At 40.9% G+C, this 269,596-nt stretch overlaps 2 protein-coding genes across 5 annotated transcripts; one reads left to right on the top strand and one right to left on the bottom strand.

Moving 5' to 3' along the window:
• Window positions 1-30,184: 30,184 nt before the first annotated feature.
• HEPACAM2 (HEPACAM family member 2) lies at window positions 30,185-59,877 on the bottom strand. Of its 2 annotated transcripts, XM_074943377.1 has the most exons (10): window positions 59,768-59,877; window positions 52,745-53,095; window positions 51,479-51,763; window positions 47,300-47,596; window positions 39,955-40,080; window positions 39,847-39,871; window positions 39,681-39,718; window positions 39,026-39,099; window positions 37,418-37,527; window positions 30,185-30,277 (listed from the first exon to the last, which is right to left on the bottom strand). In XM_074943377.1, exons 1-10 carry the CDS (start codon window positions 59,844-59,846, stop codon window positions 30,268-30,270), a joined length of 1,395 nt encoding a protein of 464 aa, XP_074799478.1. In that variant the 5' UTR covers window positions 59,847-59,877; the 3' UTR covers window positions 30,185-30,267. The 2 variants fall into 2 exon arrangements, with proteins under 2 accessions (XP_074799478.1, XP_074799479.1); XM_074943378.1 differs by lacking the exon at window positions 30,185-30,277 and having other exon boundaries at window positions 37,414-37,527.
• Window positions 59,878-66,208: 6,331 nt separating this feature from the next.
• On the top strand, window positions 66,209-260,168 carry VPS50 (VPS50 subunit of EARP/GARPII complex). 3 transcript variants are annotated; one of them, XM_074945916.1, is made up of 29 exons: window positions 66,209-66,348; window positions 73,419-73,487; window positions 98,499-98,621; window positions 102,006-102,077; window positions 109,237-109,290; window positions 113,863-113,933; window positions 114,393-114,510; window positions 114,598-114,633; window positions 117,993-118,075; window positions 127,462-127,504; window positions 130,877-130,975; window positions 133,441-133,581; window positions 142,284-142,419; window positions 154,542-154,639; window positions 156,714-156,808; window positions 157,251-157,349; window positions 163,691-163,781; window positions 165,221-165,397; window positions 181,259-181,377; window positions 195,991-196,097; window positions 209,283-209,404; window positions 210,287-210,343; window positions 213,668-213,748; window positions 243,205-243,353; window positions 245,434-245,530; window positions 245,681-245,839; window positions 250,240-250,361; window positions 253,608-253,797; window positions 259,445-260,168. In XM_074945916.1, exons 1-29 carry the CDS (start codon window positions 66,316-66,318, stop codon window positions 259,562-259,564), a joined length of 2,961 nt encoding a protein of 986 aa, XP_074802017.1. In that variant the 5' UTR covers window positions 66,209-66,315; the 3' UTR covers window positions 259,565-260,168. The 3 variants fall into 3 exon arrangements, with proteins under 3 accessions (XP_074802017.1, XP_074802018.1, XP_074802019.1); XM_074945918.1 differs by lacking the exon at window positions 66,209-66,348 and adding an exon at window positions 66,693-66,884 and having other exon boundaries at window positions 259,445-260,167; XM_074945917.1 differs by lacking the exon at window positions 210,287-210,343 and having other exon boundaries at window positions 259,445-260,167.
• Window positions 260,169-269,596: the final 9,428 nt, after the last annotated feature.

Here is a 269,596-nt window from a genome sequence, read left to right as displayed (position 1 = left end):
ACCGAGCAATCCAAGCCTGTGTGAGCCAAAGCCCTCCCTTTGCATCCAATAAGGCTCGGACCATATGGGGAGTATAGATTTGCATAACCCCTCCCAATGTTAGCTTCTTGGCTTCCTCAAGCACTAGGGCAGTAGCTGCGACCGCCCGTAAACATGCTGGCCAACCCTTTGCAACCTGATCCAGTTGCTTAGAAAAATAAGCCACGGGACGTCTCCATGCTCCTAACAGCTGTGTGAGCACTCCTAGGGCCACCCCCTTTCGTTCATGTGCATACAACTGAAACGGCTTAGAGAGATCCGGCAGGCCCAGTACCGGGGCTTCCATCAATTTCCTTTTCAAGATTTTAAATGCCCTGTCAGCCTCTGGGGTCCAATAGAAGGGGTCATGATCTGCTCCTTTTACACAGTCGTACAGGGGTTTAGCCCACAGTCCAAACTCTGAGATCCATATCCTGCAAAAGCCTGCCATACCCAGAAATGTCCTGAGCTGCTTACGATTACTTGGGGTAGGAACTTGACAGATAGCTTCCTTTCTTTCTTTTTTTTTTTTTTTTTTCTGCTTGAAAGCTGACGCTCCCCTTGCCTTAGCTGTAACCTGATTCCGCTCTACCTCAGACAACAGGGTTCTCAGGAGGATATTACAGTCGTCTCAGTCCGGCTTTTGACTACTGAGGCACCCCTCAAAGACTGAAATAAACCAGCTTGGGTTCATAGAGAATTCCCCAGCCTGTGTTTTAAAAGCTGCTAGGTCTATTGGATTGAATGGCACATGAGTGTAAACTTGCATAGTGGTAGCCTGACGTCCGTCTGCCCCTGGGCAAGCCACAACAGTCTCGGTAATCAAAGGATAGAGTCCCACCGAGGGGGCAATCTCTGTAACCCGAGGCATCTTACCCTTATAAGGTGGGGGTGTGGAGGCCGAAGGGGACACCGGCTCTGCCATTACATTGGGGGTGGAGGTCTGGGGACTAACATTAGCTACTACCGAACCAGTTGGAGTCAAATTACAGCTCTGCAGAATTACAGCTCTGTTCTATTTCTTAAAGCCATAAACGCTTGTGCATACAAATGTTCATTCCATTTACCCATTCACTGACAAGACAAAACTAATTGGAGGATCGTGTTGTAATTAATTGACCCTCCTGGTGCCCACCACTCATAGAATCATAGAACAACAGAGTTGGAAGGGACCTCTGGAAGCCATCTAGTCCAACCCCCTGCCCAGAGCAGGACCAATCCCAACTAAATCATTCCAGCCAGGGCTTTGTCAAGCCTGACCTTAAACACTTCTAAGGAAGGGGATTCCACCACCTCCCTAGGTAACGCATTCCAGTGTTTCACCACCTTCCTAGTGAAAAAGTTTTTCCTAATATCCAACCTAAACCTCCCCCACTGCAGCTTGAGACCATTACTCCTTGTCCTGTCATCTGCTATCACTGAGAATAGTCTAGATCCATCCTCTTTGGATCCACCTTTCAGGTAGTTAAAAGCAGCTATCAAATCCCCCCTCATTCTTCTCTTCCATAGACTAAACATCCCCAGTTCCCTCAGCCTCTCCTCATAACTCATGTGTTCCAGTCCCCTAATCATTTTTGTTGCCCTTCACTGGACTCTCTCCAATTTCTCCACATCCTTCTTGTAGTGTGGGGCCCAAAACTGTACACAGTACTCCAGATGAGACCTCACCAATGTCGAATAGAGGGGAACGATCACGTCCCTCGATCTGCTGGCAATGCCCCTACTTATACACCCCAAAATGCCATTGGCCTTCTTGGCAACAAGGGCACACTGTTGACTCATAGCCAGCTTCTCGTCCACTGTCACTCCTAGGTCCTTCTCTGCAGAACTGCTGCCGAGCCATTCGGTCCCTAGTCTGTAGCGGTGCATTGGGTTCTTCCGTCCTAAGTGCAGGACCCTGCACTTGTCCTTGTTGAACCTCATCAGGTTTCTTTTGGCCCAATCCTCATATTTGTCTAGGTCCCTCTGTATCCTATCCCTACCCTCCAGTGTATCTACCACTCCTCCCAGTTTAGTGTCATCCGCAAACTTGCTGAGGGTGCAATCTACACCATCCTCCAGATCATTAATGAAGATATTGAACAAAACCGGCCCCAGGACCAACCCTTGGGGCACTCCACTTGATACCGGCTGCCAACTAGACATGGAGCCATTGATCACTACCCGTTGAGCCCGACAATCTAGCCAACTTTCTACCCACCTTGTAGTGCATTCACCCAGCCCATACTTCTTTAACTTGCTGGCAAGAATACTGTGGGAGACCATGTCAAAAGCTTTGCTATAGTTGAGGAATAACATGTCCACTGCTTTCCCTTCATCCACAGACCCAGTTATCTCATCATAGAAGGCAATTAGATTAGTCAGGCATGACTTTCCCTTGGTGAATCCATGATGACTGTTCCTGATCACTTTCCTCTCGTCTAAGTGCTTCAGAATTGATTTCTTGAGGACATGCTCTGTGATTTTTCCGGGGACTGAGGTGAGGCTGACCGGCCTGTAGTTCCCAGGATCATCCTTCTTCCCTTTTTTAAAGATGGGCACTACATTAGCCTTTTTCCAATCTTCCGGGACTTCCCCCGATCGCCACGAGTTTTCAAAGATAATGGCCAATGGCTCTGCAATCACATCCGCTAATTCCTTTAGCACTCTCGGATGCAACGCATCTGGCCCCATGGACTTGTGCACGTCCATTTTTTCTAAATAGTCCCGAACCACTTCTTTCTCCACAGAGGGCTGGTCACCTCCTCCCCATGCTGTGCTGCCCAGTGCAGTAGTCTGGGAGCTGACCTTGTTCGTGAAGACAGAGGTAAAAAAAGCATTGAGTACGTTAGCTTTTTCCACATCCTCTGTCACTAGGTTGCCTCCCTCATTTAGTAAGGGACCCACGCTTTCCTTGGCTTTCTTCTTATTGCCAACATACGTGAAGAAACCCTTCTTGTTACTCTTAACATCCCTTGCTAGCTGCAACTCCAGGTGTGATTTAGCCTTCCTGATTCCATTTCTACATGCCCGAGCAATATTTATATACTCATCCCTGGTCATTTGTCCAGTCTTCCACTTCTTGTAAGCCTCTTTTTTGTGTTTAAGATCAGCAAGGATTTCACTGTTAAGCCAAGCTGGTCGCCTGCCATATTTACTATTCTTTCTACACATCGGGATGGTTTGTCCCTGTAACCTCAAGAAGGATTCTTTAAAATACAGCCAGCTCTCCTGGACTCCTTTCCCCCTCATGTTATTCTGCCAGGGGATCTTGCCCATCAGTTCCCTGAGGGAGTCAAAGTCTGCTTTTCTGAAGTCCAGGGTCCGTTTTCTGCTGCTTTCCTTTCTTCCTTGTGTCAGGATCCTGAACTCAACCATCTCATGGTCACTGCCTCCCAGGTTCCCATCCGCTTTTGCTTCCCCTACTAATTCTTCCCGGTTTGTGAGCAGCAGGTCAAGAAGAGCTCCGCCCCTAGTTGGTTCCTCCAGCACTTGCACCAGGAAATTGTCCCCTACCGTTTCCAAAAGCTTCCTGGATTGTCTCCTGGTCCAATATCACATCACTCAATATCACTCCTGGTCCTCTAGTTGATATTGAGGCCAGTCAACTGTACAGAATCGTTTTAATTGGCTCTTAGTCATCGGATCCGCACCAAATACCTTCCAGTTTGCTAGAATGCACTCTAGGGGCATACACCGTGCCCTAACCCCCGAGCTCTGTCCCTGTCCCATACCTACAGGGTAACTCTGGGCGTCCCCAGGTTCCAACAGAGCATATAATCCGGATTTCAAAAGGTTCCTACCTTATCCAAGGGACCGGTTCCTCACCGTCGCCCGCAGCTGCTCCTCCCCTATGTCCAAGGGACTGGTGCCTTACCGTCGCCCACAGCTGCTTCTCCACTATATGAGTGCGTTGCACCGTTGTGCCCTTCGGGGTCGATCAAATCGCGTCTCCTTCGAGGCCCCCTTTGAACTCACCGGTGCGTGCTGGGCGTCAGTTCTCGCCGCAATCCTCGACCTCCAGGAGGGGTCCGGGCAAGGCTAAATAGCAGCCTCGTCGCCCACCCAGGGACGCCAAAAGCTGTTGCCGGCACCCAGTGCTGAGAGGCAAAACAACAGCAGGGGTTGGTTCGCTACCCAGTGTGCTTCACCCAATAATCCCAACGGAGTGGAGAAGCAGAAAAGTTTATTTGCAGCTGCAAAAAGGTACAGGGAGAATAGAATCTCAAATCCTGCACACAGAGCAGGAAGTTACACAGGCTTTTATACATCCTTTCTTCAGCATACTTATCCAATAGCAAGCTGCCCTAAGTATCCATATAGCCAGCCAATCCAGTTACCAGCTAGTTTCTTTGTTTTTTGTATCATTTGTTAAACTATACATAAAGCTGCTTTATTCAGCATTGTTCTTCCATATCTGCCCTGTTTAGCCTTGTTTAGTTTCAGGCAGTCTGACTGCAACATATTGTTGCAGATCCTCAGCATAACTGCTGCAAGTGCCTCCAGGCGGGAGGGGGGGCCAAGGACACTTGGGCCTAGTGCGAGGGGGCTTCATCGACACTCATGGTCTTCCATCCCCTCGAGTTACCTAGTAGCCATGCCCCAGTGTCCCCAACAGGGAGACGCCTCAGCCAAGAGGCTCTGCAGGCCAGGCTTGGATCATAACCCCGACAGGGCGGGGGTGACACTGGGAAGAAGGGTCCTACCACTTAGAGCCTGAGAGCGTGTGACCACCACCAGAGCAAGTGTCCAACCCACAGCATCCCTGCAGCAAAGCTAGGGCCTGAGAAGGTAGCCTGGGACTTACAAGGAACAGACTGTGAACTGCCCTGACATTCCAGAGACACTGTTTGTGATGTTCCCTGCCACAGAGCGGGTTGATGTGTTTCCTTTAACCTTTCCCATTTTTCCTTATTCTTTTTAAAATTAATTGTTGATTAAATAACTTGCATTTGCTTTAACTTGTATGTAATGATCAGTGGGTCAGAGAAGTGCCCAGTGCAGAGAGAGTACCCCGGAGTGGGGACACCCTAGCCCCTGTCCTAGGTGACCACAGCAGAGTTGGGGGTCGAGCCCCCCAGGAATCCTGGGCCCAGCCTTGTTGGGGTTACGAGGACTCTGCCAGACAGGAGAGTGGAAGGGGAGTCCTCAAGGGCAGGGAAGCCACTGGGTAAAGGAAGTGGGAGCGAGGAATTAGATCCTTTTGCTAGCCTACTTCACCGGGGTAGTGCAGAAGCCAGGAAAGTTCCCCACAATAGCGGGACTATTCCCCCGCTTACACTGGCAGACAGCTCCCTGGCAGTGGAGCCTCTGACCATCTGCAGTTCTCAAGCAGCTCTGGGCTGCTCTTCTTCCCTTTCACCAGTAGGTGACAGAACTGAACTCCCCTGTCTCTCGTGCTTGTGACCACAGGACAAAGCTCTATAAACAGCAATACATGAAGTAAATTGTAAATTCTTACTAACATTTGTAATATCTAATGAAATGAAGTTTGAGGGGCCAGGGAAGCTAATGATCCAACCAGCAGACCAAATTAGCTGATGAATCCTAGTAACTTGCAGTTGGAGGTACGTTGCGCATACGCTAAGAAGAAGAATAATTAAAACATTAACATCTACAAATACCTGAGATGGTTAGGGCCCAGGGAGTCTCTTTACCCCCAGGCCACTAATACACAAGCCAGGCAGGATACTTTCCTGGCCCTCCTTTTGTTCCTAGGCTGCTAAGCTGGAAAGTGGCAAACATGATGCCCAGTGGTCTATGGCCCTAACGGGGCATGGTCTGCAAACCCAGTAATGTAAATAGGTACTGGACCATAGGCAGCAGATCCCAGAAGAAGCACATGCTACTCCTTTTGAAGCAGTAGGAAGGTGTGCTACAGATCATGTCCTCTCAGCCCCTCCTGAGTCATCCTGTCCTTCCAGCATTCAAATTTAGACCAAGCCCAATCCTATTTAGTCTGTGTGATCTGATGAGATTGCATCCTGAGGGAATCATTTCAGGCACAAACTTGTTATTACACAGCATTTGTGCTCATTTCAAGAAAATAAATAATGAAACATCATATTATTGCAGACACGCCTCTGTTGGATTTAACTGTAACTGTGGGTGTTAGTTTCATTTTCACAAATTGCTGTCTATTACCTGCTACAGTACATGTTGGGTTTCTCTTCTCTGGAAAGTTAAGTGAAGGATTTGCATTTTTAATTTGAGTTAATTATTCAAAACCACTGTGTGTCTGTTTTCGCGTTCAACAAATAGCATGTAGGTGCACTAGAACATCTCCAAGCTCCTGTGACCTACACACACCACATATATTGAAATTAACATTCTAATTCCTTGTTGGCCTGCCTACTGAGCCTGCCAACTGGGGTTCCAGATATGATGCTAACACTGTATATTAGGAACTGGACGGGAATTACGGATTTATTTCATATGGGCCTCGGAACAATTACTAGATAGCAACAAGAATCCCTTTCAAAAAAATCAGCAACTTTTAAAGATGGTGCATTATTGTAACATATGGGCACGTGACATCTTCCTAACATTGTAATGAGCTGCCTGGTGTATACATAGCTGAAACAACTAATCTGGAAATGGCTTTGATGGCTCCTGGTTTTCCTCCCTTCATCATCATTATCAATGGTTTATGGAGTAAGGGAAAAGGCTGATTTTATGGAGCTCCTTTTTCTGGCTTTCTACTAAATAGGTGCAGTTGAAAATGACAATTGGAAGTCATTTTCTATTCGTCCAAACTACATGTGCCTTCTTATGCTAGTTTGTGCAGTGATTGCTCTTGCTATCATGGGGGGATAATAATGATATTCAACAAATACACTGTGCGCTTTTTAAGCTTTTTGCTTTTTCCGTTTCAGCATGGTACACGTTGCCCAGACCACCACCAATGGAGTATTTTTCTGTCTTTCTAAAACCAAAACATAACAATTAAGTTTTGCATAAATTTAAATCAGAACTCAATCATCTGAGCCTGTCTACCGTATTCAAATTTTTGTTTGATGGTTTAGGATATGCCAATACATATTGTTTAGATTTGGACAAAATATAGAACAAAAGTAGAAAAAGTTGTCTGGCTGTCATACTGGTATGTGGTAATTACAGCTCTCTCTGGGTTATGTCTCAGGAAGAGATGTGCTAGAGATGGACCTTTTGTAGAATACCAGATCTGAATCATTGAACTTTGGGGATGCAAAGATTCATGGGAATTAAAGCTGGGTCCATGGGGCTCTGGGTGGGCAGTGCTTCTATGCCAGGCAGTCACAGCACATCCACACTCAATGCAGCATACATCCTGAGAGACCAGTCATTGCGAGAAGTGCCACCTATGGTAGGGGTGAATGGCAACCCCTCCCATGACCTCTGATTGACCCCGACCTGCTATTTAAGCATGGAAAGATTACCAGGGAGTTATCTGTACAACAAGGTAGATACCTGACCTGCTGCTGACATAGATTGTGCCTTGTTCCTGGTTTCTGCTACCTTGTCTCATTCTCAGGTCCTGCCTCCTCACCCTGCCCTCTGGTTCCTGACTGCTCACTCTGGACTGGCCCTGGCTATTGACTCCAACTTGACCATAGGCTCTGGTTCATGGCTATTGACCTTGCTGTGTCCTAGGGTCCGGTCCAGGGCTATCAACCTTGGTGTGATTCTTGGCTCTGCACCCTGGCTACTGACCCTGGCTTAACCCCTCAGGCCCAATCACCTATGACTCTAACCACTGGACCTAACTGCTCATACCCTGGTTCCTGACAAAAGAATTTTGAATTTAGATCAAATTTAGTTCAGGCCTATCTGAAGTCTTGATTATAGTTAAAGCAAAATGAAAAAGCCAAGGAGGAAAATATGTGCCCATATTTCCCCTTTTCCACCAGAATAAATAAATCAGCCATGTGCAAAAGTTCTTATTTTAATATGAGGCAGAGTAGCTATACCGTGTATCCTAATACTTTGAGATCTACTGTTGAAAAGCTCTATATAAGTGCTAGATGTTTTTAATGGCATGCCTATTAAACTATGCACAAGGTTAAAGAAATAAAAAACAAAATATATTTTATTTTAAATCTACCCTTTTGGTGGATGGATTTTCAGAAGCAAAATTAAACTAAACTCAGTTTAGCTAAAATACCTGATATTGTTTAATCCTGATACTTGTGCATGTGTCCCAACCTCTATCTCTATGGAATAGCCAGTTAAAAGAACTGTAATATATATGAACATTTATTGGATATGCTCAGTTGAACTGGACAAGTACATATGCTGGATATATCTGGTACATCTATGAAGCAATTAAATGCATAGATGTAACTTGTACTCATAGGTACTGGAACTAGGGGTCCAGGGGGTGCTGCAGCACCCCCTGGCTTGAAGTGGTTTCCATCATATACAGGGTTTACAGTTTGGTTTAATGGCTCTCAATATCCCCACTATACAAATTGTTCCAGCACACCTGCTGGTAGTAATTAGACTTTTTAGTTAACACCCTATTAAGATGAATAGGAGATATCAGTACTTTTCTTGGTGTCATATTGCTTCAGTCTGCCTTGTTTAATTCTCAAAAGCACAATAGTGCACATATAAGTTTACATGTGAGAGTTACTTAAGGGCCCTTCCCTGTACTCTTTACTGAGATAAAAGTCACACTCACTTCAACTGAAGTTTTAGCCCGAGGAAGAAGAGCAGGATCAGCTTCTAAAGCTTCAGTCTAGAGTAGGAAAAAGTAGGTTTTTAAAAAAATGTGTTAGTAAACGTGTTTTAATTAAGTGGTGTTTAAAAACCCGAGGTGAAATCCTGGCCCCATGGAAGTCAATGGCAAACTCCCATGGGGTAAAATTTTCAAAGAGCACCTAAGTGATTTAGGCTCCCAAATCCCATTTTAAAAAGCAATTTAGGGCTTGTCTACATGGAATTTAAAGCTAAAGTGTGAATTTAAAACACAATAGCTATTCTGTAATAAGAATGCCTGCAGAAGGACTTATTCCACAATAGCTATTCTGGTCAATTTCCCCATGTAGACAAGCCCCAAGCCACTTAGGAGCCTAAACAGAGCTGGCCTTACCATGAGGCGAACTGAGGCGGCCACCTCAGGTGCCAGACTGTGGGGGGGCATCACTATGACCCAGTGTGTAGAAAATTGTGTCTGCTTCTGGTGCATATGTATTCTCTCTGCTCTAGATGCACATAGATGGTGGAGTGCTGTGCTGGAGGAAGGAGGGCACAAGAGACATGGCAGGCAGGCAGGAGAAAAGGTGAGAGGGAATAACAGAAAGCAGCAGGAGCTGCAGGGAGAGAGAGGAGGGGAGCCTCATATGTACCTCTCTAGTACCCCCAGGAGCGTAGACTGATTAATACCAGCTTCTCAGGGAGTTTCCTGCTGCTTCCCTGAACCCACTTGAGGAGAACAGGCAGTCAACTGAAGTAGTAGGAGCCAGTTAGGCCCTTAAGATGCTGATATCTTCCCTCACTCAAGCCCTGCTACCAGCCTGCTTATTTGTCCCCTTCAACCGAGTGTTCAGAGCCACTATAGCTGGCACAGAACAGCAGTCATGAGTGAAAGAAGAAAACGCCCCTCTGGCGCAGCATTCAGAAAAAGAAAGAAAGCAAAGGAAGCGTTTCTATCTAAGCAGGAAGGAGCTCTCCTGAGATATATAGACACAAATGTTCACGGTGAGCCTTCCGGCCCCAGTGAGGATGTGAGTGGTGAGGAGATGCCTCATCTTCCAGTTAGTCAGAGTGCAGGTGACCTGGCAGCTACTGCAGCATCCATATCTCCATCTCAAATGGATGTAACCATGCACATTCCTGAAGAAAAGTGTAGATCAGAGAAGAGTGTGGTGGAGGCGCAAGAAACAGCTGCTTCTGAGTTTAGTTCCTTAAGTCAAGATGATCCAGGACAGTGGACCCACTTGAGCAGTAGCCTGAGAGACTTCCTTGTACTGTATGGGCCACAGCAAGTGAAAAACTTAATGTTCCCCAAAGACAATGAAAATAGAAGTTTTCACCCAATATATTACTGGCGTGAAATCCCCAATGGTGACAAAGTGGAGATGCCATGGCTTATGTACTCAAAAACCCAGAATGCTGCATGCTGTTTTTGTTGCAAACTCTTCCAGTCTAATGTTCCAGCCACATTGGGTTCTGCAGGAACAAAGGACTGGAAAAATCTGGCTAGAAATCTGGCATGCCATGAGAAGGCAGCAAATCAACAGAGAGCATTCTATAGGTGGAAACAGCTTGATATGAGACCAAGGTTAAAGGCCACCATAGATGATCAGCATCAAGAGAAGATTGCATCAGAGTCTCTTTACTGGCAAAATGTTCTGGAAAGGCTCATTGACATTGTGAGAATACTTGCTATCCAAAACCTAGCACTGTGTGGCACTTCAGATCAGCTGTATGTGCCAAACAATGGAAACTTCGTTAAAATGGAGCTGATGGCTGAGTTTGATGCTGTACTCCAGGGGCATCTAAGAAGAGTCACCACACAAGTAATGTACACACAACACTACCTTGGGAAAAACAGTTCAAAATGAGATCATACAGTTACTGGCACCAAAAGTCAAACAGAAGATTGTGGCAGATCTGAAGTCTGCAAGATATTACTCTGTTATTCTGGACTGCACACCTGACATCAGCCATATGGAACAAATGACTTTAATGGTGCGTTTTGTAACACCAGTAGAACCTAGTGAAAATGTCCCTGCAATGGTGACTGTCAGAGAGCATTTCTAGAATTTATTGACATTGATGATACTACAGGAGCTGGTATGACAAATGTGCTTCTTAAAAAACTGGAAGATACGGGAATTGCGATCGCTTACATGAGAGATCAGGGCTATGGTAATGGTGCCAACATGAGAGGAAAGAACAGAGGAGTGCAGACACAGATCTGAGAGTTAAACCCTCGAGCTTTTTTTGTCCCATGCAGTTCTCATTCATTGAACTTGGTGGTTGTGATGCAGCATCAGCTTCTAGTGAGGCTGCTGAATTTTTTAATGTAATTCAAAGCATCTATGTATTTTTCTCTGCATCAACTCATCAATGGCAAATTTTGAAGCAACATCTGGGAACATCCTCTCTGACACTGAAACCACTGAGTGCCACACAATGGGAAAGTCAAGTGGAGGCGATAAAGCCTATCAAACACCAAATTGGGAAGATAGATGATGCCATAGTTGCCATTATGGAGGAAATTGCTATGACAGGAACTGTTCGTGGGAGAACAGTGGCAGAGAGAAATGGAATCACCAGAAACATACATAACTTCAAATCTCTGTGTGGCTTAGTGTTGTGGCATGACATACTGTTTGAAATAAATGTTGTAAGCAAGAGACTCCAAGGTGTTGACCTTGATATATCTGGAGCAATGGAACAACTGGACAAAGCAAAGTCATACCTACAGTCTTACCAGTCAGATGAGGGATCTCAAAACGCTCTGAAGAGTGCACAGAAGTTGGCAGAGGAACTTCACACTGAAGCTATTTTCCCACCCATTCAAGAATACAAGAGTCACTGAAGAAGACGACATTTTGATTACGAGGCACGGGATAATCCCGTAAGAGACCCCAAACAACAATTCAAAGTTGAATTCTTTAACCAGGTGCCAGATTGTGCAATACAGTCAGTTGAATGTTTCATGCAGCTCAAGGAACACAGCAGTATATTTGGGATGTTGTATGCTATTCCAAAACTCCTCACTATGCCTGAAAAAGACCTGCACCAGCAATGCAGGGCACTAGAGACAGTGTTGACACATAATGACATGCGGGATATTGATGCGAGTGATTTAGGTGATGAACTGAAAGCCCTTTCAAGATACTTTTCAGCAGGATGAACTCCAAAGGCTGTTCTGGAATATATGTGCATAAATAAGATGACCACCCTCTTTCCAAATGCTTTTGTTGCTCTGCGCATACTTCTAACACATCCTGTAACAGTTGGCAGTGGAGAACACAGCTTCTCCAAGCTGAAGTTAATAAAAACATCTACACTCCACAATGACACAGGAGAGGCTGGTCGGCCTTGCAACCATGTCAATAGAGCATGAGCTGGCCTAGACTGTAGACCTTCAGCAGGAAGCAGTTCAAATCTTTGCAACCAAGACGACATGGAAAGCACCACTTTGATTATTCAAACAGATGAAAATGCCAGTGTTTACTATGCAGACAAGAAAAATTACATTTGCTGATCAGGCGTTTGAAAGTTAAGTGTTACTTAAAATTTTTGAACAGGGCATTTTAAGTTGTTAGTTCTCCTTTATTGGGGTAGGTAGCAGAGCAGTACCATGAGAGGAGTAGAACAGGAAGAAGGCAGAATTGAGACCTTTCAAAGTTTTGGCCCAAGCGAGGGGGCATGGGGGCGTCATTTGAGCTCCCCGCCTCAGGTGCCAAAATGTTGTGGGCTGGCCCTGAGCCTAAATTCAATTGGCTTTCTAAGTGGCAAAGTAAGTCACTTTTGAAAATGAGACTTAGGTGCTTTCAGATGTTTTACCCATTGCCTTTAAAGGGGCCAAAATCCCTTGCCTTCTCCCCGACCCCATGTAGAAAGTTTTTAACATGTTAAAAACCTGGTAGCTGGTCACAATCAGCCCTTGACTCCCCCTAGGCTTGTTTGAGACCAGCTGAAACACTTAATGGTGTTCTTATATTTTTAAACAGCACTTAATTAAAAGGTTGGCTGGCATGTTATAGAAATAATTTTTTCCTCCTAAAGGAGGAATTTTTTCCTCCTAGAAGGGCTAACAGCTTCATTCTTTGAAAATGAGAATTTAAATTCTGGAGAACAGAGAAAAATGTAAAGGAAAAGTCAAAATCCACAAACAAGTGAAGATATTCACAATATTAGTGGATCAAAGAAACGATCTGTTTAATTAACATCTAGTTTATGTCCCTATGTCCTTCTCAATACGGGTCTGTGCTGATAGAACATTTTTATGTTGTTCTAGAATATTAATATTGCCTGGGCTGTGCTCTGCATCTGTAGCTTGGTAATATGTGTATGTGTGAGAGTGAGTCATTTAAGGCAGGGGTTGGCAACCTTTCAGAAGTGGTGTGCCTTGTCTTCATTTATTCACTCTAATTTAAGGTTTTGCGTGCCAGTAATACATTTTAATGTTTTTAGATGGTCTCTCTCTATAAGTCTATATTATATAACTAAACTATTGTATGTAAAGTAAACAAGGTTTTTAAAATGTTTAAGAAGCTTCATTTAAAATTTAAATTAAAATGCAGATCTTATCAGTTTAGTGCAGTGGTTCTTAACCGGGGGTGCATGCACCCCCTGGGAGTGCGAGATGCCCTTTCTGGGGGTGCGAGACATGCCAGATATTTTTAGAAGGTAAATCACTGAAAACACAAATTAAGCAGAGGCACATAAGTACAACTACTTTGTTTCATCAAACCTATGTATTTATTAACATTGTACATTTTTAAACGATTACTGTAATATACAAAGTTTTTAAGTTTTCAAGTTTTTAAGCTAATTGTAGTGTAATTTTTGATAAGAGGTGTCATAAATATAAAGGGAAGGGTAAACTCCTTTAAAATCCCTCCTGGCCAGAGGAAAAACCCTTTCACCTGTAAAGGGTTAAGAAGCTAGGATAACCTTGCTGGCACCCTACCACAATGACCAATGAGGAGACAAGATACTTTCAAAGCTGGAGCGGGGGAAAAACAAAGGGTCTGGGTCTGTCTGTGTGATGCTTTTGCCGGGGACAGAACAGGAATGGAGTCTTAGAACTTAATAAGTAATCTAGCTAGATATGCGTTAGATTATGATTTCTTTAAATGTGCTGAATGGAATGGATATTCCTGTCTTTGTGTCTTTTTGTAACTTAAGGTTTTGCCTAGAGGGATTCTCTATGTTTTGAATCTAATTAGCCTGTAAGGTATTTACCATCCTGATTTTATAGAAGTGATTCTTTTTACGTTTTCTTCTATTAAAATTCTTCTTGTAAAAAACTGAATGCTTTTTTCATTGTTCTTAAGATCCAAGGGTTTGGGTCTGTGGTCACCTATGCAAATTGGTGAGGATTTTTATCAAACCTTCCCCAGGAAGGGGGGTGCAAGATTTTGGTGAGGATTTTGGGGGGAAAGATGTTTCCAAACGACTCTTTCCCAATAATAAACCTGGTTAGACGTTTGGTGGTGGCAGCGAAAGTCCAAGGGCAAAAGGTAAAATAGTTTGTACCTTGGGGAAGTTTTAACCTAAGCTGGTAAAAGTAAGCTTAGGAGGTTTTCATGCAGGTCCCCACATCTGTACCCTAGAGTTCAGAGTGGGGAAGGAACCTTGACAAGGGGTGCGAGAACATATTTTGAGAACCAAAGGGGTGCAGGCTGCAGTAAAGGTTAAGAACCACTGGTTTAGTGTGATCCTTGCCCTTGCTTTTCCTTGCTGAGTTTTCCAATGTCTGGCACGTATTTGGATACTTTAAGCCGCACACAGGCTTCTGAGTGATCAGTTGTTAACCAGCTCTGAGAGGGAGAGAGGACAGATTTCATCTGTGAAAATGCCTGTTCACACAGGTATGTGGATCCAAATGCTGAAAGCATTGCAAACGCAATTTTCTTCAAACAGTTAAATTTCACTGGCAGGGACGTCCAACAGGTCAGAATAGAGGCCCCATGATCTCTCTTGGTAGCTTCAAGTGCACTCCACAGATCTACAAACTTTGCCCACAATTCTGAGCTTTTTAACTGAATGAGCTGCATTTCAAAATCTTCAAGACCCATCTACTGAAACACAGACAATCCAAGTCGCTTTCGTTGAACTTTTCAGGTTTAATTAGAAAAGAAAGCATTGGGCCAAATTGCTGGAAATCTTGAAATCTGTCAGAAAATTCAGATTCCAGTTCTTGCATGTACATTCCAATCTCATCAACTCTGACAGTGCCACATGTCGATAGCTCTTTTATGCGTTGGGAGTAGCGGAAAGTAGAAGTTTGACTATCCCGAGAAAGAGCTGCTAGTTTTACAACAAATGCCTTCCAAGCTTCATAAAGATCCAGAACCGTTTGCCCTGTACCCTGGAGACAGAGGTTGAGTTCGTTTAGGTGAGCAGTGATGTCAGTTAGAAACATGAGTTTACACAGCCATTTGTCATCATCCAGTTTGGGGTAGTTTTGTTCTTTTTCCGACAAAAAGGCCTTGATTGCATCAAAACAGTTTACAAAGTGCACCAACACCTTGCCACGACTTAGCCACCGAATGTTGCTGTGAAGTGGAATGGTGTTCAGTGACGAGCACTGTCCAGCTCGTCTAGCAGTGCTTGAAATGGTCTGTGCGTCAAAGCAGATAGAGCAACAAGGAAATTCACAATTCGCACCACTGTATTCATCACATTATTAAGCTCTGAATTAGAAATTTTAGCACACAGGTTTTCTTGATGGATGATACAGTGAAATTTGACTGTCAGACGGCCAATTTGATCTTCAAGTAACTTTACAAATCCCTTCTGTTTTCTGACCACGGCAGGAGCAACATCTGTTGTCACACAAAATATTTTTCTGATGTCAACTCCTCGTTCTTCAAAATGGTTTACAAAACTTTCCACTATATCTTCCCCCTTTGTTGTGCCATGCAGCGGTTTTAGGCAACAAAGTTCCTCTTGAATTTCATCAGAAGCACAATATCTTGCAACAGCTGCCAAACGTGGAATGTCGTTTATATCCACACTCTCATCAACTGCAAAGCTAAACACTGCTGTGTCTTTTAATGCAGTCGTCTGCTTTTCCTTTAATGTTTTCTGCCATTTCGCATATGCGTCTCTCAACTGTTCTGGCAGAGACAGGCAGTTCTTTTATTCTAGATATGATCATATCTTTATTTGGCAAATCATTGAGCAAAATCTCAGAACTGCTGGGAAAAACATTTTATATATTCCCCATCTGTAAACGGCTTTCCTTTTTTTGCAATGCACTGTGCAATCTTGTAACTTCCTTCTGTAGCTTGATTTTTACTTGCACTTAAGCTTTTAAAAACACTGCTTTGCTTCTCATATCCTGCTACTGCCTTCTTGATCAATTCAGTCTTGTCTGCTTCGTCAACAAAGGTTTACTCGTGCTTCGTTTCAAAATGTCGTCAAACACTTGATGTGCGACAAACAACACTTTCACAACAGAAAACACAAATAGTATGGTCCTTCTTTTGAATAAATCCAAATGTGTCTGTCCAAGAAGGCTGAAATGAATGAACATCTAACTTTGCTTTCTTAGGACCCTCCATTTTGTCAAATGTTCCCCTCAACTCTCAGTGGGGGAAAAGAATGGCGACAGAGGACACACAGAAGGTCAAACGTGGTCTGATATAAGCAGCAAACCAAGACTTAAAAATTTTTCCAAGCCATTGGGATATTTTTAAGATGGAGGTGCTGAGCTGTGCCCCCTCTTGCCTGTGTCTGCACTCCTCAGGCTGGGGCCAGGCTGGGGCCAGTGGGCTACAGCTGGGGGCGGCTGCAGAGCATTGGGCCTAGGCCAGGAGCAGAGCCCTGGGCTGGCTGTCAGTGCCCCAGGACAGCAGGAGGGCTGAGCAGGGCCGGAGGCCCAGCCCGCAGCTGGCAGGGGGCCGGGCAGCTGGAACCCCAGACCAGCAGCGAGGTGAGCGGGGCTGGCAGCTGGCTGAGTGGGGCCGGAGGCTGAGACCCCGGCTGGCAAGGGGCCGGCGGCTGGAGCTCCAGACCATCAGCTGGCTGAGCGGGGCCGGAAGACAGAACCCAGAACCCCAGAGCAGCTCACCCGCTGCTGGTCTGGGGTTCCGTTGGCCGGCTCCTGCCAGCTGGGGTCCCAGCTGCCGGCCCCCCTCAGCCCGCTGCCGGCCTGGGGTTCTGTTCACCCAGGCAGGCAGCGGGCTGAGCGGGGCCAGCGGTCGGGACCCTGGCTGGTAGCAGCGTGCCAGTAAAAATTGGCTCACGTGCCGCCGGTTGCCAACCCCTGATTTAAGGACTTCCCACTCTCTTTAGCCCAGTGAAGGAACGTGTTTTGTGTATAGGGAAGCATGTAAAATCATACACAACAATGCCAATATATTTTCTCTCTTCAGTCAAGATCTATTATATTTTGACTCATGACAAAAGAGAAGCATTAAGGATTCATTTATAAATGGCAATAAGGTCATCAGAATGCAGTGGCTATTTATTTAGAAGAGCAGGCGTCACTAAATGTTTATCTTGACAAATGCAATTCTCAACTTTGGCACTAGGTGGCACTCTTGTAAATAATGCCACGTTTATACTATTCGATTATGACAAGCTGTTATTCTTAGGTGCTCTATTTATCTGTTTCTTTTCCTCCAACACTGCCCCATTAATTTGTTTAGATTACATTTTTGCTTTAATTGATCTGACCCATTGTGTTTTGCTCTGGAAATCTGAGCAAAGAGCCTGAAGAGAGGGTGTGTATATTATCTTTTAAGGTGGGACAGGACTTCCCTGAGTATTTTGGTGTTTACATTGTATGATATGAATCCTTGTTTAACTTTTTATTTATATTCAATCCTGTGGTATTTAACTCCTCACTTGCTCTCTGGACATTTGCTGCACATGTGGGATTTCTTTATATCTAAGTTCTTCCTATAATTTCAAGTGAGGAAGTTATTCTTCACTTTCTTTTTTAAAAAGCTCTTAGCACTGGCACAGTGCCTTTTAGTATGATAAGAAGTGATCCCTTCATACTGTTGGTAAAGCGCTTTGAAATCGTTTTGCTGCTCTTTATTGCAGTCTGGACATGCACAACAACCCCCAACGAAAGAAAAGCACAGTTGGAGCTGGGCTCGTCTTCCAGAGAAGTTGGACTCCTTTTATATGCTTTCTACTGAGGTACCACAGACAGTATTTTTATCAGGAATTGCATCCTGAACTGGGCAAAACCTTTTGTTTGAAGTGCTTTTTTGGCAAAAAATGCAGATTCAGCAACACAAAAACATTTAGTGAATTCACATTGGATTTGCTGAATTGTTTCATTCAATTGGAAAACAAAAAACAAAAAACCTTAAATGTTTTGTTTCAACATTTTGGAGATGAAACATTTCAATTTTTTGGTTTGACAGAACTTTTCAAAGTGTCATTTGTTTTTAATAAAATTAATCAACGTATTTTTAAAAATGCTTGAAATCAAACAGAAATATTTCATTTTGGATAGGATTCCAGACAATTTTTTTTCAACTGTTCAATTTGCAGAAAATTTAAAAAACAAACACCCCACCCCCATTTTTTTGTTAGACCTGAAACTCCCCCTCCACCTCCCCCCCCCGAATTACAGAACAGAAAAATCCATTATTCACACATCGCTAATATTGCAAACATTTCTGGCCAGATTGTAATTTGGGGTTAAATTTTTAGGCGTTGGCAAGGATTTGACCATGCAACTTCCATTGATGTCATTAGGATCTGCACAGTTTAGAGGCCAGGCACCATACTAACAATTTACCTAATTGTTAATAATATGTAACACATATTCAACAAGACTGTTTTTATGCAGAGTTGTATTTGAATAGTTTTTGAATGCTAAATTGCACAATCTCCTTTGTATTACTGGGGAAATTATACTGCCAGAGACATTTTACTTCCCTGCAAAGCCACAGCAACAGCTCAGTAAACTCATGACAGGAGATAGTCAGGCCCATTATTTCCAGTTACACAGCATATCACTTCAAATACAAAACAGTTAGATGTTCTTTATTTGGGGCCTGATCAGTCCCCATTGCTGTCAATGGGACTTGGACTGTGCTCATAGCCACTGACTTTTGTTTTTGCCAGTGGATGCTCCTCTCCTCCCCCACCCACCGTGTGAGCAGCAGGCTCGATGGGAAGAGGTTGAGTGGGAGCGGGGCCTTGGGGCAGAGTATGGGCGGAGTGGGGGGGCAGGACCATGGTCCAGGTGCCAGGGCCCACAAAAGATTAATCTGGGCCTGCGGGTGCTGAGCACCCCCTATTTTTTTTTTTTGTAGGTGCTTGAGCCCTGAAGCACACAGGTAATACCCACAAGTGACCTGGGCTCCATGCTGCAGAAAAAAGCAAACTCCCCTCACTCCAAAGTCACCGCCAATCTGACCTGGGGAAAATTTTCTTCCTGGCCCCCATATACAGCGATCAGTTAGACCCTGAGCATGTGAGCAATTTAATACAAATTAATCTGCATCTAACCAAAAACAGGTTCCCATTGCAGCTTTGTGGTGTATCTCAAATATAACTATAAATACATACAAGGAAACAAAAAAGCAAATCTTTTAAATGGTCTCATTTGAGAGGTCATAAAAGGGAACCAAAAGGAGAACTTGGCTACTAAAAAGCTTTTTTTTTTTTTTTAAAAAGAGATTACAGAACAATAGCTTTCCTCTTCAAATTAGCTGTCAGATACCCTTGCAACACATATATAATTATAGAAGCACAATGCTGTCGTTACTTTAACGTTTATTTGTTTGCAAGGAGTAGCCACGGTAGCTGGCCATATCTGTTCTGATTTTTCACAGGAGACAGAGTCAGTTTACTTTGAGTGGGAGTATTTATTCCTTTTACATAATTTCTAAGATACTAATTTTAATGGCTTAACCCTCACTGGTCGAGGCCTAAAGTACATCATTCTACAGGATTGGTAGACACGTGTGGGCCAAAATTATACAAAAGATAACAGGCTGCCTTGTATACACTACCCTCCCACCTGTGAGTCACCCTCAACCCCAAAATCCAGAAGGGTGGGGTCTAGGATCAAGGTGCCCACCCACTCTGGCTACAAGTTTGGTGCTTTGGTCATTGGTACAAATTAAAAGTGTAACAAGACATTTAAGGGGAAGAGGAAAGTATTTTGCATGCTACCAATACACACTGCTAGGCACCCAGGAAACATCTGTTCTCTCTCGTGATTCATACTATTCACTTCCTCACCCTCGTATTCTGCCCTGACACCAAGTGGTGGGACCTACCTACCTCACCTGAAAAGGGTGAGGAACCCTGGTGGGCCAGTCTGTACTCCACTCTGGTCCCAGTGCCTACTGGAGATATCAGCTGGTGGTTCCTTCATGGAGCCATAAGCATTGGTGCGTACCCGGCATGGTTCACAAACTCCACCAACCCCTCTTCTTTCTGCAATGAGAGGGAGACCCTGGCGCATATCGAGGTGGAGTGTGTCAGATTGCAGCCCCTCTGGCAGCTCCACCAGAACCTCTTTCTGAGGTTCTGGCTGCACTTTTCCCTGCACCTCCTGATCTATGCACACCCCATCCACAGCCCCACAAAATCATGGGACGTCCTTGTCAACTTCCTCCTGGTGCTGGACAAGACAACCATCCATCATACCAGGAGGAGCAAGCTGGATGGGGGCGGGGGTTGAACTGCAAGTGTCAGGCCTGCTTATGTTCCCTTGTACAGTCACGCCTCTGAGCAGAGTTCCTCTGGGCTGTGTCCACTGACTCTCTAGATGCCTTTGAGGAGCAGTGGATGCTGTCGGGGGCTCTCTGCTTGATGTCCCCTTCTGGTTCTTGCCCTCTGACCGTCAGTCCCATCTCTGTTTTCTCATTTGTTGTCCTCCCTAATTGCATATGGCCCAGCTTCACTGGGCCCCTCCTTGCAGCTAAGGGGGAGGACCTTTATATCTGGGAGAGCTTAGGCTTGCCATCTCCCAGACCTACAGTAGGTATGCACTGCTAGGTGTGCAAAGGTAGCCAAGTTGGGTGGCCTGGAGACAAGAGAGAAAGAGTCAGGGGAATCCAAGTAGAAGGTAAGTAGTATATTCTGAGAAGCTATTGAGCCAGAAAGTGCTGAGGAACATTGCAGCTCCGTGTCTGAGAGAAAGGGGAAGGAGAAAGGAAGAGGAAGTTGGAGTCTTTGTTCCTGCCTCTTTGCCAGCCACTGCTTCCTGTCCTGAGGGAGTCTGGAGGAAGGTGAAGACTCTGCTTCCTGTTCAAAGGGCCATTTGTGTGTGGGAGGAAGATAAGATGGAGATACCTCTCTGCTGCCTGCTGTATCCTGTTCTTGAGGGAATGTGAGGTGGGATGGAATCAGAACTGCTCAGCTGTGTCATGTGCCTTCTATTCCTAACAACCAACAGAGATTCTCCTTTAAATCAGGATATTATGATAAATAGCTTCCCGGTAGGGGATTGTGATGTGGTGTGCTCCCCACATTGACCCTGCAAGAGCTGAATAGGGTCAGGTGGGCTTAATCAGCTAATTATGCTGCAAACAGGGCAGCTAATTACAGAGAGGCTCACCTGTGCAGGAACAGGCAGGGCCTATAAAGCCAGGTAGCTGGTTACAGACTTGGCTGTTGGGAAAGGCTGTAGGAAGGTAGTACTCCCTCCCTCCCTCCCCTGCTTCTTGGAGCTGATACACCCAGTGAGTGAAGGGGAGCCAAAATGGTTGGAAGTAGTTTAGGAAAGGAGCAGTGAGGGCAGACAGAGAAAGCCCAAGGCTGCTGAGCTGAGGGTCCCTGGACTGGTACCCAGAAAAGAGAGTGGACCTGGGTTCTCCTACAAGCCACCAAGGGTGTGGCATGGAACTGAGGCAGAGAGTGGGAAGACTGCCTATGATTGCTGATGGACTGGACCTTGAAAGGGGAATGCTGAGTGACCTAGACAGAGGGCTAAGTCAAGGAGACACTGAGGGTCCTGGAGTGAAAGGAGCTGCAGACCAGAGTGAAGGTGTGCAAACCATGGATGGGGCATCAGCCTTGAGAGCTAATGCCCAGAGGAGGAGGCCCTAGCCCAGCGGTGAGTGGTGCACCCTGTGACAGGAATGCTGTAGCATGATTGTGTGTAGGAATTTTGGGAACTCCACTTTCAGGAAGTGCTTGATAAGGTAGAGCAGTGTATGTGGAGGAAGGAATAAAGACTGAATTTTGCACTGACTTGGCTGCCTCTCTTTTTATGCTCAGACAATGAACACAAGAGGGAGTGGCCCATGGATAGTTCTGAATGAAGCAGGTAATCTGTCAATTTTATACTGGAACACTAAAATCTGTTTTATATACTTCTTTCTCTTGGACCAGATATTTATGCAGCCTTAATCTTCCTTTTTATTTTGCAGCTTCTGGAGCTCCAGGGCCTCTTAAATCATCTGTCACTGTAAGCCAGCATGGAGCCCTTCTCGTGTCCTGCTTTCCCTTGCAGTTTTTTGAAGAGTGGCTTCTTGTCTTCCCTGCCCCTATCAAAGCACTGCTGAGTGGTGAGGATGCACCAATATTTTCTTCACTACTGTAGTGCAGGCTCCATTGAACCAGTAGGGGAAAGAAGGAACTAGGCTGCTTTGGATTCATGTTTGATCAGATATGCTTAAACACAACATGAGACATATATGAGCTGAGAGGTATTTAAGCTGCATAACTGCTCCTCAGACTTCCTTTTTTTAAAAGCATTCTTCAACTACTTTTGTGGCATATTCTATTATCTCTAAGCTTTTATATGAATTGTAGGGGCACCACCTAATGGTAAATATTAAATGGTACAACTCCAAATTGTGCTTACTTAAGTCCTAACACACACTGCTGCAAACTAACCTTTGGGATCATCCCATCACAAATGAACACTCAACTCTGGTGGATACTTTGCTTGTGAACATTAATATTTGTACAGGGCACAGGTGAGCAAGGCACTTTGCATACAAATATAAAATTACAGGGCCTTCCACTAGAAGTTTCCCTGGCAAAGACATTTCTGATCAAATCCCAGCCTCTCCAGATAAACATGGACTTGAACTGTTAAAATGGATGATCTCTGGTGGCACTGTCACCCAGTAGAAAAGATCAATTCATTTTTATGGGGTAAAATATTCTTCCACTTAATGCCAGAGAAAAGCAGGTAGTTGAGACAATGAGGGGAGAGTGAAAAATGTGAGTATTTCCAATCATGCCTGCCAGAAAGCAGCCTGTGGTTGCTAGTGAGTATTTGTTTCGGGTTGGGGGCCTGTCTGTAAGCAAGGACTGGCCTATCTCCCAAGATCTGGGGGAGTGATGGGTCATCCTTCAGGATAGCTTGTAGATCCTTGATGATGCGTTGGAGAGGTTTTAGTTGGGGGCTGAAGGTGATGACTAGTGGCGTTCTGTTGTTTTCTTTGTTGGGCCTGTCCTGTACTAGGTAACTTCTGGGTACGCTTCTGGCTCTGTCAATCTGTTTCTTCAGTTCAGCAGGTGGGTACTGTAGTTGTAAGAACACTTGATAGAGATCTTGTAGGCATTTGTCTGTCTGAGGGGTTGGAGCAAATGCGGTTGTATCGTACTGCTTGGCTGTAGACAATGGATCGTCAAGAATTATAACATTCAAGAACCAGTTGGAGAACACTTCAATCTCTTTGGTCACTCGATTACAGACCTAAAAGTGGCAATTCTTCAACAAAAAACTTCAAAAACAGACTCCGAGAGACTGCTGAATAGGAATTAATTTGCAAAATGGATACAATTAACTTAGGCTTGAATAAAGAGTGGGAGTGGACGGGTCATTACACAAAGGAAAACTATTTCCCCTCCTACTGTTCTTGTAAACTGCTGGAAATGGCCCACCTTGATCATCACTACAAAAAGGTTCCCTCCCCCACCCCCGCTCTCCTGCTGGTAATAGCTCACCTTACCCGATCACTCTCCTTACAGTCTGTATGGTAACACCCATTGTTTCATGTTCTTTGTGTATATAAAATCTCCCTACTATATTTTCAACTGTATGCATCCGATGAAGTGAGCTGTAGCTCACGAAAGCTTATGCTCTAATAAATTTGATAGTCTAAGGTGCCACAAGTACTCCTTTTCTTTTTGTGGATACAGCCTAACAAATTTATTTGAGCATAAGCTTTTGTGAGCTACAGCTCACTTCATCGGCTGCATTTGGTCGTCTTTGCATATCAGAGGTTTGGATCAGGTATTACTTTCTCAGTAACCTCCTCCTCACATCCTAAGAGTCTGCTCCAAAGCCCATTGAAGTCAGTGGAGAGACTGACTCTACTGGGCCCTAAAAGCAACACACACGTACGTACAGGAGTATCTGTTGCAGATGATAACACCTGCTGCAGAAAGGTTCAGAACTTCCTTTATACGAAAAGAGCATTTTCTTCTCATCCATTAACAAGTCTTTATAATGCTGCAGTCTGTCAGAGCTGGTTTCACACACATCTGATTTTTGCAGCAAAAGTAACTAAATCATTGTTTAAATTATCACAGGAGGGCAAAGAATAAACAGAGTTTGAATGGGATTTTAGATCAGTGTTGTGTGTTTTTGGTTTAATAGCTATCAATAAACAGATGCAGCAAAAGACAAGTGAACAGAATAATATCAGCAGAAGGTGGATTGCATGCACAGTATTTGCTTTCTAATCCCATGGAACAAACGCGCACTTTTGTTTGTATAGGTGATATCTGCCATTTTGCTGGATGTTTTGTTCTGCAGGGCGATGTCCAATTCCAAGTAGACATTTTTTCTTCCCATAGGAGAATTCATTTTATTCTATTTCATTTTTTTGCATTGTTTACTATGTGTAAATTTTGCTTATAAATGGGAAATGTGAACTTCTCTGTAATGTATTACATATAATACCATGTGCCAGATTATGGACGGTGGCGTGCATAGGCACATGACAAAGAACCTACAGTGGAATAATGGGATGGAAGTTTGGTCAGTCCCTCCTGGAAAAAATGTCCTGTGTAGCAGGAGCTGGAAAAGGATTGAGGCATAGGGGCTTCAGAGAGTAATCTAGGAGTCGGCAAATGGCTTACATATTTGTGTAGACCATGCACTACTTAACTGACAATGGTCTCTAGGCATAGCCATTCCTACAAACTATTCCTAATTGTAGGGCTACTCTTCCACAACAAGGATGACATCAGTGGTGCTTTAGCTCTGTGTGTGTGTGTGCACACTATTTGGGGTTCTACTATGCCTTTACTAGATGGCAGCCAGAATTTTGCTCCTTATTTGGAAATTTAACGTACTTTCTTTTGAATTACATCTAGATTTTTAGTTGACATTTATTGGCAAATAGTAATTGACATATTAAACACAGAAGCAAACCCTTTCTTTCTACAGCTAGCTGTGGTTTTTCTGTGCAGGAGAGAGGCAGTAGAATAGGATGAACCTTTACAGGGGAGCGTGCAACACTTGTGCTCACTAGAGCTGTGCTTCATTTGGGCTCTATTATGGAAGAGTAATTTTGCTGGTGGGGAAAGCCAGGCATACAGCCAGTAAAACTGGGACTGCTGACCAAAGTGTCCCATAATGGATGGTGCAGCTGCTGAAGACTGTAACGATGCCCATAGGTTGTAGTAGTAGCTGTGGAGCGGCTACCACAGCTACTCGGCAGCCTAGCTGGTGATGGTAATGGAAGGGTGGTGGTGGAGCAGATGGAATCCCAACCCCAGATTCCTGAGAACTTCCCTGTGCACAGTCTATTGGCTCAGAATTCACTCCACAGGAAGTCATGTAAACTTTTTCCAAACGTCTTTCCAATAATAGTTCAAACTACATAAATACATACGGATATTTAGGGCCAGGGTTTCAAGAGAGCTCAGCACATGCAAATGCGGCAGATTTTCAAAAGACTTCAGCTCCCAGTTAAGCACCAAGACAAAGGTCTGATTTTTCAAAAGTGCTGAGCAATTAATGTGCTGAGCTCCCTTGAAAAAACTAGCCTTGAATGAATAACTGATATTTAAAAAAATCAATAAATAAAAATAGTAGCTTTCTCCTTAGCAGTATTGGCTCTCATCAATGACATTGCCTGTCTTTAAAGTAGTGCTGGCCAACATTTTCTGCCTAAACTGGTTTTTTACAGAAAATTGAGTTTTTGATCGAACAAAAAGCCGACTTTTTGTCAAATGAACACATGAAAACCCAAACAATTTTGATGCTTGGCTGAAAAATGTTGGTTCGTAAATGCCAGCATGGTGCCTCCTCGGGATTTGTTGTTTGGATGCCTCATGTCCCCATCTGCCTCTCTTGACTGGGTTCTCCAGCCAGACCTCAGCTCTTCTTATGCAGGTGGAGTTCAGAGATCTGATGTGTGCAACTTGGTCTCCAGAGAGTTGAGTATGAGTTTTTGTATATTACAGATCCGCCACTACTGATACATTCGAGAAATGGTAGACAACAGTCTTGTCTTTTCAATCAAAGACACAGTGGCACAGCAATGTCTGGGAGAAGCAAGGTGAGAACAAGTATTAATGTATCATCCCCTTTATTTTCAGCATGATTACATATTTTTTTTTCTTACTGCTAATGGAAGAGAAGGCCTAGCTGGTATGAAACCAGAAAATGCACAGTTCTGCTCCCCCAAAACCCATGCTTTCACAATAGGAACAAATTATACACACACATGCTTAGACTTCAAGTGTCCTATGCATGTTCATACCCGTAACTGGCATTTCCACAAAACGGTTGGCTACTGATTTTCTTTGAAATGGTTGAGTGATCATGGGCCTGTGCTTGCACATATACAGCGCTATTAAACGTTACAGAATGCATAGGGTATTTGAAATTATTTTATTAAAATATGTATACAGGTATATTACAAAGGCCTAAAATAGATAGAATTTAGACTTATTCACTTAAAGACATTAATAGATGGCATAAGTTTACACAAGGTTATTTTATATGGAGAGAGAAAATCAAGAAAGCAAACACTTTAGGAACAGTTGTACCTTACACTTGGATACTAGGCAAAAGTGTGCTTTAAATTGACTTCAAAGGTGGTCAATGATATTAAATTAATCCATGACTTTTAATTGAAGTGAGACAGCATGGCTAGGATAAGGGGTTGGGGGCCAGGAGACCTGGGTTCTTATTTGCAGCTCTGCCTCTGACTTACTAGCTTCAGTTAAGTTATTGCAGATTTACACTGCTGTAACTGAGAGCAGGGTTTGGCTCTATGGGTTAAATCATATCCCTGAGCTTGTGGCCATGGAGAGATTCTTGGCAGTGGAGCCCGTGCTGGTCTGCTGCACAATGTGGGGCAGGATTCTGTGGGGCTGAGCAGCAGGAAACAGCGACACAAGTATCCATTGCTACATGGATCTACCTTTTTCCCTGGCCCTCCCCATAGAAACTACCACTGCCCAGCCCTAAGGCTTTCTGCTCCAATGGGAATTTGCCCTTGTGCATTTGAGAAGAGTCAATTAAGAGGCAACAGCTAGAATTTAAGCTACAAACAGTCACTTGAGTGAAAAGACAAAATAGCAGTATTTTAAAATCAGGGTGCTGCAGTGGTGTTATAAACCAGTTTGTGTCACTGTACTAACACCTCCCCTTTTGTCCTGGGAGCAGAAACAAGTCCTGGTGCCCCTTCAGCGATATTAAAGGGTGGCTAGATGCTTTGTGGATAAGCACTTCAGAACTCTCCACAACAGAACGTTTTAGGAGAAATTCAAATATCCTACCTGCTCCAGAGGGGCAACTCAAAGATTTTGCACATTTCAAAATAGGGTGACCAGAGAGCAACTGTGAAAAATTGGGACATGGGGTGGAGGGTAATAGGCACCTATATAAGACAAAGCCCCAAATATCGGGACTGTCCCTATAAAATCAGGACATCTGGTCACCCTATTTCAAAACGTCCTTGACTTTAAGACTGTATAAGGGGCTCTATATTTTTGACAAGGAGAAAGTTCTAGGGGATTGGACCACTTAGTTTCCCAATTCCTCCCAGTGACTTCAGAACTCTTAAGAGTTCTGGATAGATATGGGAACTTTCAGCCTGCCCTGACCCCCTCTTCACCATTTGGCTGGATCTGAAGGAACAAAAGGGTGATCTGTGGAACCAACAGTATCTTTGAGATCACCCCTCTACTTCCCTTCAAAGCTGTGGAGCAGCAGCAATGAAATGCTAAATTCTCATTGCCTATAGTACAGAAGATGGCACCCTGATTCCCTTTTGAACTCGCCATGGTAGGTGGAAATATTTACCGGGAGGGGAGATCGTTCTCCTTTAGAGAAGGAAACCGAGAGAAAGTTTAATAAGCTCCATATAGGAAATGAGTTTTTTATTGTTTTGAAAGCCTGCAACATTCCCACGCTGCTCTTAGTAAAGTACATAAATACTGTGTATCCGCCAGTTACTCGTAATGGAAATAATAGCAACCTACCCTAAACCTCCACCTTATCATTTCCCCATAACAGGCTGTTACTTGGGTGGTTAGTTTGTTTTCCTTACAGAGACTCTATCCCAGAGCATAGTTCCATTTTCTACTTAGGCTCAAATGCCTTTTATATCCTGGTTGGTTCTAACTGAATCCATCTGTTTGTGTGACTAAGTGGTACACTTGCATTTCCATGCAGTATGGTAACAGCTGATAGCAGGATGCCTCAACAGAGAATATCTGCATTCCTATGCGGCTTCTACCAAGATGGTTCTTGGTCCTATTGGAGCCTCCTGATATTTAAGTGTTGATCTAGTCTAGCCACCCCTTCAGCTCACAATAATTACCCATAGATTAAGCGATATTCTAACAAATGGAAAACAGGCTTTCAGGGTGGGATCCACAAAACTGAGGCACCCAACTCCCATTTTTGGGTGCCACTGTGATCCACAAAACTCCTGCTTGGCTGCTGCGTAACCCAATCAGCTCCCAAACTCTCTCAGTGCCCAAGTTTTTGCAATAAAATTTCCCTAGGTGCTTATGTTTCAGCTCCTGAGAATGCACACTGCTTCCTCACTCTGGGTGCCTGGACACCTGTCTCCTGTCTAAGCCCCAGTGTGATCCACGAGCCAGGGGAAAGGCTGCTAAGTCGTGTGCAGGGCCCAATCCAGTAGGAGTGCTCAGAGGCTGCCTAACTTAATGCAGTAGCAACTATCCCTCTTAGAACCTTTATCCCAGTGGTTAGGGTACTCACCCAGAGTACAGAAGACCCCCAGTTCAAATCACCCAGACTTGATGAGGAGAAGGGATTTGAACAGGGATCTGCCACCTCCCATGTGAGTGCCCTCACCACTGGGCTATAGAGACATTCTAACTGTTTTGGGGGCCAATTAATATTTAATTATTCAATTACTTAATTAAAGTGAAACAGCTTCAATAGGAGAGATTGAGGAGAACCGACATCAGAACATCCCATAGCTCAGTGGGTAGAGCAGTCTCCTAAGAGAGGGATGACACCTATTCAAATTCCTTCTCCTCATCAGGAAGGTGGGAACTTGAAGCAGGAGTCTCTCACGTTTTAGGTGAGTGTTCTAATCACTGGGCTGAGGGTTATAAGGGATGTCCTCTTCTTCCTTCCTCCCCACCCCCAGCTGTGGAGCTAGACAGCCTCTGAGCATGTCTACTGGATCAGGCCCTGCGTGTGCCTATTTCCCCCTAGTTTGTGGACCACTAGCAGAGACAGGTGCCTCCCTGCAGCCCAGACTTACATTCCTATCTCTTTGAGAGGGGTGGGGCTTAGCACACATACCTCATCACCATCTCCCATTGGCTAGTTTAAGCAGAGAGCTGCCTAGTATCCTGACTTGTGTGGATCACACTTTAAGGTGCTTAGTTCTCTCCATTCACTGTATAGCGCGCCTAGGTACTTAACTCAGGCTTCGTGGATTGCAGTGTTGTTCCCGTGATTGTCTAGGCACCTAAACGTTAGGTGTTGCAACTTTCCTGGATCACAATGCCTAAGAACCTTTTGTGGATCTGGGCCTTAAGAGGATAAAAATGGGAAGACAGCTTACATGCAAAGGAAACACAAATTAATAAAAACAAAACATTCTGGATAACATACATATATACATTTTTAACGATGACAAATTAGTTTTTATAAATTGGTAAGTTACAGATTAAAGTTACAATAAAAATTTAAATATTGCCCTTTTTAAGAAAAATAGGATTTATTTTTCAATCTGACACATTGCATTGTTTGTTATTGCCAATGTGCAACAACTTCTCTTTTAAAAGTCCACGTCAATGGAAAGTTTAATACAATTTCCTTTCTGTGTTACAATATAACTCGCAAGGAGTGTCCTCTGGTCTGACTCCTAGGCAGCTATCCCAGACTTAACGATATAGTATTTATTATCTATATTTTCTTTTGGCTCTGTTTTCTTTTTGCAGTTCAGAATGCAAAAAATTTTCAGCAATTAAAAAATCCCAGCTGTTTCAAGAAACCATTAGTTAAACAAAATCAATAACCAAATCCAGTATGTTCGGCGCAATACAGGAAAAAAAAGAATGGCTAGGTTAAGGAAGTATTATCATTTCAGAAATGCTAGCTTAGTCCTTTGCCATTTTGAGAGCTGTTGACATTTGCTTTCCATTTCCAGTAAAGACACAGAAGTTAACATTTGTATTAGGATGTCTTGATTTGCTGTGCTTTCATCTTCATGTACCTCTAGAAAAGAACAGGACATTGATAGTTAGTGCCTGTAATGTTGCATTCCTTCTCTTTAAAAAAAAAAAAAAAAAAAAAAAAAGCACTGTAGTAAACAAACTCAAAAGAGAAGTTAAATGGATCTTTAACTTTTATGCAACTTACAAGTGTAAATTTTCAATATGACGAACTGGGGTTTAGCAGTATGAGGCTCATTAATAGTGGTGATGGTTGTATGACTAACACGCTGTGCACTATGCTGAAGATTTACCCTGAGGAGTCAAAGTAGTTGTGGCTCAAAGAAAATGGTACAGTACTTTCCAGAATGGTATTGTAGTATCTGCTGATACTGAGAAGTTGACACTGATATTGTTCTCACAAATTCAGGAACTGGCATTGCTTATACCTTTAGAATGTCTGTGGATAAACTGTGGCATTAATTTAGAAGAGTAAAAGTTGTGATGGTATTGCTATCAGACATTCCTGTGTGCTACAAAGTGTAACGCTAATGCAGCCAGTCTTCTTCGTGATTGTCTTGGTGATGAAAGTGTAGTTTTGGTGAATTATTAAAATATCCCTTGATTGTAAGAGTCAGAAAAGTTCTTCCAGACATACAAATGTGCAGTTTATATGCTACGTGCATATCATCATTATAAGCCACAGAGATTCTGAGCACCCATGGGGTAACTAGCATCTCAGCAAGGGGCACTGGCTGCCAGCTCAAGGAAAGAGGCCTATGGGCAGAAAAAATACTCTTGGAGAGGGAGAACTTCTAGAGACACTTTTACTGGGTCCCCACTGCATGATCATTTTCACAGAGACTCTCACACAATTACAATTTTTCAAGGCAACTTTCTACTCTTGTATACTTGATAAGCAGTTCTCACTGTGGTAGGATGCCAATGGTGCGGTGTAAATTATGAGGTTAGCTGTTTGCATTGTGTTTTCACAGAGAGAGAGGGACTGACTGAGGTACTGAACATGGGTAACAGAACAATCAACCATTCCTGAGTCTCGGAGGTCTTGTTTCAAAAAGGTATGTGCAGTGGTGAGGCCTGCCTGGGCTATGCAAAAATTATACCACCCCAGTTAATATAACACATAATCATGGTGATTCTCTGGTGAGGTCTCTTTTAGATGCTGCAAATGTTTCAGCATGTTCATTCATTATCAGTAATAATGTACTCTACAAACTGTTAATGACTAGTAGGGACATGCTGAGTCAGTGCAGGCTCTCACAAGCCTAGCGTTGAAATGATTGGGAAATGTACAGATATCCACTGCTCTTTGGCAGTCAGCGCAGCAGAAATTTGTGGCATAATAATGCCTGGTGTGTGTGTGTGTGTGTGTGTGAGAGAGAGAGTGAGTGTATATGAGAAACCGAGTTGGAATGAATATGTGTGTGTTCTTCATTTCAGATGAAGATTCTATGGAAGTCATAACAGCTTTCTCCTCTTAGACGAGATACGAGGTGTGAACTGTCACCAGTTGAAAGCTTTGTACACTTTAGCCTGTTACTGCCAGTTTCCCAGTTTTGTGTGTGGCAGAATGATGTGACAGTTTGTCATAGATATTCAAATTCACTCTAAGCAATGCTGAGGGTGCATGAGCAGTTTGGATGAAAGGTTGGGTTTTATTAGACAATTCTGTTTATGGACCCATTCAGGCCCTCCACTAGCCACTGATGTCAGATTGTGTTCTGTGGTTGTTTACCCAAGGGGGGTGGGTGAGAGCAACTTCCTCAAAATGGTTCTCATGTTTTTATTTTGATTCTTTTTGGGGTTCTGCAATGTATGTGATGTGCAATGCCTAATATCTTGAGGAAATGGCCACTTTTATCTGGAATTTTCCAGACGATTGTTAACTTAAAGATTGCATCTTTTCAACTTGATTGGCCCAGATGGTTGGAGCCCCAGTCATTCTTCACACCTGGCTTTGCTTGAAGACATCAAAGGGAGGTGTTGTAAGGTGAAGCGAATGAAGGTCAAGACAGAAGGTGATTAGTGTTCAAGCATGAAAAGAGAGAGAGCCAAGAGAGTGCAACATTCACGCTTTATTCCTTTCTCCATATATACTGTCCTCTCTCATCAAGCAGTTTCTTCAAGTCAAAGCCTTGTAGGGTATGTTTACGCTTGGAGCTGGGGGTGTGATTCCTGGCTTGAGGAGAAAATACTTGTGCAAGGTCTCATGCACTAAAAATAGAATGTAGCCATGGCAGCGCAAGCTGCAGGAGAGGCTAATCACCTCGAGTGCCCATCTGAGATCCTCAATACGTACTTGAGTGGCTAGGCCATCCTGCTGGTCACCCTGCCATGGCTACTTTCTATTTTTAGTGCACTGGCTTGATGACAGCTAGCACTGGTATGTCTCCTTGAGCTGGGAATCACATGCCCAGCTCCAAGCGTAGATGTACTCCAAGTTCCTAAACATTACCCTGTACATAAGCGTACAATCATACCATAATGCCCTCATCGGGAAGCTATCTCTATCAAAACAGAAGGCCTTGTGTTTTTTTGGACCAGCAAAGACACTTGAAGAAGCTAACCCTCCTGCTTTCCCAGGCTGGTCACCTATAGAAGGAAGAGGGGAATACTATTGCTATGGGCTACACCAGCCTGAAGTCTCACCATTTGTGAAACCTTGCTAGCATAAGAATGGCCATATTGGGTCAGAGCAATGGTCCACCTAGTGCAGTATCCTGTCTTCTGACAGTGGCCAATGCCAGATGCTTCAGAGGGAATGAACAGAACAGGGTAATTTCTAGTGATTCATCCCGTTGTCCAGTCCCAGCTTCTGGCAGTGAATAACAGTGCTGATCCATCTATCACCTTGCCTGGTCCTGCAATGGCAAAAGCTCTGATGACAACGTGAGTCCGAAGACTGAGAGCTAATGAATCAGAGCCCTTTTAAAAAAAAGTGTTTTACCTGTTTCTTTCGTTTAAGAAGCTGGGAGAAATCCTAGGGTTTTAGGATGTGGGTGTGCGAATGCATGTGCGAGCACCTGTAACGCCCTAAGGGAAGATGCTAGAAAGAAATATTCCCCAGGTTAAAATCACACTAATCGCTGTCTCTTGAATGCTACTTATAAAAGAGTTCTGTGCTGGAATCCTGAGAAATTGTAAAACTCTTATATGCAAATTATTGGGCAAGAGTGTTAAATTTTTGCTTATCAGACAGTTTTGTCATAAGAGTGGTCATATTGGGTCAGACCAAAGCTCCATCTAGCCCAGTATCCTGTCTTCCGACAGTGGCCAATGCCAGGTGCCCTAGAGGGAATGAACAGAACAGGTGATCCATCCCCTGTCACCCATTCCCAGCTTCTGACAAACAGAGGCTAGGGACAGCATCCCTGCTCATCCTGGCTAATAGCCATTGATGGACCGATCCTCCATGAACTTACTTTATTCCTTTTTGAATAAAGTTTTCACTGAGATTTCTGCTGGGCATGGCGAGACGAACAGCTTTAGTCACCACTGTATTATTTATTATCAATTTGTATTGTCATAGTGCCAAGGAGCCCCAGTCATGGACCAGGATCCCTTTGTGCTAGGTGCTGTACAGACACAAAACAAACAGTCCCTGCCCCAAAGAACTCACAGTCTAAGTATAAAACCAGAGACTACAGACTGATACAGATGGACCTACAGGAGAGTACAAGGAAACAATGAGACTATATTGGTCAGCATGATAGGCAGTGGTCTCAGCACACCAGCAGCCTAACCACTGTTAAGTTTTTGTATGCTTCATGGCAGAGGAGAGTTTGAAGGGGACATTGAAAGAAGCTAATGATGTAGCTTGCAGACGCAAGTGTGAGGGGCACCATGGGTGAAAGCATGAAGGTGCCTGTTTGAATATTTAACAAATGGGAGATGGAGGCTGGGATCATGAGCTGATGTGAGGTAGGAGCTGACCTTCACTACTGCATGAGAGATGGGGATAGGCCATGAAGGGCCTTGGAAATGAAGACAAGTAGCTTACGTTTGATGCGATAAAGAAGATGCCAGTGGAGGGATGAAAAAAGCAGGGTAGCACGATCAAAGCAACGGGCTAGGAAAATTATCTTAAAATCCAAGGAGAAGGCTTTGATTGGCTTTGAGATTGTAAATCAGACATAACCAGGTATTTGGGTCTCAGAATTATGTTATTTAACCATGAAAACCTAATTATACTGCTAGGATTAAAAGTTCTTTAGTTGGGATATGCACAAATGGGCCACCACCTTCTTGGATTCCTGTTTAGGATTTGAAAGGATTGATTATGTGCTGTATCAATTGCAAGAGCTAACTAATTTGATTTTTATATTCATTGCCTTTGCCTTTGATTTCTTGATTTGATTTAATTTGATTTCAGTTTGATAATTGTATTAATTAGTCCTTAGTTTAGTAAAGTTTGTAGTAGTTGAGTCCTAGTGATATGTTTTCTTGACCTTTTTTTTGCTTGTTTATTAATTTTAATACATTTATATAAAGAATATCGAATCATTTTTCTTTCAAGAAGCAACTTGGGCCAGAACCATTCAGAATTTGAGACTTTGTCTACACTACAGGTTACTTCGATATAACTCACTTGCTCAGGGTTGTGAATAATCTCTCCTGTCTGCTTAGAGGCTCTCCACAACAAACACTGCAGCAGTGCACCTGCATCAGTGCAGCTGCACTACTGTAACTGCTGTAGTGAAGGTGTAGCCTGAGTAAAACAGCTTTTTGACTTAATAGCCCATTTGGGTCCCTTTAATTTCACCTCTTTGGCTATTACATTGAAATGGGTTATTCCTGCACGAATTGAGTGGTTGGCGCAGTTTCTTCCCCCCTCCAAGTAAGTTCAGTGCCATTTCATCTGTCATGCCACAAGAACACAACTGACTGCATATGACTGATCATCAGCACAGTGGAATTCAGTTCTGGCGATCACTGCTTAAATTGATCATTTGAGCTATAGGAATCTGAAATTACTTTTCCAAAGCCCTTTCCTCTTCTGATGTTTTAGCCCCTTGCTTATACTGATCACTGAAGCATTTGGTTGTAAGGACAACCATGGGACTCATTTCCCTGATTTATGCATGGCTTTATGGATCACTTGGCTGCAGATTAGGAATTTGAAAGCTTGCAACAGTATCATTTGTAACCTGACTAACCTGCCTGGACGTGAGTTCTGCTAGGTATATTAATTCTGGCTTTGTAAAATAGAAATTTTCCTTCTGTGCTGCTGTCTTATTTGAGAAGTTTTGTTTTCTAAATCTTGTTGTAGCGATGAGATAGAGCAATCAAAATGTGGTTGTCCATATTTATCCTCATAACTAAAAGAAGGGTTTTAACTGTGATGCTTGGATTCAAAGCCAAACTTCCATGAAGTTTAGGCCATGTCATCTTATAAAAGGAATTCACTCTCCTTTTTTTGGAGGGGGCATGCTAGAGTGTGTGTGTGTGTGCGCGCAAGGAGGCTGCAAGAGGAAGGATAACAAGGGAAAGATAAGATCATTGGTCATTCTGGACATGCACAAATTAATTTGGTATTTTACATATTTAAGTTACATTTTCAAAAATGTGTACCTAAGATGTAAAATGAATAGCTCTAGGCAAACAAATGTTAATTGTTATTTCAATATTACTCCCCCCCTTTTTTGCATTTGCACACACTGCTCCATGTTTGAGTGCAGAATCTAAGTGTGCACTTTTGAAAATGTGACCCTTAAAGACTTTAATCTTATAAGCACTCTATGCTCATATAGTCACAGATACTGAGATCACAAAATCAACTAATAGATTTATGGTTGCTTCCTTTCAACCATAACAACAGAAAACACAATAGTAGGATAAAAATATAACATAATGGGGCTGTAACTTCTGTTGTTACCCAAGAAGTTATTGTGTGCTGTTGTTAATATACTGTGCAGAGCAAATATATGTCGAATAAGAAAGAATATAGATATTCACAGAAAGTGATTTAAGGCAGCTGTATCTGTAATCGCTTAAAGTGCACAGAATTTTTTTGCACTCTAGTATTTCAAGAAGTTTTATGGAAGTAGGTGCTTTGACAGAAAACAAGACAACCTTGACATTGGCTGTGTAAACGAAAAGGTGGTGGCACCTGCCCAGCGTTCTGCTCAGCAAAACTTGTTAGAGATTTCCAATACAGTGTACTGCATGGCTTGGGCTAATAGAATACAGAACAATTAAGCCTCTAAATCATTGGTTTAAATCCAGCCCAGGGTACTGGGAACCAAATGCTGTCATCATCTTGTGGCTGTGCAATGACCAATGAATAGTTTATTAACTTGGCAGGGTTCTTAGTGGACCAATTTCTACATTGCAAAACCCACCCCTACAATTGGTACACTTGTTGACAGGCCTGAAAGAGAAGCCAAGGATTAAATTGAAAATGATTTGATCTCAATGGTTATTGCTGGGTGCTCAGCAGGTGTGAAAATGTGGCCCCTCATGTATGTGCCTCACTATGGATTTAGGAGCCTTCATTTAAATTTCTGTGCTTGAAAATCTTGGCCCCAGTTTTCCACAGATAAGCAAGTGTGGTGAGACTAAGGGGCAAATTTTGAGAAGAACCTCAGAGAGTATGCAGGGAGAGTCAATGTAACTTACACCTTCTTCCCCTACATCCCTTATGGTGCACATCATGCCAACTTAGCAGTGGGCTACAGAGTTAGGTCTATACAAGGCAGCTTACATCAACCTAACTCTGTAAGCATCCTCTAAAAGGTAGCTCCCACTGATGTAACTCGCCCACTGAACCAACTTAATAACTCAACCTCCGTGAGAGGCGCAGCGCATAAGTCGATGTAGTTAGGTCAACGCAGTGTCAGTGTAGACACTGCATTGTTTACACTGACTGCTGCTGCCTTTCAGAAGCCGTTCCACAATGCTCCACACTGACAGTTAAATAAGTGCAAGTGTTTCTGGTGAGGACACACCACTGACACAAGGAATGTAGTGTGGACCTGCAAAAACAATTTAATTACTGCAATGGCTGTACAACAACATAGCTTAAGTTGACTTAATTTTGTAGTGTAGCCATACCCTTAGATTCTCTTGCGCTCCCTCTGACACTCACTCATTTACCAACATGTAATTTACACAGTCTTACCAATCATTTCTGGATTTGTCTCTAAGTCTTTGGGTTACCATATTAGTGCATATAGGGACTTACTCTTGATGATCTTCCTGTTGCTCTGGAATATGCTGAATAACTTCATAAACTGTACTGTGTAAATCCTGCCCTTGGACAAAGTCAGAGCCAGAAACAGATGGACTTGGAACCTAAAAGTAACAGGCAATATTTTTGCTATGAGTACAGACGGGAAAAGCTGGCGCAGGAACGAAACGTACAGAATAACCTTCCCTTCCCTCCCCTCTCCCCCCCTTTTTAGGACAGATGTTCTCCACTGATTTTGTTCACATTGCATAGCTCAGTTTAATTAGTTTCAATTTGATTGTTGAGGAAGGGAATTTTATCATACTTACGATATGGCATTTCACAGACTTAAATGCAGTTAGAAACCCAGAAATTTTAGGATGCCCCTATTGCATGTAGGGTAGAAAGTGCTTTACATTACTGTACCACAAATAATAAAGGGAGAAATAAACTGGTGAATTAAAAGCTGGGGACAAAGGACAAAAGTAGTCAGGGAAATGATTCAGAATACATAAAAAAAAGCTAAGAAAGTCAGGGCAGTGTGCAGTCTACAACATCTAGATTCAGCCCTCATCAATACAGAGTTTACTCAATCTGCATACTCCCAAACTCCAATTCTTAATGATTCATCTTTCACCTCTGTGTCCCTTTCCTACTGAGCAATATGACTGCAATGGGTTAAATACTGATCTCAGCCACACTGGTGTAAATCCAGAGTGACTGCACTGAAGGTAGTGGAGTTGCTCCAGTTCCAGAGTCCAGCCCACTGCCTCTAATTCTAATTCTCTGGTGTACAGTCTCTCCTCCTTCACTCTCCAAGGCCCTGACTCTGTAAAGTATTTAAACACGTGTCTGACTATGAGACATGACTAGCCCTAGTGAAATCAATGGGTCTACTTGTGTGTTAAGAACCTTGCTGAAGTGGGTCTTAAACCCCTGACTCCCACCCTAGTCCTGACGTCCCTCCTATCTTCATGAACACTCACAGATGCTCTTCTTCCTTCTTTAACGCTTTCACCCTTGGAGTGGCCTACTGTTATCTAGACACTTGATGTTAAAAATTGTTTTCCTTGTCTACACTACAGGTTACTTTGGTATAACTTACGTCACTCAGGGATGTGAATAATCCACATCCCTGAGCGATGTAAGTTTCATTGACCTAAGTGCTGGTGTAGACAACGCTATGTCGCGGGAGAGCTTCTCCCGCTGACAACTCCTGCCTCTGCAATGGATGATAGCTATATTAAGCTGATGGGAGAGCTCTCTCCCATTGGCTTAGTGCATCTCCACCACAAGTGCTACAGTGGTGCAGTTGCAACAGTGCAGCTGTGCTGCTGTGACTGCTGTAGTTTAGATGTAGCCTAAATGCAGGATTGCTTAACAGAACTAACTTCTTTGCACCGCTTTGAAGCTGGGCATGTCCCTGCTGCTTAACATTGATGTAAATAAACACAGTGAGTAACAGTGCTGATGAATAAGTCATTGAAATACCTCCAAAGAGGCATCTCATGTGGCCCTTTTGAGCAAGCCGCATAGAGATTCTAGTGTAAATACTCCATACATTTTAGTGAATGAAATAGAGCCTTAATTGGTTGGCTACTGATTTACTGGTAAAACACATACCACAGGAACACCAGTGGGGTCTGGAAAAACAATAAATTCATATATTCCAAAGTCATCCATAGCATTTTCATGCCCTAAAATTAAAAAAAGAAATTATTAATAGGTAACAAATGCAAACAGGAACACTTCATTATGGATGGGCAAACTCATTCGGCCTAATTTTGAACCCTCCCTGGATTCGGAGACTTTGAAAGTTCTGCTTCTGTCTTCTACTGTTCCACCCCACCGCTAGGGCTGGCTCAGTTCTCAAAACTTAGAGCCGCCACACTGATGTTTAAACTATGCTTGGCTGCATCCAAGGGGCCATTACACCGTTGAAGATAACTGGAGAGCAGTAATACTCTGGCCATCCCCCTTCACTAAGCCACCTTTCACATTCTCCCTACACTGGTCTATGAGGAGCAATTTCCCTATGCTGGGGAAATTGTAGCTAGTGAAGTATCTCTGTTGCTGCTCCACGGTCTATGGAAGGAAGATTCAATCTAATTTAACTAATCTATCTCAGTATTTATATCATGCTCGGCACCAAAGTATCTGACCACTGGAATGATCCAGTACTTTCCCCCATAGCACTATGAAGAGGCCCAGCCCTGTTCAGCAGGGGCTGGGGGGCTTGAATTTGGCCTTATGCTCCTGTTTCATTCTTTAACATTACCTGAGAATGTCTGTGCCTTTCTGTAATCTGCTCCAGGCCTAGAAAACATAAACATGACTTTCAGTTTGATCTCACGGGCAAAGAAAAGAAATATAGCCCGAAACCAAAAAAACCCTCTCCTTTTTTGGGAAAGACACAAAGCCATAGGAATGATTTATTTTATTACCTGCTCTGCAGCTTCCGTTGTAAAACTGAAAAAAGAGATAAAGGAAAATCAACCTTTTTGTTATAATGTCCAGAAAATGCATCTGGAGTGTGTTTAAGTTTTACCCACCTTTATGTGGCTGATATCTTTTCCATAAGAATAGAAGGGACATAGATAGGATCAAAAATAATGAAATTCCTGTTATTACTGCTAGAGGTGACAAAGATTTTCCTTTCTGGGCAAGCTTCTCCAGTCCTGTGCCAAAGAAGAACAGATTCATAGCCTTCATAGCTAGTCCTTCACTATATATAACATGTTATTGAATCTTCGCTGAAGAAGTGTCTCCAGACATGATTTGTGGCCCGCAAGCCTTGCAAACAGGTAACTCTTGAATTATTGTGAACTAGGTAATACAATGTTTTTCAAAGACATACCTGAAATGGCAACTTGGTACAATAATTATATGCAGAAACCATTCCAAAACATGTATGGTACCGGTAACTAGGTGGAGGCCACTATGAACATTATGGCAAACCACACCAAATGTGAAAAAAAGTGCATCTTACAAGTATTTTTGAATTTAGCCTCACAGCTCCACGAGGAAGTATGTAAATAGTCCTGTCCTATGCACAGGGAGATGGAGCCCAAGAGGGAATAGATTATTTGATCAAAGTTACACAGGAAATCAATAGTGGAGTTGGGACTAGAAATCAGTTTTTCTTAGTTCAAATCCTGTGCATTAACCACAAAACCCTTCTTCCTGTGTAAATTGTTATTATAAAATATACACTTTTTATGTGCCCATCACCATAGTATCTAAGCACTATGTACAAGGCTCAGATACATCCACTCTGTAAGACCACTTTCTCTTTCCCTTCCTGGGTTAGTACCACTTTCTAAACAGAGATACTTTAATTAAAATGAACATAGAACTGTTTGTGTTTTATCATTGTCTTCATGGTAGTATACAGTAAACAATATTATTAGACAATAACATACTATTAAATCATTGTATCTGCAAATCAAGACCAGAATTTGACAGCTACTAAAAAGTTCTCTCCTAAACATACTGGGGGGGATAGCCTGTCCCCACTGAAGTCAATGGGAGTCTTGTCATTCCCATGCTTCAGGGTTTCTTTTTTCTAAAATTTGTCTTCTATCGGCCACTTACTCAATAGTGATTGCAGAATCATTTCCTGAAGCAGGAAGCACAACTCTGAAATGCAGAGCCAGATTCAGGCTAAGCCCTGCATAGATAAGGGGCCTTGCAAAGATCTCATCAGGTGGTCCCTGAACCTTACGAGCATCCCATTTGGCACTAGCTGTCTCATACTCCTGTGTCCTGGCTAACAGACTAGATGGGCACAGAGCAGTGAGCCCACTGCAGTCTCTTTAAGGGTACTAGAGCTACCCCTCTGGTGTGTGCTCCCAGGGAAGCTCAGGAGGAGCTTTGGCTGACTCAGGCAGTATGCACCCTGCGAGTTGGAGTCACAATGCTGTCTGTACGACACGCAGCGGTGCCCAGGGCAGAAGTTTGCCTTAGTCTGGGGTACATACGTAACAGGGAGTTTGACAAGCACTTTATAATCTACAATTCAGAGAAAATCAGTAGTTCAAGTGTTTTGGACACACTGTGAAATAGGGAGAAAATTATTTATAGTTGTCTCAGGTCAAGAGACTGAACATCTGATTTTATTATTTAACAGGTGAGTAGGGTAAAGCTATTGGTAAAGACTTACTGTAACTATCTGATCTAATTTCAAGAGGATAAAATGGTGTTTCTCCATGCAGTTTCACTCTCTCATGCGTAGCTGGAGGGTGACCACGCTCATTAGTGCTTGTTATAGACTATGTCTTCGTTTTGTTTTGCAGCTATTTTATGTTTATGCATAGCAAGAAATGTTGCTCGCAAAGATTTGGAGTTGAACTTTACCATTCAGTTTCCAAACCAGAGAACTATGGACTTCCTCATTTCAGTCACAGCACTGAAATCAAAACCATGAGGGGAATTTTTGTCAGTAATTTAGTTTTCTGGCCTTGTTTGTGCCAGTGCACAGGCCCTGCCTCTTCCTCACCCACTTTGGGGCACTGATTTCCCCCATGTCGAAAACGAAGGGAGCAGTCTCTTGCTCCCTGGAGATCCAGAGCTATAATTCGGCCTAGTCATGACTCATAGGATACTTTCTCATGTAACAATAGTCTTACTGGACGTGTGATATGATTGTTTTTACAATGGAAACATTTTACTCCAGTTAAAGAATCAACAAGACTGTATTAACAGAACATTCGGACTGTCAGTAAGTGCTGTGTTAAAGCCATTCCATGTTGGGCCTACGTGCTGGGGCTGCATACTGCATATTCAGAGTGGCACATATACTGCAGTGCCTAGATACAGAGGGAGTCATAACTTAATTTCCTTGCCTTGGTTTCCATCAATGTGTTTCAATAGATTTGCGTGTTAAGGTTATGTTTACACAGCAATTAAACACCCACAACGGGCCTGTGTCAGCTGACTTGAGCTCGTGGGACTTGGGGTATGAGGTTGTTTAATTGAGGTGTAGATGTTTGGGTTCGGGGGAGGGTTCCAGAGCTGAGGCTCCAGCCCAAGAGTAAATGTCTACACTGCAATTAAACAGCCCTGTAGTCTGAGCCCCGCAACCCCCAGTCAGCTGACATAGGCCAGCCGCAGGTGTTTAATTACAGGTTAGACGTACCCAAAGACTCTTCATCTTGCATTAAACTTTGAGGAAGCCAACTCCTGTTTGCAGCAAACCACATGTAAATAAAATCTGCTGTGTTCTCAAAGATGGAGTATTCCACTCCCATTATATTTAAATACAAAAGATTTGTATCCAGTTTTTAGATAATCCTTGTTCTTCCCCTCCCTGTAGCTCATTAGGTCTCCTGTTTGGAGCAGACCTCTGAAAAGAACTGCAACTCACCGGCAGTACTTATGCTGGGTATATTTTCCAGTTCACTCGTGAAAGGCTAACTTGCCAGGTACCAGTGCAAATGTTATTTGTCTGTCAAAGAGTCTGTTCTTAGTTAAATAAATAAAATGAAATATCTCACCAAGTGCAAATATAAAAGAGATATGGGGTATCCATGGCATCACAGAGCAGCAAATGTGTTTGATTACATGCAGTAATATTATAACCATATGCCATAGCTTGTAAAGTGCAGTGGTTCCATTTTGGCATTGCTAATAGGGTCAAGAATTATAATGACAGTAATTAGCAGACTGTTTCCAGACTGAAGGATGCCAGTCAAAAATAAAGAATGACTCTGGGAGAAGTGAAACCAATGTGGATTAGGAACAGGTGCAGCATTGCTCCCAGTAGTCATGCCAAATATGACAAAAAAATGATTAATGGATATATTTTTGGGTCATATTATATATGATTGTAATAATACAGCATATCAGTCATCATTAGGGACTGAACCAAGATCTCCAGAGCTGAGGGTATGTGTTGCTACAGCTTGAGATAAAGTACTAAGTTTCCTAGCTGACCACTGTGACACACTCATAGCCTGCGTGAGAAAGATGTGTGATATACACTGAACAATGGGTTACATATCCAGAAGTATTCTGTTGACTGATAGTTTATTAATGGAAATGTTCACAAACTCCAGTTTTATAAACTGTAGCACTATTAGATGTGATATTTGCTATTCTTCAGTGTTAAAAATGTTTCAAGCTTGCAGTTAGGAATTTGAAACAATATCATATGATTTAAGTGACTAATCACATATCGCAAATAACAAATATCAAACAGTTGAAGTCAATAGTTTCCAAATGAGACAAGGAAAAAATTGTTAGCATGAACTACTCTGTGAGTCCATGTTAATCAGGAATATGTGTAATTTTAGGATGGGTCTGCAAACTATTCAGGAACAGAAATATAGGCTAAATTTGTTGAATAATGTAGTCACAATTCATAATTTGATCAATTCTAGCTTTCATGGATTTCTACATGTATCAGGACTGCAGTTCCTTTCTGCTAGTACAGATATGGGAATTCTTTAGCTTATTACATGCTGAAGGCACAGCATATTGGTCCTTGGGCTGGAAGTGAAGAAAGAGATGTTTAATTCCCAACTCTGCCACTGTGTAGCTATAGGTATGTCACTTTACCTCTCTGTGCTTCATTTTTGGGATTTATAGATCATTGATAGGTTTTTGATCAGATTCTCACACAAACTGCTAAATTATATGACTCCCTAATATTAGTACTGCTGATCTTTGTTTCCTTTGCTCGTATCTGTTGCTGTCACACTAAAGCAAGCTTTTTCCAATGAGACTTATCTGCACATCATGACCAGATTGTGTGTGTGTGTATGTGTGTGAAACAAAAATTATGTTAAAAGATCCAAATTTAGGTTTCAAAGTTAAGCACTTGAAAGTTGGGAATTGCCAGATTTATGGTTACCCATACCACCTTGTTTCTTTCCCCTTGTGCCCTACATGTGGCAGGGGTCATGTAGAAAAAGTAGCATGTGATCATGTAAGTAAAGACAATACCATAATGCATAAACACAAAGCAGCACTACAAGCTGGTCGTTACCAGTTTCCCCTATAATGGAAACTTTAAATTTGTAAAAAGAAAAGGCGGACTTGTGGCACCTTAGAGACTAACCAATTTATTTGAGCATAAGCTTTCGTGAGCTACAGCTCACTTCATCGGATGCATCCAATGAAGTTAAGTGAGCTGTAGCTCACGAAAGCTTATGCTCAAATAAATTGGTTAGTCTCTAAGGTGCCACAAGTACTCCTTTTCTTTTTGAGAATACAGACTAATACGGCTGCTACTCTGAAATCTTTAAATTTGTAGTATTTATTTACATGTGTTTCTACCTGAACTTCTCATAGTGCTTAGGGGTAAAATTCATCCATTCCTATGTAGATGGGCAACACAAGATCTATGCACCATGTAAATCCGCTTCAAGTGTTATATTGGCCTGGGGCTGGTCTTCTATACAGGGCAACATTTCACCCGTGGTCAGTTACAAGGTTAAGTATATGAGCATTAATCCAAACATGTACAACAAACCTTCATAATTCCAGCCAGAAAAAGTTCCACCCCATCAATCCCCTCTTTCCCAATCAAAGCTCTCCCTCACCCAGAAGCCTGGGGAAACAGATGAATCTTTAAAGGAACATTTAAAAGAGTAACTTCATTTTTATAGCCAAATAAAATTCATTCCTACAAAATCTGTATAGAAAACAGCTGTGCTGTTAACATAAATTTAACGTTATTCCATCTTGGTTCAGTCCTACAAGGTAGTCTTGCAATTAGTGCTCAGCACCTTGCAGAATCATGTCCATAATTAGATAGATGCCTTTATTTTAAAATCTATCTCTCTAACACTTCTTGGCTAAAATAGAACACTTTAGTTGACTGGATGAACTGTTTATAACTGTTCTCTTTTTAGTTCTCTTGGTTTTAGTTGGACATATATGTACAAAACTCTATAGGTGAATTTCAGCCCTACTTGCAGAGGAGTTGCTGAAGATCTTCTGAAACATCTAAATTCTGTGTAAATACCTTAACTGGGGTTTAAGTGTCGTGTAAGGCTTTGCACAGGCTCTCTGTCTTGAGGAGTGGGGACACAGAATATCTTCCTTGGAGAGTAATCATTAATCAGGTAAAATTACCATTAAAGACTTCAGAGTTTGGTCCCCAGGGAGAAATTCACTGGGTGTGCATATTTTTGAGGCCACACTCAGGCAGAATTCCCACTGAAATTAAAGGGAATTTTCCTGAATTAAGGAGTGTAGCCTGGGATCCAGGGTTTAGTATTACTGGAATAAATCTTCAGAAACAGGAAGAATGGTATAAAATGGAAAAAGCTGATTATCTCCAAAGTGGTTTAAAATGCCATGGGATAACTTAACAAAGGAGATCTGCTTTTTTTTTTTTTTTTTTTTTAAGTACATCTAAACAAAGAATATGCACCATGTGGACTTTGCTTTTTATCAGGCTTCAAAAACAAATCTCAAAATTGTTGCTCATGATTGTGAGTGTGTTTATTTATACACACAGTTACTGCAGGAGTCCTGGTTTACTTTCACTTTCAGGAAAAATGCCATTTGTATTCCTAATGGAACACCACCGCTCTGTTTGCATTTCCCCCCTTCTAGTCATCACATTGTTTTATTTTAAACTGTATTATTTCCACTTAAAAACTGTAACCTGTTTTCTGCCAGGGTGTTTGAAACCATTTGTGAAGATTACCTTAAATCCATCTGAACAATAGACACCTGCTGTCCTTGTTTATCTTAATAATAAATATATGAGCTCTTTGTCTGGTACCAGCAAAACAGGTTTGTGAAACTTTCTAAAGGCAGCAGTCTGACATGTTGCTGTACATTAATAATATGGCCACATTATCTGAAAAAAAAACTATTGTTCCTTAGTAATTAAATTATTAACGACCCAGAAAATGTTTTCTAATTAGCAATGAAAAGGCAGTAGATAAGGCGATTACAGACTTAGCAGCATTGTACCATTTACAGTTACTTTTCATTGGGATTCTCTGACAAAAAATTGCTTTGCAGTCATTTAATTTTGGCATAGTATTATATAGGACTTAAATCTATCACATATTGAAAGTAAAGGAGAAACTCCATACGTCAATACTTAGCAATAAATCTACATAAGAACACATGGGAAAAAATAATTTCCATATGTATCTTGTAATGAAACCATTGATTCACCAACACCTTTGTGTTGCTGCAAAGATAGCTTGGATTACCATCACACACTAGACTCAGAGGTATGTTCTACCAAGTCCCAGAGGCCCTTTTGATGCCCATGTTTGTTGGTCCCTAACTGGCCATTCCAGCCATTGTTGAATGACTAGAGGCATCATACCATGTGCTGGTCATACTGCCTGCACAGCGCTCTCAGCCCCTGCTAAGAGAGGGAGTGAGAAAGTGGGCTTTGGAATAGGATCCAGGTGCCCTATGTGACAATGCAAAGCTAGCAGTCTAGCCTGAGAGCTCACTGTATTTTTGTGTATTTTTATATTTCTCCCAATATAGCTTCCTTTCTTATACTGAAACAACAAGGAGTCTGGTGGCACCTTAAAGACTAACAGATGTATTTATACTGAACACACTCAAGCAGAGATGATAAAAAATGTGTACTAATTCTGCTTCATGAATTGGTTATTATGGTAGAAAGCAGTGGCATTTCTACTCAAAGGACCAAGTCAACTACAAGACACAACTGTGGTGAAATTCTGACCTTATTGAAGTAAGTGGCAAAACTCCCTTTGACTTCACTATTGCCAAGATTTCACCCCTAGTCTCTACCCTCTTGCTGAGGACAGGGAAGTTCAAAATATCAAGACAGTGTACTGATTCTTCACCTGGCTTGCACTCCAGTTGCTTGGTTCCCCTTAGGTTGGTACTGTGTTTATGTGTTATACTAGATCAGTATTTGTTATGTTATACATTTTATGTTCTTACCTACAGAAGTAATGATCACTGTGAAATGAGTTTCGTCCCGTTTTCCAGTCACATTGTTGTAAGCACAGCACATATAATCTACTGTTGTCTGGGCCACTTTTTCAGATACAACTTCCAGATGGGGTCCATATTTGATAACGTCTGTAGTATTGTCAGCCCTTCGGATCCAGGAGTAAGTATTTGGTGGATTTGAGTCTGCCGAGCAATCAAATAGGATAGCTTCTCCTATGTCAACCGTAAACACCTCCCCTACTTTCAGCCCTTTATCTGAATTAACTGTAAGTCCGTAAGGTCCATCTGCATTAATATGAACAACAAAAATGATCATAATGGAAAAAATTTAAAATCAAAGAATAACTCTCAAAAATTCCAAGGATAAGTACAGCCTTAACCTTTCAAATGGCTGCCATTAGGTTCAATTATTCTGATTAAAAGGCTTCCAATTCATTTAATCTGTCCTTATTTAGATAGATTTGTAACAGTCTTATCACAAAAAGAAAAGGAGTACTTGCGGCACCTTAGAGACTAACAAATTTATTTGAGCATAAGCTTTCGTGAGCTACAGCTCACTTCTTCGGATGTCCGATGAAGTGAGCTGTAGCTCATGAAAGCTTATGCTCTAATAAATTTGTTAGTCTCTAAGGTGCCACAAGTACTCCTTTTCTTTTTGCGGATACAGACTAACATGGCTGCTACTCTGCAACCAGTCTTATCACAGAAAACACCCACGTAATATTGATCTGTTTGGGTAAAATTCACCCAGACACTCAGCACCCAGGCAATGTTTAAAGCCCTCAAAAAAACCGTAGTGGGACTGAAGCAGCATAGGTAATGTAGTGTAATGAAGCAGTAGGCCTTCTTCTGGCTGTCTGTACAAGGGTGAACTGGACTCTTTCTACTTAAATGCCAAGGTTACTGGCATAGCTTATCTCTGTTTACACATAAAGATCAGTAAAATTGCACTGAAATATACCTATGTAAATTAGTACTTACCACACAGTACTTGCTTATGGAACTATCCTCCCCTGAGTAAGACATGGCATGGTGTGTCTTACATAACTTCAGACAGTTGTTTTTCATAAATGATCCTTAAAGCACATGTTAACCTTCCTCTCATCCCCCTGACTTTTGCTGTGTTCACCGTTTAGTTCCTGGGTTTCCATTCTTAGTGAGCTTTCCCCTGGGCAAGGGGAGTTTTCCAGGAACCCAGCATAGGCACCTTTTCAGGGATCAGAAGACCATAGAGCTTTTTTTGTTATTGGGTCAGGCTCAAAGACAACTTCTTTTTTAAATGCAAAGCAAAACATTCAAAATCTACTAATTTTAAGAATGAACTTGCTTTTTTGCTTTTTGAAACCATTCAGTAGTTCTCACCCAACCCATTACTCTCACTGTCTTGGGCTTTACGTTCTCCCAAATACAGTTTCCATTTAAAGGCCCTTGTCCCCCTTGCTCCATTTGGAGATTGTCAGAAGCAGAGGAATCAGAAACCTCTGTCTAGGTCTAAATTTGTTCTAATAGTTTCTCACAAGCCCAGAAGAAGGAAATCTCAATTTATAGAGCCCTGCACGGTTGCAAAATTTCTATCCACATCTGATCCGTAAACATGGTCTGTAGATATTTGTGGATATAAAGCGGATATCTGCAAATTTGCAGGGATCTACCAGTTGATCTCTTGAACTCAGATTTCCCACATAGGTCAGCAGTTTCTGCGGCAGCAGCCACACCACCGGACTAATAAATTCTCTCCCAGTGTTGTATAGATTTATTTCTGAATGAAGCTATTTAACTGTTAAGTGCTTTGTGATGTATTATTATTACAATTAATAGACAAATCAAATAATGCTAATGAATAGGGATGATCGAAATAAAGAACCTTTTTGATTCTGAGTGCAACAGCAGAGTAATTCCTTCCTGGGATCCTACATTTTCCACTTCTCTTTTCCAGTATCGTTCTCAGCAGAAATGAGTCTCATGTTTCAGTGAAGCCTGTTTACTAAATGACTTGTAAAATAATAAATCACCTGTTCTTAGTAACAATTTACTACTCTGTGGGAACACTTCCAATTGTTCATATCACCATGAGACTGTTATCCATCTAGTTTCTGAGCAGATGGCAGGTATTTACCGTGAGTGACCTTTTTTATCACACACAGTAACTCCCCCGCAGCAATGGCATATGGTGCATATAGACCCTGAGGCCTGTACTGGATTGTTATTGACAACTGCTAACTAAACACAAAAATTTTGTGAACTACTGGCAGAGAGAGGTTAATCTGAATTACCTGACTTGAAAACATAACTCGCTGAGTTTGACCGCTAATTAGGGCATGGGAAGTAATACAAGAATATTGGTCTTTCTTAGCCATTGGCTCAAGTTTTAGAATTTTGCAAAATCTTATCTCAGCAGAGCAAAAATAAAACCAAGTTTTTGGTAAATGAAAATTTTTCATAACATGCTTAGTAATGTTTTTGAGAAAAACTGGAAAACAAAGTATTTTTAAAACTGAAAAAACATCAGTTAATAAAAAATAAATCTCTTTCAAACACTTTGACATAAAGTCACTTTGGAATTTCATTTTTTTTTCATGAAAATCAGTTTTTGTTTTTCAACCAGCTCTCACACTGACAAGAGAACCAAGATGCCACCTGATTCTGAAATAAAGCCCAGCATATAGGAAAGTGCTGCATGGATGATATTTTACATCCATAGAACATTAAAGCCCATGACTCATTGAACTGGCGTTATTGCATTGGTGTAGGAAGGTTGTCAGGACATCCCTGGATATAGTGGTTCTGAGCCTTGTCCCAGTGTTTTGTTATCTCTCTGTTCAATGTGTATGTACCATTCATTTCTCATCAAGGTCCGAAAAGTGGTATGGGCAACACTTTCAGAAGTACAGGCACAGGCAAAGTGCACAGTGGAGATAAATAGACAAGCTATTTTTTCCCCCTCAGAACAGAAATTATTAAAGAGCCAGGATTGGTTCTTTGTCTTTACAGCCTACCACCATGGGTACTCCGCTTGGTGTGTGAAGAAGCTCTATTCCTCCATAATGGAACAGCTACCTCCAGCTCCTTCATCTTCATCTCAGAGAAGTGTAAGTGCCTTTTGTCAGGTTCAAAATGTAATTGCTCTAATATTTTGGTTGGGGTTTAGCTAGAGTGATGTTTCCCATAACTCATTTCATCCATAAACTCCATATTTGATTAACTTTACTAGTTTTCTCATGCTGTTTTGGAATATGCATCCAACACCTTGAAAATCAATGGGTTTGCTTAGACTCAGTTTAAACGTTTTTTTTAGTAGAACATTTCATAGCAGGGTCCTTTATCAGTCATAGTTTTGCCATTATCTAATCAACTGCATAACTTTAGTGCATTATTCCTTGTCCAACATGATCTGTTGTCTTTTTTTGTCACGCCATTACAGGTATACTCTAGGCCCTGATCCTGCTAATATGCACATGCTTAATGTTTATGCACATGAACATTCCCTTTCAGTCAAAGGGGATTACTCACAGGCATAAAGTTAAGCATGTTTATTTGCAGCATCAGAAACCTTGAGTGTTAGACCTTCAGGAGAGGGACTTTGGGCCTGAAACTTTGTTCATTTACACCAGTGTAAATCAGGAGTTATGCCTTTAATGTCAGTGGAGTTACATCAGTGTGAAAGTAATGTAAGTTAAATCAGAATCAAGTCTCTTGATTTTTTTACATATGCTTGTGAAGCACCATGCACATCAATAATGCTATAGACCTAGTAAAAGGTAACAATAACTATTAGAGATGGTCTGAACCAAAACCTGAGATCCAAACACCCATGAACTTTGTGGGAGCTAGAAATCTGAACTTGGATCTATGTCTAAATTTTGTGGCCAGCCCTTTTTATTATAATGGGCTGAGCAAAACCCATCGATTTGAAGAACTCTACACTTTGAAATCCCAACCTCAATCCTGCAGCTCAAGCTGATCTTTAACAACTACATAAAGTTTAGCAAGTTCTACATTATATTATCATGGAGAGGGTATAGATGGACTGTTAAAGACCAATCTACCGTGAGTGAAAGCCAAAATATAAACTTGAATCAATTGCTTTGTGCCCATTCCATTGTCAGAGGCTCTCTCTCCAGGAAGCTCATTTAGAGAAAAGTATGCACAAATATTTTATATACTCACAAAATATAGTTGGTGCAATTATCTCACTTTCCATCGTGCTCACAGGATTGGTTGCCAAACAGCTGTAATTCCCAATGTCTTCTTTCATGACAGGGACAATTAAAAGTGTGTCATGGTTTGAGGAAAAGGTGTAACTAGAACTGGCATGCATAGGTTTCCCATTTTTCATCCACTGGTAACCTACCCTTGTACCTTTTCTAACAGTACAGGTTAACGTCATGTTCCCCACATACTCCACTACTCCCGTAGAAGGTTCGATTTGTACAGCTGGCTTTGTGACAGGAACTGTAAGTTAAACAGATATGAACAGTTATAAACAAGATTTGCCATTTATATTAGGAGAATATGTCATTTACTGCCCAGGTGTTATAAATGGCATTTGTCATCCTTTTAAGAAAGTACTTAGATTTCAAATTTTATACTGCTAAAAATGAAAAACAAAGGGTCTTATCCTTAGCTGGTCCAAATGGGCATACTTCCAGTAACTTCACTAGAGCTAGGATGACTTATACTAGCTGAGGTTATGACACAATGGCTGGAAACAAATATTCCATTTTAATTAAAAGAATTAATCAAGTTCATGCTGCATGCATTTTTCCATTTCCTGCTCTTCTTTCTCTGTGCATGTATAACTCCCACTCACATGAATGGAAGCTACATATGTAGGAGAAGAACAGATTCATATTCATATCTACCTATTGATCTAGAGAAAATGAACCACTTTCATCAAGTGAACCACATGAGCCTCTATTTAGGGCCAAACTTGCCCCCCAAACCTTATATCTTCTTTGTTGGGTTTTGGGCCACCTGCCTACCACCCTCCAGCATCTAGACAGCATGAAATCCTGAGCAGGCAGCTGCCTCCAGAATTTTCTCAAAGTCAGGTTTCCAGGTACAGAAAAAAGCTCATGCAAAAGTGAATGTAGCCTCAAGGTGAGTAAGGGTGGCAGAACTGGGCCTTATGAAAACAGATTATTTCTTGAGATCACTATAGTTCATTTAATTTCATAGTAGTTATACGATGCCTACAAGCCCAGTTTAATATACTCCCAGGATTAATAAGGCACCAATCAATAAATAAAATTTGTTGGATAATTAACCATTGCAGATTTGAAAATAAGCATAAAATGACTTGAGTGAGTTGATTTATTCATACACAGCCAGACTGAATCAGACAGAACTGTAGCTGGATTCCAGGTGATTAGAAACTTCACAAAAGTTGTAATTTTATTTGCAGCACTAAAATACGGTATTTTATTGACTTACCATCAACAGTGACTTGAATCTTTTGATTGGCTGATATTGTCCCATTTCCATGGACATTGACTTTTACAATGTAATTGCCTTCATCAGTGACATGTAATGGATTGATCATCAAAGATGCATTAGGTGGTATGAGGGTAAACTTGTGTTTATATTCCAGGTCTGGTACTACTGACTGATTCACAGAGCCGAGTAAATATTTGGGGATACTCTGAGGTTTCTCAAATAGCCATATTATCTGGATTTCAGAAGCTGTAGTGTTGAAATTGTAGTCAACTGTAAGATGGAGTGGTTGTCCTTCAATGCCATGTATAGTATGTGATGGTACCGTCAGCCTTAGCGCAGAACAAATACCTGCATAAAAATGGAAAGAAAACAAAACTAGGAACACTGGAAATTCTAAATGGAAACTCTTATGGAGCTGTGGTTGTTGTGTTCTCAAAATGGTCCTGATCCAACTCCCACTGATGCAAATAGTAAGACTGGTATTGACATCAGCTGGAGTTGGATCAGATTTATAGCCTGATTTTCAAACCATTTCTCCTATCTTATACAAAATAACACTGATTTGCCTTAAATTAGATGTCACTTTTCATCCTAGGCTAGGATATTTTTTAAAAATTTGACAAAACTTAGAAATGGAGTTCTAAGGTTATTGTGTTTGTAATAATTTCCTTTGTTGAAAATGTTCCAAATATTTGTGAGACAAAGTGGGTGAGACAATATCTTTTATTGGACCAAATTGTTTTGATGAGTGAGAGAAGCTTTGAGCTTACGCAGTGCTCTTCTTCAAGTCTGGGAAAGTAAGGGCAGGTCTACACTTAAAACACTGCATTGGTGCTTAAGAGCTCTCCTGTCAGTGCAGTAAATTCACCTCTGCAAGAGGTGGGAGACACCCTGCTGTCGACATAGCGCTGTCTACATGGGGGGTTAAGGTTAGTATAACTATATCACTCAGGGGTGTGCATTTTCCACATCCCTGAGTGACACAGTTATACCGATATAGGTCTGTAGTGTAGACCTGGCCTAACTCAAAGTGTAACTGCTAAATACAAGATTTGAACAGATTGTTTCGTAGGAGTAGTTAATACATATTTCAAGGGACGATTCAAGGTGAAGTGGTTTCCTCCAGTCATAGGGAGGAAAGGGAGGGGGAGAGAGCAGCTGGGAGGGGTTGTTAGTGGGTTATAGACTGTTGTAATAAACCATAAATCCAGTGTTTTTATTCAGTCCATGATTTTTAGTGTCTAACAAAGTTATGGCTATAAGTTCCCAAGCTCATCTTTTCAAAGTGTTGTGCAGGTTTCCTTTGACAATGAGGACTGATAGGTCAGATAGAGAGTGATTGTTTTTTGAACAATGATGAGGTGTTTTTGTCTTTTATCATTTTTCTGTTTGTATTCATTTGAGAGTTTAGTGATTGTCTGGTTTCACCCAGATAGTTGCTATTGCTATTGGGGCATTTAGTGCACTGGATGAGGTACATCACATGTTGTGATAGGCATGTGTAGGACCCATGGATCTTGAAAGATGTGTTGTGGGAGGTGTTGATCATTGTAGCAGTGAAGATATGTCTGCAGGTTTTGCGTCTGTTGTTCTGGCAGCATCTGGTGCTGCTTTGAGTTTGTGTGTCCTGATATATAGGGAGCTTTCTTCTGATGATGGGCTTGGAGAGGTTGGTTGAAGGCCAGAAGTGGGGGCTCAGGAAAGATTTCTTTCAGGATGAGGTCACCATCAAGAATGGGTTGTAGTTGTCTTGTGATAACCCATATGGGTTCCACTGTGGTGTGGTAGGTGACAACTAGGGGTGTGTGGTTAGAGGGGATTTTATATCTGCATTGAAGCAGGTTCTCTCAGGGTATTTGGGTGGCCTTCACCAAGCAAGGACACTCCCTGGGACACTCATGTAGTAGTCAGCAGGGTTGGAACATTTAGATCCGCCAGAGAGCTATGCATCCACCTCTGCCACTTGAGCTAAAGGAGTAACTGATAGCAGTAGTAGGTTGTCATCCTCTCTGCGGATCAGCACTAGAGGTGATGAGACACTTTGTCAGTGGGTTTCACAGACAGTGGCTAACTGCAGAGGAATGGTGAGCTCAGGAATCTTGGATTCCATTCCTGGCTCTGGAGGGGAGTGGGCTCTGGGGGCACACACTCTTCTGCCCATTTCCCTCAAGCTTGATCCCTTCTGCCCCTTTCCTTCCAACCTGTGGCTGCCTCAGTCCTGTCTCTTTCTCACCCTGGCTCCTTGTCCCCATCCCATTCCCCTAGGGTTACCATATTTGAACATTAAAAAAAGAGGACACTCCACCGGGGGGGGGGGGGTAGGGTATTTACTCGCGTTCCCCTTCCCCGCTCCAACTCCACCCCTTCCCCGCCCCAATTCCACCCCTTCCCTGCCCCATTGGACCCCTTCCCCAAATCCCCACCCTGGCCCCACCTCCTCCCCTGAGCGCACCACATTCCCCCATCTCCCTCCCAGCCACATGAAACAGCTGTTTTGCGGCGCAAGCGCTGGGAGCAAGGGAGGAAAAGCAGGCACTCTCTCAAGTGATCAACATTCACTCTATTTCTTGAATGATCAACTCTTCTTTGGAGAAAAATAATAATGGCAAAATCTCGGACGTTTTTAGATATCTAAAAATTCCTCCGGGATGGCAATTTAAGAACCAAAAAGCCAGACATGTCTGGGAAAATACGGACGTATGGTAACCCTACATTCCCCTCACCTAGCCATTCCCAGTCTCTACTCCTCAGACTCCTCATCCCCCTACTGGGTGGGAGGTGTGTGTTTACCCTGAGAAGTGGAAGATTGCTCCAAAGGCCATCCCCACAACTGGGTTATAAAGACTTTTTATGTAGAACAAAGGAAAATAAGAGACTTCTGAGTGAAAAATCATTTTAGTATTGGAGTACAAAGAGAGGCAGGGACAGAGATAACAGGTGATCTTTAACTTGTCCACAGTTAATTCATGGAGAAAAGTGGCTCCTTACATCAGTTTGTGGAACACTGAGCCACAGTTGAGGAATACCCAATAGCAAAGCAGAGAGGAGATTAAGGAGACAAGATTTGTTTTCACTTTCAAGACAAAGGGCTGCAGGGAGATAGTCTGCTAGGGTGGGGCTCTCACAGGCTAAATGCAAAGTTTACTGTTCTCTCAAAGTATGCTCTGATGATTTGATCAGGTGTGGGAACAGTGTGTGGGAACTTCTGCATGGTCATGGGGAAGTGAGGACTGGAGAAGTTATCAGACAAGTTGTTTTGCCAAAGATTAATGTTTTATGGGAGCAATGCTGGGTGACTCTTGGCTTCGTAAAAATAGAGATCAACACTTCATCAGAGTACAGTCTGAAATATTAGAGCCATTTCAAACATTTATACTTCTAATTAAATTAAAGCAACAGAATCTTATTATGACCAAACTTTACATTGTTGTTACCCTGTCATATTCAAAGAGCTACTAAATATTGTGTTGAATTGAAGTCAATGGACCAAATCTTTATTAATTTCTTATTGATGTTCCCATCAGGCAAAAGTCCCATTAAGTCTGCAGTTAACATGTCCCCGAAGATTCAAGTGACATTTTGTTTGACCTTTTGTTGAAGATAGGCAAAACTTCCAAAAATGCCTAAGTAATTTAGAAACCTAAGTTCCATTAAAAGCCAGTGGGAATTCAGTTCCTAAGTCACTTTGATGCTTACTCATCACTTATATTGGGTGAATCCCAGGAATAATATACTATTGTTCACACTAATGATGGTATGTTTGATCGGTGAAATACCTCCAGTGTGGAAAAATGGTTCTCCAGGGGCTTGGAGTTACAATACTAAATATGGAAGTTGGCCAAGATTTTAAAAAATTGCTTAAGTTCAGGCTTCTAAATCCCTTCAGTTAATAAGTGGTGCTTAAATAGATGGCCTGAGTTTCAAAAGTGTTGAAGCTCTGAATAGCTCCTATTAAAGTCAATTGGATTGCTGGATACTTGGCATTTTTAAAAACCAGGCTACTTATTTTATAGGTTTCAGAGTAACAGCCGTGTTAGTCTGTATTCGCAAAAAGTTTCCACAGTATGCATCCGATGAAGTGAGCTGTAGCTCACGAAAGCTTATGCTCAAATAAATTGGTTAGTCTCTAAGGTGCCACAAGTACTCCTTTTCTTTTTATTTTATAGGGTACATCTATACTACAGCTGGGTGGTGTAATTCCCAGCGTGGGTAGACACACACATGTCTTTTTGCTTGAGTGAGCACTTAAAAATAACAGCATGGCCATGGCAGCAGAGATGATGGCTCAGGCTAACCACCCATGTACGTCCCTCGAGGGGGGTCAGGCAGGATTGTATTCAGGTGAGTAGCCCAAATCACCGCTTGTGCTGCCATGGCAATACTACTATTTTTAGGTGCTAGCTTGAGCAGAGCTAGCCCATGTATGTCTACCTGAGCTGGGAATTACATGTCCCAGCTACTGCATAGATATAGCCATAGACACCTAAAACTGACTTAAAGCCTGACGTTAAGGAATCATTTTTGAAAATCTTGGTTGTCTGTTTAATCAGTCACTAGCACGCACTAGTTTTAACTTTGTTCCTGCCTGTGATATGGAAGATATCTTTATGAAACTCCTGGAATGCATCATAAAATGTAGATGGATAAAAGGAAATATTGTTAAAATGTCCTTGTTCTACAGAGCCACGAAATTTTACCTCATGCAGTAATCAAGAATATTCCAAACTTAAACATATTGCTATGTATAGCTTGCTAAATAATGCATGCATTTTCCCAGCAACACAGACCTCTTAAAACCAGCTTTTCTGTATTGACTGTAAACACGTTCGGTTTTACCAAAGTGACCTCCAGCTGGAACTCAAAGCAATCTATGTTTTGCTTCCATATCACTATTCAAAGTATTAGCAAGCACAACAGAATCATTGTTGACAGAAAACAAAGTATGCAGCTTTAGTTTAAATAAAAACCATGACTTCATATTCTGAGTTGACTGCATAAACAGAAACCTACCTAGGGAGGTTTCATTGTTCTCTGGATTCTAAAGCACTAATCACTTTATCATCATAAAAAAAAACTAGGTCTGTTTCTCAACTGCTTTGCATCCTGTGCAAAGTGTGAGTAAAAGGCTACCAGTTCTCAATGGATCATTTTTACACCCATTCTGCAAAAATGTAAATGCATTTACATGGTGCAAAGCAGTGGAGTGTCAGACCCCTAGTATTTATGATGCCAGGAGTGCACGCACATTCATAAATCCATAGATTCCAAGACTAGAAGAGAAAATTATGATTATCTAGTATGACCTTGTGTACAGCACAAGCCATAGAACTTCCCCAAAATAATTCTGAGCACATATATTTTAGAAAAACATCCAAATGCTTGGTCATTTGGGTCAGAGAGAGTGAGAGCACATTGTTTACACATTCTGTTTATAGGGCCAAATTCTGCAGATTCTGCCAAATTCCTAGAGCAAAATGTCTTTTGACTTCCATAGGAGTTTGGCTTGACTAGTATCTGAGCCAAAGCCCACTAAAGTAATTGGAAATGCTGACATGGTATTCAGTGGGCTTTGGATCATGGCCTCCAGGGCAGGAAAATTTGACCCTTGTACTGATAAAAAAGGCAATTAACATATGAGGAAGCTTATAAAGGTCTGTATCTGAGACTGTATGGTATGTATTAATACAGATAGAACAGCAAATAAGAAATATCAGCTTTTTGTATTCACCTAAAATATGGGTGTTATTTTAAAAAACTCAAACCAATAATCTTAATTTTGGTGGCGCAATGGTACTGGGAGAGCAGAACTTTGTGGGTACAAATCTGCAGACCTGACACAAACTCTCCTTCACTCCAGATGCTGACTGATGAAATCTAGCAAAATAGTCTACAGTATATTGAGTTCACAAAGATATAGGAAAGCAATGTAAAGCAAATATCCCTTACATTTAGATTACATGAAGATACAATACTCTTGTAATGTTACATATTCCTTCCGCTGGAATCACATAAACATCTAAATAAAGCAGAAGTTAATTCTAAAAAGCTGTAGAAGAATTGTTGGAGAGATTAAAGTACAATTTTATCTAATCACAATAGACTCTTATGGAAGTACATTGGACATCCAATTTTATCCAAAATGCATGGTTGACAAATATCTGCTTATAAAAGTAACACCCAAGATACTAAACAGAAGTTATTACTAACGGTAATACATTCTCCAGTTCACCAAGTGACAAAGTTAGAGCTTTTGGTAGTGGTTGTTACAAACCTCTTCAGCTTTAATAGCAAAAATATTTTATTTTCCTTTTTCCTTTCCAAAAATAAAATCATACTTATGCTAAATGGTGAATATTAGAAAAAAAAAGAATCCTATTCTTTAGGATGTAAAACCTAAGAGTGCAAAAAAAGTCAAACTACAAGATATTTCCTTGAGATCCAATTTTCTGTGAAATCTTTCCCTCAGATTACCTGGGGAGGATTTTTTTTTTTTTTTTTGGTCAGGAACTTCCCTAATCAAAATATCATGCCAAAATATGTTTAAATTATACAATCTCAATTTTAAATATTTACAATCAAGTATTATATGGAGGGATTAAAAACACAATACCTTCACTGTCAAGCGAAATAAAGCCACTTTCCAAACATGTTTTTGAACAGATAATAGCAACAACTGCCATGCTAAACCTTGACCTCACCCTGCTAACCTTTACCCATGGTAAATCCTTACTCCAATTAGTAAAGGTTTGCAAGATTGGTCCTAGTGAGAGCTAATTCTTTTTAATGACTGCACCACAAAGATGAAAATAAAGTATAATGTACTGTACAGTACTTAGTCTACAGACTTTCTGCTTTTCTTACTAAAACAAGATCTACTATTGGGTTACAAACTTCTAGGCTGATTTAAAAAAAATCTGACAATTTAACATAGAAATTTCATTATTTTTTTTAAGTATTAAAAATGAACCATATATCCAGAATGAAAAATCAACAGCCATAATAATACATACTGTATCTTACCTAAAAGCAGAAAATATATATTGCACTGTAAGTCACAAAATGTGTTGCTAAAGGGCTCCATGAAAGCATCCTGTCCCATGCAAATACCACCTTCTTCTCCGTGCTAAGTCAGTGCTTGGTCCAGCAGCTGCTGGTTTATTTGCCAGGGAAATCAGCAATGAGTTAACAGACCCTATCCTGTCTACTGCCTTGTGTGATTTGAATATGTGTATACCAAGGACACAGGGAGTGGGAACACCTGTTAGCTTAATACGCAACATCTTCATTGCGTGTGACTCTATCATAATATTGCCCTGGTATATTCACAGCAAATATGGAGTATGATAAATGGGGTACAGAGTATGAATCACTCTGCTTCCATAAAAATTAATGTGAGTAAAATTTATATAGGTATTTATGCCATATTTTGTTAGTTACAGTAAAAAAACACAGACTTGCTAGATACATACGCTAACTTCAGATAAGAATCTTGTAGTCAGATATGGAAAAGATCTGTTAGATCATCCCACTGAGCCCCTTGCAATGGTAGGATCTCTGCTGTCCACTGCCATATGGGATATTAAACACCTTTTACAATGGATCTCAGCCAAAAAGGCAAATGAAAAATTCATACAAAAGAGTTAAGATTGTAGATAGATCTATTGTAAAATGCACTCTTCCAAACAATTGTTGCTCTGCAGTTATCTTTGTATTTCCCTTAAAATATTACAGAATAACGCTTATTTTGGGATGGCCTTATTCCCTGAGTTTTTTTTTATCCCTTTCGGAGTGTGAAGTCTTGGTTGGGTGTCTACAAGGTATATCCTAACAAAGAATCCTCTGTTCAAACTGTGAATCTTACTCAGACTGCCAAGCTAGCTGCCAGTCAATATGTGTTCTGCATTAATTTATTGCATCTTAAATTAATGCTCATATACAATCTGGATTTTATCCAAGGCTGTCACTCACTGTGCAAGTCTAATCAGCCGCAAACCAAGGCAACCCCCTTTCTGCCCTCCTTACATGTGCAATAATTTCCAACAGCAAATATTTACACCTACATAGGTGGTTATAAAAATATTAAGTTTTCATTAGATAGCACTTAGGCAGACACAAATAAATCTCTCAAATATTGGGCTAGGTTGTGCCCTGCCTTGTGTGGGAGGGAATGGTTGCAAGGAGCCCTTCCCCACCTCACTCAAGCCCCTGTGCAGAGGTGAGGGACAATCCCTGTCTTTGTGTTCAGAGGGCTCAGTTGTGCAAGGTGCTGAGCCACTCATGGTGCTAAGCATTCTCAACTCTCCCTGAACTTAATAGGAGCTGAAGGCACTCAGCACCTTCAGGGATGGTTCAGCACCTTGTAGGATCAGGCTCCGGGAGGACAAGGACTGCTCCAGGATAATGACTATAGCTGTCAGTGTCCCCAAAGGGGATGGAAGGAGGTATGCCTGGGCCATGGTGCCATCACCCACTAGCCAGCGGATGAAGAGCATATGATACCCCCTCACAAAGCATGTAATAGTCCCTGTACTACTGCCCTCTATTGTGGGCTGTGATTTGTAGCCTCAAATTAATCCTCTTAATAATAGGCTAGGTGTCTTTAATTTGACCACTTTTTAGGATCTGGTTCAGAAATGAAGAAATGTTGCTCGTAAGGGCCTGATTCATTTCTGACTGAAGTGAATGGGAGTTTTGACACTGCAATCAATAAAAAATGGATGTGGGATAAACTCCATATTGGTGTTTTAAACAACATGTTGTGAGCAAAGGAAGTTCGGAGGAGTAGCAAAGATTGGAATAGTCATTTTACATTGTACAAACAAGAGCAGGCCTGTAAAAGACCAGGGTGTAAGCAGTCTGGCTTAGTGGTTACTGCTTGGCTCGTGTCGCAGAGTCCAGAGATGGCTATGAGGTGGTGGTAGGTGAGCAGGGATCAGAGTAGTTGTGAGGGCCAAAATCAGCAGGCAAGAATAAGGGTCAGAGTCAGGCTGGGGTCAGAGCAAGGCAGCGCCGAGACAGTCCAGGTCTGGAGCCACAGCAAGCCAGAAATCTGCACGGTTGCCCAGATAACTTCCTGAGCCATGCTCCTGGGTTAAATAGTAAATATAGGCCAAGCAGAGGGCCACAGGATGTGGTCACTTTTGCTCCTTTGGGTGGTACTTTCTGAGGTGCCTAATCTCCACGGTACTCCTTGGATGTGGCTCTACCTGGCCTCCTGGTGGTGACATGAGACCATCAGTTACCCTGCAGACCCGGTTCTAGTCCCAAAGATCTTTACATTACCTCCATCTTTCAGGGGTGCCTTTTCTTCAGATTGGGGCTAGGTCCTGATGAAACCAAGGAATTCAATGCAATAATAATGTTGCCGGTTTATTATATAAAAGCATGCTCGGCCAAAAAGATGATCCACCTTGACATATCTTCTGTCATATATTGTATATGTACCCTTACTTGTTAGCTATTTAATTGTGCACTATTTGTGTTTAAAGACAACTCAGTGTTATTGAATTGTGCTGGATTGACAACCTTGGAAGCTGAAGTTCTTTATCCACAGACTAGTTATAGCATGGATAGTGGAAAAGTGTCTTTGCCGAGCTGTTCTGCCGCTATGCCTACACCCTAACTTGAAGAGACCAATTCTAGTAAAAAGGCTTTTTTGTTTTCCTTGCCAATTCAGATGAGTTGACCTCTCTTGAGATGGCCAAAAGAGCTGCAAATTAAGGTCAGTTGTAGTGGTGACTTTTCTGATGTGAATTTCTGCGCAAGTCAATTAATTACAAATCACTTGGTGATAATGAAGGTTTAATAAAAGTATATTTCTGTAAAAAAACAAAAAAACAAAAAACCAAAACACTTTATTTCTAACAACAATAGTATAAGGTACACAGAGTAACATGAGCACCTCAGTGTCTCTCATCTCCAGTTTCAGCTGTTCCAGCGGCCACGTGATTCCTTTAGATGTGTGTCTTCAAATAAAGGAAGAGCCTCAGGCAATTTATTTATACAAATGTTTAACTCAGGTGCCGCATGTTAGAACTCAGGGCTCTATGCCTAACCCAAAGGAAGATCTGCAGGTGCTGCTTTGGTGGAATGGGCTTTGAACCTCTCACATTGTACTGTGTGACTCTGGTTTGCATGCACACCATGTGTAGTATGATAAAGTGCCACTTCTCATGCTATTTCATCACACATCTTTCTGCGAATATAGACCCACTCTACACCAGGAAGTATTCCTGTCAGCGCAAGCTCTAATAAAATGTTTCCTGCTTGCTTTCCTTTCCTCAAAAAAAGTACGAGAGAACTTTAGAAACAGATAGAATAGTCTTCTAGTTCTAGCAGCACAACTTTTCGGATAAATGATTTGAATGGGATTTTCTTTGTATCCAGTGGTGCAAGTAGAAATCATTTCGCATGGGAGAAACACAAGGGAGGGCACGTGACCTCCCCACATGACCCTCCATGTGACTCCTCCCTGCCCCTCCCTCAGCTCAGGATCCCCAAACTCTCCCCGTCCCCTCCGACACCCCCCTTACCTGTCTAAAATTTTACAACTGCATCTGTGAAACACCTGTACGTCCAGGTATCATGAGGATCCAGAAGCACCCCAAATTGAAAACTTCTTAAATGAACGAAGGATAGGAAGGACAATCACCCCACTTTCCCTTAACACACTATCAGTGCCTCCCTTATGTCCAAACTAAGCTTCTGCCAGCTTGCCTTTATCTAAGTATTGCTCTCCACCAGGCTGTGCTATCTGGGTTTGATGGAAAAGAGGCATAGAACTGTGCGTGCCAAGTACATCTTGATAGAACTACAGCCCAAATTGTTGTATTATTTTCCTCAGCATGTCATACAGGAGAGGCAATCAAAATCAGCCTGGCAGAACATGCATGAGAACTGTCTCTGAACAGATAAGCAATTGATCAAAATCACATTCTTTGATCTCTTGGGGCCAAATCCTGTTCGCATTGAGATCAAAAGGAGTTTTCCTATTGAGTTCAATGGGAACAGGCTTTGACATTGGAGAGGAAAGAACAAAACCACTCAAGCAAGGGCTATGTTGCTTATACCACAGGTATCAAAGGCTGCTGACTCATGTGAGAAAGTCAGCAGATATCTGATCTTTGTCCATTGCAAGGGCGAAATCAGCAATCAATGAGTCTAGAACAGTCTCTGTACCATATCCAACTCATAAGTCCATCTGCAAAGGATCAGGGAAATATGAAGACTCCAGATTACCTTAAAGTCTTTAGTCCCTTGGTTAGAATGCTCCCATTATTATATGTTCATAGTCCAGAGGCTGAAGCAGGAAAGAGGCAAAATGGATATGTTTCCAGGCCAGGGCATTTTAGCTTCTGCCAGGTGCCAAGTAAAGGGAAATCTTTTCTCACTGTGAACGATGGTGTTTGGAGTCACATGGGTAAGTTACATGTTCATCACCCTCACCCATATTCTAGTTAGAACATTCACAAAAAGTCCGTTAAGTGTAGACAGGCGTTTTCAGGGTCCATTGTGATCTAAGTGTTCCTTAATGGGCCATTCATCTTGACTTGTCCCTTCGTGTGTTGGCTAAATACCTTGTGGGCATTACCACAGGAGCAAACATGTAGTAAACGTAGCTAATAGTCATAACTTCAGATACCAAGATGAATATACATGTATAGAAATAGCATAATCATAAGTACCAGCTATTTCACCTACATGACTATTCCCAAAAGAGATTCTGAAAAATCACACCATGTACCTGAGACCCTATGTGCCAGCACCATGCCTCACAAGAGCTTTGTTATCTGTTATGTAACAACAGAGATGGAACCAGTGACATAACTCCATTTATCTTAAAAGGGAAAGGTTAATTTTTAACTGTTCAGGTGTGACTGCACCTTTAGTCATTGAGGGCATACTGGCTGGCACACATTCAGGTTAATGGGCTTCAATGTTCCTTTGCAGTTAACTTTTTAATGTTCATAAACCTGGTATGTGCTGAGGTGGTTTAAAGCATAACACAGGTTTTTAGGTTTGCAAATCTGTGAACTTCTGCCTCTTTGAGATTTTATTATTATTTATTATTTTTTTGCTGGTCATAATGTGGGAGGGAATCCTCTCCGCCCTCTGCTCATGAGGTTATGTATGTGTCTTGTAGCACTCTTCTGAACACCAGTTGGAAGGAATTTTTTTTTCAGTAAGTGTGGACTGATTCTTTTCTCTTAGAAGGCATAAAATTTTTTCAGGTTCACACCGATTAACACAGAAAACAATTGGGGCTGTTAAACTTTCTTCAAATTTCATAGAAAATTAAGTTCAGCTATATTTTCCAGTACAGTGATGAAACAGATGTTTATATATACAAACATCAACATGCTTAACTACTCACTTTTCCCAAAAATATGTAGTATTTCAGTCTGTTTATATGGAATATGGGAGTTGGGTGAGGAGCCATTTCAGCATATGTGTATAACTTATTAAAAGACAAATTTTAAATAGAACTGTATCCTAAATTGCATTATGACATTATACCCAAACATTGCATTTCAATGGGAGACTCAACTTCCTTTATAGGAACAAAACAGACTCCTGAAACTTAACACAAAAGTGGTCCATAGACATGCAAATAGTAAGAGTGTCAGGAGTCTGTTGGACTAGTTTGGCTGCAAAGAAGAATTCTGTGGACACTGGAGACAACGCCTGATAACTGTCAGGCTGCAGAACTGGGCTGACATCAGAATCCAAACATCCTCTGGTCAGTGCAAGCAGAGGCATTCCTCTAATGATTTGGACTTGATGTGATGCAGTATGAATGTCATGGATAATTCAGACCAATGGGGAGAAACAGAATAAAAAACGGTGTTTAAACACCTTCTGCTCCGTAGTCGTCACCCCCCCCAGCCCCCAGCCCCCCCTTGAGGGCTCCTGACCAATTTAACAGCCCAATACATACTGGAGAGTACCACCCTACTTGCACTACTGTTTGTACCTCTCTCTCCCTTCTCTACTGCGCCAATGCAGCCTTTGGGCACCATCCCCATTCCCAGAGCCTCTTCCCTCCAAAACAAAAAGACTCGACAGCTCCGACTGCATGTTCCTCCTTCCCCCGCCCCACCGTGCGTCTCTGAGGCTCAGGAAAACCGAGCCCTGGAGACTCCCCGAGCGGGCAGGTGGGTGCCAGGGCCCTTTGGCTGATGGAGGGCCCGCCGCTTGATTGAATGCGGCAGCTCGGCCAGCAGGGGGCAGTGAATCCTCCCTGTAAGGGGCTCTCTACACAACGAGTCCCTTCCTCTCTATGATTAGCCGTGTTACACCGAGAGGACAGCTTTGGCCCTGTGGAATGTGCAGGACCGGCGGGGCTGGATCCGCTGACGGGGATTGTAGTTCCCTGAGGCCACACGTCCCCAGCACCATGAAGGGTGATGGCGCGGACGAAGGACTACCAATCCCAGAATGCACCAGGCAGCAGGCAGACCTGTCACGTGATGAGCAATATGGCTTCCTAGTGTCAGATGGGGCTTTCGCCTGCGGGTGACGGGGGTTTGTGAGCGCAGCCGGCCCGAGCTGCGCGAAGCGGTGCGGACATGCAGAAAATCAAGTCACTGATGACCCGCCAGGTAAGGGGGAACGGGGCGGGGCGTGAGGGGCAAAGGGGCGGAGCGGGGGATGGGGGGAGGCGTGTGAGACCCAGATCCGGGGGGGGAGGGAGGGGGTGGTGTGGATTAAGAAAGGGCCCAGTTGGAGGCCGTGTGTCTGTGGAGGGGCATGAGGGAAGGGGGCGCAGTTCCTTACGTGGGGAGGGATTGCTGGGCTGAGCTGGGGGGCGGTCAGACGTCACTCCTCAGGGGACTGTATGGGAGTGTTGCAAAGAGGGATCGCGGCCCTTCTATGGGGTAGTGGCGGTGGGATGAGGCTTTAGGGTGACTGGGATAGTGTGAGTGTGTGTGCGTGCGCGCGCTGGGCTGGGCTGAGGAAGTGGTGCCCCCAGTCTCTGCATGGGGATTGCAACATGTGCGTATCCGAGAGTATAGAGGCCCACGGTGTCTGAACAAGGAACACCAGTGTGTGTTATATTGGGGCTAAAGTGGGGTGCTGGAAAAACGATGAGTTGCGGTGGCACTTGGGAAGAGAGGAGATGTAATGTGCCTCAGAGGTACCCAATTTTTGCTTTTATTTGCACTTTGAACCCCAAATAAATTTCAAAATATTAAATGGTTTATTCTGTCCTATTATTTGTTCCTTTTTTATGGTACAGATCACAAGGTGTCCTTCGAGTTCCGTTGCTCTAGTGCAGTTTTACCTTAAAACTTTTCCTTGTAATGTGGTTTTGTTTTTTAGTGAATGTAAGTGTTCAAAAAAAAGGGGGGGGGAAGGGGAGTTATGGCAGGATTTTGAAGTAGCATTGGAAACATTTATATTAGAGCACATTTAAACAACTCTTGATAAGCACTTGAAAACCTGTTCCAATATTTTGAGTCTTTGTTACCTCTCTTTACTTTCTATTGATTATCTTTATAGTTCAGACAGTCTAATGCACATTATAGTCTGCTTGTTCAAAGGTCTGTTTTTTTAAAATTGATATTTAAGTCAGGTATCCTCCCATTGATCTCTGGAAATTAGGCCACTTTTACCTGTGTGCTTAACTTTATCTGTGTGCCTAACAAATTTTAAAAAATATGGTCTGTCACAAAAACCAAAGGGTTCTAGTTAACTAAATGTCAAACTCTGTGAACTATAGAAGATTAGAAGGGGGAAGGGCGGTATTATATTCAGGCTTGTAGTTCCAGTTTCTCAAAGCTGTACTGGAGACAGCATCCAATAAGTATCTGGGACATTTTTCAAACCCCAGAAGTAATGTTCTGGTGAGAAACCCAGCTCCCCTCACACACCTAGATCCTGGGAATGGTGTGGATGCTGGATTGTACTGGAGTCATTATTGCTGCTTGAGGGCTCCATAGTATATCACCCTGCTAGGAGGCATCTGATCAATTTGAAGTCTCTTTCCTGCTGAGAGTTTCCTGTCCATCACCCCACATGCAATCCAGCTCATTGCTGCGAATGAAGTGGTGGAGTCCTCTCTTATTCTGTTCCAGCACCAGGCTACTGTCAGTTTAGGGGAGGCTCTCCCTTCTGCATTCCTTCTCCCAGCTCCATTTTTCTCCAGTCCTTTTCTATGACTAGCTCCTTTGCCTTTATCTAGTCCTAGCTTTTAGTAGTAGCAGAGTGAAACTGACATATGTAACTATTGTCCGAGTTCTCAATACTAGAGATGTAAAAAATCAGTCTTGTTGATTTCAGTCTGTTGGTGCTTAGGAGATGCTTTGGGGTGGCCATAGAGAAGCTGAAGCTGTTTGTGTGCAAACTCAGGAAGACTGCAATGAATTAACCTTCAGCGCATGAATTGTCTTCTAAATGTATAAGCAAGAAACTCCCCATAAAATTCTCTCGAAATTAACGGCTTGGGCTCCTCCTATACTACTCACATACGGGGTCCAGAGTTGTTCAGTAACTAAATGAAAGCAAGAAGATGTAGAAAATGATTTGATGTCAAAAGCAATGCAAGGGAACTTTCTTAAAAATATACATTAAGAATGGTGAGAATATGAACTAATGCTACAAAAAATACTCAGTGTTGGAGGGGTGGAATATTAGTCCAGTGTAGGAAAGTTTAGTTTCAGAATTATTTTAAAATTCTTAGTCCTGGGGCCAGGAATGATGTGATCCAGTGGTGCCCAACCTTATTACACAGGTGGGCCATAGAAACCTAAGCACAACCTTGAGTGGGCCAAACAGATGATACATATTTTAATAAGATTTAAACTCACCTTTTATTGATTTTATATTTTAAGTTCAGCTTGTTTCATATGTATTTAGTATTGTCTGTTTACACATTTGTGTAAACTAAAATGATGTAAACATGACAAAATGCTAATGAATTGGCCGTTGGTATATTGTGTTGAAGTAGGCTGCAGGCCTTATGAAATGCGCTGGTGGGCTGTGTATGGCCTGTGGGCCATAGAATCACACAGAATATCAGACTTGGAAGGGACCTCAGAAGGTCATCTAGTCCAACCCCCTGCTCAAAGCAGGACCAATCCCCAATTTTTGCCCCAGATCCCTAAATGTCCCCCTCAAGGATTGAACTCACAACCCTGGTTTAGAAGGCCAATGCTCAAACCACTGAGCTATCCCTCCCCCCAAAAGAATGGAAGCATAGACTATCAGGGTTGGAAGGGACCTCAGGAGGTCATTCTTGACCTGCTGCTCACAAACCGGGAAGAATTAGTAGGGGAAACAAAAGCGGATGGGAACCTGGGAGGCAGTGACCATGAGATGGTTGAGTTCAGGATCCTGACACAAGGAAGAAAGGAAAGCGGCAGAATACGAACCCTGGACTTGAGAAAAGCAGACTTTGACTCCCTCAGGGAACTGATGGGCAAGATCCCCTAGGAGAATAACATGAGGGGGAAAGAAGTCCAGGAGAGCTGGCTGTATTTTAAAGAATCCTTCTTGAGGTTACAGGGACAAACCATCCCGATGTGTAGAAAGAATAGTAAATATGGCAGGTGACCAGCTTGGCTTAACAGTGAAATCCTTGCTGATCTTAAACACAAAAAAGAAGCTTACAAGAAGTGGAAGATTGGACAAATGACCAGGGAAGAGTATAAAAATATTGCTCGGGCATGCAGGAGTGAATTCAGGAAGGCCAAATCACACCTGGAGTTGCAGCTAGCAAGAGATGTTAAGAGTAACAAGAAGGGTTTCTTCGGGTATGTTAGTAACAAGAAGAAAGTCAAGGAAAGTGTGGGCCCCTTACTGAATGAGAGAGGCAACCTAGTGACAGAGGATGTGGAAAAAGCTAATGTACTCGATGCTTTTTTTGCCTCTGTCTTCACGAACAAGGTCAGCTCCCAGACTACTGCACTGGGCAGCACAGCACGGGGAGGAGGTGACCAGCCCTCTGTGAAGAAAGAAGTGGTTCGGGACTATTTAGAAAAGCTGGACGAGCACAAGTCCATGGGGCCGGATGCGCTGCATCCGAGAGTGCTAAAGGAGTTGGCAGATGTGATTGCAGAGCCATTGGCCATTATCTTTGAAAACTCATGGCGATCGGAGGAAGTCCCGGACGACTGGAAAAAGGCTAATGTAGTGCCCATCTTTAAAAAAGGGAAGAAGGAGGATCCTGGGAACTACAGGCCGGTCAGCCTCACCTCAGTCCCTGGAAAAATCATGGAGCAGGTCCTCGAGGAATCAATTCTGAAGCACTTAAAGGAGAGGAAAGTGATCGGGAACAGTCAGCATGGATTCACCAAGGGCAAGTCATGCCTGACTAATCTAATTGCCTTCTATGACGAGATAACTGGCTCTGTGGATGAAGGGAAAGCAGTGGACGTGTTGTTCCTTGACTTTAGCAAAGCTTTTGACACGGTCTCCCACAGTATTCTTGCCAGCAAGTTAAAGAAGTATGGGCTGGATGAATGGACTATAAGGTGGATAGAAAGCTGGCTAGATTGTCGGGCTCAATGGGTAGTGATCAATGGCTCCATGTCTAGTTGGCAGCCGGTATCAAGTGGAGTGCCCCAAGGGTCGGTCCTGGGGCCGGTTTTGTTCAATATCTTCATAAATGATCTGGAGGATGGTGTGGATTGCACCCTCAGAAAGTTTGCAGGTGACACTAAACTGGGAGGAGAGGTAGATACGCTGGAGGGTAGGGATAGGATACAGAGGGACCTAGACAAATATGAGGATTGGGCCAAAAGAAATCTGATGAGGTTCAACAAGGACAAGTGCAGAGTCCTGCACTTAGGACGGAAGAATCCCATGCGCTGCTACAGAGTAGGGACCGAATGGCTAGGCAGCAGTTCTGCAGAGAAGGACCTAGGGGTGACAGTGGACGAGAAGCTGGATATGAGTCAACAGTGTGCCCTTGTTGCCAAGAAGGCCAATGGCATTTTGGGGTGTATAAGTAGGGGCATTGCCAGGAGATCGAGGGACGTGATCGTTCCCCTCTATTCGACACTGGTGAGGCCTCATCTGGAGTACTGTGTCCAGTTTTGGGCCCCACACTATAAGAAGGATTTGGAAAAATTGAAAAGAGTCCAGCGGAGGGCAACAAAAATGAGTAGGGGACTGGAACACATGAGTTATGAGGAGAGGCTGAGGGAACTGGGGATGTTTAGTCTATGGAAGAGAAGAATGAGGGGGGATTTGATAGCTGCTTTCAACTACCTGAAAGGGGGTTCCAAAGAGGATGGCTCTAGACTGTTCTCAGTGGTAGCAGATGACAGAACAAGGAGTAATGGTCTCAAGTTGCAGTGGGGGAGATTTAGGTTGGATATTAGGAAAAACTTTTTCACTAGGAGGGTGGTAAAACACTGGAGTGTGTTACCTAGGGAGGTGGTGGAATCTCCTTCCTTAGAAGTTTTTAAGGTCAGGCTTGACAAAGCCCTGGCTGGGATGATTTAATTGGGGATTGGTCCTGCTTTGAGCTGGGGGTTGGACTAGATGACTTCCCGAGGTCCCTTCCAACCCTGATATTCTATGATCTAGTCCAACCCCCTGCTCAAAGCAGGGCCAATCCCCAGTTTTTGCTCCATATCCCTAAATGGCCCCCTCAAGGATTGAACTCACAAGCCTGGGTTTAGCAGGCCAAAGCTCAAACCACTGAGCTATCCCATAGGTTGGTCACCCCTCATATACTCAATACCACTTTTAAATCTTTGGGAAAGCTTGGGGTTCATTTAACATTCAGTAAGAACTTCCTAATGGTGTCATATGCGAGGGCTCTCAACCTTTTTCTTTCTGAGGCCCCCACAACGTGCTATAAAAACTCCACAGCCCACCTGTGACACAACAACTGTTTTTCTGCATATAAAAGCCATGGCCAGCATTAAGTGGTAGCAATCAGGGCAATTGCTGGGGGCCCCATGCCACGGGGGCCCTAAAAAGCTTAGTTACTCAGGCTTCGGTGTCAGCCCTGGATGGCATGGCTTGGGGCCCCAGGCTTCAGTCCCGTATGGCCAGGCTTCATCTTTTTTCCTGGGCCCCAGCAAGTCTAATGCCGTCCCTGCTGGGCGGACCCCCTGAAACCAGCTCGTGGCCCTCCAGTGGGCTTGGGACCCCTGGTTGAGAACCACGGTTATACACTGTAAACACTGCTAAAAATAACGATGGGGTAAAACGGATATCTGAATTTCTTATTTTTCAGCTACCACTTTGAATTGCTTGATATTTTGAGTCTTGGCCTCATTGAGGTGGTGAATTCTTTTGGTTGGTGAGGGCAATTGAGGTGGAGGATGTGTTTGGGTTCCAAAGTTCCTAATAAAATCAGACAAGTAAACCTGCAAAAAGTGATGTTTTTTCAACCTGGAAGGTGAAACATTAAAAAAATATAGTGAGTAGAAAAAATGATGCCCTTAGCAAAAATCATCTGTTTACTCCCTGTCAGAGACTTCATCAGTCTCAAATTTGTTCGCTTTAAATGAAAATGAAATTTTTCTCGTTGCAAACTCGTACTTAATTTCTAATAATGCTGAACAATGCTTGTGTAATATTACCTAGCATTTATACAATGCTTTTAATTTGAGGGTCTCAAAGAACTTCATAAAGTCCTCCTTTAACACATGGAAAAACTGAAGCGCAGACATTAAATGCCTGACTTTCAGAGAGTCTCAGGACTCATATCTCTAGTACAAGTCAATGAGAGTTTTGGGGGATAAGTATGTCTGAAACTTGAGCCCTATGTGACTTGGCTGAGGCCTCAGAGGCAGCTGGTGTCAGAGCCATGTTTAAAACTTGGGAGTTCCTTGCTCTCAATCATGTGCATGCACTGATAGAATTTATACATGTAGAATAACAGAATGTGATTTGCTTTTCCGCCTCCATGTTGCCTCTGTGTTTCTGATAGTATTAAAAGCTAGTTTTTTGTCAGTAAGTTAACCAGGCCTGATTCAGAAGACACATTGGGAACAGATACATGCCGTCAGTGTGCCTTTTAGATTGTCACATTTTAAAATTATTAACATGCTTAACATTCTGTAAACTTTTATGTATTAGTTGGCTGGATGATACAGCCTGTATCCTATATCAAATCTCGCCATCATAAGAACATTATCTGTTTCCATGATTAAAATTCTTTGAAAGAAACAGTTATTACATAATTGCTAAAATTTGGAGTGTACTGTTTTTTCCTCTGCTAATAAATATAAAGGGAAAAGTTTAACAGTTTTATATGGTAAATAGTTAAGTGTTGCATTATACAGAAATGACAATTATGCTACAAAGGAGGTGGCACTTAATTTGAATTAAAGCTTTTTGATGCCATTAACTCATCAAACTAGCAGAATAGGGTACATTATGTTTTGAGTTACATTTGCCTTTTAAACACTGAATAACAGATGTGGGAGTTGACAAGATGGTACAATAGAAAGTAAGTATTAATTGTAAAGAAATGCTAATCTCTTTGTTCATGAATTTTACTGATGTGGTGCAGGCTCTGGTCCCAAACCTGCAAATACTTTGAATAAATTACCCATGTTATTAGTCCCACTGAAATATTTGACATGAATCATGTTTATTAAAGCTACTGTATATAAATTTTTTTCCTGCAGATAAGATCTTAACATGGTTTAGTTGCAAGATGTACAGAATTGACTAGCTTAACTAACTGTTCCATTTCTTTTTTAAGGGTCTCAAAAGTCCACAGGAGAACGTTCATGACCTCAGTCCCGTTGAGAATTTTCGGATTCCTAGCAAGGTGTGACCCACAGATATTCTTTTGGTTCTTGTTTGTTTTAATGTTTCTGGTTTTTTGTTCTTAAACATAGTAGGCAACCCTTTTATTTTTCCCATCTGTTTGGGACATGTTTGTGTTGGAGAAGTTTTTTCTGTTTTCTTTTCCACAAGCGGAATGAGTGAGTTCTGCAACAGGTCTAGTATCCAGGGAGTGAGAATGTGCACTGAGTCAAAATTAAGATGGGCTTTCATGGAACTCAACAATTCTTATATTGTTTTCTGCTCTTAATCCCAATTTTTCTTCCTATGAGACTAAAATTTACAAAAGCCATACTCTCTCCCCATTGGAAGGTACAGCATGTACCTCTGCCCTCCATGTTCAGCCTCTTTATCGGTTTGTTAGCATAAGTATATTCCTCAGAGTTGGAGATTTTTAATCATAATATTTTGTAGTTATGTCAACAGATAAGTGGCTTTCTACCTTATGCTTCACAATTACTAGAGGTATATAATGATCCCAGAAAAGCAAATTGCTCTGTCTCACTGCTCAGGTAATGTCAGTTGCTGATAAATACAGAAAACATGCTGCTGTCTTGACAATCATGCGAAAAGGTGGGGCTTAATTCTCAATACATCTTCCAAGTGTTGGTTGCAAGATTTGCTGTGTCCATTGCCCCATTGATTTTACTAATGTGCTTGAACCACGCATGATCTATTGTAAATGATGTCATAGCTCAGTCATTTTGGCTTTAACCTATGAGTTATAAAAGGTACTGTCTTCAGCTTCTGAAGGGGGGGAGGGGTCGCTCAGTGGTTTGAGGATTGGCTTGCTAAACCCAGGGTTGTGAGTTCAGTCCTTGAGGGGGCCATTTAGGGAGCTGGGAAAAAATAAAAATAAAAATTGGGGATTGGTCCTGCTTTGAGCAGGGGGTTCAACTAGATGACCTCCTGAGGTCCCTTCCAAGCCTGATATTCTATGATTCTATACACAAAAGTACCTTTTATAATGCACTGCTTGTGTTGAGGGAAATGAGAAAATCAATCATATAAAATAAAATGTAATACCTCCTATCTTTAGTGTCTTTTCATAACATCTGAACTGATGCATAACTTATGTTCTAGTGGTATGCAGGCATTAATTCCAAGGAGTATGTACATTACATTCCCAGTGACCTCAAGAGTACTGTCTCACCTCCTTGGTCCAATTCATAATTATACAAATTCCTACTACCCACTAAGTTACAGTTTCGAGGTGTCAAATTGAAAATAGTCTTTTTTGCCAAGTCAGTATTTTCAGCTAACAGTTACCCCTGGGCTACTTTTATCTTGTGTTTTTGTTACACACACACACACAAAAAGCTATTATACTTCAGTGTGGTAGTTATGTCTTGAAACATTCACAATGGCAAAACAAGCTAATTTTACTTATCTAGTGTTTTAGCTCAGGCATTTACAGTGAAGTAAGTAAATGTGACAATCCTTCACTATCATACCCAGTGGGGCCTGATTCTGCAACTCTTCCATGAGCAGAATCCCATCAAAGTTAACGGGCATTCTGCACTCAAATTGACTAACAGACTTTATTTGCATTATTGTTAAAACGTGTGACTTGATTTTTTCAGAGATGCTAAGTACCTGCAACTTCCCTAGAAATCATAGTGATTGTGGATGCTCAGCACCTCTGAAAATAAAGTTGTTGGTCTTTCCTGTGTTGCTAGTGTAAAACTTTGAAAAATGTCTCTTCTTCCAACAAAACCGTTCTATTAATATCTTCAGGTGAGGGACTTTCTAAATGACTTGTTATGGTTATGTTTTAAAGTCAGTGATACTTACAATATAGCTTCTTAAATAGATTGCTGTAATCCTTTCCTACCAAAGATTGTGTATGAGGTTTTATTGAGGCTGTCAGATAAATGAGGAACAAGTTAAAATCTGAATTTATTATAAGATTCTCTTGACCAGCTATGCTATATCTGGCACAATTCCTAGGTGTGGGCTCTAAGCAGTCTCATGTAGCAGCTTTATGCGTTCACATTTTTGTTTTTAAGGAAAAGTTTTATAATTGTCACAGCAGAAAGATATAGAACCCCACCCCCAGACTAGATGAAACATAGGGTTAACATTCCTGCTTTTCTGGAAGCGTAGATTCTGGTTTCCTGTTTGGCAAAGAGTCAAGGCCAAAGCAATTACAATGTGAATGACAGTAATGGAGAGCAATTTTCAGTAAAAGTAAGAGAGTTCAGTTGGTCAAAGTTTTGGATTCCTCCCCCTCCACCCTCGGAGTTCCTGTCTGATTGGCTATCCTGTACCTCTTGGCATATGCGTGTGTTAGCAGCACACTGATGTCACAAAAAGGATTATGATATAATTGTAGGATCAAGCAGCTGGGCTGGAAATAAACTACATCCTCTTAACATTTATTATTTTATAAAGATATACAAAATTGTACATAAACATGCACTCTTTTTACCAGAAGATAAAGAAAAAATCAGAAAACATAAACTTTAATTTCTTAAAACAGTAGGAAAAATCCCAACGGGGAACTTGCAAAGCTTATTACTTCCTCCTCATGCTCTAATAAAATGTACTTGCCCTAAACCTAGATATCTGGAATAACAAAATGTCCCAACCAAATACAACACATGTATGGTATTGCTCTTATTATATGAGAATACTTCTGTATTCAGGGTGGCACGTCTAAATTGTGCTAAAACAAATATTGGTACTGGCTCCTATTTCAAAAACTGTATTAATGACATTGGAAGATGCCCAAACTGGAAGAACATGAAGCCTTCATGAATCGCAGGAAGGAACATATGCTGTTAATAGATAATCCTAGGGTGTATTGTTTTAAATCAGTGATTTAAATCACTAAGCAGGTAACCTTGATTTTAAACTATCATTTTTAATTATGTTGGAAAAGATCATATTGGAAAAAATAACCCCAACTATACATACAATATGATTGGGGCTAATTTAACTACAACTAATCAGGAAAGAGATCTTGGAGTCATTGTGGATAGTTCTCTGAAGACGTCCACGCAGTGTGCAGCGGCGGTCAAAAAAGCGAATAGGATGTTAGGAATCATTAAAAAAGGGATAGAGAATAAGATGGAGAATATCTTATTGCCCTTATATAAATCCATGGTACGGCCACATCTTGAATACTGCGTACAGATGCGGACTCCTCATCTCAAAAAAGATATACTAGCATTAGAAAAGGTTCAGAGAAGGGCAACTAAAATGATTAGGGGTTTGGAACGGGTCCTATCTGAGGAGAGATTAAAGAGGCTAGGACTTTTCAGCTTGGAAAAGAGGAGACTAAGGGGGGATATGATAGAGTTATATAAAATCGTGAGTGGTGTGGAGAAAGTGAATAAGGAAAAGTTATTTACTTGTTCCCATAATATAAGAACTAGGGGCCACCAAATGAAATTAATGGGCAGCTGGTTTAAAACAAATAAAAGGAGGTTCTTCTTTACACAGCGCACAGTCAACCTGTGGAACTCCTTGCCTGAGGAGGTTGTGAAGACTAGGACTATAACAGGGTTTAAAAGAGAACCTCCATGAATTTATCCAGTTACGTCCATTAATGGCTATTAGCCAGGATGGGTAAGGAATGGTGTCCCTAGCCTCTGTTCGTCAGAGGATGGAGATGGATGGCATGAGAGAGATCACTTGATCATTACCAGTTAGGTTCACTCCCTCTGGGGCACCTGGCATTGGCTACTGTCGGCAGACAGGATACTGGGCTGGATGGACCTTTGGTCTGACCCAGTATGGCCATTCTTATGTTCTTATGTTTTCCATTTATACTTTTTGGTTATTTTCCTAAAGGAAGGTTGAGTTTCATCATTGGTAACTATTAAAACATGTTGGTTTGCAACTCTATATATCCTTTACATTAAATTTGATTCCTTTTGCTAACCTGGGGTCTACCTCATATTTAGTCATATTTATTTAAGCAGTTATACTGATTAACTTACATATATGCAGAATCTTAATTTTTTTACATTTTTATTATGTTAGAAAATGATTCATTATGCATTTCTTATTTACTAGATGGTTAATTTATTTGTGATTGGTGTTCAGCTCTATTTGGATGGAAATTCAAATTCAATTAAAATGCACAAAAAAGCATGTTTTTTGTTTTTTTGGTTTTTTTTGGTTAAAGAAAACTTCCTTAAATGTGCTGGAAACATAAGAAAAAAAGTTGTTTGAAACATGTTTTTCATTAAAAGCTCATTTTATTAAACAAAGGAAACGTTATCTATAGGTAATAAATTAAACTTTCTGATCACCACATCCTTCAAGATTTTAGCACTAGTAGATCTACTTTTTATTCATAGATGAGAAGGGAAAACAAGCTTTCCTGCTTTTTCAGCTGCCAATTGGTTTCTTAACTTTGAATGACCGAGTCATTGAACTAACTTATTTGAATAAACTGAAATGAAGCAGGTATTTGCTCTGCATCTGCAGAAGAGGCTACTTCTTTGAAAAGACAGTTTAGCTTTTTCAACAAGCTTTGGTTCCAGGTGCTCAGCCAGTGACTTCCATCAGTTAAGTTGTTTTGGCTTTTTCTGTAAAACTTGGCAGCAAATATATACTAAATATTTTGTGTATTTAATTTAAATTATTTTAATAGATTTATAATAAGTTTAGCCCTTAACATGGGTTATCAGTTTCAAATTTAATTTTAAATAGGTTTATTTAAAAATAAACATGTCTTTAAATTAAATAAATCAGATTTTAATTTTAAAAAGATTGTCATTAACAAAAATTGATAGGCTCATACGGGGGGATGATAAACTCCTGTGTTAAAACACATTTCTGAAGTGTGGCAAACAACTTGAAAGCTCAGATAGAGGATGCAGAGAACATGAAGGGGAGGAATACGTTGAAGTTAGATTGTGTCCTTGCTGATACAAAGGACAGAAAAGTTCTTTGGTCTTGGTTTTCAGAAACTGTTGGTCTGCAGACTGCTTTGGTTTCCTGTTAAGATTACTTAAATAACAACTCCTCCCATGCCAATCCTTGTTTTAAAAACAAAACCAAGAAAATGTTCTGTTAAGGGTATCTTATGGAACACACACAACCATTATATTTCAGTCAGCATTATTTTATATTAATCATTTGAACTAACAGACTCTGCAACTCAGACAGAAAATTTCCATACATTTCCAGCATACAAAGACACACAATACACATTCTAACCTCTAACTCATACTATAATGCTGAACTTTAATGCCATCTTCAGTCAAATATAGAAACATGGACACTGGTTAGGTACGTGGTGTGGTACATAAGAACGGCCATACTGGGTCAGACCAAAGGTTCATCTAGCGCAGTATCTTGTCTTCCGACAGTGACCAATGCCAGGTGCCCCAGAGGAAATGAACAGAACAGCAACCATCAAGCAATCCATCCCCTGTGGCTTCTGGCAAACAGAGGCTAGGGACACCATTCCTTCTCATCCTGGCTAATCGCCATTGATGGAGCTATCCTTCATAAATTTATCTAGTTCTTTTTTGAATCCTGTCATAGTCTTGGATGTTGTGACGGCCTCTGTCAAAGAGGTCCACAGGTGACTGTGTGTTGTGTGAAGAAATACTTCCTTTTATTAGTTTAAACCTGCTGCCTATTAATTTAATTTGGTGACCCCTAGTTCTTGTGTTATGAGAGGGAGTAAATAACACTTACTTATTTACTTTCTCCACACCAGTCATGATTTTATAGACCTCCATCATATTCCCCCTTAGTTGTTTCTTTTCTAAGCTGAAGAGTCATGTATGAGGAGAGATTGGAAGCTGCTCCATGCCCCTAATCATTTTTGTTGTCCTTTTCTGAACCTCTTCCAATATTTCTCCTTTGAGCTGGGGGGGACCACATCTGCACGCAGTATTCAAGATGTGGGTGTACCATGGATTTATATAGGTGCAATATATTTTCTGTCTTATTATCTCTCCTTTTCTTAATGATTCCCAACATTCTGTTAGCTTTTTTGACTGCTGCTGCACATTGAGTGGATGTTTTCAGAGAACTGTGCAAAATGACTCCAAGATCTTCCTTGAGTGGTAACAGCTAATTTAAACCCCATCATTTTATATGTATATTTGGGATTATGTTTTCCAATATGCATTACTTTGCATTTAACTGCATTGAACTTCATCTACCATTTTGTTGCCCAGTCATCCAGTTTTGTGAGATCCCTTTGTAGCTCTTAGTTAAGTCCCAAGCAGACTGCTATCTTGAATACTGTTGTATTATCTGCAGATTTTGCCACCTCACTGTTAACCCCTTTTTCCAGATCATTTATGAATATGTTGAATAGGACTGGTCCCAGTACAGACCCTTGGGGAACACCACTATTTACCTCTCTCCAATCTGAAAACTGACCATTTATTCCTACTCTTTGTTTCCTATCTTTTAATCAGTTACTGATCACTGAGAGGACCTTCCCTTCTATCCCATGACACCTTACTTTGCTTAAGAGCCTTTGGTGAGGGACCTTGTCAAAGGGTTTCTGAAAATCTAAGTACACTACATCCACTGGATTCTCCCTTGTCTACATTCTTGTTGACCCCCCTGAAAGAATTCTAGTAGATTGGTGAGGCATGATTTCCCTTTACAAAAATCATGTTGACTCTTCCCCAACAAATTATGTTCATCTATATGTCTTACAGTTCTGTTCTTTACTACAGTTTCAGCTAATTTGCCCAGTACTGAACTCAGGCTTACTGGCCTGTAATTGCCAGGATCACCTCTGGAGCCCTTTTTAAAAATTGGTGTCGCATTAGCTATCCTCCAGTCATTTGGTACAGAAGCCGATTTAAATGATACGTTACAAACCACAGTTAGTAGTTCTGCAATTTCACATTTGATTTCCTTCAGAACTCTTACGTGAATACCATCTGGTCCTGGTGACTTATTACTGTTTTTAATTTATCAATTTGTTCCAAAACCTCCTCTAATGACACCTCAATCTGGGACAGTTCCTCAGATTTGTCACCTAAAAAGAATGGCTCAGGTTTGGGAATCTCCTTCACGTCCTCAGCCATGAAGACTAATGCAAAGAATTCATTTAGGTTCTCCGCAATGGTCTTATCATCCTTGAGTGCTCCTTTAGCATATCGATTATCCAGTGGCCCCACTGGTTGTTTGGCAGGCTTCCTGCTTCTGATGTACTTAAAAACATTTTTGCTATTACTTTTTGAGTCTTTGGCTAGCTGTTCTTCAAATTCTTTTTTTTTTTGCCTTCCTAATGGTCTCCATCACAGCCAGATCGGCTACATCATGGTGCAAAACTGATTTTGTTCTGGGATTAACAGAGCTAAACCAAGGATCTTCCCCGGTGCTGATATTGGAAGTGATCGCGACCTTGTGATGCTAAGTCTAAAGAAAATCGTCAGGCCAAAGTTCACCAGAATCAAGTTTGACTTAGAAAGACTCAGAGACCGAAACATTGCAGAGTCATTCCAAGCAATGATCAGCGGAAAATTTGCCCCGCTGCTTGCTCTAGAGGAAGAAGCAATGACCAGCAATTTCAGTACTGTAATGAATGAGGCAGCAATGGACATCCTTGGAGACATCATAAGAATGCAAAACCATGGGTCACAAGTGAAATACTACAAATGTGTGACATTAGAAGAGAACTTGAGAGACAAGAACAGCACTGAGGGAGCTGATAAATACAGGGTAATTGGCAGAAAGATCAAGAAAGAAATGAAGGTGGCTAAGGAGATATGGATTGAAAAACAGTGCTCTAAAATCGAAGAGCGTATCAATAATAACAATAGAAAACGAGCCGTCCAGGTTTCATAAGATCTGACGAAGGAAAGATGGACCAAAGCTAACACAATTCAAGACAAAGAAGGGAATAGTCTTACCGAAGAAAGGGACATCATCAATAGGTAGACAAACTACTGCTCTAATATATACAACCACCAGACAAATGGAGATTCTAGTGTCTTAGACAGCCCAGATTCAACAGAGGAGGATGACTTTTTCCAAAACTATGTGAAGAAGTGGGGACAGCTGTGAAATCACTCAAGAACAGAAAGGCTACAGGTATTGACAACATCCCAGCCGAACTGATGAAATTCAGAGGAGAAATAGTAATAGATATGCAACAAGATCTGGCAGAGTGGTGAGTGGTCCGCCAGGTGGATCCAGTCACTAATTGTCATTCTGCCAAAGGCAACCTGCAGTTGTGTCAAAATTACCGGACCATATGCTTAATTAGCTGTCCCAGCAAAATGATGTTGAAAGTCATATTGAACAGATTGAAGTCACAAGCAGACAACATCATCGCTGAAGAATAGGCTGGCTTTCGTGCTGGAAGAAGTACCACAGAACAGATTTTCATCCTTTGTGTTCTATGTGAGAAGTACTTACAACACCAGCAGGACATCTACCATGTCTTTGTTGACTTCAAGAAGGCGTTTGACAGAGTATGGCACGAAGCTCTCTGGGCAACCATGAAGAAGTACAATATTGGTCGTAAGCTTATTCTTACTATTAAACAACCGTATGCCAAGGCCAGCAGTGCAGTTCTCATCAGTGGCACAATAGGAAAGTGGTTTTGCACCACTGCTGGAGTCCAGCAAAGCTGGCTTCTTTTTCCCACACTGTTCAACATATACTTGGAGCGCATGATAACTGATGCCCTGGAAGATCACACATGCACAGTCAGCATTGGGGGGTGAACAATCTCAAATCTTTGGTTCGCTGATGACATTGGTGGCCTGGCAGGCAGCGAAGATGAACTTGCCAACCTTGTGAAATGATTGGATGAAACCCTCCGCAAAATATGGCATGGAAATTAGTGCAGAGAAAACCAAGCTGATGACAAACAGATGTGATGGGATCAGCTCACATATCACTGTCAGTGGACAAGAGCTGGAGACAGTGAAACAGTTCCAATATTTGGGGGAAGTCATCACTAATGAAGGATCCAAGGCAGAAATTCGAGCAAGAACCGCGCAAACAACATCAGAAGTGTCAAAGCTTAAAGCCACTTTGGAGGAATAAGAACATCTCCCTGGAATCCAAACTGAAACTGCTGCATGCATTGGTCATCTCCATTTTTCTGTATGCATGCGAGACGTGGACCCTTACGGCAGAACATGAATGGAAAATACAGGTGGTAGAGATGAGGTGCTTCCGTAAAATACTGGGTATCTCCTACTTCGACCACGTCACTAATGAAAAGGTCTGCAACATCATCACCCAATGTGCTGGGTCATATGAAGACCTCCTGACGACCGTGAAGAAGCGCAAGCTGAAGTGGTACAGCCATGTAACAAGATCATCTGGCCTATGCAAGATCATCCTCCAAGGGACAGTCCAGGGGAAGAGAAGAAGAGGTAGACAGCAGAAGTTATGGATTGACAACGTAAAAGAGTGAACAGGAATGGACTTCGCGGAGACTCAAGCACTGACACACAATCGTTAGGGGTGGAGACGGTTGATTGCTCATCAATGATGGTGCCCCAACGACCCATGCAGTTATGGGATTGATGATGATGAATTATATTTTTACACTTCTGTTGCCAGAGTTTATTCTCCTTTCTATTTTCCTCACTAGGATTTAACTTCCACTTTTTTAAAGGATGCCTTTTTGCCTCCCACTGCTTCTTTTACTTTGTTGTTTAGTCACGGTGGCACTTTTTTGGTGTTCTTGCTATATTTTTTAATTTGAGGGAATACTTTTAAATTGGGCCTCTATTATGGTGTTTTTAAAAAGTTTCCATGCAGTTTGCAGAAAATAGGAATTTACATTGCATGTAAATAGGAAAAGTCTGAGATCACTGCTAATGTGGATTGCTGGAAGAGGCAGTCATCCTGAGGATGCTGCCATGTCTTGCTAATGGAAATACATAGCCTCATTCTTTCTAATCAACTCCTAGGGCCCTAATTTTTAACACATCGATTGTCAAGAACTGTAGGTATTAAGAATACGCAGAGCTTTAGTAAATGTTGACTTTTTAAAAAACACCTCGGCTTTCCATAGCCTTTTTCCTAAGCCAATATTGCTACCGTAAAATTTAAAACTCCCCTGCTTAGGAATATGACTCTGGCATGTCCTATTCAAATGCCAAGACATTTGTATGTGTATGGCTAATAATAATAAGATGTTTTGGATTAGATTGGATCTGTGTGGAATAAAACTAGCTTCTACACTAATGTATTACTGGATATACATATTGTGGATACTTCTCAAATTTGTTAAAAATAATCCAATAATTTATGCTATGGTATTTCTCTTAAAATCATTCTCGCTAAATCTCTTACTTTCTTCATAGCCTCTCCTATAGATGTTAACAGTAAAATTCCTATTGAGATGTATCTGAAAAATGGATCTGAATTGCTTTGAAAGTTAAACCCAATATCAGAAGCTAGTTTTCTAAGCCCAGAAAATAAAACCAAAACCAATCTAAAAGTAGACCACTCTTGTGGACAGGGACATTTACATTTATTTAAGATTTTTAATATCAGAGGTTCTGTGCAATGCAGACATTGTCTTTTATGTCTACCACAATTGTCCCCTTCCTCCTCCCTGGAGGCTGGGAGTGGGGCCGCGGTTCTGGGAGCGGGGGATGCGGACAGGAGTAAGGGGGCTGAGACTGGGGCCATGGCTGGAGCAGGGTGGTGCTCCCTCCCGATCCCCTGTGGGGGCTGGCCCCGGGCTGCAGTCGCAGCCCCGCTCCCGAACGCTCCTCCGTGCCTGTCTAGGGCGGCATGCCCCACAGTTTAGGGACGTCTGGTCTACCATGACTGAAACAGAAAGGATAAGTAACATCATTATACCTTCCTTTTCTGGGGGTTGGGGGGTGGGAGGAAGAGCTCAATTAAAATCCAACATTTATATCCACAGTATATTACAGGGGCTGAATAGACTTAAAATTACAAGTCTACAGTTTAAGATGTCTGGTATTGTGCGATGGTTTTTAACTGTTGAATTCTCTTGGCTTGTGATGGAAAGTGAGGCTGACCGCTTGGCCTTTCTAGTATTTCTCCTGATTATTCATTATTAGAACATCATGGTTTGGGACACTTCTGTATCAAACATGATGTTAAACTGCTCTGTTCTGTACTATTCCAAAAAGGTGCTTATACTGTCGTCTTCACTATTAGTATCTGAGCATCTTCCAGTGGAGCAGTAAGTGATACAAGATACACAAAATGTTGTACTTATAAGAAGCACACAGGATTTTTATAGAGGAGAAGGCAGCACGCCGCATTTATTGAGAATACAACAGTTAGCATATGGTTTTCGATCACACCCTCCCCCCGCCCATGCACACAGTCCTGCCACTTGATGTTTATAGTTACCAGTCCAGAGTCTGGATCAATCTAGTGGCCAGCCAGATTGGTTGCAGAGGGGAGCAGGACTCTGTCGGTCGTGATCCGATGCTCCTGGAGTGTGGCAAGATGAACCCAAAGTCCCATGGCCAAGCACTCTGTTCTTATAGTCTTTTTTTCTCTGTTGAAGTCTATGGATTTTGCCGTGTGAAGTTTGTGACCGGTTACTCTGAGCGGGTCGTCCTGTCCTGGTTTCAATTTAATCAATTGTCTTGTCTTTAGGGGTGCCAGCCTCCACCTCAGGGTCGTCAATCTGCCCTTCCTTCATTATGCATGCGCACTGATGGTTCTCTGATGTCGTTAAGTCTCTTCACTCCTCCTTCCTTGACCATCTGTCTATAACAGTGGCCTTCACACCTTATCTTTTCCTGATACATACATTCCTCATTCACACAGTCTTTCACGGAGACCTTTAAGAATACAAACAGCAGTACTTTATATCAAGGAAAAGACGTTGTAAATTAAAGCTTACTACATCTTATAACCAAAACAATTCACACTGGGGCCCCAGCCCTCAACGTTCCTCTAATCTATTTAACATAGCCACAATACAGGATCCTGTCTCTTACTAGCTAAACCTTAAAACAAAGATCTAAAAGGGCCTACTTTGTAATGCATGGGAAACAGAATCTCTCCTAGCCCTAAAGGGTCATTTCCTTCTGCTATTCAAATGGGGTGGCTGGTAAAATGAAATCAAGACATACATTAGTACCTCTATTCTTATAGTACAATTATACAATCCTGCTCCTGCAATATCACATGTAGTTCATTCTTTGCCATACTCTTCCCCTGGGGAGAATTACATTTGTGGTGCAGTGTATTATTTTGGTAGGTTTTGTAGTTGGTGTTGTGTTTGTATGTACACTCCTATGTGTTGGTATTGGAGAAGGCAAGGTCGAAGAAGTGCTCCTTGCACTTGGAGCAGAAGGTGGTAAAGTTCATGATGGCCTGTAAGTCCTGTGGGAGTTCACTCCATAGTCTCAGACCAGCCCTGGGAAAGCTGCTACTCTAAGCATAAATGAGCTTAGAGCCTTGTAATAGAAAGTTCCATTGCACCTGAAGAGTGGAGCTGTCAACCACGGTTCTCAACCTGGAGCTTTAGGTGATTTTTTGGTAACCTCCATCTTTGATAAAATTAGTCGAGGCTGGAAGATTATACATGGATTCCTTCTGTCAGTATTGCTGTTACATACAGTGTTCTCAGGATTCAGCCCTCACATCTTTGTTGTCAGCAGAGAGAAATGTCAAGTGCTTGCAACTCCCCCAGTATTCTGAATTTGGCTACTCTTACAATGGAAGACAAATGGGCTGTTTCTGATTTTGGACCAAACTTAACTGGGAACTCTTTTTGCCTTCCTGAAATTAAAAAAAAAAAAAACAAAACAAAAACAAAAACCAAAACCTACTATCCTGGTCAGTGACTTGTACAAATGTCTTCAGGTTGGAAGCTTTCTGCTGGCCCAGATAGATGTGCAGGAGGAACCACCTGTTTCAATCTCTCTATATAGGCACTCCTCAAATACATCTTCATCACTTCTATTCTCGGGAATTATGCATGCTCCAGGCAGAGCAGGATGAAAAAGATGGTGGGGGTGACAGCGGCAGCAGATCCATATGGCTATGATGTAACTGTAGTGGCACATAGAATGGACTTCCATCTTGAATGCTACCTTGCAAGTCTTTGTCTTTTGGCAAGAGTCAATATGGGAGGGTTTAGGTTTCTGAAATCCCTCCAAAATTATTTCTTCTATCCTTATATGTGGTCAGCCTTGTGCTCTGCTTCCTTCGATCTCAGCTCTATAAACCTTCTGTAAAAGTGTACCATCTCCTACAGGTTGGACATGACCTCACTGTTGCAGTCATCTTGTTTTCAACTGGTGCAAGACTGCAACTTGTCAGGGTAGTCTAAGTATCTCCTCATTTGTGACAAAGTCAAACCAATGGATATTAAGGAAGTGCTGTAACTTTTGACACTGAAACTGTTCGTTTCTTCTCCTGACCTGTTAGCAGCCATGTTTTTGCTCCATATAATGGAGTTGTCATCACTACTATGATCACTGTGTCACTCGTATCTTAGGGAATGTCTTCACTACTGGCGTAAGTCGACCTAAGTTATGCTACTCAAGCTACGTGAATAACATAGCTGGAGTCGATGTAACTTAGGTCGACTTACCCTGGTGTCTTCACTGTACTGTGTCGATGGGAGATGCTGTCTGGTCGACTTAACTTGCTCTTCTTGGGGAGCTGGAGTACCGGTGTCAACCGGAGAGTGCTCTGCCATCAATTTAGTGGGTCTTCACTATACCTGTTGCATCGATTGCAGCAGCATCAATCTCCCTGGTAGTGAAGACAAGCCCATCTTGCTGCCCAAACAGAGGTCTTTGACGATGCTGAAATGCCACTGATGCAAGGCAGATGTGATTTCTTCATATATAGAACCTCCTGCTGTCAACTGACTACCCAGATAGATAAAGCTGGTCATCCCTTCACTGTACTTACCATCTACATGCAGTATCTACTGGTCGTTCATTTCCGCTTTATAGGAGGCATGCTTAAATTTGGTTTTATCACCATTGATCTTAAGTCCCATAGGTTCTGCACGTCTTCATATCTCTTCTAGCATTAGCTATAGTTGGCCAATAGTCTCTCCGAGTAAGACAAAACTATCTGATTACTTGAGATCCTCTAAAGATGACTCTTTAAATTGCACATCTACTTTGGCCTTAGTCAATTCTGTTGTCAGGTAATCTGTTAGAATATTAAATAACATTAGTAAGAGAACACATTCTCGGGGAACTCCTGATTGTACAAAAAACCAGTCTGTAATATAACTATTTACTTTCACACTGCTAATTGTATCATGATACAATTTCTCCACGAGGCACACTAACTGCTCGGGCAGCCGTTACTGGCATAGCAATATCAACTGTGCTGATTGCAGCCGCTTTTGCCAGTGTTCATTTTTTGGATTAAGTTGTAGTCTGCGTTTTGGTGGGATATGCTCATTTAATTCTCAAAAATGCTCATTCTAGTGCTTAAGGTAATATCCTGGCAGTATTCTCCATTTCTGTTCTTAAACTGGTGAAAACACCAATAATGGATGTACAGTTAGGAGCTTCAGCTTCTCAAATACACATGTATGGTCATGTCTTTCAGAGCCTTCCTCAATACACTGCTTCATATCATTCCACCATTGATTATGATAATTCTGACAGGCTCTCTTAACTGCTTGTTCATGACATTTCTTTTCCTTGTCCATTTCCTCCTTTCTTCACTGACTTGATCTGACCTTCCAGTGCATCCATTCTGCACTGCACCTCTTTCTTTCTTTTTTTTTCCTCTCCCATAATTTGATACTATGATCTTTGTTGCTTTTTTTCATTCTCCTTATTCCTAGTTGTGTTCCCACAGTCTCTTATAGAATCCCAAAATACAGTCCACTCTTCCTCGTGGTAGACAGGTGGTCATCCAATATAAAATAATTATTGGAAATCACATATCTGTTAGTGATCACTTCATCATGCATCTTATCAAAATTGAAGTGTTTCAGTGCAATAGATATCCTTCTCTGGAACTTTGTTAAATAGAATATCGTTGTTAGGATTCAATGCTAATCTTGCTCCAGAATACATTCTTAAATACACATACATTCTATATGGATTGGATATTGAGATTTATGCTTCTGGCAATTTGTGTGCGGAAACCAGATAGCCATTAAAAATAGTCCATTTGTGGAAGCATATTTTAGTAGATGTGAATCATTATCTGAACTCTCTTTCTGTAAGCTGTGTGATTCCAGTACCAGTTCAAATCCACCTCTTTCCTGGCCAATTTAAGAACATAAGAATGGTCATAATGGGTCAGACTGATGATCCATCTAACCTAGTATGCTGTCTTCTGGCAGTGGCCAGTGCCAGTTGCTGTAGAGGGAATGAGCAGAGCAGGGCAATTATCAAGTGATCCATGCCCTGTCATCCAGTCCCAGCTTCTGGTAGTCAGAGTTTTAGGGACACCTAGAGCATAGTATTGCAATCATGACAATCTTGGTTAATAGCCATTGATGGACCTATCCTCTGTCAACTTATCTGTTGTTTTTTTTTGTACCCAGTTATAGTTTTTGGCCTTCACAACATCCCTTGGCATTGAGTTCCACAGGTTAACTGTTGTGTGAAGAAGTACCTCTTCTTTCTTGTTTTAAACCTGCTGCCTATTAATTTCACTGGGTGACCCTTGTTTTTTGTGTTCTGTTAAGGAGTAAATACCACTTCTCTCTTCTTTTTCTCCACACCATTTATGTGTGGTGTTATGATATTTTCTGTCTTATCTATCCCTTTCCTAATGGTTCCTAACATTGTTAGCTTCCTTTGACTGCAGCTGCACATTTGAGCAGATGTTTTCAGAGAACTATCCATGATGACGCCAAGATCTTTGAGTAATAACACCTAATTTAGAGCCCATCATTTTGTATGTATAGTTGGGATTATATTTTCCAGTGTGCTTTACACATATCAGCATTACTTTGCACTTATCAACTTAGATTGTCATTGTGTTGCTCAATAATCCAGTTTTGTGAGATCCCTTTGTAACTCTTCGCAGTCAGTTTTGGACTTAACTATCTTGAGTAATTTAGTATTGCCTGCAAACTTTGCCACTTCACTGTTTATTTCCTTTTTCCATTTATGAATAAGTTGAACAGCACAGGTCCCAGTACAGATCCTTGGGGGATATAGCCTCATATTTATATCTCCTAAGATGACAATATGGAGTTGGCGTGTTGACCTAGATACAATATCTTCTAGCATGGCATAACAAGCATCTTTGTCAGCATCAGGTCTTGCATCGTGTGGTGTATATGCACTAACAACTACTGCACGTCCTACCTTCAAATTGAAAATGGCAGAATTGGGCATATAGAATAAGCCTGCCCAGTCAGTAGTGCAGATTGCACCTTCAGGGACCATAACAGAGCAACAGCAGTGTGCTCGTTAGGTATAACATGCATGCAACCATCAGAAGGTCTTGGTTTTGCATCCCTGTCCATCCCGACTAACAGGTTTTAATGGACCTGTCTTCCATGAACTTATCTAGTTCTTTTTTGAATAGTCTGGCCTTCACAACATCCTCTGGCAAGGAGTTACACAGGCTGATCTATGCATTGTATGAAGAAGTTCTATGCATTGTATGAACAAACTTCCTTTTGTTTGTTTTAAACCTGCTGCATATTAATTTCATTTGGTGACCCCTAGTTTTTGTGTTATGAGAAGGAGTAAATAACACTTCCTTATTTACTTTCTTCACACTAGTCATGATTTTATAGACCTCCATTATATCCCTCCTTAGTCGTCTCTTTTCCAAGCTGAAAAGTCCCAGTCTTATTAATTTCTCCTCATATGGAAGCTTTTCCATACTCCTAATCATTTTTGTTGCCCTTTTCTACAATAAGGTCCAACCACTTTTGAGTGAGACACTCTAGTAAATAGCTGGGTGACCCACCTGAAACCACCCCTTATTTTTTTTATCATAGACACTAAGGTCAGAAGGGACCATTATGATCATCTAGTCTGACCTCCTGCACAACACAGGCCACAGAATTTCACCGACCTGCTCCTGCAAAAAACCTCTCACCAATGTCTGAGCTATTTAAGTCCTCAAATCGTGGTTTAAAGACTTCAAGGAGCAGAGAGTCCTCCAGCAAGTGACCCATGCCCCATGCTACAGAGGAAGGCGAAAAATCTCCAGGGCCTCTTCCAATCTGCCCTGGAGGGAAATTCCTTCCCAACCCCAAATATGGCGATCCGCTATACCCTGTGCATGTGGGCAAGATTCACCAGCCAGATACTACAGAAAATTCTTTCCTGGGTAACTCAGATCCCACCCCATTTAACACCCCATCACAGGCCATTAGGCCTATTTACCATGAATATGTAATTACCAAAACCATGTTATCCCATCATACCATCTCCTCCATAAACTTATCGAGTTTAATCTTAAAGCCAGATAGATCTCTTGCCCCCACTGCTTCCCTTGGAAGGCTATTCCAAAACTTCACTCCTCTGATGGTTAGAAACCTTCGTCTAATTTCAAGTCTAAACTTCCTGGTGGCCAGTTTATATCCATTTGTTCTTGTGTCCACATTGGTAATGAGCTTAAATAATTCCTCTCCCTCTCTGGTATTTATCCCTCTGATATATTTATAGAGAGCAATCATATCTCCCCTCAACCTTCTTTTAGTTAGGCTAAACAAGCCAAGCTCCTTGAGTCTCCTTTCATAAGACAAGTTTTCCATTCCTCTGATCATCCTAGTAGCCCTTCTCTGTACCTGTTCCAGTTTGAATTCATCCTTCTTAAACATGGGAGACCAGAACTGCACACAGTATTCCAGGTGAGGAAATGCAGTTGAAGTGGTGATTCCATATCTATAGCCCATCATTTGCATTAGTCAAAACAAAACACATGACTCAGAAGGGTAAGGGATACAGGAAATGTGTGGAGACAAATCCAGTATTTGACCATGTAATGGTCTATTTAAAAATACACAACTTCAGGACCAGTAATAGTTCAACAAAGTATTCTCCACTGGCCTATCTCTCTCCGTTGCTGGGTGTGTTTTGGTGACCTTATACAGTAAAGAGACCCCTCTGATCAGGTGACAGCAGTGTTATCCTGCAAGGATGTATGCAGTATTAAAACTGGCAGGGTAAAGTGTCCCTATCATGAACATGTGACAGTGTGGTAAGAGAAATGGTATGTTGGCAGCACAAGTGATGTGAGCCTCTTTGATAGGAGATGGGCTGTCCTGGTGCGAAAACTTCAAAAAATATACCAGTCCATAAACAAAAAGAAAAGGAGTACTTGTGACACCTTAGAGACTAACCAATTTAGTTGCATCCGATGAAGTGAGCTGTAGCTCACGAAAGCTTATGCTCAAATAAATTGGTTAGTCTCTAAGGTGCCACAAGTACTCCTTTTCTTTTTGCGAATACAGACTAATGCGGCTGCTACTCTGAAACCAGTCCATAAACAGACATCTTAACTAATAACATCAGCACACCTCTTGCTGAATTCGTCACTGTAAAGAATGCGTAGGTGAATCACTTCATCTTGGGAGAAATGGATGCATTTGAACACATACACTTTAATAACATGCTAATTATTTTTTCTGTTCCTTGGTGTATCTGTTCTCTGTGTGACTGCCATATGACTCACTCTGTCCCTAATTTCCTTGTGGCAGTCTGTTCTGAATAAATGTTGGGATTGATGAATGTACATGAGATCTTATATTAAAAGACTTGCATTATTGATTTTTCTTTTAAAAATATCCTGTAAATGGGGCTGGAGGAGGAGAAAGTTTTATGATGTGAAAATGCCTGAATAATAGTCGTCCCCCCCACCCATGTGTGTTAACCATAGAAATATTAGGGGTATTAAGTTGGGTGGGGCTGGAACACTAGTTGGATGTCTCAGATACAGACTGAGCTTTTTTCAGATCTTAACTGAAGGGATGGGGGATATTGAATCTTTAAGAAACAAATCTTAAAGATTTGTGCACAGGATTGGAACATCCTCTCCTCTCAGTGGTGAGGGGTTGGGTTAGCCCTTAGTGGCTTTAGTTACTGAGAACTAGTCCAGTTGGCATGGGCAGGCTAGGAGCTGTAGTTTATGATGGCGTGTTTGTAGTCCTAGCGTATGGTGAGGTCTATTTGTAGATTAGTGTGTGTATGAACAGCATGTTTGGCACAGACCATGGAAAGAGAACCAAGCCATCTAGCTTGTCTTCAAGAAAAGAATGTGTGGGACAACCTAGGATTTCTTCTGAATGTTTGTCTGAACAACCTCTGAGACTGTAGTCCTTCTGGGGAAGGTTAATATAGAATTGCTTTCCCTTTTCTCAGTCACTTTGTTAGCTGTGTGTCATCACAACTTTACCACTTTTTAGTTTTGTGCAGAATCATCTTCTCCCAGATAGTGCATAACTGCTAATTCTATAAAGAGATCTAGATGTAGGTCTAGATCTAGGACATTAAATATCCATGCTGATTTCCATATAAATGTTCAGAGCGGTCCAGAATTTTAACACTTCTTCCATCTCACAAAGTTTGCTGTGTCAGTAGTTTGGAAACTGTTAGAAATTCAAGTGTTTTAAAATACTTTCCCCGTGTGATTACAAAGCTCAGAAAAAAGAGACACCACAAAATTTGGAGTCCAACATTCAGATGACAAGTTAGGTGATTTCACTTGCAGTGACCCAGAGGACAGATTAATCTATCCCAGTCCTCCACCTTTGAATACTTTTTTGTTTGTAAATCAGCCACCAGTTCCTTATGGGTGATGATATTTTACAGTACATTGAGTTTTAAACTAGCTTGTAACAGGAGTCTCTGTGTACTGACACAAAGCTGTGATTTATCCAGGAGACTGCTAGGAAATGATTTTCTAAAGGACATTAAAGCATCAGGTTAGAGTAGACTCCTTTAAAATAAAATACAGCGTGTTGTGAGGGTAACGAACCATGTGCCTCTAAATGTGTTCTGTTCCTTGCTACAGCTGACTAGGGCACGTGTGTCTTCAGGCGACGAAAACCTCCTTGGTGAGCTCAAAAGTTGGGACTGATCAAAGTGGTTTATTTTTAAATAACCTTTTAAAAACAGACATCCCCCTCCTCCTTTCTTTTGTGCATAGAAGCGATATGCAGGCAATCTCCCATTAACATCCAAATCCATTCCACAACCAGTCAATAAGGTCAATGAAAGCAACCCTAGTACTGCTTGCTTCTCTAGAGGTGGGGAACTTCATGGTTTGTGGGGTTTTTTTGTGTTAATTTAGTGCTGGATTTTCAGTTCTGGCTAAGTGAAATCCTTCAGTTATCCCCAGGACCAGTACTATATAGACAGAATAGGCCCATCCATATCAATGTGCCTTAAACCTGACTTGCGGGGGACCTTCTTCTATCGGTGAGAGGGAAACTAATTGTTGTGCTCATTCAGTTCTTGCCACTTAGCTGAGAGAGCCAACAAGAATGCCAAATTTGGTAGAGGTGTATGATGCTATGCGTACACGTTCATTGGGAATGGGATTGAGACTAAAGTCATTTCATATAAGCCATTAAAAAGCTGTAAGATGATGATTTTTGTACAGCGCTCTTCAGACATAAAATTGATCTTGGTTTTTTATGGGCTGGATTCAAGCTAATGACCATGGCTTATATCAGACCACCAAAATGTTTGTTCTTTAGTCACTGTGATCTTGGCTAGATTCCTCAAACTCACCATGCATCCATCAAGCCCACTAGAAATCTGGGTGAAGAGTAGGGCTCTGTGAAAATTGTCCCTGAACTAAGCTTTCTTAGGTACATGTATATTAAAAGCAAAATTCCCTTTTGAACTACAGTTGCACAGGTTTTCCACCAGATGGCACCTAAGCATAGTCAATCACAACAGCTGGGGTTGAAAGAACATTTTCAAAGAGACTCTCTCTGTTTACTTCTGAAAATAAGATGATGAAAAAATTACTGCATGCAGTGATATAACCTATTTCATGTAATCATGCGTACTTCTATTTTATTACTTTAACTCTTGAGCAGCACGTCTCACCAAAAGCACTATTAAATCTCTTCAACTCAAGAAGCTTGAAATCCCATTTCTTTTCAAAATATCAGAGCAAGCAATTACTGTTGGTTTATTTTTCTTTCGTTGTGAAAAATGTTAGTACAGATGGGTCACTGACTTCATGCTGTTATGTTACCCTCTTTGCTCTTTCTACTCGTCCAGAAAAGCAGTTGGCCACTGTTGGAAGAGAGGCTACTGGGCTATACGGACCATTGGTCCGACCCAGTATGGCCATTCTTGTGTTCAGTGCCCTGCTTTTTGGGGTCTCTCTTGTTTTGATGTAAAGTATGAATTTACGTTATTTTGAATAATGTGGGGAGCTAGGGACTATTTAGTGAGCCTATTATAACTGATTGTGTATAAAGACACTCTATCTTCCTATGCCCTCTATTATATTTATTTATCATTGGAATTCTCTTTGTAGATGTTTTGTTTGTGTTTTGCAGTGACTTTTAAGGATTTATAGGGATTTAAGTATTTGTAAAACACGGCCACTGGTAAATTAAAAATCCTGGGTCAGATTTACTGCCTAAAATCTGATGTCTCTGCCCAGTGGAACAAAGACTGAGGCCCCCTGCTGGTGGAATTGCGGTCATGCAACCACCCTACTATGTCTGGGGACTTTTGAGCTAATTGTGGTGGATTATAAAGTTGAAACAACAATGCCACCAGACTCCTTGTTGTTTTTGTGAATACAGACTAATAAGGCTACCCCTGATTATAAAGTTGGGCACTTTGGTCTGGGGCATTCAGCAGATCTGCTGCGTTAGTGCATAGCCTGGGACAACTCCACTTGTGAAGTGTTCCTATACTATGGAGCCTTGACCCAGGGTGGTGTTTTGGCTTTTTGTGAAAGGCAAGCCTGTTACTCCTCTCTTCTAAGAAATGTTTCTGTCTTTTACCCCTCTAACAGGAACAACCTCTGGGACAGGGTCCCCCATGCTAATAGCGAGTCCCTGATAGTGAACCCAGGGGATGTTTAGGTACATTCTGTGACCTATTGAAGCAGTGGGAGAAACTTTCCATGAGAGATGCTAATATCATGTCCAACCCCCTACTGCTCTGGGGAGTAAAGGATTGAATGACTCTTTAATTTTGATGTCCTAATGCTAGTGTGTGCTACTATTAAACCGCCTGGCTGGCTGTGGACAACTTATTGACTTCAGATTTGTTCTTTTCACAAAAAGAAGTCAGACATAGTTTTTGACCTGGTCTATTTCCTTTATAAAGAAAAGCATTTAAAAGTTGTAGCGTTATAAATGTGAATTATGAGGCTTGGACTGATCAAATAATACACTAGTGGTTAGACTGTCTGGTCCTAAATTTACAAGCTGGAATGTTCCATGCTGTTGGATGAGTCGAAATGATTCTTTTGTTTTAGAGATTTGTCAGGGGGATTTGTGTTGTGGAGAGAAAAAACCCTCCAATAAACAACAGCAAAAAAATAATAAAAAAAAAAAGTGTCTCCCTTGCCCCTGAAAAAAACAAAACTACTAAGGGCTTTGGATTAAAGGAGCAAAACTCTCCTGGAATCTTTGATTTGCTGTCTGAGCATAGTTTGAGTGAAACTGCAAGTCAGCTCCAGTCCTCCTGGCTAGTGTTACCGTGCAACATGCCAAAATTAATGAGTAGGAATTAGTTCAGTTTCTCGAAGTTTGAGGCTGAGATCACTCTTTATAACTAAGATGTACTCAGGACGTCAGATTCATCCTCTGTAACTGCATAGAATTTGGTGGGTTTACACCAAAAATGATAAATGGTTCATTGTATTTACTGAATATTATCTTAGTTCAGCCTAAATTTCTTGGTGTTGACTGTGTGTAGATGTCTGAAGTTGTAAAGGGTTGGGCCAAAGCTACTCTCCAAAATAAAATAGTAGATAGAAAAACTTTTTTCTAGCCAGGTTCTTTGAATATTAACCTGATCCTGAATATATAATAATGTATGATGTAGTATATCAATGTTTTTATTGTAACTTTGCCTAAATAAAAAGTTAAACAAAAAACTCCCACATTTTTTCGTATTGCTGAGAGCCAAGTAGTGACTATTTTCTCCTTTGTTCAGAAGAACTGTCTCCTCCCACACATTTTTTTTTTCAAGCCACCAGTTTTATTTTAATATAGCCTCCATCTGAAGCTGCAGATAAATGTAATTTCATTGTACTTGTCAAGCCATGAGGTTGTAGTTTGGTGTTCCATCCTGCACAGATAGTACCTCAGCATGTGAACATAGCTGAAATTCATTTTGAGACAACTTGGCATTCGTCCCCTCCAGACATGGATCATTAGAGATTGTACTGCTCAGCCAGTGGACCATTCTGTTGCTGACCTGGTGGGGATGATAGGATTTGTCTATGGTTATTAACAAAATACCTCCTAAATGTTGTCTGTCTTCCTCAAAGCTCCCATTGGTACACGGACAACCTATTGCAAATAAAATGCATGGCATGGAGATGAGTTGTCTCGTTCCAAGGCTGAAAAACTGCTTCAGAGAGACTTTAAATTCCTGTGCTGTGGTGGTTGTGGAGACAAATGAGGTTTTTTATTTAGCTTCTGCAGAGTGGAAATATTGCAGGTGGAAGTACTTGGTAGATTTGGGCTGCCATACTGTCATCCATCTGAAGTGGTACAGATCCAGGTCTGGAGGGGACCAACGCCAAGTCGTCTAAAATTGAATTTTAGTCATATTCACTTGCTTAGGCACTACATGTGCTGAATGGAACACCAAACTGCAACTTCATGGCATGCATGTGTCTGTGTGTGCCTTTTTTTTTTTTTTTTTTTTTAAAGCAAGGAGCAGTGGTATTGAAGATTTACACTTCCTTAAGGGATGGCAAAATACCATTTTAGCTCAAAAATGTTCATTTGGACTTTGCTTACTATATCATCACTTTGAGGCTGACCTCTACCCACCTAACCTACCTTGTTTGGGTACAGTTGTTGAGAAGGTGGCAGCACAATTCAAAATTTCTGGAGTCGTCTTTTTTTTTTTTTTTAAATCTGTCAGTTAAATGTCCGATGTAGCTGTCTAATTGCCTGAGGGTTATGGGCAATTTGTCTTTGCGATAGAAGTCGGATGTTTCTCTCTCTTTTTTTCCTTAAAGATCTGTCAGAATCTTAGTTATCATTAACCATTAAGATATTGCCTGACATTAGCAGGGGCCAGTAGGATTGGTGTTGTGTGGCATGGTTATTTGCTATCTAATAGATATGTTGCTGACTTGACTGACTGTAGTGGAGATAGGTCACTGATTTATGGCCTCATCTTTCTGGTTTTACTGTGTGTGTTCTAACTTGCTTGAAGCTTACTAACATAAAATTCTGGTCATTTTTCCCTCCTAAGAAATTAATACACTAACTTCTAAGAAATGGTTAACATGAATATTTTATGGAAATATTCCCTCAGCTTATTTAAACTAGAAAAACTAACTTTGAGGGCAAAGCTCTCTATTTAGTTTTCAAATATATTTAATTCACTTTGAAATATTCTGAAACAATTTAGTTAATGGAAATAGACTGCTGTACTGTACCTTGTCTGATTCTTTCAGGAACATAACAAATCACAATATTTTAACAGAGAATGTCTATCATTTATTTAGGAAAGACTCTGCTTGTTAACTTTGCCTTTAAACTCAACCACTTTGACGTGATTTGAAATAGTGCCAAGCACTTAATTGGTTCCTTGTGACTTCAGTTGAAGTGGTGAGTGCTCAGCACTTCTGAAAGACAGGTCTCTGATCTATTTTGCTTTATTTTGAGTTTTCCTTAAGTGCTGTGAACACCTGGGGAAAGACATGACCCTATAGACATCTGTACCATGTTTCAGGAACAAAATGTATATTGGTACAGCGATAACTAGGCAATTCACAGCAGTTATAGCATGAGTTCTGCTATTTGGATAGTCTCCCACTTCCAATATTTGAAACAGACTGAAAAATACAGCTGTTTCTGTTTTGTACCCAGGGCTCTCACACTTGTATAATGGCTTTGGAAAGCAGGTTGTCTTGAGAGTGCAGTGTTCCTTCTATGTAGTTACATTTACTAAAAATCAATATTTTTGTTAAGGAGGAGCTGAGAGAACTCCGGGAACAACCAACCGATCCTCAAGCCCAGCAAGAAATAATTAACAGCATTGAAGAAGTGTATTTTTCCAATGATTCCTTTGATATTGTGAAGTATGAGTTGGAGGTAAGAAGTCTTCCTCCCCCCCCCCACCCCCACAAGTCAGTATTCTAAAAGACATTAATCGATGACATTTTAGTCAATGTTCACCCTTTCATCTTGACTTCAATATTTATTTGTGTGACTTATCTTTTTCCTTAACCCAGAATTAAGATTTCTCTGTCATGCTGTGGTTGTATAGGGCCTGATCCAAAGCCCATTGATATCAATGGGAATCTTCCTATTGAATTCAGTGGCTATAGGATCCAGCCCATTGGGCTTCCAAACAGTTTAGAAATCAAATTGTTTATGAAATGGCCCAAATAATCAAAACTGGGAAATTGATTAGATTTGGCAGCAAAACTGTATTTTTGGCTTTATTTTGTTAGTAACCAAAACTAGAATATGTTGCGTGTTGATTCTGCTAGTAATAATAATAGGGCTCAGATTTTCCTAGATGCGATAGCTGATGGATTCCTTCAGCAAGTAGTTGCTGAACCGACTAGAGGGGATGCCATTTTAGATTTGGTCTTGGTGAGTAATGAGGACCTCATAGAAGAAATGGTTGTAGGGGATAATCTTGGCTCAAGTGATCATGAGCTAATTCAGTTCAAACTGAACAGAAGGATTAATAAAAATAAATCTGCAGCTAGGGTTTTTGATTTTAAAAGGGCTGACTTTCAAAAATTAAGAAAATTAGTTAGGGAAGTGGATTGGACTGAAGAATTTATGGATCTAAAGGTAGAGGAGGCCTGGGATTATTTTAAATCAAAGCTGCAGAAGCTATCGGAAGCCTGCATCCCAAGAAAGGGGAAAAAATTCATAGGCAGGAGTTGTAGACCAAGCTGGATGAGCAAGCATCTTAGAGAGGTAATTAAGAAAAAGCAGAAAGCATATAGGGAGTGGAAGAAGGGAGGGATCAGCAAGGAAAGCTACCTTATTGAGGTCAGAACAAGTAGGGATAAAGTGAGACAGGCTAAAAGTCAAGTAGAGTTGGACCTTGCAAAGGGAATTAAAACCAATAGTAAAAGGCTCTATAGTCATATAAATAGGAAGAAAACAAAGAAAGAAGAAGTGGGACCGCTAAAAACTGAGGATGGAGTGGAGGTCAAGGATAATCTAGGCATGGCCCAATATCTAAACAAATACTTTGCCTCAGTCTTTAATAAGACTAAAGAGGATCTTAGAGATAATGGTAGCATGACAAATGGGAATGAGGATATGGAGGTAGGCATTACCATATTTGAGGTAGAAGCGAAACTCAAACAGCTTAATAGGAATAATCAGGGGGCCCAGACAATCTTCATCCAAGTATATTAAAAGAATTGGCACAAGAAATTGCAAGCCCATTAGCAAGAATTTTTAATGAATCTGTAAACTCAGGGGTTGTACCGTATGATTGGAGAATTGCTAACATAGTTCCTATTTTTAAGAAAGGGAAAAAAAGTGATCCGAGTAATTATAGGCCTGTTAGTTTGACATCTGTAGTATGCAAGGTCTTGGAAAAAATTTTGAAGGAGAAGGTAGTTAAGGACATTGAAGTCAATGGTAAATGGGACAAAATACAACATGGTTTTACAAAAGGTAGATCGTGCCAAACCAACCTGATCTCCTTCTTTGAGAAAGTAACAGATTTTTTAGACAAAGGAAACGCAGTGGATCTAATTTACCTAGATTTTAGTAAGGCGTTTGATACCATGCCACATGGGGAATTATTAGTTAAATTGGATAAGATGGGCATCAATAGGAAAATTCAAAGGTGGATAGGGAATTGGTTAAAGGGGAGACTACAACGGGTCCTACTGAAAGGTGAACTGTCAAGCTGGAGGGAGGTTACCAGTGGAGTTCCTCAAGGATCAGTTTTGGGACCAATCTTATTTAATCTTTTTATTACTGATCTGGGCACAAAAAGTGGGAGTGTGCTAATAAAGTTTGCGGATGATACAAAGCTGGGAGGTATTGCTAATTTAGAGAAGGACAGGGATACCCTACAGGAGGATCTGGATGACCTTGTAAACTGGAGTAATAGGAATAGGATGAAATTTAATAGTGAGAAGTGTAAGGTCATGCATTTAGGGATTAATAACAAGAATTTTAGTTATAAGCTAGGGACGCATCAATTAGAAGTAACGGAGGAGGAAAAGGACCTTGGAGTATTGGTTGATCATAGGATGACTATGAGCTGCCAATGTGATATGGCTGTGAAAAAAGCTAATGTGGTCTTGGGATGCATCAGGAGAGGTATTTCCAGTAGGGATAAGGAGGTTTTAGTACCGTTATACAAGGCACTGGTGAGACCTCACCTGGAATACTGTGTGCAGTTCTGGTCTCTCATGTTTAAGAAGGATGAATTCAAACTGGAACAGGTACAGAGAAGGGCTACTAGGATGATCCGAGGAATGGAAAACTTGTCTTATGAAAGGAAACTCAGGGAGCTTGGCTTGTTTAGCCTAACTAAAAGAAGGTTGAGGGGAGATATGATTGCTCTCTCTAAATATATCAGAGGTATAAATACCAGAGAGGGAGAGGAATTATTTAAACTCAGTACCAATGTGGACACAAGAACAAATGGATATAAACTGGCTACTAGGAAATTTAGATTAGAAATTAGACGAAGGTTTCTAACCATCAGAGGAGTGAAGTTTTGGAATAGCCTTCCGAGGGAAGCAGTGGAGGCAAAAGATCTATCTTGCTTTAAGATTAAACTCGATAAGTTTATGGAGGAGATGGTATGATGGGATAATATGTTTTTGGTAATTAAATATTCATGGTAAATAGGCCCAGTGGCCTGTGATGGTTTATTAGATGGGGTAAGATCTGAGTTACCCGGGAAAGAATCTTCTGTAGTATCTGGCTGATGAATCTTGCCCATATGCTCAGGGTTTAGCTGATCGCCATATTTGGGGTCGGGAAGGAATTTTCCTCCAGGGCAGATTGGAAGGCCCTGGAGGTTTTTCGCCTTCCTCTGTAGCATGGGGCACGGGTCACTTGCTGGAGGATTCTCTGCTCCTTGAAGTCTTTAAACTACGATTTGAGGACTTCAGTAGCACAGATATAGGTGTGAGGTTTTTTTGTAGGAGTGGTGGGTGAAATTCTGTGGCCTGTGTTGTGCAGGAGGTCAGACTAGATGATCATAATGGTCCCTTCTGACCTAAATATCTATGAATCTATGCTGTGTGTGTGTGTGTGTGTGCGTGCACGCGCGCACATAATCTGTTGAATAGAAGAAAAAGCTCTGAGATTTTGATTATCCATTACTGGATACTCACCATAATGTAACTCTGACTTTTTATTGTTTATCATTGCCTTACTTTAAATGCAGATTAGATTGTTTCCTAAACGCATTTAATTATATGTACACTTCATCTATATTCGTTTTTCATTGGTTTTAATTTTGTCTTCTACATACAGAAGCTTCCTGCAGTTCTTAGTCTTCAAGAAATGGAAGAATACAGAGACAAATTAAAGCAACAACAAGCTGCTGTAAGTAAAACTGTGTCCTCCTTTGTTGAGTGTGTAGAACTTGATGCTACTGATGTGTTGTGAGCTCCAGTAGTTCTTCCTATATTTATTAAGAATATCTTGACATGGGGCTGAAAATAATCTTGGATCCTTAAAGGTATTAACCCAGTTAAGTTAGCACTAAGTTTTATGTTTTTTGTTTTATAGTGGAAAATCAAGATCAGTAAAATATGATGGTCAACTTGGCCTCAGGTCTTACCAGTATACCACTTTTTTCTTCAGCAGTATGGACTTTCCTCATTGGCTATGTTCAGGTCTACCAGTACTTTGAAAGACAAGGAAATGTATGTTGCTTTCAGCACTGTAACATCTTTAACTTTTTGTTCTTTTGAGGAACTTTTGGTAATGTAAAAACAGCTTAAACAAAATACAAATCTATTATGTAGCTGCACAGCTATCTTGTTGGCTGTTTATATTTGCAGTTGGTGGTTTGTTATATTTTCACCTTGCCAAATTTTATTCTTTCCCAGTGTGGATGTCTTCTAGTGAACGCTGGTGCACAATTATTGTGGAATGAGACAAATAAAATATTAGAATTGGTGGTAGCTTCCTTTTATGATTATGGGGAAAAAAATCAGTGTAGCTGTTGGATAACCTCACAAGGGGGGTACTTACATTTTCTTGCAATACATTATACACCTTCTAGAATATATTTCCTACCAAAATATTAATTATTGGTTCATTGGTCTTTTAAATATGTGTAATTAGATCAGGCATTAACTTCCTGTAACTTTTAGAGTTTATTGGAGTATAGCCATTAGTGAAACTACTATAGGAAGCTTAATCATGTTTTTAAAATGAGTGAAATATTAGGAAGAAAAACACTGATTCTGTAACTAGACTCTTCACAGTACAAAAAAGCCTCAGTCCTTCAACCTTGTGTGTCTTCAAGATTTCTTCTCTTAGAGCTTGGCTTTGAAGTTCTACAGGTATCAGCCTGTTAAACATGTGCCAGCACTTTTCAGTCTTTTCATCCTCAAGAGATGGAAGAATGAGATTCCAAAGGGAACGGGGCTTTTTTTTCTCTTCACCAAGAAGAAAAGTTTCGCAGTGGACATCTGGTGACAGCATGAAAATCTACTGGAGAACATTCAGGACAGAGAGATGACTTGATGGAGGGGGAACCAGTTGTCTCTGTATCTGCCAAATGCTGACTGTCCACACCATAAGTAAAAAAAGGATTTCTCAACCACAGTGCATACATAAAGGAAAAAGCAAATTGCAAATAAAAATATTTAGTAAACAGCAGAAATATCTTTTCATGATTATTTTCCCCAAGACTGTTGTTTACGTCTTCCTTAATCTGTTTTAAATTTCTTCCTAGCATAGGTGGATATTGTCATTTGGGCAGGGTAGCCTTTCCACTTCTAGATCCTGTTGACAGTAACCATTTGCCATATGGTGAAAGAAATCAATGGGGTGTTTTTGCAGGAGACCTGGGTGATTGGTATAAATTTTATCTTTCTTCTCCCTGTTAAATCTTGTGTGGGATATTACCTGGGGCCAAACCAATTTAAAATTTAAATCAATAGTGTTAAGAAGACATTAACACATTTTATGTACGTCAGCACCACAGAATTCTGCATCTCATTTTTTGTGTACAATTCTAAAAATATTGTTACACACAGGCTACTTGTCAAGGTTCTTTCCCCACTGGGAAAGATGTGGGGACGTGCATGAAAGACCCCCTAAGATTATTCTTACCAGCTTAGGTTAAAAACTTCCCCAAGGTACAAACTTTGCCTTGTCCTAGAACCCTATGCTGCCACCACCAAGCGTGTTAAACAAAGAACAGGGAAAGAGCCCACTTGGAGACATCTTCCCCCCAAATTATCTCCCCAAGCCCTACACCCCCTTTCCTGGGGAAGGCTTGATTAAAAATCCTCACCAATTTGCATAGGTGAACACAGACCCAAACCCTTGGCTCTTAAGAACAATGAAAAAGCAATCAGGTTCTTAAAAGAAGAATTTCAATTAAAGAAAAAGTAAAAGAATCACCTCCTGTAAAATCAGGATGGTAAATACCTTACAGGGTAATCCGATTCAAAACACAGAGAATCCCTCCAGGCAAAACCTTAAGTTACAAAAAGACACAAAAACAGGAATATACATTCCATTCAGCACAGCGTATTTTACCAGCCATTAAACAAAAGGAAATCTAATTCATTTCTAGCTAGATTACTTACTAACTTAAGGAGTTGTGAAGAGCATTCCTGATCTGTTCCCGGCAAAAACATCACACAGACAGAGCCTTTGTTCCGCCCCCCTCCAGCGTTGAAAGTATCTTGTCTCCTCAATGGTCATTTTGGTCAGGTGCCAGCGAAGTTATCTTAGGTTCTTAACCCTTTACAGGTGAAAGGGTTTTGCCTCTGTCCAGGAGGGATTTTTTAGTTCTGTATACAGAAAGGTGGTTACCCTTCCCTTTATATTTATGACACTATTTTTAAACTGCTCATACAGGACTAGGTCATTTCAGTATATTGACTGACGATACAGCACATCTGATAAATACATCCTTTAAAAAGGTGGATGTACATCACCATTTCCATAACTGTAGATCCTAATTTTGGTGTGTATATCTCTAGTTGACATATATAATTACAGTAGTAGTTTAAACGTATATTAGTCATTTGCAGTGGTGCTTTTTCCTTTTGGCATTTGAATCTTTAACATATGCTCTATTGACTTTCTTGTTATTTACAAAATGACCTCTTGATTGTGATAAAACATTTCTTGACATTCCATTTTTTCATTGGGTTTCACCACATGCTTTTGTACAATTGATCTTGGTCATGTTTTCTTAAATTACTTGATGTGGTGGTTCTGTGAGGAACAGGGCTCGGTGATTTATCTTAAATATCTTTTCAGATTCAGCATGTACTTGCAACTGTTCTGTTATGTGATATGGATTCTAGCACACTCAGGGCTCTTTACTGTCTGTATCTATCATCTTAGTGCTTGTATCTTTAATCTGTACAGCAGGAAGTTGGGTCTTACCTGCACATCAGTTTGCTTTTCATTTTAATTAGTAAAGTGCCATATGTAGCCATATTTTCAGTTGGCATCAGAAAAGTGTAGTCATTTATTCAGCTCTATTTTTGAAAAACTGAACTAATTCTTGTTTTTCATACCATGTTGCAATTTCTTTATATTGACTATTGTTGCCGGTCCCATTGTTCGGAATTGTATTTCTGGCTTCTAAAGTGAAAAGATATTAACAAGAGTTGTGCTAGCTTAGTTGTACTTTTAATAGTGCATTATACAAGATGCCTTTGCATAAAATGCTAATTACCTAATGAAATTACTAAATCAGTTGATATCAGAAGAAGTTGTGATGACTGTGTGTGAGAGAATATTTAACCTCCTAAAATAGAAGGTATTGTACTACTGGTATTCAGCAACCTTTGAAATTATATGGTCATTCAGTGGAGTGACTGGGCCTTGCTTTCCCTACTCACAACTGAATGTTATCAGTAGTGCTGACTTGTAGAATGGTTGCATAAATGATGATGGACAATCCTGGGATGTATGGCTATTGTTTGTGGGATGTTTATGTAAAAGAGAACAGAAGGTGATAACTTAAATGCATTTCATATGACAGAACAATTGCAAGTAAGTGCTGAATCTGCAAAGATATTTAACTTGAATAATAAATAAATATATTTAAAAAAAACAAAAAGCTTGAGAGGTGGGGGTAGACTCTAGCACAGACTAGCACAGACAGGTGCTTGGCACAGTTGCTCTAGCTATGGGTATTAGAAGTCTTCTGTTTTTAGCACTACAGACAAATTCTGAGGAAGAAATACACTCCTTTCACCCCCAGACCTTACCAATGCGGTGGTGGTTACACTGGTGAATGAAACTCTTGGTAACTGAACCAATAGAATAGCACCAGTGTATCTTTCCTGCTTAAAGGTATGGATCAGTTCAGAACAAGGGTCTGCAAGCATAGGTGCACCCACCGTCAGCCAGCTCCCCCTTTCCCCCCCCAGCACCTCCCACCCACCGGCAGCCCTGCCGATCAACTCCTCCGACTCCTTCCCAGTGCCTCCTGCCTGCCACGATTAGCTGTTCTGTGGCATGCAGGAGGCATTGGGGGATGAGGGGGAGGAGTGGGGACAGGGTGCACTCAGGGGAGGGGATGGAAATGGGCAGGAAGAGGCCTGGTAGGGCCAAGCACCCCCGAGGAAAGGAGGAAGCTGGCACCTGTGTCTGCAAGGATAGATGGGAGGGAGAGGCTGGATGGGCAAGAAAAAATGACTTGCACAGAGGAACTAGGGAAGTTTTTTTTTGTTTTGTTTTGTTTTTAAGTGGGTGGGGAAGTACATCACCAGAATGAACCTGAAGAGAAGAGACAATTGCCAACACTCAAGACCCAGAGATCGTACAGAATCATATCCAGATTGATCTGGGGAGATTCCGTCAGACACCTTTTACAAGGGGGCCATAGCAATTGTAGACAATACAATAGTTACCTCTTTTAGCTGCCCAGTTTCCGCATTTTGAATGAAAGTACAAGGCAGTGATAGTTACTGTGATGGTACTGTGATTCCCCCTTGTTACCCCCTGCTTCCAGTGAGAGGGAGTCTTTTTGTGGTGGCTGGGAGTCAGCTCTCTAACAGCACTACCCTTTCAGCCACTCAAATGCTCTCCTCTTGGCTATGCCAGCCCTTCCTTCATCAGGCAGATTAACAATAGGTGCACCTCAATTCCCAAGTCCTTTTGAATCATTCCCCTGTGATATCCAGCCCCTGACATTGGCTATTCACAAAAATTCCAGATCCTCTGCACCTAGAGGTGAAGTGTTCCAAGTTTTGTCATAAACCACCGCTCTTGTAAACCATGTAGCACTTGCGAGCCCTTAAAATAAAACAAAAAGTAGGTTATTTAAGGACTAAAGATTTAACTAGAAGTGAAAGTGATAGAAATGATGGGTTACAACACAAAACAAAATAATGAAACCTGAACCTGGGTTTACACATATCAATAGTCACGTTTTCTATATAATAAAGTAGGCTATCCCTTCAAAATTCGGTCTGTTGCAGAGTTGGCTGGTTTCACAAGAATTAAGGTCCATGAAAGCCCCCTGCCCCCCCCACCCCCTTTTTTTAGGGATTTACTCCATGAATGGATAGAGTGGCTTCACTCTACACTCTTGTACTTGAAACAGTTGTTTGTTTCAATTCATAGCCAGGGTGATCTCCTGTCTGCTGTTATGTTCCTTGTCACCTCCAACTGCTTTTGGTCATTGGGAATTGCCTGTGATGGTTTTCCATTGACTGTTCTGGGATGTGGCAAGAGTAGACAAAAGAACCTTGAATTACCTTGTCAGTTGACTAAGGAGGGGTGACAACTCCATCTTGCTTGAATGGGTCATCACCAAGATATCTTAGATCCTGGTGTCTAATTTCTACTGCAAGTCCATAAACCATACTTTCAATATAAATGTTATTCCTTAAGTATTACCTATGTTGGGGGGGAGGGATAGCTCAGTGGTTTGCACACTGGCCTGCTAAACCCAGGGTTGTGAGTTCAATCCTTGAGGGGGCCATTTAGGGATCTGGGGCACAAATTGGGGATTGGTCCTGCTTTGAGCAGGGGGTTGGACTAGATGACCTCCTGAGGTCCCTTCCAACCCTGATATTCTATGATTCTATGTACATCTTGCAATGACTATGAATCTTGACAATTTATGAGCTTTCTGTAGTTACCTTACAAGTTACTCTTTGTGGATAAATATCCTGTAGGACATTTGTTTAGTGCAGTTAGTTTGTCAGGTCTGAGATGAGAATTTGTTGCCAAGAACAGGGTACCCTTTGCCAAGGGCTCTCCATTTCACAGATACAAACTGGGAGAGATAAAGAACAAACTGGTAATTCCCTGATCCTGTAAAAGAGAACTACATTGTCAGGCACATGACATACATTCTGCAGGGCAATCAAGGAAGCATATCTGTATTATGATTGTTGGACTGATTTTTGTGTGTGTATGTGGGGGAATACATAAAGATGTGTGACACTCCTGTACCGCTTGCCCAGATTGCCAGTTGATGGTACCAAAGACATCTTGCCAGACTCTTACTGTCCTTCTTATACTGGTTGTGTTTCAGAAGAATAGGGATTGAGCTGGTATGGCCACTGGAGGATTGCCACAGGAAATGCTGATTGACCAGGGTTCCAGCTTCACATCCTGGTTAACAATGCAGGTGTGCAACCTGTTTCACATAAAGAACCTCTTCATCTTCATTTCTCCTCAGCAAACAAGATGGATGAGCTGGTTGACTGCTTCAGCCAGACTCTCCTCTGATTCCCATCTCTGGAGAGAAGTGCTTAAGAACAACATAAATCATTCCCTCATTTCAGGTGCTGAGCCTGTGTCTCCTTAAACATCCCTAACCCTTGCTGGAAGAAAACTGTTTTGAACCTGGAAATGTTACATGATTTTCATAAATTACTGATGTCTTATTTGGTATTTTTTTCATTGTTCACCCTCTCTTATGTGTATGTACACTGAAAAGATGTTTGTTTTTTTAAATTTAATATAGAGTGTAATTCTCAGAGTAGAATAGCCCTTCATTTACAATTTAATTCAGAGCAGTGAAAAACATAATTTAAAATGCTTATGTTTTGCACACCAACAGAAAACTTAAATTGATTTTGCCATGCACAGGATGATTATAAACTAGCATAAATTATATATAATATGGTAGCTGTATGAAAGGAAAGTTTCCTTTGTTGTTTGTTTAGTCTCCAGTGTAGGTGATTAATTTGTAATTGCACACTAATAACATGGAAAACAGAATATATCAGGCTCCAGTGCTCCATATCTTTTCTATTTTTACTCAAGTATGCTCTTTAGCTGGTAAAGGGCTAAAAGGTTAATTTGAAAACATCTACTAATTCCCAAATGGGAGCTGTAAACATACGCCTGTTTTTACTTGCAGGAGAAGTGTGGTCATTATCTTAGAACGTTTACTTCTTTCTTGGCATGTGTATTTAGTCAATGAATGATTCAGAATGTTAAGAATTACAGGAAATCTTCAGAGTTCTTAATGCAGATCTTTCAGCATAGAGATTGGATACTTCCCAGATACCTCACATGTAATATTTTCCCCTTCAAGGTATCTAAAAAGGTTGCAGACTTGATTCTTGAAAAGCAGCCTGCATATGTTAAGGTAAGATAATGAACTTATGTATTTATATTGTAAATGCCTTCTGTGAATTATTAAATCACACCAGCTAATGTTACTGTAATTCAACTTGATCTGTTTTTCAGGCACAACTGTTGATCATTCAACTTGTCAGTGGGAGAGTGTAGTCTTTAAATTCTTATATTCTGTGGCTGTTTTACTTAAGTCATGTTGATACCCATCATCAGTGCACTTAGATGCTTAAATCAATATAGTAATCCATTCCAAATCAACCCTATTTAAAAAAAAAAAAGGCAAAATCAGTTAAAAGCCCTGTCAAAGAATACTGCTACTACTAATTACCAGAGGAATCAATGAATGTAACAAAAGGGCATTCCATCAGCTCAAACAAGCCTCTGAAGATGAAGCAAACTACTTGGTCAGTGGTTTTAAAAGCTTCCTATAGATCCAACAGATCTAGCATTGACTTTCCAATTGACAATCCAAAAGTAATTGTGTGGTGTGTCCAGTAGGAACTAAATTGTTACACTAAAGTCTAAAACAAGACTGATAGGAATCAAGGACACAAGACTGAGATGTCATGGGAGCTGCTCCAACATCATCATAATAAGATGTTCCAGAAATGGGAGGCTATAGATTAGGTAGCAGCCGGAGGGGGCTTGAGCAGGAGCCTCATTACTGTTTATGTTGAAGGATGGCTTGCACCTTGCTTCCATGAATAAGGCATTAACCATCCTCATCAGTAACAAATTCCAAACTTCCCACTGGTCTTTACCAACTCATGAGAAGTGTCCAACAGAGAAGTAAGTTGGACATGGCACTTCCAAGAGACTTCAATGAGCAAAACGGGGTTAAACCCTAGAGAAGATGATAGCGCTCTCTTATTCTGATAGTGCTCTCATGAGATTGGTCAGGTCCGTCAGGATCTGGTTCATCTTTTCCGCAAATCAAAGTGAGGATTCCCCAAAGAAACAAATTAGACCATGAGAGTCAAGGAAACTTGGATTCACCATTTTGCCAATCTAATGTAGATTCTAATGAGGCCCCCATCACAGTAGTATTGAAATATCCACATTCTGAAGAGTTGCACTGGATGAGGTTTTGCTGAAGCTGAGGGAGAGGACAACTAACCTTCTGTTCCCCAGTGTCAGAATAACCCATTCTCAGTCTTTGAGTTAGTGTATTGCCTTTGCTGCTGACACTTCAGCTTTCTTCCTTGTTGCTTCATCATTTGCAAAGCTTCTGTAAACTGTGGTGACTCTTGGGTAAGGCGTAAAGAGAGTGGGTATCTAGATTCTAGCCTGTCAATATTTCTTGATAAGACATTGTTATAGTATTACACTGAAGCACTGGTAGAATGTTCAAAGGCTGAGGGCCATAGTCAGTTGGAAGTGTCAGATGAGATAGGTCCATTAGTATCCTAGAGTGAAACATTAAAACAGTTTCTCCATCCTCACAGGAGTATGTCCCTAGCCTGACTTTTCTCTGGAAGAGGAGGCGATCTGACAGTGACAAGTATTGTCTTTTCGTCCCAAAGTTAAAATCCAGAGAGTGAAACTATAATTACATGTGTTAAGGAAAACTACTATTAATTTATCCTCATCTGACACCTTATATGAAACAGAAGCATTTTCATTTAATAAAAAAATATTTTTTTAAAAAGAGGCTGTTTATGGACAATTGATGCAGACTGGCAAGGAGTTTCTGTTTTGGATCTTGTTTATTCTCTGTACACAACAGTTTCACTACTACAAACCCTTCCTCATCCATAATTCCATAATGTTCTTCCAATATCTTGTTAATTTTAAAATGGCTGCATTACCAAATGGGGTATTGTGCGCACACACATCATTAAAAGTAGGCATTCATTTCATATTACAGCAGCCTTTTAATGTGGCTTGAAATAGTACTATGTACGGATTTATACAAGAGTGCACAGTGCTTCAGTGGTTCCAAAGTGGTTCCAAAAATCTATCAGGCCAATAAGAGGCACTTTAAAAACTCCTTAGTTGTGTTAGTCAATAATCCTGTTTAAAAAGTCTGAGCATGTTAACTGCATAGCTAGGGCTCCTCAGGGGCTATTTTTGTCTCTGGATTCAATATCATGACTTTTAAAATAGGGTGTCCTATCCTGCAAATGTCCAAGAAAATCCTATCTGAGGGGCTGAGTGCTTGCATTCCCACTGACTCACCGGGATGTATTTAATAATTGTGTTCCGTACTTCATGATAATAGGTCATATTTAGCAGAAAATCCTATCCTTGCTTCCTCATCCTGCACAGGTTCCCCTGGAAGTGAGTGCATTTCCACTGCATGGTTGGGAGGAAGTCACAGAGGTGGTATGCATCCCCTGTATAAAGTAGGGTCCTGTTATGTGAGAACTTCCTGTGGGGACTAATGGGGAATAGACCGGGCCAGTGGATTTTCCATTCTGCAGATTCTCTGGTGTGTTCTCCCCTAGAAGAGGGGCACTTTTTACCCCCCCCCCCAAAAAAAAAAAAAAAAAAAAGGAGGACTGTTGCAGCTTCTGGGTTGAAGTGGCACTGCAGAGCCACTCCATATCTGGTTGAGGGAAGGGAGTACATCTGCCCAGCTTCTCAGTCTGGGTATTGGACTGAGGGTTTTGTCCCTAGGAACCGAATAGCTGCACTCCATCCCAGTCCCAATCTGAGTGTGTCCAAAGGATAAATTTTACTGAATTCAGACAGCCAGAAATATTTCAGTTGAATGCCATCTATTAGATTAGATTTATTATTAAATGCATTTCTGCATGAAAAAGGAAGTTATGACCCCCTGCAAAAGCCTTAGCTATTCAAAGCTTTTTTAAAGGGGAGATTGTTAGGTACAATGGGAAGCAATTTTTAATAGAATTTAAGCCATTGCTCAAACCAGGATCTAGTTTCTGACTTTTCTAAACCAAAGATCTTAGTAAGGAAAGAGAAAACTGTTTGTGTGAATGCAATAATATCTCACTTCCGTAGTATACCTTTGATTATTTTGAGCAGAAGATGGTGTTAGAATGACCTAGGTTTTAAACTGGATTTAACTAGTAAGTTAGACCAGGTCAGATTTTAAAATTAAATCAGATTTTGTGTTGTAGAATTTTAAAGTAGAGGCCATGCCCTTCTCTATGTTTGGAAAGTACCTGACACATTTTGAAATACAGTGCTGTCGTGGTGTATGCACACCCTATCTCTCTTTGGGGTAGATCATGGGTGTGGTGTCACCACGGTTACAGTTTACCAGACTGTCCTTGGACTCAAGACTGTGTGGCTCAATGGCCAGAGTCAGTATGGCTGCCCTTGGATTCAGGACTCCACGGCCTAATGGCCAGAGTCAGGGGCCACCACCTGGGGTGGGGGAAAACGATGGCTGGGGTACTGGGCCCTTCCTGCCACCTAGTCAGCAGGGATCCTACTGCAACATGTTGACTTTGCTCCAGTTGCGTTACAACTTGCTCCCCACCTGGGGCCACTTCCTACCCTGTCTCCTGAAGCTGTGGTCCATATGTTGACTGGGTCTCTGCTCCTTGGCACAGGCAGGTCCCTGGGACTCCGACTCCAGTTGGTTGGCTGTAGGCAACAGGTCTCCTATCTGGTTCTTGGGATCCCTGTCTCCTGCAGTCAGTGGCTGTAGTGGCTCCTGGTTTGGAGCCTCCACCAAGTGTCCTTCCTCCTTGGTGTTCAACCGAGACTGAACTAGTCTGCTCCCTTTTATACTGGAACAGCAGTTGGAGCATGCCCAGCATGGTCTGGTGGGGGCGGGACTTCCTCTGCCCATAACGTGGCATTAATCCTTGTCTAGTGCACACCCTGTCACAAGTGCAATATACATTTTTAAAATGTTCAGTTTTTCTTGTATATAGGGTGTGTGCAAACCTTTCTATGACGTATTGCCAAATAATGAGAAACTAATAGCTGTTTAAAATCCCTGGTGATTATTTTTTAAGAGCCCAAAAATATCTTAGGAATTTAAAAAAATAATTTAAAGCTGCATTCCTTGCCCTGAAGAGGTCACAGTCTAAATTCAGCAGGTCACAATTAAGGGTCATTGCAAAGTGATATGTACTGAATTGCTCGTGAATACCCAAATATTGTGAAACAAAATGTTTTGTACAGCATATTTGCCTGCTTTGCCAATATCTGGTTTATTAATGCAAATTAAACTTTGTGCGTGTGCCTGAAGCTTTTATCATTCCATTAGGCTGAATTTCATTAATGGCAATAAGAATATTCTTGTGCTAATGTTGCAATATATAAATAAAGCAAAAGTATTTTTATGTTGTTTCCAACTTCAGTAAAAATGGATTCCAAATCTGTTCTGAAGATGCTTGTTTTTTTGTGGGCGACTGTAAAAGTGTTTCTGCAGAACCTCTAAATTGTCTTATTTCCCTTTATGGAAACTCTAACATCACATTATGCCATCAGTGCTTTGGCCTTTACTGATTAGGTGATTGAAATATATTTTAGCTTGAGAAATGTGGGAGTAGATTATAGGTTTATGTAAATTACTTTGAGATTGGTGAGAGCATCTGATTTGTTTTACACAAAATGCATAATTCTTGGACGAGTAAATTGAAATATTGCTTCTCTGTAGGAACTTGAACGAGTTACATCTTTACAAACTGGTCTTCAGTTAGCTGCAGTCATTTGCACAAATGGAAGAAGGTATGGTACATACTGAGTGACACACTTGTCTGCTGTTCAGAGATTGAAAGGGAATAAAATGGTTTAAAAACAAAATTACTCTCCCCCCTCCCAAAAAGAAATCCCTTCATTTGCTTTAATATGAACTAATGATTACTTTTATTAGAACTATATCCTATTTTTGATGTAGGTACTAACACAAAATTACTAGTCACTTCCTGTACTTAAGTCCAAAGTGTGAACTGAAAGTTCTGCCTCCTATTGGAATGGACCATTGACCTAAAAACAAACTCCAGATAAAGGATACCTGCACCTTTCTAATTTCTCTTTGGTGTTACTGTAATTGCTGAATTTCACTAGCAGTGGTGGCCATTCAGTGTTTCTAATGTGCATTGAGACCTACCTGTTAGACTATTTGCTGTAAAATTCTTTATTTTGCATATTCGCTAAGACTATTCTGTGCATTGTTAACTTCTACAGGCACCTGAATATTGCAAAGGAAGGTTTTACTCAAGCTAGTTTGGGACTTCTTGCAAATCAAAGAAAACGACAGTTGCTGATTGGACTGCTGAAGTCTCTGAGAACAATAAAAACACTGGTATGTGCAGATTTTTTTAATGGTAAAATATATTTTTCTTAATTATATAGTTTTCTTATGTCTCTTTTTTTTTCTGTCAATTTTTAGCAAAGAACTGATGTACGTTTAAGTGAAATGTTGGAGGTAAGTTTACTTCAAACTATTTTATGGTTATTGTAGATGGGAATACGTTTGTTTCCATCCTTTTTAGTTCTTCCACTCTTATTTCCTAACACAGAGGACAGTTTAAAAAAAAAAAAAGAAAGGAAGAAAAAAAAGGGCAAATAAAATGATTTACCAGAAATTTTGCTTTTTAATGTCAGCAATACTGTGTATGGGGCACTAACTGCTAATCTACTGGAAGATGCCTGCTATTCTGTTCAAGGCTCCAGTTCTGCCACTGGATCCACATGGGCAGAGCCTTGTAAACATGTGGATCTGAGGGGTTGAGGCTCTAATTAGTACAATAAGGGTTCTGTTAGGTCTGTCTTGTTTATATGTGTCTATCCTTTCTGACACCAGTGTTTTAAAGCAGGATGTGCTTTTACTGGGAGGACAAACAGAGGGTGAGGTTTATCTGGTTGCATGTTAGCAGATATTTCTAGTACAGGCAAAGGAAAATATATCAGCATGTAACTACCCAAGATTATGTACTGTACAGGCTCACTACAGAAGCGTCTGTCAGACCACAATGGATAGGAATAGATTGACTATGTGACATTCAGCTGTCTTTTTTACCCCCTTCCCCTGAATAGTAGGACAGCCTTGCTGCTGTAAGATCTGCTCCCACAGTGGATGGGGGCAGATAGCAGAGTGGGAGAAAGCTCAAGATTCCAGGATGTATGCACGTTTTGAGAGTTCTATTAATTTTTTTTATATCGTTTAACTTGCAACATGGAGAAATTGGGCTTTCAGGAGGGATTTGAATGAGGAGAGGTTCTGGCTTGGTGAACAGAGCTGGGGAGGGCCTTTAATTCAGAGCATGGAGGATTGTTTAGATGAGTGGAAAATGAAAAGAGGGTGTCATTTGTAGAATGGAGTGGGTAAGAGGATTGCAATAGGAGACAGTTGCAGAGAGGCAAGTGCTGCAGTGCCGGGCCAGCTGCGCCTTTGTCCCCTCTCAGGTTTTTCTGAGTGCACCCTGTGAGGTGACAGGCCCTGCACCTTCACCTGTCTCGGCGTGGAATTCTACAGTTCTCTGACTCTCATAGTGGGTCCCCAGAGTAGAGCACTCTGTATAACAACCATGATTGCTCAGCAGGTCTGGCTGGGTTTGGCACCTGCAAATCTTTGCTTTTAGAGATGTGACTGGTGGTGAATACAGTGACGCAACACAGCCTTCCTAAATCAAAACATCATTTAATCTCAACAGTGGGAACAAAGCAAACACACCAGCCTCTGGGGACTGGGCTTTAGTTTGCCTCCTTCAGTCTTTGCCTTCGCTCCCTTCTCCTTCAGGGTCCATTTGTTTTATCCACCGCAAAGTTCTTTGTTTCAATTTTTCCCACCTGGATTATCCCTCCAGTTTTTACAAGCTGTTGAACTCAATATGGGTAGAGGTAAAACTTCAGAGCTAATGGCAGTTTACCTTTAAGTATTGGTTAACTGGGGTATCTGAAGCAATGGTCCACTTTTCCATGTACCTGCATTGGCTCCTGCTTGAATTAACCCCTTATTTTTATTCAGTAAACCTTCACAGTAGGCGTGGAATGTAAAGAATCAGCTATCTGAAATTCCTGCATGGGCCTGCTGAAAAGTCACTGAGCACTTTTTAAATCCTCTTATTCCAAGAAAGGAATTTCTGTCCCCAACAAATGTCAGTAAACGTTAGTACAGACACTGAAGCTTTGAAAGGAATTCATTTATCAAAATACGAAGTCTTGCACTCATTACCCTGGCATACCGTGAGAAAAAATTACTTGGATTTTCTTTACTCTGGATGCAAGGATATGTGCCCAGCAAGTATAACTGTGATAGAATCAGGTTACCATCTCTGGTGCTCAAGGAGAGTGTTTTGAGCAAAAGATATTTCATAAGCATTACTAAAAGAGGTCAGCCTTGTGAAAGACTATGCTGTATTGCTCCCAAACTTGGAGATTGTTGCCTTGTGGCATTGCAAGGACTGATTATATAACTTAGATTTGTCTGACCTATGGTATGATCTAACGTGCACATATGACATGGCAGAATTATTTTATTTGTGAGTTGGAATGTTCCATTGCTTTTGACAATTCTGTTCTTTTCCCCTTAGATTGTCCCCTTTTCATTGTACCAGTGTCTTTGAACCGTATACTTTGTGATTTTTTCTTGTTTTGCATCTCCTCATGCATGTTTTCATGTATGGTGTTTAATGTATAACGTTTGCAAAAACAAATAAGTGAAGTGGGTGTCAGTCTACTGAATTTGCATGTTTATATTTTGAAAAAAGAGTTTGCAGCTTCTGAATTTTGAGGGTTTAAAATAAATCTGAGGGCTCTGTGTAGGAAACATGAAAATATAGAACTATATTCAGACACGTTATAAGCTTTGGAATTGTGCCTACATGGAGAGTTCTGAATCTGACCCATAAGGCCAAATTCATGAGTAAAATGGCGTAATTTAAACATAAGTGGGCCAGATTCACAGCTGGTCAATTGTATATTTAAGTCAATGAATTTACAACATTTGAGTATCTGGCTCAAGTAAGTGGGAATAATGGAGACTAAATTGTTGTAATAGATGTGAGGAGTATTTACTTTTACTTTTGTTGTTTGGGACCTACTTTTACTTGCTTTTGTTGCTACATCCTTCTATTCTGGCCATTTTGCATGTGAATTGCATGACTTTAGAGTTCCATCAGGCTTAGTGGGCCAAATTTAGAGGTGACATATAGAGCACTGTAAATTGGTCTAAGCTGATCAACGACTGGAAAGTATAATAGATTACATAAATTTAGACTTCTTCTAGACTCACCTCTGAATTTATTCCATAGTGTTTTAAGGGTTCCAGTCAAAGTACTGCTTATATATATATTTTTACTCTATGGCACTGAATAGCTTACTTCATCTAAGTATAGCAGTTTTTAAAAGATGATTGGGATACTGATCTTATAAGTGTCCTGTCCTTCTGTTATAGTGGTTATGAATAGTCGAACGTACATTTTTTGTAGCTAAATTTGAGCCTGCAGAAGAATGTAGCTGCAAATCGGTATTCTGAAATAGTATCTGATAACAAATGGTTTATACGTTGTCCTTTTGCATTTTTCATTCATAGTCAGTGGCTTTGCATTTAAGTTTTGTGATGCTCATGATATATAAAGGGTGTAATCATTAGAGGGAAAAAAGCAGACTCTGGTGTAATATATTAAGAAAACATTCCTCTTCTCACAGATAGCATACTTACCACAGATCTCTTTTAGCATTTTTTTCCCCCATATGGTTCCATTTAATTTTAGTCTAAAAATGTATGTTGCAATATTTGCTTCAAAAGTTACATTAGTTATCTATATTGCATTTTTTCCTAAGGAGGAGGACTATCCAGGAGCTATTCAATTGTGCTTGGAATGCCAGAAAGCAGCCAGTACTTTCAAACACTACAGTTGTATAAGGTAAGGTTATGCTTTGTTACTAAGGAGGTTCCAGCTTTCAGCTTGTATGCAGTGTTTTGGAGAATATAAAATGTCACCAAAGTGATGTGGCTGTGAAAAAGCAAAGGTGATCCTAGGATATAGCAGGTGAGAATTTCCAGTAGAAATAGGGAAGTATTAATGCCATTGTACAAGGCACTGTCAAGACCTCATCTGGAATACTCCTGTGCAATTTTGGTCATCCATGTTCAAAAAAGATGAATTCAAACTAGAACAGGTATGGAGAAGGGCTACAAAGATAATCAGGCCAATGGAAGGCCTGTCTTACGAGAAGAGACTAAAAGAGCTGGGCTAGTTTAGCCTAGCAAAAGGAAGGCTGATGTGGGAATATGATTAAGCTCTCTAAATACATCAAGGGGGTGAACACCAGGTAAGGAGAAGAGCTATTTCAGTTGTAAGAGAGTGTTGGCACAAGAACAAATGGGTATAAACTGGCCATGAATATATTTAGGCTGGATATTAGTAGAGGATTCCTAACCATCAGAGGTGAGAGGTCTGAAACATCCTGCCAATAGGAGTATTGGGAGCAAATAACCTAACTAGTTTTAAGATGGATCTTGATAGATTTGTTAACTGGATTATATGGCAGGTTTGCCTGTGGTAGGACTGGACTTGATGACTCAGGAGATTCCTTTCAGTCCTGTGTCCCTATATTTGCTAATGTTGGCTAATTGGTGTCAATTAAATTGCAGCACGGTCCTTCAGTATCTGGTTAGAAAGGACAAGTAATACAAAGACAATTTTATGATTCAGTTAATTACACTTTTTAAACTATCAGCAGTGATTTTTTTCAAGTAATGAAAATGCCAAGGGATTCTAACCTTTCATGAGCTGCACATTGATTGGTCTGTCAGCATTTTATCCAGTTGTTGTGATTTGTAGATGTTAGGACCTGAAGACCCCAGCTGAGACTGAGACTCTGTACAAACACATAGTAAGAGGCTGGTTCCTACCACAAAGAGTCTACAATCTTAATAGATGAAACAGATGAAGGACTGGAGAGGAAACAGGCACAGAGAGGTGAAGTGTCTTGGCCAAAGTCACGTAGCAGTGCAGTGCCAGAGACTCCTGAGTCCTACCCCAGTGCCCTGTTCACTACAACACACTGTAGTGTGCCTCATGCTCATGTTCTTTTGGGGAACATAGGACACTGAATGACTAAAGTTTTTTGTGCTACAGCATTTCTGAAAAAGTGTTTAAAAAAAATTTTGAATTAGAAACTATGAGTGAAATTCTGGCACCATTAATATCAGAGGGAGTTTTGCCATGGACTTCAATCAGGCCAGGATTTATTAAAATAAATGCTCTGGCTTCTTTCCTCTCCCACATTCCTCCCCTCCCCTCACCTCCCCCTGCCCATATATGGGGATTATTGCAGTACTGAAGTAATTATGAGTAATTCTTGACTTCAGTTGGAGTTCTGCATTTAGAATGGCTGTAGCTTCTGGTCCTGAATGTGCAAAGAAGCCAAAGTATGTAACATTACAGATTTTAATTTGGTAATTCATTGCTGTGTGTGTTTGCAGCTTCAGGGTTTAGAAACGACTGGACAGGTCTGTCTAGATTTTATAAAATGAATATAATATATATTTAAAGAGAATTTCATAAGCTCTTGCCTAAATCAGTTGGAAGTACTTCAGAAAGCAGCCATTAGAAATTCCATGTACAATAGTCTAAGTTCCTTATCCATGATCATTTGTGCCTCCACTTGGATTTGTAGTGCTCATATTCCTTCTCTGACTCTTGAGTACAAGCTAACTTCATTTCTACCTTCTCATTCATGGTGGAGGTGAGGGCAACATGGGCCAATCTTTACCACAGAAGCCTCCTCTATATAGTAATGAGCACAGTGTCACCTTTCATTGGGAAAGATATTTTTGAACAGTTGCCAGGACTGCTTCAGTATTCAAACATCTTGAAAACTGTGTTCAGCACCCATCCTGCAAAAAACGTAGCACCTCAACGATGAAATACTTTGCTTGATATTGATCTTCCATTAGTTGAGAGGTTACTTTCTCCCTTTACCCAGTGTCCTGCATAGTAGTGATGTTTGTTATTCACCAAACTGTCTATATCTTTAATATTTTCCACACTCCCTTTTGAAACAACAAATCTGATTTGTATTACAAACCACCTAATCTTTTTTTAAGTGGGGAAAAATTGGGAGATTTCTTATAAATATTTATGAAGACGGTTTATTAAACTGCTAAAATATTTGTTCATTTGACATGCTTCCTTTGTTAATATTGAGAGAGTTAGGTTAATTAGACAGTGTTTTCTTGTTTAAAATTCACTTGGCATACAAATGATTTGAAAGTTGCTGGTGAGAAACCATTTAGCACTGAATTACTTTTCCCCTTTTCTATTTTCTAGAAGCTTTTGTCATTGCTGCAAAGTTTATCTTAAGTATGTAAAGCAAAAGTGCTGTAATTTAAATTGATATTAACTGTCACTTTATACATAATGGGTGACAAAGTTCAGCTGCAGAAGTCATATCATTATAAATCTGATACTATACTGAGAAAATTATGCTGTTGCTATCATTCTTAAAAGGTTCTCCTTATATGTTCTAAGGATAAAGTTTCTTTAAAGAAAGAGAATTTTTGTGTTGGATTAGCTTGGTAACAAAGGTTTAATGGCAGAAAAGATTAATGTACAGTTTGTATCTGGTAAAACCGCTTTTGAATTTTGGCCTGCACAGATTGAATAATCTTCCTTCTATTCTTAGAACATATTTACTTCTAAACTACTTATTCAACCCCCAGTCCCTGCCCACACTGAGCTATCCATTATGCTGCAGTTCCCTCAGTCAGCCAGGCATGCAGTCCTTTCTTCTCCAGCTCCAAGCAGTAACTAACTGCTGCTCTGTTCTGCAGGTCCTTTTAGATGGCCCTCCGGGCCCCTCATTGACTTCTAGCAGCCCCTCTGCTTCCTTGCAGCCACTCTAGGCCGCTTGGAGGACCTCTCCACTGCTCCTTTCCTGGGATTGGTGTGGCAGAATCCTGAGGTCTCCAGCAGGGGGCCTTTGGGCCTAGTCCACCCCATTACACACTCATTAAGATTTATATGGCTGTTGATTGACAAACCCCTTATTATTTATATGGATGTTGATTAAAAAACCCTTATAACATGTTTTGAGTAATTGCCTGGATAAAATGAATGTCATGAATTAATGTTTCTAAATTATGGTTAATAGCTTTTTATAAAATTCATCCAGTGTCATAGATTCATAGACTTTAAGGTCAGAAGGGCCCATCATGATCATCTAGTCTGACCTCCTGAACATTGCAGGCTACAGAATCTCACCCACCCACTCCTGTAATAGACTCATAACCTCTGTCTGAGTTCCTGAAATACTCAAATCATGTTTTAAAGACTTCATGTTACAGAGAATCCACCATTTACAGTAGTTTAAACCTGCATTCTGACCAAGAAATAATTTTATAATGTACATTTGGTTTAGAAAGTACGCTGATTTTTAAATAGATGCTATGTTCCTACAAATTCTCTAAAATTCTTGATTAAAGCAGCTTTTGCAATAACTCTTATTTCTTGGTCTGTCATGTACAGTGTACCAAAAGAAACATTACAGTACTTGCCTATTAATAATAGCTGCCAAATGGAGCAAACATATATTAATCTCAGATTTTTGGATAAAGCTATAAGAAAAATGGATTCAACAATATTCACATGTAATTCCACTGGTATATGTGGAAGGAGATGGAGGAAAGAAGTAGAAAGAGAAACCTGGAGGTTGTTAGATGTGTGTTTTCTAACGTTGTGGCAAAAGCTTTCAATTGTAACTCTCCCTTACTCTAAATCTGCCATGTTTGTGTGTGTGTGTGTAATTCATTGTTCTTGGTTTTTTAACTTCAGGATGGAAAACTTAAAAAACAAAACCTAACAAAACCCCAGCTTGTATTGTTTTTAATTTGGTTTAGTTTAATCCCATATACATAAAACTGCTTGTTCTGTTCTAAGAGCTATAACAGCGAAAAGAATTATCTGTTGAATGTAAAACAAGAACAACAACAAAATCTTTGTCCTGATCCTGCAAACATTTATGCACATGAATAATTTTATTCCAGTGAATAAAGTTCATACGTGCCTGTTTTCAGGATTAAAGCTCAAGCTTCTGTTGCATCTTAAAACAGTGGTGGTAAAAGAAAGGCCATGGAATGAATACTAGGGCTGTCCAGAAAATAATTCCATTTTGTGAAAAATGTGGAGCTTTAAAGACTTGTTTTTGTTCTAATGCAGAATGAAAATGAGACCTTTTAAACTTCATTTCCAAAAAGCTTGGGAGGTGGGAGACCCATGTTTCAGTCCCTGCCCTGCCTGATTCAGTGCAGGGATTTGAACATGATTCTTCCACATCCCCAGTGAGTGCCCTAACCACAAGGCTATTAGCTATTCTGGGGTGGGTTTCTTCCTCACATTCATTTTGATGAGAAATTCCATCCTGGACCTGAGAAAACCTTCCAGCCTAAATTTTCATGGTAATCGATACATTTCCGTTCAACACTTTGGTTTAGACAAAAATGACACTTTTGGACAGAAAAAAATTTGTTGAAATATTTTTGTTGAAATACAACTCACTGAAATCAACAGTACAGTCTCTCTCTTTTATTTTAAAAGTATTGCCCCTGGGAAATTGAGGCACTCCTGCCCATGTCATAGTCCAACTTGAATTTCAGATCAGTACTTTCTGCTGGCCACACACTGTATTAATAATACGAAAGGCTGTAGTCTGTTGTTTTTAAGCAAATTACTTGTAGTCTGTGGCCAAGCTGGCAGTTTAACTTTCAGTTGTGAAAAGTTTAAACGATCCCTGCCTTAACTATCCTGCTGTATCCTATATTTCTACCAAGGTAAACATTTCAGCTAATTTTCCTCAAAGTTGTCTCATGCATTTCTGGTAAAATAAATAATATTAATACATGGTTGAGTCAGAAATGGCATTGTAAAATATGCATAAAATACTTTTTAATAAATTGATGTTGTAATTCATAAATATAATGTCAGGTTGATAATGGTTTGCTTTCTTCAGGGAAAACCAATGATTTTTCAATGGAGTTTTTAGTATTGTGCATGAAAGTCAGGAAATACAGCTGAGACATAGCAACTATAATTCTGTCCCATTGGAGCTTTGTTTCAAAAGAACAGCCTTTAATATCAAGAGCAACATTTTCAAAGATGGGTATAATGGGGGTGCTGACAACAGGGCACCTATGATAGAATTTCCTGTAATAAGTGTACATATTTAAGGAAGGGCCGTGTGTGTGCTCGCGCGCAGCAGAGTTGTGTGCAGGTTTTCTGGTGGCTCAACTCTTGAGACCTGTTGGAACCTGTGCCTTTCAAATCTTAATGTTGGAAAACAATGTTTTTCATCTAATTTGAAAACAAAAGCAACAAAAACCCAAATTTGTCAGATTAAATTAATGCAGTGTTTCGATTTATCTGAAAGCTGTCGTGAACTCATCGAATCCTACTACTGTGTGATGTTCGGTTAATGTGTAAATAACTGATATTAACAAAATTACTTACCTTGTTGTGATGCTCCATGTGTGCACAGACTGCATATGAATTGGAGTCCTTTTTTTGAATGTTAATAGCTTTGCTGTTTTTAAGTCAAATTTCTTCCAATGTGTGAAAACTCTTTATATACTAATGGTAAGTGCTATTCTATGCCTCTAAGAGCTTTAAGCCACTTTGTGCCCTCCTTATGCGGGGCTTCTTTTCGATCAGGAGAGGCCCCCAAAGGAAATTATACAGCTTTGTGGCTACCTAAGTTAATGCAGTTTCCCTAATATGGCCCTCTGGCTTGCAAGGGGGTCCTTGGATGGCATCTTTATTGTGTCTGCAGTGGGGGAATCCTTCCTCGGTAGTATGCTGGTTTAGGAGTGCCTCTTTACTTGCTCTGGCCCTTTTATTTGGCATTAAGATGCTAGAGCGAGATGAGATTATCACCCTAAATATGTAAATGTTCCACACCCCCCCACCCCCCGAATGAACAAATCATTCTCTTATTTGAAGTGTTGTCACTTATGTCACACCTGGACAAACAGAGTAAAATAGCAGAGTAGGAGGCTGCTAAGCCTTCCCTCTTGGGGATATATATGTGTGTGTGTTTAGAGGGAGGATTGGTAACAGATGAGAAGTTGGAATTAGCAAAAATGAGAGACTTGCTGCATAGGAAAGTTTAGTAAATGCTCCTCCTGTGGTAAATTTCAGAGTAGCAGCCGTGTTAGTCTGTATCCGCAAAAATAAAAGGAGGACTTGTGGCACCTTAGAGACTAACAAATTTATTTGAGCATAAGCTTTCGTGAGCTACAGCTGAATGCATCTGATGAAGTGAGCTGTAGCTCACAAAAGCTTATGCTCAAATAAATTTGTTAGTCTCTAAGGTGCCACAAGTACTCCTTTTCTTCCTGTGGTAAGACAGTCCAGTCCAAGCTTTCCTTTCCTGGCTAGAATGCCGTACTTTTTAGCTGTTGTTTTGATGTGGTATCTGAAGTTGTAAACCCCAGCCTGTCTACTTCCCTGGAATCAGGTGGTGAGGAATGTACTGCTGCACTCCAGGTGACCCAAGCAGGCTACAGCAACATGCTTGCATGCTTTCCTTTTATCCCTCTTCTCTGTGCCCTCTTTGTTAAGCTGGTTGCCTCCCTTGTGTCCTTTTCCCATGCTATCTTCACACAACTCTCAATTGCTAAATCCCTTTCCTGATACTAACCCCCATGTCTTCTGCCTTTTCTAAGTCTCTTTTCAAAATCCAGTACTTTAATGAAGTTTATAAACTACACCCTCTTAAACATTTGAAATAAAATATAAGGAAAAATAATTGATACCCTTAAAGACTTCAGTCTCTCAAGTAATCACATTCTTATTCTGCTTTCCCTCATCTTTCTCTGTCCCTTGTTTTTTGTCTTAACTTAGGTTGTAACCTCTTTGGGGAAGGTACTTCATCTGTATTGCCAAGAATCATGCATAGCTATTGTACAGGAGAAGTGCTAAACAGTAAATATGTTCTCTTATCACTGGCCGGTGCCTTAAATCCAAAAGACCGGCTGTTCTAAAATTAAAAAGGCTGTTAAAGGCTTAGTTTGGTCAGCTCAGTTAGGTATGAAACCCCCCATCCTCTCCCTAAATTTTGAAAGAAAACAAGCAGGCTTATTCTGCATGTCTTCATTCGGAAGAGCACACAAAACACCAGAGCAGACATTTTTTCTGATTTACCCTCTCAGTCCATGTTTCACAATATTACTTACTTCCTGTGGACAAGAAACAGCTATGCATATCAGTACCCAAGGAAGATTCACCTGGATGGATGGAGAACTGTTCTTGTTAATCTCCCCTCCCTATTGAGGCTTCTTCCAAGCATATCACTGAGAAGGAAACTTGACAGATTCTTAAGAGGTCTTTTGAGGTTTTTTTTACTTCCTCTTGGCTTTCTGTACATTTACTGTACTATGCTAGATCATTTATTGAATATCGTTTACAACTGCTTTCTGCATCTGGCAGCTGAAAGTGCCCTGGGGAGTTATCACTTGATAGGTTCAAAGCATTTATATGTCTGATCACATTTCTCTAGAAGTTGTAGGATCAGCATTTGAGGATTTTGCCCTCAGAGGTTTTTGAGTTCTGGATAAAAGTAACTATGCCAGTTTACAAAGACCATGCAACCTTGGTGCTTTGGTCTTATGTAGATACATTATGAAATGCTGAAAGATTTTCTACTCCCTTTCTCTTCTACTTAAGAGACAGTCAAAGTACTTGATGCTGCTAAGATGTCCATCTGTCTCCCTCTGTTCTATTGGCTATGCTGATTGCAGCTTGCAGAGCTTTCTGGATGGAATATTGCACTGGAGGCTGGCTTGCCTAAAAAAATTAAATTTGTGACTCTCTTCTCTATTCTGACAGGTGCCTTTGGGGGAAACCCCATTAAGCAAGCTTTTACCAACCTGGCAGAAATATAGCTATTCTACATTGGCCACTCATGAGATGAGAATGGATGTTTGTTCATTGTCCATAGTCAGGAGGAGATTGCTCACCAGCTCAGCTAAAACTGTTTCCAGGGCACGCTGTATTCAAATGGAAACACTTCCTATTGCTGTTCAAATCCCGTCAAGTTAGAGAACAGCATTGTTCATGTGAAGAACAATTTTATTTTTTTTCTTGTAAAAAGATATTCCTCTGCATATGTCACTTTCTAAAGATACCCTATCCTTAATTGGTATCCGATGAAGTGAGCTGTAGCTCACGAAAGCTTATGCTCAAACAAATCTGTTAGTCTCTAAGGTGCCACAAGTACTCATTTTCTTTTTGCGGATACAACACAGCTACTATTCTGAAACCTATCCTTAATTGAGTATTTCAACATAACAGTTATCTTGTTTTCTGTTGGAACTATTTTACCTCTGTAGTATTTTTAATCAGAAATAATTTTTACTCTGTTAGCTCTACATTTTTCATGCTTAGTCTCTGCCAAAGATGAATTCTGTTAAATATTGTTAGTGCTTTTAAATAGTTAGTAATTTGCATGTTATAAATGTCAGATGTAGGGAATAGATGGGAATAGTTGACTTATACTTTCTCAACCTACAATAAAAGTTCTATGCAAATCGAAAGTGTGCATGTCTAAATGCATCTGTCTTCCCATTAAACTTTATATATCAGCATCTTCAGGCCCTGATCCCGTAATTTAGGGTGACCAGCTGTCCCATTTTTATAGGGACAGTCCTGTCCACCCCCCCCGCCCCATATAGGCGCTTATTACCCCCCACCCCCTGTCCCGTTTTTTCACAGGTGCTATCTGGTCACCCTACTGCAATTTGATCTGTGCCCGGGAACTTCTGTGCCCATTAATTTCATTGGGACTCTGTGTACGTGCAGGGGTTCACTTTTGCAGCTCAGATTGCAGGATTCAGCACTGTTAGCTCATAAGCTCCTGAAGCCAGAGGTGGTGGTGTGTGTGTCCTCTGTATCTGACACAGTGGAGTCCTGATCCTGATTGGAGTCTCTGGATACTATTGCAATATAAACGTGCTACAATAATTGCACTATTTTTTTCATTGCAAGTGCAAATACTAACTGATGCCAACCAGCTAAGCCAATGGAGTGTCTCTTCCATCATAACTATAGTGTTACTAGTGTAACTGCACTAAACTTTGCACTGTATTTAATGGCAGATGAATGGTTTTAGAAGGATAGCATGGATTATAATAGTGACATGATGTTACACAGACATACACTTTTTAGATCAACGATCTGCTGTGAAACATTACTGTGAGTTATTAGTTTGGTTTTAAACACAATGTAATACCAGGATTTTATTTTCTTACTAGTGAATTGAATTCAAAACTGCAAGACACTTTGGAACAAATAGAGGTAAGAATTAGTGTTTGGATTTTTATAATATGTGAATATTTTTACATTTCAAAGTTTATTGTGACTTCCTAATTCAAATATTTTGGCATTAGCAGTTATTGTACATAAGAATTACTTTAAAATGTTGTCTCTGTAATGCTTTAGACATTGTAGTTCATATGGAATTGTGTGCACAGAGTTAAACTCACAGTAGTATGATAGCTATACTTGTGGGCCCTATGTTTAATTAAAGTTTATGCCAGCATTTAATTTTAAAGCAGTCAGAAAGGAATGGAGTTTATCTGGAATATGGCATTCTATATACTTTGTGGAAAGTCAGGTTTGTGAGTAGATTAGAAGTAGCTGTAGTATTTTTTTTTAAAAAGTTTTCCTCATGGTCCTTTTTATTTTTCACTTCAGTCTAATTAAAACCTCTACACAACTTTCCTTTTTTTTCCCCTTCTAGTGATAGGTTTCTCCTCCATGGTCTCATTCTGTGTGGGAATGATTAAAATACTTGTTGGATTAATGTTGCTTTTATTTTTCCCTTTTAACACAGGCTAGGCATTTTTTTTTTTTTCACTCAGATTTCACATTCCCACTTCTCTTTCATTGATTCACGGTTTCTGATTCCTACCTGACAAGATTCTTATTAGCAACGAACTTTTCATCTTGTGATAATCCGACTGAACAGATTTTGAATTAATTTGCTGAAAGGGCTGCATGCACCTCTACATCCTCCCTCACTGCTCTGTAAAGTAAATCCTGCCTTGTATTAAATTCTGCTGAAGCAGCAGCAATTTACAGGTAGTTCATGTTAACACTCAAGCTCTTGATTGTTCAGGATACACAGGTGACTGAGAGACAGACACTGGAATGGATTTTAACTGGTAGACTTCAGTAGCTTAACAGTGGGTAGGGATGGTATATGCTCACCCATCTCTCATACCAGGCATTTAACTGAGTCCTGTGTGGGGTTACTAAGCTCTTACCAAATCACCGGTAACTTGCGGTGGACCTCTTTGCCTATCCCCGACACCCAGGACTCAGCTCACTTCTGAGTCCTCTAACTCAGGTGGGCAGAGACGAGTACCAAGAGAGACCTTTGTCTTCAAAGATTTCAGGCTTCTCTTCCTCCTTACTGGTGCAGGGTCTACCAGTGAAATTTCAGGTCTCATTTATCTGTGGGAGCTGGCCCTTTTAGCCTTTATCCACATTGGATAGTGGCCACAAGTTGCAACAGACTGCACATTTCTATATTCCCTTAATATTAGAATTCCGAATCCTAGTTGTCTTTACCCCACCAGTGCTTCCACAATGCTGTGAGGAAGGTGAAAACCCATTGGACCTTAGCCAGTTTGGCCCAGTGAAAGAAAATCCTTTCCTCATCCCCCAAAACCAGGCAATTGGTCATACCCACAGTATTCTGGAAACACAGCTCACTATCTAGAACTACAGGGAGGGAAGGCAGGACAGCTGAAGAGGCAAAAGGCATCAGCAGTCTAGGGAGAAGTTTTTAAATTTTGTTTTTTGGGGGAGGCAATCAGCTACAAGTCTCCCTTCTCCCCCTTAGCCAGTCACTGGGATACAGCAAACTTGAGGAGAGGGGGAGGCTAGCACAGGCATTTTGGGGCAGGTATTCCTCTCCCCCACTGGGAGTGGTGCATCCCCTTTTTGGTCCAACCAGCAACATTCTCTCCCTCTCCCCCCGGCCTGACCTGTAGAGAAGTGAGCATCATTTTTCAGGCACAAGCTTTCTCCCCTTCACCTCCGTTTTTGGGAACAGTACATTCTGCCTGTGGTCTGACCAGATGTCCCCATCTCCCTTCTGTCCCTGTTCAAGAAAGAGAAGTCCTCTTTCGAACACTGGAATTAGCTATGTCATACACATTGCAAAGATTAACATAAGGTCAGCCTGTGCTTCATGGAGTGTTTTATATTATCAATTATTTGAGAATATAAGAACTCTTGTTCAGCTGGTTAATCTTTTAGTAGTGGCACTTTTCAGTTGTTGAGTGCTTCTGTTTCTTCCCATGCATTTTGTTAGTCTGCTACTTCAAAGCACAATGTTAGGTTCAAAATTTGCCTTTTTCTGAATATTTATTTTCTGTTGCCCAAGTAATACTTAAGACAACTATATCTGGAGGATAAGAGAGAAATTCTCTAATTTTTTCATTTAATTTACATTGTGCATTTGACAGCAATCTGTGCTTAGTCAGTTTGACTCTCTCATGTTCCTGCTTTATGTGAATCTTTCACACAGAAGTAGGGGAGGGAAAATTATTGTATTACAAAAAAGGAAAGCGGGGTTTAAATCCACAAAAATTGGTTGAGGAATTGCAGAAGTTGTAGTAGCTGAAACTATATTCAATTTATTTTGTATTCATGCTGGTTCTTTCTGCTTTGAGGTCAGACTAGATGATTGAATAATAGTCCCTCTGGCCTTAAAAAATAAAATAAAAAAATCTATGAATCATATCCCCCATGCTCTTAGTTATGGTCCCAATCTATTTGCCTAGCCCATTCCAGTCTCCCCTTCTGCTCCCTGTCCTCAGTCAGTATTCCTCCATCCCAACTCTCAGTCCCAGTTTCCTTCCCCCTTCACCAGCCTGAAAATCTCCATTCCAAGTTGTGTATTCCTAGGCCTTTTGTCCCAGTTTACTCCCATCCGAATCTGGCATCCAGCTCTTGTTCCTTGTGCATTTGAATCAGGCAGCTTCCTTCAGATGGCTCTCGGGGCATCAGCAGTGTGAAGTACTGAGAGTTCAGGAGAGACACGCTTTAAGTTCTGGATCCTGGCTGCAATTGCAGAGGAAGTCCTGTTTGGTCCCAGGCTGGAGCATGCTCAGTATGGATGGAATTTTTGGAGTTTTCAGCTGTGAAGCTGTAACAAGTCTCTGTGGAGCATGTACAAATTGCGATTTATTTTATTTATTTATTTTTAAGGCTTATAACTTGGCCAAATTTGGGTGAATTTTCATGGGTATGGCAAAAGGCACATGCCTGACATGAAGACCTCTGCTGCCCCTAGAAAATTACAAGTCCCTGCTCCACAGTATTGGACAGTAGAGCTTTTCAAAGAAGTCTCCAGAATCTTTTTAACATGAGCAAAACAGCATATTTTTCACTAGCCTCAAACTTAGACATGGCTAAGCCATTTTGGCTGAAATACTGAGGCAGTCACCTGACCTGGCAAATTTGTGTCTAACTAATTAAAGTTTATCAGAGTTAAGAGTTGAAAACATGGACTTACAATGGGAAGCGTCGGGCTACCTTAATAGATGATGCTACCAGCTCCTGTAATAAATATGGATTAAAACCTCATATTGTAATAAAATAACTCCTTGGTTCCTTTTATTGAATGTTTAACATTTACTTCTTTAATTAAATTAGGAACAATTAGATGTAGCCCTCTCCAAAATATGCAAGAACTTTGATATCAATCATTATACCAAGGTGCAGCAGGCTTACAGACTACTTGGAAAGACACAGGTTAGTGCTTATTCTTCATATTTTATAAAGAAAATAAATGCTGCCACAATATTAAGTTGGCAAGGACTACCTTGGAAACTTATTTATTGACAGCGTTCTATCTTGTTGCATATGTGTTTATAAAGACTTTAGCAATGCTCATATTTGTTGTGATCGGTTGCATGGTAATGCAAAATGTCGCTTCTGGTCAATATGGAGCTGTTGTAGCCATTCCATACTAGAGGTTGCAGCTGAGTTTAAACCCAGTTTATGTAACTGTCTTGCCGATCTAAAACCTTGGATAGGATTGCAATACTCTTTTGGTTAAGTCACGTTTCATTAAGATATACGGTAGTTACTGGAGAATCATGATAACAGGGGGATCCAGTTAACTCCAACCTGGATAGTAGAGGTCGGAGTGATATATAATTTTTTTTAAAGAGCTCAAGGAAAGTAGGAGCTAGGACTGAGGATGTTCTGGAGAGACCTTAGTAATAGACAAGCTTGAGGAGGAAAGTTAGGCTGAGGTTTGTATTGTGGTGTTGGTGTCTCTGGGTTATCAATAAAACAGCCCCCCAGGGAAGGGGTAGTTTGGACACTATCTCAGGGTCTCTGTGTTCTGTTGAGGATGAGGTAAGGACTTAGCCCAGTTTTTCCTGGTCATGGATTTGTTGATTTATCTGGCAATGTATGAGGCCTGGTTGACCTTAGAATGCTAATTTTTTTAACAGTGCTTTCATCCATGTGGATTAGCTCTTTTCAGTGTTTTTGTTGTTGTGGCAACAACATAATTTTTCAAGTGTATGTAAATTGTTTTTTGGTGCTTTGGTTTTGGTCCTATTTTATTTATTAACTTAAAGCATTTTTCAAAAGTATTAAAATACTCAAAAATAAGCAGTTGTCAGGAAAAAGATGGTAGTCTGTAAATTTTTTTTAATGTATTTGGAAGAATCAACTCATTTATTAAATGCAAGGCTTTAAAAGTAAATAGAACCCATCTGTGGTTCCAAAGTGTAATGTATGATATGTTGGGAAATGTCAATAAGCAAATTAATCAAACATACGTAAATAATTAAACATTTTTTAATGAATGTGGCTAACTTGTAAGAGTTTTCTGATCAACAGAATGAAACAGTGAGTAGTATTTTAGACCTTACATATGTCATAAAGCAGGAACTTTTTTTCTTAACTGACATTACTGATACTGCAGTATTGGCTATATTTTTATTTGAAAGATGTCAGTTCTAGACATGTCCTGAAACACACATCAGTATATGCAGAGCACAAAATGAAGTCTCCCTATTTTAATTGCTGTTTATTTTGGGTAACTTTAGTACTAAACCTTTTTAAGGTCTTCATTTTTCATTCTATTTAGATTATGTAATTCAAGCTAGGTTTAGCGGAAAATGCTCCGATTGATTATTTGCTTTTCTGTTCTGTATTTGGAAAGAAGCAGAATGACATTCGTATCTTACTCTCTTCCATCAGTAACTGGGGAGGAAGATGAAAGGCAACTATTAACTTTCACTCAAAAGTGTTTAACATTATCCGGTCCTGTGGAATTAAGAGTATTAAAAGAATGGCTAAGGAGCTCTCTGAAACGTTAATTTTTTTGTTTTTTTTTTTAAACAAACCTTGGTACACTTTGAAAGTTCCAAAGGACTGGAAAAACTAATGTTTTACCAATATTTAAAGAGGGTAATGGGAAAACCCAGGAAACTATAGGGCAGTTAGACTGATCTAGATCCTAGGCAAAATCATGGAAAAACTGATAGGGGATGCAATCAGTAAAATATTAAAGATGTTAACATATTTAATGCCACTCAATGTGTTTGCATGGAAAATAGGTCTTGTCAAACTAGGTATAATTTTTGATGCGATTACAACTTTGGGCTTGTAAATATAACTGTGTTAATGTAATATACTTAGCCTTCTGTAAGGCATTTGGCTTTGTCCTGCATGATCTGATAAAAAAAAAATAGCATTCTGCAAAATCAATGTAATTCGCATTAAATAGATTAAAAATAGGTTAGCTGATAAATCTTTAAAAAGATTGTAAATGGGAAATAGTAATCAAATGTGTTTTTTTGTTTTTGTTTTTTTTCCCTAGTGGGATCCCACACAGGGATCTGTACTCACCCCAATGCTATTCACTATCTTTAGTAATGATCTGGAAGAAAATATAAAATTGCTGGTAAAAACTGCAGATGACACAAATTGAAGTGGTAAATAATGATAGGGACTGATGAAATGATAAGACCCACCAAGACTGTATGGTAATGTGAGCTCATTTGAACAACATATGTTTTAACAGAGCCAAATGCTAGGTTATACATCTAGGAACAAAGAATGTAGGTCACACTTACAAGGTGGGTGAATGTGTCCTGTAAAGCAGTGACTCTGAAAAGGACATAAAGGTCTGGTAGATAACCAGATGAACTTAACCAATCAACATAATGCTCTTCTGCTTTTCCTTCCTTTTTCAGACAGCGATGGACCAACTACATATGCACTTCACTCAAGCCATTCACAACACAGTGTTCCAAGTAGTTCTTGGGTACGTAGAGCTATGCGCAGGAAACTCGGACACCAAATTTCAGAAGCTACAGTACAAGGACCTCTGCACAGTACGTGGTAACATAGTTGTCTTACATAGTATTTGCGTATTTTTTTCTTTGCATATCACCTTTAACATGTCTCATTTTAAGATTGTGTGTGTGTGTGTATTTATATTATGGTTATTAAAATGATCTTAATTTCAGCTGTTGTTACAATTACTTAATAAAATTTGCATGGAGTTAATGGGAGACTAGTCCATTAAAATCCTGTGTGGGTTTGGATTAAGATGATACTTGGTACTTTGAGATTCAAAAGTGTGATCATACACTCAAATTAGTGTTAAAAAAGAGAGACAGAAATTTCAGACCACAAATAGGAGATAAATACTTCATACTTCTGAATTCAGGGCTTGATGTTTACCCACTGAAATTAATAGTAGAATTGCCATTGACTTCAGTGAATTCAGGATCAGGCTCTCAGTTGGAATAGTGCTGTAACATAGTGAATTTCACTGAAGGCTTGATCCAAAGCTGATTGAAGTAAACGGGAATCTTTTCTCCTAATTTTGAGTCAGGTCCATAATTCCAGCAAATTAAAGAGACCCATATATGACTTTAATATTGAGATTCAAAAGCCTGATTAAAGGAGGCTTACACAATGTGGTTACAATACATTTTCCTTTAACTAGTATGCTTACATGTGCACGTGCTGTGTATATCTCACTTTGGAAAAAATTAAAATGTCTTGAACATATGATGTAGAATCCTATTCTATTTAAAAAACAGAAAACTAATTACAAGAATTTCCTTTCCTCAAAATATTAAATAAATGTATAACTAGCATCTATTACTGGGAATTTTTCAAAAATATTTTATTAGAAAAAGTGATTATTTTAAATGCTACTTTCAATATACTTTTTATCTTGCTTCATTTGTGATCATACCATTAAACTCTGAGGGATTTCATTACTTTTTGAAAAAATAGTGGAAAATTAGTGAGCTCAGAGGTACTTCAGTTCAGCCAGACATTGACATGAAACTTGAAATTGTGTCTCTAGATTGAAGGTACTGAAAGAAATTTGTGTATCACAGATTGAATTCCTTCGCTGATTATTATGCTGCTCTTTCATTTCTTAGAAATGTTCTGGAATTGCTTAGCTTCAACCAGTAAACACTTCTGCATTTAAGATTTTTTTAAAATTTTATTTAATAGGACACTCATGTTGATTTCAGGCCCAAAATATATTTTGAAAAGAGGAGTACAGACCCTAAGATCTGTGGTACTGGGAAGCTGATTTTCAAATCACCTTCAGAGGAGAGGAAGGGCTTATCCAATAAGGCTCCAGAAGGCTGGAGTAGAGAAGTGGCAGGGACCAGCAGTGGATGGCATTTCCATTATACAGATAAACTGATGCACAATATGGTAAAAAGAATGAAGACACCAAATCCCTTGCTCTGTTCACTAAACCAGCGGTTCTCAAACTGTGTGTCGGGACCCCAAAATGGGTCACGACCCCATTTTAATGGGGTCGCAAGGGCTGGCATTAGACTTGCTGGGGCCCAGGACCAAAGCCTAAGCCCTATCAGCCAGGGCCAAAGCCTGAGGGCTTCAGCCTGGGATGGTGGGGCTCAAGTTACAGGCCCCCTGGCTGGGGCTGAAGCCCTTGGGCTTTTGCTTTGTTCCTCCTGCCCAGGACAATGGGACTCTGGCTTTGCTCCCCCACCCAGGGCAGTGGAGCTCAGGGGGGCTCAGGCTTCGGTCCTCTGTCCTGGGGTTGTGTAGTAATTTTTGTTGTCAGAAGCGGGTCGCAGTGCAATGAAGTTTGAGAACCCCTTCACTCTCTCTGAAGTCTGCTGCTTTTTCATGTTTCTTCATTCTCTTAAACTTTGATTTTTTTAAAAAAAAACTTAAAAAAAATTCTTTTAGCATTGTTTTTTTTAAAATTGAATTCTGCTGTTTCCTCTCCCTTCCATGACTTTCTAGAGTCCTCTGTAGTGATTCCCTTTCTTCACTGATATTTGTAACACTACCTAATTTAATTGTTTGCAGACTGTAGTAATGTGCTGGTTCAATTTCTTTCAGACTCTCAATTAACTGTGTAGTGTTGGTAGTCTCCACTCCTGCTTACATGCTTACTATGTAATAAGATTTATATGTTACTGGAAATTCTCAATTCCATGTTTTCTTAAAACAGCTTGCCTTCTCTGAATTACAACATGGTTTCATATGTCATTAGCTTAATTGATTTTCTTTCTTTGTGAACAAAGCAAATAACTGATATTTTCAAGTTATGTGGCACTTCAGAGGTTACTGTCTGGTTCTCTGTATAAAGAGATTTGATGCACAGCAAAAGATGTCCCTGTATTTAAGGCACAATGAATATGGCACAATAATATGAAGTTCTCTTGAAATATGGCGTGATGTTGATTTAAAATTCTTGAAACACATTCCTCACTTTCTTGGTAAACTCTGTGTATCTCAAGGATCTAGTGCAAAGTGACAATTAAGGCTAGTATTAGTATGTATTTCAAATAGTTCTGTAAAATGTTGGCTGCACAATTAGTTGGTTCATTTTTTGATATTCTAATGAAAAATTGAAATGTATTTTTCAATAAGACTCATTCTCAGGTTGAGAGCCAAAAGCAAACTCTCTTTTCTTTCTCTCTCTCTCTCTCTCTCTTCCTCCCGCCCCCAACCATTTCCACATCTGAACATGGACTTTTGGACAAATCGTGAAAAGAATGACTTTGTGTGGCAATGATTGCAGAAAGTTACTGAGACCAAAATGCTTAGTGCAAAATTGCTTTAATTCATGTCAAAAGTCAACAAGATGATACAAATCCAACAAACAGGTCTCTCTCAAAATTGGGCTTCCCTTGTTCCTCCACAGGACTGACAATTCCTGAGTTAGTTTCTGGATTTCAAATCTGCCCCTCTGAGTCTACTTCAGTTGCTTCTTTCCCCAGGTACTTTGTCATTCTCTCGCTGGACTCAAGGTTTGGAGCTCTCAACTGAGAGTTAACTTCCTTTTTAAGATAAAAAAAAACAAGCCCTCTTGCTGTTCAGTACCCCCCCCATCAATAGGCTTTTATGGTGTCTTCCTATTGCAGGATGTGGTCAGTGTCTAAGTCTGCCCATTGGTGGAACCAGTTCTTTGACTAGGCCCAATTAAGTTTAAATGTAATTGCCTATTGCAGTACCTTCATAGGAGAAGTAAGACTGAATAAAACTTTCAGGCTGGAACATTACAGCAATTCTATTTCATTCCCACTTCTTCATAAAAAGGAACCCACCACATTCAGCACTTGTATCAAGGTTGCCAGGTAGTAAGTAGTCTGAGACTAAAAAAATCAGCTTTATTTGTCTGTATCTAATAGAGCTAGGACCCTGTATGTTCATTACAATGTAAAATCAGGAAACTTTTAACATAAAAGTAGCTAATCAGCCCCAGGCTGCTTAGTCAAATTAAACATTTTCAGTCATATTAAATTTTAAATCTTCCCTTTGAGTAGAATTACTGATGTGATTTTCTGGAAATCTTTCTGATGAACCCATTTGACTCTGTTTGATGTGTGTTCTGGAATGAAATTCAGAATGTCTCCAGGGACGTTTGCTTGTATAACAAAAACGTATGCCAAATCAATAGATTTAGGATGCTGTGATGGCACTTGCAGATTCCTTAAAAGTACTCTTCTGTTATGCTTGACTAGTGACTGCTGGAGTCCCAGGTGAGGATATCCATACTTGAGAAACTTTATTTTCAAAATTTCTTGAATTCATGTTCTATGCAGTAATGTTTTGTTTTTTTTACCACTAAAATAACCTGTCTATAAACCTTCAGTGAACACTGTATATGGAATGCTAAAATGTTTCTGTATTTTGCACTGAATCTACCATAATGTATATTACCTATTTATTTTATATGTATACTTGTTCCGAAGTCAGGTTTTGATTGCATGCTAATGTAAAAAAGCATTATTTTCTCTTCACTCGTTCTTGGTCATGTACAGCATATTGCAAGCCAGTGTCCTAATAACTGTTGTTCAATTAACTTCCTTGCTGAGCTTGTTTGTTCTGCGGGCATGTTCTGTCCGAACTGCTACCCATCCTTCTTTTCTGTTGATTAGTTCTGTAGCAGAGAAGCTTTGAGATACGTTCCCTATACATTAATTTTGTTTCCCTGAGCCTAGTTCAAAGAAATTCAGCTGTTCATTTTACTTACCTGCCTTGTGAAAATGGATTTATTTTGGGACCTAATCAGTATACCAGACCCTCGCTAGAACGTGGGATTTGGGATCCATGCACGGTACCGCGTTAACGTGGGGAAATTAGTTGCAATTAAAGTAATTAAATTTGGAATCCAAGGCCACGACAGCGTTATATGCAAAATCGCGACATATAGATGCGCGTTCTAGCGAGGGTCCGGTGTACTGTTGTTTTCTGTTTAAGCTTGCTGGCTATCTTGAAGTAGAAACATCTCCATTTAGAGATCTGAAAGATTTAAGTTTTTGTTCTTAGTTCACTGTGTCTCAGTATGTTTTTATATTGGTTCTTGCCAACTACGCAAGAAGCACTATGGTTACTGGTCAGTGAATGGACCAGCATGGTTCCTCACATGCTAAGTGCTATTTATATGGATTTATTCAAGCAAAGTGGATTATGTTTCTTATAATGCATGACCACCTTGAGAATTCATTATGTCAGGAGCACATTAAACTATCTAAAGCATTAACATGCGAATACTGTTTGAAGTAACATGATAGTTTTGAAAGATTATTTACATTCATGTGGCACAAATCAATCCAAATTATTGTGTATCCCTTCATGAATTAAATGCAGCTCGTTTTGATGTGAAATATAGCTGTTTTTAACAGCGCAGAGCAACTTACATAACCATTTAGGGGAGGTAATAGAGGATGACACAGCCAATTGAAATGGCAGGGTAGCTTGCTGAGTTAAGCAAAATCATAAAATGACAGAATTGTAGGGCTGGAATGAGCATTGAAAGGTCATCTAGTCCGCCCCATGTGCTGAGGCAGGATCAAGTATATCTAGACCATCCCTGACAGGTGTTTGTGTAACCTGTTCTTAAAAAATTTCCAATGGGGGGAATTCCATATCCTCCCTTGAAAGCCTATTTTAGAACTTAACAATCCCTTGTAGTTAAAGTTTTTCCTAATATCTAACCTAAATCTCCCTTGCTGCATTATAAGACGATTACTTCGTATTCTACCTTGAGTGCACCTGGAGAACAATTTATCAGAGTCCTCTTTATAAGAGCCATATTTGAAGACTTTAATCAGGTCCCCCTCCCCCGCACTCTTCTTTTTCAAGACTAAACATACCCAGTTTTTTAACCTTTAATAAGTCAGGTTTTCTAAACCTTTTATCATTTTTGTAGCTGTCTTCTGGACTCTCTCCAATTTGTCCACGTCTTTCTTAAAGTGTGGTGCCCAGAACTGGACACAGTTCTCCAGCTGGGGTGCCAAGTACAATGGGACAATTACCTCCTGTCTAATATATGACGCTCCTGTTAATACACCCCACAATATTAGCCTTTTTTGCAATTGAATCACATTGTTGACTCATAATCACTTTGTGATCCACTATAACCCCCAGATCCTTTTCAGCAGTACTACCACTAGCCAGTTTTCCCCCTTTTTTAGCTGTGCATTTGATTTTTTTTTTCTTTTTAAGTGTAGTATATTGTACTTGTCTTGTCTTTCTTTAATTTCATCTTGTTGAATTCAGACCAATTCTCCAATTTGTCAAGAATATTTTGAATTCTAATCCTGTCATCCAAAGTGTCAGCAACCCCTCCCAGCTGGTGTCACCTGCAAATTTCATAAGCATATTCCCAACTCTGTTATCCAGGTCATTAATGAAAATATTGAATAGTACGAGACCCAGGACAAACCTCTATGTGACCCTGCTTGATACATCTCCCCATTTTGCCAGTGAACCCTTGATAACTACTCTTTGAGGATGGCCTTATAGTAATTGCACCAAGAACACATTTTTCTAATTTGCTTATGAGAGTGTCATGTGAAACTGTGTGAAAAGCCTTACTCAAATCAGGATATATATCGCATCTACAGCTTCCCCCTATCTACTAGGCCAGTAACTCAGTCAAAGAAAGAAACTAGGTTGGTTTGGCATTATTCTTGCCAAATTCATAGTGGATATTACTTATAACACACATCCTATAGGTGGTTACATATTGATGATAATTTGTTCCAATATCTTTCCAGGTTTCGAAGTCAGGCCTTCTGATCTACAGATCTCTGGGTCCTCTTTGTTCCCCTTTTTAAAGATATAGGTACTGTGTTTCTCCTCCTCTGGGACCTCAGCTGTTCTCCAGGAGTTCTCAAAGATAATCACTAACAGTCCCAAGATAGCTTCAGCTAATTCCTTATGTACCCTGGGATGAATTTGATCAGGGCCTGCCAACTTGATTATGTCTAACTCATTTAAATATTCTTTAACCTGTTCTTTTCTTCTTTTTGCTTGTATTCCTTTCCCATCATTGTAAATATTGTGTTAAGCATCTGGTAGCAATTTAATATAAATAAAATATAATACTACAAAATTTTGCTCTTAGTTTTGGCAATATATATAGTGTCTATGATATGTCTGTGAATAACATCAGCAGGAGACTTTTTTTGTTATCTTAAACATAGTGCCATCTTTTCTTCATGTTTTAGAGAGGACTGGTGCTATAACTTAGTATTTTATGGCCATATGGTTGTTGAAGATTGTACTCACAGGTGCCCAACTTATTTACACTGTGCAGTTCTGTTGACTCGATATGAAATCTGCCCAGAATTATAATTAATAATAAAAAAGCTGAAAAGACTTAATGATTAATGTGAGGTCTCAAGATACTTTCACCAGGGACATATATTAACTCTAAAGAATGACCCTCATGAGTATTTAATCACTGGCAGAGTGTAAGTGAATATGAATGGCCTGAGCAGTGTATCTTACAACCAGGAATATTACTCAAGTGAGAGAGACAAGTGAACCTGACTGAGTAGAAAATAAAAGTATGATTCCATTTCAGATTATAATTGTTTCTGATAAAGCTGAGAAAATGGGAAGGCTTAAGTAACCTCCACATTTATTTGTATATCTCTCCAGTTTATATTTGCTATCAAACCACACTTAATTTTCAAATGTTTACCTACTTTTTCTTCAAACATCTTTTGACCACTAAGGATTCTCAGTGTTAAGAAACCACAAATAATAGATCAGTAGATAATCAAAAGATGTGAATCCCTTGGAATGAAACTGTTGCTAAAGTTTTAGCCCTATGTATGTAGTATTTGGTAATTTAGATAATTTGGATAGGATTCCATTATTTTGTGTGTTTAAAACAGAATAGCTAAGGTTTTGACATGTTGATTTTTACGTGAGTGGGTACCTCGTATGTTTGAAGCCTTATACAGCCATTGAACAAACTTCACTGAGAATTAAAAGTTAAATCATAGGTATTGTGGGAGGCTAATTAAGGAGTATAGTGACAACATAGTAAACTTTGCAAAGTAATTCTAGTTTTTATCATAACCTAACCTTGCAGAAGTCTACTTTGGGTAAAGAAATAGCAGAAATGTATGAACTACTCACCACAACTCGATTCACGTAATTTAAGTGTTAATTTCAGGCCTAGGTTGGAACATTTAAACATGAACATCATAAAGCAACAGCACTCTAAAATGCAGACTCAATCGGACACATTCTTTTAAATTTTCATCCAGATTTGAGGCTTTGCCTCTTGACGGCAAATGAACCAGAATGATGAGTTTATCATCATATATATTGCACGATCTCTGTGCTGTCCCTGCTTGCCCTTACCAGATAGGAGATGAATGTATTTGGTTTCTTGCTGCATAACTCCAGTTTAGAAATGTGCATTATATTCAATTAAAGCCTTTTTATAAGGTTGATGGTCTGCTCTCTAATGAAATCTTAAAATGCAAATGGCAGTGTTTGAGAGGGTTTTGCTTAACCTTCAATCTAGACAATTTGGGCTCAAACCAAGTTGGCCTCTCAGTGCTACTGCACATATTAGAGTAATTTAATTATTGTGGTGTCCAGAGCCTTTAAGCAAGATAGGGGCCCCATTGTACTGGGTACTGTGCAAACGTGGAGAGACAAAACCTGCTTTGAGGCGCTTACACTCTAAATAGACAAGGCAGGAAAAGGGTGAGAGAGGAAACAGAGGCACAGAAAGAGAAAGTAATCTGTCCACAAGGTTATCCAGTGGACCAATGGCAGAGCCGGGGCAGAGTCTAGATCTCCAAACTCTGTCCTGTACCCTAGCCAATAGACCACACTGCCTCCCTTTTTATTCTGACTGTGCTAGAGATACAATTAGGATAAATACATGTGAAATAAATGTTTGGCCTTGGTCTGGTTTCTAGTGAACAGTGGTCGAAATATCAAAACTAGCATCTTAACAAATTAGTCCTTGTAGAGAGCCAAGCATTGAGTGGACATTCACAGATTGATGTATTCCCCTCCAAAACAGGGATGACTGTGTAAACTTTTAATGGTGCAGTTTGTATTGTATCTGTTTCACAACCTATATAAGACCTAAAGTAACTCTCTAACATTTTTATTTGAAACTAAAACTCGTAAGTATTAAGCACTTCGCAATCCCATGTTGGGACTGGGTAACAAATGGCAAAACAGCCTCTTTTTTTTGTTTGTTCGGAAGACTGAGCCGAACTGTTAGTTTTCTCACAGGCCTAACTTTTCTTTTCTGTAGCATATTACATCAGACAGCTACATTCCATGTCTTGCTGACCTCTGCAAAGCACTCTGGGAAGTCATGCTCAGTTATTATCGAACGATGGAATGGCATGAGAAACATGACCGAGATGAGGGAACTGCTTTGTCTTCTGGTAAGATATGACTTTTGAACTAATTCTCTTGTATTTTGTTGTTTGAAAATAAAATGTAAATGTTCAAGTTACTAGTTTCTACCCAGGTACTTCTGTGGCCCTGACCCTATAATATCTTAAACGTTGTTGTTTGTTTTGCTTATCTCCAGTATGTAGTTACTACTGTTTACATGTGTAATCACACGCACGCGCACACAGAAACATTAAATTGGAGACTATAAATAATCTGATTCTTTATTAAACAATTCTTTAAAATATCCAGATGTCAACTAGAGTGTGTCATTCTTTAAAAACTTAATTTTTTCCCCTTTAACATTGTCTGCTTGCATTTGGATTCATTATTAATCCATACTTCCTTGAATTTAGTATAGGAAAAACAAATAGCGCTGAATCATAGAATCATAGAATATCAGGGTTGGAAGGGACCCCAGAAGGTCATCTAGTCCAACCCCCTGCTCAAAGCAGGACCAATTCCCAGTTAAATCATCCCAGCCAGGGCTTTGTCAAGCCTGACCTTAAAAACCTCTAAGGAAGGAGATTCTACCACCTCCCTAGGTAACGCATTCCAGTGTTTCACCACCCTCTTAGTGAAAAAGTTTTTCCTAATATCCAATCTAAACCTCCCCCATTGCAACTTGAGACCATTACTCCTCGTTCTGTCATCTGCTACCATTGAGAACAGTCTAGAGCCATCCTCTTTGGAATCCCCTTTCAGGTAGTTGAAAGCAGCTATCAAATCCCCCCTCATTCTTCTCTTCTGCAGACTAAACAATCCCAGCTCCCTCAGCCTCTCTTCATAAGTCATGTGCTCTAGACCCCTAATCATTTTTGTTGCCCTTCGCTGGACTCTCTCCAATTTATCCACATCCTTCTTGTAGTGGGGGGCCCAAAACTGGACACAGTACTCCAGATGAGGCCTCACCAGTGTCGAATAGAGGGGAACGATCACATCCCTCGATCTGCTCGCTATGCCCCTACTTATACATCCCAAAATGCCATTGGCCTTCTTGGCAACAAGGGCACACTGTTGACTCATATCCAGCTTCTCGTCCACTGTCACCCCTAGGTCCTTTTCCGCAGAACTGCTGCCTAGCCATTCGGTCCCTAGTCTGTAGCGGTGCATTGGATTCTTCCATCCTAAGTGCAGGACCCTGCACTTATCCTTATTGAACCTCATCAGATTTCTTTTGGCCCAATCCTCCAATTTGTCTAGGTCCTTCTGTATCCTATCCCTCCCCTCCAGCGTATCTACCACTCCTCCCAGTTTAGTATCATCTGCAAATTTGCTGAGAGTGCAATCCACACCATTCTCCAGATCATTTATGAAGATATTGAACAAAACCGGCCCCAGGACCGACCCCTGGGGCACTCCACTTGACACCGGCTGCCAACTAGACATGGAGCCATTGATCACTACCCGTTGAGCCCGACAATCTAGCCAGCTTTCTACCCACCTTATAGTGCATTCATCTAGCCCATACTTCCTTAACTTGCTGACAAGAATACTGTGGGAGACCGTGTCAAAAGCTTTGCTAAAGTCAAGAAACAATACATCCACTGCTTTCCCTTCATCCACAGAACCAGTAATCTCATCATAAAAGGCGATTAGATTAGTCAGGCATGACCTTCCCTTGGTGAATCCATGCTGACTGTTCCTGATCACTTTCCTCTCATGTAAGTGCTTCAGGATTGATTCTTTGAGGACCTGCTCCATGATTTTTCCAGGGACTGAGGTGAGGCTGACTGGCCTGTAGTTCCCAGGATCCTCCTTCTTCCCTTTTTTAAAGATTGGCACTACATTAGCCTTTTTCCAGTCATCCGGGACTTCCCCCGTTCGCCACGAGTTTTCAAAGATAATGGCCAAGGGCTCTGCAATCACAGCCGCCAATTCCTTCAGCACTCTCGGATGTAACTCGTCCGGCCCCATGGACTTGTGCACGTCCAGCTTTTCTAAATAGTCCCTAACCACCTCTATCTCCACAGAGGGCTGGCCATCTCTTCCCCATTCTGTGATGCCCAGCGCAGCAGTCTGGGAGCTGACCTTGTTAGTGAAAACAGAGGCAAAAAAAGCATTGAGTACATTAGCTTTTTCCACATCCTCTGTCACTAGGTTGCCTCCCTCATTCAGTAAGGGGCCCACACTTTCCTTGGCTTTCTTCTTGTTGCCAACATACCTGAAGAAACCCTTCTTGTTACTCTTGACATCTCTTGCTAGCTGCAGCTCCAGGTGCGATTTGGCCCTCCTTATATCTTTCCTATATGCCCGAGCAATATTTTTATACTCTTCCCTGGTCATATGTCCAACCTTCCACTTCTTGTAAGCTTCTTTTTTATGTTTAAGATCCGCTAGGATTTCACCGTTAAGCCAAGCTGGTCGCTTGCCATGTTTACTATTCTTTCGACTCATCGGGTTGGTTTGTCCCTGTAACCTCAACAGGGATTCCTTGAAATACAGCCAGCTCTCCTGGACTCCCTTCCCCTTCATGTTAGTCCCCCAGGGGATCCTGGCCATCTGTTCCCTGAGGGAGTCGAAGTCCGCTTTCCTGAAGTCCAGGGTCTGTATCCTGCTGCTTACCTTTCTTCCCTGCGTCAGGATCCTGAACTCAACCAACTCATGGTCACTGCCTCCCAGATTCCTATCCACTTTTGCTTCCCCCACTAATTCTACCCGGTTTGTGAGCAGCAGGTCAAGAAAAGCGCCCCCCCTAGTTGGCTCCCCTAGCACTTGCGCCAGGAAATTGTCCCCTACGCTTTCCAAAAACTTCCTGGATTGTCTATGCACCGCTGTATTGCTCTCCCAGCAGATATCAGGAAAATTAAAGTCACCCATGAGAATCAGGGCATGCGATCTAGTAGCTTCCGTGAGTTGCCGGAAGAAAGCCTCATCCACCTCATCCCGGTGGTCCGGTGGTCTATAGCAGACTCCCACCACTACATCACTCTTGTTGCACACACTTCTAAACTTAATCCAGAGACACTCAGGTTTTACCACAGTTTCGTACCGGAGCTCTGAGCAGTCATACTGCTCCCTTACATACAGTGCTACTCCCCCACCTTTTCTGCCCTGCCTGTCCTTCCTGAACAGTTTATAACCATCCATGACTGTACTCCAGTCATGTGAGTTATCCCACCAAGTCTCTGTTATTCCAATCACGTCATAGTTCCTTGACATCACCAGGACCTCCAGTTCTCCCTGCTTGTTTCCAAGGCTTTGTGCATTTGTATATAAGCACTTGAGATAACCTGGTGATCGCCCCTCATTCCCAGTATGAGGCAGGAGCCCTCCCCTCACAGACATTCCTGCCTGTGCTTCCTCCCGGTATCCCGCTTTCCCACTTACCTCAGGGCTTTGGTCTCCTTCCCCCGGTGAACCTAGTTTAAAGCCCTCCTCACTAGGTTAGCCATACTTAAGTGTCTTAAGCAATTTAAAGCTTCATATATAAAACTGGTAATTTTAAGGGCTGCAACTGTTTCTTAGGTGAGAAACAGGCAAGGTATCAATTTTATGTTTCAGATTTCTTGGAACTATGTCAAAATGTGTAAAACAGACTTTAAGTTTAGTAAATTGGGCTACTGGGATGTTTATTGGGGGAAGTAGCTTTAAAACCGAGTAATATGATTCTCTGTTAATCAATTCAATTATTTTTTGGAATGTTTTGGAAGTGATTCTCCTTACTACAGCCTTTGTCATCTTCGCTCAGTCTGATCTTTGCACTTCTATGCCAACTTACACACCTGGAACTGCCACCCTAAGGCCTGCAACGCTCCTTCACTTTACATCCAGGAAATCCAGAACCTCTGGCTTAAAACCCGCCTGTTCCATGGCACATTGTGACTACAGTTATCATCCAGTCTTGAGTAGTCTGTTTTTGTATTGTCCTAGTACGCTCCTTTAGCATTCCAAACACTTGAACCTGTGTTTGTCTTGCACAGCCCTCTTATACACAGGTTGCACTGTACATAACTTGAATTGATGAGAATATCTAAAGACAAACATTGTCTACATTCCTGTTAGCCAAGATACTTGGATAAGGCAGTAGACGTAGAATGAAATTCTGGCGCCATTGAAGTCAATTGCAAAACTTCCATTGACTTCAATGGGAGAGGATTTCACCCATGGTCTTTATATCTGCAGACCAGTAGAAACAGTAGCTTCTCTCTCTCTCTCTGACAGGTATTTCTGGCAATGCTGTTGCAGATATTTCTCCTTCTCTGTTATAAAAAGCTTGATTTGTGTAAAACAAGTAAAAAAATGTTGTCATCCTTTAGAACGAACTGTGAAGAAAGAATAAAAATGGAGGCGAGAGAAACAGGAGAAAATGGACTAATCTTACCACTCTCTGTACACTTTGAAATCCACCCCTGCATATAAACATATATTTTGAAGTCACACTTACCCAGGGTATTAAAATTGATTACATTTGCAGTCGTTTAGATTGCCTCTCTACTTCAAAGTTGAAAGCATAATAAATGTATTTTTTCTTCTGAGGGCCTTTAATATATTGCGTAGAGTATTTTTAAAATTAATGAGGGCTAATTTATTAAAAGTAGTATTGCAAATTCAAGTATTCTCCTTATGACTAAATTAAAATTCAGATGTTTCTTTTGATGTGCCCCTTAGGGGGAAAGAGTCTTTATTAATCCCCTTTTCTATTCCATTTTACATTATCAGTAATACTTTTAAATATTTAAAACTTCTTCAGCATATTCTGTTTTTAAGTTATGCTGTGGAGGTGGATTCTATTGTGAAAATTTGGCTCTCTTTTCTGCCTATATAATAATTCAGATATCCTAAAATAAGTGTATGCCACAGCACTGTTGTAATAGCCCATTTCTTTATAATCCTTATATCATTTGTATAACAGACCATTCCCACGAGAGTGGTTATTTTTGGTGCTGCTTAAAACTTTGAATTAAGCAGTGTTCTATATTACTGCAAAACCCATTTTAAAAGAGCCGTTAAGGGTTCTCAGGACAAATTTTTTGGTGGCCTCAGAGTGCGGCCTCCAGCTCTTGTTGGTGGCTGCTCTCAGACTTTTTTTCCCTAAAATACTTAATTAGCTTTAGGATAAACAAATATGCACATATACACATCCAAATCATTGTAATGTATTTATTGCTAGCTAGTAAGTCTGTTGTGAAAGTGGTATTTACAAACATACAAATATCACATTTTACAGCAGACTTACTCAGCTCTGGCAAGCCTAGGGATAAATTAAGCCCAGGATGGAGGGTCAGGGGAGGCAGTGGTGGGCTGGGACCTGAAGCCCCATTGCCTGAGCCTGAAGCCCTGCGGCTCAGGCCCAGGGATGAGTATTTGTGCAGTGGCAGGCCCCAGCAACTGCCGGAGCCTGGGGCGGGAGCCCAAAGCCCCATGGCCGGAGCCTGCAGCCCCGCCACCCCAGGGCTGAAGCCCAAACCCTGAGCCCCACCATCCCTGGGAAGGTTGGGGAACTCATCGGCAGCCTGCTCCTCTAGCATTGTGCCCCAGGTGTTTCCAGAGGATGGCAGTGCCCAACCCCTGCTGGCCACCCCAGCAACCAATAGCAAGGTGGTGAATCCAGAGGGATGGGGAGGAGATACTATTTTGGCCCCCTCTTTTCTCCCCCAATCACAGCCCAGGAGACTGTGGCCACCAGAAAAGGCCCTGGTGGCTGCATGCAGCCAGGGGAGAAACGCTGCATTAGACTACATAAAGTGGTATTCTGTTCAGTCACATGTCATGGTCAACGTGGTTTCTGTAAAGGGAGATCATGTCTTACTAATCTATTAGAGTTCTTTGAGGGGGTCAACAAACATGTGGACAAGGGAGATCCAGTGGACACAGTGTACTTAGATTTCCAGAAAGCCTTTGACAAGGTCCCTCACCAAAGGCTCTTATGTAAATTAAGTTGTCATGGGATAAGAGGGAAGGTCCTTTCATGGATTGAGAACTAGTTAAAAGACAGGGAACAAAGGGTAGGAATAAATTATACATTTTCAGAATGGAGAGGCATAACTAGTGGTGTTCCCCAAGGGTCAGTCCTAGGACCAATCCTATTCAACTTATTCATAAATGGTCTGGAGAAAGGGGTAAACAGTGAGGTGGCAAAGTATTGCAGATGATACTAAACCGCTCAAGATAGTTAAGACCAAAGCAGACTGTGAAGAGCTTCAAAAAGATCTCACAAAACAAAGTGATTGGGCAACAAAATGGCAAATGAAGTTTAATGTGGATAAATATAAAGTAATGCACATTGGAAAACATAACTCCAACTATACATACAATATGATGGGGGCTAATTTAGCTACAACTAATCAGGAGAAAGATCTTGGAGTCATCGTGGATAGTTCTCTGAAGACCTCCACGCAGTGCGCAGTGGCAGTCAAAAAAGCAAACAGGATGCTGGGAATCATTAAAAAAGGGACAGAGAATAAGACGGAGAATATCTTATTGCGCTTATATAAATCCCTGGTACGACCACATCTTGAATACTGCGTACAGATGTGGTCTCCTCATCTCAAAAAAGATATACTTTAGCATTAGAAAAGGTTCAGAAAAGGGCAACTAAAATGATTAGGGGGTTGGAACGGATCCCATATGAGGAGAGATTAAAGAGACTAGCACTTTTCAGCTTGGAAAAGAGGAGACTAAGGGGGGATATGAGAGAGTTATATAAAATCATGAGTGGTGTGGAGAAAGTGAATAAGGAAAAGTTGTTTACTTGTTCCCATAATATAAGAACTAGGGGCCACCAAATGAAATTAATGGGCAGCTGGTTTAAAACAAATAAAAGGAGGTTCTTCTTTACACAGCGCACAGTCAACCTGTGGAACTCCTTGCCTGAGGAGGTTGTGAAGGCTAGGACTATAACAGGGTTTAAAAGAGAACTGGATAAATTAATGGAGGTTAAGTCCATTAATGGCTATTAGCCAGGATGGGTAAGGAATGGTGCCCCGAGCCTCTGTTTGTCAGAGGGTGGAGATGGATGGCAGGAGAGAGATCACTTGATCATTACCTGTTAGGTTCACTCCCTCTGGGGCACCTGGCATTGGCCACTGTCGGCAGACAGGATACTGGGCTGGATGGACCTTTGGTCTGACCCAGTATGGCCATTCTTATGTCATTTTAAATTCACTGTTTGAGTGTTTATATATGTACAGCACTAGTACTACTCTAGATTTTATGTTGCACAAAGAGTAAGTTGCTGATGCCCTTGGCACTTAGTCTAGCTATTCTGTACAGCATGCATAAGAATTAAAAGTGAACCATGTTTAAAAAAGAATAGTGAATCAGTTCTAAAAAAAACAAAAAACAAAAAACAATTCATTTAGCAAGGGAATTGATAAGTCTAATATTTGAAAGAAAATAAATATGTTAATGGAACAGTGGGTATTAATTCTGCATCAGACAGCCGGGTTCCCTAGTTTATTTAATGGCTATATTTAATGGCTATGATACATTGTGTAGTTAAAGTATAAAGGTCAACAAGACCATACAGTGTGTAGAGCAGGAGGACACAGCAGAGGGAGCTGTAGGATAGTTGTACACAGTATAGTATTCCGAATAGTGAAACCCAGTAGGCTGAAGCTGTTGAATGAGCGTTATAATTTTTGTATGTGTAGCTGGATCTCATCAGTTTGAGGCATGAACCTAAGGCTGTCTCTAGATCAGTGGTTCCCAAACTGGGGTTTGTGAACCCTTGGGGGTTCGCAAAATGTTACAGGGGGTTCTCGGGGAAAAAATTCCCTAATAGCGGACAGAGCTGTCCCTAGGGAGCACGGGACTAGCAGCCCGGAGCCCCTGGACTTCCAAGAGCTAAGCAGATCAAAGCAAGCATATCTATCACACTGAAGAGATTTAAACTTCAAGACGCCTTATAAGAAATGAAAAGGGAGGTGGATATTTTTGGCTGTTTTTAAACTGGCAGCTGGAATTGTTTTTAAAATTATTATGAAGAACAAGTTTAAGCTTCGTTGTAACATGCGTTGTTTGCCTGGACTGCTCAAGACCTGAATGCTTGTGTAGGAGGAACTCTTTGAGCTGGCTTCTTAAATACCTTCATGCTTTCACATTTGATACTCCTTGATGAAACAGGCTATACAAGACAGAGAGCTTGCAATGCCAAATACCTAATAAACATTTAGTGAACTACTATAAAGTTGTTTTCAAATTTACCTGCACAGTTAGGAGCTTAATTAGATGTTTACTACAAATAGTTTTGTTCCTTCTGAAGTAATCTCTTAAAACTTCCAGTCACAAAAGCTATCAACAAAGGAAGGCTCCAATCCTGCAAAGGTTTGCGCATCTGTTTCACATTATGTACTGTTATGGAAAGTTAATCACATGAATAAGCCTTTGAAGGATCGGGACCTATGCATCATATCTGTAAACAGAAAAGAGCTAACAAAATTACAGTAGAGGAAAGAGTTGAAAAGACAACTTCCAAAATTCATTCTCGAGCTTTGGTTATTAGAAAAACACTTTTGTTATCCAGCAAAGGTGGAGGAAGTTTCAGAGAATGAATCTAGATGAAAATGGTTTGTGTCATGCCTGTCTAGCAAGGAGGCAACAAAAAAAAGCCTTTCTTATTCCCAGGACTGAAGTAAAACTTTACTAAGTTTACAAAGTAGAAATTTTTGTGGGAAACTGGAGACGTTTTATACCTAAATCAGCTATCTAGAAGAATAGATCTCCAGATGCCTCTGATTTTTACCTTCACCTGAAATCATGCACAATTACATATTTTTCCATCTATTCCAAATTCCATAAAACAAAATGCCTTTGTATTCCTTTTAGAAGTTTTTTGTATAACACTTAGGGCAAAAGGAGGTGATTTCAAATTCATATAGCTGCATAAGGTGGGTGCATAACTGGTTGGAAAATCGTTCCCAGAGAGTAGTTATCAGTGGTTCACAGTCATGCTGGAAGGACATAATGAGTGGGGTCGTGCAGGGATTGGTTTTGGGCCTGGTTCTGTTCAATATCTTCATCAATGATTTAGATAATGGCATAGAGACTACACTTATAAAGTTTGCAGACTATACCAAGCTGAGAGGGGTTGCAAGTCCTTTGGAGGATAGGATTAAAATTCAAAATGATCTGAACAAACTGGAGAAATGGTCTGAAGTAAATAGGATGAAATTCAATAAGGACAAATGCAAAGTACTCCACTTAGGAAGGAACAATCAGTTGTACATATACAAAATGGGAAATGACTCCCTAGGAAGAAGTATCTGGAGGTCAGAGTGGATCACAAGCTAAATATGAGCCAACAGTGTAACGCTGTTGCCAAAAAAGCAAACATCATTCTGGGATGTATTAGCAGGACTATGGTAAGCAAACACGAGAAATAATTCTTCCGCTCTACTCCACGCTGATTAGGCCTCAACTGGAGGATTGTGTCCAGTTCTGGGCACCACATTTCAGGAAAGATGTGGACAAATTGGAGAAAGTCCAGAGAACAACAAAAATGATTAAAGGTCTAGAAAAGATGACCTATGAGGGAAGATTGAAAAAATTGGGCTTGTTTAGTCTGGAGAAGAGAAGACTGAGAGGGGACATAACAGTTTTCAAGTACACAAAAGGAGGAGGGAGAAAAATTGTTCTTCTTAATCTCTGAGGATAGGACAAGAAGCAATGGGCTTAAATGGCAACAAGGGTGGTTTAGGTTAGACATTAGGAAAAACTTCCTAACTGTCAGAGTGGTTAAGCACTGGAATAAATTACCTAGGGAGGTTGTAGAATCTCCATCATTGGGGATTTTTAAGAGCAGGTTGGACAAACACCTATCAGGGATGGTCTAGATAATACTTAGCCCTGCCATGAGTCCAGGGGACTGGACTAGATGACCTCTCAAGGTCCCTTCCAGTTCTATGATTCTATGTGAGAAATAGCTCCCCATAATATTGGATAAAATACTGAAAACCAGACCCATCCAGCCTGACGGGGCTCAAAACAAGAGCCTCAGAAACTTTTTAATAAAAGTGTATAGCAATGGCCCTGTATGTGTACTAGACATCTGTTTGGTATCAATCCACCCCCCCATCCATTCCCCCATGTTTGTCAGGAGAGATGACCAACATTTCAGCCTAAGCCAAGCATTGTTGGCCTAGTGTTGTAAGTAGGTCAAAGACAAGTTGACCTATAATTCAGGCTTGATTTGTCTCTGCCGAATTATGCCACAGCAGAGTAGGTCACAGTAAGTCTAAAGAACTTGTTGTGACTGCAGTATCCATTTACATTATCCTGATGATTCAGAGAAAAAGATGCATCTGTTTAGTGTGTAGCTAGCTGGGTGGTTCATTCTTCATATTTATATCTTGGCTGAATTTTGCATGGTAAATCACTTAGCTCAAGCAGGTACATTTTGTCACTCAGAATTGCTGCCTTCATGAGAACAATATGAATTTTTTGGACATGGGTATTAAACTTTAGTTTATATATCTACATAGAGTAAGGAGATTGTTTTATCGTGACATTTCATAGGACATTTCTTTTTCTTAAGAAAAAGTGGCAGAATGGTTATTGGGGAAAAATGGGTAAAATTAATGTATTTTTCCTTAAATGTCTTTCTTATTTTAATACAAATAACTAGTGCCTTCCTTGCGCAAGTAATGCCATTAATTTAAGTAGACAAATTTGAATATTGTAGTTGCTATTCTTGAACTGATATGTAAACGCAACCAAATTCTACAATTTATTTTTATTCTTTTTACCAGGAGAGAACAGTCAACTTAATTGCTTAAGGAATTAAAGTTCTAAGGGTTCACGTCTCCAGTGTATATGTTACTGCATTGTTTTTGCTGGGTTCCTGTTCTATTACCCTCCTAAGTAGCCTAGGGCTTAAGCTTCATTGGGGTCAAGGTTCTCATTGAAATTAGTTCAACTCTTCTCCATCCGAGCCACTAGCCCACATGCAAAACTACCTGAATGTCAGTGGTCAAGATGGCGATAGAGCACTATATCCACTGCCCCAAATAACTTCCCATTTGAGGGAAAGTTAAGTAGCACAGTGTCCCTTTCCAGAGCCACATTACTCTCTGTACATACCATATCCAATTCAAGGCCTTAGGCCTTATCTTCAGGTCACTCAATGGCTTGAGCCCAAAAGATTGCCTTAAAATTCCTGGAGAAAGATCACAGATGACAACTCCACTTGTCAGGCACAGTAGAGCTGTCCACAAGGAGGGGAATATTTGTTTATGCAGCTTGTCTAAGACATTGCCTTCTTGGCAGCTGGTCCCAGATTGTGGAAAGAACGCCCAACAGAATATAAAGATCATCATAAACCTCTCCATCTTTTACTCTCAGTGTACTACTTCAATTTTGCTTCTGCTAGTACAAATACACAGAACAGGGTCCATTATTTTTAAACAGCAGGGGAAAAAGTCATGATTTCTCCCTGCAGAAACGGGGAGGGAGGACCATGCATGACAGATGCTAGTCATGATTGTTAGGGCACTACTAAAAAGTCCTCAAGTACTGTGGTAATATGGGTATACTAATGAGGGCTGTACCAGAATCTCAATTGAATAGATGGGATTTGAATGAGAAAATGTCTGGGGCTTGGTGCACTGGGATTACAAGATTATGTCATGTGTAGGTGTACTATGGAAGAATGCATGGAGAGGAGAATGGGAGAAAGAAGCCAAGCATAGAGTATTTCTGGCATTGCTCAGTGGAGCAAAGATTGCAGGGTCTTTCTCCAGACATTCAGCCAGCGTATGCTGCTGGACACATTGGAAATCTTATTTCTACAATTTTTCAACTAATGGTTCTTCTTTACAAAGCTAGACTGCATTAGGGAATATTTCCTAGTAGAGAGTGGTCAATACTTAGATTAGACAATCTATTATCTCCCCTCCATTTGAAACATGAATGTCAGTTACCTTTTTATCTTAGTTGGTTTATGGAATGGGATATTGTGTTTTCTTAGCCAGACATAACTGTATCTGTCTGATTTTTTTTAAAGACTTTATTGCTGTCCCTTTAAAATTTCAGACTTTTCAACTACAGAGAAACAAAGTTAGCCATTATCTAGTCTCAACCCTGCAGGCCAACTTAGAGGCAGTAGGTTCATTAAGACTAGAAGTTAGTGTGGGTATTTCCAATAATCTTAAAACCTATCTTCCAATTTCAGTTTCAGATGGCAACAATGTGATTGGAGCTGAGGAGACCAATTTTGACCGTAGCTATGTACAAAAGAAATTAGAACATGGACTTTCACGAATATGGCAGGTTTGTTTTGGATTGTCTAAACGTACTCTTTTCCAAATACAAAGTATAAATCTTTTGTGGTGATCTTTGTTACAAATCAAACTGCTGTAGATAAGTAGAAATTAAAATAATTTAAGGAATTATAGGGTGAGAAGGATGGCTCAGTCTCCAGACACAGCCAGTTCTTGGGTTAGAATGCCAACAGGAGCACCAATAGTGGTGCTAATTTTTGTGGTAGGGAGACTATTATGTAATAGCCAAGGCCAACTCATTTCTTGTCTGCAGTCTCACATCCATAGCTCTGGCCAGATGAAAAGAAGGAAATGCACACTGTGACAAAGTTCCTGCTCTACCTTGGTGGGTCTTGCGCTTATTGGTGGATTTGCTCACCTTGGAGCTTCATGGTAGCCCTCAGCTTGGACGTTTTTCTGAATTCACAGTCCAGGTCAACTCCTCCTGTGTCTGACCAGGAGTTGGGAGGATTTGGGGGGAACCCGGTCCCGCCCTCTACTCTAGGTTCCAGACCAGGGCCCTGTGGAATGCAGCTGTCTAGAGTGCCTCCTGGAACAGCTGTGCAACAGCTACAACTCCCTGGGCTACTTCCCCATGGCCTCCTCCCAACACCTTCTTTACCTCACCATAGGACCTTCCTCCTGGTGTCTGATAATGCTTGTACACCTCAGTCCGCATTCTCACTCTCGGCTCCTAGTGCCTCTTGCTCCCAGCTCCTCACACGCACACCACAAACTGAAGTGAGCTCCTTCTTAAAACCCAGGTGCCCTGATTAGCCTGTCTTAATTGATTCTATCAGCTTCCTGATTGGCTGCAGGTGTTCTAATCAGCCTGCCTTAATTGTCTCCAGAAGGTTCCTGATTGTTCTGGAACCTTCCATGTTACCTTACCCAGAGAAAAGGGACCTACTTAGCCTGGGGCTAATATATCTGCCTTCTCTTACTCTCCTATAGCCATCTGGCCCGACCCTGTCACAACACACATGAACAACTCACATAACATAAATGAGTTTTGTTATTTTTTTTAAAGTAACAACAGACAGAACATTCAAAATAGACTAAAAGTCCATGTTAGGCATCAGCAAAACAAGTTAAAGTATTTCAGCAAATACTGCTAAGTCTCATGAGGGGTTAAATCAGTGGATTATGTTTTCTACCGGCTGTGCTGAAGTCCAGTGGTATGAATTCAGGATAATATATATGTTTTAACTCTGAAGTTTTGCATTTAATTTAAATCAAGACTTTTGACATTTAAGCACATACTCTGTGTGTGTAAGTAGCTATATACAGTTTTGGAAGCACGTATTTGAACAGATGAATAGAACTTTTTCATGAGTCCCCATCATTACATTGAAGACATGTACCATAAAATCATATGACTTGTGTTAACAGTAATAATCTTCAGAGCACCAGTAAAAAGGTGAGGGATTTTTTTTTAAAGGTACTTAAAGCTTTTCATATACAGCTGAGAATAGTACATTTGCAGCTCTGCCCTTCCTGGTATCAGTTGGAAGAGGAACTACTGAAATACAGGGCTCTGTCATTCTGTCAGTAAGATTTAGGGAAAACCAGAAATCTTGTGAGCCTGCCTGTTTTCATGATAGTTCTAACTTGATTACTAGCCCAAAGGTTTTTAATAAACACCCAATGTTTCTGATGCCAAAGCTCTGAACCTCGTGTGATTTACGTAGAGCGGCAATAATCCAAAGCATTCTTTAAACCACTGTCCACAACAATCTTGGCATCTCAAGTTGTTTTTGGATTGACACTGCATTACTGAAAGTTGCAAGAAACTATTTTTGACTAGTGAACTAATGATGTAATGTGAAAGCCAATGAAAGATCACATGTGCTAATGAAAATGGTCAGATCAACAAACCTTGTTTCTCTAGAGGACTGCCCTAAACTGCTGTTCAGAGGGGTCAGACATCTGAACAAAACAAAAAGTGCTAGTGAACCATGAATTACTCACTGTCATTCATTTTTAACTCCAGAGTAGTCACTGCTACTATTATAAAAACTCAAAATATGCACACACATTTAGTAAGGATTCAATACTAACTTTGAAATGTTTGTGTTTTATAGGATGTGCAGCTGAAAGTGAAAACGTATCTGCTGGGGACAGACATGTCTAACTTCAAATATGATGACTTTATCTTTGTACTAGATATCATTAGCAGGTATATTGATGGGGCAAATAAGGCCATTTGCTCCATCTGCTTTTTTTTTTTTTTTTTTTGGGGTCTGGGGGAGAAGAGGGGACAGCGAGAATGGTATAGGGAGATGTGTTCAGGTCATGGGCTATAGAGCTTTCATTGGACCATAGGATCCCAAGCAGACACTTGGATTGCTTGTGGCTGTCTGGCCCTGAGTGTTTATAAAATGCCATGATATGCAATAGAAGAAAGTAGACCATATGTAGGCCTGGTGTTGCATGGTGATGATCTTTCTTTGTTAGATGTTTAAATACTATTGGTGATGGATGAGCATGGTATGTGTGCTTATAAGAGAGAGAGGGAATTCCAGCTGAAACAATAGCATTCAAGTAATAGTTGTTTCCTCCAGTATTGTTAAAACTGATTGAATGGATAAACACTTCTAAAATGTCTCTTGTTATAATAGGCTGATGCAAGTTGGGGAAGAATTTTGTGGCAGTAAGTCAGAAGTTTTGCAAGAATCTATTAGAAAACAAAGTGTGAACTATTTCAAGAATTATCACAGGTAAGGCTACTAAATGTGCGGTGGATTGGTTGGATTACTTTTATTTTCCTTTTTTTCATTTTAAACTGGGTTTCCAGAGGCAATGAGTGGCCTGGTTTCACTGAGGTGGACAGCTTGGGCATGTTTCTGTCTAATGCGTGGGGGTGAGGGGCCTGAACACTCAGCTATTGCTGCAGGTATAATCTCTCACTCAGGTTAAAGTCACTGAGGAGACTTCTGCAATGAGCAGGTTGGGGAAAGGTAGGGAACCTGTGGTGCCTAGACTTTCTCAGTCACCCCTCAGGCTTCCTCTAAAAGCTGCTCCTTAAGACTCCTTTTGACCCTTTCTCTAGTAGAGCTGCAGGCCTTTATTCCTGGTCTCCCTGGCAAAAGTATTTATTTTATTTTATTTTTATTTGTATACCATTCCATAAAATGAGAGCCCATCCACCCATGTCTCCGTACATCTCTGGCAATGTCTTTGAAATGTATAATTATGCAATTTATTTCTGTCAGGAATTTCATAATTTTATAGATTTGTACTCCTGGATCCCATTCGCAGCCTTCCCTTCGTTGACCATCTGTAACTGCATTGCATTCCAGTGTCCCTTGGCTCCATTACATGCAGACCTGACCTAATTTTATGGCAGCATGTGTGTCAGCTTCAACACTTGCTGGCTTTTAATTTCAAAGTTAAACTGCCATAATTTTGCTTTGATTTCCCCAGTGTTCAGGCTTGAAATGTAGACACTTCTTTCATTCCAGTGGTCTGGCTCTTGTTTTTCATTGCTTAGATAGCCAGGAAGATATGAGGGGGAAAAATGCCACAATGATTCTTGCCAGAAGTCCTTGGTTCCCAAGACTTCTTCACATGGCATCCGGCTTCTGTTGTTCAGGGCATTTTTCTGCACATGCCACACGCCACTCAGTCATTCTGAAGCTTTCTGCCTGGAGGCTGAATAGATGACTTTATCTTCAGATGAATGTTCTGAGAATTAATTGATATTTTACTAAAATCCATAAAATCTTAAAATTTCGACAGGAATGCATGGGAAAGTGTCTTAATTCTGGTGCCAAGAATGTGGTTTGGATCCTTTTCAGGCTCCTGAAAGTCAGCCCTAGAATATCTTCTCAGCAATTTTAATAAAGATTTCCCTTCCAGTTGTCTGACAGGGTCAAGTCTCAGCCTTGAGTGTATTGGACCTTTCCAGGATACAAGGTTCTATGACTGTGTAGTTGCCATAGCTCCCATTTCTCCAAAGTAACATCCAGCCTTAAGTCTCAACCTGAATCTCCTCTTCTACCTTGGAACCTCATTTTGGAGCTTCAAACCGTCATGAAACCTCCATTTGAAGCTCTTCTGAAACTTCCTTCTCCACTTGGCCATTCTTAAGGCTTTGTCTACCCAAAAAGTCCAACCAATCTAATTAAATCTGTTTGTTTAGTTAAATACTCCTCCTCCCCCTTATGGGGGTGATTCCTCACTGATTTAAGTTAAATAGACATAAAGCACTCTTAAATGAAATTTGGCCATAGAACATACTGCATCTCTGCAAGGAGCAGGCTTAATAGTGGTTTATGAAATCTCAGATTTTGAACCCTCTCAATTCTGTTTGAATAAAATATAGGGGTGGGGAAGAGCAAGAGTATATGCTGAGAACTTGTCCTTTGCTTATTCTGTTGCTTTAGCAAATCATGAACTATTTTCTGCTGATTTGGAACATAGGGATTTTTGTGCTTCTTGTTCAAGGCTTTGTGATAACTATGTATTCCTAGCACTGACTTCTTGTGTGTTTTTTTGTTTTGTTTTTTAAAATCTCACTGAGAAAAGGATGATTTTTAATAATGGTTACCTACCTGTTTTTTTGTCAAGAATAATTAGACAATGTTTGTAAAGCTCTTTGAAGATGAATACCACTGTATAAGTTCCAAGCACATAATTTAGCCTGATTTATTTAAAGCTTTAAGTGTTTTGGATGTTCAAACCAAGCAAATGCGGCTTTTGCTTCCCTTGTGTATTTAACTGAAAAAAGCTAGATGCATTAGTATGTAAAAGCTACACTGACTGGAACCGCTCAAGGAGCATGATTCATCAGCCCATTAATTGTGTAGTTTGACGTATGTAGCCTCCTGGCGGGTTAGATATAGGTAGGTTTGGAAGAATTATTTTTATCGGTAAATGTCAATAAACATTGATTTCACCGTACACAGAAACTGATGAAAAAATGTTTCCATCGATAATGATCTAAATTTACATGTAGGCAAAGTCAGAAAAATGCTGCTTGAGAAATTATTAGTTTGATTTAAGGCTATTTCCTTGGGGTTTTTTTTTTGGTTTTTTTTTTTTTTAAACATATAGGTGGTTCAGAGAACTGGATAGAGAGAGGAATTGGCCATGTAACTCAAGATCATATTAAGTATTCAAAGCATTTTGTTGGGAAAAGTTTTCTTATTTATAAAAAGCAAGAATGGGCTTTTAATGGTGAAAGACACCAAACAAGGGAACTTCTTAAGATTCATTCATTTTTTGAAGGTGTTTGTGGAAAGGTTTATTTGGGCAGGAATGGCAGAAATTTTCAAAGAAGAAAGATAGATTTAATTGAAACCTTCTTTTTGAGCCAGATTCTGAACTTGTGCATGGTGGTGAAAGTCGAGAGTAACTACTGAAGTTCATTGAGTCAATGAGTTTTTTCAGATTTCAAAATGAGGTAAAAATCTGGCTGTATGTTTAAAATTTTTTGTATTTATCCTTTTAGCTCCAATATGATTTTATCATGGAGGCCACTTCCCCTGTGCCCCACCCATCTGCTCATAGCTTTTCTAATTTAAAACTCAGATTTTCAGAGCTGTGCAACACAAGAATAGTTCCTGACTTCAATAGAAGTTAATGGGAGCTACGTTCCCTGTAAGCTTCACGGTCACTTCTCAAGGGCCACACAGGCAGGCGGTGAGAGGAGCTCCTTCCTCAGCCAGGCCCAGGCCTGCTGTAGCTGCCAAGGAGCGGAGCCCCTCCCTCGGCCTGGCCCAGGCCTACCGGAGCTGCCGAGGAGAGAAGCCCCTCCTTCGGCTCTGAGCTGCTGCAGTGAGAGAGGGCTGGGGGGAGTCCTCTCTCCCCATCATGGTCCCGGGGCAGCATGCACCCCAATCCCCTCATACCCAGCCCTGAGCCCCCTCCCGCACCCCAAACCTCTCATCCCTGACCCCACCCCAGAGCCTTCACCCTTATCTGGAGCCCTCACCTCCTGCACCCAACCCTCTACCCCAGCCCTGAGCCCTCTCCCCTCATTCCAAGCCCTACCCCCATCATGTGAATTTTGTTATGTGCACCAATATGAAGGTGATGTGTCCATTCCGCACATGGACCTAAAAAATTAGAGGGAACACTGAGTGGGAGCTGTGGATACTCACTGCCTTGGAAAATTTCACCCCAAATCTATTTCTGGTTGAACAGAATGTGTGTAAGTAGACGCAGCTAATTGCAATAATAGTTAAGCACATGTTGGTCATCTTACTGAGCCAAAATCATTCATTATATCAGTAATTAGTTTGTTAATGAATGATGTGATGAATGTTTTACAGCCTAATTTGGAACCTAGTGCATAATTTACCAACTGCTACATTCTGAACAAGACAACATAATGTATCTTTTAAAGAAAAAATTATTGATGTGCCCTCAGTGATTAAAAAAAAAATAAAAATGGCAGCAGTGAAGTAAAGTTCCTGGCTACCTAGCTGAGAGAGAATACTAAAGGTGCTTCTGCTTGTAGCTAAATGAAAGGCTGGAGTGCTGATGAAAACTTAACAAAGGAAGTAGAGTGAACTAATGTTTTTGATTACATTGTTGTAATAGTGCCCTTCATTAATGAACTTACCTTCCTGCTCAAAACCAAGTTTAAACATGTGAAGAAATGTAACTTAGGTGATGAATGAACTTTTAATATTTTGTTTGAAAAACGTATAATTCTGTAGAGTGCTGCTTTTCAGTTTTTCCACATTGTCTGATTTTTTTTTCCAATGCTTTTTATTACATGGAATATTTGACAGATGTAGGTTCATGTTACCCTTTAGTGGCTAAAGGTTGCTACATTTTGTATTGGCATTGCTAAAGGTATCTGATCATGTCACCTGCCGAGAGTAAAATTCATTATGCTACTGTACAAACATGAATGTTTTTATATATTAATTGTAGAGGCTTTTAAAAATAATTGTTTAACACATTTTGTGACCGTGCATTCTTAATGTACTTTTCTACAGGATGTCATAAAATATACAATTTTGTAGTTATTTATAAGCTGAGAGAATGAGTTCAATATCTGGCAAAATAAATCCTCACACTTGCAAAATGTGTTAAATACATCACACTTTCCTTCTGCTCCAACCATGAAGATCTCTGTGACTCACTGAACTACATCAGAAGAATGCCAGTGGCACAGACTGAATCAACCTCATGCATCTGTAGCCTTTTTTTTTTTTTTAGATTGAATGTAGTAATTTAGTATAAACTACGATGGGTTCAGCAGACTGAACAGACACAGAGTGAAAGTTACCTCTGGTGCTTTTCTCAAATTTGGAGACTCCAGGAACAAACGAAGTCTGAGGATAGTGACCACAGACACAATCACAAGTACAAAGTCTTAACTGTACTACAGGTTTTATTAAAGGAATAAGTAAAGTTACAGTTACCCATGCATATGTCAATCCTACAAAAACCCATGCAATTACTAAGACTGTAGTCATACGCACATCCTCAAAGATATTCTCAGGTCAGATGGATCTGTCATCAGGTGATCATCAAAAAAGGATGGTTCCTGCTGGGATTTTCCATGGAGTCTTCTGACTTTTACACAACTAGGAAACCTCTTGTGTATTGTTTTTCTGACCACACCAAACATCTTATGCATATGCAGGAGGGTTTCAGTCCTCTTTTCCTTTTCTGTACTTCCATACCCCATGAATATTGGGGTACCCCATTTTTCATAAGTTGTTTATTAGTTCCTCTTATTCTTATTAGCATCTATGCACAACATGTATCCTGCGGTCAGGACAGGACATTCCATAAAGTTACAGTAAGGTGTCTTGTGGTCTTGGATAATGCAATGTGGTTTATTGCAATCTAGTTTTCTGTAACATTACCTGTTGGCACATGTTTTACAGTAATCTTGTGACCTTACTGGCCTAGGGTTATTCCTAGGTCACCCACTCATGTCAAACATTCTTAAGCTTACGGCCTAATCTGGCTAAGCTAAAATATTACAGGCCTCAGCCTGTAGGCCTTGCATTGCAGCCAGGCTTTACTTGTATACCTAATATACACTAATCATTCCTAAATATTTGTCAGTCTTATACTTCTGTAATGCCACATTGATTTTATATGAAATAGCATATGAATTGACCATAACACAACGCAACACAGTGATAAATGGATGATAAAAATGAACTAATTGGCTACACATCAGTGTAAAATTTCTGTAGAACTCCTCTGCCACAGTAACTTCTATTTTGTTACCATCACAGTTGCTAAATCACAACTGGCAGAGCTATTTTTCATAGCAAAGCAGCTCATCCTGGCCAAAGCACTGATTGCTGGAAGGAAGCCTTCTACCTACTTATCAGAAAAGATAACCCAAATATTGCAGGAACTCACCAAGCCAGAAAAATCTACACCAGAAATGTTGATATTAGTCATCCTGGTTGAATTGTACCTCATCACATTTGATGAAGTTCAAAAAGGTCTTTGGAAATATTTGAACCAACACTTGCAAAACTGGTTTGTCCCCTGCCTGGCAGGTGGTAAACCAGCAAAGAATAATTGTGTACGCTGCTGACTGATCTCAACAATGGCTCCTTCAGAGACATGGACCAGCCAACCTTCCTGTGAAAAATGCAACAGCCCATTATTGTCACAGAAAACTTCACCAACAAAATAGTGGATAAAGGGACATGTTATAATTAGTTGGACTTTCCTAAAGCCTATGACAAAGTCCCTCACAGGAGACCAATCAGGGAGATAAAGTGTGAGAACTAAAAGTTCTGTCATGGTCTAGAAATGATATTTTTTTCTTGCACTCCAAATCTTGGCCTCTTGCTATTAGTTCCTTTTTTATTAATTAACCTGAGACAATGTTAACTTACAAGGGAGATTTCCCAGGGGCTCATTTTGGAGGGAACCACAAGTTTTTGGGGAGGTGATGATCTGAACTTCTCTGCAAAAGAAATTAATAGCAAAGCCTAAATAAGGATGACTTTGTATTGTAAAGTATAATTTAAAGATTTTTGTTCAATTGAAGGCACTTTTTCATTCTAATGTTAAAACAGTTCAGCTGTGACTTTTTTTGCTGACAATCTAGAGTGGTGTTTTTCAGAACTCGTCTTGAAGAATTGCGAATGTTCTTGGAGAACGAGACCTGGGAGCTTTGTCCTGTTAAGTCGAGCTTTAGTATTTTACAGCTTCATGTAAGTACTGCTACTCAATTTTCAAAAGTTCTTTCTGAAATACTTTTTTTTTATATGTGTAGACCAGCTGTCAGGGATGTGATAGGATGTGCAAACTGCTGTTTGGTTTTCGGGTTATTTTAACGGTACAGTAAAATTAGAGTGATATTTATTTAGGGATTTGTGTATGCTATTCTAAACTTCAGATTTAAATGCATCTAAAATGGTAACATGCCTGATTCAAGAAAATATTCAGGAAAGTACTAAAGCATGTGGTAAAATTCCATTGAAAGCAAGTGGAGCATGTGCTTTAGTACTTTCTTGAATCAGGGTCTCTGACTAAGCTGAGGTTGGTAAATAGTAACATTTCTGTTTTATTTGCTTTTTTAATATCTACCTGTTTGGTGCTGCCTGACAGCCACATGACTAGAGTTGTTGCTACAAATAACATGTAGGTTGCTAAGGATGAACATGGTTGCGGGGGATGGTAGACTATTTTCTAGTTTGACTGTACAGGGAAGCTGACTATATACATTCATGCAGCAAGAGAGAAAGAGAGCTTTCACAGAACACAAAGGGAAAGAAAAGCATTTTTAATAGAAAAATGTGATTGTTAAACCACATGCACTGGCAGAGAAACTCAAAAGAGTTGTTGGAGAGCCCAGAAACTATTCATCTAATTTTGTAGAAATTACTAAATTCCAAGTCCCGTTAGCCCAGTACATTTTGATCTATGTCTTTACATTTGATTATATAAATTTAGTTATTAATCTTTGAATAGTAAAAATAAATTATGATGTTTTCAGCAAAAAAAAAAAAAGAAAAAAGAAAAAAATTAGGCCAAGATTTTCAGAAATGAAAAGATAGAGATAGGACTTTAATGAAGTGGTCTGATTTTTCAAGAGTTCTGAACATCCTCCCAGTCTCTTGAAATCCCATATTATTGTGCAGCGTAGCAGTCCAAAAATTTTGAAATGTACTTGATCTAAGGATATTTTAAAAATTTATTCCATATTAATAAGCTAAAATATTTATAAGAAAGGTAAAGAGAATTATCTTTAAAATATGTTTTTAGTCTGATAGTGTCACTTCAATTTTGGAAATACATTCTTTACATTTCAATTAATGCTGTATTTGTACAGTTTGAGATTTAGGTCCTGTTCTATCTCTTGTGAAAATACTCTTTTAATCGCTAGTAAAAACTTTTCTATTTATTTCTAGAAAATGAACACTTCCATAATACAAGAGGTATATTGCATGGTGCAGCAAGACACACTTGCTAAAATTAGAAAGACAAACCTGTGAGATTGCAAACCTCAAGGTTAACTTAAATCAGTCTAAAAGCTGTATTTAAATAAGAAGTAAACTCTTGTTGCAGAGCGGTAATTGACAGTAAGCTATGCATCGATATTTAAACTACATTACTAGGCATAAAAATTATTCTGTATTTTTATCAATAGGAGTTTAAATTCATGGAGCAGTCACGTTCCCCGTCTGTGTCGCCTAGTAAGCAGCCTGCTTCAGCAATCTCAGCAACCATAACTTTGTTTGAGCACTATTGTAATGGAGGAAATCCATTTGAAATTCAGGTGAACAGCAAAGATGACGAGACAGAAGATGTACTTGCTTCTAATGGGGTATGGAGCATTTCATAAATACAAGAACCGTGCTAGCTCTCATTATCATTAAATGAACATGACACACAGTATATTTGAAGGATCAATTATCTTGTGAATCAGTGACTGACAACTACATTTGTCTTTAATATTTTGCATTCTCCATTGTACCAAAAGTAGCCATTTTACTATTTAAAATAGGTCACTCTGCTTTCTGACATTGGCAGTTAAAAGCAGCGCTTCCTGTGGAAAGCCAGATCTGTTTGCTTTGTGGTGGATCAATATTTTTCCATCTTAGTCAATAGTTCCTGCAGACTAGCAAGCCATGTTCCACTTAGAACAGAAACAGAGAAGTGCTAATTTATCACAGGACAATTAGATGCAATTTACTTAAATTTCCCGGTTGTGGTAAATTTGGCCTTGTTTTAATATTAGAAGGATTAGCTCCCTCTGGCTTGTTAGAGAGTAATCTCCACGGATAATTCACAGATTGTTCTTACTGTCTTGTTTACATAAACTTACCATGATTTCCAAAGGAGAATGTAGTTTGTTGAGTAGTTTTTATTTTTTGAATGTTATGGGGATGCTAGTTTGAGATCTACTGGTATAATAGTCAACATTAACTTTAAATGTATTGATCTTTTTGTTGATTTGTATCATAATCATACAATCAAATGTTTATTTAAAAGAAAACATTTTATATAGTGTTATGCATGCAGAAAGTTCATACCTACATTTCTCATTAGAAGCTTTGTCCAAACTTCCTCCTCGCTCAAATATTATTTCCCCCTCTTTTATTATGCCATGAGCAAGTCCATCTGGCAGTCCTACTGCACTCACTCTCAGTGCCTTAACAAACCTGGCACATGCTGTAAGATTTAACTAAGTTATCAGGTTGCCAGTCTCCAAATGGAACTTTGTTCAGATTCTCTCTTGAATCATATATTGGTGGCCATCTGTTCTGTCCATGATTTGTTGAGCTTCCTACCCCTTCCTTCTATGGGAATTAGAATATAACAAGGGGTTCAAATCACCAAGTGCTCATCTCCTTACTGAGCTGCATGGGCAAGAGGGAGAGAAAGAAGGAATTCCCAGTGGTAGAGCTAGCCCTCAGGATGAAAAGACACCCTGCAGGATCTGGGAGTGGGAGCATCAGGACAAGGAGATGCCCAGCGTGGCCCTGGTTCTCTCTCTCTCCCTTTTCTTCCCCCGTGTACCTTCACAGCCCCTGAACACCTGTGAAGTCAGCTGAGTTTGTTCCAAAACTTGGACTCTGGACATTCTTTCCTGACTTCAAACTGGTTGTTAGCTACCACACCATTCTATAATTGTTTTAAAGCAAGTCACATAGTAGGCCTAGATTATTTTTAATTTTCTTGTAGTTTATAAGATAGATTTATATTTTATTTTCAATCTTAATTGTCTGTTTACCTAAAAGACCAGAGTGTCTGCTGCGTAATAAATCTGTTCTATCCAGAATGTAAAACAATATTTTTAAGGTGTTTGAGACAAATTTTTTTGCTTTATCTGTTGGTTAAATAAGTGTTTATTTTAAAAGGGCATATTTTCCCAAATGCACTGTATAAACACATTAGTAAATAAGTCCACTTTGCACTGAGGGTGCAGGCAAAAATTCCTCAAGTGCTGAAAGTTCTTCAATGCCTGTCCCACTATTTCCCCCAAAAGCAGACAAGTTATCTGGCAATTGACACAATTGACCGGGAAAGAATCCTAGAGCGTCTCCATAGACAAAACCATGGGATATGCCCCAGACACACATGGGCAAGTGTAGGAACAGTGATGACACAGTAACATGGGGATAGCTTTTCTGTGGCAGCACTTGCATCTGGGCTAAGCTAATGTGGGTACTCAGATCTGGGTGCCAATGACCATGCCCTTCCCAATTCATGGTCCATTTTTATAAATTTCACAGTCATAGCTTTTTAAAAATCTTGAATTTCATGGTTTCAGAGATTTAAATCTTAAATTTCACAATATTATAACAAAGCATTACTATGTATTTTAAAACGGTAAACTATAAACATGTAAAGCCCTTCAGTCAGTGTTTCTCAGACTGGGGGTCTTGACCCAAAAGGGGGTCGTAAGGCTACAGTAGGGGGGGTCGTGGTATTGTCACCCATACTTCTGTGCTGACTTCAGAGCTGGGCAGCTAGAAACTGGCTGCTGCTGGCCAGGCGCCCAGCTCTGAAGACAGCACAGAAGTAAGGGTGGCAATACCATGACCTCCCCCCTCCCCACAATAGCATTGCAATCTCCTTTTGGGTCGGGACCCACTGTTTGAGAAACACTGCCTATAGCATAGGGTAAAAGTACGCAAACTACCAGATTTTATGGGGAGGAACAGATTTCACGGGCGAGACCAGGTTTCACACTCAGTTACGTGTTTTTCATGGTTGTGAATTTTGGTAAGATCCTACCAATGACCCAGGTTAACTGTGCATTGAAGACATACCCCGAAAGGGTTAGAAGTATAATTTTTTAAAAAAGTAAACTTTAATTCTGGATCACAGTTTTATGTTGAGGGTTGGATTCTGTGGCAAATTCCACAACCACAGAATATGTGGCACCCTCGTGATGGGCATGGGACTGATGCCATTAAAGAAGTGTAAAGCTAGGCATGTCTTGAATTTCTTACAGGTATATTTCTTTTTTAGCATTTTAGAAAGGGGTTAAATAGTTTTTAAAGATGCTAATTTTATCTACTTTAAAGACCGAACAAAATCTCAAAACCAGCTATTTCTTGGAATAAAATACAAGCCAAGGTGTGAAGTCTGATGTCTCCTTTCTTATTACAAAATGGATTGTCCACAAATTACAAGTGTCAACATCTGAGCAAGTGAAAATGTATACGGTTTGTTTACCACCTCTGTATTTTTCTCCCTTCCACCCCTTTTCTCCTGACTCAAAGATGTAAAATTTGGGGGTGTCAGAGCTGCCTTTGGCTCTGACTTCAGCTTTTCTAACATTTTCCTTTCCAGCCTGTATGCTATGTGAAGTCAGAAAACTGTAAATTCAAATGAAGTAAATAAGCTGATCTGCTTCTTTTCATTTTGTGATTTCCCACACTTCAGAATCTGCTGTATCCTTCCATTTCTAGGCCTATCAAATTTAACCAACTTCATCTATACTCAGCTTCTCCTTCTTGTCTTCTTAGCATGTGGTTAAAAATTGGATAGTGATAGAGGGTGATCATTCTTGAAGATGACATTTTTGTATGGCGTACAGTGTGACCACTGAACCTGTCTCTTAACTCTTTGTGTACCCATAAATCAAATACAGGCTGGAGAATCATTTACATTTTCTGAGTGAATGAATCCTACTGCAAGACTGAGCTAATTTGACTGAATTAGAAAAAAGTAATCATACAACATGCTTCTGTGTTCAGTAAAATACAAGAAATTGAGCTTCCTAAAACATTTCTTCTCCGATCTCTGGCAAGCTGTAAAGGCTTATAGCTGTATAATCCCTGACATAGGAATTGCTTAATGGATCAGACCCCTGGTTCATCCTGTCTCTCTGACAGTAGCCAACACCACATGCTAGTTGTTCAGGAAAAGTTCAGGAAACCTCAAAGTAGGTGTAAGATACTTTTGCCCCCCTCCCCCAAATCTCTTCATACCTTTTTATATAGTTAGAGATTGGCTTAAGCCCTGAAGCATGAGGTTTTCATATCCCTTCAAAACATTTTAATTATTTTCGCATTAGCTATAACTCTGGAATATATTGTTAAACATATAATCATCCATTCCCTCTGAATTTTGCGAAATGGCTTTAGTGACATGACGTGGCAATAATTCCACAGACAAAGCGCTGTGTAGAAGTATTGTTGTTTTATCATTTTTGAATTTCCCACTTTTCAGTTAGGTTTTTAGAGATCCCTGCATTCCATCCTATTAAAATTACCTATTTTTGCTTCTATCGTGCAGTATTGTCCACTACAAAAGTGGATATGATATTCAGTTCCATCCAAAGCTGATGCTGGATGAAGAATAATCAACATGTCCTCGCCATTAAATAAATACCTCCCCCTTTGGATGTGTGACACACCTTAGCCACAATTAGTTACAGACTCCAGGTCTTGACTGGGGATTGATCTCCAGGAATTTTAGCATCAAAAAGCACATGCCTCTACCTGTTGAGCTAAAGGAGTTCTTCATCTGTTCAACTGTAGTGGGCTGTATTTTTGCTGGAATCAGTCACTGGAGGGCGTCTTGATCATATGTATTAGCAGTAGGCTAATACGTTACTTATGCAGCAAAGACAGCCTTTCTGTAGCCCATGTTGTGGTTTCCATATTCTAATCTTGAATTATGTTCTGTTTTGTAGAGTGACACACTACTGTGAGTTTACAAGGCTGGCTGTGTTGTCCTATTTTTAATATTTGTGTGCCAGCGTGAAGTGTTCTGCATTACAGTGAAACCTAAATATGTCATGAAATGATAAAACCGAATCTCTGCCTGCTGAAGAACTGTAATTGATTTTGGCTTTTCTTTGACACTAGCAGGACAGAATGTTCAGTGTGGGAAGAATGGAATACTGAGGACATGATTTATGTGTTTTTTGTTCTTGTGATAAACATAGGCCATTCTTACTATAAACAGTTTCATTAACCTTAAATGTGGTATTAATTATGGAAACTTCAGATTAGTTTGTAGAATTAAAGTGTTTTTCAAATTAATATAATTTATCATTGGTGTCTATGCAAACCAAAGTTTACAGTCATTTATGCAGAGAGATCTTATTTTCTTTCCTTTGCAGAAAGATCTTTGGTAGTGGCTTCCTATATTTGTACCCAACACAGAACACTGTTAGCAGTACATTCTATGAAAGTGTTATTCCATACAGCACTGAAGCTTGGCACCTTGGAAATTAGATAGCTGATTGCTTCTGTGTTAAAAGTAATTTCTGTGAAACTAAGGAACTGTGCTGAACAAGTAGATCAATATGTTCAATTACTCTGTGTATTACACCTATCTATCTGTCTAGGCACTTATATGGCTCTCATCACTGTAATATCTAAGTGCCTCATAATTGTTAATGGAGTTTATCTTTGAAACACCCCTGTGAAGTAGGTAAGTCCTATCCCCATTTTTTACAGATGGGAACCTGGGGCACAGGGTAGATCAAGGGATTTGCCCAGAGTAACGTAGGAAATCTGTAACAGAGTTAGAAATTGAACCCAGCTTCTTCTTCAAGTGATTGCATGTGTCCATTCCACTGCAAGTGTGTGCACACTCAGGCTCCAGAGTTGGAGATTTTTCCCTTAGTGCTACCCATCGGTGTGGTGTGTGTGCCCTCAACCACCTTGTGCTTCTAAATGATAGTATAAAGGTGGAGCTGCCTTCCCCCACTTTCTTCTTACCACCCCTAATCGGTAGTCAAGTGCATTGGCTAGCGACTGCAGGTTTCTCCCTTTGCAGGGAAGTTATCTTCCTTTCTATAAATAATTAAATTAGTGCTATTTGTTAGTGTTAGATTAGTGTAATGTAGTGTTGTTTCTTGCAGAGTTGGTTCCCTCTTATTCACAGGATACTGACACCCAGTACCAGGGTATGCCTTGGTCTCTGAGTTTTAAGTCTTGTGCTGGCTGCAAGAAATTTGTCCTGGTAAGTGACTGTCTTGTTGGGAATAGAATACCAGTTTGTGATGTAACATTTCTCTCTGCCCTATTGTTTCCCAACATGTTATCCCATTTCCTGTGCCCTTAGTCCTATATTACTACAGCTCAATGGGTCCTAAGTACTGAGGAAAAGTAGTTTATTTGAACACTGCAGTTTATTTCCTCCACTCTCTGACCCTCCAGTTCCCTTCCCTGTCCTTCTTCAGGACCCATTCTCACAAGGATTTCCATCTCCAAGAATTGCAGTCTCTTCTCCGTTTGGGAGCTATAGGAGAGGTTCCCTCTCTCCATTGAGTGAAGGGTTTCTATTCATGGTACTTCTTTATTCTAAAGGTGAAAGGAAGCCTCAGAACCATCCTAGACCGGTGAAATTGGAACAAATATGTAAAAATGGTATCATTCCCTTCCCTGGAGACTGGTACACTGCCCTCGTCTTGAAGGATGCATATTTCCATATGGCTATCCATCAAAGCCACAGGAGATTCCTAAGATTTCTGGTCAACAACACCCATTATCAGTCTAGGCCTTTGTCTTGTCTGCTGCCCTGTGAGTATTTACAAAATACATGATTGGTGGTAGCTGTATTTTTAAAGAAAACAGGAGTACTAGTGTGCCCTAACTTAGATGACTGGCTGGTACAAGGTCGATCCAAACCCTATGTAGAAGTCAGTCTATCCGGGATCCGATCCCTCTTCAGTATTCTGGGTCTCTTGACCAATGAGGACAAGTCAATCTTCTCTGCTGATCAGAGAACTGAATTTATAGGGCCAGTTCTGGATTCTACAGCAGCCAAGGGCATTCCTACCTCAAGCCAAATTCCAGACAACGTTACATGTTTCAATTGAAACCTCAAAGTCACTTAGAATGGTAAGAAACTGCCTCAGACTATTAGGGCACATGGCTTCTTTCCTGTATGTGGTTTGGCTTTGTCTCCGAGAGTTGCAAAGCTGGTTAAAGTCAGTGGATTCCCCGTGGATTCCAGTGGATTGTCACCCATTGGTAATGCTGATTTGAGTGTCTGCAGGAGTACTAGCCTCTTTGGTCTGGTGGATGGATCCAGCCAATGTTTATGGGAGTTCCCTTCACACCTCCCTTGTGCACATTGACTCTAGTTATGGACATTTTTTTAAATTGGGGTGTTCGTCTAGGAAACCTACAAACTGAAGGGCTGTGTTTTTACCAAGATATCGCTCGCAACGTAAACGTGCGGGAATTGTTGGCTATTCATCTGGTCTGTTGAGCTTTTCTCCTTCATATCAAGGGCAACAATCTACAAGTCTTCACAGACAACACTGTGGAGTTCTGCATGAACCGGGGTGGGGGGGCGGGAATCAGTCTTTGTCAAGAGGCGATACATCTTTGGAAGTTTTGTATCACCAATCTCAAAGACTCTTTCCTTCCTGGTGTTCAGAAGTCGGATCATGAGAACATGATCCTTACAGCTCTGGCTTGGTCTTGCTAGCATTGGTTCTCCAGTCTGCTGAGATGCTCTACCAGGACTTTTGATGCTACCTACAGATCCTAACTCCAATCATATGCTATGTCCCGACCGAGCCATTCTCCATTTTACAGCCTGGATGGTCCATGATTAACACCTCAAGAGGAGGAGTGTTTGCGGAATGTGCAAAACACTCCACCTGTTGAAGTGGAAGTGATTCTCCTTGTGGTCAATGCAGAGAGGAGTGTTTTTGCCAGTCCTGATTTCTGCTCAACCTATTGAGGACTCTCTCTGTTCCACCTGAAATAAGAAGCCCTATAGATTAGTTCCATCAGAGTTCACATGGTAGCTATCGCTGCTTTCCATCCAGAAATTGCAGGCCACTCAGTATTTTCTGATCTTACGTCCATTAGATTCTTAAAGAGTCTGGGCAGGTTATAGCCCCATGTCATGGAGCCCATTCCTTCCTGGGACTTAAATCTGGTGCTAACAATGTTCATGGCTCGACCCTTTGAACCAATGGCTGCGTCTCTTTACTGCATCTATTTTTGGTAACTATTACCTCTGCGAGAAGAGTGACGGAGTTACGAACATTGGCAGCTGACCCTTTTTATTCCTTTTTATATAAGGAGAAGGTATTATGTCCACTTATGAAATTCCTGACTAAGTTAGTATCAGAATGCCACCTCAATCAAGCCATGCTTACTGACTTTCTTTCTTAAGCCCCATTCTCATAAGGATGAGAAGAGGCTCCATGCTTAGGATGTTGGAAGGGTTTTGGCTTTTTTAATTGGACAGGACTAGTGTTTTAGATTGTCTTCCCAGCTGCTTATGTCAGTTGTGGACAGGATGAAAGGCTTCCAGTCTTCATGCAGAGGATTTCATCCTGGATTTTGTCCTGCACACATCTCTGCTATGACAATGCCAATGTACTCACTCTACAGGATTTCAAACAGTTTCTGCAGTTTTTTTGGCTTAAGTAACTATAACAGACCTTTTTAGAGCTGTAGCTTGGTGATCAGTACATTCCTTTACTACTCATTGTACTGTATCTTAGCATTCCAGAAATGATGCCACTTTTGGACAAGTAGTTTTTCAGGTAGACTCTGAAACCCATTTCTGGATTGAACTGTTTGTGAGTCAGCTGGAGTGGAATGGACCTGTGCATTCACTTGAAGGAGAAAAAACGGTTATTAACCTATTCTGGATCCGTTTTTCGAGTGCGAGCTCATGTCAATTCCATTCTAGGTGTGTGCATGCCCACCTGCATGGCCATTGAAGATTTTTGCCTTAGTGGTCCCCGTAGGGCCAGCTGTAGTGCCCTCTAGAATGCTGCGCTCATGCCGCGGTATATCAGGCACTGCCGGCCCACACCCCCTCAGTTCCTTCTTGCCGCCCATGGTGGTCAGTCAGAGTGCCTCTCTTGCTTGTCAGGAGCTAGCAAGTTAAGGAAGTATGGGCTAGATGAATGCACTATAAGGTGGGTAGAAAGCTGGCTAGATTGTCAGGCTCAACGGGTAGTGATAAATGGCTCCATGTCTAGTTGGCAGCCGGTGTCAAGTGGAGTGCCCCAGGGGTCGGTCCTGGGGCCGGTTTTGTTCAATATCTTTATAAATGATCTGGAGGATGGTGTGGATTGCACTCTCAGCAAATTTGCAGATGATACTAAACTGGGAGGAGTGGTAGATACGCTGGAGGGGAGGGATAGGATACAGAAGGACCTAGACAAATTGGAGGATTGGGCCAAAAGAAATCTGATGAGGTTCAATAAGGATAAGTGCAGGGTCCTGCACTTAGGATGGAAGAATCCAATGCACCGCTACAGACTAGGGACCGAATGGCTAGGCAGCAGTTCTGCGGAAAAGGACCTAGGGGTGACAGTGGACGAGAAGCTGGATATGAGTCAACAGTGTGCCCTTGTTGCCAAGAAGGCCAATGGCATTTTGGGATGTATAAGTAGGGGCATAGTGAGCAGATCGAGGGATGTGATCGTTCCCCTCTATTCGACACTGGTGAGGCCTCATCTGGAGTACTGTGTCCAGTTTTGGGCCCCACACTACAAGAAGGATGTGGATAAATTGGAGAGAGTCCAGCGAAGGGCAACAAAAATGATTAGGGGTCTAGAGCACATGACTTATGAAGAGAGGCTGAGGGAGCTGGGATTGTTTAGTCTGCAGAAGAGAAGAATGAGGGGGGATTTGATAGCTGCTTTCAACTGCCTGAAAGGGGGTTCCAAAGAGGATGGCTCTAGACTGTTCTCAATGGTAGCAGATGACAGAATGAGGAGTAATGGTCTCAAGTTGCAATGGGGGAGGTTTAGATTGGATATTAGGAAAAACTTTTTCACTAAGAGGGTGGTGAAACACTGGAATGCGTTACCTAGGGAGGTGGTAGAATCTCCTTCCTTAGAGGTTTTTAAGGTCAGGCTTGACAAAGCCCTGGCTGGGATGATTTAACTGGGAATTGGTCCTGCTTCGAGCAGGGGGTTGGACTAGATGACCTTCTGGGGTCCCTTCCAACCCTGATATTCTATGATTCTATGATTCTATGATTCTTCCATTGGACTTTGTGCCTTCAGGCCTTTGTTCGATTCTAGTTAGTGTTAAGTAGTTATTAAGTGCATAGTTAGCTGATAGTTAAGGTCCCAGTGGGGACTTCACCCCAAGCGGGGCATGCCCCGAGCTCCTGGTTTAAGCCCTGCTTGGTCTGTGGCAGGCCTATGCCTGTGAGTCACACATCAAGGAGCGTTGCTGGATCTGTAAGAACTTTTGGCCTCACACCGAGAAGGAGAGGGACATTTGCCTCAGGGTCCTCCTGATGGAATCCGCTCTCCGCCCGGCTCCTGAGCCCTCTACACAGGCCTCACTGAGTACTTTAGCCTCTGTGCGCAGTGTGCCGCCAGCACCCGGCTCCTCTCGGCACCGTTTATCAGTGCCAAAGAAGAAGGCAAAGAAGCATTCGCTGGCACCGAGCAAGAAGGCTCTGGAGTCATCTGATAGAAGGACCAGGCCTGTCCGCCCGCCTTCTCCGAAAGAGCATGAGTGTGCCTCTGCGGCTGGGGCTCTTAGCCGTCTTAAAGGTCCATCGCTGATTCTGGTGAGTGGTATGGAACCCACCACTCTGCCTGTACTGTCATCATCCCAAGCCCAGGCTCACAGAGAGCACAGCTCTCCACCTGTTCTTATGATGTCTGCGGTGCCGCAGGACCAGGCTAAGGCTCCCCGAGAGCTAGCCGTTAAGACCCCTCCAGACGTGGGGAAGTGCCATCTGTCACCAGAGAAGCAATCCCATGGCAGGTTGCAACCATGCCGCTGGTCACCCAAACTCTCCCCCCGGATGCCAAGACATTATTCCCCAGTGCGGGGTCAATGCTCCCCATATTATGAGCGACGCTGTTCGCCTTCTCACCAGTCTGCATCTAGACATCAGTCTCGGTCACCGGCACCTTGTTACCGGTCTCCACAGCACCATTCCCCCGATGCCGATCTCCCTGGCACCGGGACCGTTCTCCCTGGTACAGCCACCGGTTGCTTATGCCTGGTCAGTGCTCACCAGTAGGCACGACCAGCCAGCAGACCCAGGCATTGACCGCTCCTTCCTGGTTGCTGGAGAGTGTGGAGGCCCAGTTCAACCCATTGCCCCGGTTTCCATGATGGGATTGGGGAGCATGGGGCGTTCCGGTGATGGTGGTGGTGATGATGATGATGCCCCCTTCGCAGTGCGTTTCAGTGGCCGCTTCGGAGCGAAGATTGACAGCCCCACCGGCACTGGGCCCGGTACCGGAAGCTTGCTCCGAGGTCGGGGTGGAGGATCTGGAGCCCACCCCCAAACCTCCATCTCCAGCGGCTGCTGAGCTTTCAGTGCCTCAACCGGTGGTTAGGGTCTCTGCCTTTTCCCCGGAGGAGGTGGATGCGGGACCTTCCGGGGCCAGACCCCCGGATGACTTTAAAGAACATCAAGTCTTTCTCAGGCGGGTGGTCGAGAACTTGGGGCTAGAAGTGAAGGAGATGGCGGAGCAGGAGGACACCCTTTTCAATGTCCTCTTGGCTCCATGCCTGCCTGGATTGCCCTACTGATACACAATGGGGTCCTCCAGGTTGCTAAGGCTCTGTGGCAGACCCCATCCTCTATCCCACCCACCTCAAAACGGGCCGAGAAAAAGTACTTTTATGCCAGCCAAAGGTTTCGAGTACTTGTATACCCACCCTCCTCTGAGCTCGCTAGTGTTGTTGGCGGCCAATGAGAAGGACAAGCAGATCCCCTCGGCCTCTACCCCCAAGAACAAAGAAGCCACAAAACTTGATTTATTTGGCAGAAAAAATTATTCAACAGCCAGCTTACAGTTCTGGGTGGTGAACCATCAGGCCCTACTGGGCCCATACAATTTTAACCTCTGGGACAGTCTCCAGTAGTTCCAGGACTCCCTTCCTCAGGGTCAGGCTTGGGAGTATGGTACTCTGGTAGAGGAAGGGACCACGGCAGCCAGATGCACCCTGAAAATGGCATGGGACGTGGTGGACTCGGCAGCGAGGGTGTTTGCATCTGCGGTGGTTGTGCGATGCAGCTCCTGAATCCAAATGGCAGGCCTTTCCCAGGAGGTGCAGGCCTCAGTTCAGGACCTCCCCTTTGGTGGAGTTGGGCTCTTCAATCAAACAGATGGCAGGCTGCACAGGTAGAAGGACACTAAGGCTATCCTTCACTCATTGGGCATGCCTCTGGGCGCTTAGCCTCTGGGACCTTTCTGTGCAGAATGCCATCCACCTGACGGCCTCTCACTTACCTGGAACCAGGGACGTCCTGGCAGATTGCCTCAGCAGGACCTTCTCCTCTCGCCACAAGTGGTCCCTCCATCTGGAGGTGGTCAACCTGACCTTCCGACCATGGGGGAATCCCCAGGTGGACCTGTTTGCATCCTGGCAGAACAGAAAGTGCCACGTGTTCTGCCCCCTATATGGCAGGGACAAGGGTTCCCTGTCGTACACCTTCCTGCTCCTGTAGTTGGGAGCACTGATGCACACCTTTTCGCCAGTGCTGCTTATCCACAGAGTCCTGCTAAAGGTGAAGCAAGACAGAGCACGGGTCATTCTTGTTGCCCCCATGTAGCCTTGCCGGCACTGGTTCCACATGCTGCTAAGTCTTTTGGTGGCCAACCTGCTGCAGTTACCTCTCTGTCTGGATCTGGTATCCCAGAACCAGAGCAGTCTGCTGCACCTGAACCTGGCATCGCTGCACCTGATGGCATGGCTGCTCCATGGCTAATCACAGAGAAGTGGGAGTGCTCCGTGGTGGTCTACCAGGGCTACCTATGTGGCCAAGTGGAAGTGCTTCGCGTGTTGGACCTTGGACAAGCACATTCGTCCTGAAGAGGCCTCGTCGCAAAACATCCTGGGTTATTTGCTGCATCTAAAGCTCCAGGGCTTGTTGCTGTCTTTGGTCAAGATGCACCTGGTGGCCTTTTCTGCTTTCCACCCTCTGCTTCAGGGCAGGTCGGTCTTCAGCCGTCCCATGACGGCACGATTCCTGAAAGGTCTAGAGCATCTGTACCCGCGCATCCGATTCTCGGTTCCCCCATGGGACATGAATCTGGTGCTCTCAAAGCTCATGGGCCCTCCTTTTGGATTAATACATTTGACACACAAGAATCTTCTTAAATGTATACCAGGACTCTTAACATTTCCAGTCAATAAATGATCTCGTAGTTACTGGGTTTTAGTTGAGCCAAGGCAGATTATTTCCAAATAGGTGACTAATTCTTCATATTAATGATTCTTCCAAATTAATTAAAAAACTCCCTTTCATCTCCTAATAATGAAACCTTGGGTTAGTTTCTTCCTGAAATAATCTGCATTGATATAATCCTGGTTTCCATTTATCTGAAAATGTGGTGTGGCAGAGTTCTCTTTTAGAAATAATAGTCAAGACAGCTGTTTGTTCACTATCTCTCATATCAACATTCTCTCTTCTATGCTACTCCCTCCACTTTAAGTTTCACTCCTGATGTCCAAGGCCCCCCTCTTTAAAATTTGCTGCTTCCACAAAAGCCCTCAGTGTTAACCAACGTATGTGAGAAATACTGGCACACATGTCATAAGAATATTAGCAAAACCCCGTTATGCTGGTGGTTCCAGCCTCTGAATCACCCAGGGCACTGAGTGTCTGAATTGTTTTCTCTGTCCAGACTGTTTGCTCCACAGGGAGGAATCCTTCAGAAACCCCTATCAGCTGTTAGGATCCTTATCTTCAGTGGAATCAGCATGGTTCCATTAAGAGTGTCTTTTGTGTCCCTTTGCAAAGGGTGTCTACAGAGCAGTGTGGGTTGGGGCAAAGCTGAGGTAGAAGTCTTGGTGTATCCAACCCTGAGGTAGGAGGATTCATGTAAGGGGATACGCAGGAGCCAAGTGGTGTATTGGAATCCTGAGTTTGTAGGAGCTCTGCAGGGAACGAGGTTTTGCCCTAGAACTTGGGCTGTTTTCCTTTTCTGTATTAACAAATAATAGACTAGTGAGAAACCTAATTTTCTTACACAAGGAGTAGTTTAAAGCACCTCAGTTTGGAACAACTGACAGTAATTTACTAAACATATTAGGATTAAAAATTACTTTGTTTCTGAAAATATTTCCCTTTAGAAAGTTTTTTTTCTCTCTGCAAACTCTATTTGAGGCAACTAATTTAATGTCAGACAAATGTTACAGTGGTTAATGAATCTCTGATTTATTTGCTAATTTCTTAATTTAGCAATGTTCAAAATACAACAACTAGAAAAATAGCAAAATTTTAGTAAATTTGCACAAATGAAATATTTATTTTTCTACCCCCTTAATTGATTATGCCTCAGCTTGTAGTATGCAGTTACCAATTAGGTAATTCAATTGCTAATCTAATAGTCTGGAAAGTTAAAATAGCTTTTTTAATTTATAAACATTTGTTGTATTGTTTTATTGTCTACATAGTCTCAAGCACACATTATTTCATGAGCTCACATATTGAGGTGTTTCAATACATTACCCTTTGTAATTGTCTGTTCTAAATTGCTCATAATTTTTTCCCAAATCTTTCAGTTTATCAGGCTGAAATTTTCTTGATCTGGGGAAAACAAAATAATCCTTCAGGCCACGAAGTGTCAGTATTTCATTTGCCTATTAGCAGAGGAAGAGATTTTCTGTAAAATAGTAAAATGTGATTTATAAAAACAAATGATAGGGTGCTCTAACAGAGCTCTAGTGCCTGCGATTAGTTTTTACTTAGTTTTTAATAATCTGATTACAGTTCACATTAACAATGTCCCTTGAAGTCTTTAAACCATGATTTGAGGACTTCAGTAGCTCAGACATAGGTGAGAGGTTTATTGCAGGAGTGGGTGGGTGAGATTCTGTGGCCTGCATTATGCAGGAGGTCAGACTAGATGATCATAATGGTCCCTTCTGACTTTAATATCTATGAATCTATGAGCATGGCTAATTTAGCTGCATACTCAAATCTACAGTGGGTTTGTTTTGAAGGTGAGGGTTGCAGAGTCCGTATTGAATGAGGCAGGCAGGTGTCTGCATGAGGGTTTCCCTCATTGTAAATGTGGGACAAGCTGCTGCATTGGTTTCTAGCTAAACATTCCAGATAAGGGTTGTATTTTTTCTTTAAAAAAATAAGTATGGAAAATTACATTAAAGTACATTAAGATATTATTCAGGTTGCATAATTAAGCATACAAAAGTTAGGAAACCCTAAAATTAAGGTTGCAATCCTTAGCTATGCTCACTTGTGTATTTGGTATGATTTAGTTTCTAATGAATTAATTGAAGAATATTTGATAGCACAATATAGTATGCACTTTTTTTCTGCGGCTATCTAAGGTGTATCTGTTAAAACAAGTTATAGGATCCCTGTCCTTGTATACTATGTGTCATGTATATTAATTACTTTCATGGATTTGATGTACACGGATTTGAAGAAGCTGCTTCACAAGTATTTAAAGTTTTTCTTTAGAAGAAAAAATGCATGATATTGTATTGTAATCCTGAGAAATATTCAGATAAATGTCAGTGTTTCTGCAATAATCAAGTTTTTGTAACAGTTGTGCAAAGTCAAAGTGGCTCTGTGTAGCATCACTACATACCAGTCCAACAAACTGAAAAATACTCCAGTGGAAGTGTCCTGTTGAATGTACTAGAACTGATCTTAAAAACGCTTACATATTTTGTTAATATTTTTAAAATGTCTATAAAACATATGCATATCAGGGAAAAGATTACTTTTTAAAAAGAGGATACAGAAAATAACCAAATGTTTTCGTAATTACCTACTGTTTTGGTACTTTCTTACTCAGTCTAGTTGTTTTGCACTGCCTTTTTTATTGCCAACATGTTGAGCAATTTAGATTTTATATAAACTATGCAGAATATTATCAACTAAAAAAGCAATAATAAAATATGTCAAATATCAGAATAAAATAGATAATATTGAGGCAAGGAGGAAACCAGTGATTGGGAGAAAAAGTGATTAAAATATTTACGGTTAAAGGACATCTGGAATAGAAACATGTTTTAAAATCTAGTTAGAAAATTTTCCGTGTTTTTGTCCATTGTCAATCTGTTATATTTTTAAAGTTCTCCTGTATTATTAATGAGCTGGGTAGACAATTTTTAATCATACGTAGGATAGAAAAAACTCAGTCAAGGTTCAAATAACACTGTTGCATTGTGACAGAACTAAAAGCAAAGAAGTCACAATGCACGACTGATTTTTTTAAAAAAGGATGTTCAGGGATATTCTAACAAAAGTAAAAGCTGCCATTTTGTTTCTTTAATAGTATGAATCTGATGAACAGGAGAAAAGTGCCTATCAAGAGTATGACAGTGACAGTGATGTTCCTGAGGAGCTGAAAAGAGATTATGTGGATGAGCAGACAGGAGATGCCCCTGTAAAAAGGTAAACGTACAGTTATTTGTCTTTTTGTATCTCTTGCTCTGTGCTTTTTAACCTTTCCTTTCTATTAAAAAGAAAAGGAGTACTTGTGGCACTTTAGAGACTAACAAATTTATTAGAGCATAAGCTTTCATGAGCTACAGCTCGCTTCATCGGATGCTTGTAGTGGAAAATACAGTGGGGAGATTTATATACACAGAGAACATGAAATAATGGGTGTTACCATACACACTGTAACAAGAGTGATCAGGTAAGGTGAGCTATTACCAGCAGGAGAGCAGGGGGAAAAAAACCTTTTGTAGTGATATTCAAGGTGGGCCATTTCCAGCAGTTGACAAGAACATGTGAGGAACAGTGCGGGGGAGGGCGGGGAATAAACATGGGGAAATAGTTTTACTTTGTGTAATGACACATCCACTCCCAGTCTTTATTGAAGCCTAAGTTAATTGTATCCAGTTTGCAAATTAATTCCAATTCAGCAGTCTCTCGTTGGAGTCTGTTTCTGAAGTTTTTTTTGTTGAAGAATTGCCACTTTTAGTCTGTAATCGAGTGACCAAAGAGACTGAAATGTTCTCCGACTGGTTTTTGAATGTTATAATTCTTGATGTCTGATTTGTGTCCATTTGTTCTTTTACGTAGGGACTGTTCAGTTTGGCCAATGTACATGGCAGAGGGGTATTGCTGGCACATGATGGCATATATCACATTGGTAGATGTGCAGGTGAACGAGCCTCACATGTGGCTGATGTGATTAGGTCTTATGATGGTGTCCCCTGAATAGATATGTGTTACACAGTTGGCAACGGGCTTTGTTGCAAGGTTAGGTTCCTTGGTTAGTGTTTTTGTTGTGTGGTGTGTGGTTGCTGGAGAGTATTTGCTTCAGGTTGGGGGGCTGTCTGTAAGCAAGGACTGGCCTGTCTCCCAAGATCTGTGAGAGTGATGGGTCATCCTTCAGGATAGGTTGTAGATCTTTGATGATGCGTTGGAGAGGTTTTAGTTGGGGGCTGAAGGTGATGGCTAGTGGCATTCTGTTATTTTCTTTGTTGGGCCTGTCCTTTTGATGTCTCTGACTCAAAGAATATTTCCAACACACCTCTGAACAACATACTAACCCACAGAGACCTTCTTACCAAGACTACAAAAAGAAGGATTCTGGGTGGACTCCACCTGAAGGTCAAAAGAACTGGGTGGACTTCTACATAGAGTGCTTCCACCGATGTGCACGGGCTGAAATTGTGGGAAAGCAGCATCACTTGCCCCATAACCTCAGCCGTGCAGAACACAGTGCCATCCACAGCCTCAGAAACAACTCTGACATCATAATCAAAAAGGCTGACAAAAGAGGTGCTGTCATCATCATGAATAGGTCGGAATATGAACAAGAGGCTGCTAGGCAGCTCTCCAACACCACTTTCTACAAGCCATTACCCTCTGATCCCACTGAGGGTTACTAAAAGAAACTACACTATCTGCTCAAGAAACTCCCTGAAACAGCACAAGAACAAATCCGCACAGACACACCCCTAAAGCCCTGACCAGGGGTATTCTATCTGCTACCCAAGATCCATAAACCTGGAAATCCTGGACACCCCATCATCTCAGGCATTGGCACCCTGACAGCAGGATCGTCTGGCTATGTAGACTCCCTCCTCAGGCCCTACGCTACCAGCACTCCCAGCTATCTTCGAGACACCACTGACTTCCTGAGGAAACTACAGTCCATTGGTGATCTTCCTTAAAACACCATCCTGGCCACTATGGATATAGAAGCCCTCTACACCAACATTCCACACAAAGATGGACTACAGACCGTCAGGAACAGTATCCCCGATAATGCCACGGCAAACCTGGTGGCTGAACTTTGTGACTTTGTCCTCACCCATAACTGTTTCACATTTGGGGACAATATATACCTTCAAGTCAGCAGCACTCCTATGGGTACCCGCATGGCCCCACAGTATGCCAACATTTTTATTGCTGACTTAGAACAATGCTTCCTCAGCTCTCGTCCCCCAACACCCCTACTCTACTTGCGCTACACTGATGACATCTTCATCATCTGGACCCATGGAAAAGAAGCCCTTGAGGAATTCCACCATGATTTCAACAATTTCCATCCCACCATCAACCTCAGCCTGGACCAGTCCACACAAGAGAGCCACTTCCTGGACACTAAGGTGCTAATAAGCGATGGTCACATAAACACCACCCTATGCCGGAACGGTACTGACCGCTGTGCTTACCTACATGCCTCCAGCTTTCATCCAGACCACACCACATGATTCATTGTCTACAGCCACGCTCTACGATACAACCGTATTTGCTCCAACCCCTCAGACAGAGACAAACACCTACAAGATCTCTATCAAGCATTCTTACAACTACAATACCCACCTGCTGAACTGAAGAAACAGATTGATAGAGCCAGAAGAGTACCCAGAAGTTACCTAGTACAGGACAGGCCCGACAAAGAAAATAACAGAACACCACTAGCCGTCACCTTCAGCCCCCAACTAAAACCTCTCCAATGCATCATCAAGGATCTACAACCTCTCCTAAAGGACGACTCATCACTCCCCCAGATCTTGGGAGACAGGCCAGTCATTGCTTACAGACAGCCCCCCAACCTGAAGCAAATGCTCACCAGGAACCATACACCACACAACAAAACCACTAACCCAGGAACCTATCCTTGCAACAAAGCCCGTTGCGAACTGTGTCCACATATCTATTCAGGGGACACCATCATAGGGCCTTGTCAAAGTTCCTTCCCCACTCTGAACTCTAGGGTACAGATGTGGGGACCTGCATGAAAGACCCCCTAAGATTATTCTTACCAGCTTAGGTTAAAAACTTCATCAGGGTACAAACTTTGCTTTCTCCTTGAACTCTATGCTGCCACCACCAAGCGTGTTAAACAAACAACAGGGACAGAGCCCACTTGGAGACGTCTTCCCCCCCAAAAGATCCTCCCAAGTCCTACAACCACTTTCCTGGGGAAGGCTTGATAAAAATCCTCACCAATTTGCATAGGTGAGCACAGACCCAAACCCTTGGATCTTGAGAACAATGAAAAAGCAATCAGGTTCTTAAAAGAAGAATTTTAATTAAAGAAAAAGTAAAAGAAAGTAAAAGTAAAAGATTTTACACTCTGTAAAATCAGGATGGTAAATACCTTACAGGGTAATCAGATTCAAAACATAGAGAATCCCTCGAGGCAAAACCTCAAGTTACAAAAGACACAAAAACAGGAATATACATTCCATTCAGCACAGCTATTTTACCAGCCATTAAACAAAAGAAAATCTCACACATTTCTAGCTAGATTGTTTACTAGCTTTTTACAGGAGTTCTGAAGAGCATTCCTGATCTGTTCCCGGCAAAAGCATCACACAGACAGACAGACAGCCTTTGTCCCTCCCCTGTCCTCCCCCCAGCTTTGAAGTATCTTGTCTCTTTATTGGTCATTTTTGTCAGGTGCCAGCAAGGTTATCTTAGCTTCTTAACCCTTTACAGGTGAAAGTGTTTTGCCTCTGGCCAGTAGGGATTCTATAGTTCTGTATACAGAAAGCTAGTTACCCTTCCCTTTATATTTATGACACGCCCCCCAAATCACAGATAGGGTGAAACACTGGCTGTGATTTCTTCCTGGAGCTCTTGGGGAAAATGGAGTTAATAAGACACATGCACCTCTAAATATAATACCAAGTGTATAAAGACTAACAATATTTTCCACATCTCAAGGATGATTTTAACCAGTTGATTCTGGGAAACTTTCACGGGAGAGTGCATCAGCCACTTTGTTAGAAACTCCTGAGATGTGTTGTATGTCGAAATCAAAATCTTGGAGAGCTAAACTCCACCAAATAAGTTTTTTGTTATTTCCCACGACGGTATGAAGCCACTGTAGCATAGCATGGTTGGTTTGCAGGTGGAAACGCTGTCTCCAAATGTATGGACATAGTTTTTCCAGAGCGTAGACAATGGCGTAACATTCTTTATCACTGACTGACCAGTTGCTTTGCCTCTCAGACAGCGTCTTGCTCAGAAACATAACAGAATGGAATTCTTGATCCGGTCCTTCCTGCATTAAAACTGCTCCCGCACCATGCTCGGACACATCTGCGGTTACTAGGAATGGTTTGTCAAAGTCTGGGGCCCTTAGCACAGGGTCAGACATGAGTGTCCCTTTAAGCTGGTTAAAGGCCTTCTGACACCCTTCGGTCCACTGAAGGGCATTTGGCTGTTTCTTTTTGGTTAAGTCTGTCAGTGGGGCGGCGATTTGGCTGTATTGCGGTACAAATTGCCTGTAATACCCGGCCAAGCCGAAGAAGGATTGGACCTGTTCCTTTGACTTTTGACTTGGGACAGGCTGCTTTTGGATAGCATCCACTTTGGCCTGTAGGGGGTTGATAGTTCCTTGACCCACCTGGTGTCCAAGGTAAGTCACTCTGTTTAGGCCTATTTGACACTTCTTAGCCTTAACCATTAGTCCTGCCTCCCTTATGCGCTCGAAGACTTTTTGTAGATGTTCCACATGTTCTGCTCAGGAATCCGAAAATATGGCCACATCATGAAGGTAGGCGACTGCATATTCTCCTAATCCTGCTAGGAGACCATCCAAAGTCTTTGGAAGGTGGCAGGTGCATTCCGCAGCCCGAAAGGGAGTACATTAAATTCATACAGTCCAACATGTGTGGTGAAGGCTGACCTTTCCTTAGCGGATTCATCTAGCGGTACCTGCCAATACCGCTTGGTTAAGTCCAACGTAGAGATGAACTGGGCCCATCTCAGTTTCTCCAATAGTTCATCTGTGCGTGGAATTGGATAATTGTCTGGGCGAATTACAGCATTTAGCTTATGGTAGTCCACGCAAAAACGTATCTCCCCATCTGGTTTGGGAACTAGAACCACTGGAGATGCCCATGCACTGCCAGAGGGGCGGATTACCCCCATCTGTAGCATTTCCTGGATCTCCTGTTTTATAGCAGTTTTAGCTTGAGGAGACACCCGGTAAGGTTGGACTTTAACTGGGTGAGCATTACCTGTTAAAGTGGTATGCCCGTTCAGTCAGTCCTGGGGTGGCTGAGAACGTTGGCGCATAGCTAGTGCACAGCTCCTGGATCTGCTGTCGCTGCATACGCCCAAGATGTTCACCTCTTCCATGCCACCATTACTTTTCTCTTCATAGTAGACACTTTCAAGCCACTCAGCGTCGTCTCCTCCCTGGGCTGTAAACTGGCAAACTTTTAATTCTCTGGAATAAAAGGGCTTTAGAGAATTAATATGGTACACCTTAGGCTTTCGGTTGGAGGTGGGGAATGCTATGAGATAATTAACAGCTCCCAGCCGCTCTTGGACCGTGAATGGCCCTTCCCACGACGCTTCCATTTTATGGGCCTGGAGCGCCTTTAAGACCATGACCTGGTCCCCTACTTTGAAGGAACACTCTCTGGCATGTTTATCATACCAGGCTTTTTGCTCTTTTTAAGCATCCTGTAGGTTTTCTTTAGCAAGGGCTAAAGAGGTTCGGAGGGTGTTTTGTAGGTTGGTTACAAAGTCCAGAATATTAGTTCCTGGAGAAGGTGTAAACCCCTCCCATTGCTGCTTCACCAACTGTAATGGCCCCTTAACCTCGCGGCCATATACAAGTTCAAATGGTGAAAACCCTAAACTGGGATGTGATACAGCTCTGTAGGCAAAGAGCAACTGCTGCAACACTAGGTCCCAATCATTGGAGTGCTCATTTACGAATTTACATATCATGGCCCACAAAGTCCCCTTAAATTTCTCCACCATGCCATTTGTTTGATGATGGTAAGGGGTGTCAACGAAGTGATTCACCCCATGAGCTTCCCAAAGGCTCTCCATAGTTCCTGCCAAGAAATTAGTTCCTGCATCTGTGAGGATGTCGGAGGGCCAATCTACTCTGGCAAAAAATGTCTGTTAGAGCCTGACACAAACTTTTAGCCCTGGTGTTGCTTAGAGCTACTGCTTCCGGCCGTCGGGTGGCAAAATCCATGAAAGTCAGTATGTACTGCTTTCCTCTGGGTGTCTTTTTCGGAAAAGGACCCAGAATATCCACAGCTACTCGCTTAAATGGAACCTCAATGATGGGGAGTGGCTGGAGAGGGGCTTTGACCTGGCCTTGGGGTTTTCCCACTCTTTGGCATACTTCACAAGACCGGACATACGTAGAAACATCCTTTCCCATTCCCTCCCAGTGGAATGACCTCCCCAAACGGTCTTTGGTCTTGTTCACCCCAGCATGGCCACTAGGATGATCGTGGCTAAGCTCAAGAGCTTTACCTGGTACTTAGTTGGAACTACCAACTGTCTCTGAGGATGCCAGTCTTCCAGGTGTCCACCAGAAAGAGTTTCCTTGTATAAAAGTCCTCTTTCTACAACAAACCTGGATCAATTAGAACAATTGAGAGGTGGTGGGTTGCTCCGTGCTGCCGTCCAAGCTCTTTGGAGGCTTTCATCTGCTTCCTGTTCGGTCTGGAACTGTTCCCTTGATGCTGGAGACATCAGTTCCTCACTGGATTGTGGACCTAGGCTTGGTCCTCCTGGAAGCGATGCAGGTGGTAGGGCTGTTTCAGTTGACTGTGAACTGCTCTTTGCTGGTGCACTATGTTGGGGTTCAGGCTCTGGCTGAGCCTCTTGTGTAGGGTTATCTGCTGCTGCTGGTGCAGGTTCGGTGGGGCCCTCTGGTGTTGGGGTTGCAAGCACTGGATTCAGTGCTGGCTGTTCTGGTTCTGGGACTGGCTCCATCTGGGTCTCTGAGACTGGATCCCCTACTGCCGTTGCTGACGTTGGCATGGGGTCCGGTTCCATCACCTCTGACCGGGTCCTGGTAGAAGTTTCCGGAATACAGCTAGGCGTGACAGCTTACTTAGCCTGGCTGCGGGTGACCATTCCCACCCTCTTGGCTAGTTTCTCATGATTGGCCAAGTCTTCCCCCAACAGCATGGGGATGGGATAATCATCATAGACTGCAAAAGTCCACATTCCTGACCAGCCCTTGTATTGGACCGGCAACTTGGTTGTTGGCAAGTCAAAAGAATTTGACTTGAAGGGTTGAATCGTCACTTGGATCTCTGGGTCGATTAAATTGGGGTCCACTAAGGAAGCATGGATAGCCGACACTTGTGCTCCAGTGTCCCTCCACGCGGTGACCTTCTTCTCGCCCACACTCACAGTTTCCCTCTACTCTGAGGGTATCTGGGAGATATCTGGGCATGAGGACCTCTGGTGTGATTCCGGTGCAATGAACTGTAATCTGTTGGGGTTCTTGGAGCAGTTGGCCTTTATATGCCCCGGCTCATTACATTTAAGACATTGTCCAGCTGACGGATCACTGGGGCGAGGTGTGTTGCTGGAGAATGGTGTGGTGGGACGATAAGGTGTCTGGAGTGTTCCTTGGGGTGTAGTTGGGGCTGCCCCTGGTAGTAGGGTGTGGTCTGAGGTTATCCCTTCTGGTATCCGCTCCAACTGCAACCAGTTTTTTTCTTTTCTGCCACCTCCACCCATTTGGCACCAATCTCCCCCGCCTTGATTACAGTTTTAGGCTTCCCATCTGGGATGTATCTTTCTATTTCCTCAGGAACATCCTCTAAGAACTGCTTCATATGCATTTGGAAAGGCAAATCTTCTGGAGATTTAACACTTGCTCCTGATATCCAGGCATCCCAATTTTTCACAATGTGGAAGGCATGTCGGGTAAATGATACGTCTGGTTTCCACCTTAGGGCTCTGTACCACCGACGGGAATGCTCGTGTGTTAGCCCCATTCTGACTTTCACCTTGGTTTTAAACAGTTCATACTTGTTCATGTGTTCCTTAGGCATTTCAGCCGCCACCTCAGCTAAGGATCCACTGAGCTGCGGCCTCAGCTCTACCGTGTACTGGTCTGTAGAGATGCTGTACCCAAGGCAGGCCCTTTCAAAGTTTTCTAAGAAGGCCTCGGTATCATCGCCTGCCTTGTAGGTGGGGAACTTCCTGGGACGTGAACCGGTACCTGGAGAAGGATTGCTAGGGTTTGTTGGTGTATTCTGCTGAGCCTTTGCCTTCTCCATCTCCAATGTATGCTTCCTCTCTTTTTCCTTTTCCTCCTCAGCATGCTTCCTCTCCATTTCCTTCTCCTCCAGTTCTTTTACCCTTGCCTCCATAGCTCTCCTGTGGGCAGCCTCTTGGGTTTTTTCTGCCTCTTTTGCTGCCTCCATTTCTTTTTCCTTTGCCTCCATAGCTCTCCTGTGGGCAGCCTCTTGGATTTTTTCGGCCTCTTTTGCTGCCTCCAGTTCTCTCCTGTGAGCAGCCTCTTTGGCTTTTTCTGCCTTGGGTTCTGTCATCTTAGCCTCTCTGTCTTTAACTAACTTTACACCTGAGAGTTAGAAAGAAAAGAAAAAACCTGGCTTGTAAATTTTTGTGCTGTAATCTGATACCTATGTTCTGTGATAGCTATTCTCAGCCTACAGAAAAATCCTCTAGCTGCTCTTAGCTAAAAAGAAAACCTCTTCAGGTCTGTGAAAAACTTGTGAATTTCCCTGCAGGAGGTTAACTACCCTGCCTTTAGGTAGAGAAAACGCCAGCTCAAAAAGAACGGTCCCTTTTGTTATGCCTGCTGCTCTGGCCCCCAGGCAGAGACAGAAAAACTCTAATTGCTTTCAGCTTAAAACCTGCTTCCAAGCAGCCCAAAGGAAAAAAAAAAGTCCTTTTAAAATCCTACTGTGCTTCTGCTTCAAAATGATCTAAGAAAAAATCTCAGAATGATCCCACCGCTCTGCCACTATGTCAAGGTTCCTTCCCCATTCTGAACTCTAGGGTACAGATGTGGGGACCTGCATGAAAGACCCCCTAAGATTATTCTTACCAGCTTAGGTTAAAAAGTTCCTCAAGGTACAGACTTTGCCTTGTCCTTGAACCTTATGCTGCGACCACCAAGCATGTTAAACAAACAACAGGGAAAGAGCCCACTTGGAGATGTCTTCCCCCCAAAATATGCCCCCAAGCCTTACAACCACTTTCCTGGGGAAGGCTTGATAAAAATCCTCACCAATTTGCATAGGTGAGCACAGACCCAAACCCTTAGATCTTGAAAACAATGAAAAAGCAATCAGGTTCTTAAAAGAAGAATTTTAATTAAAGAAAAAGTAAAAGAATCACCTCTGTAAAATCAGGATGATAAATACCTTGTAGGGCAATCAGATTCAAAACATAGAGAATCCCTTTAGGCAAAACTTTAAGTTACCAAAGGACATAAAAACAGGAATATACATTCCATTCAGCACAGCTATTTTACCAGCCATTAAACAAAAGAAAATCTCACACATTTCTAGCTAGATTGCTTACTAACTTTTTACAGGAGTTCTGAAGAGCATTCCTGATCTGTTCCCGGCAAAAGCATCAGACAGACAGACAGTCTTTGTCGTCCTCTTCGTCCCTCCCCCAGCTTTGAAAGTATCTTGTCTCTTTATTGGTCATTTTGGTCAGGTTCCAGTGAGGTTATCTTAGCTTCTTAACCCTTTACAGGTGAAAGGGTTTTGCCTCTGGCCAGTAGGGATTTTATAGTTCTGTATACAGAAAGGTGGTTACCCTTCCCTTTCTATTTGACAGGCCTAATCACATCAGCCACATGTGAGGCTCATTCACCTGCACATCTACCAATGTGATATATGCCATCATGTGCCAGCAATGCCCCTCTGCCATGTACATTGGCCAAACTGAACAGTCCCTACGTAAAAGAATAAATGGACACAAATCAGACATCAAGAATTATAACATTCAAAAACCAGTCGGAGAACATTTCAGTCTCTTTGGTCACTCGATTACAGACTAAAAGTGGCAATTCTTCAACAAAAAAAACTTCAAAAACAGACTCCAACGAGAGACTGCTGAATTGGAATTAATTTGCAAACTGGATACAATTAACTTAGGCTTCAATAAAGACTGGGAGTGGATGTGTCATTACACAAAGTAAAACTATTTCCCCATGTTTATTCCCCCGCTCTCCCCCGCACTGTTCCTCACATGTTCTTGTCAACTGCTGGAAATGGCCCACCTTGAATATCACTACAAAAGGTGTTTCCCCCCCTGCTCTCCTGCTGGTAATAGCTTACCTTACCTGATCACTCTTGTTGCAGTGTGTATGGTAACACCCATTATTTCATGTTCTCTGTGTATATAAATCTCCCCACTGTATTTTCCACTGCATGCATCCGATGAAGCGAGCTGTAGCTCATGAAAGCTTATGCTCTAATAAATTTGTTAGTCTCTAAAGTGCCACAAGTACTCCTTTTCTTTTTGCAGTTACAGACTAACGCGGCTGCTACTCTGAAACCTTTCTATTAAGATTTTCATAGAACCAAACACTTAGCTGTCACATAATCTCTAATACTGCAGGCACAATTCAAACAGTATGGAACATAGTTTGCCAAAATCACAAGACGCTGTAATCTGTGCAGCATTATCTGATTTTGTATGTAGTATTGTTGTAGCTGTGTTGGTCCCAGGATAGTAGAGAGATAATATCTTTTATTGGATCAACTCCTGTTGGTGAGAGACAAGATTTTGAGCTACACAGAGCTCTTCCTCAGGTCTGGGAAAGGTACTCAGATAGTCAAAGCTAAATATAAGGTTGAACATATAGTTTAGCATAAGTAGTTAGCACAGATTAAGGGACCATTTAAGGTAAAGTGGCCTGTTATAACCCTGTAGTCATAGGATAAAAAGGGGGAATTAGTGGGTTACAGATTGTTGTAATAAGCCATAAATCCAGTGCCTTTATTAAGATCGAGTTTTAGCGTCTAGCAAAGTTATGAATTTAAGTTCCCAGGCTTGTCTTTTGAAAGTGTTGTGAGGGGTTCCTTTGAGGATGAGTGTTCGATATAGAGTGATCGCTTTGTGAAAAGTGTTCACCCACAGGTGATATGGTGTTTTTGTCTTTTATCACTTTCCTGTGTGTTCCTTTGAGAGCATAATGATTGTCTGGTTTTAACCACATTGGGCATGTAGTGCATTGGATGAGGTAGACCATGTGTTATGGCAGTCATGTGGAGGACTCAGGGATCTTGAAAGGTGTATTGTGGACGGTTTTGATCATTGTAGCAATGGAGATATGTTTGCAGGTTTTGTATCTGTTCTGGCAGGGTCTGGTGCCTCTCTGAGTTGGTGTCTCGGTCTGTGGGGAGCTTGCTTCTGATGATGAGACTGTAGAGGATGAGAGGTTGTTTGAAGGCCAGAAGAGGGGATTTAGGAAAGATTTCTTTTGGGATGGGGTCCCCATTGAGTCTGGGTTGTAGTTGTTTGATGATATCGCATATGGGTTCCACTGTGGGATGGTAGGTGACCACTAGGGTTGTGCGGTCAGAGAGGGTTTTATTTAATAGAGTTCCACCACAACTTCAACAGCCACCACCACCTATCCATTAAACTCTCTCTGGAACACTCCCACACTAGCATCAACTTCCTGGACACCACAATCAGTTTCAGCATTGGATCCCTTCAGACAACCATATACAAGAAACCCAATAAACACCACACCGGCCTTCATATATGCACTAACCACCCAAAACACACCAAGACATCTGTTATCTATAGCCAGGCACTCAGATACTACAGAATATGTTCCGAGGAGAAAGTCCAGGATATACACCTTAGCACACTCAAAACTGCCTTCACCAAACAAGGACACTTCATCAAAGAAGTAGATTATTGTGAAAGTGGCCACCCAATATCCCAAGAGAACCTACTTCAATACAGAAATAAAATGCAGCGATCTGTAACCCACTAATTCTCCTTTTTTTCCTACAACTACAGAGGTGTTAATGGGCCACTTCAACTTGAATGGTCCCTTATAATATGTGCTCATTACTTATGCTAACCTGTCTGTTTGACCATGTATTTAGCTGTGACACTCTGAGTACATTTCCCAGACCTGAAGAAGAGTCCTGTGTAGTGTGAAAGCTTTTCTCTCACCAGTGGAAATTGGTCCAGTAAAACATATTGCCTCACTCAGCTTGTCTCTCAGCATTATCTGAGAAAGAAACAGTGAATGGATAGGTTTAGAAAGAAGAGAAGGAAAGAAGAGAAGTATAGATTAATAGAGCATTATACATTAACTGAGGGCTTGATCCCACAGTTTTCCATGGAGGTAACTCCTGTTCAATCAATGATAATTGTGCAAAGACAGATGGCTGCAACATTGGATGCTCAGTTTCAATTCTGGACCAAACCAGTCAACTTTTAAGTGCTGTAGAATTCCTATGTATGTATTCAGTGAAATGCTTCCATAGAGCAAATGTATCCATTTATAATTTCAAACACTTTAGTATTGCTTACTGTTTTTATTGTGCCAACTCTGTATCATGTAAAAGAAAACAAAATACTAATTTGTCCCTTCCCCTGGTACTGTACCAAGATAGAAATTAATTCATACTCACTAAAACAAAAAGTACTATTTTTTCAATAGGCTTGCAGGGAAAGTAATTTTCAGGTAAAATTAAAATATTCTTAGTGCAGTTTTACAAAAAAGAGATATTCCTATATCATCCTTGAAACTAAGCATGTGTGCAGAACAGAGGCAACAGGTTACTAAAGGGGAATCAGACTAAGTAGCTGCATATACATCTAAATCAGGGGTTCTCAAACTGGGGGTCGGGACCCCTCAGGGGGTCATGAGGTTATTATACGGGGGGGAGTCGCGAGCTGTCAGCCTTCACCCCAAACCTCACTTTCCATCCAGCATGTCTAATGGTGTTAAATATATAAAAAAAATGTTTTTAATTTATAAGGGGGTGTGATGGGTTGGATCACAGAAACCCCCTGGGAGCTGCCACCTGATGTGCCAAGACTACTACTGCCCCTGCTTTCCTGCCCAGACAGCTTGGGACTTCAGTGTCCTGCCTGTTTTGAGCCAGACCCACTAGCCTGCTGCAAACCCAGACCCAAGTCTGAACCACGTCTCCTAACAGCTGTAGGCTTAATTGAAAGCAGCTTACAGAAGTGTGCCTGTATTTAACACTCAGATGACCAACTTCCAGTGGGGTCCAAACCCTAAATAAATCTGTTTTACCCTGTATAAAGCTTATACAGGGTAGACTCATAAATTGTTCGCCCTCTATAACACTGATAGAGAGAGATGCACAGCTCTTTGCCCCCCCAATACTTTGGGTTAATAAGTAAAAAGTGATTTTATTAAATACAGAAAGTAGGATTTAAGTGGTTCCAAGTAGCAACAGACAAAACAAAGTAAATTACCAAGCAAAATATAATAAAACACGCCAGTCTAAGTCTAGTACAGTAATAAAAACTGAATACAGATAAAATCTCGCCCTTAGAGATGTTTCAGTAAGTTTTTCACAGACTGGAGCTGGACACCTTCCTAGTCTGGGCACAATCTTTTCCCCTGGGTACAGCCCTTGTTCCAGCTCAGGTGGTAGCTAGGGGATTCCTCATGATGGCTGCCCGCCTTGTTCTGTTCCACTTATATATCTTTTGCATAAGGCGGGAATCCTTTGTCCCTCTGGGTTCCCACCCCTCCTTCTCAGTGAAAAAGCACCAGGTTAAAGATGGATTCCAGTTCAGATGACATGATCACGTGTCCTGTGAGACCCCAAGTCTTTATTCCTCCCAGCCTGACTCACAGGAAGGCCTGCCTGCAAACGGAGCCATCCACAGTCAATTGTCCTGGTTGATGGGAGCCATCAAGATTCCAAACCACCATTAATGGCCCACACTTTGCATAACTACAATAGGCCCTCAGAATTATATTTCATATTTCTAGTTTCAGATATAAGAGTGATACATTTATATAAATAGGATGACCACACTCAGTAGATTATAAACTTTGTAATGATACCTTACAAGAGACCTTTTGCATGAAGTATATTTTAGTTACATTATATTCACACACTATATATAGAGTGCATCACAGGGGGGTCTCAGTCAAAGGCTTGCTATGTGAAAGGGGTCACCAGTACAAAAGTTTGAGAACCACTGATCTAAATGTATATTGGTTGTGAAATTCTTAATGCATTTTTCAGGAGTGGCACACATTATTTTGACAGGTTTCAGAGTAGCAGTCGTGTTAGTCTGTATCCACAAAAAGAAAAGAAAAGTATTTGTGGCACCTTAGAGACTAACAAATTTATTTGAGCATAAGCTTTTGTGAGCTACAGCTCACTTCTGCGGATGCATGCAGTGGAAAATACAGTAGGGGGATTTTATATACACAGAGAACATGAAACAATGGGCATGGCAGATGGGGGGCTGTTTGAATTTGAGTGCTTTCATCATTTTCACCCGATTCTTCCCAGTTATAGTGCTTTTCATCTCGAGCTGTTTAATTCTCATCTTCTCCGTTTTACAAGTGATGCGAGAATCAGCTAGACTAGAAATCAAGAGTTCCTGTCTCTAGTCCTGTGTTCAGAAAACTAGACTAGGTCTCTCTTTCTAAACATGTCTACATGCCCTAATCCAGTTATATATTGGCATAAATATATATGGCATAAGTACATGGCTAGACCTGAAATGCATGTTGTACAAGGTCATACTTTTTTTCCAGTTACATTTTTACACTGTTAGACATACCTGCGTAATTACTTTTTTTTAATTAAGTGTTTCTAGAGAAACCCTGAGGAGCAGGAAGCGATCAGATTATAATCTCAACAAGGTGAATGCACCCATCCTAACAAACACTACACTGAATGTAATAAGACTTGTTGGTAAGTAGAATGGTTTCATGGCTTTTCTATATATATCTGAATATCATTGAAAATATATTGGTTGGATTTCAAAACATTTTAAAAATCCTTATAGTAGAAACCCTTACTCATTTTACCTTCCTTAGTTAATTTTACCTTTCTGAAAATGTTAATTCTTAAACTGATTTTTGGTCATAAGACAAATAATGTGACTCTTGTGGGATAGTATATGAATTTTGAATAAGATGAATCACATTCCTTCACATATGTTTGTATTGCCTATGTAATGGATTAATTATACAAAGTGTTGAGGGCATAATGTCAACAGATATAAAAAGGGCACAGTAGAAATCTGTGCTTGTTACACGGTATTCTGATGGATTTATTTTTTTATTTAAAAGCAACCTGGTTGCAAAATAGAGCTTGATTTCTTTTTTTCTTCCTCTAATGCGCACACATGATCTATATTTACCTCATTTACCACTAATAGAGATGTGAACTGTTGCTTGACAAGCTAATTTTGACCATATAGGATCATAAAATGTAGGGCTTGAGGAGACTTTGAAGTCATCAAGTCCAGCCCCCTGCACTGTTGTAGGACCAGGTAAAGCTAGACCACAGGTGTGTGTCCAACTTGTTTTTAAAACTTGTAGTGATAGAGATTCCACAACTTCCATTGGAAGTGTATTCTAGAGCTTAACTACCAGGTTAGAAAGTTTTTTCTAATATGTAATTTAAATCGCCCTTGCGGCAGATTAAGCCCATTACTACTTTTCCTACCTTCTGTGGACATGGAGAACAATTGATCAGTCTTCTCTTTATAACAGCTCTTAACATATTTTGAAGACTGTTATCAGGTCCCCCTTTGGTCATCTTTTCTCAAGACTAAGTATGCCCAGTTTTTTAAATCTTTCTTCATAGGGGTCAGGTTTTCTAAACCCTTTATCATTTTTGTCTGTCTCCTCTGGACACTCTCCAATTTGTCCATATCTTTCTTAAAGTGTGGCACCTAGAACTGGACACAGTTCCCCAGCTGAGGCCTCACCAGTGCCAAGTAGAGTGGAGCAGTTACGTATGACACTCCTGTAAATATACCCCACGATATTAGCCTTTCTTGCAGCTGCATCACATTGTTGACCCATGTTCAATTTGTGATCTACTATAACCCCCAGATCCTCTTCAGCAGTACTCCCATTTAGCCAGTTCCCCCCATTTTGTAGCTGTGCATTTGATTTTTTTTCTTCCTATGTGTAGTATGTTGCAGTTGTCTTTATTTAATTTCAGACCAATTGTTGAATTCAGACCAATTCTCCAATTTGTCAAGGTCATTTTGAATTGTAATCCTGTCCTCAAAAGCAACACTCCCAGCTTGGTGTCATCTGCAAATTTTATAAGCATACTATCCACTCCATTATGTAAGTCATTAATGTAAATATTGAGTAGTACCGGACCGAGGAAAAACCCCATGGGACCCTGCTTGATAAGTCTCCCCAGTTTAACAGGGAACCCTTGATAACTACTCTTTGAGTATGGTCTTTCAACCATTTGTGCACCTACCTTTATAGTAATTTCATCAAGAGCACATTTCCTGAGTTTGATTCTGAGAATGGCATTTGGGACTTCTTCAAAAGCCTTTACTAAAATCAAGATATATCGCATGTACTGTTTCCCCATCATCTACTAGGCCAGTAACCATGCTGGTTATTCCTTATAACCCTATTATCCTCTAGATGCTTACAAATTGATTGTTTAATAATTTGTTCCTGTATCTTTTTAGATATTGATGTTAGGGCTGATAGGCCTCTGATTCTCTGCGTCCTCTTTGTTCCCCTTTTTAAAGATAGGTACTATGTTTGCCCTTCTCCTTTGTACTGGGATCTCAGCCATACTCCAGGAGTTCTCAAAGAAAATTGCTAATGGTTCTGAGTCTGCTTCAGCTAGTTCCTTAAGTACTCTAGGATGAATGTCATTAAGCCCTGCTGACCTGATTATATCTAACTTATCTAAATATTCTTGAACCTGTTCTTTTCCTATTTTGGCTTGCATTCCTTCCCCCTTGTTGTTAATTTCAATGGTGGTGAGTATCTGGTCACCATTAACCTTGTTAGTGAAGACTGAAGCAAAATAGGCATTAAACACCTCAGCTTTCTTGATGTCATCATTTATTAGCTCCTCTTTCCCGATAAGCAGAGGTCCTATGCTTTCCTTTGTCTTTCTCTTGCTCCTAATCTATTTTAAACCCCACCTTTTTATTGCCTTTAATGTGCCTTGCTAGGTTTAGCCTTTCTGATTTTGTTCCTACGTGCTTATGTTATTCTTTTATACTCCTTAGCAATTTGTCCATGTTTCTGTTTTATAGGATTCCTTTTTGATTTTCAGGTCATTAAAGAGCTCCTGATGGAACCATATTGGTTGAGCCCTACCAAATTCACAGTCCATTTTGACCAATTTCATGGCCAGAAGGTTTTTTAATTGGTCAATTTCATGTTTATAGATGTTTACATGAGAAATTTCACGGTGTTGGATGTTGTAACTGTGGGGCTCCCAACCCAAAAGGTGTCCGGAGGTGGATCTGATCTCCTCCTCCCCGCAAGCTGCCCTGCAAGGGAAGGATGGGATGAGTCCTGTCCCTCCCCAGTACCACAGGAACTCGCAGCTAGGAGCCCTCCAGTTGGGGCACTCCCAGCAGCAGGGGGAGAGCAGACCCTCCTCCACAAGCCTCCTCCAGCTGAAAGAACTTCCAGGGCTGCTGCCCAGCCCCAGAGCTTCCTGCAGCGGGGGAGGCACTCTGAGATGGGTCTCCCTCTCCAACCCAGCATGCACTTGCAGCTTGGAGTCCGTCTGTCCTCTACTTTCCCTCCCTCCCCCCCACCCCAGCTGGGGCAGTCCCAGCAGCAGGGGGAGATCAGATTTCATGGGGAAGGGCTAATTTCATGATCCGTAACATGTTTTTCCTGGACGTGAAATTGATAGGGCCCTACATTTTGGCCTTGCTATTCTTCCTGTCTTTCCTTAGTATAGAGATACTTTGCAGTTGTGCCTTTAATATTGTCTCCTCAAGAAACTGCCAGCTGTCCTGAATTCCTTTTTCCTTTAGATTTTTTTCCCATGGGTCCTTACCTATCAGTTCCCTAAAAGAAAAGGAGTACTTGTGGCACCTTAGAGACTAACCAATTTATTTGAGCATGAGCTTTCGTGAGCTACAGCTCACTTCATCCGATGAAGTGAGCTGTAGCTCACGAAAGCTCATGCTCAAATAAATTGGTTAGTCTATAAGGTGCCGCAAGTACTCCTTTTCTTTTTGCGAATACAGACTAACACGGCTGTTACTCTGAAACCTATCAGTTCTCTGTGTTTGTTAAAGTCTGCTTTTTTGAAGTCCATTGTCCTTATTTTGCTGTTCTCACGCCTTCCTTTGAATCATGAAATCTCTCATTTCATGATCTTTCACCCAAATTGCCTTCCACCTTCAAAGACACTACCAATTCCTCACTGTTTGTTACAATCAAGTCTAAAATGGCTGTCCCTCTGGTTACTTCCTTCCCTTTCTGCAACAAAAACATTGTCCCCAGTACATTCCAAGAACTAATTGGAAATTTTGTGTTTTACCGTATTAGTTTTCCAACAGATGTCTGGGTTGAAGTCTTCCAGATCTTCTGTTTTGGATATTTTTGTTGTTTGTTTTAGAAATGCCTCATCCACCTTCTTTTCCTGATTGGTGCTCTGTAATAGACCCCCATCACAATGTCAGCCCTGTTTTTTTACCCCTTTTATCATTGTGCAGAGAGACTCAGCTGGTCTGCCTCCAACCTCCTTCTGGACCTCGGAACAAGTGTTTATTTTCTTGATGTATAATGCAACACCTCCTCCCTTTTTACCCTGCCTGTCCTTCCTGAACAAACTATACCGTGCTCTACCAGTATTCCAGTCATGAGACTTATCCCACCAACGTCATAAAACATTTATTAATAGAAAAGTGTATTATTTTTCTCTCTGCGTCTACACAAAACCAACCAATTAATTATTATTCAAACTATTTCATCTTGGGCAAATCCTAGAAAATCTTAGCCCTGAAGGTGTAAGAAGAACAGCTGAAAATATCGATATAAATGGAAATATGTATTCAGCCTTAATTTTAGGGTTTTAGTTCCCCCTTTAATAATAGTAAATGTAGCATACTTCATTACTTTTTAAAAGGAATACTATTAATATCAAGAGATAGCACTACAGTGATTTGCTACTTAATCTTAACTGTGAAGTATGGGGAAATTTGGGAGTATGTGCATATTATGGGGATGTGGAATATTATGTGCATATTATGTGCACATATTATGTGCATAATAGTATGTGCATATTATGGGGATGTGGAATAGCAAAATGTGTACTACTGATGTATTACTAAAAAGAAAAGGAGTACTTGTGGCACCTTAGAGACGAACAAATTTATTTGAGCATAAGCTTTCGTGAGCTACAGCTCAAAGCGAGCTGTAGCTCATGAAAGCTTATGTTCAAATAAATTTGTTCGTCTCTAAGGTGCCACAAGTACTCCTTTTCTTTTTGCGAATACAGACTAGCAGGCTGCTACTCTGAAACCTGATGTATTACTGTAAGACTGTTTTACAAAGATGTTTTTGGGACTTTGTTACAAATATTTTTTTTGAGGGAAAGCTTTCCATAATATGGAAAATTGCTTTTGCTGTGGTAGAGGAATGCAGTTGAACTATTTTGTGTAGAAATTCATTTTTAATATGAATGCTTGCCAGTTTTCTCTCTCAAAATGTCATTAGGATTTTTACCATATAGACTTGGAAAATATGCTTGGCAGTTTGATTTATGTTATGCACTGTTATGACTCATCTTCTAGGGAACTGATGTACAAACTAAGCACCTGTGAGCATGTATTGATCCAGTGGATGAGCCTCTGGACAATATCTGTGAACAAATTGCTAGTCACTTCAGGTGTCTGTTTTATTTGAAGAAAATTTAGAGTTAGGTCAACAAATCTGGCCTTAATTTACTGCACTTTAAGCCCCTCTCTCTTTTTTTCTTGTGAGTGTTTGGAGGTGTAGTCTGGATTTGCTCTTGTGGATTTCAGCCAAAGTCTTAAAGTTACATAAACTTTATTTTCATCATTCTTTGTTTTTTTTCCCTTCTGGAATTAGATTTAATTTGAATGGTTAAAACCATTAAGCAATGTTTTATACAAGTTCTGTAGCAGCTACCAAAGGCTGAACCAGTTTGGCTGTGTTAGTTGTTCCTTATCTTAATAAATAGTTACAAATATAAGAGAAGATCATGTGGCTAACAGCCTTGACCCTTTAGTTTTCTTCACTTTTTTCTTTTCCGGAACCATCTGTCCAAAGATAGGGTGACCAGACATCCCGTTTTTAAAGGGACAGTCCCATATTTAAGTCCTCCTGCAGATATCCTGACTTTTTCTTAAAAACGGGCAAATTGTCCCATATTTATTGTTTCCCCCTCATCAGTATTGGCGGGTCCTGTGGCTGGCCAGATCCCTGCTCACCAGCCGCCTGTCCACCAGCAGTGAGTGGGAGGGGGTCCAGTGGCTGGCAATAGGGTGGGTGTGCAAGGCTAGTGGTGAGGGGAAGATGCAGCATGCGGGGCTGGCTGTTCCCCCTGCTGATCCGTCAGCACAGCCCCCTGCTGCATGCCAGCTCTCGGCCAGCAGGATCCTGCCCCCCCATCCTGTTTCCGGCTGGCACTGGTTGCGAGCTGCGGTGGTTGGTGAGTGCGGGCAGTTGCCAGGTGGCGGTCGGTTACGTGTCTCCTCTGCTGCACACCCATCGGCCCTTTACGTTCTTCCCCCTCTGGCTGTCTTCTCCCTGCTTTTCCCCTTTGCCTCCCCTCCAGCCCCGCTGCTCCTCCATATCCCGCCCCAGTGGGGCACGTCCCGCTCCCAGCGCTGTGTGGAGAACCAACCCCTGGTCCGAGTGTTCAGTTCACCAACAGCCTGGCAGGCAGGCTCCTTCCTTCCCCTACTGCCTCTTGCTGAGCTGGTGCCCTAGGAAAGCCCAAGACCCTCTGGTCCAGGGTGCTGGCCAGGAGGAGCCGAGCTGTGCATGCGCCAAAGCCCCGCACAGCGCTGGCATGGGGAAGCCTCTCCGCCGCTCAGCTAAGCTCCCAAGTGGTGGTGGTGGTGGGGAAACTATTTCCAGCCAGTTCACACCCCAAACCTGCAGACTCTACAGCATCCCCCAAGGCAGGGGCTTAGCACCCTCTTCACCCGCCCTCCCCTGCTGCCCCCAAGGAGCGTGGGGCTGCTCCGCCCCCTAGGCACCCTTCTCTGCTGAGCCACCTCTCTGGCCAGGTTCGCTGAAGCCCCAGGATTCAGGTTACTTGGGCCCTGGTGCACAATGCATCCTTAGGGCTTAACCCTTCCTGACCGCACTGTAGCCAGGGGACAGGAGGCGGCTTGGTTTTGTTGGTGGCCAGCAGTAGCCTGGAGGTGCTAGCTGCCTTTTGACACTGAGCGGGCAGGAAGGGACAAGCTGCTTCCGGCTGCGGGGAGGTGGGAAGAGATGAGGTCTGCAAAGACACAGGCCAGGTCATCCCTTCCCTCCCTCCCTCCTCCCCTGCATCTGGAAGCAGCTCCCATCCCTTCCCTCCCGCACAATGCCAAAAGACTGCTGCTGGCCAAGTTCTGGTCTGAACCCTGGCAGAAATCGGGGTGGTGGTGACGACCCTGCACGTGTTGCCTCAGGAAGACGCAGTGCCAGGTACCAAGAGAGGTGGGTCCGTCCCCGGGGACCCAACCAGGCATGGAGGGCAGAGAGCGCCAGGGAGGGTCGGTCAGTCTCCCCCTTCTGGTGAGAGAGGTGTACGGCAATGTGTATGTGTCACCTCTCCTCGTGTGTGGGTGTGGGGGTAGAGGTATGTGTATTACCCCTCCCAGTGTGAACCCTAAAGCCTTACAGATAAGAAAAGGAGGACTTGTGGCACCTTAGAGACTAACAAATTTATTTGAGCATAAGCTTTCGTGAACTACATTTCGGATGATGAAGTGAGCTGTAGCTCATGAAAGCTTATGCTCAAATAAATTTGTTAGTCTCTAAGGTGCCACAAGTACTCCTTTTCTTTTTGCGGATACAGACTAACACGGCTGCTACTCTGAAACAGATAAGAAGGTAAATAAAAAGAATCCAACTACGCAACATTTCTTTTTAACATGGGCTCAGTCAACATGATGTTAATTTGAATGGTTTTGTATGTTTGATTGCCGTTGAACTCGCTTGAATAAGAGTAATTTTACCAGGTGTCCCATATTCAGCATAGGGAATTATGGTCACCCTATCCAAAGATGTAAAAATAAAGTGTATTGCAAGCTTGGCAGTTCTGTGCCAATGTACAGCACTATTGTGCAAGAGATCCAGATTTAATTCCAGAGAACTGAACTCTTGATTCCTAGCCAAGAATCTGGGAAAGGAAATGGGTCTCATCTTTTAACAACAGCCTCTCCAGGTAACTAAGGGTGTGGTTTTGTTTTTTTCCAAAGGGAATCTTAATCAGAATTTGGTGGGAAGGATAGTGGCCACAATGTGAAGCCTGAAAAAGGGAAGGTGGATGTAACAAAGCAATGTTTTGGTGACATCCTGTGGGCTCTGGATGCATGGGACCAGCTAGGGAATGAAGAAGGTATTTGGATTAATGAGGAGTTTTGCAGAATTCACAATCCTAAATGGTTCATATTAATAAGGATTTCATAAACCAGGTGATTTAATTTAACTAGGTTAGGAAGAGAATCAAATTAATGCGGAACTTTTCTTCCCAAAGAATAGCAAATATATGAAATATGTGGCTATTTAAAATCACTGAAACAGACGGTGTCCTTTCTAGCAAACACAGGAGGTAAGAGGAATCCAGGGATAAATGTGAGATAGGATTCAGGAGGTGAATTTCCCAAATGGACTGAGACAATTGGTCAGCCAACTTTTGGGGGGAGCCTTACAGATATAGAAATACTTGCTGGATGTGAGTGAATGTTTGTAACTCTCTTCATTTCATGTTTATCTTTTGTGTACAATATATTGTGGTGGAGGCTGAATGAATAAAACATAAACAAGGTATATTGTACACAGAAACAGTATGAATTAAAGTAGGTTCTGGTAAACCAACCTACTTCATTTTGGATTTCAAACCAATTGTTCAAATCACGTGGTTTTCCCTCTGATTAATTAGTCAATTTGCTTTACATAGAGAAATTAAAAAGCAATCATTGTAAAACTTGATGTTCACAGGTTAAATTAATCTTTGGCCCACTCATGAACAGTATATGGTTTTCATTATTCAAAAGAATGTGAATCTTGGAAAATACAGTAATCCCAAATATGTGCGCACGCACGTACACACACAGCCCATGAATACAGCTAAGATTAGCTTTTGGAATGTTGACATACATTAAAAATACTGAAAATTCCTTACTAACCTATAGGTAATCATTGGTTCTTTTCTGAAGATATATTGTGACCTTGACTGTGTCTCTCAAAGAGACTAACTTAGAGACTAGTATATAGTATTAGTTGTAGGGATCATTATTTTTGTTGATTCCATGCTTATTACTATCCAATTTGAACTTTGGAAAAATCAACACAAAACTCTAAACTGTTTCTTCCTCTGGGCTTCCTGGTGCCTCTGTTTTTCAGACTGAAAGCTTTTTTGGGAAGGAATGCCTTTATTTTATCTCATTCAGAAAACAGCCCTAACTAAGGAATCATTACCAGGTGTCCCTATGATAGAGTAGTGGCAAATAACAGTATTGTCAGAAGTAACAGGAATGGCGCCACATCATCTGTTGGAAGGATGGTGTGTGGAATCTCAGCAGCAGAAAATTTGTAGTTGGAGGAATTAGATGATTGTATGGTTAAGAATTTTTTCTGTGTTTCCCTCTCTCCTTCATATTGTCATGCTGGTATCTAGTGTTCATCAAAAAGTCTGAGAGGAAGTGAGATGTTTGGAATTCTTGAATACCAAGGAAATGGTTTGCTGATAACCATAGCTATATTAAAGTCAAATACATTACCCTTTTATTTTTGGTGTTTTGAACATTTTGATATAAATTGGTACAGTAAACACTGTCTTGTATACATTATAGTTAAGGGAAGCAAAGCAAATTTTGTACTAGCTGTACTAACAAATCATTAAATGCTAGGGTTCATCAATCCAAATTAGATAGGGTATCTATCTGAGGGTTTCTAATAAGGCCCATTGCTGTGGAATCTAAGTGTGGTCTTTCACCTCCAAATATTTCAGAAATACGGGGAGATTATGCTTCTTGTACTGTTAATAAACTTTCCAGTAAACCCTTTTTTTAACCAGATATCTGAACTTCACTTTAGTGCGTGTAGGTAACAGTATTTCTATAGAAAAGATTTGCAAACTTGGCATCATTTTAGGGAAAGGAATGAGAAGGAAATGTTCTTGGAACATTTTGTAGAGTCAAGATTCTGAGTGATGTTGTGATAAAGAAATGTTCTTGGCATCTAAAGATTTTACAGGGACAAGACTTAAGGGGAAAGTGCAATGTATAGTCCATAGTCTCCTAAATACAGTCCTATACTTTTGCTGCCTTATATATTTGTGCCAAGTATAATGAAATTTTGACAATCAAACCTTTCCAGAAAAGATGCATCTTTATGTCACGTGCAGGCTACATATTGGTTTTGAAACACTGTGTTTTAGCACAACGGATGAGTGGAGAAATTCAGCCTTTAAAAAATACAGAGTATTCAGACTTCACTTCAGATGACATATGAGGATGATCCATTGCTTTGATTAGATGTCATCCCTTTGCATTGGGGCATAAGAAGTATAAAACACACATGGAAACTTGTCTAAATTTCCAGATCACACAATGTTATAATGTTTTGTGGTTTGCTATTTTCATTGATATAGATATATTTAAACTACTTGTCATTCTAGACCAAAAAAGTCAGTATTAAATTAATCAAATATGAAATAACTGAGTTCTAAATAATAAATATTAGGACATGTTCAAAGTTTTCAAAGAATAACAATACAATTTACACTAAATGTAAAAGAAAAAGTATATTTATGCTGGGCAAAATCTCACAAATGTCTGATTCACAAATGTGCATCCGTTTCTTTATATGTATATACTAATTTAGTCTGATTACTACATTGCTCCAATTTCTTGCCAGTAGACTAATAAACTAGAGTAACACAGTAGTGAGCAGGCCCAAGCGGTATAATAGTCAGCAATAGAAACTGTGCTATTTAGAAATCTGGAAAGCAGGAATGTCAAATTAAAAGATATAATACAGTGATATTTCTCTAATTATACCTATCAGATATGTTTGGCTCTCATTGAATTGCTTAATAATTATGTTATCAGAAAAAATATGCTAGTTTTGTTGTTCTACTGGTTCATTTTTCTCTCCACGAAGCAATCCCCTCTTCATCACAAAATACCAAAATACTTTGCTTGATGTTTTTTCTGCATTACATTGTTAACTTTCTAGGTATGTCTATCCTGCACACTTCTTACAGCTGTGTGCAGAGTACATACTTGGCTAGCCCCCCAGCATGAGTATAAATAGCAATGTAGACGGTGAGACATTGCTTAGGAGTAAAGACATGCATGATGCCTGTGGGTATGCACCCAGGTATATACCTTACATGGCTCCCCCATCGAAGTGTCGAGTCCTGCTGCCTCCCCCCCGCCTTTCGCTGACACGTGGCTTGCACGCAGCTTGCTTTTCACTGTGGCTTGTAGCTAGACATATAGTATTCAACACAGATACTTATGTGCAGTGTAGACTGTATAGTAGTCTATATAGATTATGAAACAGTGTAATGCTGCTAACTTTAAAACAGAAAATTATATCAACAACACGGTAATCTGAACATTTTTAGCCTAAGTATTTTCTAACATGCCACTATTTTAACAGATGTGTATATCTTGCTGTTTTGATATATTATACTGAAATCTGACTTTCTTTGTCATTTAGTATAGAGAAGCTTTTCTGTTACAGTAATCAGAGTGCGCTTTCTGGACTCATCCTTTGTACTAGACATACTCTAATGGGAACATCAGCACAAACTCTCCTTCACCTTCAGCTTACCAGCATCGTACCTCCCCTGCTATCAGACATGAACGTGGCCACAGTGATCCATACATCTGTGAGCACCATAGTCTTTTGTTGTGAGCACACGGTATTTAGGAGTGAATCCACAGATAAGAGAACGCCCGCTGGTGAAAAGGCTGTCTTCTGACAAATGCGTGGCAACAGGAGCTCATTGCTCCATACATGGTTCAATGCACTGGCTTCCCACTGAACATCAAATCAAGTTTAAAGTCCTCAGGCACTATTTAGTTCTTGGCAGGGTACAAGGAAAACAAGGCCTATGATTTTGTCCTTCACAGAGTAAGGGAGAGAAAAATAAGAATAGGACGTTAGTAAGCTCTCTCGTGAGGGAAGGAATTGCATAGATCTTCAACTTTCTCTAACAGAGAACACTGATTTACATAATTTTGTAAAGATATCATCACAAAAAGTGTGATGTGGATAGAACAGTTTCACAACATCTAGGAATAAAATTAATATGCTTGAGTAGCGTGTAAGCCATTTGAAGCAAGGCTTTCATATATTAACTCTTCCTTTATGTCCCAGTGATAGGTAATAGGTGTGATTCTGTGCTAGCACAAAACTTGCAGTGCAAGAGAAGCAGAGGGGCTCGGATGGCTTTAAGCCATTTTTGAGCCTTTCTGATCTTGGGCTGCTCCAGAGACTGGAGAGGCTCCTGGAACAACTTGGACAGCATTGGGATTGCCCTCTGAGGGCAGTGGAGTACAATCCATAATCTCCACAGTGCTGCAGTGCCGCCCCCAATATGCCCCTCACACCATCTGGCACATACCTTATGCCCAGGCTTGCAAGTGGATCCTTGGAACGCAGTCTGGGAAGGCCTTATAGCTGTTTCTCATAATGCCAGCGCCAGCGGTACCTTCCCTCGGCGGGAGATTTTAGAGTCTCTTTGCACCATTCTGTCACATAGTGACTACAAGAACAGTGGCTAATATGCTGCATGCTACTATGTTAATTTTTGGCATGTAACCCGAGTTACCATAGTTTTGTCATTTGAAAAGTCTCCTTCCAGTAAAAATGTTCTATTTTTAGTGGTATATTAAGCATCGTTGCCAACACTGGAACATTTTCTAGCAATAATTCTCAAAATAAAGCTGAGATACTAGAGCTAGCTTAGAGGGCTGTAGGTATTCTGGTGGCTTGTAGAATATTTTTAATATAAACATCCTGATGCAGGGCTCTGGGTCCAGGATTTGGTTAAACATCCAGAAATACAGGGGGGTGATCATTTGAATCCATGAAGATACTTCTACAAGGCCCCAGGGCCCTTCATCCTCTCCTAACACCTGCTTGCTTTAGAAGCTTTCCTTATCTGTGATAGTTATCTTGTTGGGGAAGAAACTTAGTGGCTTGCTACCACCTGTGGTGTGGTTAGTGGGAGCACGGCAGGCCTGGTGTCTTCATCTTTTTATGGTCTATCATCAGACATTTCTCACTGCTGTCTCCATCCACCACTCCCCTCCAAATTAAGAGTTTCAGTTCTGTCCCTCATCCCTAGACTCTCTGCCCTCTGAATATAGTGGTATCCTTCCGCCAAGCCCTGCGGGGGGATAGGCTATCTGTTGGTATAGCACATGTTCTGGGGTTGAGCTCAGACTGCTCTGCTGCCCTGTCATGGGGTGTGGACTGATGTGAGAGATAAAGAAGGGCAGAATGAGTGTTGATTTTTGTTTTATGTATTCTATGCATTGGTCAATATGATTTCTGTAGCATTTTTAAAAACTGTATATCATATACCTGGAGCCTGTGACTTCAAGTGATTTTCAGAAATTAAAAAATAAGTTTGCCTGATATTGTGTGGTCAAATGTATATAATGTAAACGGCTAGCATACTATGCAAAAAACCTGAAACCCTTAAACATCTAGTTTTCAGAAAATTCTATGGCACTTAGTTTATATCAGTTGTCATATCTAGCCTTTTTTTAAACTTCCATGTCCCTGAAATCTCTTAAGATTGATGTCTTAAAACTCAAGGTTAAATAATATGTAGATTTGCAAAAGCTAGTTTTGAATTAACCAAGCATTCCAATGTCTGTATACCACTTCTGCTAGGAAAACTGAACTTTTGTATTTTATCTTCAAGGGAAATACATGCAGATGATGAACATTTTGAAACCAATTGCGTTTGATGTGATTCACTTCATGTCCCAGCTGTTTGATTACTATCTGTATGCAGTGTATACGTTTTTTGGCCGAAATGACACGGTAGGTAGAAATTATTATTCCTTTAGAGCACGTTAGTGTATGTGGTACTGTACAGAAAAGACTTCTACATCAAGAAGACTGAGTGTATGATCTATCAGAAGGGGCAGCAGTAATAGACTGGGGTTGGATGCATGAATGAGAACAGGCCAGTAAGAACAACTAAAAAGAGAAATGGCCTTAAAAGTATTATTATCACAAGGAGTGTTGATCATTTTATATTTCTCTGTCTGGAGGAGGAGAGGGAGGATGCTGGGTGCAGAGGAAGGGTGAGACTATTCCAGATATAGAAGTTTGCACAGAAAAAGGCACGCAGTCATGCATGGCAAGAGGAAGCGACATAAAGATTAAAGGAGAGTGGGGACAACATGGTATGCATGGGGTGGGTGGGGGGAGAGAGGCAAGCTGTGAAAATGGCTAACTCAGAGCTATGTGTTGGTTTTCAGATCTTGTGCTCCTGTATCTAACGTAGTCTAATAATGAAATCCATTTCTGTTCACATTTGATGTATAATTTAAGTGTCTTTTAGTTTAAGAAGTAAATACGCATCCACAGTGTCTGTAAAGAACTACATCAACTCTTCACAGATTGTCATAGAACAGCATATATGAAACCTATATTTTTTTAAAAAATGAAAACAATAATTCCATGAACAATTTCAGGGCTCTAAATTGTTATATGCTGGCAAATAGTTGATGGAGTCACACATTCTCAACAGCTTGTTCTCTTTGTTAGGAGAAGTATATTGGGTATTTGTTTGTGTATGGAGGATGGGCGGTAAATATTTTTTAAAGGTAATTGAATTCCTTTGGCTTAATCAACTGTTCTGATATTCTTTTATTGTGTTACATGTACTTTTTGCACCTCCTGTTTTGTGTTTTAAAGCCTGTACAGAGTTCTTCACTTCCCACATCTAGCAGGGAACAGTACAGTGCTAGGCAGGTAAACATTATAGCAGATGGGTAAAATTGTGTTGTTACTGTAGTGTGCCTAATTGTTGTTTGATAAACTTTTTCCTTGGAAACATACTGCTTACAAAGGGCCTATAAATTTAAAAAACCCTCTTGTAATGCTGCCATGATGTCCTAACCCTCATGTAGTTTTTTTTTTTTTACAATTCTTTAAGGAGTAGAGATGGGTAGTGGTATGTGATTTAGACTAGTAACTGTCATTCTTGTTAAAACACATGCCACTGTGGTTCTTATTAGAAGTATGCTGATAATGTGACTGCTTTGAGTGGTCTAAATTCATTGTGAATCTTGTCTCTACACTTCATGTTTGTTAGAGCACATATCTGAATGACTAGGAAGGCAAAATGCACATGCAGTAAATTAGTCAGAGAGAAACTGGTGTTTAAATTCTCAGAACAGTGTGCTGACTCTAGATACATTATGTCCAGTCATTTGTGATTTTCATAACTCAGAGTGTTTCTATTATTATTTAATTATATATATTATGGGAAAGTTATCTCATGTGCTGAGCACCTGGCATTATCCACTGAGAGGGGCAGAATACCACTTCAAATACCATTTTTCACACTTTTCTCTTTCTCCGCATGTGCATTAAATCGGTTTTTCCTCACCTTTCTGTAAAATCATGGCAGAACCTGATGCACTAGAACCTCAGTAATGACTTGTGAATTAATGAATTTTACTAAGTAACGATTAAGTGAACACACACAGGCATACATCCCAAAATAAACTGTTAATGCATTTTGTTAGTTATAGATTAGTTTTAATTGATAGTAATGTAGATAGTATAACAGCAATAAACTATAGCAGTAAATGTAGTGTGTATTTCATAAAATTTGTGTGCCTGGGTCTTGCTTAAACCTGTTGACTTCAGTGAGTGACTTCAGCATTTGTTCTAGTGAAATCTTAGTCAGAGCCTTAATAAACATCTGCTATTTAATTATTACTGACAGTTGGGGAGAAACCAGTCATTTTTGTGCAGACAAGTAAGCTTAGCGAAGTGCTGATTAGCAAAGTTTGACTATAAGTCCCTTGGCACTCTGCTTTTTTTCCATCGCTTATCAATTACTAGGTCATCAGTAATTTGGTTGGAAATAATGTATCCTCTGTCTGGCATACATGGTTTGTAAAAATTCCCATGAAGGTGCAGGCCATGTGCAAAACAATTGAATACTGATATAATATGCTCTACCTGATGAATTCACCATGGTCCTATCCTTGATGACTGCTCATCTCATGTTCCCTATAGAAGTATGTATATACATTCTACAGATCTCTGGATATTTTTTCCCTTTGATTTACAACTGGTCGTCCCTTGCATAGAAATCCAATAGTCTTTTGAAGGGAAAAAAGGCAGAGACTTTAATACATCATAACATTTTTGTTCATAGAGATTTATTTAAAATTGCACTCACCTTTATTTGTCCGAATTTGTTGATGTACTTACTATTTTAACTGATAAGTTGTCAGTCTTTTCAAAAACATCTACAATCAATAAGTTCTTAATTTGTCAAGAAGCTTACAGTATAATTTGGAAGAAAAGGGATAAGCAAAATACTAAGTATGTACTAGGGAAATTCTGGTGCTGGACAAAGTTTTTATAAGCGAACAAAGGAAAACATGTTTGTGCCTCCTTTTCTTTGTGGTAGCATAATTTTTTTTAAAGAAAAAACAAACTGTTTTCTTTCTGCTGCTTGTTTTTACCTTAGATATGTGAATAGTATCAAGTCTTGACTGCTCTGTTCTTGTTGGGGGACCCTGGATCTGGAGCCAGAGCTTTCTCAGTCCTCTCTTAGAGGAGGACTGTGGCGTTTCTCTCAAAGAAGTATTTTCTCCCGATCGGCAGTTAAGCAGATGTTTAACAAAAACAAAGAAAGAATATTAGCCTTCGATTTATGTCATTTCTCTTGTTCTTCCATCCTCCAGCAACATCAAGAAAGCTAAGATTTGATATTTCTAAAGTAAAAATCAAGCAGAAAAATATTTTATTTATTTTTTAAATGGGGGCTGCCACTATTCACCATGAAGAAGCAATAAAGGGTGAAAACACTCTTGCTATATAATTCTCCTTTAAAATGCAGTGTAGGTGGTAAATGAGTAAAATTTGTATAAAAATTATTTTGATTTGTGGAAACCACTTGAACATTGCTGATCATTTCTCACCCAGATGCAGTCTGGGAAAAGCTTTATAGTATTGAATCCAACACAGTGGACAGCAGTGTCTAAACATTGTTCAGAAAATTATTTTTCTGGTGTGAAACACATACCAGTACCATATCTTGGTACTTCTAGATCATGTGGACCCTGGATATACATGTATGTTTTGTAGTTTTTCCATCTCCATTGTAATTTCATCTGGTTGAGCTGTTCTGTTTGGTAATATGTTTCTCTTCTGGAGTGAAAATTAAGCTATGCTAATCTAAACATGTTGGGCCAGATCCTCAGCTGGAGCAAATATTGCAGTGACATTGAAGTTAGTGGAGCTATTCTGACTTAGACCAGCAGAGGATCTGATCCATAGAACTCTGGGCCCTGTGCAGAGCATGAAGATGACACATTTCCTAGCTTGATCATAATAAATGTTCAGTAATAAAAATAGGTTTCAGAGTAGCAGCCGTGTTAGTCTGTATTCGCAAAAAGATGAAGTGAGCTGTAGCTCACGAAAGCTTATGCTATATAAATTGGTTAGTCTCTAAGGTGCCACAAGTACTCCTATTCTTTTAGTAATAAAAATGACTTTCATAAAGATTGATAGAAAATAATTATACAACTGAAAGTTGATATTAAACAAGTGATTATGGAAGATAATGTAGTTTGTGAAAAGTAAATAAACATGATCATTCTACATTGTGATGTATTAATTTCTCAGGCAGCATAGTATGATGTGCCATTGTGTGATGTCTCTCTCTTGCTTGTCTGTGGGAACAAAAAGTCATTGTTTCCTATGCCTGCAGTCATTCTATAGCATATAGTCATTTTAAAACAATCCAAGAGAATATTCTGGCAAGTATCCCCCTGACAAAGTGGATAATCATTTGTCAGTTTGAATTGTATATGGTCATCTTTGTGAACTGAGCACTGTTCATTCTTTACATCAGTGTAATGTTGGGTGCAGTGATCTTCTGCATGTTTCTTCTTTTCATTTTGGTTTTGTTGCAATTATGTGCTGAAACTATACGTAAGTATATTGTATTGAACAAAACGTGAACTTTTTGTTGGTTCTGTTAGTCACTAAACTAAAACACAAAATTTTGTCCTTGCCTGTGTTTACTTAGAATATTGGGTTTTTTTTCAGTTTGAATCAACAGGACTGGGTCTTAGTAGTAGCAGGCTGCGCACTACACTAAACAGGATACAGGAGAGCCTGATTGATCTGGTAAGAAACTGGAATTTGTTAATGTTTGTTGAAATAAAGGAGGCATATTGTAAAAAGTATGGCAGTTAGTATATAATATGGTTCATTAATTTTACCTTTCCCCACACTCTGTTTATGATAAGAATATCGTAATAGATTTCCTGCAGTTGTAGGTGAGTTTTTGTTCAAAATCACTTTGCATTTATCTACAAAACTAATATGAAACTCCCAGATTCTTACCTAATTTAATTATGCTTCAGTAATAACTTTTAACTTTTAACATTTGTTACCATTAAAACTTGTGTTTAAAGCTCATTCTTCTTGTTTACGTCTAATGAAATTGGAGAATGGAGGCTATGATGTTTTTAAACTGATACCCAGCATCCTACTTACAAAGTTCATTGCTAAAAATCTTGTAGAAGAATAGCAAGATCATGGTTTGTTGTAGAATTTACCTACAACAAAAGGAGACTGAGAGATGGTAATGGCGTGGTAAGTACTTTATTAAATCACTCAAATGGTAATTCATCCTGTCTAAAGTTTAGACTTTAAACTGATTGTTTTCTTTAATCCCCATCACCATTTCTAATGCACTTACTGTTCTAAGAGGTTTTTACATAAAGTAATGGCAAGCCTTCTAAATGTTCACACAGTTAAATCCCTGAGAAAAGTATGTACATCTGTGATAGCAGCTTAACAGATTTTTTTCAGTGGTATAACTTTTAAATGACAGCTTAGTCTTGAGGAAAAAAGATATATAATTCATTTCTCACAACTTACATATTGTCACTTTTCCTGCCATACATGTGACAACATAGATGCCATGAGTCATTTTAACATTTGTTTTTCATGAAAAAGGGTAAATAAATACCATATTTGCATTAGACTGGCAGTAGATTACACTTTGTAGTACTCTGAGGGAGTAGCAAATATGAGAAGTTTTGCCTTTTATGTAGGTGATTAAATGTTAGGGTTGTGCAATGCAACTGGAGAGCAAAAAACGTAGAAATGTAGCAAAGGAGTGAAGAATCGTGCTTTTAGGAGGATCAATCCATCCTCATCATTGTATCCACTCATTATACTGCAAACCTGAACATAGCCATTATATGAACAACATACCCTCATATCTCAATGTCTGTACTTGACCCGTTAACCTTTTACCCCCAATCGGGGATATTGCAGATTATGTATTCCTTATGCTGAACTTCGCACCCCTTGATAATCTGTACATTATTCCCTGATAACCAGAAACTTCTACACTTAAACTCTGTACCGTTCACTTTTTTTAAACATCATCTTAATAAAGTTTATAAACCTTTTATTTCCTTCTACTTTGAAATGTAAACACTTGAGGCATGACCCTGAAATAATTTCCTACAACTTCTGTCTTAAATGGTTTGTATTGTAACATACCCAAAAATTCAGTTTTACTATTTTGTAAAGCCACAATTTTCCAGAGACACACATGACCTAACTGCACATTTAGCAGTGGGGGCCATTATCTGGCTAGTTGGAAAAGGTGTGTGCCCCTTTAAGGGCTAGAGAGCCGGGGAGTGACTTTTTGCTGAAGTGGCAGACCAGGTCAGTGTGGGGATGCTGATCCATCTCCCTGCAGGTGACTGGAAGAGAGTGGGGACTATATATTGCCAGTGCAGGAAAAGTCCTTTATTACCTGGGCCAGGCAGAGCAACTCTCACCCTCCCATCCATGGAAGCAGTGAAATACTGGGTTTGGTCAGGAACCGCTGCACGCACTACGCTAGTTGCTCCTTTCTTTGGGGGCTGAGAAGGAATTTTTCCCTCACCGCCAGATAGGCCAAGGTTAAATAGGGTGGGTCACCTTTTCTGGAGCTGGTTCAGGGGGCTTAGTTGGGCAAACATGAAACGGGAGTTAGGCTATGATGTCCCAACTCATAGTGTAAACATAGGGCAGATGTCCAGTGCCCCATAGGGAAGGGGTACAGTGATTAGATAAAGTGGATTGGTAAATGATTTAAAGGACGTGTTATTTAAGAGTGGAAATGGGGGGAAGCGTTTGGGGCTCCTATGACTGGTTCAGCAGAGAGCCATCCCAACCCTCCTTTTACCCCCCCCCCCCCGAACCCTCATTCAAAGTGCGAGGATGGTATGGTCCCGCAGGTTCTCTGGGGACCAGGATGGGTAAGGGGGAGGGCTGACAGAAGCCCCTAGGTATGTATTGAAATGATTATGGAATTACCTGCACTGTATACTTTTATCTGCCCCAGTACTCCCAGACATTTAAGAATAAAGTTGGTTTAATTAAACCAAATCCAGTGTTGCCTGTTCTCCTTCCAGCACAGCCGGACGATGGGAGATAGATGTCCAACTGTCATTGACTTTCATTAGGAGTGGGGCCTTTTGTGCCTTTGAAACCCCTTCCGTATGTTGTTAGAGACACAACTAAGTGACTAAGTGAATCTGTCTCAGCCTCTCAGAATCATTACATCAACAACAAATGAGTTTAAATGGAGTTATGAAGGGGCTTAACCAACCCTTGAGGAAGTTCATCACCTGAAACAAGATCCTAATAGCTAAAACTAGAATTGGGGTGCTGGAATATGCGAACTATGTCTCACTGGGAAACTGAGTAAAGTAATTTGAGAAATGACTCAGTTCAATATTAGCATTCTTGGAGTGAGCTAAATGAGATGGACAATTCTATTCATATAATATCAGAGTACTCTATTCAGGAAGGCAAGATGATACCCCATATAGAGGGAGTTGGAGTACTCCTCAGCAAAAAGGCAACACAAGATCTACAGGAATGGAAACCAGTTGACTCACGAATTATACTAATATAACTATCATCCAGTGTTATGTACCTACCAATGACCATGATGAACAAGTAAAGGATGCATTCTACAGCAAGTTGCAAGATGTACTTGTGATGCTGGTAAACCATGTGCCAGCTGTTGCCAAGGCTATAGGTGTCTGCTGAGCACTGACAAATTCATAGGTGGAAACCAGACCAGTTCACCAGTATGTTAATATTGTTTAAGATAGATGTTAGACTTGTAAAGATGTGTTCAGTGTTTAGACCCTATAAAATGCTTGTAAGTTGCTGCATGCATTAATCTTGCTTGCAATGTCTATACCCCATGCTGTAAGATAATATGTAGGTTTTGCTTTATAATTGTAAAAATGCCTGATCTGAACTTGTGAACCTAGACAGCAAGAGTTGTAATCAAAAAGGACTATCAAAACTGAATGGGCTATTTTAGGACAAAAACTCAGTTGATTGCCCTATCTGCCGAGGAAGAACTTATGTCCAGGAGCACTTGTCCAATCGGTTTGAACTCTGGGGGAAGGGCATATAAAGATGCTCACAAGAAGAAATAGTTCTCTTTGCTTTTTGGACTCTTACAAGGGCTGGAGCTGAGAAACAAAAACGGATATCCAGGGTCAACCTGGATTTGCCCTAAAAGACATTCATTGGACAGACTACTATATCTCTGTCACCTTTTTGGAACCATACACTGTAACACATTTGTGCTTATATGTTGCCTGTTTTAACGTGTAAATAACTCTCATTTCTTTTTCCTAATTAATAAATCCTTAGTTTATGGTTGGATTGGTAACCAGCGATGTTTTTGGTGTGAGATTTAAGGTACAGATTGACCTCTGGTAAATGACTGGTCTCTTAGAACTAGAAGCAACCTGAATATTTTGTGATTTTTGGTGTAAGTGACCATTTATCACTAAGTGTATTTTGCCTGCATTTGACAGGGGACTGTCTGTGACTCCATGGTAAGAGTGTTACAGTGATCCAGGAGTTCACATTTGTTACTGGGTTGATGAAATGTAGTTATAGAACATGCTATCAGTTTTGGGCGTCTGCCCTGCTTTTAGACAGCGTGCCCTAAGGTTGGCACTCACTGTCATGAACCACTGCAGAGAGCATGACAGTACTAAATCAGACGCATGCTTATGATGTCATTCTGTTTATGGATGATGTGAATGCACAAGTTCATAGAGACAACCTCCGCTACGAGCATTTCATGGTTAAACGCGGAATTGGGGGGTGAGCAGATTGTGGTGATAGATTTACTAAATTGTGTAGTATGTATAACCTGTGCATGCAGGGGGTAAAACACTTTTTTCCCTTCTTGGAAGAAAGAAACTAACATGGCAATCAAATGATGGAAATCACTGAGAAACAATCGGGTCACATTGCCATCAGCACATGGTGGAGAAGATCAGTGCTGGTTACACAGTCGCCTACAATTGCTGTTACAGAAAGTGACTGCTATCATGTCAGAATGGTTTAAAAAAAAAACTATAAGAAAAGAGATGGTATTTGATGTGAAGAAACTGTCTGACCTCGGAATGAGAGAGGATTTTAAAATCAAGCTCTCAAATGGATTCCAAGAACTATGAGTAATGAATGATTATATAGAATAACAAAGAGCTCACTTTAGATATGTTTACTGGGAAGCTGCCAAAATTTCACTTGGACCAAGAAGATCAAGGAAAGAAGAGAGGATACAGCCAAGCACGTGAAAGTTGATTCAAGAAAGAAAAGCCTTAAAAATGAGGCAAGCATAGGTCAATGATGCTGCAACAGGAAGACATAGAAAAAAATAATTAAGTTGGATCAGAAAGAATGGCTTGACAAAAAAGTGAGAGAAGATGAAAAAGCATGAGTCAGGCAATTCTCGGGTGTGTAAGCAATTATCATCATGGTTCGAGTCACAATGGTATTGTAAAAACAAAAGATGGAAGATTGTTAGCAATGGAAGCAGAACAGAAGGAACAGTGGTGAGAAGATTTTAATGAAGTACTCAATGAACCAGAGCCAACAATTCCAATTGATAGATACAAAGAAGAAGGTGCACAATTAAAGATTTCACTGGTAGAAATGTCAGAAGCAGAAATAGAAGAAACAATTAAGCAGCTAAAAGAACAGCAAAGCACCTGGTCAAGATAAGATCACTGCTGAAATGTTTAAAACTGAAAGAGGTAGTACGTGAAATACATACATTTTCATACACTTTGTAATATAATTTGCAAGAAAGATTTCTACTCACAGGAGTGGAAGACAGCTGTGATCTGTAAATTACCAAAAAAAAGCCCACCCCACTGGTGTGCAACCTTTGGTGAGGAATAACACGACTTTCCATACCCAGAAAAGTGTTCTGTAGTGTGCTATTGAACAGAATCAAGCTGGTCAGAGAAGAAAAACTGTGTACTGAGCCAGCAGGCTTTAGACTGAAAAGATCATATATAAATCACATCTTTACCCTCTTTCAATCAGAGAAGATTAGTCTTGAATTATAGATTTCAGATTGTTGTCAAGGTTCCTTCCCCACTCTGAACTCTAGGGTACAGATATGGGGACCTGCATGAAAACCCCCTAAGCTTATTTTTACCAGTTTAGGTTAAAACTTCCTCAAGGTACAAACTATTTTACCTTTTGGCCTTGGACTTTATTGCTGCCACCACCAAGCATCTAACAAATATATAACAGGGAAAGAGCCCGCTTGGAAATGTCTTTCCCCCCAAAATCCTCCCCAAACCCTACATCCCCTTTCTTGGGGAAGGCTTGATAAAAATCCTCACCAGTTTGCATAGGTGAACACAGACCCAAACCCTTGGATCTTAAGAACAATGAAAAAGCAATCAGGTTCTTAAAAGAAGAATTTTAATAGAAGAAAAAGTAAAAAGAATCACCTCCGTAAAATCAGGATGGTAAATACCTTACAGGGTAATCAGATTCAAAACATAGAGAATCCTTCTAGAGACAAAAACAGGAACATACATTCCATTCAGCACAGCTTATTTTATCAGCCATTTAAACAAAACAGAATCTAACGCATATCTAGCTAGATTACTTACTAAGTTCTAAGACTCCATTCTTTTTCTGTTCCCGGCAAAAGCATCACACAGACAGAGAGAACCTTTGTTTTTCCCCCGCTCCAGCTTTGAAAGTATCTTGTCTCCTCATTGGTCATTTTGGTCAGGTGCCAGCGAGGTTATCTTAACTTCTTAACCCTTTACAGGTGAAAGAGTTTTTCCTCTGGCCAGGAGGGATTTTAAAGGTGTTTACCTTTCCCTTTATATTTATGATAATTGTATTTATAGTCCCTGTGAAAGATGTGTTAATGGCTAAGATGCTGTGTGAAAGCTCAAAATGCTATGTTAGGACAGTGAAGAGACTGACTGGTTTGATACCATTACTGGAATGCAGAAGTGCTGCATTTGATCACCTCTCCTTTTCTGCATTGTGATAGATCATGTGATGCTAAAAGCAGCATTAAAGGAAGATGCAGGAATTATGTGGAGTAGAAGAAAACTTAAGATCTTGACTTTGCAGATGACTTTTTGTGAGACACAGATGATGATGCTATGGAAAAGACCACTACCAACGTCAGATGTGAGGCTGCCAAAGTAGGATTAAGAATCAGCCAAAAGAAAATGAAAGTTATGATCATTTTAAAGAGATGTCAGCAATGATGATGCATATATGATTGATAGTGAAGAATACACATGGTTAATGAGTTTGTATATGTTGGAAGCACAAATAGTGCTGATTGTCAACACCATGAGGAGGTGAAAGCAAGAAATGAGGAGGCAAGTAGAATCTTTTGAGACTGGCAAATATTTAGAGAAATAAGGAGATTCACACAAGAGCTAAGACCAAGTTATACAATGCCGTTGTTAAATCCACACTGATATATGCTTCTGAAACTTGGCAAATGCTAGAATCTTAATGGTAAACTTAATGCATTCCACCTGAGATGCTTGCAAAGGATACTTGGTGCAAAGGATACTGGTGGAATAAAGTAACCAACGTAGATGTGTTTACAAGGACTGGCCAGCAGATTGTAGAGACAATGAATGATTGGAGAAAGAAAGTTGGAGTGGTGGGGATGTGTTGTCCAGATGTGTAAAAACTATTCCTAGACAACCCCTTGATTGGATATCGCCTGGTGGAAGGCTTGAAAAGAGGAGGACAGCAGATACAAGAAAGCATTTGAGAAAGATTTTCATTGTCATGGAAGCAAACTATAAAGGAGCAAGAAATATGGCATTAGATGAACGTGGAAAGGCTGGATTGCCTCGTGTCACAACGCACAAGAACATCTAATAGACGAAAACTTCTTCGAAGTGTGTTCAATAATGAATGTGGAGAGAAACTTAAGAGCAGTTAGGAGGTAGTCTGTCTTACAAGATCTGTTTGGAACGGTCTATTTAAGATATTTATATGGCTCCTATTACTGTTGTATCTGAGCACTCAGTCTTTTAATATATTTGTCACGTCATCCCTGTAACATGTGAAGTACTGTTACCATTTCTCAGCTGGAGAGCTCCTGTGACAGAGCAGGGAATTGAACTTGGAATGTTATATCTTTGGTCAATATATGCCTATCCACTGGTAAATCATATGGCTTTGGAGCAGTTTGTGGGGCCAGCCGGCCAAGTCAACCAATTTCCATGGTGTAGATCTGCAGAGGCAATTATTTAGACACTCGAGTTACTAGTAAGTAACTTCCCTATGTTGCTTGTTGAAGGAAGGTAGTTTTTTTGTTTACTTGGATTTTTGTAGGACATTGGTTCCCAAACTTCTTCCACCACTAGTGCAGGGAAAGCCCCTGGCGGGCTGGGCCCGTTTGTTTACCTGCCGCGTCCGCAGATTCGGCCGATCGCGGCTCCCAGTGGCCACGGTTCGCTGTTCCAGGCCAATGGGAGCTGATGGAAGCAGCGCGGGCCAAGGGACGTACTGGCTGCTGCTTTCAGTAGCTCCCATTGGCCTGGAGCAGCGAACCGCGGCCACTGGGAGCCGCGATTGGTCGAACCTGCGGAGGCGGCAGGTAAACAAACCGGCCCGGCCCGCCAGGGGCTTTCTCCGCACAAGTGGCGGAACAAGTTCAGGAACCACTGTTCTAGGATATTGAAAATAGCTGCTGCTCTAATCAGTACCCTGCGCATTAATCTCATTTTCTAGACAAAGTGTCAAACTGTTTCATTCAAAAAAAAAAAACTGGGGACACTTTGTTCAAGAAAACAAAATGTTTCATCATGAAATAATGTAAAAGTAATATAAAATAATAAACGAAAACTTTCAAATTGAAATTATCAAACAATGTCAAAGTTTTGTCTACACTAAATTTTATTGAATAAAAAATTTTCATTTGGAAATTGTTTTCACTAGAAATGTCAGAATCAATATGATTTTGTGAAAAATTTCAGTGTAGTTGAAACAGCATTTTCCGATTGAAAACTTAAGCACAGATGGAGATTTTCAAAAGCACCTAAGGGATTTAGGAGCACAATCCCCCAATGATTTCAGGCACTTTTGAAACTCCCCTTATTGTCATACTTTGTTGCCTAATATCAATTTGATGAGATTTTTTTCTTGTAATACTTGCTTTGAATGTATCTTTATTTTTTCCTTATTTGTACTTTATAAGGCCCAGGCTCAAGAGATACTGTGTGGGTCTTGTCGGGGAACTTCACTTGGCATTGAGGGCACTTAGCAATTTACAGGATTGTGCTTACATGCTCTTTTGGTGCTGCATTTTCCCTGTTTGACTTAACTAAAGGAGGCATTTTGAACTGTATTATAAATGTACCCAGTGTAGTTGTAGCCATGTCAGTCCCAGGATCTTAGAGAGACAAAGTGGGTGAAGTAATAAAAGATATTACTGATCTTTTTTTTTCCCCAAAAGAGCTACATCTTTTTAATGGCAGCACTAGAAATATTAGTATAGCATGATCTGAAATGAAAAAATTATTTTGATATTTAAATGATATAGTTAGGTTTGGTAAAATTCCAACACAATCTACAGCTTAGCAACACTATTTGTACGTACTTCACTTGCGGGAGCTAATGTGAAAGAGGTTGCTAGGAGCTCATATAGTGATTGGGTAATAAATTTTGTGTCTATAAATAAATACTTGCCATCTTTGTCTTAAGAAAATATTTGCAGACTAACAGATAAAGTCAATTGAAGTATATGTTTTAAAGTGGCTGACAGTGCAATTACATTCTGAAGAATAAAATAACTTTACTTCCTCAAGTATTTTGGTTGACTGGCTTTGTGTCTGTCTCTGGGATCTTTAGACTCTCATATTTAACATGTCCTACAAAACCTTGGACAGTGTATACAAAGCTTCTGTAGCTCCACCCTAAAGGATAACTTTAGTACATATCTGTGTATGCCATCTGGTGGGGAGCAATAATCCTTTACATTTATGAATTACAGGGAGTCCTCGGACTTATGACACAGTTCGTTTCTCAGAATTGCATTGTAAATGGAAACTGCTTTTCCCATAGGAATCAATGGTATAAAGGGGGGATTGGTTCCTGAACCAAGGCTTGCTGCACTATTTTCACCACAATAACCCAGATTTTTATACTAAATGAATTATAGATGACTAATGTAGCAACATCAATATATTTATTTGGTAAACAGCATTCAAACAAACATAAAATCACACGTTTTGACTTTCTCTTAATGTCCATTTTTGTTTCAATATTAATTGTTTTGCATTTCTTAGAAGTGCACTGGATTTATGCTTTTCTGCCATTTAAAAAATATTTTTTAGAACCACAAAGAACAGCAACTAAGTGTCTTAAATCAGGCTGGGCAGATAGCCAGAGAGACAGGCAGCTGCTCAGAATGCCAGAAACATATTGTGCAGAATTGGGCGTGCTTTTTACAAAGTTGCTTGTAAATAACTTCGTGGTCGCGTTATAATGAATGGAACTGGAAGGGGGGTCCCTTGCAGTCACTTGTCTGTTTGGCTTCCACAGCCAGGGTAGCTTGTTGCTGGGTAGCCTTGCCGCTTGTTTTTGATTGGCTGAGCCCAGGGCTGGAGGACAATCAGTGACTGGCTGAGGCGCAGCATGTGATGTGTGCTGTTTTCCCTGCCGGCTTTTGTCATAAGGGCAAAACAAGCGTCATTGGGGCGAAACGGGCAGTCAATTGAAAAACGTTGAAAGTGGCATCTGACATAAGTCAGGCGTCGTAAGTCTGAGGACTCCCTGTACATGCTTATTTAAGAACACTGGATTTTAATCTATATCTATTGTGAGAAATGCTTAATCAGATTGCTCAACTTTCTGTGCTTCAGATGTGCATGACACAGGCTCAAATTACCACAAATGGTAAAAATGATAGAGGAAGAGGCTTAAAAAGATGTAGCATTCTTTTTTGTTTGTGTTGAAGTTTTCTATAACTTTTTCAAGAGTCAGTATTTCTGATGTCATTACTTAGAGTAAACCAGTGAAATAAAACCAGACTTGTTATGGGATCATTATAAAATTGAATCTACAATAATTGAAGTCTTATAATGAAGTGCAGTCAAGAAGCATGTATTATAGCATTTGGTACAGAGATAAATGTGGCACTGTCAAAAGTACTATATGTCAAGTTTTTTATTTCAGATGTCCGTTGAATCAAATGTTATAAGGTAGTGGTCTCATGCTGCCTACAATGAGTACGTTAAAAAGTAATCTTCTACTGCACCCCTGAGGAAAATATTTAGAATGTTTACCAGAATCTGGTATTTCTACTGTTGTGATGATTAGCTGTCTTCTGATTATATCATTTTCAGGCACCAAGTAGTAAATCTTCTGGACTGGCAGACTTCCAAACTAAGAACTCTGTATGCTACTGCTAAACCCTGTTGAAGATGTAATCATACATCAAACCTTTCACCAGTGTTATAGGCTTGGAATTGGATTAGTATTCTGTTTTATATTTTAAATTAATTTTCTCCAATTTTTAGTTAGCGGTCACTTTATTTCTCATTAATCTTGCCTTCTGGAGTAGAATGAGGGCACTTAGAACAAGGGAATGCTATACAAAACTCAGTACACAAAAATAAAACTGAAAAGGAGAATCAGTAGTTATCTTATTATAGTAAAATCTTACAGCAGATTAGATTTACTTTATAAGTATCCTTCAAGACTGTATGAGTGCATGATCAGCAATTTTTCCTGAACCTTGGAACTGAAGAACCATGACAATCAAGATAACAGCTGGGTATGCTGATACTTTTTTCCTACAAATTGCTTTAGACAAATTATGTATTTCAGGGAAATACTTCCCCTCCTAGTCTTTATATCTAATTAACCTTTGAAAATGTGTAGATCAGTAGTGGGCAACCCACAGGAATGGCGAACAGAGCTCCGGGGGGCCGTTCCTCCGGATAGTCAATGTCAGCAAAATGTCTCGCGGCCCGCAATCAGATTACCTTGATGGGCCGCAGGTTGACCACCACTGGTGTAGATTAATACAATTAATCATAAATGTGACCCTTTAGAAGTAGCTTTGTATGGATCGCATTTCTTCATATTAGTCAGCAGAAAAGGCTGGTACAGCTGTGGTGCTAACAAGAGCACTGAAGGAAATGGAAAAAGTCCTGAGTTTTAAAGCAATTTAACCGTTTCTCAAAGGCACTGGCTTGACAAACATCCACAAAACCGATGCCCCAATCACTGATTCTGTGAGAACTCCCTCCCATCCCATCATCTATTTGTTCCCACATCCTCAGGTGCCGAAGACTTGGGGAATAAGTGTATAGTTTAGTCTTCATATACATTCAGTCCTCAGGCCATGCAGCCCACAACAAGGGTGTAATTTTGTAGTAGTAAAGATAAGAATATCAGTCCAGTGATGCCATCAAGTCATCTTATGTAAGTACCCAGCATCCTGTAAGTTGTGACTTATGATTACTGATGATCTAGAGAGGAAACTTCCAATTCCAGTTCCCTACCTCATCAGATACCCAAACAGCTTCTTTATGATCTGCACAGTTTAATCAACCAGTTTAATCAACAGTGGCTTAATTGTTGCCTAATATTGTTGATGCCAGTATTGTACTTGCAAATGACTTAAGATTGAGCTGTTTGAGGAAACTATACATAACAAAATACTTATATTTCATTACAGACCTATTTGTTCATGTACACCATCAGATATTTTAAGAATTAATATTGTTTGATCTGCATTTTCTGTAAATCAGAACAGTCCGCAGTACTCCTTAGAAAGAAGGATATAAACATTTGAATACAGTATGTAGAATGGCAGACTGAAGAGTAATCTTGGGAAATCATTGTTGGATGGAAATGTAATTTTAACACATTCTTCTTTTCAGTGGATATTTTCCCACAACAATATAGATCTTTTAGCAATAACAGTAGGTCAGAATCTACAAAGTACCATAAAAATCTTCTCAATTACATTATATTATACTACATGCAACAAAAATAACTTATTTTTGTTACCTCATTCTCCCACGTACCCTTGTCCTGTTTGGCCTGCATGTAGTGTATTGTCTGACACATTGATGGCTAGGTCTCAGGGGCAGTGACTTTCTTCTTTGTTACTTGTCTGTACAGTGCCCAACACAAAGAGGCCCTGATCATCATTTGGGCTTCTTAGTTGCCACTGTAATAAAAATAAAATATACATAGTTATACATAGTTATAACTTAGTTATACATAGTTATATATTTTATATATATATATATAATAGTAATACTGAGAGCCTCTCCATGCAGCCCCTTCATGCAGCCTCTCCATGCAGCCCCTTCATGGTTGCCTGCAGTTAGTTACTAGGCTGAGGAGACTTGATCATGGTTTACAGAGAGTGTTGTATCCTAAACTGGACAGCAATTTGCTCCCTTCAGAATTTTTTTATCTTTATTTTGTGCGCAGTTAAGACTTCCATTTTAACAGTTTAATTTTAATTCATGGAGCTAAGCCCCTCATTAGAGTGGTGGCTGCTAGTCACGTTGTGTAGATGTTTTTATCTTCTAAAAGGTAATCTTTGCAAGCTTCACAATTCCTACAAGGTAGGTTCTTTTCTGATGGAATACCATAATACTTAATTTAGTTTAGATGTTATATGGTTTTCTTTGAAAAACTAAATCGAGAAACTGATGGCATTTAATGTATGGAATGAATGGCTTGTAGAGGAAGTGAACCTTATATAGGGTTATCATGTTTCAGGTCCCCCAAAAGAGAACACTGCCGGGGAGGGGGAGCTGGAAAGGGAGATATAGTTCGGGGGTGCTGTAGGGGTGAGTGTGTATTGAGGGGTATTTGGGAGTGCTGGAGGTGGTACCAGGGGTGGCTCGAGGGGTGTGTATATAGAAAGGGGTATTTGGGGTGGTCCTGTAGGGATATATGTACTAGGAGTGGGTATTTGGGGGGTATTGGAGGGGTGCGTATGTACTGGAAGGGGTATTTGGGGGGCGGACAGGAGGGGGTACCTGGGGCCTCACTCTTGAGATGGGGGGGCAGTGTTGCTCCATGTCAGGGTGGCAGGGTGGCTGGTGCAGACCTGGGACGCAGCAACAGTCATCAGTCACCTGCCTCCCTGTGGGGCTCTATACCTCCCCAGGGCTGGGACCCTGGGTGGGTGGGATCTGGCATCTGCGCGGGACCAATCAGATGCAGATGCAGGAAAGGGACCATCAGGAAGTGAACCTATTGGGGTTCTTTCTGAGCTGCAATGTCTGCTCCTCAAAAAAACACAGACATTGCCTCTTATTTGAAAAATCTGTCCAGACGGAGGGCGGAGGATCAAAATAGAGGCAATGTCTGGGAAAACCCGGACATTTGGTAACCCTAAGCCCATATACAAAAGGAAGGTTTAGCATTAGCTTTGTATATGTGATAGAAGTCTCATAACTGTACTGCTTCTTCAGTTTGTTCATTTAGATATAACCCAAAATATTTTCTTTGAATGACTAGATGGCCCAGGGAATTGGAATAGGATCCTGAGCCTTTCTAACTTGTTAATTTGAATAAATTCATTGGTTGTCAGTTGATTGTCTCAGTTTGGGCTCTAAATGATCAAAAACTGAAACGCCTGATTTTTAGACTCTGGTTACCCATGCACAAAAATTCTAAGCTGGGTGCTTGTATTAGAAGAGTGCAGATGTCCATGCTCACAAAGTTTCACATGTACAAGTGGAAACCAGATAGTGGCCCCACTGAAAATCAGTCTCTTGTTCCTAAAACTGCAGCAGCAAAATATGCATGAATAAAGCACAGGTCTCCAAAGCAGAGTGGCTAATTACGTGTGCAGAGTGTTGTTTGCGTTCCCAAGTACTTTGTAATTTTGTGTGTGCAATATGCATCTGCTTATTTTTCAGAAAGACCTTAGGTGCTTAATTTTTTTATATTTATCGCCTGGTTTGCAGAGATATTTATGAACACTGCACAGATCTTTCACTTTATGCCAAGTGAGTTAATGTATAAAATTGCTAGTAACAAAAGTTTCTGAAGACTGTGTGTGTGTGTGTGTGTGTGTGTATAATATATATAATTAAAAAGTTGATATTCTGGATATAACTTGATTTAGGTTTTGACAGAATTTCACAGATATTTTCTAGGACATTTAATCTGATAAACAATATAGTAAATACCAAGAGCACAATTCTGCTTCCAGAGACAAGGGTCAGTTCCTGCCAAGGTCAATGGGAGTGACCCATCTATATGAGCACAATTATGCTTCAAGGTATTATCAAAGATAACTAGGTAGTAGAGGTGTTAATAACATGCTGTCTGAAAAAAAGATTATTTGCAATAATATGAATTGAAGTATTGGCTATTTAAATGTAGGCTAGTGGTGGTGGTTTAAATTGGTAAATTTTAAGCTATTTTGTTAAAAGCGTGCTTCAGGGGTTCTCAACAAATTTTTGGGTGGCCTCAGAGTGCTGCCACCAACTCTTACTGGTGACTGCTCTGATTTTTTTCCTAGTTTGGTATATGCCCCTGGTTGATAGTTTGCCGTATGTTTTGGAAGGAGATGGAGAATGGCTAAAAATTTGTTGTCCTGCCAATGAAAGTCTTTCACTGTTCAGAATGGGAAATGTGCTTTTATTATTGTTCCCATTTAATGTTTAACTCCATTAGGTGATGAAAAATTCATAGCTGGCCTGCTGCCGTTCAACATTGTCACGTCCTCGTTGGCTTGAATGTCAACAGGCTGCCTGAGCATGCACAGTGGAATCAGCCACTGTCTAAAGTTGTCAGTTTCATACCTATGGGATTTGGAGGTCCAGTTCCCATTAATTTTAATGGAAAGCTGGGGTCCAAATCCGTAGGGAGCTTTCAAAATCTCATCCCTGGGATTATTTATTATTATTTATTTTTATATTGCAACTCTGCTTTAATTTAGTAATATTCAACTGTCCCTTTTATCTTTCATCTTGCTTTGAAGCTTGGAGATTTATGAATGAACCTATGTACTTCAGAGGGAAATGATGCTTTGAAATCAAAATTTCAACATCATTAATGGTGTATAATTGCATGTAGGATATTTAAACAAGCTAAATACCCATTGACATTTAGGGAGCCTGGATAAGATGTATTTGAGGGCATGACAAAGTCACATCTCATTAAAAAAGATAAAATAAAACACAGTACTTAAAATGTTTTTGCAGAAACATTCAGTAGAAAAACAAAGTGTTTTAATAGTCATTTTATTTAACTACTGTGTCAAAGCCTACATCTACATTACAAAGCCCTCAGCTAACGATTGTTAAATAGGGACACCCCAAGGAACCGTATGTGCCTATTGTCAATTTCTGAACATTTTGGCATGTTTTTTAAAAGGGCAGAGGAGGAGAGATACTCAAAATTAGATTCCTAATTTTCAATAGGTGGAAGAAAGAGGAGAATCTGGCTCTTTGTATTTTTCTCTAGGTACTTTCTGGCACTTGCTGACAATTGGAGCTTGCTGCTCATTCCTGTTATAACTTGCTAATAGCTATGGCCCCAGTCCTGTAAACTCTTATTCACATGCTTAACTTTAGGCATGTGAATCATTCCATTGACTTCAATGGGACAACTCACCGAAATTAAAAGTGCATACATGCTTGCAGGATCAGGAAGTAAGATGTATATGTGCATCTCCTGGTATGTTGGGTGATCTCCTTGATTTGTTGGCATTCTGGCGATTCCCCCTGCATATGGTGCAAATCTAGGGCTGGGGAGAGATGGAAGTAGATTTCATTTCATAGAATCATAGAATATCAGGGTTGGAAGGGACCCCAGAAGGTCATCTAGTCCAACCCCCTGCTCGAAGCAGGACCAATTCCCAGTTAAATCATCCCAGCCAGGGCTTTGTCAAGCCTGACCTTAAAAACCTCTAAGGAAGGAGATTCTACCACCTCCCTAGGTAACGCATTCCAGTGTTTCACCACCCTCTTAGTGAAAAAGTTTTTCCTAATATCCAATCTAAACCTCCCCCATTGCAACTTGAGACCATTACTCCTCGTTCTGTCATCTGCTACCATTGAGAACAGTCTAGAGCCATCCTCTTTGGAACCCCCTTTCAGGTAGTTGAAAGCAGCTATCAAATCCCCCCTCATTCTTCTCTTCTGCAGACTAAACAATCCCAGCTCCCTCAGCCTCTCCTCATAAGTCATGTGCTCTAGACCCCTAATCATTTTTGTTGCCCTTCGCTGGACTCTCTCCAATTTATCCACATCCTTCTTGTAGTGTGGGGCCCAAAACTGGACACAGTACTCCAGATGAGGCCTCACCAGTGTCGAATAGAGGGGAACGATCACGTCCCTCGATCTGCTCGCTATGCCCCTACTTATACATCCCAAAATGCCATTGGCCTTCTTGGCAACAAGGGCACACTGCTGACTCATATCCAGCTTCTCGTCTACTGTCACCCCTAGGTCTTTTTCCGCAGAACTGCTGCCTAGCCATTCGGTCCCTAGTCTGTAGCGGTGCATTGGATTCTTCCGTCCTAAGTGTAGGACCCTGCACTTATCCTTATTGAACCTCATCAGATTTCTTTTGGCCCAATCCTCCAATTTGTCTAGGTCCTTCTGTATCCTATCCCTGCCCTCCAGCGTATCTACCACTCCTCCCAGTTTAGTATCATCCGCAAATTTGCTGAGAGTGCAATCCACACCATCCTCCAGATCATTTATGAAGATATTGAACAAAACCGGCCCCAGGACCGACCCCTGGGGCACTCCACTTGACACCGGCTGCCAACTAGACATGGAGCCATTGATCACTACCCGTTGAGCCCGACAATCTAGCCAGCTTTCTACCCACCTTATAGTGCATTCATCCAGCCCATACTTCCTTATCTTGCTGACAAGAATACTGTGGGAGACCGTGTCAAAAGCTTTGCTAAAGTCAAGAAACAATACATCCACTGCTTTCCCTTCATCCACAGAACCAGTAATCTCATCATAAAAGGCGATTAGATTAGTCAGGCATGACCTTCCCTTTGTGAATCCATGCTGACTGTTCCTGATCACTTTCCTCTCATGTAAGTGCTTCAGGATTGATTCTTTGAGGACCTGCTCCATGATTTTTCCAGGGACTGAGGTGAGGCTGACTGGCCTGTAGTTCCCAGGATCCTCCTTCTTCCCTTTTTTAAAGATTGGCACTACATTAGCCTTTTTCCAGTCATCCGGGACTTCCCCCAATCGCCACGAGTTTTCAAAGATAATGGCCAAGGGCTCTGCAATCACAGCCGCCAATTCCTTCAGCACTCTCGGATGCAACTCGTCCGGCCCCATGGACTTGTGCACGTCCATGGGGCCGGACGAGTTGCATCCGAGAGTTGTGCATTTATAGGAAAGAGTGACAAGGGAGTGGTTAGAAAGGAACAGATCATAACATTTGATGTGTACATTAATCCTGTAATGTAGGATGTAGATTATGTCCCTTAAAATTTAATGTCTGAAATTATTATTTATTATTTGTATTCCCATAGTGCCTAGAAGCTCTAGTCATTGACCAGGAGCCCATTGTGGTAGGCACTGCACAATACAGAACTAAAATATCGTCCCTCTGGAGAGTTTACAATGCTAAGTATTACACTCATTAGGGCAGGCACCATGTAATTTTTATCTGCATTGTGAAGCACCTAGCAAGCTTTTCGGTAGTGTAGAATAATTAATAACACAACTACATGTGAATGACTCTTAACCTAGTGAAAAATGCAAATGAAACATTTGACACACAGAGGAAAGGATAACATTTGGTATAATCCTAATTTTAAAATAAGAATAAAAATAGTTAATTAGGAAAAGTCTTATGTTGGCTGTTTAGATAATATATTCCCAATTTATCCCTGTGGCACTTCTTTCAGATGAAAGAGAGGCCAAATTTGATTTTCATATTACTGGAATAAAATTTAATTCTATCCCTACAGCTCCTTCATTTGCTTGAGTTACTAATTTTCTCAGTTACTAATTTTCTTTAAATAAATAAAGTGGCTTCTTGTTTATATGCTTCTATTAGGAAATATGATATAAACAGATATGCATTTGGATCATCGAAGGAACTAATCATTTTTCTGTGCAAGAAAGTAGCAAGAGAACATTCTGGTGGTCTGGAAATTGGAATCTGACAAGATTAGCATGATTTTTATTTGTCTGTAACTCATATTTGTATAAACTATTAGTTGAAGTCATAACATACACAGTAGAATCTCAGAGTTATGAATACCAGAGTCAACTGGCCAGTCAACCACACACATCATTTGGAACAAAAAGTACACAATCAGACAGCGGCAGAGACACCCCCTGCCCCAAAAGGCAAAATACAGTACAGTACTGAGTTAAACATAAACAACTAAAAAATAAAGGGAAAGCAGCATTTTTTTCTGCATAGTAAAGTTTCAAAGCTGTATTAAGTCAGTGTTCAGTTGTAAATTTTTGAAAGAACCGTAGTGTTTTGTTCAGAGTTATGAACAACCTCTGTTCCTGAGGTGTTTGTAACTCTGAGGTTACAGGTTTTAGAGTAGCAGCCGTGTTAGTCTGTATTCGCAAAAAGAAAAGGAGTACTTGTGGCACCTTAGAGACTAACAAATTTATTTGCATCCGATGAAGTGAGCTGTAGCTCACGAAAGCTTATGCTCAAATAAATTTGTTAGTCTCTAAGGTGCCACAAGTCCTCCTTTTCTTTTTCTGAGGTTACAGTAGAACCTCTGTACTGTAATTCTACTGTAATGGCAAGGGCCTGAGTTAATGTTCAGTATGGAAGATGATAGGCAGTGGGCACATATTGTTAGTATTTAAAAATAAGCTGTACTGTTAGATCAAGTGCATTGTTCATGAATCTGGCATAGAAAATTATATCCAGGAAGGCTTCAAAGGTGCTTGAGGGGAATATCTGTTCTATACCAATCCATACTGATCATCATGTGCGATACTGCACATAAACCAGAGTTTGACTGCGGAACCCAAATTTGACTTTGTTGGGTCCAAATATATGATGCATTGTTTTGAGGGTGTGTTCCCCTAGGAGTGGCACTTGTACCACTTAACGTCTTCTATTCTCTTACATTCACATATTCTTAACTCATGGGGAAAGGAGGAGAGAATAGCTATTTTAAATAGACTCTGATACTCCATGCTACTTTATTTTATATAGTACTTGCATGCCAAGGTGCAGACACCTTGGAATTACCTAAGATGGAACACTCAATCTTTATTACATTTGTCCTCACATTTTATGACCTTGGATATTTGAAGGGAGCAAAAATAGTCCGTGCATTCTTATAGGCTCTCTCTGTTCTTTCAGTCGTCTTTGTGTAAATATTTGGTGGTATGATGAAGCTCATCACGATGTTGGGCAATTTTCCGAGAAGTAGAGTTTCTTTAAATCTTCACAGCTGATTTTTTTTAGTTGGTCATTGATGTTACTTCTGAGGGTAGAACAGATATTTTTGACTGTCAGGAAACATTGCAAGGATACTGTATGTATATATTTAAGCATTCTCTGAAAGGCGGTGTGAATTGGGAAGGAGGAAGGCAGAGAAGGATTTTATATTGATGTTTCGCTGTATTTAAATGTTAACGTTGGGTGAAAGTGTATTTTTAAAAGATTAGATTGTACGTAGAGGATTGAATAGGCATATTTTTCATTAATTTGTACTGCCTGTGAAGAGATGCTTGACATCTCTTGAGTAGATAATCAAGATCCCTGCCTCAAAGAGTTTACTACACTCGTGCCAAAATTCCTCGCCGGGTGTGGTATTTATCTAACCTACATGACAAATTTATATTCCATAGAATGAAAGCATTGTTTGTTTGGTTCTCTTGTTTTACTTTCTAGCCCTTATAGTTGCAAAGTGTTTGTATTCAGAAGGTAAAGAGTGTAATTCAAAGGAATAGCTACATTTTCAAATAATGTGCTGGTGCAGTTAATTTTTATAAGCCATTCTCACCCTTCCTGAGAGATTGTCTACTACTATTGACCATGCTCCTTCCTTTAAAAATCTTATGTTCCCTCAGCTTTCATGATTTTGTCTTTTACTAGTTCTCCCATGACTCGCTGTATCTTCAGTTTTTTGCTCGGTGCATGGTCTTCATCTCATCTCCAACTTTCAGCAGGGATCCCACCTGGCTCCATCTTTTGTCCCTTCTTTTCTCCCTCTACATCCTATCATCAGGTGATCTGTTATCTTTACACTTATTATTGATAGGTCTATTTCTCCACTCTAGATGTGGCTCCTTCTGTCACAATCTGCAACTCTGCTTGTGTGTCTGACATCTCATGCGTGTCCAGGCATCAACTTGAATTAAGCCTGGCCAAAACAGAGCTCCTGATCTCTCTCCTACCCTTCAAATCACTTCTATCACCTTGGACAACACCACCATCCTCCCAGTCACTCAGGCGCATAATCTGGGGCATGGTCTACACTAGGAAATTAGGTCAGTATAACTGCATCACTCAGGGGTGTGAAAAATCCATGCCCCGAGTGACACAGTTAAATGGACTTACCCCCTGATGTAAACAGTACTACGTCAGTGGGAGAATCCTCCCGTTGATCTAGCTACTGCCTCTCCGGGAGGTGGATTATCTACGCCAATGGGAGAACCCCTCCCACTGATATAGGTAGCATCTTCACTGAAGTGCTACAGTGGTGCAGCCGCAATTGTCCTACTCTAGCAGTTTATCTTGTAGACAAGGTGTGTGTAACTGAATCTTGCTGCTTCTTCCTACACAAAGTCTCAAAGACCGATCTTTCTGCTCTGCCCACAGCACCAAAATTCTCATCCAGTGCCTGGTCTTGCATCTAACCCACTCGACTTTTATTTTCCCTGGCCATTACTATTGCAATGTTGCCCCAAGAAGTCCAGTAAAGAGCTGCTGCCAAAATATTCCTCCTGATTTGCTCCCCGTTCACCTTTCTATCACCTTGACTTAAGGGCCCTTCACAACTTAGCCCTGCCCTACCTCACTGTGTTACTAAGTTCTCATGCCTTTGGCCACCACCTTTGCTGCACCAGTGTTCCCAATAGTTCCTGCCAGCCAGTCATCTCCTCTTTCAAAATGCCCTCATTCTTTTTCTCATACTGTCACTTAATATTAGGAGTGTCAAACCATTAAAAAAATTAATCGTAATTAATCACATGATTTAAAAATAGCAATTAATCGAGCAATTAATCCCATTGTTAATAATAGAATACCATTTATTTCAATATTTCTGGATTTTTTCCAATATATTGATTTCAATTACAACACAGAATACAAAGTGTACAGTGCTCACTTTATATTCATTTTGATTATTAGTATTTGCACTGTAAAAAAAACAAAAGAAATGTTTTGTAGTGTAGTGCCATCTCTTTAGCATGAAAGTTGAACTTACAAATGTAGAATTATGTGCAAAAAAACCTGTATTCAAAAATAAAACAATGTCAATTTTTTGACGCTGCAAGTCCACTCAGTCCTACTGCTTGTTCAGCCAATTGTTCAGACAAAAAAGTTTGTTTACATTTACAGGAGATAATGCTGCCCGCTTCTTGTTTACAATGTCACCTGAAAGTGAGAACAGGCATTCTCATGGCACTTTTGTAGCCGTCATTGCAAGATATTTACATGCCAGATGTGCTAAAGATTCATAGGTCCCTTCATGCTTCAGCCACCATTCCAAGGGATATGCGTCCATGCTGATGATGTGTTCTGCTTGATAACAATCCAAAGCAGTGTGGACCGATACATTTCCATTTTTATTATCTGAGTCAGATGCCACCAGCAGAAGGTTGATATTATTTTTTGGTGGTTTGGGTTCTGTAGTTTCCGCATCGGAGTGTTGCTCTTTTAAGACTTCTGAAAGCATGCTCCACACCTCGTCCCTCTCAGATTTTGGAAGGCACTTCAGATTCTTAAACCTTGGGTTGAGTGCTGTAGCTATCTTTAGAAATCTCTCATTGATACCTTCTTTGCATTTTATGAAATCTGCAGTGAAAGTGTTCTTAAAAGAACAACGTGCTGGGTCATCATCCGAGACTGCTATAACATGAAATATGTGGCAGAATTCAGGTAAAACAGAGCAGGGGATGTCCAATTCTCCCCCAAGGAGTTCAGTCACAAATTTAATTGACACATTTTTTTAACAAGCGTCGTCAGCATGGAAGCATGCCCTCTGGAATGGTGGCCGAAGCATGAAGGGGGATACACATTTTAGCATACCTGACATGTAAATACCTTGCAATGCCAGCTGCAAAAGTGCCATGCAAATGCCTGTTCTCACTTTCTTGTGACCGTGTAAATAAGAAGAGGGCAGCATTTTCTCCTGTAAATGTACACAAACTTGTTTGTGTGACATTCTATACCTTGGGGGAGCGTCCTGGAACCCCCATATTCCTCATTTTTATATAATCGTGATCTTACCTTACAAGGCATGTTTTATATGTATCGGGAAAGGTTATGATCTGCTGAAAGTAATTTCTTTATCCATATGTGTATATCATTAATGCATATGAAGTTATGAGAATTGTGTTGTATGCTGTAAATTGGGGAATCACCAGATATTAGCTTCTCAGAGGCAACAGCAAGGAAAGTAACCAACACCCGGGTGGGGTTTCAAACAATCCATCAACAGCCATTGTCCAGCAAGGGAGCTACAATTCAATAACTCACCTGCATGAGACCACACCAGGGGAATTGCTCAACCTTGCCTAGAGATTCAGTAATGCCCACCAGACATGCCTGGACTTGTTTGTTCCCCAAGCACATGGGATTGAGGGAACAAAACAGAACAGAGCAGGAACCATGCTTCGCCTTTTCTTCTGCTCCCAACTATAGTGCAAGCAACTAAGACACTGAGAAGAAGACAAGACTCCAAGAGAGGAGATTGTTCCTTGAACCTGGGCCAAACCTGTATATTAAGGACCGCAATATCCAGTGGGGTGAGAAAAACAAGTTAATCTAGATGTCACCGAGTCTAATGGGTTTGAGAGTTTAGACTGTATGCTTATATTTTATTTCTTTTGGTAACTAACTCTGACTTTTTGCCTATCACTTAAAATCTGCCTTTTATAGTCAATACATTTGTTTAATCGTTTATCTTTACCAGTGAGTTTGTATGAAGTGTGGGGCAAATCTCAGGTTTTGCAAAGGCTGTGTATGTCAACTTTCCATTGATGAAGTGGTGAACCAATTAATAAATCTGCAGTGCCCATCTTGAGAAGTGCAAGACTGTATATTCCTGAGGTACAGTGTTGGGGGCTAGGAGGATTTGGCTGGTGCCTTTCTCTGTGTGATTAATGAGTGGCTCTCGGAGCATTCATGCAATCTAGCTGGGTGTGTGGGGCACCACATGCTGTTGTGCTGAGTGATCATTGCACCTGGAGGGGCTTGCTGCTGGTCACTAACAAGTCATTGTGAGAGACAGCACAGGCTAAAGAAAGTTAAGGGGGCACAGCAGTTCCCACAGTCCCAGGCTGCACCCTGGGGGGATCCTGTCACAGTTTGTCTTGGTGATTGGCTGTAGAAGTAGGACTGAGTGGACCTGTAGGCTCTGAAGTTTTACATTGTTTTGTTTTTGAGTGCAGTTATGTAACAACAAAAATCTACATTTTTAAGTTGCACTTTCATGACAGAGATTGCACTACTGTACTTGTATGAGGTGAATTTAAAATATTATTTCTTTTGTGTATCATTTTTACAGTGCAAGTATTTGTAATCAAAAATATACACTTTGATTTTGATTACAACACAGAATACAATATATATGAAAATGTAGAAAAACATTCAAAATATTTAATAAATTTCAATTGGTATTCTATTGTGTAACAATGCGATTAAAACTGTGATTAATCACAATTAATTTTTTTGAGTTAATCATGTGAGTTAATTGCAACTAATGGAAAGCCCTACTTTATATATGTGAAAAGCTCCCAGAAAAAACTGTGTACAGCCAGTACCTTATCATCCTTCAGATCCCTCATCAAGAGTCATTCTGCCTGATGCCTGCAGAATCATCCTGCCGGTTGACCATGAATAGGCAGGTGACTGTTCCTCTTCCTTCCTTTTCCTTACACCTTTACTCTTATAGCTCCCCAATCCCTGCTATTCCCCTTCACTCTTTCCAACCCAAGTAAAAAGAAAACAACAAAACTGTGGCTGTTGTCTTTGTTTGCTGGGGTCATAATTCCCGATGTAATTGTACCTCTAACTCCTTCATGGTTTCTTCAAGGACACTCTGCTTGAATCTCAAGCCTCTAGCTGTCACCTTTCTCATACAGTCCCATCACTCTCTGTCTCTAGACTAGGTATTTAGGTGGCAATTCACTGTGATTACCTTAGCAGGTCTGATTTTAGTTCAGCACCTGCAATTCTGCTCTCTCAAGGGCTCTGACAGGGTTAGCTAGTGATGAGCCAGCCTTCATGAAGCAAAGTATTATTTATTCAGAACAAAAGCATTACAAAGAAATCCTATTTTAAATAAAATAAAGAGCTTACATGCAGGTTTTAGTTTACCAGTCACAGCTTGTGTGTTGTATCCCTATCCCTTTGTCTCTGCTGGTGTCTTTTAGACTGTAAACCCTTTGGGTGGGGACAGTATCTCCCTGTAGCTTTTGTGTGCTACCAAAATATAAATGTTTAATTGTCAATGTCATCTGTGACAAAGCTCCAATCTTGTTTCAGGAGGTCCCGCACTTCCTGGTGGATTACGCTAGCCTCAGAGGCTCACTGTGACCCTCCACATAGCCCTCCTCTCTCTAGAGGCAAGGGTCACAGCCTACTGAGCCATTTTCATCACTGGTTACTTATGTAACTGGTAAACTGAGATATTAATTGTGACAGATATGGCAATTTCCTGCAATATCTTTGGGAGATTTTACTGTATTTAGTTTATGTATTTAGTTTAGTTTAGGGACTGTATGTAATTCCATGAACAATGGAATTCTAAGAACAATGCAGGGTAGTTAGGCAAACTCACTCAGATTGTAACACCTCTGAAGAAGTAGCACCACCTAGTTTGCATTTATTAGGTCAAACTGGATTCTTCAGAACCCAACAGTAAAAGAGAGGACTTTGGGTAAATAGCCTAAGTTTAAACGACTCAGGGCCTCCTTTCTGATCCAGCAAATGGACAAGACCTTCTGTCCTGGGAGGCCCTAATACTTTCTGGGAACGTTTCAAAGTACTTTGGTCTACTGAAGCCCCATAAAACTGATGGGTGACCTGTGGTGAGATTTTAGCATGGATATAAAGGAACTTTTATTGTTCTGTGTTTCCTCTGGAATGCTTTCCCCTTAAGAATAAAGGTGCTTGCTTATAAAGGGCTGTGTGGTAACTTGTGACTGCTGGCAGTTACTGCTGTTCAGAGCCTTCAAAGAGAAAGCAAAATGCAGGTGCTGGCCTGGTTAGATAGTCTGGCTTGCTGGAGATATCTCAGTGTAGTCAGGGAATGGCGCAGCCTGGAAAAACCTTGGGCTGAAGGCAAAGACCAGCAGGTCTGTGCCCAAGAGAAGTGACAGTTGGAAGCATAGAGTAGATGCCTTTAGTGGACCACGGAGGGGAAAATACAGGTACAGTTGCCCTGATCTGTGACACTAATACAGGGGCTGGCAAACTTTTTGGCCTGAGGGTCACATCAGGTTTCTGAAATGATATGGAAGGCTGGTTAGGGGAGGCTGTGCCTCCCCAAACAGCCAGGCATGGCCCAGCCCCCGTCCCCTATCCAACCCCCCCTGCTTCTTGCCCCCTGACGGCCCCCCCGGGACTCCTGCCCCATCCAGCCTCCCCTGTTCCCTGTCCCTTGACTGCCCCCGGACCTCCCACCCCTGACTGCCCCCTGCTGCCCCATCCAACCCCTCCTCTTATTCCTGACTTCCCACCTGGAACCCCTACCCCATCTAAACACCCCTTCTACCTGCAACTATACCTCTTTGAAGAATCTTCATCTTGAACCCAAATTTATTTCCACACCACACAAACGTGCTGTTGATAAGTTTTATTACAGTAATTGACTGACCACAGAAATCATAGCTCAGGTAATGGGAAACTTTTATTAAAGGAATAAATCCCACATCATTTCAAGCTCCTTTATTCAAGCTCCCTGACTGCCCCTGGAGCCCCTGCCTCTGACTGCCCCCCGCCGCCCCATCCAACCCCCTCTCTCCTTCCTGACTGCCCCCCCGGGACTCCTGCCCCCATTCAACCCCCCAGTTCCCCGCTCTCTGACCACCCCGACCCCTATCCACACCCCCACCCCCTGACCACCACCCCGAGCTCCCCTGCCCTCTCTCCAACCCCTCCTGCCCCTTTACCACGCTGTCTGGAGCACCGGTGGCTGGTGGTGCTACAGCTGCGCTGCCCAGAGCACCAGCACCGGGCTGGAGCCAGCCACTCCACCACGCAGCACAGAGCACCGGGTCAGGCTGCGGCTCTGCGGCCGCACTCCCCGGCAAGAACTCGCCACCTAGAGCATTGCGCCGGTGGTGCAGTGAGCTGAGGCTGCGGGGGGAGGGGAAATAACAGGGGGCGGCTGGGGGCTAGCCTACCAGGCCAGGAGCTCAGGGGCCGGCAGGACAGTCCTGAGGGCCGTAGTTTGCCCACCTCTGCACTAATGTTTCTGGTGGGCCTGATCTTGCTTTTGAAGACAAGCTTTTAACCAGTGCATTTTCATAGTGCTCTTGCTGTGAACTGCTGCTTTGGAACTTGTATTATTTGTTCCAATTTTGAAAGGTGTAATATAGCGCGCCCCGCCTCCCCCCCCCCCCCCCAAATAGCATGCCAGCACCTTGGGAGGAGAAATACTGTCCTTAGGACTATACCTGCAACTATAGCTCTTTGAAGAATCTTCATCTTGAACCCAAATTATTTCCACTCCACACAAACGTGCTGTTGATACGTTTTATTAGAGTAATTGACTGACCACAGAAATCATAGCTCAGGTAATGGGAAACTTTTATTAACGGAATAAATCCCACATCATTTTAAGCTCCTTTATCTTTTTGTTAATTTCTATCTCATTTTGGAGCGTTGTCACATTTTTAAAGACCTGTGTTAAGCATTAGCAGGTTGAGAATTATAGGTGTGAGGTTTTCCAATCACTTGAGAGGAGTTTCAGTTATGAACAGTGGTTCATTTTTAAACAATTTAAATAGCTGCTTGACTTAACACTTGCATGGTATTTATCAAGGCAGATTCAGCAGAGCATAGTATACAGGAAACTATTAGCTTCAACTGCACTGTAGCATAGAAAGAAGTCCTGCCACAGATTACCCTTGTTGATCTTTATGGTAGCTGCACCTTTGCACATGCCGTGTAGGCTGGCTGATGCTTGTTTTACATTTGTACGATCCCGGGTGGGGGGAGGGGGGCAGATTTAGTTTGAGGGACAGTGGGTGCCATCTGTATGTTCACGTGCATTGTATTTCATTCCTCATGAACACAGTAGTTACTAGTAGGGTTACTTTACCATTTTCTCTATGGCACTGAAGTCTGGATGCAAATTTTGTTAGCTGTTCCTTGTTCTGGCTACAATAAATGCATGTGTAAGTTAATTAGTTGGCATTGTACGTCTGGTTTGAGTTCAGTCAGAATCACGTTCAGGTTTCCACATGTAAAAGGACATTATGGGAGTACGTAACTTTTGTAGGGTATATGTAAGTTTTGTAGGGTAACTTATTTATTCAGCAATTTGGGCCAGGATGGAAGGGAGGGAATCTCACAGAAGTGTGGAATTCAGTGGATAAATGTGACAAAGAGACTTAATGGCAGAGACTCTCTTGAGTCTCCCTGGTGGTTCTAACCCCCTCAAAAGAGGGTGAAGTGTAAACTGTGGTCCAAGCTGCATGTCTCGGCCTGGGTGGGCTGAGGGATATCTCTGTTTGGGTAGCCATCTTGACCTTGGGGTCTGCCAGTCAGGATAAAGTGTGGCTTGTGGTTGGGCCAGTCAGCCACAGATGCAGTTTTTTTGCCTGCGTTATCCCTAACTTGCGACACAATTTTGAAGGATCCTGTAGCCAACAGATTAGGTTGAGGATGGTGCTCAGGTTTGAAGAACAGCAGAGATCAGGTCTAGATTTGGTGTATTGAAATCTCATAAAACTTTGTGTCCGAATGACAGAAATCTTGCAAGACTGGGAAAACATGGAAATCTTATGAGATCAGCTAGTTCTGATGTGATTTTGCTCATCTTGGTTAACGTCAGAACTGAATCTCTCTGCTTTGGATGCTTTTATTTGCACAGCTAAAATTTTCCATTGTTTTCTAAAGGCTTGTCTACTCAGGAACACTCAGGAAAATTAATCTGAATTAAGTTTCAAAGTAGATTAGTTAAACCACATTAAATACCCGTGTGGACAATCTGATTTAGAATTAAAGTGGTCTTAATTCAATCTAGTTTAATTCGCTTTGTGAATTAAGATAAAATGAATTAAGGCTATGAATCCACTTTGAAAGTTAATTTGGATTAATTTTCTTGAGTGTCCCAGTGTAGCCATACCCTCAGTTTTGCATTTAGATATCTATGTAACTTGTTTGTCATAACCAGTTCCTTTCCTTGACCTCATGCATTTTTTTTCTGTCTTGAGTCATGTACCAGCTGAGCATTCTACTGTGTAATGAGAAATTTGGTGAATACTATTTCCACTTTTTATATGAGCAAATTATTTTCCTCTGCGTTTCCACTTAAGTAATATGAAAGTGAGATTTCTGCAGGATGGGAATTCCTACAGAATAAGGTCAGAGTTATTTTAAAAATATAATTTTCATTTGATTGTAAATTTTGTGACAGGTGAAAATCACAACCTAGAATAGTGAAGTCCCTTATTATCCACCAAACAGGGACAGCACTGGCAGCAGCAGTGTCAACTTCCCTACACTTTTCCTACTCGTGTGTCTAAAGTCAGATTGTCTCTAGGGGTGAGAAGCTGGTTCACTGTCTATGCAGTTAAGTCAAAGTGTGTATGGATAAACTGCCACATTTGGTGCAAACTGCATTAGTTTCTGTGGCCTGCGTATCAGTCCACTAGGAACTGGACTGAGACGAGTCATTTCATCTGGGATACTAAATGTTCTAATGGTAACAACTTTGGTCACCATTGATCTGGACTGGATTTCATTGGCAACCTAGAATGGAGAGGCTTTATATCGTATCACCCATTCCCTGACACAATCAGTTGTCAAATTTGATTCAACTCTAGTTTGATGCTGAAATTCCATATTTTACAATTGATTAGTTTTTTCAGTCTTTTAAATTTTTGTTTTAGGAGGTCTCTGCTGATACCACTGGCACCCTCACAGCTGCTGAAGAGAGAAAGGAGAAAGTGCCAAGCCCACACCTCAGTCATCTGGTAGTTTTAACATCTGGCAATACTCTGTATGGTTTGGCAGAGAGAGTGGTAGCCACGGAATCCTTGTAAGTTATTTACTGTAAACCACCTTTTTTAAAGCCACTGCAAGTAAATCCATGAGGTGTTTAAGATGGACCTCTCAAAAAGATAGGCAGTGACCATAATTATTTAGCCATAAAACACAATAAATAAATTGTTCTTTTCAAATAAATTAGAAGTAAATCATTAGCTGATGGATGTTAACACCTGAAGGAATCTAATATGATCTGATTTTCCGCATAAGACAAATTGAGGAATTTCAACCAGCGATTTCTGCTGCTAACCAAATAATTTGTGGTTGAACTAGGGAGTATATACTTTAGAAGGATATTCAGTCTTGATTTAAAAAATAATGGGATGATTGAGTCTGTACTGTTCATATAAAACCTTAAGTTAAAGTCTTCTGCATTGTAGTAAAATGGAATGCAAGACTCAAATTGTTGCTTCACTTAAGTTTGGGATGTTTTATATAGTGCATGGAAGAATTTTACTAATTAAAAAGGGATAATCACATTTAATACTTACAAATTTAATAATACAAATTTAATACTTCAGTGAAGTGATGTATTTATAGTTGAAGTGATTTATGAACATTTTAGAGAGTCAGGTGAGAAATATGAAAAATGATTCCTTTACTTTTCTTAGTAATATCTTGCATGAAAACAAAATTTAAAAACAAATTAACTTTTCACTATTTTTAGTGTTTTTGTTTATTTTTTGGCTTTCATCTCAGCGTTGTCAGTGAAAGTAGGTTAGTCCGTTTTAATTTTTTTTTGTCAGCTCTTAATCAGTTCCATTTTCTTACATGTTAGCAAAATGCTGTGTTGTTTAGATTGCAAACATTGGGAAGGTTTTTGTTTGGTTGGTTAAAAATATTTGCGATGGAAATCAGGGGAAAAAAGCAGAAAATCAACTTTTTTCTAATAAAACCTACTTCTATGAAAGATTTTGACTTGACAATATACCCTTGAAGCTGTAAATGTGGTTCGCTAGTATATATGTGACATACAATTATTTCAGGATCCAGGCATATATTTAATAATAATAATAGTATTTTCTGTGAAAAGAGTAGAGAGAATCCTTGAAAGTAAGTTTGTGCGTGTGTGTAGACAGACAGACACACACACACCCCCCCTCTCTCTCTCTCTCTGGTTATATATGTAGAGTTATACATATGACTAAAATCATGTTGTTATCTAGATTAATAACCCACATCTAACAGTTTGTGTGCGGCAGTGAAATGTTATGTTTTTTATCCTGAAAACAATTTTGATTTAATTAGTTTTTATGGCCATTGTCTAGTCCAACTACTAACTCAGAATGTGAGTAGTTCCTTTGAAAAATAGCAAGGAAAAGCCAGATCCTATCACATCAGGTATGATAAATGCTGAAAAGTATTCCAGTGGGGATTTTTCTTTATATTAATGTTTCTTAAGGGAAAAATATGCTTAAAATGCAAAGATTTTTTAAATTGAAAAGCATTCCTGCTTCGTGAGGTTTTTTTTTCTTGACTTCATTTAGCATTGAAAATTAAGAAATGCTACTAAACAGTTTTCTAACTGAATTTTGACAACAACATTGTTGGAAACATGACTGTGTTAATGACAATGTAGAGTGCTTATAACCTTTTGCAGAAAGTGTGAAAGAGAGATGTTGGGGTTAATTAGTTTACTACAGATACAACCAAAAGGAATCAGTGTGCTTGCATTTTTATAACATAGATGTTTCTTTTTTGTGCTTGGTTGGGAGAGGGGAGGGGGGATTTCTTTCAATTCTAAAATAATTAGCAAGAATTTTGGTCTCATCCAAAGCACTGAAGTTATTGAAAATCTTTCCATTGACTTCAGCTGGCCTTGGATTAGACCCTTTATGTATGATCTACCATGATCCACATGGGAATGGAAAGGAGGAAAAGTATAAAATACTGAGTTAGGAGTTCCTGACAGACTATTGACATAAAAGTGCAAAAAAAGTTTAAAGCTAAAAGCTTTCAAAGATCCTTTTATGTCTGGGCAGCTTCCAAGACCATTTGCTGCAAATAAATGAAAAGTAGATGCCCTTTAAATATTGTACTCGGATCACAATGAATTTTATGTGCTTTCTTAGGGTGTTTTTGGCTGAGCAGTTTGAGTTCCTTCAGTCGCATCTTGATGCTGTGATGCCTGCAGCGAAGAAACCCTTTCTCCAGCAATTCTACTCTCAGGTCAGGATTCTGCCATTCACTGTTCATTTTTAAATCAAAGTTTCATAATTTTTGCTATATTATGAGGCTGTTTTGCACGGTATTGTCGTACATTACTTTTTGTTAGCAAGAAATTCTGTTACACCAAATTCTATTTAACTTCTCTTTCAGACTGTGTCAACTGCCAGTGAACTACGCAAACCAATTTATTGGATTGTAGCTGCTAAAGCTATTGATTATGAACAGATGCTGCTCCTCATGGCTAATGTGAAGTGGGATGTGAAGGAGATCATGTCACAACACAACTTGTATGTTGATGCTCTTTTAAAGGTGAATATTTTCCTGGAAACACCTAGTGTATTAGATATAACCCTATAAAACAATAAAATTATTACTGTAATTCCTATGGTAAAGCTGTAGTAGAGACAAGATTAGAGGAATACAATGTGGTGATTTATTCTTGTTTGTTAGGATGGTGTGTACTTTCTGAATTCCTTTTTAGTCTTACTACTGGCAAAATACGGTAAACTTCTGAGTACATTTAATACTCCATTGTTGTCCACTGAGTCAGTTTTTCAAGTTATTAAAAACTTATTGCCCATTAGCACTCTTTGGGTGGAAGAGATCATAGCTGAATAACTCTGCAGTTTCATTGAAGCTAAAACTCTGAATGGCAGGTGGAAGGCTAGTAAAAAGTAGTTGCATTGTTAAACACATCAGACATGGCCAGTGGATTCTTTTGAGGGGTTGTATCATCTGACATTTACCTAGATCCTGTAGGGGAAACCAGTCCTGCAAGTAATCCTAAAAGCATTATAAGCCCTGCTTGGGCCTCTAAAGACAGGGCAAGAAAATGTACGTATCAGATACTAATATAAAGATACAGGCTGGATTTTAAAAGGAACCTAAGACAGTTAGGCATCCAGCTCCCACTGAAAGCTGATGAGAAATGAGCATCTTAATTGCCTAAGGCTCTTTATTACATATAAACTAGTGCTAGTGCTCTGGAGGAATTCCTCCCACCTACAACACAGCATAATTTATACTTTGCTTTAAATATATATTCACACCAACAATTTTTTAAATTACATGAAGGTTTTTAGAAAATAATTACCATGTTAATGGCAGAAGCATTTTTCAGCTTGTTAAAGAGAAGTTGGAAGACTTCCTTTTTATGCAGTGAATTGTGAAATCTAGTATATATTTTATAAAAATGCAGAGTCTACGCATTGTAACAGACACCTCTACACTTTTGTCCATTATATCCAGTCTCCACTTTTAAGGGAAAATATTGGAAAGAAGTGAGAATCTGCGAGTGAGAATGTATTATAGCAATGGAAGATGGTTGTAAATCTTTGCAGTTTGCCTTTGTTATGCTGTTTATTTTTAACTGGGCCCTTTGAAGGAATTTTTCTACTTATGGTTCAGTAGTGGAATGGCTTCCATGAACCACAGAACAGCGGATGTATTTGTTTGAGCCTCAGGACAAAAGTAAAGGCAATTTTATTCCATTGTGGTCTCTAGGTTATGTAACTAAAAATAGGTTTCAGAGTAGCAGCCGTGTTAGTCTGTATCCGTAAAAAGAACAGGAGTACTTGTGGCACCGTAAAGACTAACAAATTTATTAGAGCATAAGCTTTCGTGAGCTACAGCTCACTTCATCGGAAGAAGTGAGCTGTAGCTCACAAAAGCTTATGTTCTAATAAATTTGTTAGTCTGTAAGGTGCTACAAGTACTCCTTTCCTTGTAACTAAAAATAGTTTACAGACAGTAGTTTCTGGGTGACTATTTAATTGGTAAGAGAGAACTCTTTGCTACCTATACTGGCTGTCATCTTGAGAGCGCTGACATTGAGTGTCTGACATAAACAATGTGTTGCATGTAATAGCCAATAGATTTTGCAGAAGTCTCCACCCAGTTATTCACTGTGAACATCTACTTCTAAGGAAAGTAGATAAATTAGTTGGTTTCTTCCCTCATGTTTCACCAATATGGACTAATAGGCATCTTCACCTTCATAATAGTAGATAGTTTGCCATTTAAGGCAAAGAAGTTTTGGTGCCTCAGCTTTCTTGTGGAAATGCTTTTAGCACTGTTGTCTTAGCCAAATACCAGTTGTGAGTATTTCAATCTCTCTACTAAAATTCCCCCTCTGTAGTTGTTTTTTTGTTTGTTTGTGTTTGTAAAAAAGTGCTAATTAACAGTCCTGGAACAAAGTCCTTTATTTAACTACAGAATAGGTATAGTCTGAGCAGCTGCAATACAAGCTTTTCCCTGCCCTACCCCATCAGATTGCTTCAAGGCTGATCTAGAAGATTAACTCTGGGATGGGGGGATAGTTCACGGACAATGTTTATTTAACACTTACAAAGGCGTCACTTGATACAAATGTTAGCAGACTTTTTTTTTTTTTTTAATGATGGAGACACTACCATGAGACCTACATGCTCATTTCACAAAAGTTGCCAAATAGCCACAGGTGCACATTAGTAACTACTACGAGTCATAGCTGAAATTGGCTGGACTGAATGAATTAGCAGCAATTCATTATATTTTCAGTTGGGTACGGTGTTCTATACTTACCAACTTAAACTGTTACATAGTGTTGCCATGTGCTGTTACAGTTAGCGTGGTCCCCAGAGTTGGTTTCACTTCCATGGTGAATGATGATCATAGAATATCAGGGTTGGAAGGGACCTCAGGAGTCCAACCCCCTGCTCAAAGCAGGACCAATCCCCAACTAAATCATCCCAGCCAGGGCTTTGTCAAGCCTGACCTTGAAAACCTCTAAGGAAGGAGATTCCACCACCTCCCTAGGTAACCCATTCCAGTCCTTCACCACCCTCCTAGTGAAAAAATTTTTCCAACCTAAACGTCCCCCATTGCAACTTGAGACCATTATTCCTTGTTTTGTCATCTGGTACCACTGATAACAGTCTAGATCCATCCTCTTTGGAACCCCTCTTCAGGTAGTTGAAAGCAGCTATCAGTCCCCCCTCATTCATCTCTTCTGCAGGCTAAACAATCCAAGTTCCCTCAGCCTCTCCTTATAAGTCATGTGCTCCAGCCCCCTAATCATTTTTGTTGCCCTCCACTGGACTCTTTCCAGTTTTTCCACATCCTTCTTGTTGTGTGGGGCCCAAAACTGGACACAGTACTCCAGATGAGGCCTCACCAATGTCGAATAGAGGGGAATGATCACGTCCCTCGATCTGCTGGCAAAACCCCTACTTATACAGCCCAAAATGCCATTAGCCTTCTTGGCAACAAGGGCACACTGTTGACTCATATCCAACTTCTCGTCCACTGTAACCCCTAGGTCCTTTTCTGCAGAACTGCTGCCAAGCCATTCGGTCCCTATTCTGTAGCAGTGCATGGGATTCTTCCGTCCTAAGTGCAGGACTCTGCACTTGTCCTTATTGAACCTCATCAGATTTCTTTTGGCCCAATCCTCTAATTTGTCTAGGTCCCTCTGTATCCTATCACTACCCTCCAGCGTATCTACCACTCCTCCCAGTTTAGTGTCATCTGCAAACTTGGTGAGGGTGCAATCCACGCCATCCTCCAAATCATTAAAGAAGATATTGAACAAAACCGACCCTTGGGGCACTCCACTTGATACCGGCTGCCAACTAGACATAGAGCCATTGATCACTACCCGTTGAGCCCGACAATCTAGCCAGCTTTCTGTCCACCTTATAGTCCATTCATCCAGCCCATAGTTCTTTAACTTGCTGGCAAGAATACTGTGGGTATTATGTGTGGGTATTGTAAGAATACTGTGGGTATCATAGTCCTGGATGGGTGTAACTTTTAAAGTAATTTGGAATTATCTGGCATTAAAGGTTCCCTATGAATGGAGAAAACTATTAAATTTCCTTGCTACTCTTGCAGAGTTAGATAACGCAGGTAGTTGATTGGGAATAAATGGATCATCACTGGATTTTTTTTCACTGGTTATAGGTTAGATTTCATAATATTAGGGCCAACATTTTTACATTTCAGTGTCCTAAGATGATGCAACTAAATCCACACTTAGCTATCTAAGAAATAATACTGTAAATGATTCGTCAGTAGATGAATAGAAATTGGTATGCTCTCAATTTTGCCTGCTATTATTCATAGATACTAAGGTCAGAAGGGACCATTATGATCATCTAGTCCGACCTCCTGCACAACGCAGGCCACACAATCTCACCCACCCACTCGTGCGAAAAACCTCTCACCTATATCTGAGCTATTGAAGTCCTCAAATCATAGTTTAAAGACTTCAAGGAGCAGAGAATCCTCCAGCAAGTGACCCGTGCCCCATGCTACAGAGGAAGGCGAAAAACCTGCAGGGCCTCTTCCAATCTGCCCTTCAGGAAAATTCCTTCCTGACCCCAAATATGGCGATCAGCTAAACCCTGAGCATATGGGCAAGATTCACCAGCCAGATACCCAGGAAAAATTTTCTATAGCAACTCAGATCCCACCTCTTTATCACTGTAACCTTTTTGCTTTAAGCGCCTTTTGTTTTGCTCTCTTACACACCTTTTCTGCAAAAAGAAAAGGAGTACTTGTGGCACCTTAGAGACTAACCAATTTATTTGAGCATGAGCTTTCGTGAGCTACAGCTCACTTCATCGGATGCATGCTGTCTCTCTGCATCTTTTTCTCCTCGCTAGGTAAGTGTACATGTAATCATTCTTTTATGCTCATGGAATAATGTGTTATTTTTATTTCACCAGGAATTTGAACAGTTTAACAGAAGGTTGAATGAGGTATCTAAAAGAGTCCGTATTCCATTGCCAGTGTCAAATATTCTTTGGGAGCATTGTATCCGACTAGCCAATAGAACTATTGTGGAAGGGTAAGTGGTTAACGAACGCCTCTGTAAAGTTAGTCTTCAGTAAATATTTCTTTAATGGCAATGTTTCTAAGGTGAGGGCCTTAGATTCCATAAAGCAGTGAACTCCACTTTGGTGGACTCTTGCACCTGATGTCAGCGAGGCTCTTCACAGGCACAGAAGCTTGCCTACATGGAGTTCATTATGGGATTGGGCCCTAAAATATACTAACGGGTGGGGGTGTGCAGACACATGGCTATTACTGATGATTGACACTGTATAGTGCCCAAAAGTGTGGACATAAAATAAGACACATCCTTTTCTTAAATACCTTAGTCTTTAGTGGACCATACTTCAACAAAGTAGTGAGGAGAAGAGATCAGCACAGAACAGAATCTAATACAAATATATGATATAATGGTAGCTAGATTACCGTGCTTCTGTCTGATGATGCCCTTGCCAGGAAGGGCATGGAGACTTGCTAACATGGAGTTCCATCCTGAAGAACAGCCTAGCAGTACCACTAAGATGCAAGGGAGCAGGAAGCTTCCAGCCCATTCACGCACTATTGTTTGTGGTAGGGAGAGTTAGGAAAACAAGTGTGGGGCTCAGCCATACTCCCAACAGGGACTGTGAATGGAGGGTTCTGCCAATACTGGGGGCAGCCAGTTTGTATTCAGCAGCATGTGTTCTGACATTTTGTTGTTTGTTTGTTCTTGTCCACTCACCAGTGGCTCTCACCACACCTCTCTTCTGCATCATGATATCTGCCATCCTCCTACTTCCTCCTCCCGCTTCCTTCCCGCTCGCTCTATCTTCCTTCCTCATTACCCTCACACGTTTAGAGTTCCAATCACCTCTGCCCACTCCTTTTTCCCTTTTCAACTTGATCTTCTGTCTCCCGCCAGCATAAGCCTAGATTCCACATCTGCATCCTCCTCCTCTTCACCTCTGGTGACATTTACCCAAACCCTGCCCTTACCTCTCTACCCACCCTCTCCACTTCCAACCCACAGCCACCACCACCACAACAGCTCTCCTCATACCAACCATCCTATCTTAATGTCCATCCTCCTCTGTCCTTCCCTTCTCTTGCTGTCTCTGGAACATCCACTTCAGCTCTAAAAAGATCACAGCCATCCATAATCCCTTCGTATCCTGCTCCCTCTATCTCTTGGCTTTTACAGAGACCTGGATCCCTACATTTGACATTACTTCTTCAGGTTCCATCTCTTACAGAGGCCCTTTCTTCTCTCTCACTCCTTACCTTGAATGAGACTGTGATGGGAATATTGGCCCTCACCATTCCCTTTCTTGCTGCTTCCAATCCCTCCCTTTCTCCTCCCTCAACTCTTTCTCCTCTTTTGAACACCACTGCATCCACCTCGTCTCTCCTCTACTCCTCCATGTTGCTGCCAGGCCTACACTAGTGCCTACCCAGCTTCTCCCCATCAATTGTTCTTTCTGATTTCAGCTCCTGATGTTCGCTCTCTCTTCTCCTCGTAATCTCCTATACTGATCCTCTGTGACTTCAGCTTCCATGTTAAAGACCCATCTGACCCCTTAGCTATACATCTCCTCACCCTCACCTCCTCATTTGGCCTGCAGCCCTGCTTCAACTCTCCCATTCACCAAAAAGCCGTTCACTTGACTTGGTCGTCCCCTCTTTGACTATTACGTGGCCTCTTTCAGCATTGCCCATCAGCCTCACCCTCATGCCCTCTCATTCAGTCTTTCCATGACTCCAGTCCATCAGCACTGATGATGTCTCATCTGCTCTGCACCCTCTCCTTCCCTTTGTTCTATCAATATGACTTGATTCTCTCCATGCTTTCGTGTCCTGCACTGTAACTCTTCTGCCCTCCTCTCCCATCACAAGGTCTTCGCTGCCAACCCCCAGCCCTGGATCATTCCCAGTATCCGCTTCCTCCCTTCCTGCCCTCATGCTGCTGAGCATCTCTTGCAGAAATCCTGTGAAAGGCTGATTTCTTCCACTACAAATTCATTCTCTTGTCCTTCAGGTCTGCCATCTTCCTTGCTAAACAACTTTATTTCTCCCAATTAATTGAACCCCACACCTACAATCCCAGCTGCATTTTCACCACCTTTGATTCAGTCCTCAAATTGTCCCCTCCTTCTGCCACCACTTCTCTTTCTGCACAGGATCCCACTGATTTTTTCCAAGAGAAAATTGACAGAGAATGACATGACCTTTCCTTTCCTTCTTTTCCCCCTTCTACTCCTACGATGCTCTCCTGCATACTTGACAGGAGAAAAGTAGAAGTTTCTTGTCTGTTCTCATCCTCTAATACCCTCCACTTGCCCCAGTGATGCCATCCTCAACCCATCTCCTTTGCACCCACTCTCATCCCATCCCTTAGTCTTCTCCTTAACCTCTTAGTCTCCGCTGTCTCTTCACTTCAAATTACAAACATGCTGTAGTCTTGCCCATCTTGAATCCATTCATATTGATGCTGCAAAGATCATTTTCCTAACTTGTCACTTTGACCATGTCATCTTCTCTTTGAATCCCTCCACTGGTTGCCTCTTCCCTTCTCTATTGCATCAAACGTAAGCTGTTTGTTTTCACTTTCAAGGCCTGTCATGACCTATCCCTACCCTACCTCTCATCTCTCATTCAATATGAAAATGTTGACTCTTGCCTCTGATTGGCCCACAGTGCCAGCCTCCATCACCCACTTGTCAAATTTTCAGACAAGCACCTTCGTGATTTATTCCATGTTGCCCTTCACGTTTGGGAGGAGCTCTCTGTAAATGTCTCTGATGCTACCACATTATCCTCCTCCAAATTTCTCCTTAAAACTTTTTTGTTGTTGTTGCCATGATGCCTAAAAAAACTGTTGACAACAGTTAGGCTGTTCATGTGCTGAGACCACTGCCTGTCTTGCTGACCAATGCTGTTTCATTGTTTCCTGGGACTCCTCTTTCTCTCTTTACCCACCTGTTGTCTCTTGTCTCATATTTGGACTGTAAATTCTTTGGGGCAGGGACTGTCTTTTTGTTCTGTTTGTACAGCACAGGGGTCCGTGAGTGGGAGGGACTCCTAGGTGCAATGGTAATACAAATAATAAACAGTGAGAATAATTTTGCATCTGGAAGAGTGAGCGAGTGAACTCTTAGCCCTCAGGTTCACCTAATTATATGCATCCTTATAGTTTTAAGGCCTAAGATACAAATGAATCCCACTTATCTCACAGATGTTGTTCACTTCCCTTTAGTCATTTCTCTTCACTTGTTACCCATTTTAGTTATGCCAATGTCAAGAAGTGTAGCAATGAAGGGCGTGCCCTGATGCAATTGGACTTCCAGCAGTTTTTAATGAAGCTAGAAAAGCTAACAGACATTAGGCCTATTCCGGATAAGGAATTTGTGGAGACCTACATTAAAGCTTACTATCTGACTGAAAATGACATGGAGCGCTGGATCAAGGAGCACAGGGTAAGAGTTGAATTTTGATACTTTTTATTTTTTAATCAAGAGGATTTTTTTCATGATGATGGTATCACATTAATAACAATACACTCTTTCAGTGCTATAGTGTGTGTGTAATATGTACATGGCTACTGATTTTTCCGTTTCACACATGGATCACCAAACATGCTTCAATCATTTTTTGTACCTAAGGTGCCATAATTTTCCATTATAAGCCTTTAATACATATAAATGCATATTCACAGATAGAAAATATGGAAGATCTATCCATGTCTCATAATGGTGTGTACCAAACAAATATCTAGCTTATTAAGTGAAGAGTTACTGTTAATCTTTTATACATGGCACCAGAGTACCTTGGGGCGGGGGGAACCCTCATCAGTCTACTTTATCATCTTCCAAATCCTTCCTTATAAATAATTTGTGCTGGGATGTCTACAGAATCCTGCCATTGCATTGGTAACAGCCTGGCAAGTGGTGAGCTTCATTGTGCACACAGCTAGTCTATACGGATATGTGCTCGCTCATTGTTAATTCATCCTCTGTCCTTCCTTCCCCTTCCCATTTGATAGTTTCATCTCCCTCTTGCATCTTCTGATTAGCCTATATTTTAAGTAGGACTGTCAATCGATTAAAAATTTAATCGTGATTAATGGCATTGTTAAACAATAGAATACCATTCATTTAAATATTCTGGATGCATTCTACATTTTCAAATATATTGAATTCAATTAGAACACAAAATACAAAGTGTACAGAGCTCACTTCATATTTATTTTTGATTACAAGTATTTGCACTGTAAAAAATAGTTTTTTTCAAGTCACCTAATACAAGTACTGTAGTGCAATCTCTTTATCATGAAAGTTGAACTTACAAATGTAGAATTATGTAAAAAAAAAAAAAAACCCACTGCGTCCAAAAATAAAACAATATCAAATTTTAGAGCCTGCAAGTCCACTCAGTCCTACTTTTCTTTAGCCAATTGCTCAGACAACCAAGTTTGTTTACATTTGTAGTAGATAATGCTGTCCGCTTTTTGTTTACAATGCCACCTGAAAGTGAGAACAGGCTTTCTCATGGCACTGTTGTAGCTGGCATTGCAAGATATTTACATGCCAGATGCGCTAAAGAGTCATATGTCCCTTCATGCTTCAACCACCATTCCAGGGTACACGTGTCCATGCTGATGACGCGTTCTGCTTGATGACAGTCCAAAGCAGTACGGACCGACACATGTTCATTTTCATTATCTGAGTCAGATGCCACCAGCAGAAGGTTGATTTTCTTTTTTGGTAGTTCGGGTTCTGTAGTTTCCGCATGGGAGTGTTGCTCTTTTAAGATTTCTGAAAGCATGCTCCACATCTCATCCCTCTCAGATTTTGGAAGGCTCTTCAGATTCTTAAACTTTGGGTCGAGTGCTGTAGCTATCGTTAGAAATCTCACATTGGTACCTTCTTTGCGTTTTGTCAAATCTGCAGTGAACATGTTCTTAAAATGAACATGTGCTGGGTCATCATCTGAGACTGCTATAACATCAAATATATGTCAGAATGTGGGTAAAACAGGTCAGGAGACATAAAATTATCCCACAAGGAGTTTAGTTACAAATTTAATTAACGCATTATTTTTGTAACGAGTGTCATCAGCATGGAAGCATGTCCTCTAGAATGGTGGCCGAAGCATGAAGGAGCATACAAATGTTCAGCATATATGGCACATAAATACCTTGCAATGCCAGGTACAAAAGTGCCATGCAAATGCCTGTTCTTATTTTCTGGTGACATTGTAAATAAGAAGAGGGCAGCAATATCTCCTGTAAATGTAAACAAACTTGTTTGGCTTAGCAATTGGCTGAACAAGAAGTAGGACTGAGTGGACTTGTAGGCTCTGAAATTTTACATTGTTTTGTTTTTGAGTGTAGTTATGTAACAACAAAATCTACATTTGTAAGTTTCACTTTCAGGACAAAGAGATTGCACTACAATACTTATATGAGGTGAACTGAAAAATATTATTTCCTTTGTTTAGCATTTTTACAGTGCAAATATTTCTAATAAAAATAATATACACTTTGATTTCAATTACAACACAGAATACAATATATATGAAAATGTAGAAAAACATCCAAAATATTTAATAAATTTCAATTGGTATTCCATTGTTTAACAGTGCGATTAAAACTGCGATTAATCACAATAAATTTTTTTAACGACAATTTTTTTGAGTTAATCCCATGAGTTAACTGCGATTAGTCGACAGCCCTAAAATGTTAAGCTCTTTAGATCATGGACTGTCTAGTTAATACGTGTTTGTGCACAATGGGACCCTGACTGGGGCCTACTGTGTAAGCCTAATATAAGCAAAACTAACAACCAACAGCTCACCCTTATTCAAGACCTGATACTGGCAAGATCTGGTAAGCCAACCAGCTGCTCTGAGTCCAATAAAATAGAGAAGTAGAACAGAATATCACCTGCAAATTAGAGACACCCCAGCAGCATTGAATACATGTTTCTTGTTTGTGTATGCTAAACCTAATAATAAAATAAGTGTCTGTGCCACCCTCTCAGTGTGCTTACCTAAGCTATTTATTGTGAAAATTACACTAATAGATTGGTAAATATGTGTATTTACTGTTAGGGTGGCATAAGCAATTAGGTGTAAGAATTAAAGCCCTCCACAGCATAATAATAATAATAATGAAATCCCTTCTTGCCCTCAATCCTCTGCTCTCCAAATGCTGTGGAGAACATATGGATGCTGCAGGTGTTAGCCAAAAGACTGAGGTCTAGATTGTAGCAGACTGAAAAGAGGGGAGCAGAGAGGTAAGAGACGCTCAAGCAACACAGTCCACGGGTGCATAAAAAACTCCTTCTAATCAGTGGTGTCCCAGGTGGCAGTTAAGTTTAAGAGTGTGTGTATAAACGTTTTCTCTATCCATTGTTAGAAGAGAAGGCCAGATAATACTACCAGTGTGGTTCCTACCCCAAACCCAGATCTAAAACCTATTGAACCAGTGTCTAGGACCTCTGAGGATGCCACAAACTGCCTGAGTTGTCTCTCCAGCACATGCTCAATAACCTTTACAAAAAACAGGAGTTAGGAATAGGTTGGTCAGTAGTTAGCAAACCTGTCAACATGAAGAGTTGGATTCCTGAACAAAGGTCTCACAGCGGCCTTTTCAAGAATAATAGTTCCCTGTCGACCTTAAGGGGACATTGACAGTCTCCACCACAGTGGACCTAGTGGCGGCCTTCACCAACTGAAAGGACATGGGGTCATCTTGATGGCTGTAGTTTGAAGTGCTCCTAACCGGCTACAATGGACAATAAAATAAAACCCTTTGGTACTTCCGCACAAGAAGACTGTAGGGCAGATGAGTGGTCTCCCTATATAGCACTCTGTGTTCACTTGGCAGGGATGTAACAGCCAGTCAGGAACAACTCTTTCCTTTTCCTTTGAGTCTGCTACTTTGACAGCAGTACTCCACAAACAGTTGTAACAAAGACAGTTGATGGATGGATCAAGAGGACTCGAGGGGCTTCTTAGAAAGCACTGAAATAATGAAATATGGTTGGTGGGCTAAATAGCAACAGCATAAGTCTAAAATATTTCAAGGGTCAGAACAGGAAGGAAGGAGAGGAAATGCTGAGAGAGGTATAGGGTGTATATGTAGAAGTAAGGATACAATTAAGAGAGGGAAAACTTAGGCTGAATATCCGGATAATCTTCCTGAAAAATCTAAAAGTCGTATAATACTTCCATGGGAAGGGCTGAGAACTCCTCCTTCATTTGGAGCATTTATAACCAGACCAGACAATACACTAATAGAAGTATGCTAGAGGACAAACCAGCCCTGGCAGGGGAGGATGGACTGGATGATCTACTAGGACTTTTCAGTCGCTAATTCTTGACAGACTGAGAGTCCAACATTTCTTCAGAATTTCTCTATCTAATACTGTAATAATGACTTTTGAGTGTAAGTAGTCTTTTCTCAGGCCAGTTATATAACTGTACACTCCTTTAAGCCTGTTGGAGCTCTGTCCGACATATTGTACAACAGCCATCCCTTCAAAGAGCCACTCTTATGTCTAAGTGGGTTAATGAGCCGAGGTTGGCTCATCAGTGAGAGAGCAGAATCCTTTCCAAGCATGATCATCAGCATGATTGTTGGGGGTGTTTCAGTCAAACACTGCCTGCCCAGTTCAGCCTCGTTAGTACAGACAGCAATGCATTCTGAGGAGGTGAAGCTGGTACAGTATTATGATCCAAGTACAAGAAAATTGCCATATGTTGACTAAAATATTTGAAAAATCTTCCACAATCCTGGCTAATGAGGTACACAGAAAAGAATTTGACAAATTGGGACTTTTTGTGTTAGTTTCCATAGTTCACACACCAGAACAGCATTTAAATAACTGTGAGCTGGAGGAGCATAATGGGTAATGACCTGCAAAGAAGTCCATTATATGCTGCTGTTGGAACTCTGGTAAATAAGGGGAAAGGAGATCGGTCAGTTTTGTGGAAAGCTTTTTCTCACTGTTAGCCTCCATCCTTTAACAAAGTTTAAGACATCTGAGAAGTTGCATGGAACATGAAGTGCGCTGATTAATCATCCAAAACGAGTGTTTATAATTAAGCTATAAATTTTAGTTTCTCCGTCTCTGCAAATGGACTTTTAAGACAAAGTAATAAAGCAAAAAAAAAAAAAAGCAAAAAAGCATAGTTTTTTCCTTCATCCAAAATGCTGAGCCAGAATCCAAATTACTGTCTTAGTTATTTCTTCATCTGTGTTTGGATAGTGTCTAGCGCACACTGGGCGCTACTGCAGTCTAAACAATCAATAACTGTACTGTTTGGGGCCACACACTGTTAGGATTAAAAGTCTTTTGAAATGATACATTGAATCTATGTTTCAGGATTACTTTTAATCCAGCTGGAAGTTTGCTTTACTTGCGTGAAAGCAATGCATTTGCCTCATTATATCTTGAGCTATGAGAAATAGGAAGGAGTCATTTGTTGACCTACATTGAATAATTCTCATTTGTATTTGCTGGTGGAGCTTACATTTTGGAGTCTCTTTTTCAGCAAAATGGGAATTCTGGCAAATCTGATGTTTTTACAGGTGTTAAACATTCTATTAAAATGTTTACATTATTTTTAAAATTTGTTCTTTATCATACAGTAAAACTAATGTTGAAAATCCTGTTGGTAAAAATATTAAGTAAAAGCCAGGTGGAAGTGAGAAGTCAAAAGAAACAGGTCATTAATTTGTTAGTCACTGTTTCTTTAGACAATTGTTGCAATTGTATTAAAGGTTTATCCAGTTAGCATATTTTTTTTCTAAGGAATGGAAAATACATTTTAAGTGGCTTAAGATGTTTAAGTATTCACAGAATTACTTTCTGTCCAACACTCTTTTAAACTGTAAGCATTTTCCATTATAATCTGCCATGTAGCAAAACACTAACTGTTTTGTTTACAACCACATGAATATTATCCAGACCTGGCTAAGTTAGCAACTTTAATTTTTTTTGTGTGTGTGTGTACCAAGAGCTTCTATACACTGAAAAGCTGATCAATTTTTGTTTTATTTAACTGCATATTTTTGTCTGGTTGTTTGATATAAAATGATCTGCTCTATTTGGCCAGGAATATTCCACCAAGCAGCTAACCAATCTGGTGAATGTTTGTCTGGGATCACACATCAACAAAAAAGCAAGACAGAAACTGCTAGCAGCAATTGATGACATAGACAGACCTAAAAGATAATTGGGGAAAGTTCCTTTTCTTATGATTTGAACCACCTTCTGTCTATATGCTGCATGCAAACGGCTCTCTCGTGGACTTCTGAGACATTCTGTTAACAAAAATATTGTGCATGGCCTTTCTTATTTGTGTTGGAAACACTTTGAATCAGTGTGGTATTCGCAAATATAACTTTTATAACCTCTAGTCTTTTCTGTTTCTTTTGTTAATTTCCTTTACTAAAAGGACACTATTATTGTGTCAGTTGTTCAGCTGTATATTTTGCAAAAGTGTACACTATAAGTAAATCAAGATGACAAGGAAACACCTTGGCTTAATATATAGTTGGTGCATTTTTGGTCAAAGAACCACTTAATATGTGATACTTCTTTGTCTTACACCCTTCCACCTTTGGAACTTGTGTTTTATTATGAACACATGGAAAGTGAAGGAAAATGTACAGTCTCTTCGAATGATGAACCTTGTATGTGGATTAAGAGGGCAAATCAGCACATTAATATTGTAATATCAAGCCCATAGTCTTCGTGTAGATTTTAAATGTAAGTTTATTTCAAAATTGTCATATCAAAATAATTGACCAGAAATTATGGGAAGGTAATAAATACTATACACTAATATGAAATGATTTGTGAGAATTCCTTTGCTAGTTTTTACAACATACTATGTAGTTTACAACAAAAATTAGTACAGTTCTCTCATAACCCTTTTCCCTCTCTTCCTCAGTCCCACACAATAATGCTAGGAAGTAGGAGGAATGACATGCTGGCTAAAACACTTGGGTCAGCTGGGTTCTACTCCCTCCTTTGCCACGGATTTCCTGGGTGATGATGGGCAAGTCAAAGTCCGTCCCTCTGGAGCAGATCCTCATCTTGTGTAAATTGTCATAGCACCGGGAACATCAATGAAGTTGTGACAGTTTATACCAGCTGATGGTCTGCCCTTCTGTGCCCCTGTTTCCATATCTGTAAAATGAGAATACTCCCCTGCCTCACAGGTGTTGTCTGACTAAATCCTTATGTACTCGGAAGGTGCTCAGGTAGGGATGGAGCCATACAAGAATCAAGACAGAGACTAAATTGACTAGAATAAAATCTTTGTCTGTGAATACTGAGACTTAATAGACTCTGTCCTAAATCACTAAATATTTTACTCCATGTATTAACTGTAGGCTTGGCAGAATTCTATTTTAATACACACTACTTCATGTGTTTTGGCCAGAGTTTCTGCCTCAACTTTGTACTTCATTTTAAACCCTTAATTTGTAACACAAGGATGTCAGTAGATAGGAAGCACAGTCGTAGTCAGACACCTTTGTCAGAAAATGTATATGAGCTAAATGTTACTTTTATTGTTAACCTTGCTTTGGAAAGAAAAGAGTTTAAACATCTGTGTAGGAATTCAGCAGAAGAATGAATTTTATAGTCTAAATAGAATTTTGGAACTTTAAAATTTCACACAGACTGAATAACTCTTGACTCCTCTCTTTTCCGTATCACAAAAGAAATAGGATTTACTCCCAAAGCTGAGCCCATACAGTATTCATCATCCTGTCATCCAAAATTCCATTCGCAACTTCTTGAGCAGAGTGCTAACATGAAACTTTTACTTAGATTAAACCATTTTTTACCCTCATCAAAAAAACAATCGCCGTTCAGTTCATTTTGAAAGCACGGTCTCTTGTGTCAATGAATCAGCCATAAAGCAAGATCTTGAACAAGGAGTTCTCAGAGTATATAGAACTGGTTCAGAAAGGATCATTGTAAAAACTATTTAAATTTCATCCCCATGGTTAAAATAAGGAGCTTGAATATTTTTACTGTGGTCTATTGCATACAAACAGTTAATGTCTTTTGGCTTAATTTAATTTGCTGCTGTTAACTTGGTGGCTACCAGCCAAAGATATAAAAGACAATAGGGGGGTGGGGGTGAGGGGGAAGCAGCACCATCAACCAAGCTAATGGACTTTGGTTTTTATAGTAAATAATCTGCATCAACTAATTATATATAACACACACGCAAACCATGTTAAGAACATTAAAGTTGCAAAGTCACGCCTGTGCAACCTCAGTTGGACCCTGTGGCTGCTGCTGCTGCTGCTGTCCTACTGCTTGGTTGCTATGGCTGGGGAATTGACGGGAGTCTTCCCTCCACCCAATCCGTTCCCCCACCTCTCCTAGTGTCTGCCTGCCTGCCCTGGGACTGCAGCAGCAGTATTGCTGTATTCCTTCTTTGAAAGCACATGTGGATGTACATGCTCCCCCTTGGACCTTCTTCCCCCTTTCCCCCTCAGCTTGCATTGGGCAGCTGGGCCACCTTACCTTTCCTCTGCCTGCCCTCCTCCCTTGCAGTTTGCTTCCCCCAGTTTCTGCTTGTGCTTCGTTCATTCCCCCATTGCATGTTCCCTTCCCTTTGTAGCCTGCTCCCTCATGCACCCCCTCATGGTTTGCTGGCACCGCCCCCACTCCCCCAATCATCTGTCATCTCCTTCTGGTGTGCTGCCTGCCTCTCCCTCTCTCATATGCCCCCACTCTGTCTCTGATTGTTGCCTGCCTGCCTCCCCCAGACCCGCTTGCCCTGTGCCCCCACATGTGTGATTTCCACCCCGTTTCCCTCTGTTTTTGTTTAAGTCCCCCACTTACATGCACTCTCACTCCCAGTTCAGAGAAAACCAATTCCCCCTGTTACTGCAATCACCCTTTTCTCCTTCATTTATGTGATTAATCCCCCAGTTCATATTTGCGCTCCCCCCGCCCAGCCTCGTGTGAGCAATTACCCTCCATTCCTCCCCTGGCCCCATGCTTTTATCATTCCCCCTCCCCCCATACCCTGCTGGCTGATCCTGTCACTTGCCCTTGAGGCCAGACCCCCACACAGCCACAGGCGAGGCTTCTGCTCTGGAAACTTTGTCCACAGGAGGGAGGAGGAAGACAGGCAGGGGGTGTGTCTCCCACCCCTCCCCCAGCTTTCTCTCGCATCTACCCCCATGGCTACCACCAACATTTCTGTCAACACCGTCACCCTCCCTTCGCTCGGATGGTGGTAGAAAGCGCGGGCAGAGATTCCACTGCCACAAACACCACTACCACTGGTGCCTGCTTGGTCAACAAGGAGGGCCAGAGCAGAAAAAAGGGCAAGAACTCCCCCGGCAGGCTCCTGCGGTAGTAGGCACTAACGCTGTGGCCACTCCTCCCCTGGCCATCCGTTCTGCCAGCTCTGTGGGCACCTGCAAACTGAGATTTTCTCAAAGGTGGCAGAATGTCACAGGGTTGGCAAAAGGCCACCCCCTGACAAATTGAATCTCTGCTCCGAAGCATCAGGGAGTTGCAGCTTCTCAGTATAACACCTGTAAGAATATTTTTAATGTGGGAAAACAATGTATTGGTCCCTAACCTTTTTCCCTACTCTAGGAAAAAGCTCAACTGGTTTTGGTTAATCTTTGCAGAAAAATTCAGCTTAAAGCAGACAACCACTGTGGAAAAGTTCAGCCCAAATGGTTAAAGTTTGGAAAAGTTACAAATAGCTGAAGATAGGATCTTATAATGGGACGCATCGAGCAACCTTAAAAATAGTTCATGCTGCCAGCTCCACCTGTAATAGACAAAATAACAACCTTATGGACATTGAGGTTGCAAAGTCAAACACTCAAAAATCAGGAAATGTCCAAATTAAGGTTGAATTGAAAACAAGAGTAGAAGGAAGCTGTAAAAGATAAAGCATGGGTGGAGTGAAAGGAGATAAAGGTGAGGGTTTAAGGTTGCCTTTGGCTTTGAAAACTATACACGGAATTAAAATTTGATGTGGAAGGCAAGGGAAGGAGCCAATGGATAGATGTGAAAAGGGATGAGACAGTTTGAGCAGAACTTGATATTGCATCAAAGTGTAATCCAGGTTAGTAAAATTAAAAATATAATGGTCGCAGGACCAGGGAGATCATAATCACTATTTGAACAGATAATGGGTTATTAAAATGGGTTCTGGAAGATCTAGGTAATGGTAGAGTGCTTATTGTAGCATGAATGTTAAAACTCACTGAAGTTGGTGGGTTTAAGAGCTCTCCCCCATTGATGGTGGATGTAAACACAATGAAGCTGCTTTATAGAACCAGAGACCTGAAACAACAGCAGCTTTTGGACAAAACAACGCCACATGCCAAGCTGGAGTAGAAGCTGAACCATGTGCCCCAAGCAAGTTGCACTGTGATCTGATAAATCCTGGGGGAGGGCATTGATTGGATGGGAGCTGTTGTCTGTGTGTGAGAGAGAAACAGGGAAAACACCAGAGAAGCTGAGAGAGGTAGTAGAAAACCAAGGATACAGCAAGAAAAAGCACTGTGAACATGACCCTTTAAAAAAGAAGAAAAGAAAGAAAGCCTGGAGAGTGAGAGAGCATTTGGGCTAAGTGCTGGCTGAAAAGGGATTTGGAACAGTGAGCAAAGGAACTGGCTTCTGCTGTGTTCAGGGAATCAGGCCTTTGTATGTTCTTTTAAATAAACAAGATTGCATCCAAGAAATATCTGATTCCAGCATCATCAGTTTTTCCTCCTAACCAAAGCAACCTGCTAGATCCCAAATTTTGGCTAAGTACTCAGGTCAAAAAGGGTGTAACAATACCTAGCTACTTTTTTAATGGCTTTTTTCCCAAAAGAAAAATATTCTCCAGAAAATGCCTAGAGTATAACAGTTGAAACCATTTGTGCAGAGAACTCTTCATAGTCAGTCCATTAAAGTTTTCAAATGAGTTATACTAAACTTTCCAATGAAAATAGGCCAATGAGAATCATTCCCCGTTGTGTCTCCTGGATTGGATCCAAAACGAAAATGAATTGTACCTGCTAAGCACCCTAAAGCTACTTGTGTTGTCAGTTTGTCATAATGTGCAGTATAAACCAAAGCCAAGAATAATTGCACTCCTTTCCCAAACTATTGCAGAAGATGACAAAATATGCAACTGCTTCCCTTAAGCATAATGGGTCAAATGCATTTCTGGTGAAACTCCATTGCAGTCGGTGAACTTACAGCAGGAATGAATTGAGCTCAGTAATTTTAAACATTGTCAGTCATTTATGCAATGTTTATTGAGTCCTGTATATAGTGGAGAGTGTCTGTTAAGTTTAACACTATTCAGGAGTTTAACACTATCTTAATTTTCAAAGGGTGAAATTTACCCCCTGAGAGAGCATGCTTAAGGCCTTCCACAGCATAGCAGCCTAGCAATTGTACTGTGCAGTTGGAGTAGCTGCCCTGGGGGTGGGGGGAGGGAATCATTGCACATCATGGAAGAAGTCTCCATATTGGCCAGCAAGTTACCCCACACGTCTGCCCTCAAGGGAGATGTTGACCAGGATCTGGGCTATCTGTGGGTGATGATAAGGTGAGAGAGAAAAAATTTCATCCCATTGGTTTTGAGAGAATCTACACCCCTTTTGGTTCATTGTGTCCCAGAGCCAAGTTTATGACAGACTCGAAAGGAAGTGTAAAAATGCTTTGAACGTTTCCCATCACGTTTTAAATTGCACAAACAATTTATACAGTGGGGGTGCTGAGAGCCATTGAACCAAACTGTAAACCCTGTATATGATGGAAACCACTTCAAGCCAGGTGAGGCAGCAGTACCTCCAGTACCCCTAGTTCCAGCACCTGTGTGCACAAACCCGAAAGATGGACTATGAGCTCTTTGGAACCAGGCATCCGGAACAATCTGATGTAATGTGTTAGTATATGCTGTGGAAGGAACTTCAGCCCCCAACTTGCCCTGCTGCTTCAGAGTTGCACAATATCATAAGCAAACCAATTCTTTTTCAGCTTGTGTTAAACTTTGAGTCTTTGCCACTGTAAATGACTCTGAGGCATTCCTAGTTATTAATATCTATGAAGTCCTTATGTTCCAAAGCTGTGCTTTGCTAACTCACCTCCTGAATAAAGGCAGAGTTGCAAAATATCTGACAAAACTGGTTAATTTTGCAGTTTCTCCCCAAAAAATCTCCCAAGGGCTGAATGCCTGCAGATACCTGTTATGTTGCAAGTCATTCAAACAGGCTCAGCCAACAAAACTTAGATTTACTGCGTGTGGGTGATATCTATTTTATTTATAGCCACAGTTTGAAAACTAAACATTGCATCAGCCACAAACTCAAAAATGGTTGTGATAATGGTGCAAGCACAGAAATAACATCATGTCCAAAGAGCAGTGTTTCTATGCATATTGACTATTTAAGGATATGTCCATGTATGCTGTCCTTGTAGTGCCAAAACCATTCATTTCCATGTCCTATGGCTCACTCCTTACAGACATACAAGGAGAGTATTAAACTTCCAAAAGACCCCAAAGTACAATGAGTAACATTTTTGGATACAGTTAAGACTATTGACAATACTGATTTCATTTTATGGTAAAAAAGGTAACATGCTACATGGTAAGATATGCATAGGAGAGCATGCATAAAAAATGCAAAGTAAACCTCTTCTTTTTATTGCCACACAATGGGTGGATATGTAACAGTTATGTATGAATTTTGCACCGTGCTTAACCCAGCTACTAAAGGGTTATGTATACGTATGCAGATGAGCTCAACTCAGAAAATGTATGGATGAGCTGAGCAAGCGTCTATGGGAATTGTTGTCTTCCTATTGGCTTCAAGTGGACAGGAATAGTAAAAGGTGGCAACTGTGCTACTCCAGAGCTACCTGGGGCTGGGCTGAATCTGTTTTAGTCTGGAGGCAGACGGATGAAAGCTACTAGAAAGAGCAGCTTCTACCTCTGAACACAGATTGCTCTTGTGATCTCTGTGTCCCCATGTTTATTTAAAGTTAAGCAATTGTTCAGGAAATTCAAGTGGAGATTTCGTCATTCTTCATTTAAACAATTCTCCAAAGCCTCAACGTAGTAAAGCAGTTGCTTTTCTTCTCTTTATGGGGCAGGGTTTATATTGTCATTAAAGTACCACTGGTTGGTGAAATGATTCTATAGTTGCTAATAATATGGTAAATATCTATTCAGAAACTGGGGGTTTCTTCTTTTGCTTATTGGGAATATTTCATGGGTAGGGCCCTACCAAATTCACAGCCATGCAAAACACCTCACAGACTGTGAAATCTGGTCTTTCGTGTGCTTTTACCCTATACTATACCGATTTCATGGGGGAAACCAGCGTTTCCCTAATTGGGGGTCTGGGCCCAAAAAGGAGTTGCAGGGGGGTCTCAAGTTTCTTTTAGAGGTGTCGCAGCATTGCCACCCTTACTTCTACGCTGCCTTCAGAGCTGGGCGGCCGGAGAGCAGTGGCTGCTGAGCAAGGGCCCAGCTCTGAAGGCAGCAGTGCAGAAGTAAGGGTGGCAATACCATACCCTGCCATCCTTAGTTCTGTGCTGCTTCTGGCGGCAGCTCCGCCTTCAGAGCTGGGCTCCCAGCCAGCAGCTGCTGCTCTCCTACCACCCAGCTCTGACGGCAACGCTGCTGCCAGCAGGAGTGCACAAGTAAGGGTAGTAGTACTGCAACCCCCCCTACAATAATCTTGCGACCCCCCCCCCACAGGACCATTTGGGTCAGGACCTCTAGAATTACAATACTGTGAAATTTCAGATTTAAAATCTGAAATCATGAAACTTACAATTTTCAAAATCCTATGACCATGAAATTGACCAAAATGGACTGTAAATTTGGTTGGGCTCTACTCATGGGTATATTTGGTAAGTGAATAGTCTGGAGTTGGGCAAAGCAGAAACTTCCTCTAACAAATTGACCAAAAATAGTCTGTGTACATATAAATACGTGGTTGCAAATACCAGATTGTGTGTGTGTATGTGTATAGATAGATATAATCCATTAAATAGTGCATTAGTATTATATAATGTACATACATGGATTTCAATATGCAGAATTTGGTATTTGCAACCAGACCTCTAACTCCCATGTATTAATATTTACAAAATAAGAAGTGTGTGATCATGCTGCCAACTCTGCATATCCAATAGAAAATGTCGAGGTCAGAGAGTCTTCATTAAGTACATGATAAATTGCTGATTAGTTGTAACAGATGACCATAGGTGATATAGCATCACTGTTCGACAGTAGATCCAAAATGAATACTTTCTGATGTAAAACCTTATGCCCTCAGCTTCCTTAATGAGAATTGTTTAATAGTGGTCACAGTGAATAAAGAAAAAAGGCATCAGAATGTAGTATGTGTGTTGAATACCACCTCACTTGAAGGCCAAATCCAACACTGGATCTTTGTTTAAGATATGATATTACACAGAAGCAGGATTACCCTGTTTGATTTTTCAGAAAGCTTCAATCGTCTGAAATAGAATTTATATATACTCTAATCATGAAATCATGCCTGTACATTACCCAGACACATTCCTTATGTACTATGTATTATAATACTGTTGCAGCATTTAACAGTGATTAATTATTGATTTGTCTGGAATTGATTGCAAAGTTAACTGACATTTAAGATCCATTTATTGCTTCAGTGGGGCTTGTGACAATGCAGCCCCACCTGGGGTATCCTCCAGTGGTAGGCCATGGCATGACCCTTGTGCCTGCCTCAGTCTCCCTTTTCTTCCAGAGACCCTACTAACTCCACACAGGCTTTGAGTATAAATAGCCCTTTGTGGGGTTAATTCATTACAATCATAAACCAGAGTTCCCCAGCACAGTGCAAACAATACATTCACTCTTTCAAACTCCAGTAGTCCATCAACACCAAGTACAGCTCCGGCATCTCAGCAACCTCACCCCAGCTCTCAGGTACAGCATCTCTCATTGTGCCTCTCACCATATCTCACCCCAGCTCCTCTAGCTGGGGTGCTTCTCTACCCTGCTTCATTCTAAGGTCTGACTCCAGTTCTTGCCTGGAGATGTCATCCTTCTGTTGTTCCCCAGCCTTCAGCCCTCTCTGCCTTCAGCTCTGCAGCCTCAGAGATCTAGCAGGCATTGTCCTCTGCTGCTCTCAGCCTTCAGCTCTCTCAGGCCTGGGACTCCCAAACTGCCTTCCTGCCTTTTCTGATCTGGCTCAACCAGGGAACTCTCACCCGTTCCCTTCTTCAAATGCATCCCTTCCCTGAAGCTCGCAACCTACCTCTGTTCTCCTGAGCTCCCCCTGTAGACTCTATTGCCTTTGGCTGTCTCTCATTTATAATTCCCAGGGGCAGCCCCACCCCCTCATTACACCAAACTAGGGCACCAGTGGCCTCGGAAAAGAACTGGGCTTGATTTCATTTAAAGAGCCAACTATCCTGTTACTCTTCTGAGTCAATTCTCACCCATGTGAGGGGGGCATAATCTTGCTCTTAAAAAGCACATGCATTTGATATGAATAATAAGGATCTATCTTTGTGCGCGGTATGTATAAATGGCTCTGTATGTATAAATGTTATGTGTTAGTCCATAGGAATTCCATTGTTGCACGGTATATTGTAAAGGTCCAATTATTACAAAGTGTTGGTGATGAAGCATAATACAGTCGCACGCTCAAAGGGCTAGATAATGCGTATAAACAAACACATACTCCTTGCTGCTTGGAAAAATGCCTCCTCTGAAATACCAAGGTCAGAGGAAAGGCAGAACAAAACTGCAAGTGCACTGTAAGTCAGTATAATCAACCGATCACACACTGAACAAATTGGTATCTAGATCTGTTCTGAGCCCAAAAGGAGGTGAACCCTCTCTCACTGGTAGAAATGTCTACTAGAGTTAAAAAGTCTACTTGAGTGTTTGCACTTGTTGATTTCTTTCAGCAAAGACAAATATCACTGTGTGAATGAGTTTGGCCATGAGCTGCTTCATGCCTCCAAGCTGCCAACTTCTGTCTCCTTATGAGCTGTTAGAATGTTTAAGCAGCCAAATGATCCAACTGGCTGAGTGTTCTTGGGTGTTTTATATTTTAAACTACACAAAACTGTGGCCATGAATTGTAATATCTCATAGCTCCACTGCCTTTTTAAAAAATGGTATCTCCTTGGTGCTTCTGTATTGTCTAATAGGGTGTTTGTTTCAACTGATTTACAGAACTTTTATTCTGGGAAATAGAAATGA

Source organism: Natator depressus, chromosome 2 (assembly GCF_965152275.1).
Source record: "Natator depressus isolate rNatDep1 chromosome 2, rNatDep2.hap1, whole genome shotgun sequence".
Lineage (NCBI taxonomy): Eukaryota > Metazoa > Chordata > Testudines > Cheloniidae > Natator > Natator depressus.
This window is presented reverse-complemented; position numbering and strand designations above follow the sequence as displayed.

Coding starts and splice junctions, on each gene's coding strand:
- HEPACAM2 (XM_074943377.1), bottom strand. CDS start 59,846: ATGGGACAGGATGCTTTCATGGAGCCCTTTAGCAACACATTTTGTGAC. Junction 40,081..47,299: donor AGTGATCATTACTTCTGTAG/GTAAGAACATAA, acceptor TCTTTGGCACAG/GACTGGAGAAGCTTGCCCAG. Junction 39,719..39,846: donor CAACGGAAGCTGCAGAGCAG/GTAATAAAATAA, acceptor TATGTTTTCTAG/GCCTGGAGCAGATTACAGAA.
- VPS50 (XM_074945916.1), top strand. CDS start 66,316: ATGCAGAAAATCAAGTCACTGATGACCCGCCAG. Junction 127,505..130,876: donor ACACTTTGGAACAAATAGAG/GTAAGAATTAGT, acceptor TAATTAAATTAG/GAACAATTAGATGTAGCCCT. Junction 133,582..142,283: donor AGTACAAGGACCTCTGCACA/GTACGTGGTAAC, acceptor TCTTTTCTGTAG/CATATTACATCAGACAGCTA.